This window comes from Pristiophorus japonicus, chromosome 1, assembly GCF_044704955.1.
Source record: "Pristiophorus japonicus isolate sPriJap1 chromosome 1, sPriJap1.hap1, whole genome shotgun sequence".
Lineage (NCBI taxonomy): Eukaryota > Metazoa > Chordata > Chondrichthyes > Pristiophoridae > Pristiophorus > Pristiophorus japonicus.
In genome coordinates, this window is record NC_091977.1 from 371,760,788 (window position 1) to 372,030,921 (window position 270,134).

Sequence of the window (270,134 nt, forward strand, 5' to 3'; positions counted from 1 at the left end):
TAAACATGCACTTATTTTCCATACCTCAGGAAACATCTTTCTCTAGTTTCTCTTTGATCTCCCCTCTTCACCTTGCCAAGCTCATCTTGTCCATGAGACCCACTTCCTGCTCCCTTGACCTTATTCCCACTAAAATGCTGACCACCCAACATCCTTTTTTGGCTCTAATTTTAGCTGATATTATTAATGGTTCTTTCTCCTCAGGTACTGTCCCCCTCTCCTTCAAATCAGTGGTCATCACCCCTCTCCTCAAAAAAACAACCCTTGACCACACTGTGCTTGCTAGCTATCGCCAAAGCTCCAACCTCCCTTTCCTGTTCAAAGTACTTGAACGTGTTGTCGCCTCCCAAATCTGTGATTATCTTTCTCTGAATTAATTGTTTGAATCCATTCAATCTGGTTTTCACCCCTGCCACAGGTGTCAACACCTTCACCGAGGCATACGAAAGCATTGGCCTCACGCTAAACATCTGTAAGACAAAGGTCCTCCACCAACCTGACTCTGCCACACAGCACTGCTCCCCGATCATCAAACACCACGGCGCGGCCTTGGACAACATGGACCATTTTCTATACCTCAGGAACCTACTATCAACAAGAGCAGACTACAGGGCAGTAGTGATACCTGCCCTCCTATATGGCTCAGAGGATCACATACAGCAAACATTTCAAAGCACTGGAGAAGTACCACCAACGCTGCCTCTGTAGAATCCAGCAAATACACTGGAAGGATAGACGCACCAATGTCAGTGTTCTCGGTCAGGCCAACATCCCCAGCATCGAAGCACTGACCACGCTCGACCAGCTCCATTGGGCGGGCCACATCATCCACATGCCCGACACGAGACGCCCTAAGCAAGCGCTCTACTCGGAACTCCTTCACGGCAAGCGAGCCCCAGGTGGGCAGAGGAAATGTTTCAAGGACTCCCTCAAAGCCTCCTTGATAAAGTGCCACATCCCCACCAACAGTTGGGAATCCCTGGCCCAAGACCACCCAAAATGGAGGAAGTGCATCTAGGAGGGTGCTGAGTACCTCGAGTTTCGTCGCCGAGAGCATGCAGAAATCAAGCGCATGTGGCAAACCAGGCTCCCCACCCACCGTTTCCTTCAACCACTGTCTGCACCACCTGTGACAGAGATCGTAATTCCCGGATTGGACTGTACAGCCACCTGAGAATTCACTTTTAGAGTGGAAGCAAATCTTCTTCGATTTCAGGAGACTGCCTATGATGATGAGTACAGAAATGACTCTCACGAGGTCAGAAATGATATCCTTTGTGACTGTGACAAAGGTAAACTCTCCTTCCTCGTCCTCCTGGACCTGTCTGCAGCCTTTGACACAGTTGACCATTCTATCCTCCTCCAACGTCTCTCCACCAACGTCCAACTAGGTGGGACTGCACTCGCCTGGTTCCATTCGTATCTATCTAATCGTAACCAGAAAATCTCCTGCAATGGCTTCTTTTCCCACTCCCGTATCGTTACCTTTGATGTCCCCCAAGGATCTATCTTTGGCTACCTCCTATTTCTCTTCTATATGCTGCCCCTTGGCGATATCATCCGAAAACAAGGAGTCAGTTTTCACATGTACGCTGATGACACCCAGCTCTACCTCGCCACCACTTCTCTCGACCCCTCCATGGTCTCTAAATTGTCAGACTGCTTGTCCGACATCCAGTACTGGATGAGCAGAAATTTTCTCCAATTAAATATTGGGAAGACTGAAGCCATTGTCTTTGGTCCCCGCCACAAACTGCGTTCCCTAACCATCCCTCTCCCTAGCATCGATCTGAACCACTGTTCGCAACCTAGGCATCATATTTGACACTGAAATAAGTTTCCAGCCACATATCTGCAACATAACTAAAACCACCTTTTTCCACCTCCGTAACATTGACCGCCTCCGCCCCTGCCTCAGCTCTTCTGCTGCCGAAACCCTCATCCATGCCTTTGTTACCTCTAGACTTGACTACTCCAACTCACTCCTGGTTGGCCTCCCACATTCTACACTATGTAAACTTGAGGTCATCCAAATCTCGGCAGCTCATGTGCTAACTCGCACCAAGTCCCGATCACCCATCACCCCTGTGCTTGCTGACCTACATTGGCTCCCAGTTAAACAAAGCCGCAATTTCAAATTTCTCATCCTTGTTTACAAATCCCTCCATGGCCTTGCCCCTCCCTATCCCTGTAATCTATTTCAGCCTCACAACCCCACAAGATGTCTGCGCTTATCAAATTCTGCCCTCTTGAGCATCCCTCATTATAACTGTTCAATCATCGGTGGCCGTGCCTTCAGCTGTTTGGGCCTTAAGCTCTGGAAGTCCCTCCCTAAACCTCGCCGCTTCTCTACCTCTCTTTCCTCCTTTAAGACGCTCCTTAAAACCTACCTCTTTAACCATGCTTTTGGTTATCTGCTGTAATTTCTTCTTATGTAGCTTGGTGTCAAATTTATTTGTTTTGTCTTGTATCACTACTGTGAAGCACCTTGGGATGTTTTACTACATTAAAGGCGCTATATAAATAAAAGTTGTTGTTATATAATATCCTTCACCATACAATCAAAAGGGCACACTGCAACACCTCTCTTTTTAACTCAAATCACACTCACCTCCTGGCTTTCTCACTTCACACCACACTAACACCATTCTCTTCTCACATCCTCGCACTTGCACAATCCCCAACTCCTCCCAACACACCTCCCTCACTTCACATTGCACATACTTGGCTTTACATTCATCACATCTCCATTTTCATTCCATCTTGCTTCCTTGCCACCTCACAACACATCCATTATATGCACAAGACCCACACTCTCCACTTACCTTTTCAACAACCACTGCCCCTCACCCAGAGCAAGAAACCCTGGAGATGATTAGCCCGGGCAGAGCCATCAGCATTGAGGAAGGAAAGGCCGGCAGCTTACCTCAACAGGGTGTCTGTATATTTCTTGTATCATTCACCTCAGCAACTATATACCAAACTGTACAATTTCAAGATATATTCTCAAGACTATCACCTGCAAATGTCACCTTCTATCTGACATCCTAACTCTTGTCCCTTTTCTCATTCTTCTCGGTCCTTCTCAGCAGCAAGAGGCTCTTGCACAAGGAGACACCTTGGAGGAGGTCAGTCCTCCTGTAGATGCCCTATCATGCACTCCAGCCTCCCAAGTACCATCTCAGACACTGGCACTCCATTTGGGTTAAATGGTGAACCAGAGTTATAGGGCCCAAGTTTCCACACGATAAAAAACGGGTGCCCCTCCGAGCTGGGCGCCCGTTTTTCGCGCCTAAAACGGCGCCGGAAAAAAAACTCACAATTCTGGAGCGTTCTGCAGCTCCTTGTCTGCCTGGCGCGGCGCCCAGGGGGGCGGAGCCTATACTCGCGCCGATTTTGTAAGTGGGAGGGGGCGGGTACTATTTAAATTCGTTTTTTTCCTGCCGGCAACGCTGCGCGTGCGCTTTGGAGCATTCACGCACGCGCAGTGTGAAGGAAACATTGGCACTCGGCCATTTTTGTAGTTCTTTGTAGCTGTTTAATTTTTGAACATTTTTTAATAAAAGCACATTGCCATCAGCAGATCAGCACTGAGGCTTCCTGCAGCCTTCTCACTGTCTCCTTCCCCCGCCGCGGGAAGAACGGGCGCCTCATCCCCCCCCCCGCGGGAAGAACGGGTGCCTCCTCCCCCCGCGGGATGAACGGGTGCCTCCTCCCCCCCCCCGCAGGAAGAACAGGCGCCTCCTCCCCCCGCGGGATGAACGGGTGCCTCCTCCCCCCCCCCCCCGCGGGAAAGAACGGGCGCCTCCTCCCTCCCCCCCGCGGGAAAGAACGGGCGCCTCCTCCCCCCCCCCCCCGTGGGAAAGAACGGGCGCCTCCTCCCTCCCCCCCGCGGGAAAGAACGGGCGCCTCCTCCCACCCACCGCGGGAAGAACGGGCGCCTCCTCCCCCCCCCCACGGGAAGAACGGGCGCCTCCTCCCCCCCCCGCGGGAAGAACGGGCGCCTCCTCCCTCCCCCCCGCGGGAAAGAACGGGCGCCTCCTCCCACCCACCGCGGGAAGAACGGGCGCCTCCTCCCTCCCCCCCGCGGGAAAGAACGGGCGCCTCCTCCCCCCCCCGCGGGAAGAACGGGCGCCTCCTCCCCCCCCCCCACGGGAAAGAACGGGTTGGATTTATTTGTATAATATTTGTAGAAGTATAAATAAGGATTTATTATAGAATTTAATGATTTCCCTTCCCCCCCTCCACCTCGTTCTGGACGCCTAATTTGTAACCTGCGCCTGATTTTTTAATGTGTAGAACAGGTTTTTTCAGTTCTACAAAAATCTTCACTTGCTCCATTCTAACTTTAGTTTGGAGTACGTTTTCACTGTGGAAACTTTGAAATCAGGCGTCAGTGGCCGGACACGCCCCCTTTTGAAGAAAAAATTCTGTTTCAAAGTGAAACTGTTCTACCTGACTAGAACTGCAGAAAAAAAAATGTGGAGAATTGCGATTTCTAAGATAGTCCGTTCTCCACCAGTTGCTCCTAAAAATCAGGCGCAAATCATGTGGAAATTTGGGCCCATAGAGTCATGAGGCTGAATTTTGGGCTTTTGCGATTTTGTGGTGTTAATCGCGGCAGGGCAGTAAAGATACCGCCTGAAAATAGTTTGCACCCTCGACTGCAAGATTCGCCAAACAGTTAAGATGGAGGAGCGTTGGCGTTAACTCAGGCATTGCACAACGGACTTTGTGCACCCGAGCCGAAACTCGTGGTGGTAAAGGAGGCGGCCATTTTGCGCACATGCAGTTTTTTTTCCCGGTTGCAAACGCTAATGCAGGGCACAGCAGCTTCCTGCGCACATGCACATATAAACTGCCCCACTTCTGCAGAGTCTTGGCTTCATCTCCAGCTTCCACATTCTAGCAAACCGGTCAATTATGAGCTGGTGACGTGCGTCTCTTGCCGCAGCAACATCTCGATGCTGCCTCCCCCGTGGATGGGGTGGCTCTGCAATCAGGGCCTCACCAGGCTCCTCTTCGTCATCATCCTCATCCTCCTCCTGAGGTGGGCCTGCAATCCCCACTGGCAATGACTGGCCCCTAATGATGGCTAAGTTGTGTAGCATGCAACACACCACAACAGGAGACCTGTTGAGGGGAGTATTGAAGGCTGCCTCCAGAGTGGTCCAGTCATCGGAATCGCTGCTTGAGCACTCCAAGTGTCTGTTTGATGATGTAGTGGGGGGCTGCATGGCTGTCATTGTAGCGCTGCTCGGCTTCTGTGGTGGGGTTGCAGAGGGAGGTCATGAGCCAGGTGGCTAAGCTGTAACCTTTGTCCTCAATCAGCCAGCCGTTCCCCTCCCTTTGTCACTGAAACATTCGTGAGACACTGCTCTCACGCAAGGTGAAAGCATCATGTGTGCTCCCTGGATAGCGGCATTCACTGTGATGATGTGCTGCGTGTGGTCACAGACCAGGGGCATGTTTAGGGAGTGATATCCCTTACGGTTTCTGAATATCTCTGCATTGTGTAATGGTGCTCGCAAGGTGACGTGTGTGCAGTCAACGGCTCCTTGAACCTTTGGGAAGCCTACAATTCTTCCAAACCCTAAAGCCCTCTCATTCTGGCTGTCCTTGCTCATTGGGAACTTTATGAAGTCCATTCTGCGGGCGTACAAAGCCCTTGTAACCTGACGTATGCAGCTATGTGCAGCGTGTTGAGAGATGCTGCGTATGATCCCTGCTGCTGCCTGTAAGGAGTCGGAAGCATAGAAGGTCATAGCCACAGTTACCTTCACCTCGATGGGCAGCACAGTCCTGGTGGCACTGGTAAGCTGTAGTCCTCCATGTAGAAGCTGGCATATCTCTGTCAGCACTTCCTTTCGGAAGCGCAGCCTTCTAACAAACTGCGCCTCAGAGATCTGGAGGTAAGAGCGATGGTCCCTGTAAACCCATGGGGGCTAAGGCCTCCTCCCCCGATGTCTGCGACCTCTTCTAATTCGTGGCCCGACATAGCCAAGAACCCTTCTTCCAGCTTGAAGCTGCCTTCCAATCACAACCAGCATGATACGCTGGCGAACTAGTATTGCCCACATTCAAAGCCCTCACTGACCTTGTAAGCAAAGTGTCCCTCACCTTGAAGGATCGCCGCACTGCCGCGGCTCACACACAAAAAACAAGGTGCACCGACAGAAAAGGCTGTCGGGGGCACTGCGCGGCGGTTCGTGGATTTTTTCAGATAAATTTCACACGGAGTGGGATGGAGGTGCAGGAGAGTGGTGGTGCGCGCTTTGTTGATGTGTTTGAGGCGGTCGGCAGCAGCAGGGAAGTTGGGACCACCCGAAAAACCCCCGAGGTGAAACTGAATCATGGTGGCCAATAGACTGCAATGCAGCGGCCATTCAATTCCGCTGCATGGCCGCCACTAAACAGCAGTAACGGGCCTTATCTGGACCTTGAATTTTGGCCTCATAGAATCATTATGGCATAGAACGAGGCCATTCGGCCCATCCCCTGCTCTATCCCCGTAGCCCTGCAAGTTTATTTCCCTCAAGTGCCTAACTATTTCCTTTTGAAATCATTGCTCATCTCTGCTTCCACTACCCTCGTCGGCAGCGAGTTCCAGGGGCTTGCACATGGTGAAATACCCAGAACTAGTGAACAGCAACAGATACTGGTGGCAGGGACAGTAAAGGAGACAGCTCGTCAGAGGACAATGTTCTCTGCTGTATACCCAAGTCTAAGTAATTAATATATATCATGAAAAGCAATGGTCCTAGTATCGACCCCTGAGAAGCACCACTTCCTCCAGTCCAAAAAACAACCGTTCACCACTACTCTCTGTTTCCTATTACTGAGCCAATTTCATATCCATACTGCCACTGTCCCTTTTATTCCATGGGTTTCAACTTTGCTGGAAAGCCTATTGTATGGCAATTTATCAAACGCATTTTGGAAGACCATGTATACCACATCAACTGGATTGCCCTCATCAACCCTCTCTGTTACCTCATCAAACAACGTAATCAAGTTAATTAAACACACTTTGCCTTTAACAAATCTGTGCTGGCTTTCCTTAATTAATCCATACTTGTCCAAGTGACTGTTAACTTTGTCCCTGATTATCGTTTCAAAAAGCTTCCCCACTACCGAGGTTAAACTGACTGGCCTGCAGTTGCTGGATTTATCCTTACACCGTTTTCTGAACAAGGATGTAACATTTGCAATTCTGCAGTCCTCTGTCACCGGCCCAGTATCCAAGGAGGATTGGGAAGATTATGGCTAGTACCTCTGCAATTTTCACCTTTACTTCCCTCAGCATCCTAGGATGCATCCTGTTGTGTATGCAATAACTGTTAGACTGAGTACTGTTTAACTCCAAGAGGTATGACCTTGGCTCTGCTTTATTAAGGCCCAAAGTGACTAATATACAAAATGGCTGGCCTTTTATACTTGGGCTGCACACACGTGCGTGCAGCCCAATGGTCTCCAACAGTGACGCCATCTAGTGGCTAGTGATCCCAAAAGTACATACATGACACATCCCATCGGTCCTGGTGACTTATCTACTTTAAGTACAGCCTCATCAATTTTTATTCCATCCAGTATCTCAAATACCTCCTCTTTCATTATGACTTTGGCAGCATCTTCTTCTTTAGTAAAGACAGATGCAAAGTACTCATTTAGTACCTCAGCCATGCCATCTGCCTCTATGCGCAGGTTTCCAGTTTGGTCCCTAATCGGCCCCACCCCTGCTCTTACTACCCATTTACTATTTATATACCTATAGAAGACTTTTTGATTCCATATTATGTTAGCTACCAATCAATTCTCATACTCTCTTTGCCCCTCTTATTTACTTTCAACACTTCTCCTCTGAACTTTCTATATTCAGCAGCTGATGAAGCTGATATCCACTGTAGCAAACTAGAAAGATCCAGTTAAGGGCTATAGTGGCTTTGACAGCCATTGGCACAGGCTGACACCATGATCCAGCAGGCAGCAGGTCCTGTTGCAGGAGACTGCAGAGATTTGCAACAGCCTGCTTGGAGAAACACAGCCTCCTGGTGCAATGCTATTCATATAGATCCAAGAAAGTGACTCTTGATCTGTACACCCTGTGTGCTGGGTATGGCCTCCTTCGGGCAACATTCAGGGCAAACCAATTTTCTTTTAATGTCAAAAGACAGGCATTAAGCCTTTAGCATATTCAAGGGTCCTAACATCTGTTTTAGGCAGCTGCCAAGAATGCTTCTACAGTGCCCAAAGCAAAATGGCATCAGACGTGTTTCCAATGCCATTCGGGGATGGGAGGCTGACCCCTAAACTGGATGACTTTTTCCCCGTTTTCCACCTGGAAAACGGGACAAAGTCCAATTTCAATCCCATGAAGTTCACTCACAATGTAAGTGTGGCTTTGAATATTTGGTGTAACTTTCTGTCACTTAATTCTGTCGCATTTTACAAATGTAAAATTAGTGAGAAGTAAAACTTAACTTTCAAGGAAGTATCTGGTAGCTACAGATTTGGATTTAATTTAGTTTGTGTAACCACAGTTTCTGATTGCACACTAATGCAGAGTTTAACGAGTGGTTACACTTTCAGAATTTTAGCAGTCATCACGTAAAAGTCGATGATCAATGAAAGCGGTGAGTACTTCCCATACCTAGCTTGGTGGCTTTGAAAATATAGCAATGCAGTACTGAAAATTCAGTTACAATTTGTTATTAATGCATAATTTCATTGCATACATCTTTTGGATATCAGAAGTTCATTACTGCAGTAAAGAAATCCAGGTTAACCATAAACTAAATGTATATATACCCTGTTGGTACTTGGAATCCACTTACTGTTTACACTGTCTTTTCCCTCGAACTAATGGCACATGTCAATGGTGTATAGACACATCAGAGTAGAACATGAATGGATATTTAACTCTCACTAGATAAAGCTGTTTTCAAGACACCTTTTTATTCTGAAGTAAATTTTGTGTGAATTCAACAACAGAGCTGGAAGCTCTGTGATCACACAATACTCCTGGAGGTAATTTAATTCATGAGTCAGCATCATATAAACAAAGTATTCAAAATGCACTAGCTATCTTTGAACAAGGCTGCTTCTGTTTAAATACTAAATAATCATGGTAATATGCAGTAATGTCATCATGTTGACAATGGGTAAGAATTCATCCAGTTGCGACATGAAAATATGTTTCTGAAGTTTTCTTGTTCATTATTACTAGCATATTAATAAACAAGCTCAAATATAATTACAATGTTGCTATGTATAGTGACTGGAGGAATATATCCCCATTGTAGCTCGGTGATTATGCTATTTAATGCTTCGAACTCTGCTACGTCAAACCATTTCAGAACTGAAACCTGAACTCAAGTAAAGCAAAATGAAGTCACTTTGGTACATGCCTCTCCCAGGATATAATGTATGTATACCTGGGTTTACCTGCCACCAGGGGGAGCGACCGTCGGAGGTCATTGGGCCACAGACACACACTGGCAGCCCTTAAATATAAAGAAAGCCTCCATGTTTAATCCTCACTTTGACAACTAATAAAGTAGAGTAAGGTCGCACCTGATTGAGTTCATTGTACGAAGCCTATTGAGTTATTGCAAATGCAACATTTGGCGAAGAGGCACAATATGAACTTTCACACACCACAGAAAAAAAAGCACTGTTGGAATCCTGGAGCGATTCATGGAGGGAGAAGACTGGGAGGATTTTACAGATTGCCTCGACCAGTACTTTGTGGCCAACAAGAGGGATGAAGACGCTGACGCAGTTAGGCGCAGGGTGGTTTTCCTCAAGGTTTGTGGTCCAAAAATCTGTGCCCTCATAAAGAATCTGCTCTCACCTGCACGTCCAACGGAAAAGACCTATGAGGAATTGTGTGCACTGATTCGGGACCATCTCAAACCTAAAGAAGGCATCATTATCTCGAGATATCGTTTTTACAAGCATGTTCGTTCTGTGGACCAGGACATAGCGTAATTTTTTGCTGACCTGAGACGTCTCACTGGGCCGTGTAAGTTTGGAACCGGGTTGGAAGACATGCTGTGCGATGTCTTTGTAATAGGCATAAACCACAAGGTGATCCTGCGGAGGCTGTTGGCTGCGGAGACGCTGGATCTGAGCAGGGCCATCAGGATTGCCCAGGCTTGCTTGACCACGGTCAATAGTACAAAGCAGATATCCTCGCAGAGTTGGAACTCCACAGCAAGTACTGTGCACCAGATTGTGTCGTCGGTTGGCAGAGCTGCACCTGGCAGGGCTTACCCGACTGTGTCTGCGAAACCTGTAGCTGCTCGAAGTCCACCATTGGGCACGAATCCGATTTTACCCTGTTGGCATTGTGGGGGCAATCATCAGCCTCATTAGTGCTGTTTCAGACAGTATATTTGTAGAGGCTGTGCGAAAATGGGGCACCTTCAGCGGATGTGTCCGCAGCTCAGCAAGCGTGCTGCGACACACCACGTGAATGATGATAATTGATCCGGAGCAACCCGAGATATCCTAGGAGGAAGTATATAGTGTACATTCGTTCTTGACAAAGAGCCAACCGATAATGATTGAAGTAAAATTGAACGGCGTGCCGGTATCTATGGAATTAGACACGGGTGCGAGTCAGTCAATTATGAGCCAGAGGACTTTCGAAAAGCTGTGGGACACCAAGGCCGTGAAACCCGAGCCGAGTCCAGTAAATGCAAAATTGCATACCTACACCAAAAAGCTCGTACCAGTGATTGGCATTTCAGAAGTCAAGGTGTTGTACGATGGGGTGGTTCATGATCTATCGCTGTGGATCATTCCAGGCAATGGTCCAACACTGTTCAGCAGGAGTTGGCTCTAAAAAATTAAAGTGGAACTGGAACGATATGAAAGCTTTTTCATCGGTGGATGCCGCTTCGTGTGCTCAAGTGTTGAGCAAATTTCCCTCATTGTTTGAACCGGGCATCGGCAACTTCACGGGAGTCAAGGTGCAGATCCAACTGGACTCGGATGCAAGACCCATCCATCATAAAGCCCGGGCGGTCCCGTACATGATGAGGGAGAAGGTCGAAATTGAACTGGACAGACTCCAACGTGAAGGGGTCATTTCACCAGTCGAATATAACGAATGGGCTAGTCCCATTGTTCCTGTGCTGAAGAGTGATGGCACTATCAGGATTTGTGGAGACTACAAGGTTACGATCAACTGAGTTTCAAAACAGGATCAGTACCCGTTACCAAAAGCTGATGACCTGTTTGCAACACTAGCCGGGGGAAAGTCGTTCACCAAATTCGATCTGACGTCAGCCTATATGACACAGGAGCTTGTTGAATCGTCGAAGAAACTTACGTGCATCAATACGCACAAAGGGCTGTTCATTTACAACAGGTGTCCTTTCAGAATTCGCTCGGCTGCAGCCATATTTCAGAGAAACATGGAGAGTCTACTGAAGTCTGTCCCTAGAACTGTGGTGTTCCAAGATGACATTCTGGTCACAGGTTGTGACACTGCCGAACTCCTGCACAACTTGGAAGAGGTTCTACGTCATCTGGACAAAGTGGAGCTCAGGCTACGTCATTATGGCACTGGATGTCGAATTCCTGGGAAGGAAGATTGCTGCAGATGGCATCAGGCCTACGGACTCAAAAACAGAGGCCATCAAAAATGCACCCAGACCCCAGAATGTGACAGAGCTGTGCTCATTCCTTGGCCTTCTCAACTACTTCGGTAATTTCTTACCTAAATTGAGCGCATTATTAGAGCCACTGCACATGCTGCTCAGAAAAGGCAGCAACTGGGTTTGGAGTGTATTTCAAGACAGGGCCTTCAAGAAGGCTAGAAATCTGCTTTGTTTCAACAAATTGCTGGTACATTATGACCTGTGCAAATGTTTAATATTGGCCTGTGATGCTTCATCACATGGGGTTGGTTGCGTGCTCCAACAATCCAATGAGTCGGGCAAACTGCAACCCGTTGTGTCATGTATGTAGACCATGTATACTAACTGTATAGTCACATAGGGTGTGCCACCAGAGGGCACTGCGGTAGGAGACCTGAGGGTCACCTGCATAGGTGTGCAGGGCCCAGTATAAAAGACTGCCCACCATGCTTGTGCCTCACTTTGGAGTTACAATAAATGAGACTAAGGTCACAACAACTCAAGCACAATAGTAGACCTCGTGGAGTCATTCATAAGAGTATTAAAGACATAACAACTGGCGACGAGATTACGAACTTTCACCCAAAAATGACTAACAGTGCATTAGAAAAGTTCTCAGAGGGTGAAGATTGCGAAGCCTTTACAGAGCGGCTCAACTAATCTTTCATAGCAAATAACCTCGTAGGCGATGATCCAGCCACGCTGGTAGATAAGCGTAGAGCTATCCTGTTGACCAGTTGTAGGCCCGTGGCCTACGGCCTCATCAGGGACTTGTTTGCACCAGAGAAAACAATGACCAAGTCATACGAGGAGCTGAAAGAGCTAATTCAGGACCAACTCAAACCGAAGGAGGGCATCCTCACAGCCAGGCATCGATTTTATACACACCGCCGCCCCGTGGGCCAGGAAATCGCAAGGTACGCTGCCGATCTCAGGAGGCTGGCAGGACCATGTGAATTCGAGGCATCCCTTGCCGATGCGTTGCAGGACGTCTTCGTAATTGGCATCGGTCATGAGGCCTTTCTTCACAGGTTACTGTCTGCTGAAACCACCGTCACTCTGCAGAAGGCTATCAGCATCAGCCAGGCGTTCATGACCTCAAGCTGCAACTCCAAGCAGATGATGACTCACTATCAGGACTCAAACCCAGCAAGTACTGTAAATCGAATGGTGCCTTTCACAGGCAGAATTGTTGCAAGTGAATCTGCCCAGGGCAGAGCGTACAGGCCCCCGAGTCCTTTAACTCCGAGTCCGCAGAGGGGTAGCACCATGCTGGCATTGCGGAGGTAATCACAGGGCTCATCAGTGTCGGTTCAGAGACTATGTGTGCAAAGGCTGCAGCACAAAGGGTCACCTCCAGCGAATGTGCAAAAGAGCTGTGACTCACCACGTGGTAGAGGAGTCAGCAGATGGCTGTGATTCCAGCGCGAATTACGAGGAGATGTCTAGAGAGGCAGCTCAGTCCCAGGACGAAGTGTATGGAGTATATACCTGCACCAGAGATTGTCCTCCAGTGATAATGGAAGTCGAGATAAATGGCGTTCCAGTCTTCATGGAAGTGGACACGGGGGCGAGTCAGTCAGTAATGAGCCAGGAAGCCTTTGAGAGGCTATGGAACAATCAAGCTGGTCCCGGTTCAGGCAAAGCTGCGCACCTACATCAAGGAACTGATATCAGTTGTTAGTAGTGCGGATGTAAGCGTATCCCATGATGGCGTGGTGCACAATTTACCATTGTGGATTGTTTCAAGTGATGGACCAATACTACTTGGTAGAAGATGGATGGGGAAGATTCATTGGAACTGGGAAGACTTCATCCCTCCAGCGATCGACGTTCCCCGTGCTCAGAGGCAGAGCAAGCCCCCACCTTCGGTGGGACCAGGCACCGGAGAGCAGATCCGCACAGCCCTCAAGGCACAGACTACTCATCACGACTGCGTGGCGATGATCCAGCCGAGACAACCCGAACGCACATTCCCAGTTTCAGTGGCAGGACTCCTGGGGAGGAAGATTGGATCTGAGGACGCCTTCCCAGCTTCAGTGGCAGAATCCCTGGGAAAGAAGATCGCGGCAGTCGACATCATGGACAGGGAAAAGATGGCATCCAAACCACGAGGTGCAGCGCTAATGGAGCAACAACACGTGGTTTCATGCAAGGAGGACGATTGGGGTAAAAGCAGTAAGACCATTTTAAAGGAGGCCAGCAACCCGTCATTTTTGAATGAACTGCTTGAAATTGGTAACCAATGTAAAAGTCCAGCTGTAACGAGCAAAATGTTGTTGAACTATGTCGGGTGCAAATTGCAATCAGCCAATGTAACGGGCGAACACCTAACGGTTGTATACAAGTCCAGCAGGCTACCCTCAATGCTGTAGCCTGCATCCTCAGGACCCAGAACGATGTATCATAAAGTGGCCCTACAGCTGACAGAAGTAGACAAGCCGCAGAGTAAATGATCCCCAGAGAGCAGAAGCGCTGGTAGCAATACCCTGCCTCAGATCGGTTTAACATTGCAGGCACCCGATGGCATGAACCGCCATGGGCCAGAAACAGTAAACTGCTCGCAGTCGGCTACCGTCGCCCACCACCTGGGTGGAAAAGGCGCAGCCCACAAACTCACTCGCCACCACAGCAATGCCCAAGAGCGAATGGTCACCCGGAATGGCTCCTACGAACGGGACCTGGACCAGCCAGGATCCCAAACAAGAGAGTGCTCACAATGGTGCCCTCAAGGAAAGCAAGTCAGCAGTCCCCTGCGAACTGCTAGACAAGATGAGGAAGCCCCACCGTCGCTTAAACGAAACGCTCACTCGCTCAGACCACTTCCCAGGGAGCAGCAGCGACACTGTACAAACGAAAAGGACAGGGAGGTCACAGACACATCAGCTGACTTTGGGCCTGCCCGACACTAGGAGTAACGGCAAAAGCCCTGAGCTCCGGCAAATCTAGCAAAATGAGCTCACCTCGCCCACAGACCCATTAGCATGGGGCGCTGCGCTGCCACCAGACGACCCGGATCTCATCCGGCCATGCTGGAACTAGACTGTCCTTGTGTACCTGTACTGATATACATGTACTGATCATGCAAATGTACCACACGAAAAGAAACGTAACTGTAATCCACCCAACAAATGTACCAAGATGTAAATGTAAAACCCATGTAATGAACTTGAATGAAACTTGCATGTAACGGGCCATTAGCATGATCTCTGTGTGGGGGAGAGAATGGAGTAGTCATGGACTCACAACCAGAAACCACTGGGACCTCCACTGGCAACAAATCTCACTATCAACCCACCCAAGCTAGAAGCGATTCTCCAATGGTCAACCAGAAAGCGCAAAGCACAGGTCACCGTCAATGTATGAGTCAATTTGCATTAAAGACTTGGGGGGAAGTGATGCCATGTATGTAGACTATGTATACTAACTGTATAGTCACATAAGGTGTGCCACCAGAGGGCACTGCTGTGGGAGACCTGAGGATCACCTGCATAGGTGTGCAGGGCCCAGTATAAAAGGCTGCCCCACCATGCTTGTGCCTCACTTTGGAGTTACAATAAATGGGACTAAGGTCACAACAGCTCAAGTACAATACTAGACCTCGTGGAGTCATTCATAAGATTATTAAAGACATAACACATTGCATACGCGTCGAGAACCATGTCTAAAGTGGAAAGAGCCTATGGCATGGTAGAAAAAGAAGCTTTAGCCTGCGTATATGGGGTTAAAATGATGCACCAGTATTTGTTTGGGCTGCATTTCGAGCTTGAAACGATCACACGCTGCTCATATTTTGTTTTCAGAGCATAGAGGTATCAATACCAATGCATCGTCCTGCATCCAGAGGTGGGCGCTGACATTATCTGCCTATGATTATGTCATTCGCCATAGACTTGGCACCGAGAATTGTGCCGACGCATTGAACTGTTTACTGTTGCCCACGCCAGAGGTGGAAACGCCACAGCCCACAGACCTGCTGTTGGTCATGGATGCCTTTGAGAGTGACGGGTCACCTGTCACTGCTCAACAAGTTAGGACCTGGACCAGCCAGGATCCGATCTTATCGGTTGTAAAACATTGTGTCCTTAGTGGTGATTGGTCGCCCGTTCCCAGGGAAGTGTGTGATGAGACCAAACCTTACAACCGTCGCAAAGACGAACTATCCATTCAATCTGATTGTTTGCTATGCGGTAATCGTGTTGTTATGCCCAAGAAAGGCAGGGAAAGATTTGTATGGGATTTACACAGTACCCATCCCGGTATTGTGATACTGAAGGCCATTGCCAGGTCTCACGTTTGGTGGCCTGGCATTGACTATGATTTGGAGTCATGTGTGCATCAGTGCAACACTTGCATGCGGTTAAGCAATGCACCAGTGGAATCTCCACTAAGTCTGTGGTCATGGCCATCCAAACCATGGTCGAGGATCCACATCGACTATGCGGGTCCTTTCCTGGGCAAAATATTTTTGCTGATGGTAGATGCTTATTCCAAATGGATAGAATGTGTAATCATGTCGTCCACTACATTCACAGCCACCATTGAGAGCCTTCGTGCCATGTTCGCCTCAGATGGTCTGCCCGACATCGTTGTGAGCGACAACGGATCGTGCTTCACAAGTTTGGAGTTTCAAGAGTTTATGAGACTCAATGGTATCAAGCACATAAGGTCAGCACCATTCAAACCCGCATCCAATGGTCAAGCGGAGCGGGCCGACCAAACCATCAAGCAGAACCTGAAACGCGTAACTCATGGTTCATTGCAGACTCGCTTGTCACGCATACTGCTTAGTTACAGGACGAGACCCCACAGACTTACCGGGGTCCCCCTGCTGAACTGTTGATGAAGAGAGGTCTCAAGACCAAGCTCTTGCTTGTCCACCCTGATCTTAACGATCACGTAGAAAACAGACGTCAACATCAGCAGTGGTATCATGATCATACTGCCGTGTCACGCGACATCTCTATTAATGATCCTGTGAATGTGCTAATAGAAAACATAGAAAATAGGTGCAAGAGTAGGCCATTCAGCCCTTCTAGCCTGCACCGCCATTCAATGAGTTCATGGCTAAACATGCAACTTCAGTACCCCCTTCCTGCTTTCTTGCCATACCCCTTGATCCCCCGAGTACGGTGGAGGAGGATTTCCTGGAGTGCATTGAGGCCAATTCACTAAATATATTCAAAAGGGAGTTAGATGAAGTCCTTACTACTCGGGGGATCAAGGGGTATGGCGAGAAAGCAGGAAGGGGGTACTGAAGTTTCATGTTCAGCCATGAACTCATTGAATGGCGGTGCAGGCTAGAAGGGCTGAATGGCCTGCTCCTGCACCTATTTTCTATGTTTCTATGTTTCTATGTAGTAAGGACTTCATCTAACTCCCTTTTGAATATATTTAGTGAATTGGCCTCAACTACTTTCTGTGGTAGAGAATTCCACAGGTTCACCACTCTCTGGGTGAAGAAGTTTCTCCTCATCTCGGTCCTAAATGGCTTACCCCTTATCCTTAGACTGTGACCCCTGGTTCTGGACTTCCCCAACATTGGGAACATTCTTCCTGCATTATGGTCAAAGCCCCAAGTGGGTCACTGGCACTGTTACGGCCAAGGAGGGTAACAGGGTGCTTATTGTCAGGCTCACTAATCAGCAAACATGCAGGAGGCACATTGATCAGATGAAATTGCGGTACACAGACAAACCGGAACAGCTTGAAGAAGACACCATCAATGACCAACCGATTCATATTCAGCCATCAGAAGACCCTGCTGTTGTCAATGAATCTGAGCCTTCAATCCCCGACATGGACACTGCCACTCCCATTAGATCGGCTACCCAGCCTCAAGTCATGAATGACTCAGAGAGCTCACCCAGATCTGAAATTGAACTGAGACGATCAACTAGGGAGCGGAAAACCCCAGACCATCTCAATTTGTAAATAGGACTGATACCAAGATCTTGGGGAGGGGAAATGATGTAATCTATGTATGCCTGGGTTTACCTGCCACCAGGGGGAGCGACCGTCGGAGGTCATTGGACCACAGACACACACGTACAGCCATTGTATATAAAGAAAGCCTCCATGTTTAATCCTCACTTTGAGAGTTAATAAAGTAGAGTCAGGTCGCACCTCATTGAGTTCACGGTACTAAGCCTATTGAGTTATTGCATATGCAACATGACTACATGGCTGCAGGGGTGGGTGGGCGGTGGCGGCGGGGGAGTATTTAGTCATAATGCTGCAGCCATCATGAGGTGTGGCTGATGGTCCAATTGGTCTTTACCTGACTGTCAATTTCATATGTTCGTAATGTAAACAGACTTACTTGTGTTATGAGTGTCTATCTCACGTTAACAAAGTTACCCTCTTCCAATAAATTAACAATAGGTCAGGTAGTAAATGGTTAAATGTGTGCACCAGATTAGTTTTTATTTACTGGTCACGACTACACAGATAAACTCAACTACTTATACATTTATTAATAATATGAGATTTAAAAAAGTTAGGGCCCAAAATTGATGAAGGCCTCTGCCCGCCCAAGTGCCGCCCAAAGGACCGCTGATGGCCGCCAAGGCACCTGATGGTTCTTTGAGTGGGATTTTCATCACCCAGGTCCCTCGAAGGTCAGCGGACGGCAAATGAGGGACTTACGCCGCCAATCTGGGCGGCAGCCGACGGGAGCTCTCATTCTCAGTGGTAAAGGCACTTGCCGCCCAAGTACCGCCAAGGATGGAGTCGGGCCCATGGAAGGTCGAAGATCTAAAAATAAAAATCATCAGCAAAAAATAAAAAACTATCGGAAGACCTTCAGGGGACCCCATCAAGGAAAGTCGCTGTAGAAAAAACGAATAAAAAATGTTCACAAACCTTTTTTCCACGGTCTTCCTACTTACCATTGGGGACAGACCAGCCTCCAGCCAGCAGTCCACCCCCATTCTGCTGCCATCTCCCACACGCATGAGGAAGGGAATTTTGAAGTTAGCTGCTGCAATAAGGGAACAAGCTCAGACCCTGCGCCCATTGGCAGAATCAACTGCCACTCCCACTTCAATCCCCAGACCAGCCTCTGAAGAAGCCCAAGCCGGGCCCATTATCGCCTGCCTCCCCTCCCCCCATCAAGAAGTGCGCATTACCTGAGATGTTCGAAAGAATAAGCTTGGTACCAACCTGAGATACGCTGCGCCACCGCCTGCGGGTAGGGGTGTAGTCACCAAGACCAAGCGCAGCGGGCGGCCTTCGAATAAGGTGGAAGAGAGATGGGTGCAGTCTTTCTTTGCTGCTGCTGCTGCTGCTGCTGTTGTTGTTGTTGTTGTTGTTGTTGTTGTTGTTGTAATTGTTCTCAAATTAAAACATTTTTGTAAGTTATGTAAACTTACAAGTTTACAACTTTGTAAGTGATCTTAAAGTTTTTAAGTGATCTTAGAGTTTGTAAGTAATCTTAAAGTTAGTAAGTGATCTTAACTGAAAAGTTTAACGTTTTTTATTAAAGTTAATTTAAGTACAAACAAATGTTTGTTAAACTTTTGAATAAAATATATTTTACATTATAACTGAATCATTTACATTATTTGTTCAATTATTAACAACTTTCTGAACTAAAGAAAAATCATTTCCATTGCGGAACAGGTCTAAACAGAATACATGGTCCATGTGGAACAGTTGCCGCTGAGCCTTCAGGCAGCAAAGCGTTCACGGATGAGCTGCTCGCACAAGGCTGAAGTGATCATTAAAGGGGCACGAAGGCCCGTCCTCCTCCGCAATCGTGCTCCAGGTTCAGGTAGTTGCATGGCATCCTCGTCCTCGTCCTCCTCCTCCTCCTCCTCATCATCTGCATCTTCCTCATCATCATCAGCCATTCTCACCTCAGGTGGGTCTTCGACAGCAGCTGCTGCTGCCTCATGATGGCTAAGTTAAGCAGCATGCAGCACCCAACAGTGAACAATCTCAGGGGAGTATTGCAAGTAACCTCCAGAATGGTCCAGGCATCGAAAACGCTGTTTCAAGATGCCAATGGCCCTCTCTATTATGCTGCGCATCGCAATGTGCGACATGTTGTATTCGTGGTCAGCTTCCGTCTGGGTTACATGTAGGGGTATCCTGAGCCAAGTGGCGAGGCCGTACCCTTTGTCTCCCTGTAGCCAGCTCTGCCCTTCTGCCTGCTGCTGAAACATGGCAGATATAGCGCTCTTGCATAGGATAAACGCATCATGGGTGCTTCCAGGGTATCTTGCATCAACTGACATGATGCGATGCATGTCATCACACATGAGCTGCACATTAATGGAATGGGAGCCTTTTCTGTTCCTGTACATCTCGGAATCCTCCAAAAGTGCTCGCAAGGCGATGTGGGTACAATCAATGCAGCCCTGTACCTTTGGGAAGCCAGCAATCCTGGAGAAACCCACAGCCCATTCACGCTTTGCCTGGGTGGTCATGGGGAACTTTATGTCGTCATTCCTCCGGGCATATAGTGCAGCAGTCACCTGCCGATATGCAGATATGTGTTGCATATTGAGAAATGGTGCACACATCCACAGTTGTAGCCTGGAACAATCCAGATGCATATAATGAAAATGTAGCTGTAACCTTCACTTCAACTGACAAAGCAGTTCTCCTGATGCTTCTGGGTTGCAGGTCTGCTTTTACCAACACACAGATCTCAGTTACAACTTCCTTGCGGAAATTCAGCCTTCTCACACAGTCTGCATCACTCAGAGGCAGGTTCGAACGCCTGTTTCGATATACCTGATGTGGGTAAGGCCTCCTGCCCATCCCCCTACATGCTCTGAGGTTCCTCATGCGATGACGTTGAATCAATTGTCTCCTCTGCAGCACCACCATGCAGAAGGCTTGCACAAGGTATGGCATTGTCAGTATTGCCCCCATCATTAAATTCTACCTTTGGAAGAAGCTCAAAACGGCAGGCGGGACAAGGTTCTTGGTTCTCTCTCCCCAAGGTCGACGCCCTAGTATGGACCACACCCAGGTCTGAGCAGGCACAATGATTGGGAAAGACCATGCCCCCCCAACCCCCGGGCTTCATTTGATGTGTGTTGTAAGATTCTTATGCATTCTGTTCGCCTTCCAAAGCCCCCTCCCCCCACCCCCCTGGGCTTCTTTTCAAGCCAAGCCCCGAGCCCCTGTGTCCGGACGAGGGACCGATTCTGCCGGCTGACGCTAGGACCTTTGAACCCGATTTGGAGACGTTCGGTGATGGCGTGACAGTTTTTAAAAAATGAAAACTTAAAGAATTCTATTAAGCTTCCATTTCCTGCATTTTAAGTTTTAAAAATTTACGGTTCAATATGGATATTTATGTGTTCTTGACTCCCTCCAAAACATCGCATAAAAACAATGGCGTTTTTCTGTGCCGATTTTTTAATGTGCGCTGGTCTTTCTTAAGTGCCCAGAAGGTTTTTCGGGAGTGGTCACATACGCCATCCTAGGAGAAATTTAAATTGGTCAAACTTCCATAATTGTGAAAAACTGGCGCAGACATCAGGTTACTATGACACAAAAAAACCCTAAAAAATCATAACTAATTGAGTTACGCTGACGCACAAAGATTGGGGAAACTTGGATTATTAAATTTAGGCCAAAAAAAGCGATGCATGCCAAATAAACGCTGCAAATCACTGGGAAAATTGAGCCCATTGAGTTCTCAGTTTTACTCAAAATCATACGAAGCTAAGGCTCCTTATTGCTCGGAACATTGAGATGTTGAGTGCTGAAACTAGTGATTAAATCATTAATTAAGTTACTTTCACAGTAATGTAATTATTCTTTTTTATATTTAAACAAGAATTCAACTTCCAAAACAAAAAAGCACATGGATTGCAACAAATACTAATGAGAACAGACTCAGATCAGAGCTATTTGTCATACCTGCACTGACATCATGACTGCAAGTCTGCAAATATAAACATGTAGAATCATAGAATCATAGAAGTTTACAGCACGGAAGGAGGCCATTTCAGCCCATCGTGTCCACGCCGGCCAACAAGAGGCTATTCAGCCTAATCCCACTTTCCAGCTCGAGGTCCGTAACCCTGCAGGTTGCGGCACTTCAAGTGCACATTCAAGTACTTTTTAAATGTGGTGAGGGTTTCTGCCTCTACCACCCTTTCAGGCAGTGAATTCCAGACCCCCACAACCCTCTGCGTGAAAACAATTCCCCTCAAATCCCCTCTAAACTTTCTGCCAGTTACTTTAAATTTATGCTCCCTGGTTGTTGACCCCTCTGCTAAGGGAAATAGGCCCTTTCTATCCACTATATCTAGGCCCCTCATAATTTTATACACCTCAATGAGGTCTCCCCTCAGCCTCCTCTGTTCCAAGGAAAACAAACCCAGCCTATCCAATCTGTCCTCATAGCTAAGATTCTCCACTCCCAGCAACATCCTCGTAAATCTCCTTTGTACCCTCTCAAGCGCAATCACGTCCTTCCTGTAATGCGGTGACTAGAACTGCACGCAGTACTCCAGCTGTGGCATAACCAGTGTTTTATACAGTTCAAGCATAACCCATCTGCTCTTATATTCTATGCCTCGGTTAATAAAGGCAATCAATAATGCCTTCTTAACCACCTTATCCACCTGGCCTGCTACCTTCAGGGACCTGTGGACTTGCACTCCCAAGTCCCTTTGTTCCTCTGCACTTCTCAATGTCCTACCATTTAAAGTGTATTCCCTTTCCTTATTAGCCCTCCCAAATTGCATTACCTCACACTTCTTTGGATTAAATTCCATTTGCTACTGTTCTGCCCACCTGACCAGTTGATTGATATCTTCCTGCAGTCTGCAGATTTCTTCTTAATTATCAACCACACAGCCTATTTTTGTATCTTCTGCAAACTTCGTAATCATATCCCCTATATTCAAGTCTAGGTCATTGATGTATACCACAAAAGCCAAGGGACCCAGTACTGAGCCCTGCAGAACCCCACTGGAAACATCCTTCCAGTCACAAATATACCCAGCAACCGTTACGTGATATTCTGTCTTGCAGCAACAACCCTTAACCTGCATTGACTTGATTTTGTTTAACTGTGGCTGCAATGCGAAAGATTTGCATTAGACAAGTGAAAAAGCCTGGTGCGAACCTCCTACAGATTCCAGTCAATCAGACATCAGACAGGTGATAATCCCTGGTGCATTGATATGAACTGACACAGGCCAGTTCTCTGTATGAACCCCAGGGGAATATAGTCAGTTCTGCAGGGTTTTATCTGCACCCCAATTATGAGGCAAGGTGGCACCATTCCATCTGTATTAACTACAGCGGGTATTTTAAGCGGGTATTTCTTTCACACTGCAAAGTTCAAACTGAAATGAATGTGGGGTGGAGTTGAGTCCATAGTGAATGTTGAGGTGCAAGTCTAAAAACTACCTCCCTCCCCGCCCCTCCCAACTTCTCCCTACCCCTCCCATGCCTGACAGTTTCACATTGGTGTGATATCAGACCTGTCATAGTCTAAGTGTGTCATTGTGTGACACTACCATAATGTTATGTATGCATGTTAATGTATGTACTGTAACACTAGACCACAGCATGTACCTTCACCCTGTATACACAATAGCTGTACACCAGAGGGTGCTGCTGCTGGAGACCTAAGGGTCACCTGTACACTGCAGGTAACCCAGTATAAAAGGGAGCTCACCTCTTGGTGTCCTCACTCTAGGAGCTGCAATAAAGGACTAAGGTCAATACAGTTCAAGTACTATACCCTTACCTCGAGGAGTCATTACTACAGAGTGCTTGCATACACAATACATAAGCTAACCTGGGTTGTCCTGGAGTCTCCGGGAATGAAAGACTTATCCAGGTATGTGATGTAACCTCGAGCAATCTGGGGTGGGTGATAAATCATAGGGCATTCTGGAAATGAGCATTGAATAACTCAGGCACGCTCCTGACCTGCAATTGATGTTGGCTGCTCTCCTGCTACGCACCTCTGTTGCTCCCTCCACCCGTTATCGGCCTCAGCTGCTCAACAACTCCACCCCCTTCCCCTTCCCCACATGCACCTGCCTGCCAGCCTTGTGGCCGCTCATCATTTATTCTGCTCTCTTGCTTTCCCATCCATCAGGCCACTTGCAACTTATACCAGCCACTTATGCCTGTGCACTTCCACTGAGCTGACCACTATTCAAACCTGGAAATCCCCACCTCCCACTGAAGGACTTATTGCCCCATTTACCATCTGCTGGGCGCTCTTTATCCTATGCTGGACCCCGACCCCATTGATGAAGGATTTTCCAGGCCTGGTCCACCCAATCCTGCTGAAGGAGTATTTTTCCCATTCCTTCCGCCATCAAAGGTATATCTGTGTCTGTCATTTCCCCCCACAGGACTTTACTAAGGTCATAAGTGGGGATGTTCGCTGATGACTGCACAGTGTTCAGTTCCATTCCCAACTCCTCAGAAAATGAAGCAGTGCATGCATGCAGCAAGACCTGGATGACATTCAGGCTTGGTCTGATAAGTGGCAAATAATATTTGCGCCACACAAGAGCCAGGCAATCACCATCTCCAAAAAACGAGAGTCTAACTACTGCCTCTTGATATTCAATGGCATTATTATCGCCAAATCCCCCAGCACCAACATCCATGGACCAGCCACATGAATATGTGGCAACAAGAGCCAGTCAAAGGCTGGGTATTCTGCGGCGAGTGTCTCACCTCCTGACTCCCCAAAGCCTTTCCACCATCTACAAGGCACAAGTCAGGAAAGTGATGGACTACTCTCATAGAATCATAGAAACATGGAAGTTTACAGCATGGAAGGAGGCCATTTTGGCCCATCGTGTCCATGCCGGCCAACAAGGAGCTATCCGGCCTAATCCCACTTTCCATCTCTAGGTCCGTAACCCTGCAGGCTACGGCACTTCAGGTGCACATCCAAGCTAAGGGAAATAGGCCCTTTCTATCCATTATATTTAGGCCCCTTATCATTTTATACACCTCAATGAGGTCTCCTCTCAGCCTTCTCTCTTCCAATGAAAACAAGTCCAGACTATCTAATCTGTCCTCATAGCTAAGATTCTCCACTCCCGGCAACATCCTTGTAAATCTCCTCTGTGCACTCTCAGTGCAATCACGTCCTTCCTGTAATGCGGTGACCAGAACTGTATGCAGTACTCCAGCTGTGGCCTAACCAGTGTTTTATACAGTTCAAGCATAACCCCCCTGCTCTTGTATTCTATGCCTCGGCTAATAAAGGCAAGCATTCCGTATACCTTCTTAATCACCTCATCTACCTGGCCTGCTACTTTCAGGGACCTGTGGATATGCACTCCAAGGTCCTTTTGTTCCTCTATGCTTCTCAGTATCCTGCCATTTAATGTGCATTCCCTTTCCTTGTTAGCCCTCCCAAAATGCATTACCTCACACTTCTCTGGATTAAATTCCATTTGTCACTGTTCTGCCCACCTGACCAGTTGATTGATATCTTCCTGCAGTCCGCAGCTTTCTTCTTCATTCTCAATCACTCAGCTGATTTTAATATCATCTGCAAACGTCTTAATCATACCCCCTATATTCAAGTCTAGATCATTGATGCATATCACACAAAGCAAGGGACCTAGTACTGAGCCCTGCGGAACCCCACCGGAAACATCCTTCCAGTCGCAAAAACACCCATCAATCATTACCCTTTGCTTCCTGCCTCTGAGCCAAGTTTGGATCCAACTTGCCACTTTGCCCTGGATTCCATGGGTTTTTATTTTTGTGACCAGTCTGCCATGTGGAACCTTATCAAAAGCTTTGCTAAAATCCATATGCACTACATCATATGCACTGCCCTCATCGACCCTCCTGATTACCTCCTCGAAAAATTCAATCAAGTTAGTCAGACACGATCTTCCCCTAACAAATCCATGCTGACTGTCCTTGATTAATCCGTGTCTTTCAAAGTGAAGATCTATCCTATCCTTCAGGATTTTTTCCAATAATTTTCCCACCACTGAGGTTAGGCACTGTAATTACTCGGCCTATCCCTTTCTCCCTTCTTAAACAAAGGCCCCATTTTAGCAGTCCTCCAGTCCTCTGGCACCACACCTGAAGCCAGAGAGGATTGGAAAATTATCGTCAAAGCCTCTGCTATTTCCTCTTTTGCTTCACTTAGCAGCCTGGGATACATTTCATCCACTTTCAAAGCTGCTAAACCCCTTAATACCTCCTCTCTCACTTTGTTTATTTCATCCAATATTTCACACTTCTTCTCCCTCTCTTTTGTGAAAACAGACGCAAAATATTCATTAAGAACCATACCCACATCTTCCGCCTCCAAACACAGATTACCCTCGTGGTCTCTAATAGGCCCTACCCTTTCTTTAGTTATCCTCTTGCTCTTAAGATATTTATAAGACATCTTTGGGTTTACCTTGATTTTACTTGCCAAGAACTTTTCATGCTCTCTCTTTGTTTTCCTAATATCCTTTTTAATTTCACCCCTGGACTTTCTATACTCCTCTTGAGATTCTGCAGTATTTAGCCCTCGGTATTTATCATAAACCTCCCTTTTTTTCTTTATCCTTTTTTTCTTTATTCTTTGTCCCTCAACATCCAGGGGGTTCTAGATTTGTTATTCTCTGTAAGGGCACATGTTTGACCTGAACCCTACGGATCTCCTCCTTGAATGCCTCCCACTGCTCTGACACTGATTTACCTTCAAGTAGCTGTTTCCAGTCCACTATGGCTAAATCACCTCTCAGCTCAGCAAAGTTGGCTTTTCCCCAAGTTAGAACTTATTTGGATGAGTGCAGCTCCAACAACACTCAAGAAGCTCAGCACTATCCAAGTCAAAGTAGCCGGCTTGATTGGCACCCCATGCACCACTTTAAACATTCACTCCCTCCACCACCGGCACACCATGGCTGCAGTACGTACCATCTACAAGATGCACTGCAGCGACTCGCCAAGGCTTCTTCGGCAGCACCTCCCAAATCCGCGACCTCTATCACCTAGATGGAAAAAGGCAGCAGGCACATAGGAACACCATCACCTTCATGTTCCCCTCCCAAGTTACACACCATCCTGATGTCGCTGTTCCTTCATAGTCGCTGGGTCAAAATCCTGGAACTCCTGCCCTAACAGCACTGTGGGAGTTCTTTCACCACGTGGACTGCAGCGGTTCAAGAAGTCGGCTCACCACCACCTTCTCGAGGGCAATTACGGATGGACAATAAATGCTGGCCTGCCAGCGACGCCGTCGTCCCAGGATGAATAAATAAAAAAAGGCCCTCTCCCCTCACCTTGTGAAGGAGTTTTTGGGCCTGTGTGCTATATGGTGCACTTTGTTCTTCTCCCTTTTAAAAAATCATAATGACCTGGAATTTGCGGTCCAAAAGACAGTGAACTGGCAGCGCTTGATGTCATTCTGCCTTTGAAACTGACCGCAACTTTGGGATTTGGCGGATGTGTAAGCCCATGTGGAAATCCCGAAGTTACAGTCTGTCATTGCCGGCTCCGACATAGGCTGCACTGTGCCGCGACCCCACCCCCCCCCCAATCAGCAATCAGTGTAAACACCCACATCAGGAAACTGACAAAAACTTCAGCTCTTCCACAGTAATTACACTGTTAAATTCCCCACTAAAAGCTAGATACAGAGGGATTAGGTGTAACTGGGGTTTTAACCGCATATTAACTGCTAAAAAAAAAGGTTAAGGACCTGAAAAACTCATTTTAATTTTGCACAGTGTGAAAATGTCCATTTTAATATAAACATTAATTTTTAAATATTTTTAAAAACGATATATATATATTTTTTATGTTTGTCCATCTTTATTTCAAGTTTGCCTTGTCCTCATGTGAGAACCCCAATCTTTGTTTTGTTCTCTCTAACATTTTTTTAAAGTTAGAATTTTGTTCACATTTTGATTGGCTGCTTAGCCTGTTGAAGTCACCGCAGCTCGCACAAGCAGATCCCCACTGACCTCTATTGATTTGAATAGAATGCCAGAAAACCTGAAGTTCGTGACACAGGGATTGTGAGATCTTTGTGCGAAGCGTACTTTGGGACCAGCGTGCAGCGCCTTCACTTCATCGCTGACTGCAAATTCCGGGCCAATAACTTAACTATATGGATTCCTTTCTAGTATTTATTTTCATATTGATGTATCACTTCTTCCTTCAAGGTGATGTTCATTGAAAATTGATATTAGGCCAATTGGCACCCTGTGCCTCAACTGCAAAATCCAGACATGTGACAAAACTCGAGCAATATGTCCAACCAGAGATGGCAACCCTATTCTAGATTTAAGCATTCAAATACCTGCACATCTCTAGGAGTGCATAAGAATTGCCTCTGTGGGGGACTGATGTTACTGTTTAGTCATTCTTTATCTATTTTTGTACTGTTTTGTAAACTGTGAAAATTGCTAAAAATCTGAAGTGTCTCATGTCTCCAGTATTGGAAACGTGTAACAGACCACAATTAGAAGCAAAACCATCAGAGCCCAATCAGATACAAGTGGTAATGTGAGCAAAAGGCAATCAGGACACTTCGAAGATTCTTATTTTTATTGATGCTCCTAAGAATAGTATCCTTCAATAATATTTTGCGTGGAGGCAAAATTGATCTGCAAGCACTGACATTAAATGAGCAGTCATTTTGCAACAATGATGACTGATGCAGATTTGCATAGTGACAAATGGTCAAGGGCAGAATTCAATGCATACTATCAGCTTTTGGTTTACAACAACAGTACTTAATTGATTTTTCACCCCACCTTCGTTCTATTTTTTTTAAAGCAATTAACAAAGACAAACATTTAGTAGAATTAAATTTACAACACATATCTATGATATTTGCTGAGCACAGACTACAATAAAGCCCTGAAAAATTGATTTCTTGTGCCCGTTTATGCATGCCTCCTGTTAGGACTGTGTACAGGCCAAAGTTCATTTTTATCATTACTGCAGTATGGTAAACACGTCTACACTCGTGCCCTTTGCTCCTCGACAAATCATTCACAGTTGCACAATTTATGACCAGTTTGCTTCAACTGAAAAAAAACTGCATTAGACGTGCCCATGAGGTTTGCTGCTTGTTTTATTTCCTTATCTATAAAAAGGCATATCTGAGGATATCTGCTCATAACATTCTCAGAGTGAAGGAACTTGCAGGGAAGGAAAAAAATATTCGAGAGTTTTGTTACATTAGACATTAGAAACATTAACCTAGAATCCAGAACACGGGAATTGACAAAGAGAAAAATATCAGTTATGTTAAAATGAGAATAAGAGAAGAACCTGGAGGTCTGTTTCATTTTAATGGTCATGATATTACCCACAGACTATGCTATGATAGTTTTGCAATGTGAATGATTTCATGTTGAGTGCTGATGAACAATTGGAAAGCTAGGCCAAAACTGGCGGTGCCCAAGTCTCCTTCACCCATTGCCCCTGTGCTCGCTGACCTACATTGGCTCCCGATGCACCAATGCCTCGATTTTAAAATTCCCATCATTGTTTTCAAATCGCCCTCCAAGGCCTTGGCCCACCCTATCTCTGTAACCTCTTGCAGCCCTATAACCCTACAAAAATTCAGCATATTTCCAACTCTAGCAACTTGTCTATGACTTCCTTTGCCTCCCCCACATTGGCAGTCATGTTTTCACCCGTCTAGGCCCTAAACTCTGGAATTCCCTCCCGAAATCGCTCGCTCTCTCCACTTTTCCTCCTTTAAGACGCCATTTAAAACCTACCTATTGGACCAAACTTTCCCCATTCTTTGGCTCGATATCAATTTTTGTCTGATTATGATCCTGTGAAGTGCTTTGGGACATTTTACTATATTCAAGGCACTATATAGGTGCATGTTCTTGTTCTTGTTGTTGTAAGATGATTAGGCATATACAGTGACTCTTAGCATGATATAGAAGTATAACAAATGAGTCACCAAGGCGACGATGCACCCAGACATTTCATCAGAAGTCAAACCCAACAAGCCTTTATTAATAATTCACTTCTTCTTTTGTCTATAGTGTTTATTTGATGAAGGACTCTGAGTAAGTAAATCAAGATGATGAGCTGAAGGGGTTGGCGGAGTGGTACAATAGGTTAGGGCACTGGATTTTTACTCTGGATCCTGGATTAGAATTTGAACCAGATGGATAATGATGCACAAGATAATAAATGGTCCTGCTTCTCCAACTCTGGAGCTGGAGAGGAGCAAACCCAAAGTGCACTACTGTTACCCAGGCCAGGAGGACCAAGATTCTTTGGCCAAGGCATTAATATATCCCACGGTCACTCTCAACACAGGCTCACTACTCTGGCAAAGCTTATCACTGGGGGCAGGAAATTGAAGCACAGTTGAAGGTATCTCAAGCCCGTGGTTGCTTGTTGAATCTTAGAGATTGCAGTTGGAGATCAGCAGCAAGAAGGCCCTAATTACACCTGAACATCCTCAGGGCTCTAGAAGGGGAAGGTTTCAATATTTTTTTTAATTTTCATCTTTCACTCTCAGCAGTGCTCCAGAATCACTGCTATCTCTTTGGCCAGTTGGCTTTCAGGGGGAAGCCACAGTGTATGTTTCTCTGGGTACTCCTGGGCACATTTCTGATTGAGTTATCCCTCTTCTCTGAATCCAAACAACATAGGGTGGATTTTAACTCCCCCTGACTGGCAGAAACCTGATGAGGACAGAGTTAAAATTGAGTGGGTCAATGTTCTGCTCCCTACCCACCCTGCAGCAATATCAACATGGCTGCTTTTACATGTGGCCAAGGCACCTGCCTGGATCAAGCAAGAATCTCAGGCATTTAGGCAAATCAAATGACATTTTATCCACCAACTGAGTGGATGGCAGCTGTGGCCGCCCTACTGTAGGCAGAATTTTAACTCCTGGGCAGGAAGATGACCCAGTTAATATTGGGCAAGAGTCTCCATGGGAGGCCTGTCCAATTTTAATTGCCAAGGGTTGTCTACTTGCCAGCCAGGCCAAAACGGGTATAAAGAAGTAACTGGCTGACTGCTGACAGGCGAAGATCGGGTGGCTTGGAGGCTGCCTAGTGCAGGAGTTCAGTTGGGCTGCCCAATTTTCAACTTGCTAGCAGCTGGGCAGCTGCCCCTTTCCACCTGTCCCATGTGGGAAGCTAGCTGGCAGGATCTAAATGAGTCCGGGCTGCTAAAATCGGCCAGGACGCCTGGTGTCGCTCCAGAACAGGCCCAGCTGGACACAACCCGACTTCCCGACCAGAGGTTAAAATTCTCCTTCTTGTGTTCTTACCAGCAACATTTGGAATGTCCAATAAATGGTTTTATCAAACACCAGAGTAATGATACAGGTGTAATGCTTCACTTATTACTTCCTATGTTTGTAATGAATAAAGCCTAGTATGTCACTCAGAGAAATCAATGTTCTGTCCAGCACTGTAAAATTCCACTTCCTGGCTGGCCTGAGTTACTTTCCATCTTTAATGAGCTGAAAAGTAAATGAATTCAATAGCGTTTAAGTACTACTGTATTGATATTATTCTCCTCCGCCTCCCCCTCGCTGCTTCCCTAGTGCTTCTGATCCATTGCAGCTTGTTACGAAGTCATCAGCTTGTAGGAGCTGTCAATCTATAAACTTTATATTTTTTGAAATCTAAACTAAAATTTGACAAACTATTTTTAAATATTTTCTTTCTTCATGAAAGGCATTTGACAACTCTTCAGTTCAAAGTGGCAATGACATAAATCATGCGACACCATGCGCAACTTCATTGTGACAAAAATTACTGCATGGTACTTCTCAGCTCAGGATAGAGCTGAAAAGCTCCTCTCCTGACATAACAGCCCTACATATCACTTTCTATGGAAATGAACATATTAAAAAAAAGTTACTCCACTAATTAATATTGACATAAATCACCTGTAATTTCATAGCTTATGAGCTAAAACTTCCACTTTTTTTGCATGCTTAACACCCACTTAATGCCCATTTTACCGCTGAAATGAAGTATAATGTCCATGTATTGCCCATTTTGGCACAAAATGGAAACTGGTGGGCATTTTTCGGAAACTTTTCGCCGAGCGTTACTTTCCCCATGTACTTAACGGCAATAAAAAATATCACTTTTTTTGGGCGGAATCAGCAGAATGGATGAATTCAACACCCATAATATCGCCCAACATTACTTTCCGCACGGATTTAACGCCGAGATTCAATATTAACGCCTGCCCACTGTTTTTTGTCATAAAGAGCATATTTACCCAAACTAGCGGCCATGGAGATCACCCATTGTCAATTTCACCACTTTGCACACATATCGCCCAAAATATCGCTGGCTCCAAAAAACGCCCATAAAAAGTGGAACTATCCAGAACGAATCACAGCGTTACGGACGCCATGTTGTAGATCACATGTCGCGTCCTTTAAAAGGCTGCTGTGCTTCAACTTCAGCGGAGTTCAGATGTACTCTGCAGATCATTGGAGTTGATGTGAACATCTCTAAAAACATCTTGACCATACTGTGACCGATTGGAATTGAAGAAGTGTGTTTGTCGGGACATTCCTGGTTTGTGAGCAATCAGTGGAAAACAGAGAGCTACTGCAATAGTGCCTGTCCTTTCTCACCCTCTCTTAGTGACATGCAGCAGACTCGACATTGCCGAAGGAACGCTCCGCTGCATTATGTACCCAATGTAAGACGTGACAGACAGATGAGGAGGACCGCAAGTACAAGGAGAAGCATTCTTACCTCGACTTGCCTGACATCACCTGCCTTCAGAGACTGTGCTTCCACAAAGGGGTTATCACTGAGGTATGCCAGCTGATAAGGGCATATCTGCAGCCTGCCAGCACCATCAGAACTGCACTGTCTGTCAAGGTCAAAGTCACCGCGTCACTGTCGTTCTACGCCTCGGGTTCTTTTCAAGTCACAGCTGGAGACATTTGCGGAATTTCTCAGCATGCCACACATCGCTGCATTAGACAGGTCACTGAAGCCCTGAATGTACGCAGGAGGGACTTGAGCAGCTTCCCTATGACCAGGGAGGCACAGAGTGAGAGGGCTTTAGGATTCTCCAGAAATGCAATTTTCCCCAAGGTGCAGGGAGCAATAGACTGTATGCACATTGCGATGTGGGCACCTATTCAGGATGCTGAGGTTTTCAAGAACCGCAAGGGATTCCACTCCCTGAATGTCCAACTGGTTGTTGACCACCAGCAAATTATACTGGCAGTGACTGCTCAATTTCCGGGCAACATTCATGATGCTCACATCCTGCGTGAGAGCACTGTATCTGCCTTGTTTAACAATCAACCACAAGGTCAATGCTGGATGCTTGTGGGCAAAGGATATGGCCCCGCCACCTGGCTGATGACTACCCTGTGTGACACCCACACCGAGGCCGAGAGGCGATAAAATGAGAGCCACAGAGCAACTTGCAATATCGTGGAGAAAACCATTGGAGTGCTGAAGCAGCGCTTTAGATGCCTGGACTACTCAGGAGGCGAGCTCCATACCACCCTGAGCAGGTAGCTCAAATTGTGGTGGTGTGCTCCATGCTGCACAACTTGGCTATCAGGAGGGGACAAGAATTGCCTGATGAGTCTGACAGTCCACCTCACCAGAGAGAGGAAGAGGAGGATGGGGAGGCGGACACTGACATCGTCCCAGACAATCAGGCTGATGCTGAAGCCATGCTCCCGCCCTCACTGTAGACCGCATGAAAGGGCCCATGGTGGCATGATAGCTGCAAGAGCCTTATGTTAGGAGCTCATCAATGATCACTTTGATGAAAGAACGTTGGTGTTATTTACAAGGCTGACACACTGCTGGATGTGCAGGTGATACATCAATGGTGGGCATCACCTTGGTGACAGTTAAAGTTTAAGTTGATTGAAGTTAAGTGTGATTATACCCTTTGATGTTAAGGAATCACCAGCGTGTAATGGTGCAGCTGTCTGAGCCAATGTGCTACAAGGTTTTGTTAAATAAAAAACATTTAAACCGAATATTAGTCTGAAATCATCAGTATTACTGTACAAACCAACCCTTCCCCTCCCCCCCCCCCCCACCCCCCCATGCTTCTCCTCCCCACCTCTACCCCTTAGCCTTACCCTCCTGACTCCAAGCCGCCTGGCCGAGGAGGTCCTCAGGCGGTGGGGAGGGGGGGATGGTGAGATGGCCGAAGCGCTGTTTGGACAGATACAGGAGAGGATGGTCCCAAGGTGGGAATGTGCTCCGAGCCATAAGCAAGATGTTGCTGGATCTCGTGTGTGGTTAGCAATGGCGGTGCATCACCTTGGGGTGCAGTGCGGCGCTCCGGGACCACTGGGAGTCCTTTGTCACCAGTGTTCCTGGCTACCAGGTCCAGGGCCTCCTCCATCTCTTCCATGTTATATCTTAGTTGTTGGACAAAAACTTGGTGCCAGCTATGTACTTGGAGCTTAGTGGGCTTTTTGCTGCTGGTGAATCTCCGTCATTCCTCCCACAACAGCCAAAACAGCACACACCACAGCCACACACACTTTCAGTGCCTCTAAGCTCCCTCTCTCTCTGTCCCCACTTCTGCGAATGTTATGATGACCCTTGACCTCCAGAATAATGGGAATCGAGCATTGCCATGCCGTTGCTGAGGATGGCCACACTTTACGGCAAAAGGTCAAAAAAGTTTAACGCTACCACCCATTTGATACCGCTCGCGGTAACACCCATTTTCAGAAATGTAAACTTATGTGTTTTGAGAATGGGCGAGAAGCCATGCCGGAAATAACGCCCATTTTTGGGTGATAAGCACAAAAGTGGAGGTTCTAGCCCTATGAGTTATTTCATCAGTCTCGTTGTTAAGCTGTGTGTTACATATTGTGCCCAATGGCATATCCTATATTTTCTGGCCTGACTTCCTTTCATAGCCAATTAAAATGCATGTCATCCCAGCTCAGAACAGTTGACCTAATATTGTGTATGCAAGTTCAGTATCTGTGTTTCAGAGAGAATATATTATGTTTTTCACTGGATCCCACTCCAGTTAATTGGTCAGGAAACCCAGAAATCTGATTCAATTGCAGTGGTTTCGTTAAAAAGCCACTGCAAAATGTATCTCTCCAACTTTAGGGTTCCCGATGCGATCAAAGGCTGCAACCCCCCCACCCACGCCCCCCCCCCCACCCCCCGCACCCTTTGCGATGTCAATGTAAAAATTCAACCCTATTTCACTGTCCGCAGATGCTGCCTGACCTGCTGAATATTTCCAGCATATTCTGTTTTTTATTTCCAGTATTTATTCACAGTATTTTGCTTTTGTTATGTCGTGATACCATTGGTTATACTTCCTTTTATTCACAAAGGTTGACGGACACACATGCTTGATGTGCCATATTCATGTCCTTTTTAGTCATGGATTGGCAAAGATTTAAAGAAATATTCCAAAATTCTTAACAAATATACATTCAATTGAGAAACAAAAAAATCAAGGAAAATGTGATCCATCCGTGGCTAGTATTAAATTAAAAGAGGCTTATAATGTTGCAAAGAATAGTAGTAAGCCTGAAGATTAGGAGAGCTTTAGAAACCAGCAAAGGATGACCAAAAAATTGATAAAAAGGGAGAAAATAGAAAGAGAGAAAATTAGCAAGAAATATAAAAATAAATTTTAAGAGCTTCTACAAATATGTAAAAAGGAAGAGAGTAACAAAAGTAAGCATTGGTCCCTGAGAGGCTGAAACAGGTGAAATTATATTGTTGAATAAGAAAATGGGGACTTTAAACTAATATTTTGTTTCCACCTTCAAAGTAGAAGACAGAAAAAACATGCCAAAAATAGTGGGGAACCAAGGGGCTAATGAGAGTTAGAAACTCAAAAGTAATTAATATCAGTGGAGAAAAAGTACTTAAAAAACTAATGGGACTAAATTCTGACAAATGCCCTGGACCTGATGGCCTACATCCTAAATTCTGGAATGGTCCCAGCATATTGGAAGGTAGAAAATGTAATCCCGCTGTTCAAGAAAGGAGAGACAAAACAGGGAACTACAGGCCAGTTAGCCTGACATCAGCTGTCAGGAAAATGCAGGAATCCATTATCAAGGAAGTGCTAACAGGACACTTAAAAAATCAAAATATGGTTAGGCATAATCAACATGGTTACATGAAAGGGAAATTGTGTTTGCCAAAGTTATTAGAGTTTTTTGAGGATGTAACTAGCAGGGTTGATAAAGGAGAACCAGTGGGTGTAGTATATTTGGATTTTCAAAAGGCATTCGATAAGGTACCACATAAAAGGTTGTTACGCAAGATAAGGGCTCATGGGGTTGGGGGTTATATATTAGCATCGATAGAGGATTGGTTAATCGACAGAAAACAGAGTGAAGGGATAAACGGGTCATTTTCATTAGGCAGACTGCAATTAGTGGGATGCCGCAAGATTCAGTGCTTGGGCCTGAGCTATTTACAATCTATATTAATGACTTAGATGAAGGGACTAAGTGTAATCTATCCAGGTTTGCTGTTGATACAAAGGTCGATGGGAAAGTAAGCTGTGAGGAAGACACAAAAAGCCCGCAAAGGGTTATAGACAGATTATGTGAATGGACAAGGTGGAAGATAGAGTATAATATGGGGAAATGTGAGGTTATTCACTTTGGCAGGAAGAATAGAAAAACAGAATATTTTTTAAATGGTGAGAATTATTAAATGTTGGCGTTAAGAAAGATTTAGGTGTCCTCATACAGGAAACACAAGTACACCAAGCAATTAGGAAGGTAAATGGCATGTTGGCCTTTATTGCAAGGGGGTTGGAGTACAAGAGTAAGGAAGTCTTACTACAATTTTAGAGGGCTTTATTGAGACCACACCTGGAGTACTGTGCCTCAGTTTTGGTATTCTGAAGAAGGATATACTTACCTGAGGCAGTGTAACAAAGGTTCACTAGATTGATCCCTGGGATGAGAGGGTTGTACTATGAGGAGAGATTGAGTAGATTGGGTCTATAATTCTCTGGCGTGTAGAAGAATAAGAGATGATTTCATTAAAATAAATAACATTCTGAGGGGGATTGACAGGATAGATGCTGAGAGCTTGGTTCCTCTGGCTGGAGAATCTAGAATTAGTGGGTATAGTCTCAAGATTATGGGCTAGAACCTCCACTTTTGTGGTGATCACCCAAAAATGGACAATATTTCCGGTGTGGGCGTTATAAAAGGGCTTTCAGATTGCCGGCTTCTCGCCCATTCTCAAAACACCTAGTTTACATTTTGAAAATGGGCGTTACCGCGAGCAATGTAAAATGGACGGTAGCGTTAAATTTTTTTGACCTTCTGCCGTAAAGTGTGGCCGTCCTTAGCAATGGCATGGCAACGCTCGATTCCTGCGATTCAGGAGGTCAAGGATCATCATGACATGCGCAGAAGAGGAGACAGAAAGAGAGGGAGCTCAGAGGGACTGAAGGCGTGACTGGGTGTAGTGTGGCTGCTTTGGGAGGAAGGAGGGAGACTTTACAGCTTCACAACAAGTAGGCAAAAAAAAAGTAGCTGTTACCAGCCACATATTTGCCCAAATTTGGCCTATAATGGAGAGAGAGGAGGAGGCATCTCAGCACGCTGTGGAGACTGACGCTGGAGAGAGCAGTGAGGTGGGAGAGGAGCACATTGGAGGGCGCAAAAGAGCCAGGAGGTTCTCGGACGAGGCAAATGCCTCCCTCCTGTAGGAAGTCGAGTCACGCTGGGCTGATTTGACACAGGGAGGGCGTGGGAAGCGCACCCCAAAGGCATACCAGAAGATATGGACCGAGGTAGCAGAGGTGGTCTCATCGACGACCAATGAGGTGCGTGAGGGCAACCAATGCCACAAACGATGGAACGACCTTGTGGGATCCGCAAGAGTAAGTATTACATTGATTTACATATACTTATGTATTTATATAATTTGATTTGTAACAGTCATGAGTGACTGTCATCAGAAGTAAGGTCTTTCACTTTTACCGGGAATGTTTTAATCAAAGCCTGCCGTCACAGTGTACGTCTTTAGGTAAAGAATGATAATTTTCATAATAATCATGATTACATCTGTCGGTTATGTGTTGTATCAGTCTCTGTGACAGTACCTAGCAATGATCTCACGCAGTGATCTCATGCCATATCATCCTGTCACCTTTTACAGAAGAAGCTATCGACGATGAGGTCCGTGTAGAGGCGAACGGGTGGGGCACCATCAGTCCCCAGCGACATCACTGAGATGGAGGAACGGGTGCTCGCACTCGTGGGGAAGCATCCCCGGAGAGCCACGGACGCATCTGCAGACCCTGAAGTGATGCCACATGAGTAAAGCTCACACCATTGCGGGATGTAAAGTCAATAGATGCCGCACCCACTCATGTCCGGACAATCATATATGATAGATGATTTCTAAAAATGTCATAGAAATAGTGATGGCCTAACAAAAATCATTTGAATGCAAAAGTGTTGATGGTCATGAAATGTGATGTCAGCGATGATTTTGAGAGCAGTGGTGCTTTTGTCGTGCATATGCTGTGTGTAGCGCTGGACTCACCTTCTGAACCTAGCACCCCCTTCTCCTCTAATAACCTCATTTGTGTTTTTCAGCTCAGCCAGCAGCGCATCCCAAAGCAAGACCACAGAGGCCAGAAGGTGGGGGAGCAGGGCAGGAGTCGGCAAACGATTCTACATCTGGTGCTGAGGAGCTCAGATTCTCGCCCGTCAATCCGCTGGGTCTGTTCTCCACAGATGAGAGTGCGGACTTCGAGGAACCTGCATCGCCACGCTCCAGAAGCCATTCCACCCCAAGGTCCTCCGGTCATTCCCGCCTCCACTCTGGAGGTACCGGCCCCAAGCACCTCGCCACAGGGCACCTCATTTGTCCCCAGGATGGCGCCGGCCCCGTGGAGATCCCGTGGATGCAGCAGGTCTGTTCCACGAGCACCACATGACAGCAGAGAGATGGTACAGTTGTCCAGGAGGACTGTAGATATTGGTGACCAGCTCATTGAAACATCGGAGGTGGCATATCCCGACAGCTAGCCATCATGTCTGGTACATTCCGCGGATGGCAGAGGCCCTGGATGAGATAGCTGGGAACACTGCTGCCACAGCCCTCCCAGTGGTCGCAGAGTGCAGCAGTCCACCCCTAGGTTCTGCACCACCACTGCAAAGGACAGATGAGAGCAAGGACCAAGATCCTGTTTCTGCATCAGAGAATGTGGCCCCCTCAGCACCCCCCCGCTCCCGTACCCGTGCAACGACCGCATCTGTCTTCATCCCCTCCAATGAGGCACCGCCTGAGGAGCTCCTTGGCCAGGCTCATGGAGCAAGGAGGAGAAGGGGTAGAGGTAGGGAGAAGAAGGGGAGGGGGAAGGAAAGTGAGGTGCATGTCCGCAGGTGATGACTGTGTTATATCTCCATCCGAATGTATGCAATTTGTTGCAATGTATGGGGGCTGGGGACCATGCTCCTGCTTTGCATTTGTATTCTGTGTTGCTGGACATGTTGAACATGTGATTTATGTCAGTGGTGGAAAAAGTGGGATGTGGGTGGGGGTTGGGTGTTACTGCCTGCGATACTTATGATTTCAGACCAATGTTGGTATAAACTTTTTGTTATTGAACATAACCTTGTTGCGCATTGTCTCAGATAGCTGGACCGTTATACACTGGTGATTCCTTAACATGAAAGGGTTAAATGCAACTTAACATCAATCAACGTAAACTTTAACTGGCACCCAGGTGATGGGCACCATTGATGTCTGAGCTGCGCACACACAGCAGTGTGTCAGCGTTGTCACTCACATCAATGCTCTTTCAGGCAAATCGTTCAGATATCAACTCCTCAGAGTGGGATTTTAAAAATGCCAGCCACACCACTGGCATTCATTCAGAACAGTTCCACATTTTGTGGGCAGTTTTTTGGGCGAGCAATATTGTGGGTGAGGTGGTGAAATTGACGCTGAGCGATCTCATGGCCGCTAGTTTCGGTAAATATGTTCTTTACGACAAATAAAAAGTGGGTGGGCGGTATTATTGAATCTCGGCGTTAAATCAGTGCGGAAATTAATGTTGGGCGATATTATGGGCGTTGATTTCGTCCATTCTGATGATTTCGCCAAAAAAAAGCGGGCGGGCGGTAATATTTTTTCCTGCCGTTAAGCACATGGGAAAGTAACGCTCGCCGATACGTTTCCTAAAAATGGGGGTCAGTTTCCATTTTGTGGCTAAATGGGTGATATCTGGGCATTATACGTCATTTCAGCGGTAAAATGGACATTAAGTGGGCGTTAAGCATGCAAAAAAAGTGTAGGTTCTAGCCCAAGGACTTTTAAGATTGAGATGAGGAAGGTTGTGAATCTTTGGAATTTTTTCCGCAAAGGGCTATGGATGCTCAATCATTGAGTATATTCAAGGCTGAGATCGATTTTTGGATTCTAGGGGAATCAAGGGATATGGGCACGGGAGGGTAAGTGGAGTTGAGGTCAAAGAACATTCATGATCTTACTGAATGGCGGAGCAGGCTCAAGGGGCCATATGGCCTACTCATGCTAATTCTTATGTTCTTACTGAAAACCATTTTCCTCACATTTAATCTGTACATTCTATCACTTGTTCAATTGCCCTTTGTTGCTCCATTATGAATATAAATGTGGTTTATGACATTGTCAAAACCCTTTAATTATGTAACTTGCTTTATAAACTTATTCAAGGATTGCATCTTAATTTATCACAGGTTCTATTAAATTCCATCCTATGCTACATAGCTATAGCCCCATGAAGCATTTGGAGCTCTATCCTTCCTGCACATTTACCACAAACCAATGAAGGTGAAACTAAAGCTTTCTAAACATCTTTTTCACTTAAATTAATAGCATTAGCACCCTTAGAATGCTAGTTCTACAATAGCCGTGTGGCTATTGTAGATTTATAACCATAGTTGGAATGTTAGAAATGTATTTCTAAATGTGACAAATCCATAATTGCAATATTTCTTTAGTACACCAGAATATAGTCGTTGTGGTTGTTCTGGAAGCATGCTGTCAAATCAAATCACAGTTACCACTATAATGTAATTTTTAGTTAATTGCTTTATATTGTACGTAATCTTTGTAAATTTCTTGCACAAGTTTGTTACTGCACATCATTTTGTGCATTTTGTAAAGCATGATGTTAGTTTTCACCACATTTTAAAATTAGCAACTCAGCTTCTTTTAGCTACTATATTCTAATATTTTAAATATTTTAATTGTTTGTTGCCAAAAAATCTTAATTAAAAACAATACAAATATCTTGTCGAAAATCTGTGTTCAAATATTAATTTCTAATAAAATGACTTAATCAGCAGACTAGGACAAAATGGTGATGATTTCTTCAATAAATAATGCTTAGTAAAACTGTAGACATGTTTATAAAGAATATTTTTATGATTTCATTGCACACTGGGGAAATGTACCCCCTATAAGTCTGAAGTTTGTTCTTCATATTTCTCTGGGAGATTGACTTTAATATCATTAGCTTAAGCTATTACTCCTCCCTCTAAAGTAATTCAGAAGGTTTTTTGCTTCTTTGTAAATATCATCACATCACTAAAGTATCATTGCATTGCTTGCACATCTTGATGCATAACTCTTCCAAGATATTCTTCTATTCTTTAATAACAAGCATATAAAGAATCAAATATGGAATTGAATAGAATCAGTTCTATTTGTCTTGGATCTTAGGCAATGTATTCGACAGCACTGCTGGCAATACAGAAAAAAGTGCATGTACAATCTTCAAACATACAGCTGTTTGAAATAAATTTCTGCCCACTGGTATTTAATAGATGGCTGGGGGCAGGTCTAAATGTGCTAGTAATGTGAAAAGTGCATTACTGGAATGTATGCATTCATAACCCCAAAAAATGGTGGCAGCTGTTTGCATTGCCACACTATCACTGTTGCCTCCAAGACCTTAGTGTAAAATTAACCCTTGGGATATTTCTCCTTCGTCCTGTAAACAGCAGTATCCCTTCATTTACTGGCAGCAGAATTGTGAGATAAATGATAAGATGTCACCTCTTTGTGTCAACCTTTATCAAATTTAAATAATACCATTAATTAGAGTTGATGAACTCAGGTTTCCAAGAAAACATATGCATTTGATTATAGCACAACTAGTTCATCCACCTGTGATATTTCTGTATTTTCTTTAAGGTGTCTGTTTAATAATCCACAAATAACGTTCAAATATTAAGTAAAATACCCAACAAGCTGGACTCATGTCAGTTATGGTTACTAAGCACGATGAAACCATAATTCAAAAATCCTTATTGTTAAACAGATAATTCTGACTCCTTTGAATTTAAATGGTATACCAACATAAGTCCAAATTAAAGAATCTGTTGTCTATCATATAAAGACATATAAATTAAAAGACCATTGTGCTATGAGACTTTTAACCCTTACTAGTTCACAAATACAAAATATTGTATCTTTGTTCTTATATGCCTTTGTCAGAAAGGATCATTTCACAATATACTGAAAACTATAACTGGTAATAGTACAATGAAGTATAAGGTACAGCACCAATAATATTTTCAAAAAAGGACATCTTTTAATCTATTTTCAAGGAACAAATAACAATACAAGCAATGACATACACCTTTAAAAATGCATGGACCGGCCTAAACACCAGTTTGTCTTTTTTATACACTTTGTATTATCAAAGCCAAACAATCCTCAGACAATTGTTTCAGAAAAGTATTTACATTTCATCACATAGGTAGTAAAGTTTGCATTTCATTTCGTCTTGCATATATTTAACCTATAGCCAGGCGATATTTTTGTGTTTTTCTTTACAAAACTTACAAAAGGTAATGCAATAACGAATTTACCTGAGAGGAAATTTGTTCTTATCAATGTTTCTTTTCCCAAACTACCAGAAAGACTATACGGATGATTCTTAAAACACAGAAAATGAATAAAGTATCCTGTTACAGATACTGACATAGCTATCATCTTTAAATTACATAAGTACCATTAACTTAGAAGGTTTACATTCATTGCTAGAAGAAGGTTGTTTAATTTTGAACCATTTTGATTTAACACTGATTGTTGCAAAGCTACTTGCATTTCGTTTTATACAATGAAGTTGTTAATATGTGGAAGAATACATCTGCTTGTTACCCTGTTTCAAAAACATTGACCACTATCAAGTCAATGACTGCAATGGGAACCTTCACAATTCACATTGCATCAACTAACCTTCATTGTCAGTGTCTCATTTCAAACATAATTTGTTTCTTTACAGAATCGTTGTAGGAACAAACTGGAACAGTAATGTGGGAGGTTTGTTTCCATCAGTCACGCTGGCAAAAAATAGGTAAAGTCATACTACTCTTGACTACAATATGGAACATGCCTCAGCTGTTTCTTTGCATCCATTTTGGCATCAGGATCATCTGTATTCTGAAAGTACTCATTACAGCTTTTTGTTAAATAAAACTAAACGGATCCAAAATAAACAGGCAGCTTTACTGGCTGCTGGAGGACGTGCCTTTCCTTGGAGATAAGGAAGAAATTATGTTCAGAGATGTGCTGTTATCTGACTCCATGGAGCTGTTCATCATCAGTCCACATTGGCTGCTGGAAGGGTTGATAGTCCTGCAAAGTTGAAGTCAGTAGAGAGAAAGGAGTAAGAGAAAGTTTGGCAAATTGCCTCTTCAATCAAAGCTTGTAAAAACTAGGAATATTTTGTCCACTCTGCTATTTTTACTGCTTGTGATTTTTTTCCTTCTTTAATTAGCAAAACATCTGAAAATTTGATAAAGATTCAGGGCATGATGATTTAAAAAGATATATATAAAGGAGTGTCACGTCTATCAGTATCAAAGTTCCCCACCAATCCTATCTAGAGAAACACAAATCTCAGATACAGTGCTTAGATTTATTTCTGCGTAGCCCTACTCTTGATCTGCAAACTTAAGTGCACTGCTTTCTGGGCTGCTGCTTTCTCCTTGGCCTGACATTGCTAAGACAGGATAGTCAACAAAGATTAGAGAAAGCATTAGATTACATCAAAGCTGAGTGGCTTGTCATACCATGGCACATAACCAAACAAATGTGCTTGGCTTCAAATAAAAATAAAAAATAATTTAGTGAGGGGAAGGACTTACACTGTTCAACATTTTTTTCTTTAATGAACAAAGTACGTGAGTATACCTAAAGATTAAACAGTTACGTCACTTACCTAATATTTGATAGAAGAATTATCAGAGAAATTTTCATCAGTACTCCTCAGGTGAAAAATCACCTGAGTAGCAGCAAACTTTCTTACAAGTCACAAATTTAGTTGTACATGAAATTGGTTAAGAAGAAGTAAGAGGTCCTTAAAAGAGTCTCTTCCTTTCTCAAACATTCACCCAAAGAAAAATCTTGCAAGTGAGCAGGAGAGAGACGATCTGATCCCTTTCTGAAGCTGCTGATTAACTGTTCTGAACATGTGAACTGACGGAACATAGCAACTAGCTAAAAGAGTTGAACAATTAATCTGATTTCTTTCTATACATATTCCTACAGATCAAACATGTCCCAAAGCTGTGATAAACTAGTTGACCATGTTATAAAACCATTTGGTGCCCTAAAAAATTGATTTCTTATCCTTGCTATTGTAAAGAATCAGAAGATCACAAGATAAATACAGATGAGGGAGGCCATCAGCCAAAGCATCTGGAAAACCTATTATCTGCCAATCACAATATCCAACTGTCTCTTAAATGATTCCAAGACTTTTGCCTTTACTCTCTTTACACTTTGGTGACCAAAACCAAACACAATACACACGGTGTTTTTGGATGATCAGCCATGATCTTATTGAATGGTGGTGCAGGCTCGAAGGGCTGAATGGCCTACTCCTGCACTATTTTCTATGTTTCTATGGATGAGGATAGTCTACAGTTCCAGCATGACATCCTTCAATTTATACTCCACCGATTTAGCAATACAATTGAGCATTCTATTATGTTTCACATTGACTGGACATGTTTCAGGCAATGTTCCCCCTAATTTTTTTTTTTGAGTGTACAGCCCCAAATTTAACATTGGAAAAGCTGGTCCTGGGCTGCGCGGGACCGGCAGAGAGCTTAGAGGGAACGTTGGTTATAGGGTGAGATTTTTTGATACGGTGGGATGAAGTAAGATGGGAGGAGGCTTGTGTGGAGGATAAACATGGGCATAGACCAGTTGGGCCGAAAATCCTGTTTCTGTGCTGTAAATTCTATGTAATGCTAAAAGCCAATTCAGTAAACACCACTTTTAAAAATTGAACAGGTACTTTGACACCATTCATTCATTTTCCATGCCTTTTTTTTTACAACATGCAGTACCTTACATTTATTATATTAAATTTACTCTGTCACTTTCTGCCCACTTACAGATTTTTATCTATCTCATTTTGTAGGCCTTTGACTTCCTCAACAACTTAATACACTCTCCAAATTTGAGCAGTTTACAGTGGCTCTCTGAATCAAAGTCATTGGTGTAAATTTGAAATAGTTACCCCCGTTAAAAATTATTGAAACAACTCCAAGGATCTTTTGCATAACTCTGCCACAAAGCCTTCCATCCATAGAAACACCGTTCAGGGATATTTTTCTTTTGTTTGCGAGTATTATTCCGATCTCAGAAATCCACCTTTTTGTTTCTATGATCAAGAATTTCTGACAGTATGGATAACATATGATAAAGTATTCAGTTTTTATGGTGCAGCATAAAAACAGGAAAGGTTTGCTGTGCAAAACTTACCCCTGAAGCTGTGACTGTGGTCTGACCAGAGGGTGAGCCACTTTTCACTCTAGGTATCTCCTCTGGATTAGATGTAGAGGATGACGAGGAAGTTGGAGTCATTGTGACTGTATTGCTTGTGCCTGCAAAATATTTTGTCAGCCAGTCAGTCATCTTGTTGAAGGTGGTATTTTATACTTATTTTCAAGGTCCTTTCAACTAGTAATCTCAGACTCACTTGAAGTGCTCTTGGACTTGTTTAAATTCTTGGGTTTTCGTTTTCTAGTCTGGATTCCTTCTTTCTTCATTGCCAGAGGCCGTGGTACCTATGAGTATAAATGAAAATATGTTTTTAAAAAATGCAACTGATTATGTAATGACCAACTAAGAAATAACATAATCAACCATTTTAAACTGAAAAATGTTCATTTTAGCAGACTGTGAAATGTGTTTAAATGATTATAGAGTTTTATGTTAATAAAATAACTACATTTCATTGTTACATATAATGGAATGTTGCCTGTGTTTTTTCAACAATTGGGTGTAATAGATACAAAATAATAGAATCTAAAGCATGGATGTTTTAACAGGAGCCAAACAAGTCAATGCAAAAGATTTTCTTTTTCTCTTGATGCTATTAGTATGTGAGGTATACTGTTACCAATTTCAAAACAAATCAGTTTATTTGTGTTTTCAACAGATGAGGCGCAGTCATTATACAGTTTACACATCCACTGACGAACAGCCAAATCTTGATTCCATCTGCAGCTAGTTCCTAAAAGTTCTACCAAGGTGAAAAACTTGTGCTGTCTATAATAAATTGGTTTCCAATGGAAGAAGATAACGCACCCCATGAAGTTTCATGTAAAGCCCACAAGCATTGCAGACTGGCTCGCCTTCTGCATTCCTGCGCCATAAAGTGGTGGTAGATGTGTGACAGTTGGCACAAGCCAGGCCAATCCGCCTGGATGAAGACTGTAAGGGAATGACACACAAATAACCAGACCATTATAATCATGATGCACAAATAATTGAAGATTATAATTATAATAGTTATAATTGCTTATAGTTAATAACATCACATTGGACATAAATTACTCAGAAATTGGCTGTAAATTTTCATCTGGCGAAGCAAGACCAAAATCTAAAAATTATTTCATATTTAGACATGTTATGTGCCTCCAGAAATAAGGGGTTGGGGTAATAATCAGGCTGATGCAACCATTTCTGAATGTTATTTATACATTATGCAACACTAACTTAATAGGCACTATATGTGGAATATTTTATAAGCTTTTTATTCCACTAGTGAGGTTGACAACAAACCATAGGCAAGTTACACACAGGGTTTGTTTCCATTCCTTCCACTGGAATTACAGTGGCCCAGAATTTGTGGTGGGTAATCACAGTAAACTACCAGTGTTCCCCGTCATTACCCCTCTGAAATTGACCGCAACTTCAGGATTTAGCACATGCGCATCAGGAAATCCTAATGTTGCAGTTAGTCATTCATTGCGCTGGCACAGGCTGGGTTGTGGATTTGCCCCCACCCCCCACATAGCCGGCAATCAGTATAATCAGTGATGTCAAGGAAATTGACAAAAACTTGGGCTTTTCTGCAGTAATAGTGCTGTTAAATACCCCATTAAATGTTAAGCCTTGTTGGAATAGGTTTAACTGGGGTTTTAACAGCGTACTGACTGGTAAATAAACATTCTGGTCCTGAAAAACTAATTTTTACATTTGTGAAGTGTCACAATTCTCCATTATGATAAAAATTACAATTTGTTTAGTTTTTTAAATATTGTAATTTGTATTAAGAGCCATTGTACTGTTTTTGTATTGCAGCCGTATAAAATGTACAATATAGCCAAACTGGTTTGAGTTTAGGCTTTGGCTGCAGATGTGAGACCCCCTCCAACAATCAATCACACCCCATTTCACCTTCACACTGGCTACAGTAAAACCCAACCATACTAGCATATTATACTTTAGAATGAAAGTTTAAATAATTTCTAGATGGCTGAATAGACTATGTTTATGCTTTAATGACACAGAAATTGATGAATAAATGATGGTAAGTTCACAGCCCATGGCTGTATTAGTGCGTAAAAAAAAAACAGCAATTTGTGGTGAAGAAGAGATAACCCATGAGTTCTGATTCGCTACAAATTACTGGACAATTTGCACCATTCTTCCATTAGCCTTGCCAAAATTGAAAAAATGACCATCTCGCTGTGAGCCTCCCCATGGTGTGTCATGAAATTGCTAGATTTGCGCCATAAATATGAATGAATCTCGTTGCAGACATTAAGGGCTGGTAATTCATGTCGTAAGGATCCTGTTAATTACATGATTTATGGTCCACCTTGGGAGGCCAAGAAAGGGAACAATTAAATTGTATCACTCCCACAGGTTTACTCCTAGATTTTTTAAATGTTCAATTTTTACATTTTTTTTAAACTTTTCCTTTCTGTCTCTTTATACTCTGTCTAATTTACCCTATTCCTTGCCCGTCATTTGCTCTGTTTCTTTCTCTATCCTTAAATGTCATTGATTAAGGAGAAAGACCATTGGATCTGACGTTCTCGAGGTCTCAGATGCGCTGTTGATGTCGCCGCGTTTTTATCAATTCACATTTCCAAAGATTTGCTGCGCAAAAATAATATGATCTGAAGGGTAAAAAATCGAATTCATGGTGCTTGACCCAAGATGCGGCACTCCAGCAATTTCTGAGCCTTTTAAAATTAATAAACCATCATCAGCACAGAAAGCTGTCAACTAACATTAAACATGTAATTGGCATTCAGATAGCTGTTAGTAGAACATTTTCAATGTGTTTCAGAACACCTGCTGAATTTTCTGTTTCCCCAGATTTGAGGGCGGTTTGAAGCCAGCAGCAGAGCAATGCTATTATACAATCACTGCAAAAACAACATTTTTCAATCTGACTCCAAAGCTCACTTAGCAAAGAGGCATGAAACCATCATGATAGCCTCATACATCTTGGACTTAGGAGCAGTAGAAAAAAATCCCATGCCCTGAAATTAGGTTTTGCTCACAATGGTCATATTTTCCTACAGCGGGGCTATATGCAGTTACACATCTTATCCAGGAGCAGATCACTGAACGTCTGCTTGTAAGCCATGTCCCTTTACGCTGGTCTTAATTTGAGACATGGTCGGAATGTAACATATCCACATCGCACATTACAGATGCTGGCCCAAGATAATTTTCCGTGGTACTGTATAACAATACCCTAATATAGTGCTCAATTTTGCCCAACCCCTTTTTTCGGCGCATTTACCTTAATTGCGCCGACTTTGCACGCTGGAAACGGTGCCAGAAAAAAGTCGCCCCATCCTGGCCGCTCTTCCGAGTCCCAGGGTGGCGTGCAGTGTCAAGTGGAGGGCGGAGCAACAGGCCAGCGCCGAAAACAGTGCCGGCACCTGCGCGCATGCGCAGTGAAGTCTGTGCGCATGCTCCTGCCCTCCCAGCATGTCCTGCGGGTTGTGAACAGGAACCGATGCTCGCAGACCCTATCCCAGGCTGAAGGGATGCCCCGATCTCGCCGCACCTTATCCCAGGTCGAATGGCCTCCCGCACCGGCCGGCTGGCCCGCTGAGTCCCCGGGCCAAGGTAGGACTTCAGTTTTATTTTTATTTATTTGTTGTGCTTGAGAGTTTTGATTAAGGGTTGGGGGGGAAGAGAAGGAGAGTTTTGGGGGGGGGGGGGGTGAAAGAGTGTTTTGGGGGGTGGAGAAAGATTGTTTTGATGGGAGGGGAGGAACTTAAAAAAAAACTTGACTCTGGTATAAAGGTAGGACTTCTATTTTTTATTTGTTACTGATTGATTGCTTATTACTTTTTGTGGTTTGTTTATTTCTTTAAGAACATAACAATTAGGAACAGGAGTAGGCCATCTAGCCCCTCGAGCCTGCTCTGCCATTCAAAAAGATCATGGCTGATCTGGCCGTGGACTCAGCTCCACTTACCCGCCCGCTCCCCATAACCCTTAATTCCCTTATTGGTTAAAAATCTATCTATCTGTGATTTGAATACATTCAATGAGCTAGCCTCAACTGCAAGTCTTGGTGCTGGTCCTCAGCTTCCTTCTATTTTTTATTTGCTATTGAATGCTTATTTTTGTGCTTTGTAAATATACTAACCTGCGCCGATTTCTTAACTGCCCGCAATGTTTTTCAGAGCTGGCCACATACGCGGACCTAAATCGATTTGGAGTAAGTTTTAGCTGGCCAAAGTGGCATAAATGGCCAAAACTGCCGTAAGTGTCTGGGAACGCCCCCTTTTGAAAAAAAAACTGAACTAAAAAAAAAGGAACCTAACTGACTTACTCTGGAGCAAATTTTGGGGGGGGAAATGGCATTTTTAACTAACGCCAGAAAAAAACAACTTACTCCAAAAAAATTGATGCAAGTCTCCTAATCTGAGGAAGGGCATTCTTGCTATTGAGGGAGTGCAGCGAAGATTCACCAGTCTGATTCCCGGGATGGCGGGACTGACATATGAGGAGAGACTGGATCGACTGGGCCTGTATTCACTGGAGTATAGAAGAATGAGAGGGGATCTCATAGAAACATATAACATTCTGATGGGACTGGACAGGTTAGATGCAGAAAGAATGTTCCCGATGTTGGGGAAGTCCAGAACCAGGAGTTACAGTCTAAGGATAAGGGGTAAGCCATTTAGGACCGAGATGAGGCGAAACTTCTTCACTCAGAAAGTTGTTAACCTGTGGAATTCTCTACTGCAGAGAATTGTTGAAGCCAGTTCGTTAGATATATTCAAGAGGGAGTTAGATATGGCCCTGCTGGCTGAAGGGATCAAGGGATATGGAGAGAAAACAGGAAAGGGGTACTGAGGTGAATGATCAGCCATGATCTTATTGAATGGTGGTGCAGGCTTGAAGGGCTAAATGGCCTACTCCTGCACCTATTTTCTATGTTTCTATGTAAGTCATGGCCAAAATTGGGCCCTTAGTGCTGCCAGCTCGTATTGCTCTAAAAGCTTTTAAAAGCCAGCAAAGAGTGACTAAAAAAATGATTAGAAAAGGGAAGATAAAGACTATGAAAGTAAACTAGCACAAAATATAAAAACAGATGGCAAGAGTTTCAATAGGTATATAAAAAGGAAAAGAGTGGCTAAAGTAAATGTTGGTCCCTTAGAGGACAAGAACGGGGAATTAGTAATGGGGAACATGGGAGATTCCAGAAACTCTGAACAAATATTTTGTATCAGTCTTTAGGGTAGAGGACACTAACAATATCCCAACAGTGGATATTCAAGGGGCTATAGGGGGGGAGGAACTTAACACAATCAGAATTACTAAGGAGGTGGTACTCAGTACGATAATGGAACTAAAGGCAGATAAATCCCCTGGGCCTGATGGCTTGCATCCTAGGGTCTTAAGAGAAGTATTGGCAGGGATAGTGGATGCATTGGTTGTAATTTACCAAAATTCCCTGGATGCTGGGGAAGTCCTAGCAGATTGGAAAACTGCAAATGTGACGCCCCTATTTTAAAAAGGAGGCAGACAAAAAGCAGGAAACTTTCAAACAGTTAGCCTGACATCTGTGGTTGGAAAAATGTTGGAGTCCATTATTGAAGAAGCAGTAGAAGGACATTTGGAAAAGCAAAATTCGGTCAGGCGGAAGTCCTGTTTGACAAATTTGCTGGAATTATTTGAGGATGTAATCAACAGGGTGGATAAAGGGGAACCAGTGGATGTGGTGTATTTGGACTCCCAGAAGGCATTTGACAAGGTGTCACATAAAAGGTTACTGCACAAGATAAAAGTTCACGAGGTTGGGGATAATGTATTAGCATGAATAGAGGATTGGCTAACTAATAGAAAACAGAGAGTTGGGATAAATGGTTCATTCTCTGGTTGGCAACCAGTAACTACTGGGGTGCTGCAGGGATCAGTGCTGGGACCCCAACTATTTACAATCTATATTAACAACTTGGAAGAAGGGACTGAGTGTAACATAGCCAAGTTTGCTGACGATACAAAGATAGGAGGAAAAGCAATATGTGAGGAGGACACAAAAAATCTGCAAAGGGACATAGACAGGCTAAGTGAGTGGGCAAAAATTTGGCAGATGGAGTATAATGTTGGAAAGTGCGAGGTCATGCACTTTGGCAGAAAAAAAATCAAAGAGCAAGTTATTATTTAAAGGCAGAAAGATTGCAAAGTGCTGCAGTACAGCAGGACCTGGGGGTACTTGTGCATGAAACACAAAAGGATAGTATGCAGGTACAGCAAGTGATCAAGAAGGCCAATGGAATCTTGGCCTTTATTGCAAAGGGGATGGAGTATAAAAGCAGATAAGCCTTGTTACAGCTATAGAGGATATTGGTGAAGCCACACCTGGAATACTGCATGCAGTTTTGGTTTCCATATTTACGAAAGAATATACTTTGGAGGCAGTTCAGAAAAGGTTCACTCGGTTGATTCCTGAGATGAAAGTAAGCTAGTGCAAAATATAAAAATAGATAGCAAGAGTTTCTATAGGTATATAAAAAGGAAAAGGGTGGCTAAAGTAAATGTTGGTCCCTTAGAGGACGAGACCAGGGAATTAGTAATGGGGAACATGGAGATGGCAGAAACTCTGAACAAATATTTTGTATCAGTCCTTACTGGAGAGGACACTAACAATATTTCGACAATGGATAGTCAAGGGGCTATAGGGGGGGAAGAACTTAACACAATCACAATCACTAAGGAGGTGGTACTCAGTAAGATAAAGGGACTAAAGGCAGATAAATCCCCTGGACCTGATGGCTTGCATCCTCGGGCTTTAGAGAAGTAACGGCAGGGATTGTGGATGCATTGGTTGTAATTTACCAAAGTTCCCTGGATTCTGGGGAGGTCCCAGCAGATTGGAAAACTGCAAATGTAACGCCCCTATTTAAAAAAAGGAAGCAGACAAAAAGCAGGAAACTATAGACCAGTTAGCCTAACATCTGTGGTTGGGAAAATGTTGGAGTCTATTGTTAAAGATGCAGTAGCAGGACATGTGGAATAGGAAAGTTCGGTCAGGCAGAGTCAACATGGATTTATGAAGGGGAAGTCATGTTTGACAAATTTGCTGGAGTTCGTTGAGGATGTAACAAACAGGGTGGATAAAGGGGAACCAGTGGGTGTGGTGTATTTGGATTTCCAGAAGGCATTTGACAAGGTGCCACATAAAAGGTTACTGCACAAAATAAAAGTTCATGGGGTTGGGGATAATATATTAGCATGGAAAGAGGATTGGCTAACTAACAGAGAACACAGAGTCTGGATAAATGGTTCATTCTCTGGTTGGCAACCAGTAACTAGTGGGGTGCCGCAGGGATCAGTGCTGGGATCCCAACTATTTACAATCTACATTAATGACTTGGAAGAAGGGATTGAATGTAATGTAGCCAAGTTTGTTGATGATACAAAGATGGGAGGAAAAGCAATGTGTGAGGAGGACACAAAAAATCTGTAAAAGGACATAGACAGGCTAAGTGAGTGGGCAAAAATTTGGCAGATGGAGTATAATGTTGGAAATTGTGAGGTCATGCACTTTGGCAGAAAGAATCAAAGAGCAAGTTATTATTTAAATGGAGAAAGATTGCAAAGTGCCGCAGTACAGCGGGACCTGGGGGTACTTGTGCATGAAACACAAAAGGATAGTATGCAGGTAGAGCAGGTGATCAGGAAGGCCAATGGTATCTTGGCCTTTATTGCAAAGGGGATGGAGTATAAAAGCAGGGAAGTCTTGCTACAGCTATATAAGATATTGGTGAAGCCACACCTGGAGTACTGCGTGCAGTTTTGGTTTCCATATTTACAAAAGGATACACTTGCTTTGGAGGCAGTTCAGCGAAGGTTCACTAGGTTGATTCCGGGGATGAGGGGGTTGACTTATGAGGAAAGGTTGAGTAGGTTGGGCCTCTACTCATTGGAATTCAGAAGAATGAGAGGTGATCTTATTGAAACGTATCAGATTATGAGGTGGATGCAGAGAGGATGTTTCCACTGATGGGGGAGACTAGAACTAGAGGGCATGATCTTAGAATAAGGGGCCGCCCATTTAAAACTGAGATGAGGAGAAATTTCTTTTCTCAGAGGGTTGTAAATCTGTGGAATTCACTGCCTCAGAGAGCTGTGGAAGCTGGGACATTGAATAAATTTAAGACAGAAATAGACAGTTTCTTAGACGATAAAGAGATAAGGGGCTATGAGGAGCAGGCAGGGAGGTGGAGCTGATTCCATGATCAGATCAGCCATGATCTTATTGAATGATGGAGCAGGCTCAAGGGGCCGTATGACCTACTCTTGCTCCTATTTCTCATATTCTTATGTTCTAAAAGTACTGCTGTAGAACTGCAACCAACAGTACAAGATGTGTGTATCTACATATAGTACTGGCACTGGAAAAGTAAGGCCTAGGGAAATAAAAATTAATTCCACAGTATATGCTGTAGAAAGGATGAAATGGATAGTGGTGAGAGTAAAGAACATGCAGGTTACTTTATGCAACATCAGAATATCCTATGTAGGGTATATACAACAAAGGCATCCATCCAGGTATAGTTTAATCTTACTGAGCAATATTTGCTGGAGTTGCAAAGAACACTAAAAATACATCTCAACAGATTAAGCCACGTTAAATAGATGGTGTATGATGACTGATGAGACTGAGCACAAAAATCTAGTCTGAGGGGGTGCTGCACTGTCAGGGGTGCTGTTTTTTGGATGAGACATTAAACGGAGGCCCCCTCTGCTCTCCCAGGTGGACATAAAAGATCCCAGGGCACTATTTTGAAGACGAGCAGGGGAGTTAATCCTGGTATCCTGGTCAATATTTATCCCTCAATCCACATCACTAAAACACATTACAACAGAGAAGACACTTCAAAAAGTATTTCATTGGCTGTAAAGCGCTTTGGAAGATCCGGTGGTCGTGAAATCACTATATAAATGCAAGTCTTTCTTTCTTTTATCCCTTTTACTTTGTTACCTTGCTAGTTATTTCCTATTTGTAGTTGCCTTCTTGTTAAAATACGCAACTCTCATAAATTTCCCCACCCAGTTACTCCGTCTGATGGGGAAATATAAGCAAATAAATGCAAAGGTCAGATGACTGTTGCTGATTATTAACGGCCACGGTTAACGGTGGTTTCTGAAACCTTACAAATATCAATTTGGATATCATTCAATCTAATGAGAGATCAGATTAAAAGGTTAGTGCCCAAGTGGACCAATAATCTCACCCTTTAGCAGCCAGGAAGGCTAGAATATTTCATACATTTATAGTTTTCAGTTGGAGCCCAGGTAACTTTTCTTTCGATTTGCTGGCTGGAGATCGTAGTGAATTATTAAACTCCTATGAGGTTCCAGGGTCACGCCTTCGTCCCCCCCACCTTTCTAAACTGCGTCATATCAAGTGCATCATTACCTAGAAAATCCATAGTTCAACAGAATCTCGGGTGGAAGTTCAAAGTTTACTGATGAAGAATGGGTTGGGTCGACGTTTAATTGTAGATAAAGTTTCAACGTTTTAAATTGTTATTACTTCAACAACAACAAATATCGATCCATATCCTTAGATCCAAACTGTGATTTAAAACATGTTGGGCTCCCACTGCAAACCCTAAGCCTAATCATGGAAAGTGCCCACTGCCCATTTACTCCCCGAGCAAGAAGGCTGGCGTTCACTACCGTGTTGTTTCTTGTTCCTGACTTCAGTCCTTTTTTTTATTCTTAACAGAGGCTGTCGCCCCTGATTAATTCAAGCCTTATCATCGTGTCCATTTGCCTCATCAAATTAAGAGGCCGAGGGTGCTAATAGTCCTCCCACAGATTTTTTTAAAAAGACTTTAAAGTTGTTTTTTTAACACAACAGTTGAATGATTCCTGTTTAAAAAGGGGACCGCCAGCCGGGGAAAGACCAGTGATTAGAAAAACTAATCAACACGTTTTTAAAAGTTTAACGCTGTTAACGAGGTTAGAGAATCGATGCAATAAAGGTGATGATCAGATAAAAACTTGACGTCTTTGCACTTGCCAAATCCACAATAGTTTTATTTTATCTTCTGCCCGTTGATTTATTTAATGCTACACTCGCTCTGTACAGTACCTCGTACGCGAATGTTAACACATTTTTGTCACGTGTTAAGACACATTTAATACCAACAGCAGCAGAAAGATGAGCATAAACCCTTTCAGGGCTCCTATTGCGCAAATCACAAATCTCGACCTTTGGTTCTTTCTGGTTACAATATAATAAAATTAATTAATTCGATTTCAAGTGAAAAGAGTATTATCGAAGGCTGCTTGGCCTAGTTGATTAAAGGGAAGCATTGAAATACACAATTTTACTTGCCTCGCTACATCTAGAATTAGAATTGGGAGAACTCAGGAGAGCGAGGACCTACATACAATTCTGTTCTGCCTAACAGTGGAAGTTTCACAGATACTGACAGGCCCGTTGTGTATTTCCAGCAAGATTTGTTTTATTTTAGATTTACAGCAATTATAGTTTCCCCCTTTTATCCACATAAGGAATAATCTAATAATATCCCTAAAACGCTATTCCTTCCCTGCTGCGCCTTTATGTGAACACTGGAATTTTAGCAAACATCAACATTTAAAAAAACAGGCAAGTCATGAAAAACATGAATTGGGTTAATACATTTGATACATTTCGTCTTACTTTTAAGAATTACTAATGCATGTTTTAATACTAATAATGATGGATTTAGTAATAGGGTTATAACATATTCACGGAAAACCCTGTGTTATAGAAGAGGCCCTAATTGATAAATACATGTCTAGACTGGGTTGTGTTTATGAGGTTGAGTAATATAGTAATAATAGTAGATGCTATGCTTCACAATCACAACACAATCTTTTAAATAATCGGGTGAAATTACTGGGTAGATCATCAGTCTAATGTGCCATTAAACTAAAAAGTCCCAAAGGCTGGGGGGGGGGAGGGGGGGGACATGCATGTTTTCTGATTAACAGTTACTTAATCCTTCCACCATATTTTTGGAAATATTGCTGCCTTGCAGAATCAAGTTATCATGCAAACTTATCAGTAGTACCTGCTGTATCTGGATTGGACTGGCGGGGTTACATAAGCCGCTTACCATTCTCTTCTGAGGTTTGATAAGAGGTCGGCTGAGTCCGTTCATCTTATGGTATAAACCGCAGGCGTTGCATAGGTAATGGCCGGTGCCGTCGCGTCGCCACAAGGGAGTGGACATGGAGCCACAGTTAACACACTCCCGGGCTTCTGACAGCTCGTCCAATAGCTCTGCCATCCACACACAAAAATAAATAAATCCAAGTTATTGAAATAATTAACCACACAGAAATATTGTCCCAACATTATACAATAAGGTTCTAATGAATCAATATCCATGCCCGCAAGGTTTACTAGATCTTGTAAAGGGAGCGTTTTGTGATATTTAAAAGCTGTGTTGTATTTTGTATTATTTGTCTGGTATATATTTTGTATAAGATTTAAATTTGAATTTTTTTTAAGTGAAAACTAACTAAGGAAATGCAGCTCCATGTTTATATTTGCTTTCCGTTTAAAGAAAAATATAATTGATATTTTAATATCTAATGCTTGAGTTTCGACACTAATTTTATTTTTAGTATATTTGTTCAAGTTATCTCGATGTATGGGGATCCTTCCCAAGAAGTGAGAGGAACTTTAGGTGAAAATGTTTTATTTTGAAGGAAGTGACCTGGCCACTGAAAAATGAAGGCTGAATTTGTCTTAACGGATTACCAAAAATAGCAGCCTTGTTTAGGGGAACGGGAAGAATTGTGTTCTCGGGTTAAAGTTGTGTTAATTTACAAACACGAATAGAGACTGAATACATTCGTCTGAAGTTCGTCAATTCACTGTTTTAGTGGCAGTGATAGCCCCCTTAAAATGAATGGATTATTTTCTCCAGTAAAATAGCTGAGGAAACCACTATAAGTATCCGATAGCATGATTGCAGGGAGATTGATAGCTTAGATGTCCCTAATGCTTACTGAAAAGGGCCGCTTGGACATTGCTTTAAAACGTGGCCTTCCACCTGCCTGTACTTATACCACACCTAGTGCCAAGTCCAAACAGTTTGAGACTGCATACTAGCGGCGATCTCTCAACTCATGCTCCACTGTCACGCTGCAATTTTGCCGCCCTGCCCACTCGAAGAAAACGCTTGACATCTAAGCGAGATATAACTGCTGACAGATCTACTGGGCGGCTCTCAAAATATACCCATGGATAAATAACGCCAAATAGATACATGTTACATGCTCTCTCTACCTGATTGACCCATTCTGCTGCTTAAGGTCCTCGGTTTACCCGAATGATTTTAAGCAAATAGGCCAATTTCTTGTTATTTTAGTGGCCACTCATAATTCGTTATCAATTTGTTCTTCCGGTATTACCCCATGGATTGTAGTGAAGACCAGCGGTTCAATCCTGACTAAAAACTTCCTTTATGTTAATCAATGTAGTCACTGAAAGCAATATGATGGGCTGTGAACTATATCTGATATAGTAGACGGATACACAAAGTTAAGTGTTTCACTAAATGTATGCTTTCAAAGTTGGATACACACCCAGCCCCAAATAAAGTGGTTAAGAAGAGTGGCTAGACTCAAGAATACCTCTCCTTTGTAAACCTAACATCCATCTCATTCTAGTTGAGGTACTTTGCCCCTTTTGCGAAAAACATACGCCTCCACTGGTCAGTAAAAAAAATCCAGTACCAAAAAGTTTCCCAAGAAAAAAGAAAAAGATGTGGATTTCTATAGCGCCTTTCACGACCCCCGGACGACTCAAAGCGCTTCAAAGCACAAAAACATATTGCTTATTTTTAACTTTACATCCATTGCTAATTAGTGGTTAGTCTCTTCGCTGAATTTTTAAAAATATCTAACAAATAGATAAAACCATCTTCGAGAAAATATATTTGCATAAATAATTAGGGATGAAAAGAAAAGTTAAGAATGGAAAATGATCCAAGAATGAAGTCTCATGATGTGCATCTCCATACACAAACTACTAGAAAGGCAAAATACTGTGGATGCTGATATCTGAAATAAAAGAATAGATTTTCCCTCTCCACGGATGCTGCCTGAGCTGCTGAGTGTTTCCAACATTTTCTGTCTTTATTTCATAGACTACTGCTTGGAAACACCAAAGGGAGAGGACTGGGCACCACAGATTATTCTGTTTAAAATACAAACCGAGAGCATAATCATTTTGTTCAGTAGCAGAGCATCGTTCGCACTTGCTGTGCGGTTTCTATCTTTAAAATATATTCTGTGCAGCCTTTTGAGGTAACAGAAATTGCTGCATTTCCAGAAGTGAATTTTACTGTTTGCTCTTTGTAAATATATGGATTCTGACCAAGTGTCACATCTGAGCCGTTAACCTGTCTTTTCCCTTCACCGATTCTGGCGGACCAGCCCTGGATTTCTAACATCTTGTAAATGTAAGAGAATGACAATCCTTCAGATGATCAATATCCCATATAACATTTGTCTTAAGTGCCTTCTGTACGAAATGAAATGAAGCATTAGCGTCGTCCCCTTCATTCCGCACCCTCCTGTTCCGTCCAATTCTGTTGGAAATCCACACCTCGGCCGCCTCTTGTCTGGTTGTTTACTCTCGTCTGGTTGTTTTCAAATGAAGGAATATGCGTTTACCGCGCTTTTCTCCATCCATATAGAAGCGCACGACCTACAGCCTCGGGCTATAAATCAATCGTACTATAATGCCATCAATAAGACGTCTGGGCCTTCCAATAATTGTCCTAGTTAATAATGATGGGAATCCTCCTGGGATTCATAAATCAAGTGGCCTTTTTTTAAACAAGAGTGTGACCTAATAATACTGTGCCACTAGCTAATTGTCCGTACATTTCAAAATTGTGATACAATAGCTAGCCTTTTTTTTTCGTTCAAGTTCTTCACCGATCGAGACACGGAGAGGCGTGAATCTTGTGTGGGGAAAGAAGGCGCTGCAGAAATGGTGGGAACATTTAGATGTAACCTACAAGTATACACTAGAAAGAATTACTTCAGACATGTCTCTTGGATTGATCACTGCAACAACAAACATCAGAGCAGCGAGAGGAGAGAATTAACCCCCTTTTTTTTACATATTCCGCAGAAGTTGCTACATAAACTCAGTCCGCAAACAAGTTGCAGCGTTTCCACAGCAGAACTTTGCGGGTTGTTTAAAAGATAATTGATTTCGCACCATCGTTCTTACATCTACCCTGCGCTTGTAACTAACTGAAGAGATGTAACGACGAAGATGAGTCTCCAGCGTGAGCCAGTAAATTAACGCCTAGATGCATTGGCAAATGGTGGGAGTTTACATTGAAGCGGTATTCGAGCCGTCTCGGCTGTATGTGACAAAATAGTGAAGATTGTTACAATTAAAAGCGCCAGTCTGCTAAATACAAGCTGCAAAATACTATGGATGCTGAAAATCTGAAATCTAAACGGAAAATGCTTGAAATACTCAGCGGGTCAGGCAGCATCAGCCTGCCACATTGTAAAGACAAGCAGACATTATTCCAAGCAAACGATGAAATATTGTTTTTAAGTATTTATTATCAGTTCAACATTCAAATACGTGACAAGAAAATGGAGACAACACTTCTATTGCAATAGTGATTTTAGAGATCTGTTATTTGACCTCGACGGAATTCATATTGCAAAGGCAAAATATGTGGCATAAACACATTTTGAATCACATTTTGTAGAGTAGTATGATTGGTTGCATTTTTCAACAACAAAAAACTGGCTCCAGCAAGTCACAACTCTAGGAAAGCCTGGGAAGAAAGATGTTTCCGCTTTCGCTTAAAAAAAAGCCCCAACCAGACGAAACCTTTATGAGCCCACTTTCCATGTCGCGACACAAAGACCCGCAGCCCGCGGTGAAAAATCATTGTCATTCCGAAGTGTTCAGTAATATATATATTTATCGATGGTGTTCATAATTAGCTAATTCGAATGGGAGTAAACTAGATCTTGTACCGCCATCTCTTGAAATTACACACAATTCATTCAGAAATGCGGCTGCCGATTGGAGAGAGTTTTACTGAATTGGGACATTTTGTGTTCGCAGGCTTTAAAAGCATGATTGAACATAGTGTCCCTAACTTTCAGTAACATAACGTGCTCCTCGATCTATCATATAAACTTGTAAACCATTAGCCCCGAAGGATTAGGTTTAGTATAAATTATGTAATCATACAATGTCGTATGTTGTAAAAATAAGACCTATGGCGGGATGTTAGCTCTACTATACTAAAATACCACAGATTGAAGCTTCAGAAAAGAGCTGTCATTTTTGTTAATTTAGCTGATCTAACCACGGCCAGTCACAGATAAACTGAATTTTTGAGAAGTTTCGTTTGGTCTGCGAAAATTCTTAAGATTCGTTTAAATAATAAAGTTTGAACTTTAAAATGAATGTTAACAGGTAACTTCTGAAAGTAAGCTTGCCAACCTAATTACTATTCTATAGAATATTTTCAATTGTGAATTGCTGAACAAGTAGAGAATTATATATATATGCTTTTTGATTCGGATTCAGCTCGGAGTCCGATGTGGGTCTCGAAGAAGCTTTTTGATCTGCATCTATATATCCGGCTTCAGCTAGTTTTCTCCTATGACTCTGTTCAAACAGAAGGGGACCATGGCCAAAGCTATTAACATGATCAGAAACGGGGCCGAAACAATAATCTTTACGGTGAATGCAGTGTATTTCCATAATACCGACCACGGGGACAAGCCTGCGCACTTGGAAATCCATTGCCGAATATCCACAGCAGAATAGCCATTGCGAAATATCAAAAGAGTATCTATCTGATCTACAAAAGCGCTAGATCTTTGTAAATGTTTATACCTATCACTTCTGAGTTCATATTTAATCACTGCGATTGATGTTAAAGATTTATCTTTACTGCAAACTACTATGTCATTGCCTTATAGTAGTCATTTTACCCATTAAAATCTGGTCAGACAAGATAAGAATGACTAATGCCACTAAAAGGGGCGTGTGGAAGAAATTAAACTTTATTCTCGGATTTGCGGTTTGACCTAAGCAGCAGGTCTGTTTTAAAATCGTTACACGTCGATACTATCCAACTTTTCGCTAACTGGCGTAAAATAATAACCCGCCTTCCATAAAAGCACCTCTACCCTTTCCATCACTCGCAATCTGCAGCATGCCATTCCCTTGGCCTGGGAGGTCGTTATTACAACGCCCAAAATGTGCAATTGATCACTGGCCAGGATTATGACATAATTTCGTTCTACCCATTGTTATTTTTTGAAGAATTATTTATATTTTATTACAGCAACGTGTTATCCAGGACCTTATTGAGCTCAGGTTACTTGATTTTTGACATCGGATCGATGGACATTTGCTTTTAAAAAGTACTGCATCTTAAATGCAAAAAAAATATCTTAATGAGCTCAGCGAAATTGATTTTAACCGAATTCAAAGCTGAAATATGTTCCTTTGAGCACTTAAGCGTGCTTATTACAACAACAACTTATATTATATAGCGCCGTTAACTTCATAAAACGGCCCAAGGCGCTTCACTGGCGCGTTTATCCCATCTCTAAATGTCGCTTTCTCAATTTCGCAAAGTAGGATGCCGACAATTGAGTTTTCTGTATCCTACCTCGTTTTATGTTACAGAACTGTCACCATTCATAGTAAAGTAATCACAAAATATGTTCGGGGAGAAAGGGTTACACAAATTCCAGAGAGGTTAGTTGTAGTAGTCAATGTTGGTCAATGAATATTTCAGGAAAAGGAAATTGCTACTTTTCGTAAATTATCCTCAGGGAAAAAAGACAGTATTGCTCTTTAATATTTAGTCTTGCTCTTTAATATTTGGCTAGAAGGAAATTACGAATTCAATGAAATTATCACCCGGGTTATTGCATTAATCCAGCAAAGCACAAATAAAGGTAAAGACAATGATGAGACGAATTTTGTTATTTGACTCACGCCAAAGTTCTTACGTTTCTGTACCTTTATCTACTGGCTGTTATATTTGACAAAGGGGTGGCATTTTTATCCGTCTTAACATAATATCATTGTTATTTTACTAATAAATAAGAGGAATTTTAGGACCATTTCCGATAAGTTGACGTTTGCTTTAAGGGTACCGATGGTAGACATCGCTGACGTATTTACTTTTTAAAATATGATTCTGTCCCCCTTGAGAGTTCATTTTCCTTTTCAAATCTTATTGTTTCCCTTTGTCAAAGGTGAATGGATCTTACCAGGATATGACTATGAGAAATTATGCAGCATTTTGGATTTCATTTAGTGAGACTCCACGATGTTATTACCACTTTACAATTATTTGATAAATTAAAACAGCGGATCTGAAGGTCCAGCTTGTTTGATTTTAAGAGCCCGCATGATCATGTAAAGAAGTGAAACGTTTGTAAAAGCCACAAAAAAACACCAGAGCTACAATATAATTTTCGGATTATTTCGCTACTATATAAATGCAAGTCAGTTTTTCTTCTTTCTATTTGGTGGACTAGAAAACAGAATTACATTTTATGTGTGTGTGTATTATACAGATATGTGTGTGTCAGCAACCGTTTCAGATACAATCTACTTCACTCCGTGTAGGCAGTTGTTGAGGTTCTGGACGATCAATACATGTACATTTCCAAAATATAAGTAATCGTTTAATAATATAAAAGACACTGTAGTCTAATTCAGTAATAATTCCAGGATATGATACACTGACGATGATTGAAGACTCAAGTGTCATTGCACAGGCAATTCAATGGTTACCTGATACAAAAATATAAATCTTCGCTGAGTAAAAATCTATCGTTCTTATGATGATTATTTTCTTTTGCTTACCGGAATATACACTTACGGCGTTCGCAAACTGCTCCATTGTTATACGGTTTTGGATGACCTATTATTTCCGTATTTTATCCAACAAAATACATTTACTACAGAGTCAATCAGCAAACATCTTCCATTACAAATATATTCGAATGAGAGTTGTGAGAAAGAATGTGTCAATGTAAATTTATCAAGAAGGAAACAATCCTGCTAATTTCATACAATTGGGTGGTAAGTGATGTTTGGGTTTACGTAACATGAATTGCCAGTATCTGTTTGCTTGACATGTGGCTTCGCCATTTCAGTTGAATATACTAATTCGGTTGCTGTAGTTTCTGCACGTTTCCCAATTGTTTATTTCAATATTATTGGATGCCTATAGGCCTGTAACCCGATGATGTTTCTTATGTTCCATCACCTTTGATAGTGTATGATTTAGATTTACCCGCAGCCTTCATAACAATGTTTTATCTTCTACATTGTTTTTGATTATACTTGTATGTCAGCAAAGTTTGGCATATTTAATAATTAATTCCTCGGTATTGTTAGTAGTTTGTGATATTAGATGCTAGTAAGGTCATTCTCACTGAATGAACACACAAAAAGTGAACTAATCTTAAATTATAAAGCTCCTATTTTATTCTGATTATATCCGCTGCATTGATTCTTGCTGACTGACTTTTACCTGTAAGTTCATACCACTGTTTACTGTTGATTAAATGATATATGTTGTCCAAGAACACAGGCAAAATTACAGTCACATGTGATGAGCACCAGATTCCTACCTTTTCGACTAGACTACACCAAGTGTTAAAGTAGTAACAGAACGAAATACTTTAGTTCCATTGCTACTAAACGAAAGGCAGGAATTCCTCAGCTACGAACGCTCATGAGAAACCCGAGCATGTAACCAGAGGCCAGGTATTCGCAATAGGAACTGATCGATTTCATAAGCAAGAGATACACGCTAAAACTACAAAGTTTGAAAGTTTTTTAAAGTCAAAGAACAAGAACGCAGTTACAGGCTGTAAACAGGCCCACGAAGGTGGATCAAATATGAGTCGATACGTAAATGACTGCCGGTTATAATACAACAGTAACACTCGGGTCGTTTTCAAACACTGAGAGGGTTGACTTACCTCCATTGGGTCCGCGGACAGGTATAGTTGTAGGTCTGCTCTGCAAGCTATGCAGCATTGAGTTTTCAAAAGACCCTGCTGCAGTCCAAGCCGAAGTCAACTGTGGCCCAACGTAAGAAGTGTAAGGGCTGGGGTAAGATCCATTAAGAGGCCTGGCCAAAGGGCTAGTGTACTGATCTCTGCCATTCATGTTCAGACTGTTACTGTAGGCGGAATCTCGAGCAGCTCCGTTTGAAATTGGTGGGCTCGGGGAGAAAGAGAATCTGCTGGAAACCATATGATGAGGGCTGCTAGAGCTGTAGGTTGAGCTTTCTGTGGCAGGCTGAGTCCAGACCGAGTGGTTAACAGAGTGACTCTGTTGGCTCGATCCGCTGCCCTGGAGATAGGGGATGCTCTGGATCATGGAGCTAACCCTGGTGGTAGGAACATAGACGGGAGAACTTGTACTGGAGTGCATGAAGTTGTTCGGAACATCGTGCGGGTAGGTACTCGAACCCTGGGCAGCTGCCACAGGCAAACTTTGGTACATTTCAATAGATGGATGTGTCACAAATTCCCTCTTTATTCCTCTAGACAGAAACAGTTTGCCTGTTTGATCCAGATCCGTCATAAAAGTTGCGAGCTCTTCCGAGCTGTGGCCAAAGGGGACGTAGGCGTCTACTGACCTCCCTTGCAGAAGGTGGTTCCTATCAGTGTCCAGATTGTTAACCGAGGATCCCGCTAATCTCAAGCTTTCTTCTGATCCCGAGCTTCCTTCTCCTCCACTGTGGTGGCGGCCAGCAAACTTTAGGTAAGGCTGGTCAGCCGCTAAGCTTAGCCCGTTTGATGTCAGGTGTTTTGCCACGTTTGACCAGTCGGGTTCATTCAGGTCCATCCAGGTTCTGAGAAGTCCAAACGCCAAAGTGCGGTCCTGGAAATGAGCCCAAAAGAAATACACAGTAAGTGTAAAGAATCAATAACAGAGAGAGGATGGGGGGCAGTGGAAAAGAAAAACACACACAGCAAGAGAGCCATTCTCGAGTTAGTTGTTAATTAAATTAACTCAAGTCTCATATTATCGCAATGTCGCCCACCAGACAGAGAGAACAATAGTATCAGACACTTAAATATCTTTTTAAAAAAACCGTCCGAGCAATTTGGCGTGTCTGTTATTTTTCAACACAATGTAATGTGATAAAATGGTTAGAGTCGAAGAATCATTGACCTACTGATTTATAAAATGTACTGGAAGTAACTCACGGCGTATCTCCTTTGGGAGATTGCTTTGTGCAGTTACGACGAATGATGAAATCTAAAGATCCCAAAAAGTACTTCACTTTAAAGCTCTGTGACTTTTCAATTAAAGTTATTTTTTCTCAAAATTGCATAGTGATTCTAACCATGAACTAGTAACTAGTGGCCTTTTAACTTAGCCCAGATATAAAGAGATCACTGGTATTCAAAGTAGGAATAACATTAAATCTAAAAGAATTAAGCTATTGGAAAATGAAAATCTCAGTTTAATATCAGAAGTTAGAAATTATTATCTTGGTGATCACAAGTGGATTAAATCAGACTATTATAAAGTGTCCTTATGAAATGCAGAAACTAGTGGCATATAACTTATTGACACTAAGTCAGCCAGAAGCCAGTGGTGCTTCTCAACAAAGTCAACCAGTGCCATTTTAAGTGTTAAATTTGGCTCCGACTGTATTGACTTCCCGATACAGCTTGGGGCTCTGCATTTATATTAACTTTACATCAGATATCTAATATAATCCTTTTGTTGCTCTTTAGCAAACTGTAACATGATCCTAAAACAGCCGGCGCCCGTGGGTTCGCTTTAGACTGAAAAATCCACCCACCCACCTTTTCAAAAGGAGGTTAGACGGCTTTAAAATTAAACAGTGGAAAGTTAAAATTCCCAGAAGGATAACGGAGAGAGAGAATGTACTGTGTAGCAACATAATTCAATTTACCGTTGTACGGTTTACCCACCTGGTTTACAGACATTGATTTTTACACGATACCAATCTGAACCATCGTAAAGGCTGCCTTTAAGTTTTAGCTTTAAAAAATCATTAGCCTTCCTTCCTAACAGAGTCCACAAGACAAGCGTGTGACGAAACATGCCGCTACCTCGTCTGTGGCGTTTACCGCCGTTGTCCCAATACAGTGTTATTTGAAGATTTCAATTTATAAAATAATATTAACGTTGGCGCTACATTAAATATGACCTAACCTGTCCTTAGAAGTCCCCATTAATGACTAGGTACCTCGACGGAACTGATCGAGACAAATCGGCAACTTGTAAACTCGAAAGTAATTCGTTTTCCGTAGTAGCGAAAGCGCTGAGGTTTCGAAAGATAAGTTCGTCAAAAATTACAGAAACCACACATCGATACAGATAGGCCCAAAATGAACAGTAAGTAATATGTCTTAGTTACGCCAGACTAGAGTAAGATAACTCCGAGATAAGAACTATAATAGATAAGAACTAAACGCACGATAAATAACCACAAAACATCCAAGTACTATCACAGCCGTCATTCTACACTTGAACCAGACCGTTCAGCATCTGAAAAGAGTGTGGAAAGAAAGGTGCCGACCTAATGGTTTGCCATCAGTTAGGTGTTTGCTGAAGTCCAGTGTGTCTTAAGACCAGTGTGTCTAGGTGCTTGGTGGTAGAGTGCGTGTCCCTGCTCTCTGCCGGGCTATTTGAGAGGAGGCAGCGCCTTCAACACAGTTCAGTGGAAAACTGGAGATCCTGATTGGATTCACACAGTGCTGACTAAACACAGACTCTGCAGCGCCTCCACAGCGGTACCAGCCCTAACATACACCATGACCCCAGCAGAACTGGCCCACAGAAAGTCAGTAAGCTCTCTGCGCGTCTCGTTTGTATCTCCAGCCCCATAGATAGGTAGAGACGGGAAGATTGAGGGAATCAGAGACTGGGTGCCAGAGAGAAAGAGATAAACAGGGGCAGAATGTGAAAATGATTGAGTGGAGTAAGGGACAGCAGACTATTTGAACTCCGATCTTATACACGCGAACTAAAAGTAGCACATTATAGACTACCTTCGGGGAGAAGAATGTGACACCGATCTAAAACTGGTGGAGACATTTTGTGATCGTGTGCTAAATAAAAAACATGCATTCTAGTGCTTTGTTTCAGGAGAGCCAACACGCCAACTGGTGATACTCATTGCACCTGTCTGGTTCTGTCGATTTCAGTAGTTTTTTGGGCGCTAACTACTCGGAACGGACACGTTGGAAGGCATATTGTGCAACGTCACATAGGCGCTAACCTTGCTGCTAGTTTGCTCTATTGCTTTGCCTCCAGTATCTTGTAAAAGATGAATCGGCCCCGCACGCAGGAAGAGAAAAACACATTGCACGGTTAAAATAACTCGGTTGCCCTGAGATCAGGTGCGCAGTTGAACAGTCAGATTTCTTTAATCAATCTGAGCCAAGCTGGCGGGACTGCCCGGCTTTCAGAGAGACTTCGAGCTGTATTCGGCACACATAAGTCTGCAATTTCAGAGTTACATAAAAACACCCCTAAAACCAGCACATCTCCACTAAAGGCAGCCGCTTCAAGTGACGAGAGCCAGGTTTCTGTTTAACGGGGTTATCCATTTATTTTACTGTTGTAAACATTTGTGTAGAACCAGTGTCAGCACTGGCTGTGGACAAGTGAATAAAAGTCCTTCAAAACAAAACAAAACAGGGACACAACTTGGCAAGTCTCGTCCCTCCCTTTCCAATACAATCAGATGCGTGCGCGGTGATCGCTTACTATAAACTATATTATTGTAACACTATGCCAATGCATTCATATTTTCAGAATACACGTAGCCCCAAACCTTTCAAAATCCCTTCTATCCCTTTCTGTAAGAGTTTTCAGTCTCCGTGATTCCTACTGAGAGCAAGCCTGGCTTATTAAAAAGCAACAATGCAGCTATCTCAATTTCCCGCTGGTATATCCCACACAAAGCCCGATCGATACTGCCGTTACACTTTCAAAAAATATCGATATTCAAGTGCCACCATATCACTGGCAATGTGGACATTTAATTCCGACACTTAAGTGGTTTGCAATGCAGCTACCATTATGCAATAGTCGTTTTCCGAGACATGCTTTTGATTTCGTTATCAGTTTTGAAAAATCCTTACGTCCAGTCCTGCGAGGGAGTTACAAATCTTTCTCATATCGCCGTTTGTTGCATAAGAAGCACTTATTAATTAATAGTCTGTTCTGTTAATTTGTCTGCGACTGCACTCGAACCATTTGTAAAGGTCTGTCGGTTTAACTAAACCATCTCGGCGTCAGGGGCCTGACACCTTCACATACCAGGGATCCTCCTTTGAAGCTTTAAAAGTAAGTGACAATTTACTCCCGGGATTCATTACACAAACTGCACATTGAACAAAGTGCAAATTGAAATAAACAATTAGTCAAATAATCACGTCAGTGGCTAAGTAGCTTTGATTGAAATTGTGGGACAATATATATAAGGCTGACTTGTGTCTCCTTGGTGAAAATAAGACAAACCTGTGAGTTTGTAATCTGGCTGCATTACAAATAGACCACTACTCATCAATGACTAGTTTATTCCGTTTTTAGAAGTAACGTTTAGGTCGCCTTTTTCAGCATCAAAAGCAGAGCTGGAAAAAGGTGATTAAAAAAAGGTCTAGGATTTCGTTGTTAGGAATATTAAAATTAATAGTACATATATTGATACTATATAGAAATATATACACGAATCTAGTACATATAAAATTAATTGTACATATGTATGTATACACATACCACTCGCACGCTAGTGTGGAACTTGTACTGCGACCAGACAGTTGATGCTCAATGACTTTGCAGTGTACTTGACTGATGCATAGAACTGCATTTTGCGTATTCATTCGATGAAATAGCAAGTGGCCTCACGGGTTGTGTTCACAGCGATTATCCCTCTAACGCATGGCAAATTAATATTAACGTAATATTGGCAGCTTCGTATAAAAAGCTATATGGAACTTACTTGTAGCATTTAAGATTCATGCAGAAGAAGTATAATGATTTCTCATGGAGCTTTTTAAGTCAATTGGGTTCCAATGGGAATCGGATTATTACGTTTAGTGCTGAAGAAGTCTGCTTGATTCTGTATAGGGTGGTATACGGTAACTGATATTATACAAATAGGAATTGATTGTATTACCTTGAAAATGGGAATGTAACTTTATTTGCCGAGCCGTGTGTATAGTTTTGCTCAGTTTAATTCTGACTGTTACATATTGTCGAGGATTGAAACGAGTCGCCCAGCTGTGGGGGGTGGCTGGTTATTTTTGCGCACAAGAGGAAGGCTGAGAATTGCACACAGGTTTTAGTGACTGGCTTTTTCCTGCAGCGGAGGACGGCTGCTGGTTCCACGGAGCTGTAGAGATTGTTGTGCTGCCGCGGTCAGCAGAAGAGTGATGAGGTGACTGGACTAAACAGAACAAGCTGTGTGTGTTCTCCTCTGATAGCAGTGTTAAAGAATGGCACACAGGAATGAACGTTGGACGCCGAACTGTCTCCCCATCCGAGAGCTCTCTCATATTTTAACAGGCTGCAGGGAAGAAAGGAAAATAACATCAAAACATTCACATTCCCCAATTATTTACAGTTGGGTCTTAGCAGAATTTAATCCACCTAGTATGTCAAAGACAGTGCGCTGTTTGGCTATATCCAACATATTATTTAATGTTTCATTTTGAGTTCAGGTCTCTCATTAAGCCATGTGTCTTACTGTAACAAATTAGATCAAACGTGTTGAAGTGTTTTCCATTGAACGATGCTCTAGTTCCATTATGATTAAACGACTAACAATAAAGGTTACTACTTCGTGATTCCTCGTGCATTGTTTATTCGTTTGGAGGCACGCACAGTTTAAACTAAAACGTATAAAAGTTCCCCATTTGACAAGGTTTTCAGTGTACATTACGGTTTAGCAACATAATTGGTAAATCTATTTTCAGGCTGCAGCTCTACTGTATGGTAAATTAGTTTTAAACCCAGTCGTTAAACAATTCATTTTCGTTACTTGAATTCCCCAACTTTCTGTAATGCAATCAACACTGAAAAATGAAAATTTCGGTTAAAAACCGGAAAACTAACAATATTTTCTGTCTTCAACCATTACACTGTAAACTGGAGATGCCTGCTTAGTTGCGCCAAATTGCGCACCGCCATTTTTTGATATTGCAGTGAGTTAAAATGATAGTTTAACTTTTGAAAAACATATTTTATTACAATTAAAACTGACGAAACACTATCATTATTTTTGTGAATGCCATATCCGGATTCCAGATCAGCAATTTGTGTGTGTGACCGAGTTGAAAGGGGTTCATTTAGAATTTCACTAGTACACTATGTAGATGTGCGGGTGTCATTGAAATCATCTAATTGTGAATTTTAAAAGTGTTTCTCCTTTCTAGTTCTGGTTTGCCTCTTTTAATAGAACATGCAGTGGAAAGATGTCGCTATCACTTCAGTACATTAAAGTAAATGCATCATTTTGTTTTCTCAACTTTCCCCGAATATACAACCAGAGCCCCAGTTGATTTAAAATGAATAGGGGGCGGCGTGTTGTGTTGTCATATACGGTGATAAATAAGTTGTAGTGGTCTCCGAGTGAACTGAACTGAACTACGATCCCCCACACTTCACCAGGTATCACAGTCTGTTTAGAAATGCCGGAGGTTCTTTTGGATCCAACAAGTAAAAGTATTGATTACATAAAACCCCTACGATTACCCTCTGGTGGAGAAGTGAAGATATTTTAATACACTTTTAGATAAAGCAACGGCGGGTTCCTTTTGAAATTATAAAGGGTTCCAAAAGTACTGAAGGAATAAATAATTGTGCTATAGTTTCAGTGAATATTAATCTGCGTGATGATGTGTTTGTACTCAACAGAACACATGTGCAGAAAGTGCAGGTTGCAGTATCTTTTTAATGATTGTTTTGACTCATTGATACACGGTTTGCTGTAATTCACGCTCTGTTACAAAGCATCCCTTTCCTTAACCAGAAATAGCAACAAATAAGAAAAATTAGCGACAGCGCGTTTAGGCTAATTGAATGATTTTTTTTTCTCTGGAAACATATATTGCTTAGTGTGATCGTGCTCGCCATTTATACATATCTAAATAAAACTGGAAGCACGAATGATTGACAGAGCGGAGGATGTTGCATTTACGTAACGTAATTTGGGACTAGACACTTAGTCTGAATCTTAACTCCGAAGATAAATTTAACGCCCTAAATGCTAAAATTATTTATTTATTATTAATCAACCTATTAGGGTATTAAATCCCAACCGTATAGACTGAAACTGACGAATTCTGAATCAGCGGCTGCTTTATTATTGTCAATATATCTGAAGACAATGTTGGTGGGTTGATCAGGTTGGTGATACTTCAAACGATTTATTTTTCATGAAAGGGATTAGACATTTTTTTTAAATAAAGGAAAAGTTTCTAAATTTCCAGAGGATAATTTCTCCTTCGTCCACTAAGTACTGAATGCCCTGCCTAACTTTCAAAATACTCACATCACTTAACAGTTAAAGATTTGACACTGCACAGTTCCACTGCTGCAGCTTTTAAAGTAGAAACAGTAAAACAATGTAATGTCTGTTGCCATCGCTCATATATTTATTGAGAAATACGCTTTAATGAGGCATTAAATGGCAAATTAAACAAATAGTAATTAATGGATAACTATTTTCCGCGCAGTGCAGTTAATGAGACTATATATATTTAATTACAAGTAATTATTGACACTGCTTCCTTTAAAGTATTTTACGCAGTTCACATTTGTGTGTTCTTCATTTTAATCTCAATAATACAGGGCTTTTATTAGATATATATATATATTTATCTGTTTACATATATAACCGGAGTAATGACCTGAGCCACTTTCTGGGGTGAAAACGCAATGGTCGGTTTACATTTTAAAGTTTAATCGTGAGTGAAATCGAGTGTCGTCTCCGGAATCTAATGGTTGCAGTCCAATTTCTGTTTTTAACGTTCGCAATCATTCACTTCGAAGTAGGTTGCAGCTCTTTACCTTTATAAATATTAATTAAAAAGTAGTTCTATAAAACAGCCAAGGCGAATTAAACCTTCGCGAGCGCTATAATTTTTCCCTGCTAACTTCACAGGTAAGACAAATAAATGCCTCCACAAATCAAGTTGGCAACACCAACGGAATCATGATAATACTTATATATATATATATATATACACACATATATATATTCATTGTGTGATGCTTCAAACAGAGCATTTTAACGAATCACTGGTAAAATATTTGGAAGGATTAGTGGCAAAGATTAATAATATTACCATCAATGCAAAAAGCTCTAACATGATACTAGTGTGATTCGAATATCTGTGAAGTGTTTGTAATAACACCTGAAGTTCCCGGGAGTACAAGTGTGTAATTTTGAAATTCACTGTGTTCTTTTTACAATGAAAAACACCGACAAAGGTAACTTATCCTTACATTTCACACAAAAGTAGGATTAAAATATTTCAGTTATTGGAAGAATACGATACATAAATAAATGTTCGTTTTAGCTTACAAAGCTAATCATGGCCATCAATTATTCCTGAAAATCGAATAATGTGGATAATTATATTTTGAAAGCGCAATGAAACAATTGACAAGTGTGGTTTTATTTAATTTGGGTCATTAATTGACTTTACACTAATGCCAGACTCAAGTGGCACGATGTATATTTTGTAAAATTGAAGCATTTCGTTAGCTTTTTCAACACATTTCCTACAGCTCGGTGAGAAGTTTGTAGCCCATGGATATATACATTGCTTTCAATCTGCTACCCATAAAAGAGTCAGAGTCGTCTTCCCTTGTTACATTTCAACCGACCCAGACCTTTGTTTTTATATTCTCTTTGTGTGTGAGTTGATGGTATAATCTGTTATAATTTTTTTAACACATTCTTCATCTTCAGATGCCATATACTACGTACATTCTGTCTAAATCCAAATATATACAAGTAAACGGAATACCGTATCTTCCCCTGTTCTACGGAAGGTAAACAAGGAGAATGAACAAAGATAGAGTTGGCGCTAGTACTGTCATAGGTCATCTTATCTTTCCATTATTCCCACTCCAGATATAAACCAAGCAGCTAGTGCTTTCTTCTTCCATACAAAATAATCCTTTAAACGGAACATTCTTTTGATCCTTTGTCTCAATTTTTCGTTAAGTACATTCCTATCTGACTTACAGAAAGTCAGTCTTTCTGTTCTGTAGTCAGAAAGTGCTCTCTGCTCTTTTTCGTCGGATCCCTGTGTAAAATAAAAAATAGTCACAATGTCACTGATAGTTGTGACCTCCGACTTGTGTAGTTGTTTTACAGGATGACCGAATCCTGGGTGGAAGGAAAATTCCAATTTGATAACATTTCCTATGTTCCATTGTCAGGACGTTGTGAGAAGTTACTTGTTTTAGAATACGATGTTGTGAATTCGAGTGAATAATACAAATATTGTTTACAGTCGAGAGCTATAGTGGTAAACTATTGACCCGAGAGTGACAGATACGTCACAGAATGTTCATTATCCCCGAAGATAGATATAAGGCACAATGAATATTTATCACTTCTGAAACTGACATAAGAACATAAGAACATAAGTAATAGAAGCAGAAGTAGGCCAGTTGGCCCCTGGAACCTGCTCCATCATTCAATAAGATCATGGCTGATCTGATCATGGACTCAGCTCCACTTCCCTATCCGTTCCCCATAACCCTATAGTTCCCCATAACCCTTTACTCCCTTATCTCTCAAAAATCTATCTCTGCCTTAAATATATTCAATGGCCCAGTCTCCACAGCTCTCTGGGGCAGATAATTGTATAGATTTACAACCCTCTGAGAGAAGAAATTACTCCTCCTCAGTTTAAATGGGTGGCCCCTTATTCTAAGACTATGTCTCTGAGGTTTAGTTTCCCCAATGAGTGGAAATATCCTCTCTGCATCTACCTTGTCGAGCCCCCTCATTACCTTTTAAATTTCATTAAGATCACCTCTCATTCTTATGAACTCCAATGTATATAGGCCCATCCTACTCAACCTATCCTCATAAGTCAACCCCCTCATCTCCAGAATCAACCTAGTGAACCTTCTCTGAACAGCCTCCATTGCAAGTATATGCTTCCTTAAATATGGAGACCAAACTGCACGCAGTACTCCAAGTGTGGCCTTGCCAATACCCTGTACAGTTGTAACAAGACTTCTCTTCTTTTATACTCTATCCCCCTTGCAATAAAGGCCAACATTCCATTTGCCTTCCTGATTACTTGCTGTACCTGCATACTAACATTTTATATTTCATGCTCAAGGACCCCCAGGTCTCTCTGTACTGCAGCACTTTGCAATTTTTCTCCAGTTAAATTATAATTTGCTTATCCATTATTTCTTCCAAAGTGGATAACCTCACATTTTCTCACATTATACTCCATCTGCCAAATTTTTGCCCACTCACTTAGCCTGTCTATATCCCTTTGCAGATTTTGGTGTCCTCCTCACAATTTGCTTTCCCACCCATCTTTGTATCATCAGCAAACTTGGCTACATTACACTCCGTCCCTTTATCCAAGTCATTAATATAGAATGTAAATAGTTGAGAACCCAGCACCGCTCCCTGCGGCACCCCACTAGTCACTGTTTGCCAACCGGAAAATGACCCATTTATCCCGACTCTCTGTTTTCTGTTAGTTAGCCAATCCTCTATCCATGATAATATATTACCCCCAACCCCGTAAGCTTTTATCTTGTGCAGTAACCTCTTATGTGGTACCTTATCGAATGCTTTCTGAAAATCCAAATACACCACATCCACTGACCCACCCTGCTCGTTACATCCTCAAAGAAATCCAGCAAATTTGTCAAACATGATTTCCCTTTCATAAAACTATGCTGACTCTGCTTGATTGAATCATGCTTTTCCAAATGTCCCGCTACTGCTTCCTTAATAATAGACTCCAGTATTTTCCCAACGACAGATGTTAGGCTAACTGGTCTATAGTTTCCTGCTTTTTGTCTGCCTCCTTTTATAAATAGGCAGTTTTCCAATCCGCTGGGACCGCTCCAGAATCCAGGGAATTTTGGTAGAATACAACCAATGCATCCACTATCTCTGCAGCCACTTCTCTTAAGACTCGAGGATGTAAGCCATCAGGTCCAGGGGACTTGTCCACCTCTAGTACTACTTCATTAGTGATAGTGATTATATTAAGTTCCTCCCTCCCTATAGCCCCTTGATTATCCACTGACGAGGGGGGAGCTGCACATTTAATAGTTTATCTATAACTTAATAACCCCAAACTACAGTTAATAGTTGTAATATACTGTTGCATTGTATTTATTTTAAATGAGGGAAATATTTCTACCGATTTTCACAAACTATTATAGCTTAACATCAACAGCCAATGTGTACTCTGTTGTTTAGCAATACCAAACACTAAAGACTGCTGACTATTAATGTCAGTTAGCAGAAAATATTGAATACTGATTGATAACTTAATTGCTGTTCAACATTTAACATTTTTAGCATTGGAAAAGTTAAAGTTAAATTCTTTTATAAAGGTGTGATGAATTTGCCATGGCATATTATGCTTGGATTAGGGTTATTTTAAATTCCGGATTTCATAAAGCTGCAATTAAAAAAGTAATTCAGTGGTATATCTTTCTACCCCTGTTTGTTTAGTAATTAATCAGCAATTCCTTATCAATTCATATAATTGGAAATCCAATACAGATTGGATTGGAGATCCAATACAATGCGTGGCACAAGAATGACAAACTTTCTAAATTGTTACTGTCTATAATAGACCAGCATATTCCAAATTAATATGAAGCTGTTTCAGTTTCATATCCATGCAAACTTTATGATATAACTTAGAAATGAAATTGTCAAACCTGATGTCACGTTGCATTTTGGCAAATGGTATGAGACCACCGTAAGACAATACACCACTTTAACTTCACACCAGCTTCACTATTACTACAATCAGTACAAAGTGAACTTTAAAAATTTTATTTTTAACCTTTTTAAGTTATCATTACTAACATTAAACATGCAACCAGTATTTGGACTGCAGTGAGTAGAGCCCAAAACCGACATGCTTGCATGAATGCACCTTTTATTGACTAGAGAATGGTGTGGATCTGGCAATATAAGTTAGCACTCTAAAGAACCTGTGACAAAAATGAAACATTTTTGTTTATGATGTCTCATGGTATTGTTTTATATCTTGCAGTCACAGTACATATGGGGTTAAAAAACAGGTTCACTCACAGAAAATTGCCTAGCTTATTTTGATGCATGAAGCCCAGAATATTGATGTTGTGCCCATGTCAGATATCTGAGGGAGGGTCCACCCATTCAATTCAAAAACAAACATTTGTGGGTTTTGTTTGCAAACATATTTCATTGTAGTATATTTTGATTTTGAAAGACACATGTTTGGATGTTCTTTGTGTCAATAGATGGTTTAAGAGTTTCTCAGCCATTCTTCTTTCAATTGAATAGTCCATCTAAAGACATCAGAGAGAGAGAGGGAAAGATAGACCAGATAGATTCCATGGCTGTTTAGCAACAAACTTTCACATCATGGTTAAAGTTCAGGGACTCCATATCTGGTCCATTTATATTTATATGACTATTATATTTTACTTTCCAAGGAGGAATATTCAAGCCAATATCAACTGTATATCTACATAGAATTTACAGCACAGAAACAGGCTATTCGACCCAACTGGTCTATGCTTATGCTCCACATGAGCCTCCACCCACCTTACTTCATCCCACTCTATCAATATATCGACAATGTATCAATGCTTCTGTTCATTTATCCATTACCTGTTTAATAAATCTTAGCTACCTGGCTAATAGGCAAGTAAAGGTATACTTTGGGACATAGGCAGCAACGATGTGCCTATGGGAGTGGCTGAGATGCTGAATTTGAAAAAAATAACAAGAGTAAAAGCCAAAAATTGTAACAGAGACATCAATGTCAAACTGGTAGCTATAGTATAACAATGTTATCAGTGAAAATTGGCAGTGGATTAGCTATATTCAGGCCAGAGTGCTAAAGGCCAGATAACTGTGTTCCATTTTATGCTTGGTTGAGGATTTTGGATTTCATTTTGCTTGGATCAGAAAATATGTACTATGGATGCGGTTTGTCAGTCATGATTCAGTTGGTAGCACTCTCGCCTCTGAATCAGAGGGTTGTAGGTTCATTGTCCTACTCCAAAGACTTGAGCACAAAAACTAGGCTGACACTACAGTGCAGAACTGAGGGAGTGCTGCACTGTTGGAGAGGCTGTCTTTCGGATGAGACATCTCAGGTGGACATAAAAGATCCTTTGGTACTATTTCGAAGAAAAGCAAGGGAGCTATCCCCGGCGACCTGATCAATATTTATCCCTCAATTAACATCACTAAAACAGATTATCTGGTCATTATCACATATCTGTTTTTTTGAGCTTGCTTTGCACAAATTGGTTGCTGCGTTTCCTACATTACAACAGTGACTACATTTAAAAAAACATACTTCATTGACTATTAAGTGTTTTGGGACGTCCGGTGGTCATGAAAGGCGCCATATAAATGCAACCCTTTCTTTCTTCTTTCTTTCTTCGTTCAGTTGAATTTATTTAGCTCAGATCAGGTATGTGTTTTCCTGGAGTCAATCCCTATCTGTCCCTCTAACATCTTTCCTTTGGGCATATATGACATTATATTTCATGTACAGCTATATAGAAATAAAGCGATAAATGTGTTTTTTTAATACAGCAACGAGTAGCTAACTTTTCAATATAGTTTATACTTCTTGGCCACGATTTCGCCGACCTCATTGGATCCAGTGCGGCCGGGTTCAGTTGCGGGTCCCGATCTCGCTACTCGCTCCAACCCACTGTGTACAAATGATTTTATGTTGATTGGGTTGGTTAACCCTGCCCAGCGTATTTCCCGGCCAATTGAAGGAAGCGGGTCTGATGATGACACAACATCAGCCGATTTCCTTAAAGGGAACATGCGCAAGTTGATTTTGACAGCTGTGCTGCAGCACTGTGGTCCTGCAAACATTGACAAACACTGCACAAAGGTATACGGCTACACCCAGACTCACCCATGACTCCCTCCATATAGTCATAACACACAGGGATGTTCTCTTCCCTTCAAAATGGAGGAAGAGCCCACCCCAGGAGACCAATACAGCCTGGTTGCACATTGTACAGGCGGACACAAGCAGGGAGGACCAGGCTGCAGTGGGACAAACCTTTCAATGATCTCAGTGGATCACAAAATGATAATGCAAAGCCACATTCAACCTCATCCTGCTCTGCCACTCATCACATCTCCATCACTCTGCCTTCCCAACCTTACTCCTTCACATCCTTATCACACCAGCATCCCCAACTCACTAGCCACTACTCACAATTACACTCATCTTAGTCCAATCATACCAACTAATAACTCACAAGGGTAGGCACTTGGGTATTTTTGCCAATGTTCATGTAAAGTTTCTGTTAATGTGCTGTCAAACATTGAAACCCTTATTTTCAACACTGCATTTTTGGACAAATTTGTGTACACCTTTGAAAGTAGCTTAGTGAGTTGCAGTGAAAGCTGAGACATAACGGTACCTCCCACAATGCCGATGACTGTGAAAGGAATGGCTTGTGCATTGTAGGGATGCTTGATGGTGTTGGTGTGTGGTGATGCCAACCTGGCACATCATGTGGTAGCCAGGGTGTACAGCGTCAAGTGAAGTAAATGTGGCCATGGTGAGGCCATTCCTGGTGTCCCAGGCAGCAACGTGGTCAGGTATTGATGCTCTCTGTCCTGTGCAGCAACAGTTGATTGGGGAGAATGTTGTGTATCTGTAAAGCATGCACTCCCATGTTCCGCCACCAGGGAGCGCATCCCCTGAAGTCCCAAGAGATCCCAGCATCCCTTGGGAACACTGTATATAAGCCGGCCCCTAAGGCCTGTTACTCACTCTGGATTATCTTAATAAAGACTGAGGTCACTGTTACTTTAATCTCCCTGTGTGCAGTCTCATCTGTGTTAGGAGCACAATAACTGGCGACGAGTATGCGAATCTAACGCAAAGATGCAGCAAACTGTGGGCATCCTGGAGAAGTTCTCGGAGGGTGAGGACTGGGAAGCCTATGTCAAATGGCTAGACCAGTACTTTGCAGCCAACGAACTGGACGGAGAAGGAAGCGCTGCAAAAAGGAGAGTGGTCATCCTCACGGTCTGCGGGGCACTGACCTACAGCCTCATGATGAATCTTCTGGCTCCAGTGAAACCCACAGATAAGTCATATGAGGAGCTGTGTACACTGGTTCTGGAGCATCTTAACCCAAGGGAGAGCATGCTGATAGCGAGGTATCGGTTCTGCACGTGCCAGCGATATGAAGTTCAGGAAGTGGCGAGCTACGTCGCCAAGCTAAGGCAACTTGCAGGACAATGTGAGTTTGATGGCTACCTAGAGCAGATGCTCAGAGACCTTTTTGTACTGGGCATTGGCCATGAGACCATCCTACGAAAACTTTTGACTGTAGAGACACCGACCCTCAGTAAGGCCATTGCGATAGCACAGGCGTTTATGTCCACCAGTGATAACACCAAACAAATCTCTCAGCACACAAGAACTAGCAATGTTCATAAATTAACTGTAACTGTGTTTGCGAGCAGAAATGTACAGGGCAGAAACCATGAGTCTGCAACTGCCAGCAGGCCTCAGGTGACCCAGTTGACTCAGAGTCCACAACAAAGGATGAATGCAAGGCAATTCACACCTTGTTGGCGTTGTGGAGGCTTCCATCCAGCCTATTCATGCTGCTTCAAAGGGTATGTTTGCAAGAGCTGTGGAACAATGGGACACCTCCAACGAGCTTGCAGATGAGCTGCAAGCCCTGCAAAAACTGCTAACCACCACGTGGCAGAGGACGATCGGTCCATGGTGGATCAAAGCAATTTCAAGCCTCAGAGAGAGGAGGCAGATGCTGAAGTACACGGGATGCACACATTTTCGACGAAATGTCCATCTCTAATGCTCAATGTAAAATTGAATGGCTTACCCGTATCCATGGAACTGGACACTGGCGCTAGCCAATCCATCATGAGTAAAAAGGTGTTTGAGAGACTGTGGTGCAACAAGGCACTCAGACCAGCCCTGAGTCCCATCCACACAAAACTGAGAACGTACACCAAAGAGCTCATCACTGAGGGTACGGTGCATGAACTGCCACTCTGGATTGTCCCGGGCGATGGCCCCACACTGTTTGGAAGGAACTGGCTGGGCAAAATCCGCTGGAACTGGGATGACATCCGAACGCTATCACATGTCGATGAGGCCTCATGTACCCAGGTTCTCAACAAATTTACTTCCCTTTTTGAGCCAGGCACTGGAAACTTTTCCAGGGCAAAGGTGCGGATCCACTTGGTCCCAGAGGCATGACCCATTCACCACAAGGTGTGAGCGGTACCTCACATGATGAGGGAGAGAGTGGAAATCGAGCTGGACAGGCTGCAACACGAGGGCATCATCTCTCCAGTGGAATTCAGCGAGTGGGCCAGCCCGATTGTTCCAGTACTCAAAAGTGATGGCACGGTTAGGATTTGCGTCGATTATAAAGTAACTAATAATCGTTTCTCTCTACAGGACCAATACCTGCTAGCTAAGGCAGACGACCTATTTGCGACGCTGGCAGGAGGCAAGACGTTCACCAAGCTCAACCTGACTTCGGCCTACATGACGCAGGAGCTAGAGGAGTCTTCAAAGGACCTCACCTGCATCAACACGCACAAGGGACTGTTCATCTACAACAGATGCCCATTTGGAATTCGGTCGGCTGCAGCGATCTTCCAGAGAAACATAGAGAACCTACTCAAGTCGATACCACGCATGGTGGTTTTTCAGGATGACATATTGGTCATGGGTCGGGACACCGCCGAGCACCTACAAAACCTGGAGGAGGTTCTTCAGCGACTGGATTGCGTAGGGATGCGGCTGAAGAGGTCGAAATGCATCTTCATGGCAACCGAAGTGGAGTTTTTGGGGAGAAAGATCGCGGCGGACGGCATTCGGCCCACAGACGCCAAGACAGAGACTATCAGGAACGCGTCCAGGCCACAGAACATCACGGAGCTGCGGTCGTTCCTGGAACTCCTCAACTATTTTGATAACTTCCTACCGGGGTTAAGCACCCTCTTAGAGCCCCTACATGTGTTATTGCGCAAAGGTGAGAACTGGGTATGGGGAAAAAAACAAGTAATTGCTTTTGAGAAAGCCAGAAACATTTTATGCTCCAACAAGCTGCTTGTATTGTATAACCCGTGTAAAAGACTTGTGCTAGCATGTGATGCATCGTCATACGGAGTCAGGTGTGTATTACAACAAGCTAACGTTGCGGGGAAGTTGCAACCTGTTGCCTATGCCTCCAGGAGCTTGTCTAAGGCCGAGAGGGCCTACAGCATGATTGAGAAAGAGGCATTAGAGTGTGTGTTCAGGGTAAAGAAAATGCACCAGTATCTGTTTGGCCACAAATTTGAGCTGGAAACCGATCACAAGCCCCTCATATCCCTGTTCGTTGAAAACAAGGGGATAAATACTAATGCCTCAGCCTGCATACAAAGGTGGCCACTCACGCTATCAGCGTATAACTATACCATCCGCCACAGGCCAGGCACAGAGAACTGTGCGGATGCTCTCAGTCGGCTACCATTGCCCACCATGGGGGTGGAAATGGCGCAGCCTGCAAACTTGTTGATGGTGGCGCAGCCCGCAGACTTGTTGATGGTCATAGAAGCGTTTAAAAATGATAAATCACCTGCCACGGCCCGCCAGATTAGGACTTGGACCAGCCAGGATCCTCTGCTGTCCCTAGTAAAAAAAACTGTGTACTGCATGGGAGCTGGGCCAGCATCCCTGTTGAAATGCAAGAGCTAATCATGCCGTTCCAGTGGCAATAGGACGAATTGTCCATTCAGGCAGACTGCCTGTTGTGGGGTAACCGTGCAGTGCTGCCCAAAAAGGGCAGTGAGACGTTCATCTCGGATCTCCACAGCACACACCCGGGTATAGTAATGATGAAAGCGATAGCCAGATCCCACGTGTGGTGGCCCGGTATCGACTCTGACTTAGAGTCCTGTGTATGGCAATGCCGCGTGTATGCTCAATTGAGCAGCGTGCCCAGAGAGGCACCACTAAGTTTGTGGTCCTGGCCCTCCAGACCACGGTCGAGGATCCATGTCGACTATGCGGACCCGTTTCTCGGTAAAATGTTCCTGGTGGTGGTGGATGCTTTTTCAAAATGGATTGAATGTGAAATAATGTCAGGAAGCACCACCACCGTCACCATTGAAAGCCTGAGGGCCATGTTTGCCACCCATGGCCTGCCTGACATACTGGTCAGTGACAACGGGCCATGTTTCACCAGTGCCGAATTTAAAGAATTCATGACCCGCAATGGGATCAAACATGTCACCTTGGCCCCGTTTAAACTAGCCTCCAATGGGCAGGCAGAGCAGGCAGTACAAACAATCAAACAGAGCCTTAAACGAGTCACAGAAGGCTCGCTCCAAACCCGCCTGTCCCGAGTACTGCTCAGCTACCACACGAGATCCCACTCGCTCACAGGGGTGCCCCTGGATGAGCTACTCATGAAAAGGACACTTAAAACCAGACTCTCGCTGGTTCACCCCAACCTGCATGATCAGGTAGAGAGCAGGCGGCAGCAGCAAAATGTAAATGATGGTCGCGCCACTGAGTCACGAGAAATTGATCTGAATGACCCTGTGTATGTGCTAAACTATGGACATGGTCCCAAGTGGATCGCAGGCACGGTGATAGCTAAAGAAGGGAGTAGGGTGTTTGTAGTCAAACTAGACAATGGATAAATTTGCAGAAAGCACCTGGACCAAACTAGGCTGCGGTTCACAGACTGCCCTGAACAACCCACAGCAGACACCACCTTTTTCGAGCCCACAGCACACACCCAAAGGATCAACGACAGCACGCCAGAGCAGGAAATCGAACCCATCACGCCCAACAGCCCAGCAAGGCCAGGCACACCCAGCAATCCTGCAGGGCCAACAACACGCCAGCCCAGCGAGGGCACAGCCAACACACCAGAACAGATATTTGTACAAAGGTGGTCCACCAGGGAAAGAAAGGCTCCAAATCGCCTCACCTTGTAAATAGTTTTCACTTTGACTTTCGGGGGGAGTGATGTTGTGTACCTGTAAAGCATGCACTCCCATGTTCCGCCACCAGGAGCTCATCCCCTGAAGTCCCAAGGGATCCAAGCATCCCTTGGGAGCACTGTATATAAGCTGGCCCCTAAGGCCTGTTATTCACTCTGGAGTGTCTTAATAAAGACTGAGTCACCGTTACTTTAACCTCCCTGTGTGCAGCCTCATCTGTGTTTGGAACACAATAGAGAAGATTAGTGTTATTGGTGCTGCTGGTGTGCCTGGTGCTGCTGGTGTTGGGGATGATCATGGTAGGGTTCTGAGGACCAATATGCGATAGTTTCAAGGGCATCAATGCTAATGTAATCGAAGGCAGGTGAACTTGAAATGGCAGAAGCGATCTGTCAATGGTGAGAGAGGTTGTTCCAATGAGATGACACTGGATAGAGAGATTGCTCCAACCACTTGCAACCTGCATAAAGCTCAATGTGCCTTTCAAATGCAATAAGCGACAGCTCCTGACCTTGGAAAGTGAACAGATGTGAGATGGGAGCTTTTCTAGCACAATTGCAGCTGTCAGGTAAAGAAATGAATTCATGATCACATGGCTATCAATGTCTTTACCTGACGTGATCCCTGAGCAGCATAAACCCCGTGGACAATCTGCTAAAATGGTAAGTTCAGCACCAAATTCTTTTTAATAGGTTCTTAACAAGGTCATAATGATCTAACTTGACCCCCACCACCCAGCGCCGCTGCGTGTCAGGTCTGTTCAGCATTGAGAGACCCGACATCTGGGAAAGTAGCTTGGCGGTGGGTTGACCCCCTGTCAATCATTTTAAATTTAACAGCTGACCCGCTACCTACCCCATCCACTGAGTGCCTGCAAAATTCTGGCCCTTGTGTTTATGAAAGTCAAACTACTAAAAATTCATGAATGTTTCATACCTCAATTCTATTGCGTGCAAAAAGTATCATTTAATGTTTGGTTTTGGCTAAGGAGATTTTTAAGGTGGTGGGCAGACACGCGTTGTATGACATAATACGCATTTGCGATAGTGCTCATTGAAATTAATAATGAGATTTATTCAATTGGAAAATAATGGACCAGACTTTACACTTTTGTGCAGATCGCCCAAAAATGGGCATTATTTCCGGCGTGGACGGTAAAAATGGGTTTTCAGATCGTCGGCTTGTCACCCATTTTCAAAGCCCCTAGTCTCCATTTAAAAAATTGGGTGTTACCGCGAGCGATATGAAATGGGCGTTAGCGTTAAATCTCTCTGACCTTCTGCCGTAAGGTGTCGCCATCCTTAGCAACGGCATGGCAACGCTCAATTCCCGCGATTCAGGAGGTCAAGGGTCATCATTACATGCGCGTAAGAGGAGACAGAGGGTGAGGGAGCTGAGAAGGAGTGAAGGTGTGTGTGGATGTGGTGTGGCTGCTTTGGGAGGAAGGAGGGAGAGTTTCGAGCTTTATAGCAAATTGTGCAAAAAAGCTTAGCTGAACCCAGCCAGATATTTTCATGAATTTGGTGCCTGTAATGGAGGGAGAGGAGGAGGCGACACAGCACGCTGTGGAAACTGATGCTGATGAGAGCAGTGAGCTGGGAGAGGAGCACATTGGAGTACGCAAAAGAGCGAGGAGGTTCTCGGACGAGGCAAGCCACGCTGTGGTGATTTGACACAGGGAGGGCGTGGGAAGCCCACCCCAAAGGTCTACCAGAAGATATGGGCCGAGATAGCAGAGGTGGTCTCATCGGCAATCAACCAATGCCGCAAGCGATGGAACGACCTTGTCGGATCCGCAAGAGTAAGTATTACATTTATTTACATTTACTTATGTATTTATTTAATTTGAGTTGTAAGAGTCATGAGTAACTATAATCAGATGTGAGGTCTTTCACTTTTACCGGGGATGTTGTACTCAAAGCTTGCAGTCACGGTGCACGTCTTTAGGTAAAGAATGATAATTTTCATAATAATCATGATTACACGTGTTGTATCAATCTCTGTGACAGTACCTAGCAATGATATCACGCAGTGATCTCATGCCATGTCGTCCTGTTAACTTTTACAGAAGAAGCTCTCGACGAATAGGTCCAAGCAGAGGCGAACGGATAGGGGCCCACCAGGCACCAGCGATCTCACTGACATGGAGGAGCAGGTGCTCGCACTCGTGGGGAGGTACCCCCGGATGGCCACGCAGACAGCTGCAGACCCTGAAGTGATGCCACGTGAGTAAAGTGTGCACCATTGTGTGATCTGAAGTCAATTGATGCCACACCCACTCATATCCAAACAATAATGTATGATAGATGGTTTCTAAAATTGTCCTATAAATAACGCTGGCCTAATGAGAATCATTGCAATGCAGAATGTGTTGATGGCATGAAATGTGATGTCTGCGATGATTTTGATAGCGGTGGTGCTTTTGTCGTGCATATGCTGTGTGTAGCGCTGGACTCACCTTGTGACCCTAGCACCCCCTTCTTCTCTAATAACCTCATTTGTGTTTTGCAGCTCAGCCAGCAGCACGTCCCAAGGCAAAACCACAGAGGCCAGAAGGTGGAGGTGTGGGCCGGACTCGGCGGACAATACTACATCTGCTGCTGAGGATCTCCGATTCTCGCCCGTCAATCAGCTGGGTCTGATCTCTACGGATGAGTGCACGGACTTTGAGGAGTCTGCATCGTCAGACACCAAAGACATTCCACCCCAAGGCCATCTAGTGCTTCTCTGGCCATTCCCGCCTCCACTCTGGAGGTACCGGACCAAAGCACCTCGTCACAGGGCATCCCATTTGTCCCCAAGACGGCATCGACCCCGTGGAGGTTTTCTGGACGCGGCAGGTCTGGTCCACGAGCGCCAGATGAGAGCGGTAAAGTCGTCCAGAAGAACTGTAGACATAGGCGACCAGATCCTAAATGCATTGGAGGGGCATATCCTGACAGCTGGCCAGCATCTCCGGCACCATGACGGAGTACCTTCCGCGAATGGCGGAGGCCCTGAAGGCGATAGCCAGGAATACTGCTGGCACAGGCCTCCTTGTGGTCCCTGAGCGCAGCACTGCATCCCTAGGTTCCGCACCCCCAGTGCCAACGACAGATGAGAGGCAGGAGCAAGATCCTGCTTCTGGATCCGAGAATGTTCCCACCTTGGTACCCCCCACTCCCGGACCTGTGCAACCACCGGTTCTGCCTTCATCCCCCTCAATGAGGCACCGCCTGAGGAGCTCCTCGGCCAGGCAGCATGGAGTGAGGAGGGGAAGGGGTAGAGGTGGGGAGAAGGAGGGGAGAGGGGAAGGAAAGTGAGGTGCATGTCTGCAAGTGATGGCTGTGTTATATCTCCATCTCGGTGTATGCAATTTATTGTAATGTATGGGGGGAGGGGGCCACCCTCCTGGTTTGCATTTTTGTTCTATGTTGCTGGACATGTTGACCATTTAATTGATGTCAATGGTCGAAAAAGTGGGTGGAGTGTTTTTGCCCGTTATTCTTATGATTTCAGATCAATGGTCATATAAAATGTTTTTTATTCAACATAACCTTGTTGCGCATTGTCTCAAATAGCTGGACCGTTACACACTGGTGATTCCTTAACATGAAAGGGTATAATTACACTTGACTTGAATCAACTTAAACTTTGATTGGCACCAAGGTGATGCCCACCATTGATGTCTGAGCATCACACACACAGCAGTGTGTCAGCTTTGTCAATAACAGCAACGTTTTCTCAGGCAAATTGCTCATTTATGAGCTCCTGGCGTAAGAGTCTTGCAGCTATATAGCCACCACGGGCCCTTTCCTGTGGTCTGGAGGGGGGCGTGGGCATGGTTGCATCGTCAGCCTAATTGTCTGGCCCGAGGTCAGCATCCAACCCCTCGTCCTCCTCTTCCTCTCTCTCCTGAGGTGGAGCATCAGTCACTTCTGGCAATTCTTGCCCCCTCCTGATAGCCAGGTTGTGCAGCATGGAGCACATAACCACAAATTGAGCTACTTGCTCAGGGTTATATTGTAGCTCCCCTCCTGAGTGCTCCAGGCATTTAAAGCGCTGCTTAAGCAAACTAATTGTTTTCTGGATCACATTGCGTTTGGCTCTGTGGCTCTCGTTGTATCGTTTCTCGACCTTGGTGTGGATGTCATGCAGGTGGGGTCATCAACCAGGTGGCTAGGCCATATCATTTATCACCAAGCATTCAGCATTGTCCTTGTGGTTGACTGGTAAACATATCAGAGACAGCACTCTTATGCAGGATGTGAGCCTCATCGAAGTTGCCCGGATATTTGGCATTCACTGCTATTATTATCTGGTTATGGTCGACAACTAGTTGGACCTTCAGGGAGTGAAATCTTTTTCTGTTGCTAAAAAGCTCTGGGTCCTGAGAAGGTGCCCACATGACGATGTGAGTACACTGTATTGCTCCCTGCACCTTGAGGAACTTAGCCATGCGGTTGAATGCTCCAGCCCTGTCAGTCTGAGCCTCCGTGGTCATAGGGAAGCTGATAAATTCCATCCTACGTGCGTAGAGGGCCTCCGTGACCTGTCTAATGCAGCAATGTGTGGCATGATGAGACAGAGGGGAAATGTCGACCGCGGAGGCCCGAAAGGAACCGGACGCGTAGAATGACAATGCCGTGGTGACCTTGACCTCGATGGACAGTGATGTCTTGAAGGTGCTGGCAGGCTGCAGATCTGGCCTGATGAGGTCGCATATTTCACTGATAACCACTTTGTGGAAGCGCAGTCTCCGAAGGCAGGTGTTCTCGGATACATCGAGGTAAGACCGCTTCTCCCTGTAAGTGTGGGGTGTGTATGGTCTGGACCTCCTCCTCAGTCTGGCATGTGTTAGATTGGGCACACAATGCTGTGCATTAGAGGTTGTGCCATTTGCACTCTGCAGCATCTGCGTATTAATCGATGCAGGCTGAGAAATGGCTCGCCCCATTCCAATAAAAGTATAATGCCAATTGTTAACAAGCAATAAATTTCCACACTAAAAGATACCTACAGTAAAACCCAATCGTCCACAGTCTGAAAATATGTCTGTTCAGATGGTCACTTCACCTGAGAAGAACTCCAGAGTAAATCCAAACTCCCCCAAAGTTAAAGGAGCCTTTTCAATGAAGCGACCTGCGATTTGAAAAATGGCGCCCACACCGCTGTGATTAGTTCAGAACAGTTCAACTTTTTCAGAGTGTGTTTTGGGTGAGCGATATTGTGGGCAAGATGAGTGCGAGGTGTTGAAAGTGACACTGGGCGATCTCCTGGGCATTAGTTTCGGCAAATGTGACCTTTACGACAAAAAAAGTGGGCGGTTGGTATTATTGAATCTCGGCGTTAATTATGTGCCCAAAAGTAACGCTGGGTGATATTATGGGCGTTGGTTTCGCCCATTCTGATGATTGTGCCCAAAAAAAGTGGTTGGGTGGTAATATTTTTTCCCGGTGTTACGTACATGCCGAAAGTAACGCTCGGCGATAAGTGTCCGAAAAATGGGCGTCAGTTTCCATTTTGTGGCTAAATGGGTGACATATGGGCGTTACACCTCATTTCAGCATTAAAATGGATGTCAAGTGGGCATTATGCATGCCAAAATAATGGAAAATCTAGCCCAATATAAGTATCATATATATCTATGCAATAGAGGGTAACTTTTATTTTTTGTGAGAGATTTTGTGGTCATCAAAGTGAGGGATTTTAGTGCAGACAAATGGAGCAGTCTTCCACTTGTCACTCCCTGTTGCAATAAAGCATTTTCCAGGCCAGCTAAAATGCATTGCAACAGTATATCTTAATCCCTGCCTGAGAGGTGTATCCCCCTGCAGCAGCATTAGATTTTCCATTTCCATCCTAATAGTGTTTCTTACTGAGCCTGCTAATTTACTGACAAATTGTGAGAGGTTGCTTAGTGTGGGCCCATGCCCCTTAGGAATTGTTGACGCAATTCATTTCCTAAAGATTCCTTACAGGCACGAGATGCAGGACACTTTCATCCCATTACTTTGGATTGGACTCAAATCGAGGCTCTTGTGATAAAAGGACAACGTGGTAACAGAATGCACCATATCCCTTCAAGTGCATTAGTGATTAATTCAAGACACGGTCATTTTGCTTGATACAAAATAAGGCAATTCGCCTGCAGATCTCTCCACGGGCACGGGTTGATTGCACACCGCGATCCTTGTGCCCGTTTTTGGGCTTTATCACTGGGGACAGTCCCTGGCAATCAGAAAACATTGGGACATGGTGGTGATGGGCAGGTGGGGGGTTGCTCATAGCATGGCAGCGAGGAGGGAGGGTGGATTGGAAAAATGGGGGCATAGTTGGAAGGGGATTGCAAAATCACGGGGAGGAAGGTAGATCGTAGCAGAAGGTTTGCTTGAGGAATTGAGTGGCAAGCACTCCGGTTCCTCCTGGCTCACAGACAGTGCTGTCAAAAGCACATACCTACTGGATCTGGCTGCTACCGCCTTCCTTTAGGTGGCTGGTGCCCCGAGCCCTGAGAAATCCGGCCGGCCAATGTTAAATTTAAATGGCTGCCAAAATTTGAGGAACTGTGCCACATTGACATAATATACCTGCTTCTCTAGAGCAGGTTAAGCAGATGCTGCCAAACCCGCCGTTAAACCGGACGCAGGTGCGTTTGCAGTAGGTTGGGGTCAAGTTTCAGGTATTTACCAAGGTAACCCACCCGACCCTTTCCTATCTGTCCAATATGTGTAGCTTCAGAGGAATAGGCAAAAAAACAGCTGAGGGCTTTTACAAAATCATCTACTGACTGACCAGAAGCCTACTTGGACTGACAGATGTGTGTATAAATTGGTGTTTGGAGACACAAAATGCATTGTCAGCAGTTCTCAGCTCCGACAAACTAATAAAATGCACTAAGTGGATGGTTAAATTCATGCATCTCTGTAAGGGAATTTACAGACCCATCTGTAACTGCACCAGGCAACAAGTTGTACAATTTTCAAGTAGCATCCCAAATGAGTGCATAATCAGTAGAGAGATTGCACCACCCATGCATTGGCCCGAGCATCATGAACATACTGCCAGCAAGCTGCAGACACCAAGCAGGAGTCCCACTGCCGCTCAGGCCTGAGTTATGGGAGGGGTCACTTAGAAAGAGGATTCCTCCTGGGCCCACCAGAAAAATTAAACGTCTCCTTGGTCTTACTTTGAAAGGCCTTTAAAGGACCGCTGGGTTAGGCGGTTCAATGCCTGCTACAAATGGATACAGCACGCAGAGTGAGTACCCCGCTCATTTGTACCTGAAAATTGCAATCGGGGTCCTACAATTGATGCAGGCCCCCAATTTGCATATTAAAGCAACCTACCCCCTACCTCTTGTGAATCGGCTGCTCGCCCATTTACAGGCTCGCCTAAAAATTGCATTAAGGGGGCAACCGAGGTGCCTGCCCCTTCCCGCAACCCTGAGTTCCAATTGCTGGGCATTCATTTTTCAGCCAGATGGCCGGCAATTGAAAATCACCCACAAAGATTCTAAATTTCCAACAAGTGTTCGTTGCTAATAAACCTCTTGAAGCCCATTCGGGATGGTTCACAGTCTTTCCAGATTCGACAAGGTGACACAGAACTTCTCTAGAAAAAGGATGAGACACAGTACCTAACATGTCCTCCCGAGAATAGTTTTGAAATTCCAAGCTACATTTGAACTTAATCTCAGTATAAATAGGATGGCGTGGACCCACGTGGAAAATAATTACTGAAAGTTACAATCCAGAATGTGTATCTCAAACAGTCCTGTAACAGCTGGGTATCTCTCAAGACTAATAGGCGTATGTCTGAATTCTTATCAATCAGGTATTCAGGCATTGTATATGTTATGTATGCAACCCTATGTAACCTGCATACTACTGCCACCAGAGGGCGTATCTGTTGGAGTCCCAAGAGATTCCCAGAATCCCTTGGGAGCGCTGTATATAAGCAGGCCTCCCATTCTGTACCAGCACTCTGGAGTTATAATAAAGAGACTAAGGTCACACTTACTCACATCTACAGTACTCAGTTACACTGCTTTATTCAAGACATACAACTGGCGACGAGATAACAAAACATCATGTGAAACTGTTGGCATCCTGGAGAAATTCTCAGAAGGGGACGATTGGGAGACCATCATTGAGCGACTTCAACCAATACTTCGTGGCCAATGAGCTGGAAGAGAGTGTGAACGCTGCCAAATGAAAGGCGATCCTCCTCACCGTCTGCGGGGCAACAAACTATGGTTTCATGAAGAATCTTCTTGCTTCAGTGAAACCAACAACCAAATCGTATGAAGAACTGTGTACGCTGATCCGGGAGCACCTAAATCTGAAGGAGAGCGTTCTGATGGCAAGGTATCAATTTTACACATGTCAACAGTCTGAAGGCCAGGAAGTGGTGAGCTATGTCGCTGAACTAAGGCGCTTTGCAGGGCATTGCGAATTCGGTGGTTCCTGGAGCAAATGCCAAGAGACTTTTTTGTGCTTGGCATCGGCCATGAGGTTGACCTTCGCAAACTATTGACTGTTGAAACACCGAACCTGAACAAAGCCATAACGATAGCCCAGGCATTTATGTCCACCAGCGGTAATATCAAACAAATTTCGCAGCATAAAGATGTTTCGGCAAGTACTGTACACAAAGTAACATCGTTTTCAGGCAAGAATGCATATGGCAGAACGTACATGCCTGCAGCTGTATGACCTCAAATGACTCAGAGTTCACCATCAAGCGTTAATGCGAGGCAATTAACACCTTGTTGGCGCTGCGGAGGTGATCATCGAGCCCATCAATGCCACTTCAAACACTATGCGTGCAAAGGCTGTGGAACAATGGGACACCTCCAGCAAATGTGCAGACGAGCTGCAAACCCTGCAAACCACCACGTTGCAGAGGAAGACCGATTCATGGCGGATCAAACTGAACTAGAGACTCAAACCGAGGAGGCAGAAGTATATGGAATACACACTTTCACCGCGAAATATCCACCGATCATGTTAAAAGTTGAACTGAACGGAATTCCAGTATCCATGGAATTGGACACGGGTGCGAGTCAGTCCATCATGAGCAAAAAGACCTTCGACAGGCTGTGGTGCAACAAGGCACACAAGCTGAGCCCTATTCATACCAAGCTGAGAACTTACACTAAAGAGCTGATCCCTGTAATTGGCAGCGCAGCAGTAAAAGTCTCCTACGATGGAGAGGTGCACGAACTCCCACTATGGATTGTACTAGGCGCTGGCCCCACACTATTCGGCAGAAGCGGGCTGGGAAAAATCCGAGGGATCTGGGACGACATTCGAGCACTTTCGTCCGTCGACGACGCCTCATGTGCCCAGGTTCTGAGCAAGTTTCCGTTGTTGTTTAAGCCAGGCATCGGAAGTTTCTCTGGGGCGAAGGTGCAGATCCACTTGATTCCCGGCACACGACCCATCCATCACAAGGCACGGGCAGTGCCATATATGATGCGAGAGAAAGTGGAGATCGAGCTAGACAGGCTGCAACAAGAGGGCATCATCGCGCCAATGGAGTTCAACGAGTGGGTCAGTCCGATTGTTCTGGTCCTCAAGGGCGATGGCACGGTCAGAATTTGCGGGGACTATAAAGTAACGATTAACCGTTTTTCGCTGCAGAACCAATACCCGCTACCCAAGGCAGACGACCTATTTGCGACCCTGGCAGGAGGGAAGACGTTCACCAAGTTGGACCTGACCTTGGCCTACATGACGCAGGAGCTGGCGGAATTTTCTAAAGGCCTCACCTGCATCAACACGCACAAAGGTCTGTTCATCTACAATAGATGCCCGTTTGGGATTCGATCGGCCACGGCTATTTTTCAAAGGAACATGGAGAGTCTGCTAAATCAGTTCCGCGCACCGTGGTTTTCCAGGACAACATATTGATCACAGGTCGGGACACCATCGAACACTTGAAGAACCTGGAAGAGGTTCTAAGTCAACTAGATCGTGTGGGACTCAGGTTGAAACGCTCGAACGTGTTTTCCTGGCACCAGAGGTCGAGTTCTTGTCAACATCCTTCGCCTCCTTCACAATGACATACAGGCCGTGATCCTTACCAACGGATCCATTACAGACCCAATCCACATCCGGACCGGGGTCAAACAGGGCTGCGTTATTGCTCCAACCCTCCTCTCAACCTTCCTCGCCACTATGCTCCACCTCACAATCAACAAGCTCCCCGCTGGAGTGGAATTAAACTACAGAACCAGTGGGAAGCTGTTTAACCTACGCCACCTCCAGGCCAGGTCCAAGATCACCCCAACCTCTGTCGTTGAGCTGCAGTAAGTGGACGATGCCTGCATCTGTGCACATTCAGAGGCTGAACTCCAGGATATAGTCAATGTATTCACTGAGGCATATGAAAGCATGGGCCTTACGCTTAACATCCATAAGACAAAGGTATTTCACCAGCCTGTCATCGCCGTACAGCACTGCTCTCCAATCATCAAGATCCACGGCGCAGCCCTGGACAACGTGGACCATTTCCTATATCTCGGAAGCCTCTTATCAACAAAGGCAGACATTGATGCGGAGATTCAGCATTGCCTCCAGTGCGCCAGCGCAGCCTTCTGCCGCCTGCGGAAAAGAGTGTTTGAAGACCAGGCCCTCAAAGTTGCCACCAAACTCATGGTCTACAGGGCTGTAGTAATACCCGCCCTCCTGTATGGGTCTGAGACATGGACGATGTACAGAAGGCACCTCAAGTCGCTGGAGATATATCACCAATGATGTCTCCGCAAGATCCTGCAAATCTCCTGGGAGGACAGGCGTACCAACATCAGTGTCCTCGTCCAGGCAAACATCCCCAGTATTGAAGCACTGACCACACTCAATCAGCTTCGCTGGGCAGGCCATATAGTACGCATGCCAGATACGAGACTCCCTTAGCAAATTCTTTATGCGGAGCTTCTTCATGGTAAACGAGCCAAAGGAGGACAGCGGAAACGTTATAAGGACACCCTCAAAGCCTCTCTGGTAAAGTGCGACATCACCGCTGAAACCTGGGAGACCCTGGCTGCAGACCGCCCGAGGTGGAGAAAGTCCATCCGGGAGGGCGTTGAGCTCTTTGAGGCTCGACGCAAGGAGCATGAAGAGGTCAGGCGCAGGCAGCGGAAGGAGCGTGCGGCAAACCAGCCCCACCGACCCCTTCCCTCGACGAATGTCTGTCCCACCTGTAACAGGATCTGTGGCTCTCGTATTGGATTGTTTAGCCATCAAAGAACTCACTTTGGGAATGGAAGCAAGTCCTCCTCGATTCCGAGGGACTGCCTATGATGATGATGATGAGGGAGAAGAATCACGGCAGACGGTATCAGACCCACCAACTCCAAGACAGAGGCTATCAAGAACGCGCCAAGACCAAGAACGTGACGGTGCTGTGGTCATTCCTGGGACTCCTCAATTATTTTGGTAATTTCCTACCCGGGTTAAGCACCCTGCTGGAACCTCTACACGTGTTGCTACACAAGGGAGATGATTGGGTATGGGGGCAATCACAAGAGACAGCTTTTGAGAAAGCCCGAAATCTGTTATGTTCCAACAAACTGCTTGTCCTGTATAATCCTTGTAAACATTTAGTGCTAGCTTGCGATGTGTCTTCATACGGGGTCGGATGTGTGTTACCACAAGCAAACGAATCGGGAAAATTGCAACCGGTCGCTTATGCATCCAGGAGCTTGTCCAAGGCCGAAATGGCCTACAGCATAAGGACATAAGAACATAAGAATTAGGAACAGGAGTAGGCCATCTAGCCCCTCGAGCCTGCTCCGCCATTCAATAAGATCATGGCTGATCTGGTCATGGACTCAGCTCCACTTACCCGCCCTCTCCCCGTAACCCTTAATTCCCTTATTGCTTAAAAATCTATTTATCTTTGACTTGAAAACATTCAATGAGCCAGCCTCAATTGCTTCCTTGGGCAGAGAATTCCACAGATTCACAACCCTCTGGGAGAAGAAATTCTTTCTCAACTCGGTTTTAAATTGGCTCCTCCATATTTTGAGGCTGTGCCCCCTAGTTCTAGTCTCCCCCACCAATGGAAACAACCTCTCTGCCTCTATCTTGTCTATCCCTTTCATGATTTTAAATGTTTCTATAAGATCACCCCTCATCCTTCTGAACTCCAAGGAGTAAAGACCCAGTCTACTCAATCTATCATCATAAGGTAACCCCCTCATTTCTCGAATCAGCCTAGTGAATCGTCTCTGTACCCCTTCCAAAGCTAGTATATCCTTCCTTCAGTAAGGTGACCAAAACTGCACGCAGTACTCCAGGTGTGGCCTTACTAATACCTTATACAGTTGCAGCAACACCTCCATGCTTTTGTACTCCATCCCTTTCGCAATGAAGGCCAACATTCCATTTGCCTTCCTGATTACCTGCTGCACCTGCAAACTAACCTTTTGGGATTCATGCACAAGGACCCCCAGGTCCCTCTGCACCACAGCATGTTGTAATTTCTCCCCATTCAAATAATATTCCCTTTTACTGTTTTTTTTTCCAAGGTGGATGACCTCACACTTTCCGACATTGTATTCCATCTGCCAAACCTTAGCCCATTCGCTTAACCTATCCAAATCTCCTTGCAGCCTCTCTGAGTTCTCTACACAACCCGCTTTCCCACTAATCTTAGTGTCATCTGCAAATTTTGTTCCACTACACTCTGTCCCCTCTTCCAGGTCATCCATGTATATTGTAAACAGTTGTGGTCCCAGTACCGATCCCTGTGGCACACCACTAACCACTGATTTCCAACCGGAAAAGGACCCATTTATCCCGACTCTCCGCTTTCTGTTCGCCAGCCAATTCTCTATCCATGCTAATACATTTCCTCTGACTCCGCGTACCTTTATCTTCTGCAGTAACCTTTTGTGTGGCACCTTATCGAATGCCTTTTGGAAATCTAAATACACCACATCCATCAGTACACCTCTATCCACCATGCTCATTATATCCTCAAAGAATTCCAGTAAGTTAGTTAAACATGTTTTATCTTTCATGAATCCATGCTGCGTCTGCTTGATTGCACTATTCCTATCCAGATGTCCCGCTATTTCTTCCTTAATGATAGTTTCAAGCATTTTCCCCACTACAGATGTTAAACTAACCAGCCTATAGTTACCTGCCTTTTGCCTGCCCCCCTTTTTTAAACAGAGGCGTTACATTAGCTGCTCTCCAATCCGCTGGTACCTCCCCAGAGTCCAGAGAATTTTGGTAGATTATAACAAATGCATCTGCTATAACTTCTGCCATCTCTTTTAATACCCTGGGATGCATTTCATCAGGACCAGGGGACTTGTCTACCTTCAGTCCCATTAGTCTCTCCAGCACTACCTCCCTAGTGATAGTGATCATCTCAAGGTCCTCCCTTCCCACGTTCCTATGACCAGCAATTTTTGGCATGGTTTTTGTGTCTTCCACTGTGAAGACCGAAGCAAAATAATTGTTTAAGGTCTCAGCCATTTCCACATTTCCCATTATTAAATCCCCCTTTTCATCTTCTAAGGGACCAACATTTACTTTAGTCACTCTTTTCCGTTTTATATATCTGTAAAAGCTTTTACTATCTGTTTTTATGTTTTGCGCAAGTTTACCTTCGTAATCTATCTTCCCTTTCTTTATTGCTTTTTTAGTCATTCTTTGCTGTTGCTTAAAATTTTCCCAATCCTCTAGTTTCCCACTAACCTTGGCCACCTTATACGCATTGGTCTTTGATTTGATACTTTCCTTTATTTCCTTGGTTATCCACGGCTGGCTATCTCTTCTCTTGCTGCCCTTCTTTTTCACTGGAATATATTTTTGTTGCGCATTATGAAAGAGCTCCTTAAAAGTCCTCCACTGTTCCTCAATTGTGCCACCGTTTAGTCCTTGTTTCCAGTCTACTTTAGCCAACTCTGCCCTCATCCCACTGTAGTCCCCTTTGATTAAGCATAGTACGCTCGTTTCTTACACAACTTCCTCATCCTCAATCTGTATTACAAATTCAACCATATTGTGATCACTCATTCCGAGAGGATCTTTTACGAGGAGATCGTTTATTTTTCCTGTCTCGTTACACAGGACCAGATCCAAAATGGCGTGCTCCCTTGTAGGCTCTGTTACATACTGTTCTAAGAAACAATCCTGTATGCATTCTATGAATTCCTCCTCCAGGCTACCCCCTGCGATTTGATTTGACCAATCGATATGTAGGTTAAAATCCCCCATAACTACTGCCGTTCCTTTTTCACATGCCTCCATTATTCCCTTGATTATTGCCCACCCCACCATGAAGTTATTATTTGGGGGCCTATAAACTACGCCGACCAGTGACTTTTTCCCCTTACTATCTCTAATCTCCACCCACAATGATTCAACATTTTGTTCATTGGAGCCAATATCATCCCTCACAACTGCCCTGATATCATCCTTTATTAACAGAGCTACCCCACATCTTTTCCCTTCTTCCCTATCTTTCTGAATCATCAGATACCCCTGTATGTTTAATTCCCAGTCTTGGCCACCTTGCAACCATGTTTCTGCAATGGCCACCAAATCATACCCATTTGTCATGATTTGTGCCGTCAACTCATTTACTTTATTTCTAATGCTGCGTGCATTTAGGCATGATTGAAAAAGAAGCTCTGGCATGCATTTACGGGGAAAAAAAATGCATCAGTATCTGTTTGGGCTTAAGTTCGAGTTAGAAACTGACCATAAGCCGCTCATATCGCTATTCTCAGAGAGCAAAGGTATCAATACCAATGCCTCTGCTCGCATCCAAAGATGGGCGCTCACGCTGTCTGCATATAACTATGTAATTCGCCACAGGCCAGGCACAGAGAACTGCACTGACGCCCTCAGTCGGCTACCATTGCCCACCACCAGTGATGGATGCATTTGAAAATGAAGAGTCACCCATTACGGCCCACCAGATCAGGACCTGGACCAGCCAGGATCCTTTACTGTCCCTTGTAAAAAACTGTGTCCTCCATGGGAGCTGATCCAGCGTCCTAGCAGAGATGCATGAAGAGATCAAGCTGTTCCAGCGGTGCAAAAATGAAATGTCCATACAGGCAGAATGTCTTTTGTGGGGTAATCGCGTGGTCTTGCCCAAGAAAGGCAGGGAAACATTTATACCCGACCTAGACAGTACCCATCCAGGCATAGTAATGATGAAAGCTATAGCCAGATCCCATGTGTGGTGGCCCGGCATTGACTCAGATTTGGAGTCTTGCGTGCGCCAATGCAACACTTGCTCTCAACTGAGCAATGCACCCAGGGAGGCACCGCTAAGTTTGTGGTCATGGCCCTCCAAACCGTGATCCACGTTGACTTTTCTGGCCCGTTTCTAGGCAAAATGCTCTTGGTTGTTGTGGATGCTTATTCAAAATGGATTGAGTGTGGAATAATGTCTGTAAGCATGTCCACTGCCACCATCGAAAGCCTACGAGCCATGTTTGCCACGCACGGCCTGCCTGATGTCCTTGTCAGCGACAATGGGCTGTGCTTCACCAGCGCTGAATTCAAGGAATTCGTGACCCACAATGGGATCAAGCACCTCACATCTGCCCCGTTCAAGCCCGCAGAATGGGCAGGCCAAACCATCAAGCAAAGCTTGAAACGGTTGTCAGAAGGCTCCCTGCAGACCCGCCTGTTCCGAGTCCTGCTCAGCTACCGCACAAGACCCCACTCGCTCACCGGGGTTCCCCCAGCCGAACTGCTCATGAAAAGGGTGCTCAAAACAAGGCTCTCTCTAGTCCACCCTGATCTCCATGATCTCGTCGAGGGCAGGTGGCATTAACAAACCGTGTACCATGATCGCGCAAATTTGTCACGCGATATTGAAGTCAATGACCCTGTATTAGTAATTAACTATGGACATGGTCCCAAATGGTTTGTTGGCACTGTCATAGCCAAAGAAGGGAGTAGGGTGTTTCAGGTCAAACTCACAAATGGACTAACTTGCAGAAAGCATTTCGACCAAACCAAATTGCGATTCACAGACAGCCACGAGCAACCTGAAGAGGACACCACCAACTTTAATCTTCCGACACACACACAAGCGACATCACGGTTGACCACGAAGCTGAATTCATCACCCCCAGCAGCCTAGCAAGGCCAGCTGCGCAGCAGCCCAGTGAAGAACCAACTCACCTGTATTTGTACCGAGACGATCGACTAGGGAGCAGAAAGCCCCAGATCATCTCACCCTGTAAATAAGAATACTATTGGACTTTGGGAGGGAGTGATGTTATGTATGCAACCCTATGTAACCTGCACACTACCACCACCAGAGGGCGTATCTGTTGGAGTCCCAAGGGATCCCAGCATCCCTTGGGAGCACTTTATATGAGCAGGTCTCCCATGCTGTACCAGCACTCTGGAATTAGAATAAAGAGACTAAGGTCACACTTACTCACGTCTACAGTACTGAATTACATTACTTTATTCAAGACATAACAGTATACAGATCAACAGCAGTGGATTCAGTTGGATGCTATGTCTGGTAATTAAACAAAGGCAAGAGACAATCAGTTACTTCCTACAATGTAGTACTTTTTCATGCTTTGCTTTAGTAGTGGTTTCAAAGCATCCTGTCACAATATGTAAGCTTAGAAGTTATTGTTGGTGATATTAGTGCACAAATGCATACTGTCAGTCCTCTGTCTGGTATTTTAGTGAAAACATTAACCCATTTAAAATAAATGGATTAACGGCTGTGTTAAAATCACAGACAGAGGAATGTACTACAAACACAGGTGTTCATCTATCAATACTCTCCACAGTAATTTCTAGGCTTCAGGCCTAGGAATTCAATTAGGCTGGAAACCTACCGGTGTCACCATGGGCCGAAGTTAACGGCCACCCACAAAAAGAGTATAGGCTGCACTGGTATTTTGGTGCTGCCTGCTGATTTACATTAGCACAGTGCAAAACCTGCAGTGTAGTCTCAGATTGTGATGTCCCTGGAGCAAGGTATCATTCTCTTAAAGCTTGCTTGTCATTGAGAACTGCCTTCTAAAGTGAAAAAAATAAAAATAATTTAAAAATAGGCAGTTGTTAGCCCTTAGAGCTCAACTGCCTTCTAAAAAAAAATTTTAAAAATAATTCCGAAATGGCGGTCTTCAGCTCTTAAAGCTCATTTGCCTTCCGGATGTAAAAAAAATGGTAAACGTGCTTCAGCACAATAAAAAACGGCTCAACAAGCCAGGAAAGGGGGCACTCAAGGTCTCACATGCAGCACTCCAGCTTTGTGCTGGGGGTCAACTTTGTAAGACAGGCTTTCTACCCACAAGTAGGCCCTCCAGATAGAACGAGGTAGGACCAGATCACCAAGGCTGTCACTACCAGCAATATTGTCCCCACGACCTGTCTAAATTGCTATAAGAAGCTTCATGACCTCAAATGAGGTCAGTGAATGCATCTTCAAATGACATCTCCTCCCAAATGCACAACTAGTCTCTCACATTGCTCATTGCATGACAGCCCCCTCCTCGCATCACTCACCTACCAACAATCTGTACCAAACACGAGGCACACCTCCTAGCTTCGCCTCACCCCATTAGAGGAGACGGTGCTGGCCATTCTTGGCAAGGGCATGGCTGAGCCCATGGCCATCAGTGGGGCTCAAAGGAAAAAGATGCTGGTATCCTCATACGTCCTTCTTCACACATCCCACTTCTCCCACATCCCACAATATCTTCTGATTTACAAGGTACGCATGGTGTAAGCATGCATTCTCCCCTCCCCTCACCATAATTCTACTCTTGTGCCTTCCTCATTTCACACACCCAAGAAATCCAGCCTGTCCAGCCAGTGGTTGACGCAGGCCGATGATTCCATTGCTGATATCCCGGGCAGAAAGGGGCTGCCTGAGTTGCATAATTCCTTCCTCTTCCCCCTCTTCTGTTTCTTCCTCTTCTGCATCTTCCTTTTCTGAGTCTTTCTCTTCTGTGACTGCCTTATCTGCTTCTTCCTCTTTCCTCTGTGAGTGGAAACTGGAAATCTGAAATAAATGCAGAAAATGTTGGAAATAAACGGCAGGTGAGCCAGTATCTTAACCTGAGATGTTGGGCCTGAAATCCCAGTGTTGGACTTCCCGCGAGCGCTCGCCAGAAAATAGTAAAAAAGATCCGCACCTACCTTTTGGTGCTGTGCCCTCCAGCGATCCCAGTCGGAGGCCTCCTCTTCCGACACATTGGAGCGTGTTCACATCTTGCATATGCGCAGGGAGAAGCTGGAGTCACGTGGCACTGGACAGCCAATCAAGGTAAAGTATTCTCATTCATAATACTGGGAACTCCGTAAGTAGGAGTTCTCATTATTATGAATGAGAAACACCTCCCCCCAACACCAAAACATGAATAAAAAATAGGAAAAAAACATCACATATTTAACATTAATTTAAATTAAAGTTAATAAACGTGTTAGAAAAAACTATATTTTTTGGATTTTTTAAAAGTTTTGTAATTAGGGTTTAAAATAAACTTATCTTAGTGGGCAGGGTTTTTAATGGAAAACTGTTGTTTAAAATTTTATTCTTATATGTTTTTTATTTGTTTTAAAACTCTTATGCTGGTAAAAGTAGGCTATGCGCCTGCTTTTACCAGGTGCAAGAGTTTTAAGGACATTCGCAGGGCAAGAGATGAGCAAATACCGCAATCTAGCCTATGCGAATGTCCTTGTTGCCGAGATGCGTTGGATCTGTCAAGCCAGAACTTGACAGATCGGAAAAGCATGCACATTGCGGGCTGAAACTGGCTTTTGTGGGGCCTCGCCGGGTCTGTACACACACTCCATACAGACCTGGGCGGCTGTAATTTCAGGCCCTGTTAACTCAAAATACTGTGGATGCTGGGAATCTGAAATAAAATAATAGATTTTCCCTCTCCACGAATGTTGCCTGACCGGCTTCTCAGATGCCTTCCTTTACCATCTGAAGCCTTGCAAGCATCCAGCAGCATTCCCTGAACTCCCTGGATACTAAAAAAACTTTGAACATCTATTGCACCAACCCACTACTTCAATAAAATAGAAAAAAAACAGTCTAAAAGCTTAAATCCAAACTTACCTAAAAGATGTGTGTGTCCCTTTAAGAAACGTTGACAACACCTCTGCAAGGCTGCTTCACGCACGCTTTTCTGCGCGTGCTTAGGACCCAGCTTAAAGATGAGTGAAAACATCCAAATTAGCAGTTGTGGTGTCAAGTCAGGTGTTGCACGCCTATTGATGTTATGATTTGCAAATTTACATTTCAGAGGCCAGCTCTGTTAACGGCATTGCTATGGCTCTTACCAAAATGACGGCTACCGTATCCCGCGCTATAAGCGGCCAGAAGTGAGGCCAGTTTAAAAAAAAATAACGTTAACACTGCGCTGAGGTAATCAATTTCTCGGTCATAATGTTTAACAACTACACCTCAAATGTGAGAATAGGTGATTAGATTGACCAGCTGAAAAAGGCAATGCTTCACCCAGCTTGATACCATCTGAAAAACAATGATAGTACTATTGTGCAATTGTGCTCGCTGACCTACATTGGCTCCCGGTTAAGCAACGTCTCGATTTCAAAATTCTGATCCTTACTTTCAAAACCCTCCATGGTCTCACCCTTCCCTATCTCTGTAATCTGCTTCAACCCCACAACCCCGCTCCCCCCCCCCCCACCCCGAGATATCTGTGCACCTCTAAATCTGCCCTCTTGAGCATCCTTGATTATAATCGTTCAACCATTAGTGGCATGCCTTCTGTTGCCTAGGCCCTAAGTACTGGAATTCCCTGTCTAAACCTCTCTGCCTCTACCTCCCATTCCTCCTTTAAGACACTCCTAAAAACCTACCTCTTTGACCAAGCTTTTGGTCACGTGCCCTAACTTCTCCTTATATGGCTCAGTGTCAAATTTGTTGTCTCACAATGCACCTGTAAAGCGCCTTGGGATGTTTTACTACGTTAAAGGCACTATATAAATACAAGTTGTTGTTGTTATTTAACTAACTTGTGCAAATGGTTTTGGTCTGTGATGTTTTGATATTTATTGTCCACAAAAATAATTTGAAAAAGTGTTATATTTAAATGTTTTTTAAAGCAAAGTATATTAACACAGGTTACATAAAACCATTGGGCCGTAATTTGCGGCCCCTACAGGCACATATGTGGTGTGCACGAGCCCGTAGGGGCCACCCGAGTTCCAGGTTTAGGCATGCACTGTGCACGCGCTAGAACCCGGAACTTGCAAGCTACCAACCGCATCCCCGGGAAAAGGGCATTTGTGGGCGGTGAGTTGGGTTATTTGCCCAACTTCTGCCCAGCGAAAGCCCATGAAATTCATACGCCTAGTAAAAGCAGGTGTAAGGTTTGCTTTTACCAGCATAATTGTTTAAAAAAACATATAAATAAAATGTTATCAATTATTTATACATTTAAAAACCTGTGAAATAAGGTAAGTTTATTTTTAGCCCCTTTAAAACATGTAAATATATTTTTCAAAAAGCGAAATTTTTGTTTCAAATATTGAATTAAATGCCATTTTAATTCATTTTAAATACATGATTTTTAAAAATGCATTTGATATATAAAGGTATTTTTTTGGGTATTCCCATTCATCCTTATGAGTTTCCGTACATACGGAATCCCCATAAGTATGAATGGGGATTCCCTTCTGTCACTCGCTGGGCTGGCCCATGTGATCCCAGGGGCGCATGCTGGGATATGTGGGCCTCCTCCCACGTGTACCCGGAGAGCCCCAGGACCACAAATCTCCATACTTCTTGGACCACCTGGCACGTGGGCATTTTATTTGAGGGTCGGAGGCATTTCCTCACGGGAAGCTTCCGACTGCAAATTCAGGGCCATTAATACAAAAGCAAAATACTGCAGATGCTGGACATCTGAAATAAAAACAGAAAATGCTGGAAATACTCAGCAGGCCAGGCAGAGAGAATCAGAATTAACGTTTGAGGTCAATGACCTTTCATCAGAACTGGAATACGTTAGAGATGTAATAGGTTTTAAGCAAGTACAGGGCCAGGGAAAAGAGTGAGGGGAGGAAAGAACAAAAAGGCAGGTCTGTGATAGAATGGAAGGCAGGAGAGATTAAATGACAAAAGGGATGATGGTGCGCTTTTTGAATCGGCACGGGCATATCTTGCATCACGGTGCCCATGTCAGTTTTTTTGTTTTATCGAATTTCTAGGCTACAGGCCGCCAGTTAACCAAATCATTTAAAATCATGAAGCCATATAAATTTACAGCACAAAAAGAGGCTATTCAATGCACCATGTCTCTGCCAGCTCTTTGCTGGAGCAATCTACCTGTTTTATCCTTCTCTCTCTTCTTGAGCATTGGCTACTCTCCAAAACCAGAGCAGAATTCACATTTACAAGGAGGACTGACAAATTGTGGCCAGAGTCTCAGCCATCTCCTCTCTGATTACGAGGAAAGACAGCATAAATCGTACAGACTCAATTTACAGTAAGAATTATTATGAGATGCTCACTGAAGTAACTGTTATGGATGATTGCTGGTCGAGAGAGAACACCCTAGATATAAATGCCATAGGAATCCTCTACATTACTTGAGCTATAATGCTCAAGCACTTCCTCCCAAACAGCAGTTTGTGATTCCAAGAACAACCAGAATCATTGATTTGGTATCATTTCATGCTCACCGAACAATCTGGAAGGGAGCTCCTAAATCTGTATACGAATATTACAATAAAATCACCCAAGTATGCCAATGGATTTTTAAAGAATCTGCTGGAGTCTTTACTCAATGAATCCTAAAAGGAGTGCCAGAATAAGTTGTCCCTGTGATCACTTTCTCAATATGCTTCACTATGATTCTTTCAGTGAAAGTGAAAGTATGTCTTAATTTTCTGATTGTCTTTGCTTTTTCAAATGATTTGGAAACAAGCTCGAGGATTGGTGGGGGTGGGGGACACATGAAGGGATTCTTGTCGCGCCATAAAACATGTCTGTGCAGTTTCTGGAGAGGCCTGTAGCGGTTCTTTTAAGGACCACAGGTTTGTGCGCAGTGCACGTTCCCCCCTTTGGTACCTCAAAATTGCATCGGGGCCTTGTCTATATCATAGAACCCCAATTTGCATGCCTTAATGGCACCATCTGAAACAGCTAGGTGCTCTGGCTGCCCATTGCCAGGACAAGTTGCAAATGGCAGCAAATGGATCAGGAACAAGAATAAGATGTTAGGCTGAGTGCTATGATTGCTGGAGCAGTGCTAACCTTTTCCCATTTGGCAGAAGCAGTGAAAATTAGCCCCTGACTGTCCGTATAAATGCAGGAAGATGGCATGTCCAATGAGAAGTAGCCAGGTTGAAGATGTAAAACCCTTTTTCAGAACTTTATAGTTCCAAACAATATAGTAAAAAAAGTCCTTCTCGTGAGGATGAACTCAAGTAGTTTAATAGTTTGTTCTCAAAGGTAACTTCTTGTTAAATATTTCTTTTCACACAAATAACTTCTTTGCATAAAAGTCAAATTGCAGATCGATCCCCACACATGATTTACAGTTTGGCTTCCAGGTCCAACCAGTAGTAATCAGTCAGAGATTACCAACAACCATGCACATCAAACCGACAAAGTTCTGGGAATTAAAAGCAATTGGGAGTTCAAGTATCTGGTGACTTAATACTTTGGACCAGCAAATACGTAAATATAAATGTTTGTGCTAAGGAGTTGTGTTATGAAAATTGATTACCCATTTATTGTATGGAAATTGATTAATTGCTCAACCTAATTATAAAGTTTCAAATTATATATAAAGTGCTGCATATATAAAATATGAACTGGGTTAAAATTAAAAATAATAGTAATTTACATAAATGCAGGAGCTGTGTCTAGCTAAACTTTGCAGCTGTCATTGTTGATAAATGTCCAAATAGGAAATTAACAGTCTACAGTGATATATTTGCCAGTTGACAATAGATTGGACAGTTGAGAACAGTTTCGCAGTATAACATTACCTTATTTCTGAATAATGTGAAAGGATGTTTAGAATTCAGTGCATGAACTTGTAAAACAGGAAGCAGGTTTCTAGGCGAGGGAGTTATACAGAGGTCAAACAGTGGCCTCCGACAGCTTTCAATGAAAATCACTTTGGTGACCAAAATTGGCACCAACCAACAGGAAAAATTAATTAGCTTTGAAAGAAGCTGACCTCTTGCAGACCTATTTTATATATGATGCATAGTTACATTACAATAATGTTGCATTTAACAGTTTATTCACAACCTGTGAAAAGAAGTATTAATTTTATACAAGGGTGTTGATACATGTTATTAAATTCAGTGTGATTGCTTCTGAACAGTGTTTAGGAAGTGGAAAAGCTGTGTCACAAGTAAATGAGCTATATACGGAAAGGAAAAGAGTGCCTTGAAGTGTAGAAAGACTTTAAAAATATAGTGACAGTAAGGATTGATCAGAAATTTTTAAGTAAATAGGGTATATCCCATGTAGTAAAATCAATAGATTACTCCATAAGAAGGGAAAACTTCAACCTCAGAAATGGATTCCCTAATTTTTAATTAAGGTTAAGAAACCTCCTTAATATTAAATTCACTTGAATTGTTATACAGGTAGTACAAAAGATGGCAGGAATGATTTTCCTAACTTCCCTCTCCAATGGGGCACGAGTCAGGCGCAGTGCACCAAAAGCAGCCAAGAGGCCTGAAGCTCTGATCCTCATCTTACTGGCCCTGTGGATCAAAATCACTTGCCTTTTGACAGGTTACAAGTTTCCACCTGGGCCTTGTTCACATCGTCTGATCTGAGTAGGGCAGGGCACAAGGGCTATGACCCACTAGTGCCGACACGCCCCCATCTAGGCATACGCCCACTATAAACAGAGGAAAATGAGGAAGGAGGCACCGTGACATAATTTATGCCTCACTTTCCACGTTAATTCACTGCTTAAACCTGTTGCAGGCCTTCCTAGCCCACCTGCTAACTGATATGGTAAAGGTTTTCCTCTCCTCAGGTATTGCCTCCCTCCCTTTCAAAATCACCATCATCACCCTCCTCATAAAACCCATCCATGGCTCCTCTGTCCTTGTAAACTACTTCCCTGTCCCCAACCACCACCCCCTTCATCTCCAAAGTCTGTGGACGTGTTGTAGTCCCAAATCCGTGCCCATCTGTCCTGCAACTCTACGTTTGAATCTTTCCAATGAGGTTTCCACCTCTGCCACAGCAAATGGCCCTTATCAAAGTCAAAAATGACCTCCTCTGTGTTGTGACTGGTGCACTATTCCTCATTGTTCTCGTTGATCTCTCTGCAGCCTTTGACGTGGTTGACCACACCATCTTCCTCCAAAGCCTCTCCTCCATTGTCCAGCTCAGTGGGATTCCCCTTGCTTGCTTGTAGGCACACGATCTCAAGCAATGGCTTCTCATCCCACCACCATACTCGGCTGCACTCTGTAATCCCCCAAAGATCTAACTTTGGTCCTTTCTTTTTCCCCATCAACATATTGGCCACTGTCTCAGGTTGAACCAGACTGTTTCCAACCTCGACATCCTGATTGAGCTCGAGCTGACTATCCTACCCCATATCCTGTCCATCACAAAAAAACACCTACTTCCGCATCTGTAACATTGTCCATCTGTGCCCCGCCACAGCTCAGCTGCTGCTGAAACCCTTATCCATGCCTTTGTCACCTCAGGACTCAACTATTCCAATGCTCTCCTGGCCGGCCTCCCATCTTAACTCTCCCTAAACTTCAGCTCATCCAAAACTCTGTTGCCCATTTCCCATTCACCTATAACCCCTATCCTTACTGACCTATATTGAATACTGATCTCCCAATAACACTAATTTAACATTTCCATGGTTAAATCCTTTTATGGACTCACCCCTCCCTATCTCTGTAACCTTCCCCAGCCTTCCTCCAACTCTGGCCTCTTGTGCAACTTCATTTTTGCCGCATTGGTGGCCGTGCCTTCAACCATCTAGGCTCCACGCAGTGGAATTCCTTTCCCAAACCTCCCTGTCCCTCCAACTCCCTCTTCTTTAAAACTCTCCTTAATACGTACCTCTTTGACCAAGATTTTAGTCACCCAACTAATATCTCCTTCTTTTGCTCTGTTTTCTTTTTTGGTTTGATTATGCTTCTGTGAAGTGGCCCACAGTGCCTCGTGGATGCCCAGTTTTGAGCTGTCAGATCTGTTCTGAATCTATCCTATTTAGTACAGTGGTAGTGCCACACAACACGATGGAGAGTGTCTTCAGTGTGAAGATGGGACTTCATCTCCACAAGGACTGTGCGGTGGTCGCTGCTCCCAATGCTGTCATGGACAGATGCATCTGTGACAGGTAGATTGGTGAGGACGAGGTTAAGTAGGTTTTTCCCTCGTGTTGGTTCTCTTACCACCTGCTGCAGGCCCAGTCTGACAACGATGTCCTTCAGGACTTGGCCAGCTGTGATGCTACCGAGCCACTCTTGGTGATGGACACTGAAGACCCCTGATCAGAGTACATGCTGTGCCCTTGCTACCCTCAGTGCTTCTTCCAAGTGGTGTTCAATATGGAGGAGCGCTGATTCATCAGCTGAGGAAGGGCGGTACGTGGTAATCAGCAAGAGGTTTCCTTGCCCATGCTTGACCTGAAGCCATGGGCAAGGAAACCTCCTGGAGAATTCCTGGAGTCCGGAGTCAATATGGAAGACTCCCAGGGCCACTCCCTCCTGACAGTATATCACTGCGTTGCCATCTCTGGTGGGTCTGTCCTGCCGGTGGGACAGGACAGACCTAGGAATGATGGTGGGGGAGTCTGGGACATCGGTTGAAAGATATGATTCTGGGAATATGACTATATTAGGCTGTTGCTTGACTAGTCTGTGCAACAGCTCTCCCAATTTTGGCACAAGTCCTCAAGTATTAGTGAGAAGGACTTTGCAGGGTCGACTGGGCTGGTTATATCGTTGTAGTGTCGGAAGCAGGTGCCAAGGTTGATGCCGGATGGTCCGTCCCGTTTTATTCTTATTGTTGTTTCTTGTAGCAGTTTTGTGCAACTGAGTGGCTTGCTCGGCCATTTTGGAGGGCAATTGAGAGTCAACCACATTGCTGGAGTCACATATAGGCCAGACCAGGTAAGGACGGCAGATTTCCTTCCCTAAAGGACATTGGTAAACCAGATGGGTTTTTATGGCAATCTGTTTCATGGTCAACATTACTGATACTAGTTTTTTATTCCAGATTTATTTAATTAACTGAATTTAAATTCCCCAGTTGCCGTGGTGGGATTTGAACTCACATCTCCAGATCACTAGTCCAAGCCTCTGGATTACTCATCCAATAACATAACTACTATTCTACCATTCCTGTTTGTGTGATGCCTTACATGGTTAAAGAGCTGTGAGATGTGTCTGAGGTGTGAGTAGTGCCTGTGAACGATGTACCTATAATAGCATAAGTTGTGTGAATGTATGTGTATAGTTAGATGGTGGATGAAGTGAGTTAAGATTGTGATGCTATTGGTGGTGGTACAGTTATTGTGATTTGTGTTTGTGAGATGGGATCTTACCTTGACCATTCATGTCAAGTCATTACATTTATTGCAACACTGGAGCAGGGCTCCTGGCTGTGACCTCCCGGGTGATCTCCTCCCACATGGGCCGCATTAGCTACCTCTATGGCCTCATTTCCCCCCCCACTCCCCCCCTCCACCACTCTCACTCCTCCCCTCCCCCACTCCCCCCCCACCCCTCCCCCACTCCTGTTGTGGTGTGGAGGACATACCTCCTCCTCTGTATCTCATTAGAACAGATAAAATCTTGGGGTGATTTAATAGAGGTGTTTCAGATTATGATGGGGCAGTGTAGATAGAAACCGATTGTTTCCAGTGATTGAAGGGTCTTCAATGAAGGGACATTGATACAAGATTAAATTAACAGATTTAGGACAGAGAGCAGGAGAATTTTTAACACAAAACATTATGAGGCTGTGGAATGCACTACTGAAGTTGGTGATTGAACCATTAAAGAATAAGTTAGATAAGTGGTTGGCAGAATTTTGGAATAATGTGGGAACATGAGATTACGATTATGGTCATGTGGAAGATAAATGCTAACACAGGTTGGACTGAATGGCCTGAATGGCTGTCTTATTCCATGTAAAAGGTTTATAAAGGCTGAAACAATATTTGACCCTCAATGCTTCCACTTACATTTAAGTGAGTACATCGCTTTAAAATTGAGCTGTCAACCAGATTTTGCGTACCCTGAGTTAGCCTAATGGTCAACAAAAGACTAAAGACTAGAACTTGCCCCTCACCCCGATTGGAGGCGGTAACCTTCTGGGGCCGGGACTTCCTACCCCCAGCCCGAGAATCCCACTCGGGCGCGGAATTGGATCATACGCCCCTCAAAGGATGCGGTGCACTGTCTCCGGTGCTCCACTTCCTTTGAAGGGCACTCCCAAGGCAGTAGCGAGGAGCTCAGATCAGCACTGTGCACTCTGCAGGCCCTTTTGTGGCTGCCACTGGGCCACCAGGGATGCAATCAACTGGGCCAGCACGGAAACAGAGTGCCTGGCTGCATGATGGTGGCCCGATCGATGCGAGGGCCGCCATTGTATGGCCGACCCAAGGGTCGTCCAACAAATAAAAATGAAGGCCTGAGGTGCTTTAAGGTGTGCCCCAGCAGAGGAAGTCCACAAGCCTCACAGCCCATGGGGCACTTTCCCCCGTGGGGCATTAAGGGGTCGATGCGGGACGGTGACGGGTCGGTGCGCCCGGGGTGCTAATCGCGGCGTATGGCGCTGCCAAACCTCTGGGTCAATTTTCCAGGAGGTACCTCCCTCCCCTGGGCTAAAATGCCAATGTACCTTGTTAGCGCCCACCGGAGGCTCTGACGGGACTATAAAAAGGGGCAATTTTGTTCCCTAAAGCTGTTCTGGGAGCATATGCTAATTATTCAAATGAACTGACCACACAAAATTGGGCACAGCTCGGAGTGCTGTGGAACAGCTCAGCTGCCATCCATTCCCAGCACAGATTTTGCAGGAGTGGTAAAATCAGGGTTCGGGTATCAGCGTTAAGAAGCCCCAAGTTATAGCAAGATCGGATGCAGAGTAAAACGCCCTCTGCTCTACCTCAATAATGTACTTTGGACTCTGACCTCAGGAGAGCTCCTCACTTCAACCATATGGTCAAGGTTTTCTGCTCCTGTATTTGTTAACCTGTGACTTTCCAGTCTATTAAAATGAAAAGGGGAGAAATCATAGGCTGGCTAATTGTTATGTATATAATGACTCAAAAAATTTGTCACTGTAAACTCACTCAGATGTAAACCTGGTCCACTTTATTCGCGCCCAAAAGTGCCTACAAGATATGGTACCAGCACTTATATACCAGGGCCTGCACACACGCACAGACAGCCCGATGACCTCCGACAGTGGCACCCCCTGGTGTCTAGTGACCCTAAGCATTAATACATGGCACTAATACACAAGCAGAAAACTCCAGCCTATGAACCACATTCTTAAGTGGCAGCCTTGGCTTGCTGGCAGCATTCTTGCTTCTGAGTCAGAAGGTTATGGGTTCAAGTCCCATTCCAGAGCCTTTGAGCACAAGGACTTGGAACAGGCGACTCTGCAGTGAGCCTTCAGTTGCCCTCTTCAGGCTCTGCTTGATTGTTTGCACTGCTCGCTCTGCCTGACCATTGGACGCTGGTTTGAATGGGGCCGAAGTGACATGTTTGATCCCATTGCGGATCATGAACTCTTTGAACTCGGCACTGGTGAAGCACGGCCCATTATCACTTACAAGGAAATCAGGCAGGCCATGTGTGGCAAACATGGCCCACAGGCTTTCAATGGTGACAGTGGATTTGCTTGCCGACATTATCTCACATTCAATCCATTTGGAATACGCATTTACAACCACAAGGAACATTTTTCCCAAGAATGGGCCGGCGTAGTCGACAGGAACCCTGGACAGCCGTTTGGAGGGCCAGGACCATAGAAAAATAGAAAATAGGTGTAGGAGTAGGCCATTTGGCCCTTCAAGCCTGCACCACCATTCAATAAGATCATGGCTGGTCATTCACCTCAGTACCCCTTTCCTGCTTTCTCTCCATACACCTTGATGCCTTTAGCCGTAAGGGCCATATCTAACTCCCTCTTGAATATATCCAACGAACTGGCATCAACAACTCTCTGCAGTACAGAATTCCACAGGCCAACAACTCTCTGAGTGAAGAAGTTTCTCCTCATCTCAGTCCTAAATAGCCTACCCCTTATCCTTAGACTGTGACCCCTGGTTCTGGACTTTCACAACATCGGGAACATTCTTCCTGCATCTAGTCTGTTCAGTCCCGTCAGAATTTTATACGTTTCTATGAGATCCCCTCTCATTCTTCTGAACTCCAGTGAATACAGGCCCAGTCAATCCAGTCTCTCCTCATATGTCAGTCCTGCCATCCCGGGAATCAATCTGGTGAATCTTCGCTGCACTCCCTCAATAGCAAGAACGTCCTTCGTCAGATTAGGAGACAAAAACTGAACACAATATTCCAGGTGAGGCCCCACCAAGGCCCTGTACAACTGCAGTATGACCTCCCTGCTCCTATACTCAAATCCACTAGCTAAGAAGGCCAGCATGCCATTTGCCTTCTTCATTGCCTGCTGTACCTGCATGCCAACTTTCAATGACTGATGTACCATGACACCCAGGTCTCGTTGCACCTCCCCTTTTCCTAATCTGCTGCCATTCAGATAATATTTTGCCTTCATATTTTTGTCACCAAAGTGGATAACCTCACATTTATCCACATTATACTGCATCTGCCATGCGTACGCCCATTCACATAACCAGTCCAAGTCACCCTGCAGCTTCTTAACATCCTCCTCACAGCTCACACCGCCACCCAGCTTAGTGTCGTCTGCAAACTTGGAGATATTACACTCAATTCCTTCATCAAAATCATTGATGTATATTATAAATAGCTGGAGTCCCAACACTGATCCCTGCAGCACCCCACTGGTCACTGCCCGCCATTCTGAAAAGGACGAGTTTATGCCGGCTCTCTGCTTCCTGTCTGCCAACCAGTTCTCTATCCACATCAGTACATTACCCCCAATGCCATGTGCTTTAATTTTGCACACCAATCTCTTGTGTGGGACCTTGTGAAAAGACTTTTGAAAGTCCAAATACACCACATCCACTCATTCTCCTTTGTTCACTCTACTAGTTACATCCTCAAAAAATTCTAGGAGATTTGTCAGGCATGGTTTTCCTTTCATAAATCCATGCTGACTTGGACCGATCCTGTCACTGCTTTCTAAATGCACTGCTATTTCATCCTTAATAATTGATTCCAACATTTTCCCCACTATTGATGTCAGGCTAACCAGTCTATAATTCCCTGTTTTCTCTCTCCCTTCTTTTTTAAAAAGTGGTGTTACATTAGCTACCCACCAGTCCATAGGAACTGATCCAATGTTGATAGACTGTTGGAAAATGATCACCGAGCATCCACTATTTCTAGGGCCACTTCCTTAAGTAATCTGGGATGCAGACTATCAGGCCCTGGGGATTTATCGGCCTTCAATCCCATCAATTTCCCTTCCATAATTTCCTCACTAATAAGGATTTCCTTCAGTTCCTCCTTCTCGCTAGACCCTCAGTCCCCTAGAATTTCCGGAAGCTTATTTGTGTCTTCCTTCGTGAAGACAGAACCAAAGTATTTGTTCAATTGGTATGCCATTTCTTTATTCCCCATTATAAATTCACCTGATTCTGACTGCAAGACTTTTGTCTTCACTAATCTTTTTCTCTTCACATATCTATAGAAGTTTTTGCAGTCGGTTTTTATGTTCCCAGCAAGCTTCCTCTCATACTCTATTTTACCCCTCCTAATTAAACCCTTTGTCCTCCTTTGCTGAATTCTAAATTTCTTCCAGTCCTCAGGTTTGCTGCTTTTTCTGGCCAATTTATATGCCTCTTCCTTGGATTTAACACTATCCTTAATTTGCCTTGTTAAACGTAGTGGTGCCTCCCTGGGTGCATTGCTTAACTGGGAACATGTGTTACATTTGTGCACACAGGACTCTAAGTCTGCATCGATACCGGGACACCACACGTGGGATCTGGCTATCGCTTTCATCATTACGATGCCTGGGTGGATACTGTGGAGGTCACTAATGAAAGTGTCCCTGCCCTTTTTAGGCACCACTACCCGATTACCCCACAGGAGGCAGTCTGCCTGTATGGACATTTCATCTCTGCGCCGCTGGTATGGCTTTATTTCTTCCTGCATCGCTAACGGGACACTAGACCAACTCCCATGGAGCACACAGTTTTTTTTACTAAGGACAGTAAGGGGTCCTGGCTCGTCAAGGTTCTAATCTGTTGGGCGGTAACAGGTGATTGCTCACTTTCGAATGCTTCCATTACCATAACTAAATCTGCAGGCTGTGCCATCTCTACCCCTGTGGTGAGCCATGATAGCCTACTGAGAGCATCGGCACAGTTTTCTGTGCCTGGCCTGTGGCGGATGCCGTAGTTGTATGCGGACAACGTGAGCGCCCATCTTTGGATGCGGGCCGATGCATTCAGGTTTATCCCCTTAGTTTCAGAAAAGAGGGATATTAGTGGCTTATGGTCGGTTTCCAATTCAAATTTGAGCCCAAACAGATACTGATGCATTTTCTTTACCCCATAAACACATGCTAATGCTTCTTTTTCGATCATGCTGTTTGCCCTCTCAGCCTTCGACAGACTTCTGGATGCATAAGTAACCGGTTGCAATTTCCCAGATTCATTAGCTTGTTGAAATACACACCTGACACCGTATGACGACGCATCACATGCTAGTATCAAACGCTTCCATGGATCATACAACACAAGCAATTTGTTTCAGCATAACAGTTTTTTAGCTTTTTCAAAGGCTTTTTCTTGGCTTTTACCCCATACCCTGCAAGGGGAGGGGGGAGGTGTGGTCTCTATGAGGGGGTCAGGTTCCCTTCTGACCAACTTAGCGGTTTTGAATCGCTCCTACTCCCTTAGGTTCTGTACTCTGGATTTATTTGGGGGGTGTGACAAAAGTGCAAAGGATACTGGTTTGATGCAAAGAACTTTGGTTTTATTACAGTCAAAGTAATACAGGAATATTACTCTAGTAAGAAAATACACGGCCAAACTAACAATCGCTCTAATAAAGGACAGTACAAGGAGAGGTACAAGGTCAAACTTATAATCACTCTAATAAAGTACCATACACTACACATTCAAAGGAGGTTGCAGTAAACTTATACCTCCCATCTCCCAGTACCTAATTCTAGCTAGGTTAGACTCCAGGGCAGGCAGGGACTAATGCTTACCAATCCTTTTGATAGTTAATGGTAGATGGTGATGTTCTTCCTTCCTTCAGGACTTCAAGACTTCGAGGCTGGAGAAGTTAGTTTACAACTGTCGCGTTGGTTTTTCTCCTTGTCTTGATGAGGTAGTAGCAGCCACCTCTCTCCCCTCTTGATGAGGTAGTAGCAACCACTCTCTCCCCTCTTGATGAGGTAGTAGCAACCACCTCTCTCCCCACTCTAACCTCTGTTGAAAACAGGGGCAGTTATACGATTTCAGTGTTTCTAATCTTGCCACCAAATCTCTTCAAAATCCTTTGTATAATTTTAGCGGGTTTGGTTCTTCTTTGTAATATTTTGTCGGGCTCGTTAAAAGTTGATATGTCTTGGGTGGGTTGATGTTCGAAAACTGTTTCCTGATGGAAACATTAGTTTGGCAATTGCAATGTCCTTTTGTGCTTAGTCTTTCGCATACAGGTTGGATTGGGCCTCTTTGTGATGTATATGCTGAAATGGTTTTGTCCAGACCCATGTTGATGAGGAGCTACCTCTGGGTGATTTTATGATGGTAATGCTTCTTGTGGAGAAGGATTTTCAAATACTCATTCTTCCAGACAGGTTAACTCAGTCCTCACACCCAGACAGTTCCAATAATCAAGTGGGCTTCTTTTGTTCCCTAGGTCCGCCCACAGGCTTGAATTTGTCTTGTAAAAGTTCGAAATTCTATTAAAGTTCGTACTTTCTTCCATAAGCACTTTAGAGTTCCAAACTTCTCGGTAGATAGTCCCAAATTAAATTTTCTTTCAAATGAGTCCAAACACAGGGGGGGTTTCTTGTGAATTTTGCATTCCTTCATTCCCCCCCGTTGACACTCCACACTCTTGAGTGTCAATCAAGGTAAGCAAAATTCCTGCTCCCGAAAGTCAACCTTCCCTGCATTTATTCTAGCTAAACATTAGTGTGCATTCCCCGTTGAAATGTAATACAATATACAGGTGAATACAGTCATTACAATTCGGTTATAGCATCGATGGGGTATGATGTCCCTCTTTTACTCAGTTTTCACAGTAAAATGACGGTATACAGTCATACACAACTTTAAGTAAAGTAAAATAAAAGGTCCATAGTCAAACACGTTTTAAGTTCAGTAAAATAAAGGTACATAGTCAAAACATTTAAGTAACACTCTTACAACACTTGCGATGTTGCGGTTTACAGCAGGTAAAATCAAACACAAATTAAACATGGTAGTATGGTGTCACCCCTCCCTGCGCGATTCCCAAGTTCGGCCAAGGAGTGTACAGCACCCTTTGGTGCCTGACCTGACGGCCTCTGCGTTTCACTCGGCAAGTGAGACACCATAAGTAAAGTATAATCGAGAGTTGACAAATAACTAAAGTGTGGGAAGCGATTCGGATCCAAACTGGGACTTCTATATTTCTGAAAAGATCCCAGCAAGGCAGAATGGTGATCTCGAGAATCTTTTTCCCTATCTCAATGGTTTTCTGTTCTAGAGTATAGAATTGTTTTTGTGAGATAATTACAACTTTTAGCAGAGCGGTGAGATGTTCGGGTAGAGGGGGAATTGCATAGCCAAAGTGTAAATATAATCCTGCAGGTTTGTAATGTTTTCCTTCACAGTGAGGTGGACAGTGGAGGGTTCAGGAATGGGGACAATCCGTTCCTGGGCCACTTGAACTGATGCCTCAGGTTTGAAGCAAAAACTGCTGTCACTTACCGGACACCAGAAGTGTCCATGTTGGTAGTGGGTGCACTGGTGGTGACACACTATGTCCCACCCCCTATGTATGTTGCCTGTGGAGGGACCTGGTCTTGTGCCATTACCTCCATGGTACAGTTAATAGGCTGTGCACCAGCAGCTTTAAACCCACACTGTGACTTTGAATGGGCACTCAAGTGCTGGGGACACAGTATTATGTGTGCACCCCGGCTCCGGCACCCGGAGAGGTCAGTACCTGTTACAGCGTGCTCCCACTTTATGACATAGGGTGGGACCGCTGCGAAATGAATGTGTTCACCTCCCTGAATAACTCCAAAGTTCTCCATCCTGTATACCGGTGCGGGTTGGGCTGTCCCACCTATGACCGGCATCCTTAATACTATTCCCATAATAGTGTGGTTAGATTTTCCACAGTCTACTGGGACAGGGTAGGCTTCAGAGGCTAGGCGGAGCTGGCACGGGCTTAGTGAATTACTGTACGGGTGGAGGGCTGTGAGGTGATTGTTACTGATCCAAGAGGGGACTGCACCTTGTTTTAAATCCTCCAGGCCCTCGCCCAACAACCATGCCCCATACAGTATGCACACCTCGTTCTGTGCAGCCTGGTCCGAAGCGTTTCTATCCTCCCGTATGAATGCATTTACTGTCTGTGCATGTTTTTCCAGCTCAGCCATAATTTCTTTTAAATGAACAGTCATAGCCTGGTCCTCGTTAGTTCTGATCCTACTACGGTGTTTTAGGATTTTTCTCAGTTGGATCTTTAAACTGCTTATCTGTGTTTGCAGCTGTATGTCACCTCGGCTATTTATTACAGCTCTATTGTAGGTAGTGAAAACGTCGTTTATAATTCTCCTTCTAGGTCTCCCTGAGCCCATGGTGTCCCTAGCGTTTAGGGTGTATAGGTCTGCTTTGTCTACATTTCCCAAGTCTAACTCATAAAATTTCTTGAACATGTCTCTAAGTAGGGCCTGGTATAGCAGCTCTGTTTCCTTCAGACACCATGCAGGTAGGTGTACCTTGGTAAGGTTTAATATTACTGAAGCTACTGCATAATGTACCCCCTGGTATAACACCTTTTCGATCGGTACCAACACTAATCCGTTCCCAGGTCCCTTGGTGGTGGTAGGACACCTTTCTATTACTGTGCGGTATTGGCGGGGTTGTGGGCAGGGGTTTCTAAATGTGTGCTCTTAGTTCGGTGATGTTAATTGGGAGTGGGGAGTGTGGGAACGTGCACCCGTGTAGGCTAGAGTCCCATCCCATTCCTTCCCCTTCATCTTGCCTTTGCCTGGCGAAGGCGATTGATATGCCTGCGGGACAAATACTCTCTGATCCCCACATACAAACATAAATTCCTTGTTCGGATTCCCACCATTTGTCCCAACACACTGTTACTCCTCCCCGTGTCCCCATGATGGTGCGGTGCGTATCATTACCGAGTCTTTCCCAGTCCGATTCCTGGTCCCATGCGTCATTGCTGAGTTTTCTGAGCCACCACCATCTTCCCAAGGGAATGTTCCCTTTGCAAGTCAGACACACATGTTTTCCCTCTTTAACACTGACTCGGGCAGCGATGATCCGCACCCGGGGGCATGGAAGTGAGGCCTCCCCGTAGATAAAACTTTCCTGGCTGGAGTAGCGAGTAGAATTAGATCCCCGCCATTCTGGCCAACTTCCCTCGGGGGCGTAAACGGTGAGTTCTTCCACGTCTCGGGGGCCACCCCCGGCGGTTATGATCGGTGCTCTTCCTCCTGAGCACCCGTAGATGAGGGATTCTTCCACGTCACCTCGGTCGCCGCTGCTCATCCTTATCAGGGCGAGCAGGAACAGGATCCTTCTCATGCTGTCCTCTTTTCTGTAGGGGCACATAAAACAGATTGTCTAGCCCTGAGAAAGTTCTCTGGCTTGACAAAGGTGACCGAGTTCCAAATTTGGGCTCATAGTCCTTAATTGATGGCTGTCTTATTCAGTTCCTTGTGGACTGATTGCTCTTAACTTTATCTCACAGTCATTCTGCTTGTTATCTCACCGGTGCTTCCTTAATAGCCATACCGGTAGATTCTTCTTACTCCCGGGTGTTACCCGGCCTGTGCCTCTTTTAACAGCTGCACAGGTAGATCCTTTTCCTTATCCCAGTTAACTAATACATATATACTTATCATTACACAGATAAATCTTATACTATTCTAAACTTATTACTAAACATTCTTAAATACCATATTGCTAAATATCCTTAAATTCACATCGCTATATATGTACATCTGCCACCCGTCTCTTTCCTGCCTTCTCTCTTTCTTCTTCTCCCGCTGGGTGTCCAGCGAGGTAGGTAATAGATCGGTCTGCACCGTCTAACCCTAAGTACCCTGACCGGACGTGGGTTTGAGTCCCACACTATCGGGGGAACGTTCCCTCCGGTGCTGCAGCACACCGCTCCTTTGGGGGTGGCTGCCTGGTTCCTTTCTTCCCCTGTGGGTTCTGCCTGGTCGAGGGCTACGGGCTGGGGACTCTCATTTGGTGGCAGTTCCACCGCTATCTCTTCTGGGGGGTCCCTCGTTGCCCAAGGCTACCGGCTGGGTGTCCCTGCTTGCGGGCTGGTCTCTGATCTTAGGTGCCCTTTTGCGGCTGGTCCCTCTCCCGGGGCTGATCCATTCAAATTGGAGCGCTGGTGACCATGGTGTCTTTGGCCGTGGTGTGTGGGGAGTCCTTCTTAAGGCTCCAGCTGCTGGAGGTGCGTCTGAGTCCCAAATGATTGGGGGGTGGGGGGGGTGGGGGCGGCTCCTCCAGTAACACAGTCCACCGCTCCTCTAGGGGCAGTCTGTGGGTCTGCCACGTCCCCTGTGGGATCTCCACAGTCGGGGGCTGTTGGCTGGGGCTCCCTGACTTTAGCACGGTTTACAGGTTTTGGCTGTCCCTTACGTTTAGCTGCTGTCCCGGGTTGAAAAATTTGCACTGATTTATGTGGAACCACTTTGTTCGGCGGGTCAATTTTATGGCATAGACCATGGGGCTTGCCTTGTCGACAATGTGGTACAGTCCCATGTACAGTGCCTCAAAGACCCCTACTCTAGCGTAGTTCCTTACCATAACCTGGTCCCCTATCTCCCAGTCGTGGTGCTTGCAGGGCTCTAGCAGCAGTCGGTTGCTCCGATGCTGTTTTTCCATGTTGTTAGCAGTCTGCCAGTGAATCTGTTTAAGGTGTTCAAACAGATTCCTGACAAAGCTGTCCCGGTACGCTTCCCTAAACTGACCTTCCGTGAGTACCAGGGCTAACACATGGGTGGGGGTTCGCATGGCTCTGCCAGTCATGAGCTCGTACGGGGAGTACCCCGTGCTCTTTGACTGGCTGGCCCGGATCCCCATGAGGACCAGTGGTAGGACCTCTACCCACCCCTTGGGTGAGTCCCCTGTCTCTTTGCGCAGCCTTTCTTTGATAGTGCGGTTTAAACACTCCACAGGCCCGGATGATTGCGGGTTGTGGGCCACATGCCATTTTCCTTTGATGCTGAGTACCTTAAGGGTCTCCTGCATCACCTGCTCAGTGAAGTGACTCTCTTTGTCGGACTCCACGTATTGTGGTAGTCCCCATCGAGAGAACACCTTCCTGACCAGGATCCTAGCTGTTCCCAGGGCAGTGGCTGTTCGGCATGGGAAGGTTTCCACCCATTTGGTGAATACATCCACTAATACTAGGCACTACTTGTAACCTCCCTGGGCAGTAGGTAGGGGTCCGATGTAATCGACTTGGATCGACTGCCAGAGTCCCTCTACCCTCCTGATATGTCCCATAGATACCTTTCTTTTCTGGGGGTCGGGGTTGTTGGCCGCGCACACCAGACGGACGTCTTCCCTGAGTCCTGGCCATCACCCTGCCTGTTCCACTCGTTACCAAGTGGTCTCAGGTCTGGGATGTCCTGCTCCTAGACCCTCATGGGTCAGCTGGAAGAATTCTCTCCAGTGTTGTTGCAGTACTACTCATTGCTTCCCCCTTGAACAGCATGCCTTCTTTAATGGCAATTGCTGCAGTGCCGTACGGACCGTCTATCCTTTTCCCTTTAGCTAGTGTGTTCAGGACAGTTGGATCTGAACCATTTTTAGGTCCGGGGCAAACCTATCCCTGCCTTCCCTGATGTCCCCTGACTGCTGCAATGGGTCCTGGATTGTACGGATCCCACAGCTTGCCCGTGCGGGCCCCCTGCTTGGCTAACATGTCAGCCTGCTGGTTTCCCTCACTACGGGGTTCTGTGCCTTCACCTCATGTATGTATATATTCCCTTCCTCCCCTACGGCTTTCATGATCTTTTCCAGTAGGGGCTTAATTGCCAGGGGTCTCCCGTCTGCTGATGTATAAAGCGGTGAGACCAAATAGCCAAGTACTCCGTACATGAATTGCATGTGAACATACTGTCAGAGCAAATCGTGTATGGGGTAGGGAATTCTTCGTGGTGAGTGACTACATACACCACCGCAGACAGTTCAGCGTGCTGGGCGCTCATAGTACTGGGGAGTTTAAAATCACCAGAGCAATGCCTGCCTCGGGGCCATAAACTTTGCAGCCTGTGAGTCGTTCACCCACAGAACCATGCTTGAACTGTCCACATAGATCTCTCGGCCTGTGGGGTGTAACCCAGCCCGAAAGCCTATGTTAATTTCCCATACCCCTTTTATGGAACACCAGTGGGCTGTCCCTGGATAGATCATGTTGGCTGCGAGTCTAGGCTCGCAGAGACCCTTTACCCGTAGGTCCATTTGAGAAAGAAGCAGGGTCCAGCGAGCAATGTGGGCACTGCTCACTATCCCGTCCTTGATTCTCCCGTCCAGGAGCATTCGGGTGGGCATATGGTGGGTAAGGAGTGTGATAGCGGACCCCCCTGTGAAGATCAGTGATCTTTTCACAGCCCAGTGAGTGGCTAGGAGGTGCCTCTCACAGTTGGAGTATCCCTTCTCCACGTCCGTGAGTATCCTGGAGGAGTAGACCACTGGTCTCAGCCGGCCGTGCCGCTCTTGGAGCAGTACTGCACTCAGGCTGTCCCCACTGGCTGCTGCCTCCAGGAAAAACTCTTTACCCCCATCTATGGCCCCTAGAGCTGGCGCGGTCTGCAGGTCTTTCTTGAGTTGGATAAATGCTGCCTCGCAACCTTCGTCCCAATCCCACTCCACTCCCTTGTGTAGGAGTCGGAGCAGAGGGGCCGCTGTGGCTGCATAATCCTCAGTGAAGTCTCTAGAAAAGATCTTACTCCTGTCACTGTGTTGGGGGCGGGTAACTTCTGCACTGCTTCCCTTCTAGCTTTGTCAATGGCTCTCTCCCCAGCGCACACAGCCAGTCTCAGGAATTTACGCCCTTCAGGCCGACCTGTGCCTTCTTGGGGTTTACTTTAAACCCTTCTTCTTTCAGCAGCTCCAGCAGCTCAGCCAGCAGTGGGCCATGCTCCTCCCCCTCATTGGTGAACAGGAGCAGGTCATCCACATACTGTACTAGATGCTGGGGTCTGCTGAAACTCTTTAAACAGTTGGCCATACACTGATGGAAAATACTGGGACTGTTGTGGAAGCCCTGAGGGAGACAATTCCAAGTGTATTGCTGTCCCTTAAAGGTAAAAGCAAACTTGTACTGATCTTCCCTTCTTAAAGATATGGACCAAAACCCGTTGGAAATATCCAGCACCGTGAAGGTGGTCGCGGAGGCTGGGATACTTCCAATGAGGTCGGCGACAGCAGTAACAGTGGGTGCACAGGCGGGGATGTTACGGTTGAGTACTCGATAGTACACCGTGGCTCTCCAGGAGTTGTCCGGTTTCTTAACTATGGGTAGCTATTGATCTCAATACCCCCTGTTTAACCAGCGAACCCAAGGCTGTTTCCACGTCTGCCTCCGCCTCCCTGGGGAAGTTGTACTGTTTCTGTGGTCAGGTCATGGGGTCCCCATCTATACTAAGCTCGACCCCATTTATTCTCCCATAGTCGTGTTTGTGAGTGGCAAAAGCTGCAAGGTTTTTCCACACATACTCTTGATATTCTACAGGGGTGTTACTGATGAGCGATTCAAGGTCGTAACCCTCCTTTGGTTTCATGGTGCACACCGTCCCTTTTCCCTGTTTTCCCAGGATAACCATCACCTCACTCTCCTGTCCCGTACAGACTGACCCCCAAAGACAGTGGTTTCTTAACTCCACCAGGATCCCGTGGCCTAGGATGAAGTCAGCTCCCAGGATCCCTCTCCCTTCCTGCTCCCACCTCATCAGGACACAAGTCCATTTAGTGTAGAGTGTACCTAAATGAATGGAGAGCGGAACGGAGAATGAGCCAGTCTGTTCAGTGCCTGTGAAACCCACCAAGCTGTAGGGGACCCCGTCAGACAGAGGTGCTTAAGGTACTGGTGTCCAGCAGGTAAGTCCCTTTAACCTTTTCCACTTCCGTCTGTACGGTCAGTCTCCCCCATGCATCATACTTGAGGGCACACAGGTGGACAGGCTGTGCCTGTCCTAGTCACGGTTTTGGTTGGGAGGGGGCAGATGGGATTTCGGTACCAGTGGCGGTGGGTACCTTCCCAGGGCCATCTAGCATGGCTCAGAGCGCAGTTAAAAAGGTCTCAAACGAGTGGGGAGGGACTGGCTTATCTGTCTCGGTCTTTTGGGCAGGGGCTGGAGAATTCTTTCTGTTGAATCCTTAACTCTTAAACATAATCACACGAGGCACGTACTGCAGACACAGTCACTCTGTGACTTTCACCTTTATTACCTGGACCAAGGAGTGCTGGCTCTGCGAGGGAACTCCCCTTATATACCTGAATCTCCAGGTAAGGAGTGTCTCCCACAAGTACACCCCCTGTGGTCAAGGTGTGCATTTCAAGTAAGTTTGTACAGTATGTAGTGGTTACATGCGGGTTACAATTGTATAAGGGTTACAGTAGTATGATGGTTACATACATAACATCACCTCCCCCCTCACGTCTTTTTCACTCAAAGGTTAAGTCTATCAGGTGGTCGACGCTCTCTCGTGGAGCGCCGCAGTTGAGGCTCTAGTGGCTGAGCCTTGGCATGCATTTCTGTCACCTGAGGTGATTCCAGCCTGTCTGGGCTGGCCGCAGGGACTGTGCATGTTGATGATTGTCCTTGTTGCTCGTCCAGTGACAGTGGTGTTGACATCTCATGCTCTTCTTCATGTACATCGGTGTCTATGCTGAACCTTTTCTTTACTTGGTCCAAGTGTTTGCGGCATATCTGCCCATTATTGAGTCTGACCACTATGACCCTGTTTCCCTCTTTACCAATTACGGTGCCCTCCAGCCACTTGGGTCCCAATGCATGGTTAAATACAAATACCGGATCATCCATTTCTATAAACCTCTCCCTTGAATTATGATCGTGGCTCTCGGTTTGGGACTGGCGCTTGCCCTCAACAATGTCTGCCAGTGTTGGGATGAGGGACAGCCGCGTTTTGAGCGTACGTTTCATAAGGAGTTCAGGAACTCCCGTGAGCGAGTGCAGCCGGGACCTATAGGCCAGCAGGAGGCACGATAGGCAGTACTGCAGAGAGGGTCCTTGGATGCGGAGCATGCCTTGCTTTATGACTTGGACCGCACGTTCCGCCTGGCCATTGGAAGCCGGCTTGAACAGCGCCGTCCGGACATGTTCGATGCCATTACCTGACATAAACACCTGGAATTTAGGGCTGGTGAAACACGGGCCATTGTCGCTGACCAGAATGTCCGATAAGCCATGGGTTGCGAAAACCGTGCACAGGCTCTCCACGGTGATGGATGTCATGCACTCGATCCATTTCGAGTATGCATCGACAATTATCAAGAACATTTTTCCCATGAACAGGCCCGCATAGTCCACGTGAATGCGTGACCAAGGCTTGGTGGTGGCAAGGGGAAGCCTGCTGAGCGTGTCAGTGCAGTTTTCGGTGCCTGACTGGTGCCGTATGGTGTAGTCATACGCAGCCAGCGTGAGAGTCAATCGCTGTATGCGAGCTGACGCATTTGCATTGACCGCCTTGCTGTTGGACAACAGAGAAGTTAACGGCTTGTGGTCTGTTTCTAACTCGAACGGTCTGCCGAAAAGATATTGGTGCATTTTTTTCACACCATAAGCGCAAGCGAGTGCTTCCTTTTTGACCATGCCGTACCCACGCTCTGCCTGGGAGAGCGACCTGGAGACATAAGCCACCGGTTGGAGTTGTCCATCTCCATTACCCTGCTGCAACACACACCCAACCCCGTACGATGATGCATTGTATGTTAAAACTAGTTTTTTACAGGGGTCATACAACGTTAACAGTTTGTTAGAACAAAGCAGGTTCCGCGCCCTGTTGAAAGCCCGTTCTTGACAGTCCCCCCAAAACCATTCACAACCCTTACGCAGGAGCACGTGTAACGGCTCCAACAATGTGCTTAAGTTCGGCAGGAAGTTCCCGAAATAGTTCAAAAGTCCCAGGAACGATCGCAACTCCGATGTGTTGCCAGGCCGGGGCGCACGACGGATCGCCTCCGTTTTGGATTCGGTCGGCCGGATCCCGTCTGCGGCAACCCTCCCACCCAAAAACTCGACCTCTAGGGCCAAAAACACACACTTGGCCTTCTTCAGCCACAGACCTACCCGGTCCAGTCGGCGTAGCACCTCCTTCAGGTTGTGGAGGTGTTCCTCGGTGTCTCGACCCGTTATTAGGATGTCGTCCTAGAATACGATTGTGCTGGGAATGGATTTCAGCAAGCTTTCCATGTTTCTCTGAAAGATGGCGGCCGCCGAACGGATGCCAAAAGGACACCTGTTGTAGATTAATAAATCCTTGTGCGTCGTGATGGTGGTCAGAAGCTTGGATTCTTCAGCCAGTTCCTGAGTCATGTAGGCCGAAGTGAGGTCCAATTTAGTGAACAGTTTGCCACCTGCCAACGTGGCAAAAAGGCCCTCCGCCCTCGGGAGCGGGTATTGGTCCTGCAGGGACACCTGGTTGATGGTGGCTTTGTAGTCACCGCAGATCCTAACCGAGCCGTCTGCTTTAAGGACAGGAACAATGGGACTTGCCCAGTCACTGAATTATGCCCTCTCTGAGCAGCCTGTCTAGTTCACTCTCTATTTTCTCATGCATCACGTACGGCACCGCTTTGGCTTTGTGGTGCACTGGTCTGGCGTCCGGGGTGATGCGTATAACTACTTTTGTGCCCTTGAACGTTCCGACACCGGGTTGAAACAGTGACCCGAATTTTTGTAGTACCTGTGAGCATGAACTTCGCTCCACAGATGAAATGGCGTGCACATCCCCCCATTTCCAGTTCATCTCAGCTAGCCAGCTCCTTCCCAAAAGCGCGGGGCCATTTCCCGGAACAATCCAGAATGGCAGTCGGTTCTGTGACCCATTGTGTGTTACCACCAAGTTTGCACTGCCTAGCACTGGAATGATCTCTTGGGTATACATCCGTAGCTGCGTATTAATTTGTTCCAGTTTGGGCCTGCTAGCTCTGTGTGGCCATAGTTTCTCAAATTGTTGTGCACTCACGAGGGACTGGCTAGCTCCCGTGTCCAGCTCCATGCACACCGGGATGCCATTCAATAAAACTTTCATCATCATGGGTGGCGTTTTGGTGTATGGGCTGTGGACGTCAGCCACATGAACCTGCTGAATTCAGCATCCATGGCTTTACCCCAGACATTGTCCTGCACTGCAAGCCCCTTGCCTGATTCCTCTGTTTCATAGATTAGCCTCGCTACCGGCTATTTGCAAACTCTAGCCAAATGTTCTCTGGCATTACAATTCCTACAGACGAACTGCTGAAATTTGCAGCTTTTTGCATAATGTCTGCCCCCGCATCTCTAGCATTGGCTGAGATCGTTGTTCACAAGAGGACTGTTAGCAAGCATTCCTCTCTGATTGTTCCCTTGGTTGTTTCTAAACACTCTGATAGTGGGTGTTAATAGTCCCCTTGATGGCGTGAATTGCCGCTCCTCTCTCCATTGTCCCTGTCGGGGGCCCACCTTAGAGTCGGTTTCAGCTTGGGCAGTTACAAAATGCCTTTGTCTGACTGCTGCAGTTTCAAAATGCCTTTGCCTGACTGCGAGATCTTGAGCTGCGTTTATCACGTTAATTCCTCGGTCCGTCGCCACATTGGACCAAGGACTACTCGCGTAAATTAGCTTGGTCTCTTCTTCTCTGGCTATGAAAGTTTGAGCTATCAATGCTGCCCCTTCTAGAGTTAAGTGCTTGGTCTCTATGAGCTTCCTGAAGATCCCGGCATAGCTAATGCCCTTAATGAAAAAATCCCTTAACATTTCCCCCCTGCAGGCGTCTGAGAACTTACAGAGGCTGGCCAAGCGCCGCAAGTCTGCTACGAAGTCCGAGATGTTTTGCCCTTCCCGATGTCGGTGTGTGTAGAACCGGTACCGGGCCATGTGTATGCTGCTCGCTGGTTTTAAGTGTTCACTGATCAGCTGACTGAGCTCTTCAAAAGACTTGTCGACCGGTTTGTGGGGTGCAAGCAGGTCCTTCATCAGCGCGTACGTTTTTGTCCCACAGCTTGTTAGTAGATGCGCCTCCGCTTGTCAGCCGCATCCTCTTCCAGCCAGTCCTTCGTGACAAAGGTCTGCTGGAGCCTCTCCACAAAATCGTCCCAGTCTTCACCCACACGGTAACGTTCCTCTGAGTTACCGGTGGCCATCCTCTGGGTTCAGTGATTCCCGTTTCCCGTCGCCAGGTGTTGAGTCCTTAACTCTTAAACATAATCACACGAGGCACGTACTGCAGACACAGTCACTCTGTGACCTTCACCTTTATTACCTGGACCAAGCAGTACTGGCCCTGCGAGGGACATCCCCTTATATACCTGAATCTCCAGGTAAGGAGTGTCTCCCACAAGTACATCCCCTGTGGTCAAGGTGTGCATTTCTAGTAAGTATGTACAGTATGTAGTGGTTACATGCGGGTTACAATTGTATAAGGGTTACAGTAGTATGTTGGTTACATACATGACACTTTCCTGCACTATTTTTCCAAGGATTTTTACAATCCCTTCTCCAGTGCCCACTCTTTCCGCACCTGAAGCAGGTACGTTTTGTATCGGAGGGGTTGTCCCCCTCGTGGCGCCATTCCCTCTTATCTTGGCTAGTTCGGATTTCGTGAACCCTTCCCTTCTGTGGGTGCTCTTCTATCCCTCTGTCATTTCTGTAAGCTAGGGTCAGTTGCCTAAGCACTCCCTGTTCTGTGGCTAGGGGATCTCTTGGGTCGAACCAGGCCTCAGCCTTGGTTCTTATTCTGGGTAAACTGTTAGCTACTAGGCTTCAGAGCCAGTGGGCTAACTCATCTGGGTTTAAGTGATCACTGTCTATGTCCCCACTACAGGCGCTTTTGTACACCGGCTGCAGTCGGTCTGCGAAAGCCTGTGGGGTTTCTCCTGTGAGCTGCACCGTTTTCTCTACTCCAGAGAAGGGACTCCCGTCATTGCAGCCCATAGCTTCTAAAATGTCTTTCTGGACGGCAGCAAGTGTTTTCTGTCCTCTTTTGCTCTCAGTAGAGAGGGACTAGTACAGTTTTCTGTCTAGAGATAGGAGAAGCATCTTTGCCATTTCTGCATCATCGCACCCATTAATATCACCTGCCTGTTCCACTTCAACAAAGTGAACCGAGGGGTCTCCCTTTGGAATTAGCTTTCCCAGGTGGTTTATCATAGCCCTAAGCTGGTGGGTGTAATGTCTGTAAGCTTGTAATGCTTGTAGCTCCAAACTGTGAATGTGGATGTATTGTGTACTGCAGCTGCATAGTTAATCATTAAACAACAGGCAGCTTTCCGGAGAGTTCTGAGAGAGCAGCCTGCATGTTAGGAAGCTGTGTGTGCTGTGCTCTGTGAAGATATCACAGTTGGCGGCGAGACGGGATAGTTTTCGGATGTTTAAAGCTTAAATTTTATTGGTGAAGGATTCAGCCAGCTGACAGAAGACTTTGGAAGTTTCTGACTTTGGAAAAAGCTACAAAATCCGAGGTAAAATACAGCACAGCTAGAGATTAAAAATGGCAGGTGTAATCGGATATTTGGGTGAATATAGACATGACCGGGAACGTTTTAAAGCGTATGTGGATCGCTAGAAATGTTTTTCACTGCAAATAACATAATCGAAGTTCCAGACAATGCAGTCCAGAACTGGACTGTGTTGGAACATAAGAAAGTGATCTTCTAATGCAGGTCTGGCATTATACGAAACCCTTGTAAATCTGCTTGTGCCTGATGAGCCAAAGGACAAAATGCTTAAAGAGATTTTAACGAAGCTGGAGCAGCACTATAACCCCCAAACCGTTAGCAATTGCTGAAAGCTATTGTTTCGGGATTCAGAATCAAAAGGCGGATGAAAGTATCGCTGATTACATCATAGCATTAAAAAAGCTATCGATGCACTGTAATTTTGGAAACTTTCAAAACCGAGCATTACGGGATCGTTTTGTTTGTGGTGTGAAAAATGATGTGATCAGAAGGAAGTTATTGACGACAGATGACTTAACTTTTGAGATTGCTTGTCAGACAGCGAGGTCGATGAGCATGGCCAAACAATATTCCCGAGAATTAAATAATAAATACGGTCATCAGTCAACCGAGGTAAATCACCTGCATGTTCAAAGTAAAAGACGGCCATGGCCGAAAGTCTCAGAAACGGGAAATTCTACCAGAGTGTCGAAGTCGTGCTATGGGTGCCAGAGACAACATATTGCTAAAAGTTGTCCATACGTGAAGGCAGAGTGTTTCTTCTGCAGAAAGATTGGGCATCTTGCAAAGGCATGCCGACTGAAGGGTAAACCAGTTTTTAAAGCTATGAGTCCAGCGTTCAAAGCTATGAGTAGAAATCCAAAGAAACTTCACAGCATGGAAGAACAACAGGATGAGGAGATGTTAGAATTACACGTCATCAGGAGCACGAGATTAACGGAAAGCATCAAAATCCACATAGATGTTGCGGGATTCAAGATACCAATGGAAATTGACACGGGTGCCTCCATGAGTGTAGTACCGGAGTCACTGTACCACGACAAATTGCGTGATTTCCAACTGGAGAAATCTAAGATAGAGCTGCGAGGCTACTCGGGAGAGAAAATTCCTGTAGTAGGCTGTATCACCGTACCGGTGAAATATAAAGATCAATTTCAGAACTTGCCTCTAATAGTAGTGAAAGGAGACAAGGCTGCTTTACTAGGAAGAAATTGGTTGAGGTCACTGAAGCTGGATTGGAGAAAGATTTTCTGCGTGGAAGCGAGATTTTCATCAACGGATGAGGTTATCAAGCAGTATCCGAAGGTGTTCTGTGAAATGGGAAGTCCAATCCAAGGCTCCAAGGCGAGTGTCAGGGTACAGAAGGGCGCTAGATCGGTTTACTACAAGCCAAGTTCTGCACCATATGCACTCAAGGAGAAAGTTGAGCAAGAACTCAAAAGACTAGAGACTGAGAACATTATTTGTAAGATAGATCGATGTAATTGGGCTACACCCATTGTTGTTGTACATAAGTCTGATGGTAAGGTAAGATTGTGTGGTGATTATAAGGTAACCGTAAACCAGGTTCTAGAGGGTAATGTCCCAAATACATTGCCGAACATAGAAGATTTGTTCACAACACTGACAGGTGGTCAGATCTTCTCAAAACTGGATCTTACAAATGCCTACTTACAGCTTGAACTAGATGAGGAGTCCAAGTCATGTTTGACTATAAATACCCATTTAGGCCTATATCAGTTTAATAGGCTACCATTTGGAGTGTCTTCCGCCCCTGCCATATTCCAAGGGGTGATAAACCAGATTTTGCAAGGTATTGAAGGGGTAGTATGTTATTTGGATGACATACTAATTTCAGCACCAAATAGGCAAATTCATAATAACATATTGAATTAAGTCCTCAAACGGCTAGAGAAGCACAGAATACGAGTGTCTGCTCGTAAGTGTGAGTTATTTAAAAACTCAGTGGAGTACTTAGGGTACAGAGTAGACAAAGATGGTTTACATCCAACCATGGAAAAATTGGATGCAATTAGAAATGCACCCACTCCCAGGAATGTCACTGAACTTCGTTCATTCTTGGATCTTTTGAACTATTATGGGAAGTTCCTACCAAATTTAGTTACATTATTACATCCACTGAATGAACTTTTGAAAAAACAGGTCCAGTGGAAGTGGTCAAAAGAATGCAACACAGCATTCAAGGAGTGTAAAAACAAATTGGTAGAGAGCATCATGTTAGTTCACTATGACATATCTAAGGTGATTAAGCTAGCATGTGATGCCTCTCCGTATGGAGTTGGGGCAGTAATCTCTCATGTATTAAGTAGTGGGAGGAGAGACCAATTGCTTTTGCTTCATGCACTCTCAGTGCCAGTGAGAAAAATTATGCGCAAATTGAAAGGGAAGCTTTGGCATTAATTTTTGGGGTCAAGAAGTTTCACAAATACTTGTATGGTCGTAAGTTTACCATTGTTACGGACCATAAGCCCCTAACAACAATCCTCCATCCAAAGTCCCCAGTTCCAACATTAGCTGCAGCCCGAATGCAGAGATGGGCTTTGATTTTGTCAGCATATACATATGATATTGAATACAGACGATCAGCTAATCACAGTAATGCTGATGCAATGTCTAGATTGCCTTCCCCATCACAAGTTACACCCAATAAGGAGAGAAGTGTGAAATTAAACCAGAAGGTGAGAGTGAAGAACCATCACCATAAATGGTTAAAGTGGCTACTAGGAAGAATGGTGAAGATATGTGGTCCTCGCATATATTTGGTAAAGATGTTTGATAATAAACAGATTAGATTTGTTCATATTGATCATATTTTACCTACAGACATGGAAGGAGTGGAAGGTGGGAATGATTCAATTATTTCTGGCTTTTCAGATAGTTTTGATATACCAGTAGCAAATTCTAAATCCAATGTACTGGAAATAAATCCAGGAGAGAATCAGAATGAAAGTCTGAGTCCGAGTCAGGTAAACAAAGAGCCTGAAGTTAGAGTGAGTGCAAATGAAAATCAAGGAAATTCCATGGAGGAAAATGTTCCCCAGGATGAGCGTCAAATGAGTGTGAAATCAAAACCATGTTTGAAAGGTTCTGTTCGAGAGCGAAGGTATCCTCTTCAAAACTGAAAACAAGTGGTAAAGTTAAATTTGTAAATATGTATAAAAATGAAAGTTATTTATGATGTTTGTTATGATGGCTTTTTCATTAGGGAGGGAGAAGTGTAATGTCTAATGCTTGTAGCTCCACACTGTGGATGTGGACATATTGTGTACTGCAGCTGCATAGTTAATCATTAAACAACAGGCAGCTTTCCGGAGAGTTCCGAGAGAGCAGCCTGCATTTTAGGAAGCTGTGTGTGCTGTGCTCTGTGAAGATATCACAGTGGGGAGTGCGGGGGACCACAAACTGACTTTCCAGGAGCCCTGGACCCCCATTAAGGGTGGGCGGGCCAAACTTCTATTGCCGGACCGGGCACATTGGCCCTGGTTCTGGCTCTCCCTGTTCTGGCTCACCTCTCTCTCCTCCCTGCAGCCAAGCCGAGCTGAAACTCGGTGCCACAGGTGGTGGTGGTTCATTATCCCTGTCCGTCCCACAACTGATTTGCCCCTCCTGTTGCTGAACCGGTGTAGTCACCGGTGACACAGGTAGTGGCCAAGTAGTTTCTTCCTTCTCTTCCAGGTTTACCTGGGGCGTACCTGGGCTTATTAGGCATACCTTGCCTTTTGCCTTGGACAGAGCAAGGTTTAAACTTTTAATTTGTTGCTGGCAGGGGCCCTGGTCTCCCGATTCAAACCCATTAGTGCTAGCTACTTTATACGCTGCTTGCACATCTTTTAATCTTTTCTGGAGCTCTTTTACTTGTAGGGTGAGGCGAGTGCTTTCCTCCCTCAGTGACTGTTCATTACTTTTGGCCTCGGTAATCTGGCATTGAAAATAGTCCTGACTGTTGTTAAACCTTCCCATTATTTGGGTCCTTTCCTGTTTTAGCTTACGGAGTTCTCCTGATAATCTTTCTTCTGACATAACCCTTTCCTGTTAGTTCTCTGCGCATTCCCATAACTCTGCCTGTAATGTTTCATTCATTCTGTCCAGGAGTTGGACCTGTCGCTGTAGACAGACCAACCAAATTGCTTTCTCTACTGCTTCTTTGTGATCTTTGCTTGTTGTTCACTGGGCTGCAGCGTCAGCTGGACGCTCAGTGCGCAATAGACTAAGCACCCATTCCTTAGTTACATTCACTTTCTTATACACATAGGAGGAAATCCTCTCTTCCATTTTGGTTTTTTGCCCCAAACCAGCACTCTCTACATCACACCCCGTCTACCGCGGTCGCCAGTTTGTAAGGGGTTGTGTGTGGTCTCTATGAGGGGGTTAGTTTCCCTTCTGACCAACTTGAGTGGTTTCGAATCGCTCCCATCCCTTAGGTTCTGTACTCTGGATTTATTTGAGGGGTGTGACAAAAGTGCAAAGGACTGGTTTGATGCAAAGAACTTTGGTTTTATTACAGTCAAAGTAATACAGGCTTATTACTCTAATAAGAAAATACAAGGCCAAACTTACAATCACTCTAATAAAGGACAGTACAAGGAAAGGTACAAAGTCAAACTTATATCCACTCTAATAAAAAACAATACAAGGAAAGGTACAAGGTCAAACTTATAATCACTCTAATAAAGTACCGTACACTACTCATTCAAAGGGGGTTGCAGTAAAATTATACCTCCCACCTCCCAATACCTAATTCTAGCTAGGTTAGACTCCAGGGTAGGCAGGGACTAAAGATTACCAATCCTTTTGATAGTTAATGGTAGATGGTGATGTTCTTCCTTCCTTCAGGACTTCAAGACTTCGAGGCTGGAGAAGTTAGTTTACAACTGTCGTGTTGGTTTCTCTCTTTGTCTTGATGAGGTAGTAGCAACCACCTCTCTCCCCTCTTGATGAGGTAGTAGCAACCACCTCTCTCCCCTCTTGATGAGGTAGTAGAAACCACCTCTCTCCCCTCTCTAACCTCTGTTGAAAACAGGGGCAGTTATACGATTTCAGTGTTTCTAATCTTGCCACCAAATCTCTTCAAAATCCTTTGTATAATTTTGGCGGGTTTGGTTCTTCCTTGTAATATTTTGTCAGGCTCGTTAAAAGTTGATATGTCTTGGGTGGGTTGATGTTTGAAAACTGTTTCCTGGTGTAAATATTAGTTTGGCAATTGCAATGTCCTTTTGTGCTTAGTCTTTCGCATACAGGCTGGATTGGGCCTCTTTGTGATGTATATGCTGAAATGGTTTTATCCAGACCTATGTTGATGGGGAGCTACCTCTGGATGATTTTGTGATGGTAATGTCTCTTGTGGAGAAAGATTTTCAAATATTCATTCTTCCAGACAGGTTAACTCAGTCCTCACACCCAGACAGTTCCAATAATCAAGTGGGCTTCTTTTGTTCCCTAAGTCCGCCCACAGGCTTGAATTTGTCTTGTAAAAGTTCATAATTCTATTAAAGTTTGTAGTTTCTTCCATAAGCACTTTAGAGTTCCAAACTTTTCGGTAGATAGTCCCAAATTAAATTTCATTTCAAATGAGCCCAAACACAGGGGGGGTTTCTTGTGAATTTTGCATTCTTTCACCCATTCATCTCTTTTACGCAGTAAAGAGTGCAGTGGTTCTAACAGTGTGCTTAGACCCGGTAAAAAGTTACCAAAGTAGTTCAAGAGTCCAAGAAACGACCGCAGCTCCGTCACGTTCTGTGGTCTCGGTGAGTTCTTGATTGCCTCCATCTTCGAATCGGTGGGCCTGATGCCATCCGCCGCGATTCTTCTCCCCAGGAATGCCACTTCAGGTGCCAGGAAAACGCACTTCAACCTGAGCGGTTTAACCTGAGCCCCTCACAATTTAGATGACTAAGGACCTCTTCCAGGTTCTGCAGATGCTCGACGGTGTCCCGACCTGTAACCAAGATGCCGTCATGGAAGACCACGGTGCGTGGGACCAATTTCAGCAAGCTTTCCATGTTCCTCTGGAATATCGCCGCAGCTGATCGAATCCCAAACGGCATCTGTTGTAAATGAAGAGACCTTTGTGCGTGTTGATGCAGGTGAGGCCTTTCGATGAATCCGCCAGCTCCTGCGTCATGTAGGCCGAGGTCAAATCCAGCTTCGTGAGCGTATTTCCTTCCAGCAATGTCGCAAATAGGTCGTCTGCCTTTGGTAATGGGTATTGATCCTGCAGGTAGTAACGTTTGATAGTTACTTTATAATCACCACAGATTCTGACGGTGCCGTCTTCCTTGAGGAATGGAACAATTGGACTGACCCACTCGTTGAATTCGATCGGCGAAATGATGCCCTCTCGTTGCAGCTGCTCCAGCTCAAGCTCCACCCTCCCTCTCATCATGTACGGTACTGCTCTCGCCTTGTGATGGATGGGTCGCGCCCCCCGAATCAAATGGATCTGCACTTTTGCTCCTAGGAACTTCCCGATGCCTGGTTCGAACAGCGAGGGGAACTTGTTAAAGACCTGGGCACATGAAGTGTCATCGACGGATGAGAGCGCTCAGACGTCGTCCCAGTTCCAGCGTATCTTTCCCAGCCAGCTCCTGCCGAACAGCGTGGGGCCATCGCCCGATGCCACCCAGAGTGGTAATTTGTGCACTGCTCCATCATAGGAGACCTTTACGGTAGCACTGCTGATTACGGGAATCAGTTCCTTAGTGTAAGTTCTCAGTTTAGTACGAATTGGAGTCAGGACTGGCCTTGAGATCTTGCTGCACCACAGTTTATCAAAAGTCTTTTTGCTGATTATGGATTGGCTCGTGCCCGTGTCCAGCTCCATTGACACCGTGAGTCCATTTAATTCAACCTTCAGCATTATCGGGGGACACTTTGTGGTAAATGTGTGTACCCCATTTACCTCTGCCTCCTCAGCCTGAGACTCTGGTTCGTCGTGATCCACCGTGGATCTGTCCTCCTCTGCAACATAGTGGTTTGCAGGATTAGCAGGGTTTGCAGCTCGCCTGCTCATATGTTGGAGGTGTCCCATTGTTCCATAGCCCTTGCAAACGTATCCTTTGAAGCGGCATAAATGGAAGCGATGATCACTTCCGCAGCGCCAACAAGGTATTAATGGCCTTGCATTCACCACCCTTGAAGATAGACTCTGAGACATCTGCGAATGTGCAGCTGCAGGCATGTGCGTCCTGCCCTGTATGTTGCGATACGAAAACAACATTACTTTGTTCACAGTACTCGCAACAGCACTCGTGTGCTGAGAGATTTGTTTGGTATTGTCACTGGTGGCGATGAACGCCTGGGCTATCCCGATGGCTTTACTCAAGGTTGGGGTCTCTACAGTCAAAAGTTTGTGAAGTATTACTTCATGGCCAATGCCAAGTACAGACAAGTCCCGGAGCATGTGCTCCAAGTGTCCTTCAAATTTGCAATGTCCTGCAAGGCGCCTTAGCTCGGCGACATAGCTCGCCACTTCCTGGCCTTCAGACCTCTTGTACGTTTAGAACCGGTACCTCGCCGTCAGAACGCTTTCCTTCAGGTTTAAATGCTCCCGGACAGTATGCACAAATCATCGTATGACTTCTCTGTGGGTTTTGCTGGAGCAAGCAGATTTTTCATGAGACCATACGTTGGTGCCCAGCAAACGGTGAGGAGAATCGTCCTTCGTTTGGCAGCGTTCACTTCTCCTTCCAGCTCGTTGGCCACGAAGTATTGGTCGAGTCGCTCCACAAAGGTTTCCCAATCATCTCCCTCTGAAAATTTCTCCAGAATGCACATGGCTCTCTGCAATTTTTCCTTTGGGGTTCGACATCTGTATCTCATCGCCAGTTGTTATGTATTGAATAAAGAGTTTGACCAGATACTGTAAGGTCAAAGTAATGTGTGACCGTAGTCCTTTATTACAGGTCTCCAGAGTGCCTGTCCAGCCTGTGAGGCTTCCTTATGTACCTGTGCTCCCAAAGGATTGTGGGATCCCTTGGGACTCCAGGGGATGAGCCCTCTGGTGGTTACATTTTGTATTTACAGGTTTACATATACAACAGGTACTATTTGAAGAAGAGCAGGAGAGTTTGGAAGTGTCCTGGCCAATATTTATCCCTCAATCCACTTCATTAAACAGATTATCTTGTTGTTTTCTCATTGTTGTTTATGGGACCGTGCTGTGTGCAAATTGATTGTCACATTTCCCTATATTACAACAGTGACTACTCTTTAAAAGCACTGATGGCTATTATGCGTTTTGGGATGTGATGAAAGTCACTATATAAATGTAAGTTCTATCTTTTGGTGCCTTATGAAGTCAAAATATCAATTTAGTATCAAATTGTCAGTAGTTTTGTGCTGTGGATCCACTCAACTAAGAATTGGGTGGAGCTTGTCAAACTCATTTTATGTAGATTCTCACAGCCGATTAGAAAGAACTTTCACCCACAGTTTGAAGCAAATTCAAAGCCAGGTGCTGGAGTTACTGGGAATTGCACTGACTCACTGCCCCACCTATTAGTGTTATATTTATTAAAAATCAAGTTTAGTTCTTTAGAAGACATGCAAAAGCTTCTTTATAATTTTACAAGGAAATTCACAACATTAGAGTTGCTTTTATAGCATCATAAAAAGCTTTGCTTAACAAGTGTTAACTGCAGTAGGGAAACAAAACTATTCAATGGTTTCTATCAGTATACCTCGGATGTAAAAACTTTGGCCTAGAAATTCAGGGGTTTATTTTCACCTGTTAATGCCACAATCGAGTGAAAAAGCAGCTGCCGCCGCTCTTCAATCAACTAGGTCGGGTCCCGTGACGGCCGCCATTTTGGAGCGATAGAAGCGATAGCAAAAATCATGGAAATGAAGCAGATCGTGACGTCAGGGAGGAGAATTTTGGGTGGGGGGGGTGGAGAAAGAGTGTTTTGGGGGGGGTAAAAGAGTGTTTTGTATACCAGCATCTCTCTCTCTCGCTCTCTCTCTCTCTGGCTACGCCCCCCGCCCCCCACCCCCGTAACATCGCTACCAGCAGTTCGCATTTCTCCGGTAGGATTTACTTCATTTTTATTAGTATTTTAATTGTTTGAGCATTTCCTTGCAATGTTTGGTGCTTGGTTGTTGGGGTCCTCTCCAGTTCCCTCCCCTCCCCTATCCATGCCCTAATGTCTGCCAAATGTGCACTGCTTTTTCTTCACAGCCCGCAAGGTTTTTCAGAGCTGGCCACATCTGCTGACTTTAGTCGATTTGGAGTAAGTTTTTGGTGGCCAAAGTGGCATAAATGGCCGAAACTGGCGTAAGTGTCTGGGGACTCTTCATTTTGAAAAAAAAACTGACCTAAAAAAAATCTTACCTAACTGACTTACTCTGGAGCCATGCTTCCACCAGGAAAATCATCGGGCTAGTGAAGCAACGGTTCCGCTACCTTGATCACTTGGGAAGAGCCCTCAGTGGAGTGGGTGTCTAATTTCATAGTGTCCCGCTGCATGCTTCACAACATGGCCATCATGAGGGCACAGCCCTTGCCACCAGGGATTGCAGGATCTATTCATGAAGAGGATGAGGAGGGAGGGAGGAATGAGGCAGGCAGCCAGTCCCCCTTCTGAATGGGCTGTCCGTGAACAGCTCATCAGACTCCAATTCCAGTGAATGAAACCCCAGATCCCCTGCCATGTATCCTACATGGTTACTGCTTGTACTATTACAAGGTGTGCCACCAGAGGGCACCTCAGTGGGAGACTTGCAGGTTATCTGTACAGGCGTGCCTGGCCTAGTATAAAAGGCAGGCCACCAGGTGTGATCCTCACTCTGGAGTTATCAAATAAAGGACTAAGGTCACTACAGTTCAAGTACAACACATTGCCTCGTGGAGTCATTATCAGAGCATCTAAAGACATAACAATTGGCAACAAGATTACAGACTTTCACGCGAAAATGGCTACCCTTGGTACGTTGCAGCAGTTCGCCGATAGTGATGATTGGGATGCCTTTGTGGAGAGGCTCGAACATTTCTTCACAGCAAACGACCTGGCAGGCGACAATCCGGCCACTCTGGCTGATAAGTGCAGAGCTATCCTGCTAACCAGTTGTGGGCCCACTGTCTATGGCCTCATCAGGGACTTGCTGGCACCAGCGAAGACAATGACTAAGATGTATGAGGAGCTCATAACACTGATCCAAGAGCAACTCAAGCCCAAAGAAAGCCAGACACCGATTTTACACCAACTGACGACCCGAAGGCCAGGAAATCGCGAAATATGCTGCAGACCTCAGGAGGCTGGCGGCACCATGTGATTTCGGCAACCACCTCACCGAAGCGCTGCAGGACATCTGTGCCATTGGAATCAGTCATGAGGGCCTTCCTCATAAGCTACTGTCTGCGGACACCACAGTCACACTGCAGAAGGCCATCTCTGTGAGCCAGGCATTCATGACCTCGACCTGCGGCTCTAGGCAGATGACTCATCCTCAGGATTCAAACCCAGCAAGTACTGTGCACAGAGTTGTGCCTTTTAGAGGCTGGACTGTAGAACGTGAACCTTCTCAGAGAAGAGAGAACAGGCCCCCGAATCCCTTAACTCAGAGTCCGCCGAGAGGGGCTAATCGAGTAGCTCCAGGCTGGCTTTGCGGAAGGAATCACAGGGCTCACCAGTGCTGCTTTAAAGACTATGTGTGTAAAGGCTGCAGCACAAAGGGCCACCTCCAGCGAATGTGTAAAAGAAATATGACTCACTGTGTTGATGAAGAGTCTGCAGATGGCCATGAATCCAGCGCAGATTATGAAACGATAAGCAGAGAGGCAGCTCAGCCCCACGATGAGGTATATAGCATGTTTACCTGCACCACCGAGTGTTCCCCGTTGAGGATGGAAGTCAAGATAAATGGCATTCCAGTCTTCATGGAAGTGGACACAGGGGCAAGCCAGTCATTAATGAATCAAGAAGCCTTTGAGAGGCTATGGGACAATGAAGCTGAACGACCCAAGTTGGTCCCGGTTCAGGAAAAGCTGCGCACCTACACCAATGAACTTATCCCAGTTGTTGGTAGTGCGGATGTAAAGGTACTCCATGATGGCACGGTGCACAAGTTACCTCTGGATTGTTGCAGGTGATGGACCAACGCTACTCGGAAGAAGGTGGATGGAGAAGATCCATTGGAGTTGGGAAGACTTCATTCCTCCAGCGATCAACGTCCTCCGAGCTCAGAGGCAAAGCAAGCCCTCACCTGAGGGTGGACCCAGCGCCAGAGAGCAGACCAGCACAGCACCCGAGGCACAGACCGCTCAGCACGACTGCGTGGAGATGATCCAACTGAGACGACCCGAACGCACCTTCCAGGCTCCAGTGGCAGGACTCCGGAGGAAGAAAATCAGATCCAAAGGCGACTTTCCAGCTTCAGTGGCAGAACCCGGGGAGAAGAGGATCACCGCAGTCGACATTGTGGATGGAGGAAAGATGGTGTCCAAACCACGAGGTGAAGCACTGAAGAAAAAGATGGCCACGGCCAGACCACGAGGTGCTGCATTGGTGGAGCAACGTTGCACCAAACGGAGAAGAGGATTGGAGTAAAGATGGCAAGGCTCTCTTAAAGGAGGCCTGCAACCCACCACACTTAAAGGGACAGTTCCACATTTTCAATCAATGTAAGAGCAACTGTGAGATAGATGTAAAATGTGCAATTGATGATCAGAGTTGTGTACATGCAATAAGCAAAGAAAAGTCTCAATGTACTAGCAACTGTGAGTTAGATGTAAAATGTTTAATTGATGATCAGCGTTGTGTACATGCAATAAGCAAAGAAAAGGCGTGTGATCGCGATCGGAGCTACAGGTTATTTACAATGAGTGATGAAAAATTGTGCGATGTAGGATTTCAACTGCATACAGTCAATGCAGTGGGCAGACACCCATCGGGTGCACACAGGTCCAGCGAACTACCCAATGCTGTAGCCTGCATCCCTGGGACCAGAGTTATGCACCATGGAGTGTGGCCACAAGCAGCCAATACATACGAGTGGCAGAGCAAGCGATCTCAGGGGGGAAACGACACCGGTATCGATACCCTGCCCCTGACCGGCTCCACCTCTCAGGCACCTGATGGCACCAACCGCTACGAGCCTGAAAGAGCAAACTGTGCCAAGACGCAGCCCCCAGACCCCATCACCACCAAGGCCATACCCGGGAACAAAGGGTCACCCGCTACGATTCTCCCAAATGGGACCGGGACCCGCCAGGATCGCAAACCAAACAACGCCCAGGCAAGCAAGTCAGCAGTTCCCTGTGCACTGCTAGACAACAGCTCCTCAGGGAGCAGCAGCAACCCAGGGTACAAAGAAAGGACAGGGAGGTCACAGGCATCTGTGAACCTGCCCGACGCTAGGAGCAATGGCAAAAACCCTGAGAGCAGGCAACTTGAGTCAACCGGGTTCCCACTGCCAGCACTAGGCACCGTGCTGCCACCAGACTACCTGGACACCATCCAGAAGTTCTGGAACTAGCTTGTCCCTTACGCACTTGTGCTGACACCCGTACCGATTCCCAGTACGTATCAAGAATGTATCTCACCAGTCGAATGTACTTGCCTCACAACTGAACCACAAATGTAATGATGTTAATGCAATTTTTTTTTCTGAATTTGAATGTATATGTATGTAATGTATCCGGCATAGTCTATATGTGGGGGGGGGGGGGCGAGAATGGAGTGGTCATGGACACACAAACAGAAACTACTAGCGCTTAACTGACAACGAAACACCAACCACTCATCAAAGATAGAAACGACCCGCCAAGGGTCAACCAGATAGAGCTAAGCCCAGAGCACAGTCAATGCAGAGGCGATTTGTACTAAGGCTTGGGGGAGAGTGATATCATGTATCCTACATGGTTACTGCTTGTACTATTACAAGGTGTGCCACCAGAGGGCACCGCAGTGGGAGAATTGCAGGTTAGTGTACAGGTGTGCCTGGCCTAGTATAAAAGGCAGGCCACCAGGTGTGATCCTCACTCTGGAGTTATCAAATAAAGGACTAAGGCCACTACAGTTCAAGTACAACACATTGCCTCGTGGAGTCATTATCAGAGCATCTAAAGATGTAACATCCCCGTTGCTCAGCACATCTCCATCATACCATCCCTCTGTCATAGAATATCACAGCGTCTTCCTGGTCACAAAACTGAAATGAGCGGCACCGCAAAAGATTTCAAACAAAATGGATTAATTTATCAAAAATTACTGAACACATATTTACAGCACAAATATTAACTAATCACCCTTGTGCAATCCCTTAGCGCCTGTCGTTCGTGTGCCTTTTCATATTCTGGTACTCCTATGAAGTGCTCACCCTGTGGCTGCAGCATGGTTGGTGGAAGGCTGCTGAGTTTCCATATGGGAGACTTCATATGGCCTGTAGATGGTCTTGCAGGATGACCTCGAGCAGCTGTGGCCCCAGAAGGCCCGGTTGTAGACTGCACCACCTCGGCATGGGCAGCAGCAGTCTGGGCTGGCTGAGTGGCAGAGGCAAGGGCAATGGCAGAGTGTCAGTGGTGGGAACAGGAATGCTGTCATCCTGAGAGAGGACAGCAAGATCCTGCTCTACTGACCCACTGTCACTCCCCTGGGATAGCACCTCAACATGCCTAGCAACCTGTTGGAGTCATTGGAGGACAGATTGCTAGGATGCTGCGACACCCTGCAAGTCCCGGTCGTTATTCGTAAACCCAGCCACAATTGAAGCAATCAGAGCTGGCCCCTGAGTTAACCTTTCACCCTGGACTTGCTTTGTTATTGCAAAACAAGTATAAATTAACAATGTAACTCGCTATGGAGTCAAGCGCTTGATCACAAATTTAGGACTTCTTTTACTTTCACGGTTCTGATTTTTCTACCCTTCATGTCCTCATCTTTACTAAATAAAAATATTTCAAATACTACAGCCAAGAAATTGGATGAGACCCGAAAACGGGCCCGAGGAATGTGATGTGTGATTAACTTGCGCCCGTTTGAAGGACTTCCTGCTGATTAGCATAATTATGGCGTTCAGCCCAGCGCTGAACACACTGCTGAGTGGCTGAATGCTCAATAGGGGGTCCAAGATCATGCAAGGCTAGTTCCACTTAAAGTTCGTCTGCACTACTTAAAGCCTTCTGCCTGCAACAGGTGATTGAAGTGGTTGGGAGAACATTGGAGAAGAAAGTGATAATCATGGCACAGCAGGGAAGAGAGCGTGCACCTAGGTTTTCAAATGCAGCACTGGAGGCCTTGGTCGAGAAGGTCAACTGCAGGAGAGAGGTCCTCTTACCACAGGAGCCAGGTGGCCCTCCAGGCAACTGACCATTTAGTGTGGTAACTGCCAGCTGTACAGCCCCGTGAACCTGGATTCAGTGCAGAAAGAAGTTCAATGACCTCACACGAGTAGTCAAGGTCAGTGAATTCATCTTCAAATGCCGTATCCTACCATCTGAACCAATAGCCTCACACACAGCTCAATGCACCATACCCCGATCACTCACCTATCAACAATCTTTACCAAACACGTCTCACGCATTACTTTCATAACTTAACCTCACCCACAGACACTTACCACTGCTGCAAGCCACATATCCATATTTCACAGCTTGAACACACTGTCAAGTATTCAACCATGACCGGCACATCACCTAAAACACATTGCACCACACTCAATGACACACTTCCCTTGCTCTTGCAGGGAAAGGTGGCGCATAACTAGTGCCAGCAGAGCTTAACCAGTGGGAAACGCTCGTCTGCATGACCTCCAGAACCGCCGCCTCTCTTGTTGGGCTAGCTATATACTGGCTTAAAAAGTTCTTTAAAAGTTTTAAGAATTCTGCAGCCTCTATACCTTTTACACTAATTCTATCCCAGTTAATGTTCGGGTGGTTGAAATTCTTTACTATTAAGAATGTAAGAAATAGGAGCAGGAGTAGGCCATTTGGCCCCTCGAGCCTGCTCCGCCATTCAATAAGATCATGGCTGATCTGATCATGGACTCAGTTCCACTTCCCTGCCCGCTCCTCATAAACCTTTACTCCCTTCTCGCTCAAAAATCTGTCTATCTCCGCCTTAAATATATTGAATGACCCAGCTTCCACAGCTCTCTGGGGCAGAGAATTCCACACATTTATAACCCTCCAAGAGAAAAAATTCCTCCTCATCTCAGTTTTAAATGGGTTGCCCCCTTATTCTAAGACTATGTCCCTTAGTTTTAGTTTCCCCTATGTGGAAATATCCTCTCTGCATCCACCTTGTCGAGCCCTCTCATTATCTTATCTCAGTAAGATCACCGCTCATTCTTCTGAACTCCAATGAGTACAGGCCCAACCTGCTCAACCTTTCTTCATAAGACAAACCCTTCATCTCAGGAATCAACTGAGTGAACCGTCTCTGAACTGCCTCCAATGTAAGTATATTCCTCCTTAAATAAGGAGACCAAAACTGTACGCAGTACTCTCGGTGTATATATACGGAGACCTCACCAATACCCTGTACAGTTGTAGCAAGACTTCTCTGCTTTTATATTCCATCCCGCTTGTAATAAAGGCCAACATTCTATTTGCCTTCCTGATTAGTTGCTGTACCTGCATACTAACTTTTTGTGTTTCATGCACAAGGACTCCCAGGTCCCTCTGTACTGCAGCATTTTGTAATTTTTCTTCATTTAAATAATAAGTTGCTTTTTTATTTTTTCTGCCAAAGTGCATAACCTCACACTTTCCCACATTATACTCCATCTACCAAATTTTTGCCCACTCACTTAGCCTGTCTGTATCCCTTTGCAGATTTGTTGTGTCCTCCTCACAACTTGCTTTCCCACCCACCTTTGTATCATCAGCAAACTTGGCTAAATTACACTTGGTCCCTTCATCCTAATCATTAATATAGATCGTAAATAATGGAGGCCCCAGCACAGATCCTCGTGGCACCCCACTAGTTACTGTTTGCCAACCGGAAAATGATACCCATTTATCCCGACTGTTTTCTGTTCGATAGCCAATCCTCTATCCATGCTAATATATTTCCCCAACCCTATGAACTTTCATCTTGTGCAGTAACCTTTTATATGGCACCTTATCGAATGCCTTCTGGAAATCAAAATAAACTACATCCACTGGTTCCCCCTTATCTACCCTACTCGTTACATCCTCAAAGAATTCCAGCAAATTTGTCAAACATGATTTCCCTTTCATAAAACCATGCTGACTCTGCTTGACTAAATGATGCTTTTCCAAATGTCCTGCTACTGCTTCCTTAACAATGGACTCCAGCATTTTCCCAACGACAGATGTTAGGCTAACTGGTCTATAGTTTCCTGCTTTTTGTCTGCCTCCTTTTTTAAATAGGGGCGTTACATTTGCGGCTTTCCAATCCACTGGGACCTCCCCAGAATCCAAGGAATTTTGGTAGATTACAATCAATGCATCCACGATCTCTGCAGCCACTTCTTTACAACCCTAGCATGCAAGCCATCAGATTCAGGGCACTTGTTCACCTTTAGTCCCATTATCTTACTTCTTCTTTAGTGACAGTGATTGTTTTAAGTTCCTCCCTCCCTTTAGCCCCTTACTTATCCACTATTGGGATATTTTTAGCATCTTCTATCGTGAAGACTGATACAAAATATTTGTTCAAAGTCTCTGCCATTTTCCTGTTCCCCATTATTAATTCCCCAGTCTCATCCTCTAAGGGACCAACATTTACTTGTGCCACTCTCTTCCTTTTTATATACCTGTAGAAAGTTACTATCTGTTTTTATATATCTTGCTAGTTTACTTTCATAATCTGTCTTCCCTCTCTTTATTGATTTTTAGTCGTCCTTTGCTGGTTTTTAAAAGTTCCCAATCCGCTGGCCTCGCACTAATCTTGGCCGCTTTGTATGCCATTGTTTTCAATTTGATACCATCCTTTATTTCCATGGATGGCTATCCCTTCACTTAAAGTCTTTCCTTCTCATTGGAATATATTTTTGTTGAGAGAATGTCCAGGGGGGGTGTTTGCTAGTGCTGTTGGGGAGGGATTAAACTAATATGGCAGGGGGATGGGAACCTAAGCAGGAAGACAGACGGAAGTAGAATGAGGGCAGAAGCAAAAGATAGAAAGAAGAAAAGTAAAAGTGGAAGGCAGAGAAACAGAAGACAAAAATCAAAAAGGGCCACATTACAGCAAAATTCTAAAGGGGCAAAGTGTTAAAAAGACAAGGCTGAAGGTTCTGTGCCTCAATGCGAGGAGTATTCGTAATAGGGTGGATGAATTAATTGCGCAGGCAGTTATTAACGAATATGATATAATTGGGATTACGGAGACATGGCTCCAGGGTGACCAAGGCTGGGTACTCGATATCCAGGGATAATCAACATTCAGGAAGGTTGGACAGAAAGGAAAAGGAGGTGGGATAGCGTTACTGGTTAAAGAGGAAATTAACGCAATAGTCAAGAAGGACATTAGCTTGGATGATGTGGAATCTGTATGGGTAGAGCTGCGGAATACCAAAGGGCAGAAAACGCTAGTGGGAGTTATGTACAGACCACCAAACAGTAGTAGTGAGGTTGGGGTCAGCATCAAACAAGAAATTAGGGATGCATGCAATAAAGGTACAGCAGTTATCATGGGCGACTTTAATCGACATATAGATTTGGTTAACCAAACTGGTAGCAATACGGTGGAGGAGGATTTACTGGAGTGTATAAGGGATGGTTTTCTAGACCAATATGTTGAGGTACCAGCTAGAGGGCTGGCCATCCTAGACTGGGTGATGAGTAATGAGAAAGGACTAATTAGCAATGTTGTTGTGCAAGGCCCCTTGGGGAAGAGTGACCATAAAATGGTAGAATTCTTCACTAAGATGGAGAGTTGACACAGTTAATTCAGAGACTAGAGTCCTGAACTTAAGGAAAGGTAACTTCGATGGTATGAGACGTGAATTGATTAGAATAGATTGGCGAATTATACTTAAAGGGTTGACGGTGGATAGGTAATGGCAAATATTTAAAGATCACATGGATGAACTTCAACAATTGTACATCCCTGTCAGGAATAAAAATAAAATGGGGAAGGTGGCTCAACCGTGGCTAACAATAGAAATTAAGGATAATGTTAAATCCAAGGAAGAGGCACATACATTGGCCAGAAAAAGCAGCAAACCTGTGGACTGGGAAAAATTTAGAATTCAGCAGAGGAGGACAAAGGGTTTAATTAGGAGGGGGAAAATAGAGTTTGAGAGTAAGCTTGCTGGAAACATAAAAACTGACTGCAAAAGCTTCTATGGATATGTGAAGAGAAAAAGATTATTGACGACAAATGTAGGTCCCTTGCTGTCAGATTCAGGTGAATTTATAATGGGGAACAAGGAAATGGCAGACCAATTGAACAAATACTTTGGTTCTGTCTTGACTAAAGAAGACACAAATAATCTTCTGGAAATATTAGGGGACTGAAGGTCTAGTGAGAAGGAGGAACTGAAGGAAATCCTTATAAGTCAGGAAATTGTGTTAGGGAAATTGATGGGATTGAAGGCCGATAAATCCCCAGGGCCTGATAATCTGCATCCCAGAGTACTTAAGGAAGTGGCCCTAGAAATAGTGGATGCATTGGAGATTATTTTCCAACAGTCTATTGACTCTGGATCAGTTCCTATGGACTGGAGGGTAACTAATGTAACACCATTTTTTAAAAAAGGAGGGAGAGAGAAAACGGGGAATTATTCCCCGTTAGCCTGACATCAGTAAAGGGGAAAATGTTGGAATCAATTATTAAAGATGAAATAGCAGAGCATTTGGAAAGCAGTGACAGGATTGGTTCAAGTCAGCATGGATTTATGAAAGGGAAATCATGCTTGATAAATCTTCTAGAATTTTTTGAGGATGTAATTAGTAGAGTGGACAAGGGAGAACCAGTGGATGTGGTGTATTTGGACTTTCAAAAGGCTTTTGACAAGGTCCCACACAAGAGATTAGTGTGCAAAATTAAAGCACATGGTATTGGGGGGTAATGTACTGACGTGGATAGAGAACTGGTTGGCAGACAGGAAGCAGAGAGTCGGGATAAACGGGTAATTTTCGGAATGGGAGGCAGTGACTAGCGGGGTGCCGCAGGGTTCAATGCTGGGACCCCAGCTATTTACAATATACATCAATGATTTAGATGAAGGAATTGAGTGTAATATCTCCAAGTTTGCAGATGACACTAAGCTGGGTGGCAGCATGAGCTGTGAGGAGGATGCTAAGAGGCTGCAGGGTGCCTTGGACAGGTTAGGTGAGTGGGCAAATGCATGGCAGATGCAGTATAATGTGAATAAATGTGAGGTTATCCACTTTGGTGGTAAACCACGAAGGCAGAATATTATCTGAATGGCGGCAGATTAGGAAAAGGGGAGTTGCAGCGAGATCTGGGTGTCACGGTACATCAGTCATTGAAAGTTAGCATGCAGGTTCAGCAGGCGGTGAAGAAGGCAAATGGTATGTTGGCCTTCATAGCTAAGGGATTTGAGTATAGGAGCAGAGAGGTCTTACTGCAGTTGTACAGGGCCTTGGTGAGGCCTCACCTGGAATATTGCATTAGTTTTGGTTTCCTAATCTGAGGAAGGATGTGCTTGCTATTGAGGGAGTGCAGCGCAGATTCACCAGACTGATTGCCGGGATGGCAGGACTGAAATATAAGGAGAGACTAGATCGACTGGGCCTGTATTCACTGGAGTTTAGAAGAATGAGAGGTGATCCCATAGCATTCTGACGGGACTGGACAGGTTAGATGCAGGAAGAATGTTCCCGATGTTGAGGAATCCAAAACCAGGGGACGCACTCTAAGGATAATGGGTAAGCCATTTAGGACTAAGATGAGGAGAAACTTCTTCACTTAGAGAGTTGTTAACCTGTGGAATTCTCTACCGCAGAGAGTTGTTGATGCCAATTCATTGAATATATTCAAGAGGGAGTGAGATATGGCCCTTACGGCTAAAGGGATCAAGGTGTATGGAGAGAAAGCAGGAAAGGGGTACTGAGGTGAATGATCAGCCATGATCTTATTGAATGGTGGTGCAGGCTTGAAGGGCCGAATGGCCTACTCCTGCACCTATTTTCTATGTTTCTTTGTTTCTATGTTATGAAATATCTCCTTCAATGTCTGCCACTGCTCATCAACCATCTTACACTTTAATCTATTTTCCCAGTCCACTTCAGCTAACTCTGCTTTCATATCTTTGTAGTCTCCTTTATTTATATATTACTGTCCTATTGTGTACTTCTCAGAAGTTTGCTTACATATTTGCTCTTCATTCTCAATCTGACTATTTGGGGGTATAAAGTACACTCCCAGCAATGTAATTGCCACTTTTTTGTTGTTCAGTTCAAACCATATGGCATAATTTGATGATTCTTCTAACATATCATCCCTCCTTACAGCTGTAATTGTTTCTTTAACCAATATTACAACCCCTTATTTTGTTATCCCCCTCTCTATCTCATCTGAAAACCCTTGAACCAGGAATGTTGAGCTGCCATTGCTGCCCTTCTTTCAGCCATGTAATAGCTATAATATCGTACTCCCATGAGTCTATCTGTGCCCTCAGCTCATCTGTCTTATTTACTGGACTCCTTGAATTGAAGTATATACTATTAAGTACTGCCAAACCCCTTTGTTGTCTATTTTCTAGCCTTTGTTTCTTCTGCCTTCCAAACTCACTTCCTAATTTAATGCCTTCCATTTCCAGCTTTGCTTATCTCCCTTCTGAATCTACTTTCAGATTTCCAACCCCTGCCAAACCAGTTTAAACCCTCCCTAACAGCACTAGCAAACCTCCCCGTGAGGATTGGTCTCGGCCCTGTTGAGGTGCAACCCATCCGGCTTGTACAGGTCTCGCCTCCCCCAGAACCGGTCCCAATGCCTCAGGAATCTAAAGCCCTCCCTGCTGCACCATCTCTCCAGCCACTCATTCATCTGATCTATCCTCCTATTCCTGTACTCGCTCGCGCGTGGTACCAGGAGTAATTCGGAGATTGCTACCTTTGAGTTCCAGCTTATTAATCTCTTTCCTCACTTCCTAAAATCTGCCTGCAGGATCTCATCCTTCTTTCTACCTATGTCATTGGTACCGATATGGACCACAACTTCATGTTGTTCACCCACTCCCCTCAGAATGTCCTGCAGCCGCTTAGTGACATCCTTGACCCTAGCACCAGGGAGGCAACATACCACCCTTAAGTCATGTCTGCGGCCTCAGAAACACCTGTGTGTTCCCCATACTGTCGAATCTCTTATCAATGTTGCTTTTCCGACCTTCCTCCTACTCACAATCTGCTCCCCACCAGGACACAAGGAGCATCCTGGGCTTCCCACATGGCACAGGATGTGCAGTCAATGGAACTGAGGTGCCATGTCATGCCTTTATTTTATAGACTACTAACTAAACTTTAGTTTAACCCACTGTCTAAACTTAGAGAGAAAAAATACAAAAATTTATTCAAGAACCACAGAGATACTAAACACAAAGGGCTAGAGTTTCTTTGTTGTTTGCATGCTTAACGCCCATTTAACATCTATTTTACCGCTGAAATGACGTATAATGCCTATATATCGCCCAGTTAGCCACAAATTGGAAACTGACGGGCATTTTTCAGAAACTTTTCGCCGATCGTTACTGTCCTCATGTGCGTAACGCCGAAAAAAAATAATACCGGCCACCCACTTTTTTGGGGCGGAATCATCAGAATGGGAGAAATCAACAGCCATAATATCGCCAGCATTACTTTCCACATGGAATTAACGGCGAGATTCAATAATACCACCCGCCCATTTTTTTTTGTCGTAAAGAGCATATTTGGCGAAACTAACGCCCAGGAGATCGCCCACCGTCACTTTCACCACCTCGCACACATATCGCCCACAATAGCGCTCGCCCAAAAAAACACCCAGAAAAAGTGGAACTGTTCTGAACTAAAGCCAGCGATGTGGCTGCCATTTTTAAAGTCGCAGGTTGCTTCATTCAAAAGGCTGCTTCAACTTCGGGGGAGTTTGGATTGACTATGGAGTTCTTCTCAGGTGAAGTGACCATCTCAACAGACATATTTGCAGACTCTGGACTATTGGGGGTTTATTCTAGGTGTATTTTAGTGAGGAAATTATTACTGCTGATCAATCGCTATTATACTTTCATTGCAATGGTGGCAGCCATTTCTCAGCCTGCATCGATTAATACGCAGATGCTGCAGAGTGCAGAAAGCTCAATGTGTGATGCACATCATTATGTCCCCAATTTAAGACATGCAAGAATGAGGAGGAGGGCCAGACCATACATACCTCGCATATACAGGGAAAAGAAGTCTTACCTCGTGTTCAACCACACCTGCCTACGGAGACTGCGCTTCCACAAGGTGTTGATCAATGAAATATGTGAGCTTATCAGACCACATATGCAGCCGATCATCTGGACTTCAGTGTCGGTCGAGGTCAAGATCATTGCGGCACTGCCTTTCTACACATCCGGTTCCTTTCGGGCCTCCGCGGTCGAGATTTGCCCTCTGTCTCACCATGCCACCCATTGCTGCATTAGACAGGTCACGGAGGCCCTGTACGCGAGAAGGATGGACTTTATCAGCTTCCCCATGACCACGGAGGCTCAGACTGACAGGGCTGGAGCATTCTACCACATTGCTAAGTTCCCCAGAGTGCAGGGAGCTATACAGTGCATTCACATCGCCATGCGGGCACCTTCTCAGGACCCGGATTATTTTCGTAACAGAAAAGGATTTCACTCCCTGAAGGTCCAACTAGTTGTCGACCACAACCAGATCATAATGGCAGTGAGAGTGCTGTCTCTGACATCTTTAAGAGTTAGCCACAAGGACAATGCTGGATGCTTGGTGATAACTGATATGGCCTAGCCACCTGGCTGATGACCCCCCTGCGTGACACCCACACCGAGGACGAGAAGCGATACAACCAGAGCCACAGAGGCACACGTAATGTGGTCTACAAAACTATTACTGTGCTTAAGTGGGGCTTCAGATGTCTGGACCACTCAAGAGGGGAGCTACAATACCCCTGAGCAAGTAAGTAAATTCGTGGTCGTGTGCTCCATGCTGCACAATCTGGCTATCAGGAGGGGACAAAAATTACCAGAAGGCACTGATGCTCCACCTCAGGAGAGAGAAGAAGAGGACGATGAGGGGCTGGACGCTGACCTAGTGCCAGACAATCAGGCTGGCTATGCAACCATGCCCATGACACCCTCCAGAAAGGGCTCATGTTGGCTACATAGCTGCAAGACTCTTACGTGAGGAGCTGATATCTGAATGATTTGCCTGAAACAACGTTGGTGTGAGTGACAACGCCGACACACTGCTGTGTGTATGCAGCTCAGACATCAATGGTGCCTTCACCTTGGTGCCAGTTAAAATTTACGTTGATTGAAGTTAAGTTTTATTTAACCCTTTCATGTTAAGGAATCACCAGTGTATAACGGTCCAGCTATCTGAGACAATGCGCAACAAGGTTATGTTCAATAAAAACATTTTTATACCAACATTGGTCTGAAATCATAAGTATCATGGGCAAAAACACCCAACCCCCGCCCACACCCCACTTTTTCGACCATTGACATCAATCAAATGTTCAACATGTCCAGCAACACAGAATACAATTGCAAAGCAGGAGGGTTGTCCCCTCCTCCCATACATTACAACAAATTGCATACACCCAGATGGAGATATAACAAAGCCACCACCTGCGGACATGCACCTCACTTTCCTTCCCCCCTCCCCTTCTTCTTCCCACCTCTACCCCTTCCCCTTCTCGCTCCACGGCACCTGGCCGAGAAGCTCCACAGGTAGTACCTCATTTGGGGGGGATGAAGGCAGAGGCTGTAGTTGCACGCGTACAGGAGCGGGGGATGCTGAGGGGGCAACATGCTGAGTGGATGCCGCACTCTGGGACCACTGGGGGTCTGTGCCAGCAGTGTTCCTGGCTATCGCCTCCACGGCCTCCGCCATCTGCGGGATGTACTCAGTCATGGTGGCCAGCTGTCGGGATATGCCCCCCAATGCTTCGATGAGCTGGTCACTAATGTCTACAGTCCTCCTGGACAACTGTACCATCTCTCCGCTCTCATGTGGCGCTCGTGGACCAGACCTGCCACGTCCACGAGGCCTCCGCGGGGTCGACGCCACCCTGGGAACAAATGGGGTACCCTGTGGCGAGGTGTCTGGGGCCAGTACATCCAGAGTGGAGGCGGGAATGACCGGAGGACCACTAGATGGCCTTGGGACGGAATGCCTTCTGGAGCGTGGCGATGCAGGTTCCTCGAAGTCTGCGCTCTCATCTGTAGAGAACAGACCCAGTGGATTGACGGGCGAGAATCTGAGCTCCTTAGCACCAGATGTTGGATCGTCCAGCGAGTCCGGCCCCGTGCCTGCACCTTCTGGCCTCTGTGATCTTGACTGTGGGCCGCGCTACTTGCTGAGCTGCAAAACACAAATTAGGTTATTAGAGGAGAAGTGGGTGCTAGGGTCACAAGGTGAGTCCACACAGCATATGCACAATAAAAGCACCACCACTATCAAAATCATCACAGACATCACATTTCATGACCATCAACACATTTGCATTGCAATGATTTTCATTAGTCCAGCATTATTTCTAGGACAATTTTACAAATCATCTATCATATATGATTGTTCGGGTATGAGTGGGTGTGGCATCTATTGACTTTACATCACGCAATGGTGTAAGCTTTACTCACGTGGCATCACTTCAAGGTCTGCAGATGTTTCCATGGCTATCTGGGGGTGCTTCCGCACGAGTGTGAGCACATGCTCTTCCGTCTCAGTGATGTCGCTGGGGACTGGTGGCCCTCCACCCGTTCACCTCTGCATGGACTTCATCGTCAATAGTTTCTTCTGTACAAGGTGACAGGACGACATGGCATGACATAATTGCACGATTTCATTGCTAGGTACTGTCACAGAGACTGATACAACACATAACCAACAGATGTAATCATGATTATTATGATAATTATCATTCTTTTCCTAAAGACGTGCACCATGACCACAGGCTTTGAGTATAACATTCCCGGTAAAAGTGAAAGACCTCACATCTGCTGATAGTCACTCATGATTGTTACAAATCAAATTATATAAATACATAAGTACATGTAAATAAATGTAATACTTACTCTTGCGGAACCCACAAGGTCGTTCCATCGTTTGCGGCACTGGTTGCCCTCACGCACCTCGTTGATGCCGACGAGACCACCTATGCTATCTTGGCACATATCTTCTGGTAGGCCTTTGGGGTGGCTTCCCACGCCCTCCCTGTGTCAAATCACCCCAGCATTACTCGACCTCCTGCAGGAGGGAGGCATTTGTCTCATCTGAGAACCTCCACGCTCTTTTGCGCTCTCCAATGTGCTCATCTCCTACCTCACTGCTCTTTCCAGCATCAGTCTCCACAGCTTGCTCCTCCTCTCCCTCCATTATAGGCCAAATTTGGGCAAATATGTGGCTGGTAACAGCTAATTTTAGTTTCCCTATTTGCTGTAAAGCTCTAAAGTCTCCCTCTTTCCTCCCAAAGCAGCCACACCACACCCATTCACGCCTTCACTCACTCTCAGCTCCCTCTCTCTCTGTCTCCTCTTCTGCACGTCATGATGACCCTTGACCTCCTGAATCACGGGAATCGAGTGTTGCCATGTTGTTGCTAAGGATGGCGACATTTTACGGCAGAAAGTCAGCGAGCTTTAATGCTACCGCACATTTCATATCACTCGCGGTAACGCCCAATTTCAAAAACGGAGACTAGGTGCTTTGAGAATGGGCAAGAAGCCGGCGATCTGAAAACCCATTTTTTCTGCCCACGCCGGAAATATGAACAAAAGTGTAAAATCTAGCCCAAAGAAACTATTTCTAGATACTTAACTCGGAGTCTTCCTTTTGAGTTGAATGTGGGAAACCACATTCCTCCCCTCCACCAATTCCTACTATCACCAACTTCTTCCACCCTGCTTGAAATCCACTCCAATTTCGATTTACCCATCTCCGTTTCCAAACTCTGTGCTCAAGCTCTCAAGGTTGTGCGGGCAATATCAAAAGCTAAAGGTAGGGTCAACCATTGGAGGGTTGAGTTCAAAGCTACACAAGCATCAAGGGGGTGGTGTGTAGCCCTTCTTAATAAATTGCACTTTAACCACTGCATTTTGATGAATGCAGACAAAAGTAGTTAATAACAAACTCCACCTGTGGAATAAGTAGTAGATAAGAACTGTACACTTTAGGAAGAAACTGCCTTTTCTAAAGCAATCCTTCTGTGCAAATAGCTGTCAGATTACTCAAAAACTATAATGGTTATCTTCTAGCTTACTGCTTTGGAAAAAATCAGTTACGGAAACTTTAAACAGTAGCATCTTGATAAATCCATGGACTGGATCAAGAGCAAAAGCAATGTGTACCATCAAGATATAACAAATAAAAGTAAGGAGGTGAGTATCTGGATTTCAATAATTCCACTACTGACCCCGTGAGATCTGAAGAAAGTTCAATAGCAAGACATTCATTTGCTGTTGATATAGGTTCCCAGGAACCAATTTGCATTTGAAAGAGCAGTAACGGTTTGCTGAAAGTGTCATGAAAGCAATTAATGACATTATTGGGTTCATTTTAGCCACTCTGCACTTTCTGAATACTTATCAGTTAGTAAGGGTGTCTGATATGCAGAAACCCATCACCATGTATAAGAGTCTCTATACTAGGCTCTGTGAAATCTACACAGGTAAAGTTTATTTCTGCCCAACATAGAGTGCACATCCTCTCCTCATATGAGCACAAATTCAGAGAGCTTCCGTATTACTGCTACTGCTACTTTCATTTGGATAGTGTCTTTAACCTACAAATCTTTCAATGCATGTGACATATAGAAATAGATAGGGAAACAGATGGCGAACCATAGAGGGAAAGATTAGGGAGTGCAAGTGGAGGTAACTGAAATCCTGGTCAAAAAGAAGGGCTTTGAGAAAGCTTTCAAGAGGACAGAGAGGTGGAGAAGCAATGGGGCCTATTTTCCACATTGCCGATTTTTGGCGCAGTTGTAAAAGTACATCCGAATTTTTAGTGGCCGACTGCGCCAAAAAAAAGTTGCAAGTTTCGGCGTAATAAATTTTGAATTTGGTGTAGCGCAGATTGTCTTTCAGCTCTGTGGGTGGAGCTTAAGATCTGCGCCAAAAAACTGGTTGCCAGGGTAACGAGGGACATACTAAAGGGCTGAGGCTGGAAAGTGAAACATTCACAAGACATAAGCAATTGTAAAACCCTGGTGCCGCTCCTAGACTGGGCCAAAAGGTCCCCCGCTCCCGGTGCCATTCCATTACAGCAAGAATAAACAGGCACAACTGCTGTTAGTTGTTTCAACTGAGCTCTATGTTTAATTTGAAGGAACTGCTTTCCATCATCCTTGACTGCCTCTGGGCAGCTCATTATATAAATAACAACAACAAATTGCACAAGCACCTTTCTGTTTCTGTCCCATGCCTCTTCACATTAGGAGGTGCCGCTCCTATCCCAGGCCAAAAGGCCCCCCGCCCCCACCCCCGGTGCTGCTCCTATCCCGTCAGAATGGTTCCCCACCCCAGGTGCTGCTCCTATCCCATCAGAATGGTTCCCCACCCCAGGTGCTGCTCCTATCCCGTCAGAATGGTTCCCCACCCCAGGTGCTGCTCCTATCCCGTCAGAATAGTTCCCCACCCCAGGTGCTGCTCCTATCCCGTCAGAATAGTTCCCCACCCCAGGTGCTGCTCCTATCCCGTCAGAATGGTTCCCCACCCCAGGTGCTGCTCCTATCCCGTCAGAATGGTTCCCCACCCCAGGTGCTGCTCCTATCCCGTCAGAATGGTTCCCCACCCCAGGTGCTGCTCCTATCCCGTCAGAATGGTTCCCCACCCCAGGTGCTGCTCCTATCCCGTCAGAATGGTTCCCCACCCCAGGTGCTGCTCCTATCCCGTCAGAATGGTTCCCCACCCCAGGTGCTGCTCCTATCCCGTCAGAATGGTTCCCCACCCCAGGTGCTGCTCCTATCCCGTCAGAATGGTTCCCCACCCCAGGTGCTGCTCCTATCCCGTCAGAATGGTTCCCCACCCCAGGTGCTGCTCCTATCCCGTCAGAATGGTTCCCCACCCCAGGTGCTGCTCCTATCCCGGGCCGAAAGGCCCTCCGCCCCCTGGTGCCGGTGCCGTTTCTATCCAGGGCTTCTTTTGAAGCTGAGCGCCGAGCTCCGGTGTCTGGCCAAGGGAGCAATCCTGCCAGCCGGCGCTCCAACTTGTGTGCCTTGAGCCCAGTGAGCAGAGGGTCGGTGGTGGGTGGCACTTCGTCACAATTTCCATTGACAACTTGAATAAATTTAGTTTCTCTTTTCCCTCTGCAAAAAGAAACATAGAAACATAGAAAATAGGTGCAGGAGTAGGCCATTCGGCCCTTCGAGCCTGCACCGCCATTCAATATGATCATGGCTGATCATGCAACTTCAGTACCCCATTCCTGCTTTCTCTCCATACCCCTTGATCCCTACATGTATCATGCAGTTGTGTATGAAATTAATGACTTCTTTCCTCCCTCCAAAACCTAACCTAGCTCTGCTAAAACAATGGCGTCTTCTCTGCGCCGATTTTCTTAAGTTCAGGTAAGGTTTTTCAGAACGCTGCACTGCACCGTTTAAAAAAAAATCGTAGTAGGAGAAACTCACCAAATGGCCAAATGACTGAAAATGGTGCAACCGGCAGGTTCCGCCCCCAGTGACGTCAAAAAATTGTGAACTGTATGATGGCGCAGAAACTTTAGCGAAACTTGCAGATTTTAGTTTGCTCCAAAAAAAAAGCATCCGCCAAAAAAATGGTACAGAATGCTGGTGAAAATTAAGCCCAATGGACTTTAGGGAAGGAGTTCCAGAGGATGGGGCCAAGGCAGCTGAAAGCTCTGTCACCAATGGTGCAGCAAAGGGAGTGGAGCCGCAAAAAAGTCAGAAGGGTGCCAAAGAAGAGAATATAAGTTTGGAAGTTGTAGAGATAGAGTGGATCAGTTCCACGGAGGGATTTGAAGATGAAGACAAGATTAAATTTAATATGTGAGGGGACAGCAGTTATGTTAGCAAGGTTACAGATGTTGGGTGAATAAACTCAGTGCAGGACACGAGCTGCATTTTGGATAAGCTTACAGAGGGTGGATGATGATAAGGTAGAATGGAGGCATTGGACTAATCAGAAAGCATGAATAAGAGTTTCAGTGACATAACTAGGATAGAGTTGTGCAATATTGCAAAGGTGGAAATAGTCAGTCTTAGGTGATGGATAGGATGTGGGGTTCGATGCTCAGGTCAGGGCCAAATAGGATGCCAAAGTTGTGTATGGTCTGGTGCAGCCTGTGCAAATGGCTTGGAAGGGGAATGGAATCAATGGCAAGGGAATGGGGCCGAAAATAATGGATCTGGTTTCCCAATGTTCAGTTGGAGGAATTTGTGGCTCATTCGCAAATTGATGTCAGACAGACAATCTAACCATTTAAGCAAGTTTATAGCATCAGGGATGTTCTGGTGGAGGAAGAACCATAGAAGAAGGAGTTGGGAGCTTGAGATTGAATTAGTGTTAGAAATGGAGGATATTGTTTTCCACATGCAGATAGTGAAAGTGATAGAAGTGGGAGAGGTAAGCTAATATGGATGAAGGAGGAATCAAGGAAATGTTTGGCCAGTTATTGAGACCTTCGGGCCAGAGAGTCCACGAAAGATGGTGAGGTCGAGAGAGTGACCATAGGTATGCGTGGGCAAGCTTATGAGAAGGATAGGAGGCCAGAGAAGTTGTAAAAGAGATGTAAGGGTCTTCAGGTGTAGATTGAAGTCACCAAGGATAAAGAGACACAGTGCATTGGCAAAGAGAAAAAAGAGGGAAGACATCTCGGTGAGAAAGTTGGCATTTGGCTTTGGAGGGTAGGACATAACAAGGATTTAAATGAGAGGCAGAAGAGATGTAACAGAATGAACTGCTCAAAGGAAAAGATGATACCAGAGAAGTGGGGGTGGGGGGCAGTGGTGGGAGAGGCCAAGGTGTGAATTGGTGATAAGAGTATAACTCCACCATGGCTATTGACAAGAGCCAAGGCTTGGGGATTCCCAAATGGTATTGATGGTGTTTGATGAATTAAAACTTCACAGCTTACTCGCACAAAAAGTATCCCATCATAACTGTATATTCACTTTGATTTTGTTGCCTTTACAAATCTTGTTTCAGGTTACAGCAGGTTTGCTTGCCATTTCATTTACTGCAACTATCTCTCAATGTAAATATCAAAGTTAGCAAAAGTAAATTTTTTCCATGGGCCACTTAATGAAAACCATATTGTTAAGGTATACCCAAAAGGTATACCTTTTTTAATTGATCCATAAAGATAACACAGAAAAACAAATTTGCATGTGTCCCTTTGTTTTAAAAAGGCACAACTAATACAATAATTTCACCAGAAAGTCTAATTAAAAGAAAGCCAGATAATGTTATTGTGTGTGTCTATCAGACACTGTTCCCTGCCATGCCCACTGGTCGACGGAGACCTCAAGCATTTCCTGGGCAGTTCATTTTTTTAGTGCTTGAAGGTTCCAGTTTCTAACAAGGCTGACACTTGTGTTCATCAGTGTTATTTATGCTGAGTCTCAGCTCACATACTATGGGATGGAGAAATGCTGATCATCTCTAATTAATTGTCAAGTTTTAAGCAAACAGCCGAGCTACAAAATAATGTCTGCTTCTAAATTTTTTGAGTGAGTATATGGGTTAGGGGAGTGAGACTAGCTGAGAGTCGGCATGGGCTCGATGGGTCGAATGGCCTTCTTTTGTGTTGTATATATTCTATGATTCTATGGGATGTATCTCGCTACCTCTCCCCCATTCATTGATACAATTTCTCGAAAAAGAATAGGAAAATAAAGAATGACTGCCTAAATTTTATGCAAGATTTAAGTTTTTTAAAAGTCTTGACAAATTAAAAAGTGGGAGAAATTAGAGTTTTCAATGGGGATTGCAGCTTTCTCCTCATGTGATGCATTATAGACGTGATAAACTTTAAGCTAATTAACTTTCATTCATGTTAAGTTTTGGTTGTATTGCATTCTTCTAAATGATTTGAAAACTCTCCAGATGTTGCCAGTTATTTCTCAACCCTTTCCCCCTTGCCACGGAATATTTGGGGAGACAGTGGGGTGAAAATTGTGGTTGGAGGCTTCCTTCATACGAACGCCTCCGTCCTGAAAAAAATGTACAAAAGTACCTGGTGGTCGCGGAGGAACGTAGGATCCTGGTCGGAGGCCTAGATTTGCTGCGCAGCGCATGGGAAGATGACTTTCAGGTATGCATGTACAAGCTGGAGTCATGCGGGCCTGGACCACCAATCACGACATAGTATTCTCATTGATAAAAATGGGTGCTCTGTTTGTATGGACTCCCATTACTATCAATGAGAAAAATCCCTAAAACACCAAAACACAGCATAATAAATAAATAAAACACCTCACATATTTAAAAATAATTGAAATTAAATGTAATGAAATGTTTTAGAAAAAAAATATTTGGGATACATTTTTTTAATGTGTTTTAATAGTGTTAAAAATAAACTTATCGTGATGACAAGGTTTTTAATCTAAAAATTGAGTGTTTACATTTAATTTTTATATGTTTTAAAACTCTTACGCTGGTACAAGTTAGCTATGCACCTGCTTTTACCAGGCGTAAAAGTTTGAAGGACATTCGCTGGGTATGAGTTGGGCAAATAGCCCAATCTCTCCCGTGCGAATGTCCTGTTCCTGGGAATGTGGAGGATCTGTACAGAGAAATCTTCACAGATCGGAAACGCTGGTTTTCGGCGCATACGCATCGCGCACCAAAAACCAGCTTTTGCAAGGTCTCGCCAGGTCCGTGCGCACTTTGTATGGACCTGGCAAGGCCGGAATTTTTGGCCCAGTAAATTCTGGCCCAACTAGCACCAGGTTCTTCTCTAGCTTCTAAGCATTTCAACCGCAACCGAGACTCCAGGATGGTATGTTGCCTCCCTGGTGCAAGGGTCAAGGATGTCTTGGAGCGGCTGCAGAGCATTCTGGAGAGGGAGGGTGAACAGCCAGTTGTCGTGGTACATGTAGGTACCAACGATATAGGTAAGAAGCGGAAAGAGGTCCTACAAGCTGAATTTAGGGAGCTAGGAGTTAAATTAAAAAGTAGGACCTCAAAGGTAGTAATCACTGGATTGCTACCAGTGCCACGTGCCAATCAGAGTAGAGGGAACAGGATAGTTAGAATAAATTTGTGGCTTGAGCAGTGGTGCAAGAGGGAGGGATTCAAATTCCTGTTCAAATTCAAATTCAAATTCAAATAGCGGATGCATTGACAGTCATTTTCCAACATTCTATTGACTCTGGATCAGTTCCTATGGAGTGGAGGGTAGCCAATGTAACCCCACTTTTTAAAAAAGGAGGGAGAGAGAAAACAGGGAATTATAGACCGGTCAGCCTGACCTCAGTAGTGGGTAAAATGATGGAATCAATTATTAAGGATGTCACAGCAGCGCATTTGAAAAAGGGTGACATGATAGGTCCAAGTCAGCATGGATTTGTGAAAGGGAAATCATGCTTGACAAATCTTCTGGAATTTTTTGAGGATGTTTCCAATAAAGTGGACAAGGGAGAACCAGTTGATGTGGTATATTTGGACTTTCAGAAGGCTTTCGACAAGGTCCCACACAAGAGATTAATGTGCAAAGTTAAAGCACATGGGATTGGGGGTAGTGTGCTGACGTGGATTGAGAACTGTTGGCAGACAGGAAGCAAAGACTAGGAGTAAATGGGTACTTTTCAGAATGGCAGGCAGTGACTAGTGGGGTACCGCAAGGTTCTGTGCTGGGGCCCCAGCTGTTTACATTGTACATTAATGATTTAGACGAGGGGATTAAATGTAGCATCTCCAAATTTGCGGATGACACTAAGTTGGGTGGCAGTGTGAGCTGCGAGGAGGATGCTATGAGGCTGCAGAGTGACTTGGATAGGTTAGGTGAGTGGGCAAATGCATGGCAGATGAAGTATAATGTGGATAAATGTGAGGTTATCCACTTTGGTGGTAAAAACAGAGAGACAGACTATTATCTGAATGGTGACAGATTGGGAAAAGGGGAGGTGCAACGAGACCTGGGTGTCATGGTACATCAGTCATTGAAGGTTGGCATGCAGGTACAGCAGGCGGTTAAGAAAGCAAATGGCATGTTGGCCTTCATAGCGAGGGGATTTGAGTACAGGGGCAGGGAGGTGTTGCTACAGTTGTACAGGGCCTTGGTGAGGCCACACCTGAGTATTGTGTACAGTTTTGGTCTCCTAACTTGAGGAAGGACATTCTTGCTATTGAGGGAGTGCAGCGAAGATTCACCAGACTGATTCCCGGGATGGTGGGACTGACCTATCAAGAAAGACTGGATCAAGTGGGCTTGTATTCACTGGAGTTCAGAAGAACGAGAGGGGACCTCATAGAAACGTTTAAAATTCTGACGGGTTTAGACAGGTTAGATGCAGGAAGAATGTTCCCGATGTTGGGGAAGTCCAGAACCAGGGGTCACAGTCTAAGGATAAGGGTTAAGCCTTTTAGGACCGAGATGAGGAGAAACTTCTTCACCCAGAGAGTGGTGAACCTGTGGAATTCTCTACCACAGAAAGTAGTTGAGGTCAATTCATTAAATATATTCAAAAGGGAGTTAGATGAAGTCCTTACTACTCGGGGGATCAAGGGGTATGGCGAGAAAGCAGGAAGGGGGTACTGAAGTTGCATGTTTAGCCATGAACTCATTGAATGGCGGTGCAGGCTAGAAGGGCTGAATGGCCTACTCCTGCACCTATTTTCTATGTTTCTATGTTTCTAGGTAACGTGCTATTCATGATATCCTCACCATCACCTCTCATTCTTCTGAATTCCAATGAGTAGAGTCCCAAACTCCTCAACCTTTCCTCATAAGCCAACCCCCCCCTCATTTCCGGAATCAACCTAGTGAACCTTCTCTGAACTGCCTCCAAAGCAAGTATATCCTTTCGTAAATATGAAAACCAAAACTGCATGCAGTATTCCAGGTGTGGCCTCACCAATATCCTGTATAATTGTAGCGAGACTTCACTGATTTTATAGGCCATCCCTTTTGCAATAAAGACCAAGATTCCATTGGTCTTCATGATCACTTGCTCTACCTGCATACTAACCATTTGTGTTTCATGCACAAGTACCCCCAGGTCCCGCTGTACTGCAGGACTTCGCAATTTTTTTCCATTTAAGTAATAACTTGTTCTTTGATTTTTTCGGCCAAAGTGCATGATCTCACATTTTCCAACATTATACTCCATCTGCCAAATTTTTGCCCACTCACTTAGCCTGTCTATGTCCTTTTGCAGATTTTTTGTGTTCTCCTCACACATTGCTTTTCCTCCCATCTTTGTATTGTCAGCAAACTTGGCTATGTTACACTCGGTCCTTTCTTCCAAGTCGTTAATATAGATTGTAAATAGTTGGGGTCCCAGCACTGATCCCTGCGGCACCCCACTAGTTACTGATCGCCAACCTGAGAATGAACCATTTATCCTGACTCTCTGTTTTCTGTTAGTTAGCCAATCCTCTATCCATGCTAATATATTACCCCCAACCCCGTGAACTTTTATCTTGTGCAGTAACCTTTGATGTGGTACCTTGTCAAATGCCTTCTGGAAGTCCAAATACACCACATCCACTGGTTCCCTTTATCCAACCTGTTCGTTACATTCTCAAAGAATTCTAGCAAATTTGTCAAACATGACTTTCCCTTCATAAATCCATGTTGACTCTGCCTGACCGAATTATGCTTTTCAAAATGTCCTGCTGCTGCTTCTTTAATAATAGACTCCAACATTTTCCCAACCACAGATGTTAGGCAAACTGGTCTATAGTTTCCTGCTTTTTGTCTGCCTCCTTTTTTACATAGGGGCGTTACATTTGCAGTTTTCCAATCTGCTGGGACCTCTCCAGAATCCAGGGAATTTTGGTAAATTACAACCAATGCATCCACTATCCCTGCCGCTACTTCTCTTAAGACCCTAGGATGCAAGCCATCAGGTCCAGGAGATTTATCCACCTTTAGTCCCATTATCTTATTGAGTACCACCTCCTTAGTGATTGCTATTGTGTTAAGTTCCTCCCCCACTATAGCCCCTTGACTATCCACTGTTGGGATATTGTTTGTGTCCTCTACCATAAAGACTGATACAAAATATTTGTTCAGAGTTTCTGCCATCTCCATGTTCCCCATTATTAATTCCCCGTTCTTATCCTCTAAAGATCAACATTTACTTTAGCCATTCTTTTCCTTTTTATATACTTATAGAAACTCTTGCTAGCTGTTTTTATATTTTGCATTATGTAAACAACATAGCATTATACTGTTCTGTAAATCAAAAAAGTACCCCATATGTTCCTCATTAAAACATGAATCTTTTTTATAAAGCTTTCATGGGATAGAGTTGAAAATAGTCATTTTAATGCATTTTTAAATATACAAATTGCATTAACCATATTTACCATTGATGTTATAAGTCACAGGAGTTAGACTTTTTCATCAATAATTGATTACAGTTATAGATTCATCCCACGATATATATGTCTGATACAATGTAAATAATTCAAAGCTTAACGATCGGTTGAGAAAGATTAATGTTTTTTTACCACAGTAAGTTGGCAGTCATTATGAAATAAAAAAACAAGTTAAGCTTGGAGTAAATAAGCAATTAATTCATAGAGCTAATAAATTTCAAAGTAGTGCAGCTATCCTGCCCAATAAAAAAGTGGACAATATTGCGTGACAAGACCTATCACTGCTTCACCACCCTGATGCCAATTTGCCTCCCACCACCTATGCCAGGACCACTGCTGGCATCTCTTTGACCACCTCTCCATGTAAATAATGATGGATGCAGTACCAGGGTTCCTAGCTTTTTGCCCTTCTATCTGCCCCTGTTTCTGCTACTCATCGGGACCACCAGGTAAAGCCTGGAAGTTCGCCAGGGGTAGTGGCGGGAATTATCCCACATGTAGCAAATGGAGGGCTTGGTGGAAGCCTCCCCTCCTTCCAATGAGGCCCAGAGATGAGGCCTACAGTGGGAGATTTATTGAGGTCTTCAGCCGTCTTCTATAACTTTAATCTGGATCCCACCTCTTCTGCTGCTGCAGTGCAGTCCCACAGCAGCACTAGCAAAGTATTCCTGTCAGCCACAGTTATATTGCCACTTGTTGGTGGGGTTTCTGCCAGGGGGCTGCCATAAATGTCTGATGACCCCCAAGTTAGGATGTTGGGCTGGGGTCATGGTGCAGTCAGGGCAGTAGGCAAAAGTCCCACCCCAAACTTGTAGGGGCAGGATCTGGAAAACCCAGCCCTAAGGATCCATGCTGTTCTGGAAGATACAGTCCTTCATGATGGTCTCTACATGAAGGCGATCTTTTTAACTAAACCCACTCAGCGGGAAATTGACAGGCTCGGATTGGCTGCCTATTTTAATCATCGCTCGGTTGAAGTGAATGGAAAGTAAAATCGAACGGGGTGTAAAATGGGCAGCCAATCCGATCCTGTCAGTTTCTCGCTGAGCAGGTTAGGCTACAAATCACACCCGAGCAGTCACCTGTTTGTAGAGGCACATCTTTTTCTTCACACCAAGTTCTGAAAGAGTGACAAAATGTAAGCTTACAGAGTTTCTGTTCATTAACACTCAGTTTACGTAGGAGAGAGAGTACTGACTTCATCAATCAACATTAGATATCCTCAATGGACACTGTGCCTGAAGTGGGCAATCAGCAACGCCATATCTGAAATAACTACTCACCTGGATACAATTCGAGAGACACTAGGGGGGAGAAATTCGGGGCATTTGCGTATCCCGTTAGTCCCCTGGGGTTTCGCCCGGGCGCGGCACCGCTAACGATTCCCACGAAATTGCATAGGAATTTAGCGCCGGCGGTAACCGGTAGCGCCGGCGGTAACCGGTAGCGCCGGCTCCACTAGGCTGGCGACGACGACATTATCACCATGCGCAGCGACACATTCTCACCCCAGAGCGAAAATTCAGGAGTATCTCTTGAAGCTGCCAGTCGATGCCAGTGACAGCTTCAGGGTGCACGTATCGGGCTGTAGGCTGCTCGCGGGGAGGTGGTGATTTAGAAAACAAAACGTCCGACTTACCGGTCGCAGCCTGCTGCATGTTGGATCGCAGGGTCTGTGCCACGATCTTTCAGCCCGGCACTCCACTTAAGTGCCAGTCTGATGGCATGGCACCCCGCTCCCTGGTGGCCCAGGTAGGGACCCGCAGAGTCGACAGCTTGGCCCTCCCCTTTAATGAAGGGGAGGGCCCTATTTACACGACTGCACCACATAGTGCTGTTCCCCTCACTGATTCCTTCCGTCCCGCTTGCTGCCCACAGAGCAAGTAGGGCACGTTATTTTGCGCTCCACTTGCTCTCGGGGGCGGTAAGCTGAATTTAGGTTGATGGGCGGGAATTCTGCACCTGGCGCAGGAAATCCCGCCTCGTGGCTGTTAGCACCCCCAAACAGGGTGCTGCGCAATTTCTCCCCACCAGGACAGAAGTAGAATGCAAGCAGGTAAAAGAACTACCTCATTTAACTCCCCGCCCAAAGATAGGAGGAGAAAGCAGGCACCTCTGGGGGAACATGACAGAGAAGAAATGAATGGTCGACTTGCAAAAAAGTAAAAATGGACTTGTGAGAACTGAAGGAACTATTTTGGTTTCAAAAGTATATATCGTTGAGTTCTCCGTTATGACAATGATTTCCTTCACCTTTTCTAGAAGTGTTACATAAATATTCTCTGGCTTGGGTACCACAGGTTTGCCCTGTAAGAAAACAGTGACATTTTCCTTAACTTAATAGATTTGTTTATCTTTCTCAGCAGCCGCAAATCTTTGTGCTCTCTGGAAGAACAACTTGTGTACCTACAAACACCCAATGTGCCAGTTCAGAAAAATGATCACTAACATTTTGACCTGCACAGGATCTTGAGTGCTATAAATCTGTAAATCAGTTCAAGTAGCTAAGCATTGAATTTATAAGTCAGTAAGAACAATAAGAATGTCACTAAGTAAAGCACCATCGGTGTAATATGCAAAGATTTAGAAGCAATGCAAAGTAACAACTTAGAAATACGTAACCTTGAACATTTGAATATAATTTTATATGATGTATATCTGTCATATCTTCATAACATTTATTGTTCAGTTAATTAATACAGTAAATATGTTCTAAAGAAGGAAAGAGAGAGAGAGAAAGAAAGAGAAAGAAAAAAGAAAGAGATAGAGAGAGAGAGAAAGAATGAAAGAACGAACAAACAAATGTATAACATCTTTCACGACCTCAGGATGTCCTAAAGCGCTTTACAGCCAATGCATTACAATTGAAGTGTAGTCACCGTTGTAATGTAGGAAATGTTATATAGGCATAAAATGGTTACTATATTTATTGCAAAAAATATCCAAACATCAGCACTGGGATTATTAACACATTTTTTGTCCTCACTTCAGTGAGACAATACAAGATTGTCTAAGACAAAAATATGATCACATTTATTGTGTCCTTTTTGAGTCTCCCAGCTATAACATTGTTAACTGATAGATCTAGGTATCAGTAACATCCTATCAAGAACTCAGAAAAGTTATCTTTTTAGCATGTATCTAGAAATACACATTATTGTGTTGTAATTGTTTTGTGTTTGAGTCCTGGGATCTGGAACAGGATTAATCAGCAAAGAAATCAAACTAGCCACTGTCCCTCACAAAAAGGTGTGGAAAAATAAGAACAAAGCACAATATTGCAAGTAACAAGTCAAAAAGTTATCACAAACCTTACTAACAAACTTGGGGCTAAATTTTACACTTTTGTGCGCATCATCCAAAAATGGGCGTTATTTCCGGCATGGGCGGTAAAAATGTGTTTTCAGATCGCCGGCTTGTTGCTCATTCTCAAAGCCCCTAGTCTCCATTTTTGAAATTGGGCGTTACTGCGAGTGATCTGAAATGAACATTAGCGTTAAATCTCTCTGATCTTCTGCCGTAAAGTGTTGCCGTCCTTAGCAACGACATGGCAACGCTCGATTCCCACAATTCAGGAGGTCAAGGGTCATCATGACATGCGCATAGAAACATAGAAACATAGAAAATAGGTGCAGGAGTAGGCCATTTGGCCCTTCGAGCCTGCACCGCCATTCAATGAGTTCATGGCTGAACATGCAACTTCAGTACCCCATTCCTGCTTTCTCGCCATACCTCTTGATCCCCCCTAGTAGTAAGGACTACACCTAACTCCTTTTTGAATATAAGAGGAGGCAGAGAGAGAGGGAGCTGAGAGGGAGAGAAGGCGTGTGTGGGTATGTGTGGCTGCTTTGGGAGGAAGAAGGAAGAGTTTCCAGCTTTATAGCAAATTGGGAAAAAAAATTAGCAGTTACCAGCCAGATATTTTCCCTAATTTGGTGCCTATAATGGAGGGAGATGAGGAGGCAACACAGCACGCTGTGGAGACTGACGCTGGTGAGGGTAGTGAGCTAGGAGAGGAGCACATTATGGGCGCAAAAGAACGAGGAGGTTATCGGACGAGGCAGGAAGTCGAGTTACGCTGGGGTGATTTGACCCAGGGGGGGCGTGGGAAGCCCATCCCAAAGGCCGAACAGAAGATATGGGCCGAGATAGCAGCAGTGGTCTCGTCAGTGACCAAGCGATGGAACAACCTTGTTGGATCCACAAGAGTAAGTATTACATTTATTTACATGTACTTATATATTTATATAATTTAATTTGTAAGAGTCATGAGTGACTCAGATGTGAGTTGTTTCACTTTTACTGGGAATGTTGTACTCAAAGCCTGCGTCCATGGTGTACGTCTTTAGGTAAAGAATGATAATTTTCATAATAATCATGATTACATCTGTTGGTTATGTGTAGTATCAGTCTTGTGACAGTACCTAGCAATGAAATCGCACAATGATCTCATGCCATGTCATCCTGTCACCTTTTACAGAAGAAGCTCTCGACGATGAGGTCTGTGCAGAAGCGACATCACTGAGACGGAGGTGCTTCCCCACGTGTGCTCGCACTCGTGGGGACGCACCTCCGAAAGCCATGGAAACATCTGCAGACCCTGAAGTGATGCCACGTGAGTAAAGTATACACCATTGCGTGATCTAAAGTCAATTGATGCCACACCCACTCATAACCAAACAATAATATATGATAGATGGTGTCAAAATTGTCCTTTAATTAATGCTGGCCCCATGAAAATCATTGCAATGCAGAATGTGTTGATGGTCATGAAATGTGATGTTTGTGATTATTTTGATAGCGGTGGTGCTTTTGTCGTGTATATACTCTGTGGCGCTGCACTCACCTTGTGACCCTAGCATCTCTTTCTCCTCTAATAACCTCATTTGCATTTTGCAGCTCAGCCAGCAGCGCTTCCCAAGGCAAGACCACAGAGACCGGAAGGTGGAGGCACGGGGTCGGACTCAGCGGACGATCCTACATCTGCTGCTGAGGTGGTCCTATTCGTGCCCGTCAATCCGCTGGGTCTATTCTCTACGGATGAGAGCGCCGACTTTGAGGAACCTGCATCGCCAGGCTCCAGAAGGCATTCCACCCCAAGACCATTTAGTGCTCCTCCGGCCATTCCCACCTCCACTCTGGAGGTAACGGGCCCAAGCACCTCGCCACACGGCACTCCATTTGTCACCAGGATGACGCCGACCCCATGGAGGTTCTGTGGACGCAGCAGGTCTGGTCCACAAGCGCCAGATGAGAGCGGAGAGATGGTTAAGTTGTCCAGGAGTAGTGTAGACATTGGTGACCAGATCCTCAATGCATTGGGGAGCATATCCCGACAGCTGGCCACCATCTCCGACACTATGACTGAGTACATTCCGTGGATGGCATTGGCCCTGGAGGCGATAGCCAGGAACACTGCTGGCACAGGCCTCCCAGTTGTCCCGGAGCGCGGCACTCCACCTCTAAGTTCTGCACCACCACTTCCAACGACACATAAGAGGCAGGACCAAGATCCAGCTTTTGGATCTGAGAAAGTTCCCACCTCGGCACCCCCCACTCCCATACCCGTGCAACCACAGCCTCTGCCTTCACCCCCCACAATGAGGCACCGCCTAAGGAGCTCTTCGGCCAGGCAGCATGGAGTGAGGAGGGGAAGGGATAGAGGTGGGGAGAAGAAGGGGAGGGGGGAAGGAAAGTGAGGTACATGTCTGCAGGTGATGGCTGGGTTATATCTCCATCTCGGTTTATGCAATTTGTTGTAATGTATGGGGGGAGGGGGCCACCCTCCAGCTTTGCATTTATGTTCTCTGTTGCTGGACATGTTGACCATTTGATTGATGTCAATGGTCGAAAAAGTGGGATGGTGGTGGGATGTTTTTGCCCGTGATACTTATGATTTCAGAGCAATGGTCGTATAAAATGTTTTTTATTCAACATGACCTTGTTGCACATTGTCTCAGATACTGGACCGTTACACACTGGTGATTCCTTAACATGAAAGGGTAAAATTAAACTTAACTTGAATCAACTTAAAGTTAACTGGCACCACCATTGATGCCTGTGCTACACACACACAGCAGTGTGTCAGCTTTGTAAATTACAGCAATGTTCTTTCAGGCAAATTGCTCATTTATGAGCTCCTGATGTAAGAGTCTTTGCAGCTATGTAGCCACCACGGGCACTTTCCTGCGGTCTGGAGGGGGGCGTGAACATGGTTGCATAGTCAGCCGGATTGTCTGGCCCGAGGTCAGTGTCCAGCCCTTCGTCCTCCTCTTCCTTTCTTTCCTGAGGTGGACCATCAGTCCCTTCTGGCAACTCTTGTCCCCTCCTGATAGCCAGGTTGTGCAGCATGGAGCCTCATCAAAGCTGCCCAGGCATTTGGCATTCACTGCCATCATCATCTGGTTGTGGGCGACAACTAGTTGGACCTTCAGGGAGTGAAATCCTTTTCTGTTGCGAAAAAGCTCTGGGTCCTGAGAAGGTGCCCGCATGGCGATGTGAGCACACTGTATTGCTCCCTGCACCTTGGGGAACTTAGCAACGCAGTAGAATGCTCCAGCCCTGTCAGTCTGAGCCTCCATAGTCATGGGGAAGCTGATAAAGTCCATGCTACGAGCGTACAGGGCCTCTGTGACCTGTCTAATGCAGCAATGTGTGGCATGGTGAGACAGAAGGGAAATATCGAGCGCAGAGGCCCGAAAGGAACCGGATGCATAGAACGACAGTGCCACAGTGACCTTGACCTCGATGGACAGTGATGTCCTGAAAGTGCTGGCAGGCTGCAGATCTGGCCTGATGGCATATTTCACTGATCACCACTTTGTGGAAGCGCAGTCTCCGAAGGCAGAATTCTTGCACACATCGAGGTAAGACCTCTTCTTCCTGTAAGTGTGGGGTGTGTATGGGTTGGACCTCTTCCTCATTCAGGCACGTCTTAGATTGGGCACATAATGGTGTGCATTAGAGGTTGTGCCATTTGCACTCTGCAGCATCTGCGTTTTAATCGATGCAAGCTGAGAAATGGCTGACCCCATTCCAATGAAACTATAATGCTGATTGATCAGAGGCAGCAATTTCAACACTAAAAGACACCTACAGTAAAACCCAATCATCCAGAGTCTGAAAAGATGTCTGTTAAGATGGTCACTTCACCTGAGATAACTCCAGAGTCAATCCAAACTCCCTGGAAGTTGAAGCAGCCTTTTCAATGAAGCGACCTGCGATTTGAAAAATGGCATCCACACCGCTGTAATTAGTTCAGAACAGTTCAGCTTTTTCAGAGCGATATTGTGGGCGAGATGTGTGCGAGGTGGTGAAAGTGATGCTGGGCGACAGACTGGGCGTTAGTTTTGGCAAATTTGATCTTTACGACAAAAAAAAGTGGGCGATCGGTATTATTGAATCTCGGCATTAATTATGTGCCGAAAGTAATGCTGGGCGATATTATGGGCGTTGGTTTCGCCCATTCTGATGATTCTGCCCCAAAAAAGTGGGCGGGCGGTATTATTTTTGCCCGGCGTTACTGTAATGTATGTACATAAGGTCTGCCCACCACCAGGGGGCACTACCGTCAGTGGTCTGAGGGTCATAGGTACACTCGTGCTGGGCCCGGTATATAACCTGAACTTCACCTTTGTATCTTCACTTCTGGAAGCCATTAAAGACTGACCAGGTTACACCTAGTCACTGGCTCACATTACGGAGTTCATTGTATCAGTTCATACACCACAGTTATATACATAGCGAAAGTAACGCTCGGCGTTAAGTGTCCCAAAAATGGACGTCAGTTTCAATTTTGTGGCTAAATGGGCAATATCTGGGCATTACACCTTATTTCAGCGGTAAATTGGATGTTAAGTGGGCGTTTAGCATGCAAAAATAATGGAAACTCTAACCCTTGGTGTCATTTCATTACTCTTTTTCAGAAATAGTGAGAATGCCATGCTCATCTCAAGAGCCTTGGAAAAGCCTTGAGCAGTATATAACAGAACCAACCAGGGGGCAGGCTATCTTAGATCTGGTCCTGTGTAAAGAACAGGATTAATAAACAATCTCCTCGTAAAGGATCCCCTTGGAATGAGTGATCATAGCATGATTGAATTTCAAATTCAGCTGGAGGGTGAGGAAGTTGGATCTCTAACCAACGTACTAAGCTTAAATAAAGGAGACTATGAAGGTAAGAGGGCTGAGTTGGCTAAAGTGGACTGGGAAAATAGATTAAAGTGCAGGAAGGTTGATGAACAATGGAGTACATTTAAGGAGATATTTCACAACTCTCAAGAAAAATATATTCCAGTGAGGAGGAAAGGGCGTAAGAGAAAAGATAGCCATCTGTGGCTAACTAAAGCAATAAAGGACGGTATCCAATTAAAAACAAGGACATACAATATGGCCAAAATTAGCGGGAGGACAGAAGATTGGGAAGTGTTTAAAAGCCAACAAAGAATGACTAAAAAAATGATTAAGAAGGGGAAGATAGATTATGAAAGTAAACTAGCATGAAATATAAAAACACATAGGGCTAGAGTTTCTAAAGTTATACAAAAAAAAAAGAGTGGCTAAGTAAATGTTGGTCCCTTAGAGGACGAGACCAGGGAATTAGTAATGGGGAACATGGAGATGGCAGAAACTCTGAACAAATATTTTGTATCAGTCTTTATGGCAGAGGACACTAATAATATTCCAACAGTGGATAGTTAAGGGGCTATAGTGGGGGGAGAAATTTAACATAATCACAATCACGAAGGAGGTGGTACTCAGTAAGATAATGGGACTAAAGGCAGATAAATTCCCTGGACCTGATGGCTTGCATCCTAGGGTTTTAAGAGAAGTAGCGGCAGGGATAGTGGATGCATTGGTTGTAATTTACCAAAATTCCCTGGATTCTGGAGAGGTCCCAGCAGATTGGAAAACTGCAAATGTAACGCCCCTATTTAAAAAAGGAGGCAGACAAAAAGCAGGAAACTGTAGACCAGTTAGCCTAACATCTGTGGTTAGGAAAATGTTGGAGTCCATTATTAAAGAAGCAGTAGCAGGACATTTGGAATAGCATAATTTGGTCAGGCAGAGTCAGCATGGATTTATGAAAGGGAAGTCATGTTTGACAAACTCGCTGGAATTCTTTGAGGATGTAACGAACAGGGTGAATAAAGGGGAACCTGTGGATGTGGTGTATTTGGACTTCCAGAAGGCATTTGACAAGGTGCCACATAAAAGGTTATTGCACAAGATAAAAGTTCACGTGGTTGGGGGTAATATATTAGCATGGATAGAGGATTGGCTAACTAACAGAAAACAGAGAGTCGGGATAAATAGTTCATTCTCGGGTTGGCAATCAGTAACTAGTGGGGTGCCGCAGGGATCAGTGCTGGGACCCCAACTATTTACAATCTATATTAATGACTTGGAGGAAGGGACTGAATGTAACGTAGCTAAGTTTGCCGAAGATACAAAAATGGGAGGAAAAGCAATGCGTGAGGAGAACACAAAAAATCTGCAAAAGGACATAGACAGACTAAGTGAGTGAGCAAAAATTCGGCAGATGGAGTATAATATTGGAAAGTGTGAGGTCATGCACTTTGGCAGAAAAAAATCAAAGAGCAAGTTATTATTTAAATGGAGAAAAATTGCAAAGTGCTGCAGTGTAGGGAGACCTGGGGGTACTTGTGCATTAAACACAAAAGGTTAGTATGCAGGTACAGCAAGTGATCAGGAAGGCCAATGGAATCTTGGCCTTTATTGCAAAGAGGATACAGTATGAAAGCAGGGAAGTCTTGCTACAGTTGTACAAGGTATTGATGAGGCCACACCTTGAATACTGCGTGCAGTTTTGGTTTACATATTTAAGAAAGGATATACTTTCTTTGGAGGCAGTTCAGAGAAGGTTCACAAGGTTGATTCCAGAGATGAGGGGATTGACTTATGAGGAAAAGTTGAGTAGGTTGGGCCTGTACTCATTGGAGTTCAGAAGAATGAGAGGTGATCTTATCAAAACGTATAAGATTATGAGGGGCCTTGACAACGTGGATGCAGAGAGGATGTTTCCACTGATAGGGGAGACTAGAACTAGAGGGCATAATCTTAGACTAAGGGGACGCCCATTTAAAACTGAGATGAGAAATTTCTTCTCTCAGAGAGTTGTGGACCTGTGGAATTCTCTGCCTCAGAGAGCTGTGGAATCTGAACACAAGAACATAAGAACATAAGAACATAAGAATTAGGAACAGGAGTAGGCCATCTAGGCCCTCGAGCCTGCTCCGCCATTCAACAAGATCATGGCTGATCTGGCCGTGGACTCAGCTCCACTTATCCGCCTGCTCCCTGTAACCCTTAATTCCCTTATTGGTTAAAAATCTGTGACTTGAATACATTCAATGAGCTAGCCTCAACTGCTTCCTTGGGCAGAGAATTCCACAGATTCACAACCCTCTGGGAGAAGAAATTTCTTCTCAACTCGGTTTTAAATTGGCTCCCCCGTATTTTGAGGCTGTGCCCCCTAGTTCTAGTCTCCCCGACCAGTGGAAACAACCTCTCTGCCTCTATCTTGTCTATCCCTTTCATTATTTTAAATGTTTCTATAAGATCACCCCTCATCCTTCTGAACTCCAACTGCAACATTGAATGAATTTAAGACAGAAATGGACAGTTTCTGAAACGATAAGGGAATAAGGGGTTATGGAGAGCAGGCAGGGAAGTGGACCTGAGTCCATGATCGGATCAGCCATGACCTTATTAAATGGCGGAGCAGGCTCGAGTGGCCGTATCGCCTACTCCTATTTCTTATGTTCGTATGTTCTTAAAATTCAGTATCACATTAATTCACACAGCACCTGTATATTTATCAAATACAAACTTTTTTAATGGTAAATGGCCCATTGCTGGAGATTTGCATTAATGTACAGCAATCTACGTCACCGGACCTGATTTATGACACATAACAGAAAATTATGACATAAGTAACTTCAGCCATTACTTATGCCACTCCATAATTTCCTGTGATGTTGTATGGATTTTTACTTTGGTCATTGGCCGCGCTATTTCCAATTCACCGCTAAAGTTGCTGCAGCGTATTCTAATCAGTTCTCCAGCAAATTTTGGTGAAAGTTCCCCACTGGAGGTGTACAACGGTCTTAGTTATGGCAGTCGTCGCCATTATAGCCATCTCAGTGAATTCCAGTACATTATTTTCAGTCTCCGAAGATGGACAGGCAGGGCACAAAACTACTATTTCATCTGGTGTTACCAGAGATGAAATAAGTGAAGCCTAATAAAGCAGATAGCCTGTCCTAATCAATACAGTGCTTGCCTGCCTGATATTTTTAGAATGTAGAAGGTTTATCATGCAAGAAATTTCACTTTTAGATGTCTTATAGATACCAGTAGCATAGAAGGAAATAAATGGGGGACATTTTAACTTTTATTTCTGTGCGTAAAATGGGCGATAGCAAATCATGGGCCCGGATTTGGGCAATGCTGGCAAGGCCGCATTTATTGCCAAACCTTATTTGGCCTGAGAAGGTGGCGATAGATCTTTTCCTGGAATCCCTGCATTCCTCATGGTGATGGTGCTCCCCTGATAATGCAGGGAATTCCAGGATTTTAATCTAGCAATGATGAAGGAAATGTGATGTATCTACAAGTCTGGATTGTATGTGATGAGGTGAGGAACATGGATATTTCTGTTCTTGTCTTTTTTAATGGTAGAGCTCACAGGGCTTGGAACTGCTGTCAAAGTAAGCGTGGTGCATTCTGTGGATCGCGTATACAGACATGCTGCAAATTGTAACAGAAGCCATCTGAACTTACTGCCAGTGGCTATTTAGCACTGGGAGACTCCAAAGGTAAACCATTGTATGAGATTCTCTGGATACGACTGGATAGGTAAGAGTGAAACCAGGCTAGGGTGGTTCCACTTAGCTGGATAATGGAGGAGAAGCATTGGAGGAGGATGGTGTGGCCAACCATGTCAAAGGCTGCAGGCAGGTCAAGAAGGATGAAGAGCAATAGTGCAACATGGTCACAGTGACAGATTCTGACTTTGATTAAGGCCATTTCAATGCTGTGGCAGAGGCGGAAATCTGATTGGAAAAGTTCAAACATGCTGTTGCGACAACGATAGGCACGCATTTTGGACCTGACAACATATTGAAGGATTTTGGAGAGGAAAGGGAGGTTGGAGATGGCGTGGTATTTTGGGACCTAAACTCGGGACCTAAAGAACAGGTGGTGGATGGAGAAAGCACAGGAGATACAACAACTGGCCGACAGCTACGATATGCGAGGATTCTTCGCTGCAATCAAGGCCACCTACGGTCCAAACTCCCAAGGCCCCACCCCACTCCTGGCCAAGAACAGGGAAACACTCATCAAGGACACTGAGGCTGTCAGGGCCTGATGGAAGGAGCACTTTGAAGATCTCCTCAATCAAGACTATCCCTTTGACTCGAGTGTTCTCAATTCCATCCCGCAGCCTGCCACCCACCACCAACTCAGTGAAACTCCAATGTTGCACGAGGTTGGCAAAGCCATAAAACAGCTGAAGAATAACAAGGCTACGGGTGCGGATGGAATCCCTGCTGAGGCACTAAAATATGGTGGAGAGGCGCTGTTGGCGCGGATACATGACCTCATCTCTCTCATCTGGAGGGAGGAGAGCATGCCGGGAGATCTGAGAGATGCAGTGATTGTGACCATTTTTAAAAAGGGGGACAAATCCAACTGCGGCAACTACAGGGGAATCTCCCTGCTTTCAGCCACTGGGAAAGTTGTCGTTCGAGTTCTCCTCAATCGTCTTCTCTCTGTGGCCGAGGAGTTCCTCCCGGAATCACAATGCGGATTTCGGCCCCTACGGGGCACAACAGATATGATCTTTGCAGCGCGCCAGTTGCAGGAAAAATGCAGGGAGCAGCGCCAGCCCTTATACATGGCCTTTTTCGAACTTACAAAGGCCTTTGACACTGTCAGTCGTGAGGGTCTATGGAGCATCCTCCGTTTCGGATGCCCTCAAAAGTTTGTCAACATCCTTCGTCTCCTTCATGATGACATGCAGGCCGTGATCCTTACCAACGGATCCATTACAGACCCAATCCACGTCTGGACCAGGGTCAAACAGGGCTGCGTTATCGCTCCAACCCTCTTCTCAATCTTCCTCGCCGCCATGCTCCACCTCACAATCAACAAGCTCCCCGCTGGAGTGGAACTAAACTACAGAACCAGTGGGAAGCTTTTTAACCTACGCCGCCTCCAGGCCAGGTCCAAGATCACACCAACCTCTGTCATTGAGCTGCAGTATGCGGACGATGCCTCCGTCTGTGCAGATTCAGAGGCTGAACTCCAGGATATAGTCAATGTATTCACTGAGGCATATGAAAGCATGGGCCTTACGCTTAACATCCGTAAGACAAAGGTCCTTCACCAGCCTGTCATCGCCGCACAGCACTGCCCCCCCAGTCATCAAGATCCACAGCGCAGCCCTGGACAACGTGGACCATTTCCCATATCTCGGGAGCCTCTTATCAACAAAGGCAGACATTGATGCGGAGATTCAGCATCGCCTCCAGTGTGCCAGCGCAGCCTTCGGCCGCCTGCGGGAAAGAGTGTTTGAAGACCAGATCCTCAAATTTACCACCAAACTCATGGTCTACAGGGCTGTAGTAATACCCGCCCTCCTGTATGGGTCTGAGGCATGGACAATGTACAGAAGTCACCTCAAGTCGCTGGAGATATATCACCAACGATGTCTCTGCAAGATCCTGCAAATCTCCTGGGAGGACAGGCGCACCAACATCAGTGTCCTTGACCAGGCTAACATCCCCAGTATTGAATCACTGACCACACTCGACCAGCTTCGCTGGGCAGGTCACATAGTACGCATGCCAGATATGAGACTCCCGAAGCAAATGCTTTATGCGGAGCTCCTTCATGGTAAACGAGCCAAAGGAGAACAGCGGAAACGTTATAAGGACACCCTCAAAGCCTCCCTGGTAAAGTTTTAGATTTTTAACCAATAAGGGAATTAAGGTTATGGGAAGCGGGCGGGTAAGTGGAGCTGAGTCCATGGCCAGATCAGCCATGATCTTGTTGAATGGCGGAGCAGGCTCAAGGGGCTAGATGGCCTACTCCTGTTCCTAATTCTTATGTTCTTATGTTCTTATGTAAAGTGTGACATCACCACTGACACCTGGGAGACCCTGGCCGCAGACCACCTGAGGTGGAGAAAGTCCATCCGGGAGTGCAATGAGCTCTTTGAGGCTCGACGCAAGGAGCATGAAGAGGCCAGGCGCAGGCAGCGGAAGGAGTGCGCAGCAAACAAGCACTACTAACCCCTTCCCCCGACGAATGTCTGTCCCACCTGTAACAGGGTCTGGTAGCTCTCATATCGGATTGTTCAGCCATCAAAGAACTCACTTTGGGAGTGGAAGCAAGTCTTCCTCAATTCCGAGGGATTACCTATGATGATCATAGTAGTTTGCAAGGACAGAGAGATCAAGAGTGAGTTTTATGAGGAGAGGTGTGGTGATGGCAGATTCAAAAGGGAGAGGGAAAATACTTGAGGAGAATGAGCCATTAATAATATCAGCTAGCATTGGAACGAGTGACCATAGCATGGTTGAATTTCAAATTCAGATGGAGGGCGAGAAAGTTGGATCTCAAATCAGCGTACTAAGCTTAAATAAAGGAGACTACAGAGGTATGAGGGCAGAGTTGGCTAAAGTGGACATGGAAAATAGATTAAGGTGTAGGACGGTTGATGAATAGTGATGTATATTTAAGGAGATATTTCATAACTCTCAAGAAAAATATATTCCAGCGAGGAGGAAAGGGTGTAAAAGAAAAGATAGCCATCGGTGGCTAACTAAAGAAATAAAGGATGGTATCCAATTAAAAACAAGGGCATACTATCAGGAATGCTACCAGTGCCACGTGCTAATCAGAGTAGGAATTGCAGGATAGCTCAGATGAATACGTGGCTTGAGGACTGGTGCAGAGTGGAGGGATTCAAATACCTGGGACATTGGAACCAATTCTGGGGGAGGTGGGACCAGTACAAACCCGACAGTCTGCACCTGGGCAAGACCAGAACCAATGTCCTGGGGGGAGTGTTTGCTAGTGCTGTTGGGGAGGGGTTAAACTAATATGACAGGGGGATGGGATCCTATGCAGGGAGACAGAGGGAAGTAGAATGGAGGCAGAAGCAAAAGATAGAAAGAAGAAAAGTAAAAGTGGAGGGCAGAGAAACCTACGGCAAAAAGCAAAGAGGGCCACATTACAGCAAAATTCAAAAGAGGCAAAGTGTGTTAGAAAGATAAGCCTGAAGGCTCTGTGCCTCAATGCGAGGAGTATTCGGAATAAGGTGGACGAATTAACTGCGCAGATAGCAGTTAATAGGTATGATGTAATTGGCATCACGGAGACATGGCTCCAGGGTGACCAAGGCTGGGAACTCAACATCCAGGACTATTTAACATTTAGGAAGGATAGACAGAAAGGAAAATGAGGCGGGGTGGCATTGCTGGTTAAAGAGGAAATTAATGCAATAGTAAGAAAGGACATGAGCTTGGATTATGTGGAATCGATATGGGTGGAGCTACAGAATACCAAAGGGCAGAAAACACTAGTGGGAGTTGTGTACGACCACCAAACAGTAGTAGTGAGGTTGGGGATAGCATCAAACAAGAAATTAGGGATGCGTACAATAAAGGTACAGCAGTTATCATAGGCGACTTTAATCTACATATTGATTAGGCTAACCAAACTGTCAGCAATGAGGTGGAGGAGGATTTCCTGGAGTGTATTAGGGATAGTTTTCGAGACCAATATGTCGAGGAACCAACTAGAGGGCTGGCCATCCTAGACTGGGTGATGTGTAATGAGAAAGGACTAATTAGCAATCTTGTTGTGCAACGCCCCTTAGGGAAGAGTGACCATAATATGGTAGAATTCTTTATTAAGGTGGAGAATGACACAGTTAATTCAGAGACTAGGGTCCTGAACTTAAGGAAAGGTAACTTCGATGGTATGAGACGTGAATTGGCTAGAATAGACTGGCGAGTGATACATAAAGGGTTAACGGTGGATAGGCAATGGCAAACATTTAAAGATCACATGGATGAACTTTAACAATTGTACATCCCTGTCTGTCGTAAAAATAAAACGGGGAAAGTGGCTCAACCATGGCTAACAAGGGAAATTAAGGATAGTGTTAAATCCAAGGAAGAGGCATATAAATTGGCCAGAAAAAGCAGCAAACCTGAGGACTTGGAGAATTTTATAATACAGCAGAGGAGGTCAAACGGTTTAATTAGGATGGGGAGCTTGCTGGGAACCTAAAAACTGACTGCAAAAGCTTCTATAGCTATGTGAAGAGAAAAAAATTAGTGAAGACAAACGCAGGTCCCTTGCAGTCAGATTCAGGTGAATTTATAATGGGGAACAAAGAAATAGCGCATCAGTTAACCAAATACTTTGATTCTGTCTTCACGAAGGAAGACACAAATGACATTCCGGAAATACTAGGGGACCGAGGGTCTGGGGAGAAGGAGGAACTGAAGGAAATCCTTATTCGTCTGGAAATTATGTTAGGGAAATTGATGGGATTGAAGGCCGATAAATCCCCGGGGCCTGATAGTCTGCATCCCAGAGTACTTAAGGAAATGGCCCTAGAAATAGTGGATGCATTGGTGATCATTTTCCAACACTCTATTGACTCTGGATCAGTTCCTATGGACTGGAGGGTAACTAATGTAACACCACTTTTTAAAAAAGGAGGGAGAGAGAAAACAGAGACTTATAGACCGGTTAGCCTGACATCGGTGGTGGGGAAAATGTTGGAATCAATTATTAAAGATGAAATAGCAGCGCATTTGGAAAGCAGTGACAGGATCAGTCCAAGTCAGCATGGATTTATGAAAGGGTATTCATGCTTGACAAATCTTCTAGAATTTTTTAAGGATGTAACTAGTAGAGTGGACAAGGGAGAACCAGTGTATGTGGTGTATTTAGACTTTCAAAAGGCTTTTGACAAGGTCCCACGCAAGAGATTGGTGTGCAAAATTAAAGTACAAGGTATTGGGGGTAATGTACTGATGTGGATAGAGAACTGGTTGGCAGACAGGAAGCAGAGAGTCGGGATAAACAGGTCCTTTTCAGAATGACAGGCAGTGACTAGTGGGGTGCCGCAGGGCTCAGTGCTGGGACCCCAGCTATTTACAATATACATTCATGATTTAGATGAAGGAATTGTATACTATCTCCAAGTTTGCAGATGACACTAATCTGGGTGGCGATGTGAGCTGTGAGGAGAACGCTAAGAGGCTGCAGGGTGAATTGGATAGGTTAGGTGAGTGCGCAAATGCATGGCAGATGCAGTATAATGTGGATAAATGTGAGGTTATCCACTTTGGTGGCAAAAACAGGAAGGCAGAATATTATCTGAATGGCGGCAGATTAGGAAAAGGGGAGGTGCAACGAGACCTGGGTGTCATGGTACATCAGTCATTGAAAGTTAGCATGCGGTAAAGAAGGCGGTAAAGAAGGCAAATGGTATGTTGGCCTTCATAGCTAGGGGATTTGTATATAGGAGCAGGGAAGTCTTACTTCAGTTGTACAGGGCCTTGGTGAGGCCTCACCTGGAATAGAGTGTTCAGTTTTCGTCTCCTAATCTGAGGAAGGATATTCTTGTTATTGAGGGAATGCAACGAAGGTTCACCAGACTGATTCCCGGGAAGGCAGGACTGACTGATATATGAGGAGAGACTGGATTGACTGGGCCTGTATTCACTGGAGTTTAGAAAGATGAGAGGGGATCTCATCGAAACATATAAAATTCTGATGGGACAGGACAGGTTAGATGCAGGAAGGATGTTCCCGATGTTGGGGAAGTCCAGAACCAGGGGACATAGTCTAAGATAAGGGGTAAGCCATTTAGGACTGAGATGAGGAGAAACTTCTTCACTCAGAGAGTTGTTAACCTGCGGAATTCCCTACCGCAGAGAGTTGTTGATGCCAGTTCATTGGATATATTCAAGAGGAAGTTGGATATGGCCCTTATGGCTAAAGGGATCAAGGGGTATGGAGAGAAAGCAGGAAAGGGGTACTGAGGTGAATGATCAGCCATGATCTTATTGAATGGTGGTGCAGGCTCGATGGGCCGAATGACCTACTCCTGCACCTATTTTCTATGTTACTGTATTTCTATACAAAGTGGCCAAAACTAGTGGGAGGACAGAAGATTGGGAAGCTCTTAAAAGCCAGCAAAGAATGCCTAAAAATATGATTAAGAACGGGAAGCTAGACTATGAAAGTAAACTAGCACGAAATATAAAAACACATAGCGCTCGAGTTTCCTCTCAAATCGCCCATTCACAGCCCATTTACCGCCCAGTTACCACCCAGAAATACAAATTTCCTCTCATATCACCCAATTACCGCCCACTTACCGCCAGGCGGTAAATTCCACAGTCATTACCGCCGGCGGTATTCAATACTGTCCGCCCATATATTACCGCCAAAATACCGTCCAAAGTGGAAGTTTCATCATTAAGATCCGTAATACCGCCCTGAAAAAGCCGGTCTTTCTGGATCTTAAGTGAACGGTATGGATACAGATCTGACAGGTTTGTTTAATATTACATAGATCTTTATAGTTCTCCACAGGTTGATGTATTTTTAAATGGATTGTAGTATTTTCTAGTGTTAGGCAAGTGTTATAAATGGTCTAATACTGCTTTTTATACTCCTCTAGTCTATCTCACTCACTAGTTTCACACATTAGTCTCACTCACCCCCCCAGTCTTTCCCCCCAACAGTCTCTCTCACCCCCCAGTCTCTCTCACCCCCCAGTCTCTCTCACCCCCCAGTTTCTCACCCCTCCCAGTCCCTCTCCCCCTCACCCCATCTCTCCCACCTGCCCAGTTTCTCCTTCCCCCATTCTCTCCTCCCCCCAGTCTCTCTCCCTCCCAGTCTCTTGCCCACCCCCCCAGTCTATCTCACCTCCCAGTCTGTCTCACCCCCTACAGTGATCTCAACCCCACCCACCCACAGCAATCTCTGCCCCCCGCCAACAGCGATCTCGCTCTTCCCCCCCCAGCGATCTCACTCTTTTCCCCCTCCCGCAACAGCGATCTCTCTCCCCGCTCCACAGCGATCTCACTGTACCCTAGCACCACCACCCCCGACAGTGATTTCACTCTCTTCCTCCCCCCCCGCCACAACGATCTCACTCTCTTTCACCCCCTCCACTACAGCTATCTCGCTCTCTGCCTCCCCCCAGCGATCTCACTCTCTTCCCACCCCACCGCAGCGATCTCTTCCCCCACCCCCCTCACCCCCACAGCGATCTCACTCTCTATTCGCCCCCATCAGCGATCTCACTTTCTTTCGCCCCCCCCAACCATCTCACTCTCTTTCACCCCCCCCCGCAACGATCTCACTCTCTTCCCCCGCCCCTGCAGCGATCTCTTTGCCCCTCCCTTGATAGCGATCTCACTCTCTATTCACCCCCCAAACAGCGATCTCAGTTTCTTTGCCCCCCCCTACCCCACAGCGATCTCATTCTCTTTCCCTCCCCCACCACCCACATGGCGATCTCTCTCGCTCCCTCCCCCACAGCGATCTCTTCCCAACCTCCCCCCCCCCCCGCCACAGCGATCTCAGGCCGGCAGTCTCTGGTCTCTCGTCAGTGCCTCCCGGGGGAAGGAGTTTGGCAGCCGCGTGCGCGTGCACACAACTTGGGAGCCGAAGATTCCCGAGTCGATAGGCCTCCTCTGCCGCACACCGCACCCTGCACTTTGCTCCCGCAGCGCTTCGCCGACGACGACATGGAGCACCCGAAAACCACGGAAGCACGCACCAGCGGCATTCCGGTGGTTGAAAAAGACGCAACCGCCGGAACACCGCTAAGGATCGGGTGGGGGCGATTTAAAAGGAAAATCCAGCCCATACTAAGAGTTTCTACAAGTAGATAAAAAGGAAAAGAGTGGCTAAAGTAAATGGTGATCCCTTAGAGGACGGGGCCGGGGAATTAGTAATAGGGAAATGGAGATGACAGAAACTCTGAACAAATATTTTATATCAGTCTTTACGGTTGAGTACTCTAAAAATATCCCAACAATGGATAATCAAGGGGCTATTGGGAGGGAGGAACTTAATACAATCACAATCACTAAGGAGGTGGTACTCAATAAGATAATGGGATTAAAGGCAGATAAATCCCCTGGACCTGATGGCTTGCATCCTCAGGTCTTAAGAGAAGTAGCGGCAGGGATAGTGGATGCATTGGTTGTAATTTACCAAAATTCCCTGGATTCTGGGGAGGTCCCAGCAGATTGGAAAACTGCAAATGTAACGCCACTATTTAAAAAAGGAGGCAGACAAAAAGCAGGAAACTGTAGACCAGTTAGCCTAACATCTGTGGTTGGGAAAATGTTGGAGTCCATTATTAAAGAAGCAGTTGCAGGACATTTTGAAAAGCATAATTCAGTCAGGCAGAGTCAGCATGGATTTATGACGGGGAAGTCATGTTTGACAAATTTGCTGGAATTCTTTGAGGATGTAACGAAGAGGGTGGATAAAAGGGAACCAGGGGATGTGGTGTATTTGGATTTCCAGAAGGCATTTGACAAGGCGCCACATAAAAGGTTAAAGCACAATATAAAAGTTCACGGGGTTGGGGATAATATATTAGCATGGATAGAGAGGATTGGCTAACTACCAGAAAACAGAGATTAGGGATAGATGGCTCATTCTCGGGTTGGCAATCAGTAACTTGTGCCACAGGGATCAGTGCTGTGACCCCAACTATTTACAATCTATATTAACGACTTGGTAAAAGGGACCGAGTGTAACATAACCAAGTTTGCTGACAATACATAGAAACATATAAAACATAGAAAATAGGTGCAGGAGTAGGCCATTCGGCCCTTCGAGCTTGCACCACCATTCAATAAGATCATGACTGATCATTCACCTCAGTACCTCTTTCCTGCTTTCTCTCCATACCCCTTGATCCCTTTAGCCGTAAGGGCCACATCTAACGTCCTCTTGAATATATCCAACAAACTGGCATCAACAACTCTCTGTGGTAGGGAATTCCATAGGTTAACAACTCTCTGAGTGAAGAAGTTTCTCCTCATCTCAGTCTTAAATGGCTTACTCCTTATCCTTAGACTGTGTCCCCTGATTCTGGACTTCCCCAACATTGGGAACATTCTACCCGTATCTAACCTGTCCCGTCCCGTCAGAATTTTATGTGTTTCTATGAGATCCCCTCTCATCTTTCTAAACTCCAGTGAATAAAGGCCCAGTCGATCCAGTCTCACCTCATATGTCAGTCCAGCCATCCTGGGAATCAGTCTGGTGAACGTTCGCTGCACTCCCTCAATAGCAAGATTGTCCTTCCTCAGATTAGGAGACCAAAACTGAACACTCTATTCCAGGTGAGGCCTCACCAAGGCCCTGTACAACTGCAGTAAGACCTCCCTGCTCCTATATTCAAATCCTCTAGTTATGAAGGCCAACATACCATTTGCCTTCTTCACTGCCTGCTGTGCCTGTATGCCAACTTTCAATTACTGATGTACCATGACACCCAGGCCTCGTTGCATCTCCCCTTTTCCTAATCTGCCGCCATTCAGATAATACTCTGCCTTCGTGTTTTTGCCACCAAAGTGGAGAACCCACATTTATCCACATTATACTGCATCTGCCATGCATTTGCCCACTCACCTAACCTGTCCAATTCACCCTGAAGCCTCTTAGCGTCTTCCTCACAGCTCACACCGCCACCCAGTTTAGTTGCATCTGCAAACTTGGAGATATTACACTCAATTCCTTCATCTAAATTTTAATGTATATTGTAAATACAAAGATGGGAGGAAAAGCAATGTGTGAGGAGGATACAAAAAACCTGCAAAAGGACATAGACAGGCTAAGTGAGTGGGCCAAAATTTGGCAGATGGGGTATAATGTTGGAAAGTGTGAGACTATGCACTTTGGCAGAAAAAATTTGAAAAGCAAGTTATTATTTAAATGGAGTAAAATTGCAAAGTGCTGCAGTACAGCAGGACCTGGGGGTCCTGGTGCATGAAGCACAAAAGGTTAGTATGCAGGAACAGCAAGTGATCAGGAAGGCCAATGGAATCTTGGCCTTTATTGCAAAGGGGATAGGATGGAGTATAAAAGCAGGGGAGTCTTGCTACAGTTATGCAGGGTATTGGTGAGGCCACACCTGGAATACTGCAATTTTGGTTTCTGTATTGAAGGAAGGATATACTTGATTTGGAGGCAGTTCAGAGAAGGTTCTCTAGGTTGATTCCAGAGATGAGGGGGTTGAATTATGAGGAAAGGTTGAGTAGGTTGGGCCTCTACTCATTGGAATTCAGAAGAACGAGAGGTGATCTTATCGAAACGTATAAGATTATGGGCTTAAGTTGCGGGCCGCACCTAGAACGGCGCAGCCCCGACCTGGAGGCCCATTTTTCGCGCCACAAAGTGCACCTAAAAAAATACATACCTATTCTCCGGCTCCCTGCAGGTCCTCTGGAGCTGGGCACAGCGCAGCACGAGCTGTGGGGGGTGGAGCCAGGTCCCTGTGCTGAAAACATGCCAGGAAATCTGCACATGCGTGCTACAGTGGGCGCGCATGTGCTGTAGCTCCAGGCGCCCAAAACTGTGTGGGAGGGGCCCGAAGCACGCAGCCCCTAGCCCTGGCTGAATGGCCTCACTGGGGCTGCGTGGATAAGGCTGCCTCCCACACCCAGTTCCTGCTTCCTCCCGACCAGACCCGACCCGACTTGACTCCCTCTGCCCCCCCCCCCCCCTGCCCCTGGACCGGACCTGATCCCCCCCCCCCCCGATCTCCACTCCCCCCCCGACCTGACCTCCGCTCTCCCCACGCCCCCCGACTTCTGCTCCCCCCACCGCCCCCCCGACCTCTGCTCTCCGCTCCCGCCCCCCGACCCGACCTCCGCTCTCCCGCCCCTCCCGACCTCCGCTCCCCCCACCGCCCCCCCGACCTCTGCTCTCCACTTCCTCCCCCCGACCCGACCTCCGCTCCCCCCCACGACCCGACCTCCGCACCCTCACCCCGACCTCCGCTCCCCCTGCTATCCCCCCGACCTCCGCTCTCCGCTCCCTCCCCCCGACCTGACCTCCGCTCCCTCCCCCCGACCTGACCTCCGCTCGCCCCCCCGACCCGACCTCCGCTCTCCTCCCCCCTCCCCTCCCCTCCCCCTCCCCTCTCCTTCTCCTCCCCTTCCCTTCTCCTTCTCCTCCCCCTCCCCCCTTCTCCTTCTCCCCCTCCCCCTCTCCTTCTCCTCCCCCTCCCCCCTCTCCTCCCTCTCCCCTCTCCCCCTCTCCTTCCCCCTCCTCTCTCCCCCCTCCCCTGCCCCCCCTTTCCTCCCCTCCCCTGCCCCCCTCTCTCCCCCCTCCTGTGGCACCCCCCTCTCTCCCCCCCTCCCCCTGCCCCTCTCCCCCTGCCCCCCCTCTCTCCCCCCTCCCCTTGCCCCCCTCTCTCCTCCCCCTGCCCGCCCCTCTCTCCCTCCACCCCCCTCCACCCAGCTCCTCTCCTCCCCCCCTCCACCCCCTCCTCTCTTCCCCTCCTTTACCCCCCTCTCCTCCCCCTTCTCCCCCTCCACCCACCTCCTTCCCCTCCCCCTGCTCCCCCTCCTCCCCCTCCACCCCCTCCACCCCCTCCACCCCCCTCCTTCCCCTCCCCCTCCACCCCCCTCCTCCCCTTCCCCTCGCTGTCAGAAACACACACACAGACAGACAGAGAGATAGAGACACTGACAGAGGTACACTGGAGCGGGGCGGGGGAGCGGGGGCGTCCCAGCATGCTGTTGGAGGACTCCCGGTGCTGCAGTCGGTAAGTAGAAAATTTTTTATTTTTTGATTTGTAAATTTTTTTAATTTTAATTTTTTTTGATTGATTTATTGGTTGATTTATTGATGTGTTTATCATTTAGTATTGATAATGGCTCTTTATTTGTAAAACTGAAGTGTTTAATATTTGTAAACTTCCCTTTACACCCCCCCCCCCCGCATTCCCTACGCCTGATTTGTAACCTACGGCTGATTTTCGAAGTGCAGACAAGGTTTTTCTGAGCGTACAAAAATCTACACTTACTCCATTCTAAGTTAGTTTGGAGTAAGTTTTCACTGCCTAAACTTTCAAAATGGGCGTAAGTGGCTGGACACGCCTCTTTTGAAAAAAAATCTGTTCCAAACTGAAACTATTCTAACTGACTAGAACTGGAGCAAACTAAATGCCAAGAATTTGCAATTTCTAAGATACTCCATTCTAAACCAGTTGCTCCAAAAATACAGGAGCAACTCAGGCCGAAACTTGACAAGGTGAATGCAGAGAGGATGTTTCCACTGATAGCAGAGACTAGAACAAGGGGGCATAATCTTAGAATAAGAGGCCGGCCATTTGAAACTGAGATGAGGAGAAATTTCTTCTCTCAGAGGATTGTAAATCTGTGGAATTCACTAACTCATGGAGCTGTAGAAGCTAGGTCATTGAATAAATTTAAGACAGACGTAGACAGTTTCTTAACCGATAAGGGAATAAGGAGTTATGGGGAGCGGGCAGGGAAGTTGGCCTGAGTTCATGATCGGATCAGCCATGATCGTATTAAATGGTGGAGCAGGCTCAAGGGGCCGGATGTCCTACTCCTGCTCCTATTTCTTATGTTCTTATGTTCTTATATTGGGTGGTCAGTAGTTTAGTAGGAATAGGGTTAAGAGAGCAGGAGATGGGATTCATAGATAAGATGAGCTCAGATAAAACATGAGAGAAATGAAAGAAAGATGCCATTTCTTTGCACGGGCAAGGGGGAACTTTGTGGGAAGCTTAGCTGGGTGGGCAGGGGGAAGGGAACGAAGCAGCAGACACAGCTGAATGGAGGATGTCAATCTTAGTGATAAAGAAGTCCACGAGCTCCTTGCAATTGTTGTCGGTGGGGTTTAAGGAGCTGGTTTGTTGTGGATAAAAGAAGCCATGGGTTATCTTTGCATTCCAGGATGATTCTGGAGCAATGAGCAAATTTGGCAATCAATTCATGATCAATGTTAAATACTTAAACAACCAGAAAATGAGATACTTAACCCATAAACATCAGCAAGCAGAAATTAAAGAAAAACAAGAAGGCTGGATTTACTAAACAGAAAAGTCAAAGTTGAGAAAAAAACTATTTAGCCCATGGAAGCTCATCCCTCCAGCACCCTATCTCTCCTGTTATCGCATCCAACTTCTTGTTGAATATTCCTTGGCGTAGATATTTGTTAACCCCTGAAAATGAGCGCAGGGATCGCAAAGCACCTTTTTGAATGACTGCAGGCAGTAGGCAAACTTCGTGCTGCCTGCTGTTTGGCAGGATTACGGCCAGCCCAGCATTAAACGCACTGGTGAGTGACGGAATGATCAGCAGGGGGCACAAGTTCGTACGAGGCTAGCTCCAATTAAAGCCAGCCTGCAATACTTAAAGGTAGTCTCCACCTCTTAATGGGAGGTAAATTCTGCCGGCAGGTCATTATTGAAGATGCAGAGGAAGAGAGTAGATTTTTTTTTTAATGCCGGCAGAACAGGAGAGAGAGCGTGCAATAAGGTTTACCAATGCAGCACAGGAGGCCTTGGCACAGGATAAAAGTGTAATGGGAACAGATAGCCAATGTGGTAAAAGCCAGCAGTGTTGCACCGAGGACATGGACTCAGTGTGGGAAGAAACATAGAAACATAGAAACATAGAAAATAGGTGCAGGAGTAGGCCAATCGCCCCTTCAAGCCTGCACCACCATTCAATAAGATCATTCAGCTCAGTACCCTTTGCTGCTTTCTCTCCATACCCCTTGATCACTGTAGTCATAAGGGCCATATCTAACTCCCTCTTGAATATAACGAACTGGCATCAACAACTCTCTGCGGTAGAGAATTCCACAGGTTAACAACTTTCTGAGTGAAGAAGTTTCTCCTCATCTCAGTCCTAAATGGCTTACCACTTATCCTTAGACTGTGACCCCTGATGCTGGACTTCCCCAACATCGGGAACATTCTTCCTGCATTTAACCTGTCCAGTCCTGTCAGAATTTTTTATGTTTCTATGAGATCCCCTCTCATTCTTCTGAACTCCAGTGAATACAGGCCCAGTCGATCCAGTCTCTCCTCATATGTCAGTCCTGCCATCCCGGGAATCAGTCTGGTGAACCTTCGCTGCAATCCCTCAATAGCAAGAATGTCCTTCCTCAGATTAGGAGAACAAAACTGAACACAATATTCCAGGTGAGGCCTCATCCAGGCCCTGTACAACTGCAGTAAGACCTCCCTGCTCCTATACTCAAATCCCCTAGCTATGAAGGCCAACATGCCATTTGCCTTCTTAACCACCTGTTGTACATGCATGCCAACTTTCAATGACTGATGAACCATGATACCCAGGTCTCGTTGCACCTCCCCTTTTCCTAATCTGTCGCCATTCAGATAATATTCTGCCTTCCTGTTTTTGCCACCCAAGTGGATAACCTCACATTTATCCACATTATACTGCATCTGCCATGCATTTGCCCATTCACCTAACCTGTCCAAGTCATCCTGTAGCCTCTTAGCATCTTCCTCACAGCTCACACCACCACCCAGCTTAGTGTCATCTGCAAATTTGGAGATATTACACTCAAGTCCTTCACCTAAATCATTGATGTATATTGTAAATAGCTAGGGTCCCAGCACTGAGTCCTGTGGCACCCCATGAGTCACTGCCTGCCGTTCTGAAAAGGACCCGTTTATCCCGACTCTCTGCTTCCTGTCTGCCAACCAGTTCTCTATCCACGTCAATACATTCCCCCAATACCATTTGCTTTAATTTTGCACACCAATCTCTTGTGTGGGACCTTGTCAAAAGCCTTTTGAAAGTCCAAATATACCACATTCACTCATTCTCCCTTGTCCACTCTACTAGTTACATCCTCAAAAAATTCTAGAAGATTTGTCAAGCATGATTTCCCTTTCATAAATCCATGCTGACTTGGACCGATCCTGTCACTGCTTTCCAAATGCGCTGCTATTTCATCTTTAATAATTGATTCCAACATTTTCCCCACTACCAATATCAAGCTAACTGGTCTATAATTACCTGTTTTCTTTCTCCCTCCTTTTTAAAAAAATGGTGTTACATTAGCTACCCTCCAGTCCATAGGAACTGATCCAGAGTTGATAGACTGTTGGAAAATGATCACCAATGCATCCACTATTTTGAGGGCCACCTCCTTAAGTACTCTGGGATGCAGACTATTAGGCCCTGGGAATTTATCTGCCTTCAATTCCATCAATTTCCCGAACACAATTTCCTGTCTAATAAGGATTTCCTTCAGTTCTTCCTTCTTGCTGAACCCTCGGTCCCCTCGTATTTCCGGAAGGTTATTTGTGTCTTCCTTCGTGAAGACAGAACCAAAGTATTTGTTTAATTGGTCTGCCAATTCTTTGTTCCCCATTATAAATTCACCTGATTCTGACTGCAATGGACCTACATTTCTCTTCACTAATCTTTTTCTCTTCACATATCTATAGAAGGTTTTGCAATCAGTTTTTATGTTCCCAGCAAGCTTCCTCTCATACTCTATTTTCCCCCTCCTAATTAAACCCTTTGTCCTCCTCTGCTGAGTTCTAAATTTCTCCCAGTCCTCAGGTTTGATGCTTTTTCTGGCCAATTTATATGCCTCTTCCTTGGATTTAACACTATCCTTAATTTCCCTTGTTAGCCACGATTCAGCCACCTTCCCCGTTTTATTTTTACTCCAGACAGGGGTGGACAATTTTGACATTCATCCATGTAATCTTTAAATGTCTGCCATTGCCTATCCACCGTCAACCCTTTAAGTATCATTCGCCAGTCTATTCTAGCCAATTCACGTCTCACACCATCGAAGTTACCTTTCCTTAAGTTCAGGACCCTAGTCTCTGAATTAACTGTGTCACTCTCCATCTTAATAAAGAATTCTACCATATTATGGTCACTCTTCCCCAAGGGGCCTCGCACAACAAGATTGCTAATTAGTCCTTTCTCATTACAAATCACCCAGTCTAGGATGGCCAGCCCTCTCGTTGGTTCCTTGACATATTGGTCTAGAAAACCATTCCTAATACACTCCAGGAAATCCTCCTCCTCCGTATTACTACCAGTTTGGTTAGCCCAATCTATATGTAGATTAAAGTCGCCCATGATAACTGCTGTACCTTTATTGCATACATCCCTAATTTCTTGTTTGATGCTGTCCCCAACCTCACTACTACTGTTTGGTGGTCTGTACACCAGTCCCACTAGCGCTTTCTGCCCTTTGGGTGTAAGAGGTGTAATGATCTCACACGAGTGGTCAAGGTCAGTGAATTCATTTTCAAATGCCATATTCCACCATCTGCACCATTAGCCTCACATACTGCTCAATGCAACACACCCCCATCATTCACCTACCAACAATCTCTACCAAACACAATTTATACCTACATTCATAGCTTCACCCCACCCTCATCCACTTAACACTGCTGCAAGCCTCACACCCACATCTCAGTTTGCACCAATTGCCAGCTAACTATGACAGGCACTCAGTGACACATTACCCTTTTTATTGCAGGAAAAGTTGGTTCACAACTGGTGCCAGCAGAACCTAACTGGCAGGGGACAGGCCGGCTGTATCATCTCACCCCCTTGGAGGAGATGTTATGGTCATTCATGAGAGGGGCATGGCCGTGGCCAGCGGCGGGGCTGAAAGAATACAAGATGCTGGCATCCTCAGACATTATCCTCCTTCTCACATCCCACTTCATAGAAACATAGAAACATAGAAAATAGGTGCAGGAGCAGGCCATTCAGCCCTTCTAGCCTGCACCGCCATTCAATGAGTTCATGGCTGAACATGAAACTTCAGTACCCCCTTCCTGCTTTCTCGCCATAACCCTTGATCCCCCGAGTAGTAAGGACTTCATCTAACTCCCTTTTGAATATATTTAGTGAATTGGCCTCAACTACTTTCTGTGGTAGAGAATTCCACAGGTTCACCACTCTCTGGGTGAAGAAGTTTCTCCTCATCTCGGTCCTAAATGGCTTACCCCTTATCCTCAGACTGTGACCCCTGGTTCTGGACTTCCCCAACATTGGGAACATTCTTTCTGCATCTAACCTGTATAAACCCGTCAGAATTTTAAACGTTTCTATGAGGTCCCCTCTCATTCTTCTGAACTCCAGTGAATACAAGCCCAATTGATCCAATCTTTCTTGATAGGTCAGTCCCGCCATCCCGGGAATCAGTCTGGTGAACCTTCGCTGCACTCCCTCAATAGCAAGAATGTCCTTCCTCAAGTTAGGAGACCAAAACTGTACACAATACTCCAGGTGTGGCCTCACCAAGGCCCTGTACAACTGTAGCAACACCTCCCTGCCCCTGTATTCAAATCCCCTCGCTATGAAGGCCAACATGCCATTTGCTTTCTTAACCGCCTGCTGTACCTGCATGCCAACCTTCAATGACTGATGTACCATGACACCCAGGTCTCGTTGCACCTTCCCTTTTCCTAATCTGTCACCATTCAGATAATAGTCTGTCTCTCTGTTTTTACCACCAAAGTGGATAACCTCACATTTATCCACATTATACTTCATCTGCCATGCATTTGCCCACTCACCTAACCTATCCAAGTCACTCTGCAGCCTAATAGCATCCTCCTCGCAGCTCACACTGCCACCCAACTTAGTATCATCCGCAAATTTGGAGATACTGCATTTAATCCCCTCGTCTAAATCATTAATGTACAATGTAAACAGCTGGGGCCCCAGCACAGAACCTTGCGGCACTCCACTAGTCACTGCCTGCCATTCTGAAAAGTACCCGTTTACTCCTACTCTTTGCTTCCTGTCTGACAACCAGTTCTCAATCCACGTCAGCACACTACTTCCTCTCATCCCACAATCTCTTCTGATTTACAAGCTGCACATGGTGTAAGCATGCACCTCTTGTTTTCCCCCCTCCCCTCACCACAACCCTATCCTTGTGCCTTTCTCATTTCAGACACCCAAGAAATCCACCCTGCCCAGTCAGTAGTTGTACAAGAAAATGGAGAGGAGAGTGATGAAGAAGAAGAAACTCCGTCACTCAATCTGACACTGACAGCAACCACCTCAGATAGTGGCATTGTGCGTAGTTTAGAGGGTAGCTTAGAGATGGGACCTGCACATGCTGAGTCACCGGGCACAAGTGGGCTACAGTCAGGGCAAGAGGAAAGGGTAGCACAGGTGCCAGCTTCCCGCACAGCGAGGTCGTACACGAGTTTTGCTGCAGAGGACTCAGATGAAGACTTTGAAGGAGCGGGCTACAGAAGAATGCTGTTCTTCACAACAAAATGCTTGATGCATTGGCAGGCCTGCCAGAAAGCCTGAGTACAATGTCAAGGAGCATGGGGGAGTTCCGCTCCAACCTTGCGCAGGGCTTTGCGCAGAGCTTGGAGCCCATCCTTTCTAGCATGGAAGAGGTGGGCAGATCTGTTATCGCACTTGTGGACCCAATCATAATGCGCGGTCTGATGGCTGATGTCTCAGCTTCCATTGCGTCACAAGCCACCCGACATCTGATTGCTGTAGTGGAAGCTCAGACTGAAGTCATGGAAGCTCAGTTTGCTGCTCCACAAGCTCAGACTGCTGCCATCGTGGTTGGGTTTACCAATATGTTAAGGGGCTTGCAGGGTGTCACAGTAGTTCAGCAATCTGTCCTCCAACAGATGGCTAGGAATGCTGAGGCGCCGCACTGGGGGAATAGCCATGGCATGGTGGAGGACGAGCATGCTGTCCTCTCTCAGGATGACAGCATTTGTACTCCCACCATTGCCACTTCATCAGTGCCCTTGCTGCTGCCTGTCATCCAGCCAACCCATCTGCTGCTGCCCATGCTGAGGTGCTGCAGTCTGAAGCCAGTTCTTCTAGGCCCAGAGCTGCTTGAGGTCATCCTGCTAGGTCGTCTGCAGTCTCCCCCACTGAAAGTCAGCAGCCTTCCACCAGCCATGCTGCAGCCACTGGGATAACACTGCTGAGGAGCACTGGGACAGACAAAGGCACACAGAGGACAGGTACTAAGGGAATGCACAAGAGTGCTTAGTTAGGTTATATTGGATGGATTGATGGTTAAAGTTGGATTGGAATGTTTCTCTTGTGGTGGCTTTTATTTCAGCATTGTTGCCAAGAGGACACTGTGATGGTCAGAGGGGAGGTAAGGTGTGGGACTATTGTTGATTGGGGAATTAGGGGTGTGTTCACTCATACCACAGTCGAATGGGTTGATCACGGACAGCCCAGACAGAAAGGGGCTGTCTGGGTTGCCTCTTCCTCTTCCGTTTCCTCCTCTTCCACTTCTGCCTCATCCTCTTCTGCTTCCTCCTCCTCCTCAGCTGGTCGCCATAAGCCTGGTGGCAAGGACTGGGCCCTCATGATGGCAAGGTCATGGAGCATGCAGCAGACCACAATGAATCTTGAGACATGTTCTGGTGAGTACATCAGTCATTGAAGGTTGGCATGCAGGTGCAGCAGGCGGTTAAGAAAGCAAATGGCATGTTGGCCTTCATAGCAAGGGGATTTGAGTACAGGGGCAGGGAGGTGTTGCTGCAGTTGTGCGGGGCATTGGTGAGGCCACACCTGGAGTATTGTGTACAGTTTTGGTCTCCTAACCTGAGGAAGGACATTCTTGCTATTGAGGGAGTGCAGCGAAGGTTCACCAGACTGATTCCCGGGATGGCGGGACTGACCTATCGAGAAAGACTGGATCAACTGGGCTTGTATTCACTGGAGTTCAGAAGAATGAGAGGGGACCTCATAGAAACATATAAAATTCTGACGGGGTTAGACAGGTTAGACGCAGGAAGAATGTTCCCAATGTTGGGGAAGTCCAGAACCAGGGGTCACAGTCTAAGGATAAGGGGTAAGCCATTTAGGACCGAGATGCGGAGGAACTTCTTCACCCAGAGAGTGGTGAACCTGTGGAATTCTCTACCACAGAAAGTTGTTGAGGCCAATTCACTAAATATATTCAAAAAGGAGTTAGATGAGGTCCTTACTGCTAGGGGGATCAAGGGGTATGGCGAGAAAGCAGGAATGGGGTACTGAAGTTGAATGTTCAGCCATGAACTCATTGAATGGCGGTGCAGGCTAGAAGGGCCAAATGGCCTACTCCTGCACCTATTTTCTATGTTTCTATGTTTCCAGAGCGGACCAGGCAATGGAAATGTTGTTTAAGAATGCCAATGGTCTGCTCTATCAAATTCCATGTAGCAGCGTGGCTTTCATTGTGCTGCCCACATAAGGTTGGGTTGCGGAGAGGTCATGAAGTCAGCAGATAGCCCTTGCTGCCTAGTAGCCAACCTTTGGTTTGTCTTGGTGATTCAAAGACTGAGGAGTCAATAGAATGGTGCAGAATAAAAGTATCAAGATGTGCTGAGCATGGTTGCACACCAACTGTACATTCTGTGAGATGATTTCTTGGAGACCAGGGTTGCCCACTTCAAACATGGCTGATGAGATCACTCCATCATCCGAAGTCTAAGAACAATAACAGGTTCAATGAAGCCTTGTGTGCTGGAGACCTGGGTCCTTGAATGGATTGTAGGAATAGGAGGGGGAACTTAAACATAGTACCAAGAAAAAGGAATGTATATTGTTGTACACCGTGATAATCCTCAAGGAAAACACAACAGAGTGAGGAGGGAAGGGGCTACCTTAATACCTGGAGTCCCCACTGGGGGAGACTGCTCCTACAACTGACAGAAACAACCCCTCTACCTGCAGACAACATTCACAGCCAGCCACAACTCTGGGCAGTTTCGGGCCACTGTTCAGTACACAGCAGCCCTAACCCATGGCTGAAATCAAAATTATATCTCTAACTATTTAGGGCCTGAATCAGCCAAAAAAAAAGAAGAAAATCCTATTTAAGCTCATGAAAGAGGTGGCAGAGAGGTAATTTCCAGAGGAAACCCACCTCATTAGCTCAGAGTATGTCAACCTCACAGGGAGCTGCATGAGACGAGTAATGGAAGCCACCTATTCATGCAGGACTAGAAGGCTGGACATATTTGTTGAGTATGCAATAACTCAATAGGCTTAGTACCGTGAACTCAATCAGGTGCGACCTGACATTACTTTATTAGCTCTCAAAGTAAGGATTAAACATGGAGGCTTTCTTTATATACAAGAGCAGCATGTGTGTGTCTGTGGTCCAATGGCCTCCGGCAGTCGCTCACCCTGGTGGTAGGTAAATCCAGACATACATACATTACATAATTTCCCCTCCAAGATCTTGGTATCAGTCCTATTTACAAATTGAGATGGTCTGGGGCTTTCCGCTTCCTAGTTGATCGTCTCAGTTCAATTCCAGATCTGGGTGAGCTCTCCGAGTCATTCATGACTTGAGGCTGGGTAGCCGATCTAATGGGAGTGGTAGTGTCCATGTCGGGGATTGAAGGTCCAGATTCATTGACAACAGCAGGGTCTTCTGATGGCTGAATATGAATCAGTTGGTCATTGATGGTGTCTTCTTCAAGCAGTTCCAGTTCATCTGTGTGCCGCAATTTCGTCTGATCAATGTGCCTCCTGCATGTTTGCTGATTAGTGAGCCTGACAATAAGCACCCTGTTACCGTCCTTGGCCGTAACAGTGCCAGTGACGCACTTGGGGCTTTGACCATAATTTAGCACATACACAGGATCATTAATAGAGATGTCGTGTGACACGCCAGTGCGATCATGATACCATTGCTGATGTTGGCGTCTGTTTTTGACATGATCATTAAGATCAGGGTGGACAAGCAAGAGCCTGGTCTTGAGACCTCTCTTCATCAATAGTTCAGCAGGGGGATCCCGGTAAGTGTGTGGGGTCTCGTCCTGTAACTAAGCAGTATGCGTGACAAGCGAGTCTGCAAAGAACCGTGAGTTACGTGTTTCAGGTTCTGCTTGATGGTTCGGACGGCCCGCTCCGCTTGACCATTGGACGAGGGTTTGAATGGTGCTGACCTTATGTGCTTGATACCATTGAGTCTCATAAACTCTTGAAACTCCAAACTTGTGAAGCATGGTCCGTTGTCGCTCACAACGATGTCGGGCAGACCATGAGTGGCGAACATGGCACGAAGGCTCTCAATGGTGGCTGTGGATGTGCTGGATGACATGATTACACATTCTATCAATTTGGAATACGCATCCACCATCACCAAAAATATTTTGCCCAGGAAAGTATCCGCATAGTCGATATGGATCCTCGACCATGGTTTGGATGGCCATGACCACAGACTGAGCGGAGATTCCACTGGTGCATTGCTTAACTGCATGCAAGTGTTGCACTGATGCACACATGACTCCAAATCAGAGTCAATGCCAGGCCACCAAACGTGAGACCTGGCAAAGGCCTTCTTCATCACAATACTGGGATGGGTACTGTGTAAATCCCGTACAAATCTCTCCCTGCCTTTCTTGGGCATAACAACACGATTACCGCATAGCAAACAATCAGATTGAATGGATCGTTTGTCTTTGCGACGGTTGTAAGGTTTGGTCTCATCACACACTTCCCTGGGAAAGGCTGACCAATCACCACTAAGGGCACAACGTTTTACAACTGATACGATCGGATCCTGGCTGGTCCAGGTCCTAACTTGTTGAGCAGTGATAGGCGACCCATCACTCTCAAAGGCATCCATGACCAACAGTAGGTCTGTGGGCTGTGGCGTTTCCGTCTCCGCATGGGCAACGGTAAACAGCTCAATGCATCGGCACAATTCTCGGTGCCAGATCTATGGCGAATGACATAATCATAGACAGATAATGTCAGCGCCCACCTCTGGATGTGGGATGATGTGTTGGTATTGTTATCTCTATGCTCTGAAAACAAAGATATAAGCGGCTTGTGATTGGTTTCAAGCTCTAAATGAAGCCCAAACAGATACTGGTGCATCTTTTTAACCCCGTAAAGCTTCTTTCTCTACCATGCCATAGGCTCTTTCCGCTTTAGACATGCTTCTTGACACGTACGCAGTTTGGATTGTTGGAGCATGCAACCAACCCCATGTAATGAAGCGTCACAGGCCAATACTAAACACTTGCACGGGTCATAATGTATCAGCAATTTGTTGGAACAAAGCAGATTTCTAGCCTTCTCGAAGGCCCTCTCTTGCGATACACCCCAAACCCAGTTGTCGCCTTTTCTGAGCAGCATGTGCAGTGGCTATAATAATGCGCTCAATTTAGGTAAGAAATTACCGAAATAGTTGAGAAGACCAAGGAACGAACACAGCTCCATCACATTCTGTGGTCTGGGTGCATTTTTGATGGCCTCTGTTTTCGAGTCCATAGGCCTGATGCTGTCTGCAGCAATCTTCCTTCCCAGGAATTTGATTTCTAGTGCCATAAAGGCACACTTTGAACATTTCAGCCTGAGTCCCACTTTGTCCAGACGACGTAGAACCTCTTCCAGGTTGTGCAGATGTTCGGCAGTGTCACGATCTGTGACCAGAATGTTGTCTTGGAACACCTTGGTTCGAGAGACGGACATCAGTAAACTCTCCATGTTTCTCTGAAATATGACTGCAGCCGAGCGAATTACACAAGGACACCTGTTGTAAATGAACAGCCCTTTATGCGTATTGATGCACATAAGTTTCTTCGACGATTCGACAAGCTTCTGTGTCATATAGGCCAACGTCAGATCCAATTTGGCGAACGACTTTCCCCCGGCTAGCGTTGCAAACAGGTCATCAGCTTTTGGTAAAGGGTACTAATTCTGTTTTGAAACTCGGTTGATCGTAACCTTGTAGTCTCCACAAATCCTGATAGGCCATCACTCTTCAGCACAGGAACAATGGGACTAGCCCATTCGTTAAATTCGACTGGTGAAATGACCCCTGCATGTTGGAGTCTGTCCAGTTCGATTTCGACCTTCTCCCTCATCATGTACGGGACCGCCCAGGCTTTGTGATGGACGGGTTTTGCATCTGAGTCCAGGTGGATCTGCACCCTGGCTCCCATGAAGTTGCCAATGCCCGGTTCAAAAACTGAGGGACATTTGCTCAGCACTTGAGCACACAAAGCGACATCCACCGATGACAAAGCTTTAATATCATTTCAGTTCCACTTTATTTTTTCGAGCCAACTCCTGCCGAACAGCAATGGAACATTGCCTGGAATGATCACAGTGATAGTTCATGAACCACCCCATCGTACGGCACCTTGAATGTTGCACTGCCAATCACTGTATGAGCTCTTTGGTATAGGCACTCAATTTTGCATTTATTGGAATCAGCTTGGGTTTCACGGCCTTGGTATCCCACAGCTTTTTGAAAGTCCTCTGGCTCATAATTGACTGACTCGCACCCGTGTCTGATTCCAAAGAAACCGGCACACCGTTCAATTTTATTTCAATCACTATCGGTTGGCTCTTTGCCAGGAATGAATGTACACTATACACTTCCTCCTCGGGTATCTCGGGTTGCATTGCCGGATCCGCTCCGGATCATAGAAAGAGAAACATAGAAAATAGGTGCAGGAGTAGACCATTCGGCCCTTCGAGCCTGCACCACCATTCAATATGATCATGGCTGATCATGCAACTTCAGTACTCCATTTTTGCTTTCTCTCCATACCCCTTGATCCCTTTAGCCGTAAGGGTCACATCTAACTCCCTTTTGAATATATCTAACGAACTGGCCTCAACAACTTTCTGTGGTGGAGAATTCCACAGGTTCACAATTCTCTGAGTGAAGAAGTTTCTCCTCATCTCGGTCCTAAATGGCTTACCCCTTATCCCTAGGCTGTGACCCCTGGTTCTCGACTTCCCCAATATCGGGAACATTCTTCCTGCATCTAATCTGTCCAATCTCGTCAGAATTTTACATGTTTCTATTCGATCCCATCTCATTCTTCTAAATTCCGGTGAAAATAAGCCTAGTTGATCCAGTCTTTCTTCATATTTCAGTCCTGCCATCCCAGGAATCAGTCTGGTGAACCTTCACTGCACTCCCTCAATAGCAAGAATGTCCTTCCTCAGATTAGGAGACCAAAATTGTACACAATATTCAAGGCGTGGCCTCACCAAGGCCCTGTACAACTTCAGTAAGACCTCCCTGCTCTTATACTCAAATCCTCTCGCTATGAGGCCAACATGCCATTTGCCTTCTTCACCGCCTGCTGTACCTGCATGCCAACTTTCAATGACTGCAGAACACCAAAGGGCAGAAAACGCTAGTGGGTGTTGTTTACAGACCACCAAACAGTAGCAGTGAGGTTGGGAATGGCATCAAACAGGAAATTAGGAATGAGTGCAATAAAAGTACAGCAGTTATCATGGATGACTTTAATCTGCATATAGATTGGGCTAACCAAACTGGTAGCAATACGGTGGAGGAGGATTTCCTGGAGTGTATAAGGGATAGTTTTCTAGACCAAAAGGTCGAGGAACCAACTAGAGAGCTGGCCATTCTAGACTGGGTGTTGTGTAACGAGAGAGGATAAATTAGCAATCTTGTTGTGCAAGGCCCCTTGGGGAAGAGTGACCATAATATGGTCATTAAGATGGAAAGTGACACAGTTAATTCAGAGACTAGAGTCCTGAAGTTAAAGAAAGGTAACTTCGATGGTATGCGACGTGAATTGGCTAGGATAGACTGGCGAATGATACTTAAAGGGTTGATGGTGGATAGGCAATGGTAGACATTTAAAGATCACATGGATGAACTTTAACAATTATACATCCCTGTCTGGAGTAAAAATAAAACGGGGAAAGTGGCTCAAACGTGGCTAACAAGGGAAATTAGGGTTAAATCCAAGAAAGAGGCATATAAATTGGCCAGAAAAAGCAGCAAACCTGAGGACTGGGAGAAATTTAGAATTCAGCAGAGGAGGACAAAGGGTTTAATTAGGAGGTGGAAACTAGAGTATGAGAGGAAGTTTGCAGGGAACGTAAAAATTGACTGCAAAAGCTTCTATATATATGTGAAGAGAAAAAGATTAGTGAAGACCAACTTAGGTCCTTTGCAGTCAGAATCAGGTGAATTTATAATGGGGAACAAAGAAATGGCAGACCAATTGAACAAATGCTTTGTTCACTAAGGAAGACACAAATAACCTTCCAGAAATACAAGGAGACCGAGGGTCTAGTGAGAAGGAGGAACTGAAGGAAATCCTTATTCGTCGGGAAATTATGTTAGGGAAATTGATGGGATTGAAGGCCGATAAATCCCCGGGGCCTGATAGTCTGCATCCCAGAGTACTTAAGGAAATGGCCCTAGAAATAGTGGATGCATTGGTGATCATTTTCCAACACTCTATTGACTCTGGATCAGTTCCTATGGACTGGAGGGTAACTAATGTAACACCACTTTTTAAAAAAGGAGGGAGAGAGAAAACAGGGACTTATAGACTGGTTAGCCTGACATCGGTGGTGGGGAAAATGTTGGAATCAATTATTAAAGATGAAATAGCAGTGCATTTGGAAAGCAGTGACAGGATCAGTCCAAGTCAGCATGGATTTATGAAAGGGTAATCATGCTTGACAAATCTTCTAGAATCTTTTGAGGATGTAACTGGTAGAGTGGACAAGGGAGAACCAGTGTATGTGGTGTATTTAGACTTTCAAAAGGCTTTTGACAAGGTCCCACACAAGAGATTGGTGTTCAAAATTAAAGCACAAGGTATTGGGGGTAATGTACTGATGTGGATAGAGAACTGGTTGGCAGACAGGAAAAAGAGAGTCGGGATAAACGGGTCCTTTTCAGAATGGCAGGCAGTGACTAGTGGGGTGCCGCAGGGCTCAGCGCTGGGACCCCAGCTATTTATAATATACATTCATGATTTAGATGAAGGAATTGTATACTATCTCCAAGTTTGCAGATGACACTAAGCTGGGTGGCGATGTGAGCTGTGAGGAGAACGCTAAGAGGCTGCAGGGTGAATTGGACAGGTTAGGTGAGTGGGCAAATGCATGGCAGATGCAGTATAATGTGGATAAATGTGAGGTTATCCACTTTGGTGGCAAAAACAGGAAGGCAGAATATTATCTGAATGGCGGCTGATTAGGAAAAGGGGAGGTGCAACGAGACCTGGGTGTCATGGTACATCAGTCATTGAAAGTTAGCATGCAGGTACAGCAGGCGGTAAAGAAGGCAAATGGTATGTTGGCCTTCATAGCTAGGGGATTTGAATATAGGAGCAGGGAGGTCTTACTGCAGTTGTACAGGGCCTTAGTGAGACCTCACCTGGAATATTGTGTTCAGTTTTGGTCTCCTAATCTGAGGGAGGATATTCTTGTTATTGAGGGAATGCAACGAAGGTTCACCAGGCTGATTCCCGGGAAGGCAGGACTGACTGACATATGAGGAGAGACTGGATTGACTGGGCTTGTATTCACTGGAGTTTAGAAAGATGAGAGGAGATCTCATTGAAACATATAAAATTCTGACGGGACAGGACAGGTTAGATGCAGGAAGAATGTTCCCGTTGCTGGGGAGTTCCAGAACCAGGGGTCACAGTCTAAGAATAAGAGGTAAGCCATTTAGAACCGAGATGAGGAGAAACTTCTTCACTCAGAGAATTGAGATCCTGTGGAATTCTCTACCGCAGAAAGTTGTTGAGGCCAGTTCGTTAGATATATTCAAAAGGGAGTTAGATATGGCCCTTACGGCCAAAGGGATCAAGGGGTATGGAGAGAAAGCAGGAAAGGGTTACTGAAGTTGAATTATCAGCCATTGAATGGCGATGCAGGCTCGAAGAGCCGAATGGCCTGCTCCTGCACCTAATTCCTATGTTTCTATGTTTCTATAGTCACTATCTAACTCACTCTTTACACCCCACCACAAGTACTTGGACCTAAAGCCGGCACTGATCATAGAGCAAGGAATAAGCCCGAATACAGAACAGAGATCAACTCAACAATATGTTATCAATTGGACCACAAAAGCGTCTTCAAGACAACAGGTTAAATACTATGAGCAGGGGAACAAATCAGGAAAACTATCTTACACTCTGCAAAAGTATTTACAGAAAGAAAGACTTGGATTTATATAGCGCCTTTCACGACCACCGGATGTCTCAAAGTGTTTTAAAGCCAATGAAGTACTTTTTGGAGTGTAGTCACTGTTGTAATGTGGGAAATGCGGCAGCCACTTTACACACAGCAAGCTCCCACAAACAGCAATGTGATAATGACCAGATAATCGGTTTTAGTGATGTTGATTGAGGGCAAATATTGGTTAGGACACCGGGGATAACACCCCTGCTCTTTTTCGAAATAGTGCCATGGGATCTTTTATGTCCACTTGAGAGAGCTGATGGGGCCTCGCTTTAATGTCTCATTTGAACGGCGGATGTAAGAACAGAATGTCACATCAGTTAGGAAAGCAAATGGTGAGCTAACCTCTGATCCCAGTAAAATCATCAAAGAACTTGTAGTTTCTTTTACCTCACAATATACTTCAAAGTCTTAGACCGTCCCACAGAAAGCATCCCACTATGTTACCAACTTTCCCCTTTCACACCTCACTCAGGCAGAAGCGCAGGCACATGTTTGTTGCACAGGCATTGGGCTGTCCAATCTCAGCCAAGGAGATTCAAGTGCCAGTAGAAAACCTCCAATCTATGAAAGTGCTAGAACCCAATGACTACTCAGCAGATATTTTCACAGCCTTGCTCCTAGAACTGACAATTGTTCAACTGAAACTCTTTCACACCTTGAGGCGATGGGAATCCTCCCTATCATCTGCAAAACCAAACTAGGTCAACTCGTTGACAGGGGCCAGATTGTGTCTTGCAGCAACAGGTAGACAGAAGGCAGGCAAATTCCACTTCACCCAGCATGACCTATTCCTCCACCTCCAAATAAAAAAGTTCCATCCACATCCAGCCATATTTGAACAACTCCAACCTGAGCCAAATTCCCTGGAACTGTACTTTCCCTCCTCGATATAATCCATTCTTTTCTACCATGATTGCATCCAGATCAAAAGACAACACAAAAACCTGAAAGTGGTCAGGGAGTGAGACTTTGGCTGCCAGATTACAAGGAAAGCATAGGAAGAAGTATGGAAGCAGATCCTCAGGATCTGGGGGATCTGCACGACATTCTGGGGGGAGAGGGTGAACAGCCAGAGGCCGTGGCCCATATAGTTACCAATGACATAGGTAGAAAGAGGGATGAGGTCCTGCAGCAGAGTTTAGGGAGTTGGAGAGAGATTAAAAAGCAGGATCTCCAAGGTAGTAATCTTTGGGTTACTGCTGATGCCACATACTAGTGAGTACAGAAATAGGAGGATAGAGAAGATGAATGTGTGGCTGGAGAGATGGTGCAGGCGGGAGGGCTTTAGATTCCTGAGGCATTGGGACCATTTCTGGGGGTGGTGGGACCTGTACAAGTCGGACGGGTTGCATCTCAACAGGGCCGGCACCAATATCCTCGCGGGAGGGCTTGCTAGTGCTGTTGGGGAGGGTTTAAACTAGCGTGGCAGGGGGATGGGAACCAGGGAATAGATTCAGTGGGGAGAGAAGCAATGCTGGAATTGTGCAGCAGAGAATTAGAAAGTGAATTTGGAAAACAGAGGAAACAGGGGCTGGAAAATAGACAACAAGGGAGTTTGGTACCACTAAATGGTATATACTTCAGTGCAAGGAGTAATAGGAATAAGGCAGATGAGCTGAGAGCACAGATAGACACTTGGGAGTATGATATTATAGCTATTACTGAGAATTGACTGAAAGAAGAGCAGCTCAGTATTCCTGGTTACAGGGTTTTCAGATGGGATAGAGAGGGGGGCGAGGGCGGTCGCAGTATTAATTAAAAAAACAATTACAGCTGTAAGAGGGGATGATATCTCAGAGGGGTCATCAACCGAGGCCATATAGGTTAATTGAAGAACAAAAAAAGGGCGATCACACTACTGGGAGTGTTCTATAGACCCCCAAACAATCAGAGGGAGATAGAAAAACAAATGTGTGTGTAAATTGCTGCGAAGTGCAAAAACTATAGAGCTGTAATAGTGGAGGATTTCAACTACCCTAATATTAACTAGAAAAAACAGTAGTGTGAATGGTACAGAGGGTGAGGAATTCCTAAAATACATTCAAGAGAACTTCTTTAGCCAGTATGCAACAAGCCAATAAGGGAGGGGACGGTTCTGGACTTGGTTTGGGGAAATGAAGAGGGGCAGTTGGAAGGGGTTTCAGTTGGAGAGCATTTTGGTGGTAGTGATCATAATTCAGTAAGATTTAGGGTAGTTATGGAAAAGGACAAAGTTGAACCAGGAAAAAACATTTTCAATTGGGGTAAAGCCAATTTTGCTGAACTGAGATGTGATTTGGCCAAAGTGGACTTGATGGCAAATCAGTGTCAGAGCAGTGGGAGGTATTCAAGGAGGAGATCCTGACGGTATAGAGCAAATATGTTCCCTTAAAGAAAAAGGGCGGGGCGAACAAATCTAAAGCTCCCTGGATGTCAAGGGACATACAGGGTAAGATAAAGAAAAAAAGGGAAGCTTATGACAGATACTGAGAACTTAATACTGCAAAAACTCTAGAGGAATATAAGAAGTGCAGGGGTGCAATTAAAAAAGATATCAGGAAAGCAAAGAGCGAGCATGAGAGAATCTTGGCAAGAACAATCAGGAAAAAGCCAAAGATGTTTTATAAATACATTAATAGCAAGAGGATAACTAGAGAAAGAGTGGGGCCTATTCGAGACCATAAAGCAAATCTGTGCATGGAGGCAGAAGATGTGGATATGATTCTTAATGAATACTTTGCATCTGTTTTCACAAAAGAGAGGGGCGATGCAGACTTTGCAATGAGGGAGGAGGAGTGTGAAATGTTATATGAGATAAACATCGTGAGAGAGGAAGTATTAAGCAAATTAGCAGCTTTGAAAGTGGATAAATTCCAAGGCCCAGATTAAATGTATCCCAGACTGTTAGGAGAAGCAAAGGAGGAAATAGCAGAGGCTCTGACCATCATTTTCAGGTCCTCTCTGGCTACAGGTGTGGTGCCAGAGGACTGGAGGGCTGCTAATGTTGTACCTTTGTTTAAAAAGAGAGAAAGGGATAGACTGAATAATTACAGGCCAGTCGGCCTAACCTCGGTGATGGGAAAATTATTGGAAAAAGTCCTGAGGGACAGGATAAATCTTCATTTGGAAAGACATGGATTAATCAAGGACAGTCAGCATGGATTTGTTAAAGGAAGGTCGTGTCTGATTAACTTGATTGAATTTTTCAAGGAGGTAACCAGGAGGGTCGATGAAGGCAGTGTGTATGATGAAGTGTATATGGATTTAGCAAAACTTTTGATAAGGTCCCACATGGCAGACTGGTCATGAAAGTAAAAGCCCATGGAATCCAGGGTAAAGTGGCAAGTTGTATCCAAAATTGGCTCAGAAGCAGGAAGCAATGGGTAATGGTTGGTGTGTTTTTTTATGACTGGAAGGTTGTATCCAGTGGGGTTCTGCAAGGCTCATTGCTGGGTTCCTTGCTTTTTGTGGTATACATCAATGACTTGGACTTGAATGTTGGGGTATGATTAAGAAGTTTGCAGCTGATACTAAGGTAGGCTTGATAATGAAGAAGAAAGCTGTGGACTGCAGGAAGATATCAATGTACTGGTCAGGTGGACAGAACAGTGGCAAATGGAATTCAATCCGGATAAGTGTGAGGTAATGCATCTGGGGAGGTCTAACAAGACAAGGGAATACACATTAAATGGTACAACACTGAAAAGTGTAGAGGAACAAAGGGACCTTGGAGTGCAGGTCCATAGATCCCTAAAGTTAGCAGACCAGGTAGATAAGGTGGTTAAGAAGGCATATGGAATACATGCCTTTATTAGTTGAGGGATGGAGTACAAGAGCAAGGACATTATGCTTGAACTGTATAAAACACTGGTTAGGCCACAGCCGGAGTACTGTGTGCAGTTCTGGTCACCACATTACAGGAAAGATGTGATTGCACTGGAAAGGGTGCAGAGGGGATTTACAAGAATGTTGCCTGGACTGGAGAATTTTGGCTATGAGGTAAGATTGGAACAGATGAAGCTGAGGGGAGACCTGATTGAGGTGTATAACATTATGAGGGACCCGAATAGAGCGGATAGGAAGGACCTGTTTCCCTTGGCGGAGGGGTCAACAACCAGGGGGCATAGATTTAAAGTAAATGGGGGCAGTTTAGAGGAGATATGAGGGGAAAATACTTCACCCAGAGGGTAGTGGGGGTCTGGAACTCACTACCTGAAAGGGTGGTAGAGGCAGAAACTTTCACCACATTTAAAAAATACTTAGATGTGCACATGAGGTGCCGTAACCTACAGGGCTACGGAGCAAGAGCTGGAAAGTGGGATTAGGCTGGATAACTCTTGGTCGGCTGGCGCGGACACGATGGGCTGAAATGACCTCCTTCCGTGCTGTAAATTTTGCTGATTCTATGATTCTATGATCCTCAAAACCATCATCGGGAGCTGAATGTACGGGGCCAAGATAACATATTAAGTGTACCTCACCCTACACAAATTCCATCCCTCCCTGGGGTTAATTACCGGAGGGCTGTGGACAGAGTGGACCCACGTGCTGGTCCTGTCGTCACTTTCCCCTCTCCCATTCAATATTTATGAGCAACATTCCAGAAGGCCACAAAGAGTATGACAAGCCTCTGCAGATGATTGCTGAGTATACTCACAAAGGATTGAAATCCCCCACCCTCACAACACACAGACGAGTCACTCTCAGCGCTAGTTGCAAGATGATGCATCATCCTATTATCGCACAGCAATACCTTCCCTACAACAAACATGTGGATGAACCATCTAGGCAATACATGGCAGTCAAAAAGGGGCATGTATGGGCTACACCTGGATCTCGGAAAATAGCAAGCGAATCTTTAAGCTATTCCTGGCAACTCACATGAACTAGGGTCCTCTCAGATAGGCTCAGGCCACCTGTCAAAGAAGGATTGCAAATTAGTAACAACTCCCCGCCCCCCGCCCCCCACTCCCACCCCGGCTAGGACCCCGCCCGCCCCGCTAGCACCTCCACCCCACCTCGCACCCCCCCAACCCATACTCCACAAAGGGCAAGGCCCACCATGATACTTGCAAGGTCCTTGAAAATTTCTTACTCAGTCAAACCTTATGGACTGCCATTAAATCATCCTGACCCTTCAAACTGCATGCCGTTCCCAATGTGCAACTACCCTGTTGCATCAACGTATACCTTTGAAACTACCATGTGACAAACTGTACAGTGACTTTATATTGTAAATGCACTTTTTATGAAGGAAATTAAAACATAGGCAAACAAATTTGATATGTATTAACATGTACATTACTAAAATAATACAGCATTATTAATTAATCAAAGAGCGATGAGGTCATGGATTTGCACCAAGAGTATTTCTCCGCCATGCTTTAGTACTTCGGCAGGGATTCCATCTGCTCCTGAGGTCTTGTTGTTTTTCAGTTGTCAGATGGCCTTTTCAAACTCATGCTGGACTGGGATTGTGCCAAGGGATTGGCGGGTAGCATGCTGTGGAATGGAATCAAGGACACTCACATTAATGGCAGAGTCTTGGTTAAGGAGATCTTCGAAGTGTTCCTTCCAGTGGGAACTGACTGCCTCGCTGTCTTTGATGAGCACCCCTCCGTTTTTAACTCTCAGTGGGCTAGGACCTTGAGTGCTTGGGCCATAGGTGGTCTTGACTGCACTAAAAAAATCCACGCACGTCGGCTTGTTGCTGGATCTCCTGCACTTTTTTCACCCACCATCTGTTCTTAAGGTCACAAGTTTTTTGTTGGCCTTCCGCCTTCAGTTGTCTATCGATCTGCTTTCTTTCTCTTGAGTTGTGATGTTTCTGTTATATATGTGGACTTGTATTTACTCTGTACAGCCACCAGAGAGCTCATCCCCTGGAGTCCCAAGGGATCCCATAATCCCTTGGGAGCACAGGTATTTAAGTAGGCTTCACAGGTTGGAGAGGCACTCTGGAGACCTGCAATAAAAGACTACGGTCACACTTTACTTTGAGCTCACAGTGTTCAGTCTGAATACACTACAATTGGCAACGAGATACAGATAGCGAACCCAAAGATGCAGAGAACAGTGGGCAGCCTGGAGAAATTTTCGGAGGGAGATGATTAGGAAACTTTTGTGGAGCGACCAATACTTCGTGGCCAACGAGCTAGATGGGGAAGAGAGCACTGCCAAACGAAAGGTGATCCTCCTCACTGTCTGTGGGGCATCAACGTATGGCCTCATGAAGAATCTGCTCACTCCAGCGAAACCCACGGAGAAATCGTACAACAATTTGTGCACACTGGTCCAAAAGGATTTGAATCCGATAGAAAGCGTTCTGATGGCGAGGTACTAGTTCTACACCTACAAAAGGTCTGAAGGCCAGGAAGTGGCGAGTTATGTCACCGAACTAAGACGCCTTGCAGGACATTGCGAATTTGAAGGACATTTGGAGCACATGCTCAGAGACTTTTTTGTACTTTGCATTGGCCACAAAACCATACTTCGCAAACTATTGACTATAGAGACCCCAACCTTGAGTAAGGCCATAGCGATAACCCAGACGTTCATTGCCACCAGTGACAATACGAAGCAAATCTTTCAGCACACAAGTGCTGCTACAAGTACTGTGAACAAAGTGATGTCATTTTTGAATCGTAACATACAGAGCAGGTCACACATACCTGCAGTTACATGTCCGCAGATGTCTCAGAGTCCACCATCAAGGGTGATGAATGCAAGGCCACTAACATCTTGTTGGTGCTGCGGGGTGAGCATCGTTTGCATTCATGCCGATTCAAAGGGTACATTTGCAAGGGCTGTGGAACAATGGGACACCTCCGATGAGTGTGCAGGCGAGCTGCAAAGCCTGTTAAACCTGCAAACCACCATGTTGCAGAGGAGGACAGATCCACGGAGGATCACGACGAACCAGAGCCTCAGATAGAGGAGGCAGAGGTACATGGCGTGCACACATTCACCACGAATTGTCCCCCGATAATGCTGAATGTTGAACTAAATGGACTCCCGGTGTCAATGGAGCTGGACACAGGCGCGAGCCAATCCATCATGGGCAAAATGACTTTCGAAAGGTTGTGGTGCAACAAAGCCTCAAGGCCAGTCTTAACTCCAGTTCGCACAAAACTAAGAACTTACATGAAAGAACTGATTCCTGTAATCGGCAGTGCTACCGTAATGGTTTCGTACGATGGAGCGATGCATAAGCTACCACTCTGGGTGGTACCGGGCGATGGTCCCACGTTGCTCGGCAGGAGCTGGCTGGGAAAGATACGCTGGAACTGGGACAATGTTCGAGTGCTATCGCCTGCTGATGACACTTCGCATGCCCAGGTCTTAAACAAATTTCCTTCGCTGTTCGAACCAGGCATCGGGAAATTCCAAGGAACAAAAGTGCAGATCCACCTAATTCCGGGGGCACGACCTATACATCACAAGGTGAGAGCAGTACTGTACATGATGAGAGAAATGGTAGAGATCGAGGTAGACCGGCTGCAAAGAGAGGGCAGCATTTCACCGATCGAGTTCAGCGAGTGGGCCAGTCCTATTGTCCCAGTCCTCAAGGGAGATGGCACCATCAGAATCTGTGGCAATTACAAAGTAACTATCAATCATTTCTCCCTGCAGGACCAATACCCACTACCAAAGGCCAACAACCTCATTGCAACGCTGGCAGGAGGAAAGACGTTCACGAAGCTGGATCTGACTTCAGCCTACATGATGCAGGAATTGGAGGAATCATCGAAGGCTCTCACCTGCATCAACACACACAAGGGCCTTTTTTTTTATAACAGATGCTCGTTTGGAATCCGAACATTGGCAGCGATATTCCAGAGAAACATGGAAAGGTCCCGCACATCGTGTCCTTTAGGACGACATCTTGGTCACAGGTCGGAACACAGTCGAGCACCTGCAGAACCTGGAGGAGGTGGTGCCTGAAGTGGAGCTCTTGGGATGGAGGATTGCAGCAGACGGCATCAGGCCCACCAACGTGAAGACAGAGTCAATCGAGAACGCACCGAGGCCACGGAACGTGACGGAGCTGCGGTCGTTTCTGGAACTCTTGAACTACTTTGGTAACTTCTTACTGGGTCTCAGCACACTGCTAGCACCACTACATGTCTTACTACAAAAAGGGGCCGAATGGGTTTGGGGCAAAAGCCAAGAAAATGCCTTTGTAAAAGCGAGAAAATTGTTATGCTCAAACAAATTGCTTGTGTTGTATGATTCATGTAAGCATTTAGTACTAGCATGTGATGCGTCGTCATATGGCGTCGGGTGTGTATTGCAACAAGATAATGATTTCGGGAAACTGCAACCGGGCTGCTCATGCATCCAGGAGTCTGTCTAAGGCTGAGAGAGCCTACAGCATGATTGAGAGAGAAGCATTGGCGTGTGTCTATGGGGTAGAGAAAATGCATCAATACCTGTTTGGGCTAAAATTCGAATTGGAAACTGACTATAAGCCACTTATATCCCTGTTCTCCGAGAGTAAAGGGATAAATACCAATGCATTGGCCCGTATCCAGAGATGGGCGCTCACGTTGCCCGCATACAACTATGCCATCCGCCCCAGGCCAGACACAGAAAACTGCGCCGATGCTCTCAGTAGACTGCCATTGCCAATCACGGGGGTGGAAATGGCGCAGCCCGCAGATCTAGCCATGGTTATGGAAGCATTTGAGAGTGAGCAATCACCCATCACTGCCTGGCAGATCAAAATCTGGACAAGCCAGGACCCCTCATTATCTCTAGTCAAAAGCTGTGTGCTTCACGGGAGCTGGTCCAGTGTCCCAGTGGAAATGCAAGAAGACATAAAGCTATTCCAGCGGCGCAAAAATGAAATGTCTATACAGGCAGACTGCCTTCTGTGGGGCAATCGAGTAGTGATCCCCAAGAAGGGCAGAGACACCTTCATCAATGACCTCCACAGTACCAACCCAGGCATCGTAATGATGAAAGCGATAGCGAGATCCCACAGGTGGTAGCCCGGTATCGATGCGGACTTAGAGTCCTGCGTTCACAGATGTAATACATGCTCGCAGTTAAGCAATGTACCCAGGGAGGCACCGCTAAGTTTATGGTCTTGGCCCTCCAAACCGTGATCTAGGGTACACGTCGACTATGCAGGCCTGTTCTTGGGTAAAATGTTCCTTGTGGTTGAATGTGAGATAATGTCGGCTAACACATCTGCTGCCACTACTGAAAGCCTGCGGGCCATGTTTGCCACACACGGCTTACCCAATGTCCTGGTGAGCGACAACGGACCATGTTTTACCAGTGCTGAGTTCAAAGAATTCATGACCAGTAACAGGATCAAACATGTCACATCTGCCCCGTTTAAACCAGCGTCCAATGATCAGGCAGAGACAGCAACGCAAACCATCAAGCAAGGCTTGAAGAGGGTAACTGAAGGCTCACTGCAGACTCGCCTATCCAGAGACCTGCTTAGCTACCGCATGAGACCCCACTCACTCACTGGGATCCCACCTGCTGAACTGCTCATGAAAAGAGCACTTAAGACAAGGCTCTCGTAAGTTCACCCTGATCTACATGAACAGGTAGAGAGTAGGCGGCTTCAACAAAGTGCATACCATGTTAACACAAATGTATCACGCGAGTTTGAAATCAATAATCCTGTATTTGTATTAAATTAAGGACAAGGTCCCAAGTGGCTTCCCGGCACTGTCGTGGCCAAAGAGAGAAGCAGGGTGTTTCGGGTCAAACTTTCAAATGGACTCATTCACCAGAAATCAATCTCAGATTCACGGACTACCCTGAGCAACCCACCTTGGACCCTACCTTTTTTGATCCCCAACATACACACCAGTGGCAACTGGCACCACGGTTGACCACAAAGCAGAACCTATCATCCACAGCAGCCCTGCAGGGCCCAACATACCAGGCAGCCCAGCAAGGCTAGCTGCACAAGAGCCCAACAAATGATTCAACAACACGAGCTTTCACACCGAGACGATCAACCAGGGCAAGATCGACTCACATTGTAAATAGTTACATTATTGACTTTGCGGGGGAGTGTTATATATGTGGACTTGTATTTACTCTGTACAGCCACCAGAGGGTTCATAACCTGGAGTCCCAATGGATCCCATAATCCCTTTGGAGAACAGGTATTTAAGGAGGCTTCACAGGTTCGAGAGGCACTCTGGAGACCTGCAATAAAAGACTAAGGTCACACTTTACTTTGAGCTCACAGTGTTCAGTCTGACTCTTTCTCCATACACTACAGTTTCCAATTCAAGAATGCCTTGCATTTGCGCTTTATAAGCCCCTGGATCTCATGATCGTTCTCATTGAACCAGTCTTTATGTTTTTTGCTCGAGTAACTATGAGTCTCTTCACAGGTGCTAATTATGATGGACTTGAGGGCACACCAGGCACTATGGACACTCTGCAGCTCCGGTTCATTGGTAGTTGTCAGGTTGGCTGTGAGCCGTTGACTGAAAAGGGCTTTCTTTGCAGGGTCTTTGAGTGCTTCGGTGTTGATTTTTCTGCGGCAGCTTTTCTGTTGCCGCTGCCATTTTGAGGCTACGTTGATGGAAATAACAGAGCGTGCCAGGGAAGGAGGAATGCATGCCAGGGGATCGCAGCGACTCCATAATCATACCGTCTTCAAGAAGGTGACAAGTCCGATTGCGGTAATTACAGAGGAGTTTCCCTGCTGTCTGCCACATGGACAATTGTTGCAATAATCCTCCTCAATCATCTCCTTCCAATGGCTGAAGAGCTTCTCCCAGAGTCGCAAAGTGGATTCCACCCACTAATGGGTACAACGGACATGATCTCATCGCGCGATAATCCAAGAAAATTGTAAGGAGCAGCATCAACCTCTGTACATGGCCTTCTTTGACCTCACAAAGGCCTTCGACACTGTCAACTGGAAGGGATTATGGAGTGTCCTCAAATTCAGCTGTTCTCAAAAATTTATCACCATCCTCCGCCTGCTTCATGATGACATGCAAGCCGTGATCCTTACCAACGGATCCACCACAGACCCAATACAAGTGCAGACCGGGGTCAAGCAAGGCTGTATCATCGCACCAACGCTCTTCTCAATCTTCCTTGCTGCAATGCTTCATCTCATCTTTAACAAGCTCCCTGCTGGAGTGGAGCTAATCTACAGAACAAATGGGGAAACTGTTCAACCTCCGCCACCTCCGGTCCAGATGCAAGGTTGTTCCAACCTCTTTCATTGAACTGCAGTATGCAGACAACGCTTGCATTTTTGCACACTCGGAAACCAAGCTCCAAACCATCGTTGATCCCTTCACCAAAGCATACGAGAGTCTGAGCCTTACATTAAACATCCGTAAGACAAAGGTTCTCTACCAACCTGCCCCAGCCACACAGCACTGCCGTCCGATTATCAAGATCCATGATGAGACCTTGGGCAATGTCGACCACTTTCCATACCTCGTGAGTCTACTGTCAGCAAGGACAGACGCCGATGATGAAGTCCAACACCACCTTCAGTGTGCCAGTGCAGGCTTCAGCCGCCTGAGGAAAAGAGTGTTCGAAGACCAGGATCTCAAACCCGACACCAGGCTCAAGGTCTACAAAGCAGTAGTGATACCCGCCCTCCTATATGCTTCAGAGACACGGACTATGTACAGTAGGGAACCAAAGCACTGGAGAAGTACCACCAACGCTGCCTCCGCAAAATCCTGCAGGATAGGTGCACCAATGTCAGTGTTATCGCTCAGTCCAACATCCCCAGCATCGTAGCACTGACCACACTCGATCAGCTCCGATGGCCATATTATCCGCATGCCCGACGCTAGATTCTCAAAACAAGCACTCTTTTCCGAGCTCCGCCACGACAAGCGAGTCCCAGGAGGGCAGAGAAAACGATTCAAGAACACCCTCAAAGCATCCTTGAAAAAATGTAACATCCCCACCGACTCTTGGGAATCCCTGGCCCAAGACCGCTCAAAGTGAAGGAGGATCATCCGAGAAGGCGCCGGATACTTCGAGTCCCTTCGCCGGGAGCATGTGGAAGCCAAGCACAAACAACCGGAAGGAGCATGTGACAAACCAAGCACCCCACGCACCGTCCCTTCAACCACCACCTGCCCCACCTGTGACAGAAACTGTAGATCCTGCATTGGTCCCAGCAGCCACCTTAGAACTCATTTTAGTGTGGAAGCAAGCCATCCTCGACTCCAGAGGACTGCCTAAGAAGAAGAGAATTAATCAAAAGCAAAATACTGTTGATGCTGGAAATCTGAAATAAAACAGAAAATGCTGGAAACAATCAGTAGGTCCAGCAGCATCTATGCAGAGACAAATGGGCTCAATTTTCTCAAGTCATTTGTGCTGTTTTATTGGCACGTGTGCCGCGCCGCCTAAATTAAAATATCCAAGTTTCCCCAATGTTTCTGCACCAGCGTAACTCAGTTAGTTACCATTTTTTGAAGTTAGTTTTTGTTTTGCGTCATGGGGGCATAACCTGAAGTCTGCGCCAGTTTTTCACATTTATGCAAGTTTGGCCAACTTACATTTCTCCTAGGACGGCGTTTCTAACCACTCCTGAAAAAGCTTCTGGGCACTTAAGAAAAACCAACGCACGTTTAAAAAACGGCGCAGGAAGACACCATTGTTTTGAGACAAAGTTTTGGAAGGAGTCAAGAAGACATTAAATATGCATCATGAAGCATAATTTTTTTAAACTTAAATGGAGAAAATGGAAGTCTAATGCAATTCTTTAATTTTAGATTTTTGTCAAAGTGCCACAGCACCGCTGAACGTCTCCTCACCGGGCTCGCGCGTCGGAGCGTCAGCCGGCAGAATTGTTCCCTCACCCGGACACAGACAGGGTTCGGGGCCGGCTTTGAAAGAAACCCCGGAGGGGGGGGGGGGGGGGGGTGGAAGCCGAGCTGAAGGGATGAGAAGCCTTACACTATGCAGTAGCTTCAAAAGAAGTCTGGGAGGGGGTGGTGTTTGCCGAGTCCCTGTGTCCGGATGAGGGAACAATTTTGATGGCCAATACTTGAGCCCAGTGAGGAGACGTTCGGTTGGTGGTGGGGTGGTACTTTGAAAATAATCTAAAATTAAAGAATTGCATTAGACTTCTTTGCCCCAAAGGTCCTCATCTGAATGCCAAGCTTCACAGACCAGGGTGTGGTCCATACTAGGGTGTCGACCTTGGGGAGAGAGAAAGCAAAGAAGTTTTAACTCCTTGTCCTGCTGTTTTGAGCTTCTTGCAAAGGTATAACTTAATTATGGGGACAATATTGACAATGCCATACCTTGTGCAAGCCTTCTGCATGGTGCTGCGGAGGAGACGATTGAGTTGACGTCATCGCATGAGCAACCTCAGAGCACGCAGGATGATGGGCAGGAGGTCTTACCCACGTTGGGTATATCGAGACAGGCATTCATACCTGCACCTGAGTGATGCAGACTGTGTGAGAAGGCTGCGTTTCCGCAAAGAAGTTGTAACCGAGATCTGTGTGTTGGTAAAAGAAGACCTGCAACCTACAAGCGTCAGGAGGACTGCTTTGTCAGTTGAAGTGAACGTTACTTTCAATCTATGCATCTGGATCATTCCAGGCCATAACTGGGGATGTGTGCACCACTTCTCAACATGCAACACATATCTGCATTAGGCAGGTGACTGCTGCACTATATGCCCGGAGGAATGACTACATAAAGTTCCCCATGACCGCCCAGGCAATGCGTGAAAGGGCTGTGAGTTTCTCCAGGATTGCTGGCTTCCAAAAGGTACAGGGCTGCATTGATTGTACCCACATGGCCTTGTGAGCACCTTTGGAGGATTCCGAGATGTACAGGAAAAGAAAAGACTTCCACTCCGTTAATGTGCAGCTCGTGTGTGATGACATGCATACCAGCAGTGAAGCTGGGAGAGGAACAAATGGGAGGACAAAAGAGAGCGAGGAGGTCCTCGGATGAGGCAAATGCCTCTCTCATGCAGGAAGTCGAGTCACACTGGGGTCAATTGACCCAGGGAGGGCGTGGGAAGCCCACCCCAAAGGCCTACCAAAAGATATGGGCCGAGATAGCCGAGGTGGTCTCCTCGGCGACCAACGAGGTGCGAGAGGGCAAGCAATGCCGAAAGCGATGGAACGACCTTGTCGGATCCGCAAGAATAAGTATTACATTTATTTACATGTACTTATATATTTATATAATTTGATTTGTAAGTGTCATGAGTGATTAAAATCAAATGTGAGGTCTTTCACTTTTACCGGGAATGTTGTACTCAAAGTTTGCAGTCACGGTCTACATCTTTAGGTAAAGAATGATCATTTTCATTATAATCATGATTACATCTGTCGGTTATGTGTTGTATTAGTCTCTGTGACAGTACCTAGCAATGATATCACGCAATGATCTCATGCCATGTCATCCTGTTGTTACCTTTTGCAGAAGAAGCTTTCGAGGAATGGGGCCGAGCAGAGGTGAACGGGTGGGCGGGCCACCAGTCATCATCGACATCACCGATATAGAGGAGCTGGTGCTCGCACTCGTGGGGACCCATCCCCAGTCGGCCACACAAGCAGCTGCAGAACCTGAGGTGATGCCAGGTGAGTAAAGTATACACCATTGCGTGATATAAAGTCAATAGATGCCACACCCACTCATATCCAAACAATAATATATGATAGATGATTGCTAAAAGTGTCCTCTAAATAATGCTGGCCTCATGAGAATTATTGCAATGCAGAATATGTTGATGGTCATGAAATGTGATGTTTGTGATGATTTTGATAGCGGTGGTGTTTTTGTTGTGCATATGCTGTGTGTAGCGCTGGACTCACCTTGTGACTCTAGCACCCCCTTCTCCTCTAATAACCTCAGTTGTGTTTTGCAGCTCAGCCAGCAGTGCAGCCCCAGGCAAGACCACCGAGGCCAGAAGTTGGGGGCGTGGGGCCGGACTCGCCGGACGATCCTCCATTAGAGGAGCTCCGATTCTCTCCCGTCAAACTGCTGGGTCCATTCTCTATGGATGACAGCGCGGACTTTGAGGATACTTCATCGCCAGGCTCCAGAAGGCATTCCACCCCAAGGCCATCTAGTGCTCCTGCAACCAGTCACATATCTACTGTGGAGGTACTGGGCCCAAGCACCTCGCCACAGGGCACCCCATTTGTCCCCAGGATGGCGCTGACCTCATGGAGGTTTCTTAGACATGGCAGGTCTGCTCCACGAGCGCTAGATGAGAGCAGCGTCATAGTAGACTTATCCAGGAGGACTGTTGACATAGGTCAGCAGATCCTCCAGACAGTGGGGGGCATATCCCGACAGCTGGCCAGCATCTCCGGCACCATGACGGAGTACGTTCCGTGGATGGCGGAGGCCCTGGAGTCGATAGCCAGGAACACTGGTGGCATAGGCCTCCCAGTGGTCCCGGAGTGCGGCACTCCACTCCGAGGTGCCGCACCGCCAGTGTCAACGACACATGCGAGTCAGGAGCAACATCTTGCTTTGGATCGGAGAATGTTCCCACCTTGGGACCGCCCCGCTCCCGTATCCGTGCAACCACCGGCTCTGCCTTCATCCCCCCCCCAATGAGGCACCGCCTGAGGAGCGCCTTAGCCTGGCGGCTTGGAGTGAGGAGGGGAAGGGGAAGAGGTGGGGAGAAGAACTGGGGGGAAGGAAAGTGAGATGCATGTCCGCAGGTAATGACTGTGTTATATCTCCATCTCGGTGTATGCAATTTGTTGTAAGGTATGGGGCCACCCTGTTGGTTTGCATTTGTGTTCTGTGTTACTGGAAATGTTGACCATTTGATTGATGTCAATGTTCTAAAATATGTTGTGGGGTGGGGGTGGGGTGTTTTTGACCGTTATACTTATGATTTCAGACAAATGGTCGGATTAAATGTTTTTTATTTAACACAACCTTGTTGCGCATTGTCTCAGATAGCTGGACCATTACACACTGGTGATTTCTTAACGTGAAAGGGTATAATTACATTTAACTTCAATGAACTTAAACTTCAACTGGCACCAAGGTGATGCCCACCATTGATGTCTGAGCTGCACACACAGCAGTGTGTCAGCTTTGACAATAACAGCAACGTTCTTTCAGGCAAAGCGCTCATTTATGAGCTCCTGACGTAAGAGTCTTGCAGCTATGGAGCCACCACGGGCCCTTTCCTACGATCTGGAGTGGGGGGGGTGGTGGGGGTGGGCATGGTTGCATAGCCAGCCTGATTGTCTGGCCTGAGGTCAGCGACCACCTCCTCGTCCTCCTCTTCCTCTCTCTCCTGAGGTGGACCATCAGTCCCTTCTGGCAATTCTTGCCCCTGATAGCCAAGTTGTGCAGCATGGAGCACATGACCATGAATTGAGCTACTTGCTCAGGGTGGTATTGTAGCTCCCCACCTGCATGGTCCAGGCATCTAAAGTGCTGCTTAAGCACACTAATAGTTTTCTGGACCACATTGCGTGTGGCTCTGTGGCCCTCGTTGTATTGCTTCTTGGCCTCGGTGTGGGTGTCACGCAGGGGGGGTCATCAGCCAGGTGGCTAGGCAATATCCTTTGTCACCAAGCATCCAGCATTGTCCTTGTGGCTGACTCTTAAATATGTTAGATACAGCGCTCTCACGCAGGATGTGAGCCTCATCAATGCTGCCCGAAAATTTGGCATTCACTGCCATAATTATCTGGTTGTGGTCGACAATGAGTTGGACCTTCAGGGAGTGAAATCCTTTTCGGTTGCAAAAAACCTCTGCATCCTGAAAAGGTGCCCGCATGGCGATGTGCGTACAGTCTATTGCTCCCTGCACTTTGGGGAAGTTATTAATTCGGTAGAATCCTCGAGCCCTGTCAGTCTGAGCCTCTGTGGTCATAGGGAAGCTGATAAAGTCCATCCTTCATGTGTACAGGGCTTCAGTGACCTGTCTAATGCAGCAATATGTAGCATGCTGAGATATAGCGCAAATGTCGCCAGCGGAGGCCTGAAAGGAACCAGACGCATAGAATGACAGTGCCGCGGTGACCTTGACCTCGACAGACAGTGAGGTCCTGATGGTGCTGACAGGCTACAGATTTGCCCTGATGATCTGGCATATCTCACTGATAACCACTTTGTGGAAGCACTGTCTCCGAAGGCAGGTGTTCTCGGATAAGTCGAGGTAAGCCCGCTTCTCCCTATAAGTGTGGGGGGTGTATGGTCTGAGCCTCCTCATCAGTCTGGCACGTCTTAAATTGGGCACATAATGCTGTGGATTAGACGTTGTGCCATTTGCACTCTGCAGCATCTGCGTTGACATCAAAGCAGGCTGAGAAATGGCTGGCCCCATTCCAATAACTATAAGTATAATGCCGATTGTTCACAAGCAATAAATTTCCCCATTAAGACACCTAAAGTAAAATCCAATCATCCACAGTATGAGAAGATGTCTGTTCAGATGGTCACATCACCTTAAAAGAACTCCAGAGTACATCCAAACTCCCCCGAAGTTGAAGCAGCCTTTTCAATGAAGCGACCTGCGAGTTACAAAATGGCGTCCACACCGCTGTGATTAGTTCAGATCTGTTCAACCTTTTCACAGCGGTTTTTTTCAGCAAGCGAGATTGTGGGCGATATGTGTGCGAGGTGCTGAAAGTCACACTGGCCGTTAGTTTTGGCAAATGTGATGTTTACAACAAAAAAAAGTGGGCGGTTGGTATTATTGAATTTCAGCGTTAATTACGTGCCAAAAGTAACGCTGGCCGATATTATGGGCGTTGTGATGATTCCGCCCCAAAAAAGTGGGGGGGCGGTATTATTTTTTATCAGCGTTATGTATATGCCGAAAGTAACGCTCGGCGATAAGTGACTGACAAATGGGCGTCAGTTTCCATTTTGTGGCTAAATGGCTGATATATGGGCATTACACCTCAGTTCAGCGTTAAAATGGACGTTAAGTGGCTGGTATGCATGCAAAAATAATGGAAAATCTAGCCCAGTATCTCAACTACCTGCAACATTCCCTCCCTCATGTTCGCCGACAGTGTTCCCATTTCTCGTGAGAGTGTTGTTACTTCTTCCGACAGTCCCGATATCTCATCATCCACCCCATTGATGGTGTCCAGGAGGGATCGCGTAAGGCCAATGCTCTCCGCACTCATTGCCATCATCTGAACCAGATCCTGCACCACAGAGAGCACTGTCAAGCTCTCCTTCCCATCCTCCCCCTGGGTGTGCCTCGCTGCATCCCACTGGAATCTCCAATCTCGGACTGTGAGAAACCATGGAATGTTCCAACACTCGTACCACTCCGGAAAGAGCCTGGCACCTCAATGGGCGGCACCTGCACCTCCTCCAGAGTGAGTACAACAGTGGGGGCTTCATCGTCCCCCTGCCCCTCCCTCTCACCTCCATGTTCTTGGTCTGGAAGGTGGGATTGGAAGATGTTCTTCTCTTCAGGTTCGTCCACGTCTGAATCTTCTTCTGCATCGTCAGGGTTGGCCTCAAGTTCTGCAAAATATAACAGAACAGACAAATGGTTAGCAGCAGAGGAGAGGGCAGGGTGGGTGGCATGAGTAGGCTCACACATCACAGGCAGCTGGCTGATTTGAAGGACCATGATGAATGATAGCACATTGCATCAACCAAAGCGTAGCTGACGGAGTCAGCCCCATGAACCGAAGCATGGCTAGCCCGCGCAGTACTTAACATTTAGCAGAGCCAGACTGTGGAATTTGCAGGACTTACCCTCTCCTTCAAGGGCCCAGTTTGTGCAGTGGTGGTTGCTTTCCTCCAGACAGGACCCATCAAAGCAGCGACCCTGTCCTCCAAGGGTGTCAGTGGGTGCAGATTTGCCGGGCCACATCCTGTGCAAATTCTTTCCCTTTTGTGTGTGCCACCTTCCTCTGCAAAGATCAAAATATAACTTTTTAGAGAGGGTGTCTTTCTGCTGGTTGGGACATACAGATGGTCACACTTACAATTGCAATTCCAGTGAATCAATGAAAATATTACTTATACTAACTGCTTGACCAAAGTCCTGCCACTTCTTTTTACACTGGCCTCCAGACCTTGGGGTGGTCACCATTGCACAGTAATCTTCTGCAAGTTGGTTCCAGTGTTTCTTCTTTTCTTTCGGTGAAACTTTTATGTGACCTCTGCTGGTGTCCAGCTTGTGCCACCTGGCCTCAGTTACAGTGACCAGTGCCTCCACTTCATCCTGTGAGAAATTCTTGGTCCTTGAGCTGCATTGCATCTTGTATTGCAGCTCTGATTTTTCCACTGAGAATTAAAGTTCTCACACACAACTGGCTGTTTAAAACTGGCCGAATGCAGACCGGGAGCTGTACTGGGCATGCGCGCCCATAGCAGTCACATCAAAAATTTCTTTTTTTTTCGCGCATGTGCAGAAGGGGGGGGCATCACTTTTTTCAGCGTAGACATTAGGCTCCATCTAATGAAGCTAAAGGACAGGCTGCGCAGCGCCAATTTCAAAAAATAGAACGGGGAAACTTGCAAGTTATTTTTTTAGAGTAGTCGGGGCCAAAAAAAACTGGCGTAACTCTGGCAATACGCAAAAAAATGGCATTGGGGAAAATTGAGCCCATAGTTTCAGGTTGACGACCTTTCATCAGAAGTGAAAGATGTTAGAGATGAAGAGCTTTTAAGCAAGTGCAGAGCAATGGAAAAGGGAGCAGGAAAAGAACAAAAATTAAAGGGCTGTGATAAAGTGGAGGACGGGAATGAATCCTTTAATGATATGATTGTGCATTATGAATAGCCAGCAATAATCTGTACTTTGATTTAAAGATCACAGTTTCTACATTTCCTGAGAATAGTTACTGCTGCTGGATAAGAGTAAGCAATTCATTAATTCCTTCACTTAAAATGGCCTTAGTGGGGCTGTGATTATAACTCCTTTAATCTAATGTATGCTGAATAATTAACATGAACATTTATTATTTGTATATTATGATACTAGATTATATGATTAAAATTGGGAGATTACAACGTCAATGGATTTTATAATAAGGGATCACTGAGTAATGTTTTTACTGGTACCTGCTTTTTACTTGCATTTGCAAAATGTTTGTGTCTTATCTTGTGAAACATCCTATCATTTAAAATTTACAAGGTTCACAAAGAACATTGCTCTCCTAATAATGTGCTCATTATGTTCACATGGCCACTCTCAGCCTTGAGATATTGAAACACAAGTGCAGAATTTTTGCTCAAGTATGCAAGGAATTGAGGACTAATTTGATACAAAACACTCCAAGACTGCAACTGCAGAAGCAACATATTAACTGAATTTTGTAATTCCGGGTATTTTGCCTTCAAGAGATAACATGTCAAGGTCTGTGACGCAGTCCATTTAAAAAAAATCATGTTGAACACATTGCCAATTAGGACAACACTGTCCTTCTGAGAAAAGCCTTTAATACATTTTTTGTTTAAATTTTAGAAATTTTAAAATTACAACAAAAACAAGAAACTCTGTCACACTGCAAATATATTAAACTTTTATTCTATTAGTCAGATATAATGTGATAGTCATTTCCATTTCCAGTAGGCAGTAGTTAGAATCCTTTTGAGGATAATTTTTGCATTTTCTAGCATATACATTACTCGAGAAGATGAAGCACAATGCTGATTTTACAGAGAGCAGCAATAAGTGGGAAGAAGACTTAGTTCATTTCTATACTGAAAGAAGATGATCAAAACATTTCCCTCACTGTGTAACTAGGAGAAACTATTCAGTTCACAATTTATTCATTTAAATTTTCATTATTTATCTATATAAATTGATGCTTAAATATTTAATTTATGATAACGTCGTTTTAACTTTTAAAATTTTAATGATTCACATTTATATTGAAATATTTTCTTAAATTCTACTTCAAAAAAATGCTTGATCTGATTTTTTTCTAATTAAAAATTTCAAAACAAATTCTCCTGAAAACAAGCTTGTTCTGAATTGTATGCACTTATATTGTAAGGAATTCTAGCTGTTATTGTTTTCCCCACCTTTTTGCTGGGTTTCTAACTTCATTGAGGACAGGTTTCCTAGCTGGAAGAATCCCAAGTGGTTTATGTTATCCAGAATACTGGGTTGCAAGTATTACTGCAATCAATGATGTGCCTGCCCTGCCAGGGTTGGAATTTAAGGAAACTTCATCACTTGAAGTTAGTAGGAAGAAGATATTTGAGATTTTTGTTGATTGTTCATTCTCTTGATATGGGCATCGATAGCACAGACAGCCTTTATTGCTCATCCGTAGTTGCCTAGAAGGTGGTGGTGAGCCTTTTTCTTGAACCACTGCAGTCCATGTGGTGAAGTTACTCCCACCATGCTGTTCAATAGGGATTTCCATGATTTTGACCCAGTGATGATAAAGGAACGGAGATGTATGGCCAACTCGGAATGGTGTGTGACTTGGAGAGGAACTTGGAAGTGATTGTGTTCCCATGCACCTGCACGCATTTGGAATTGTCTATGTGGTTAAAAATGCAGTGTAATAAATTACATTCAAAAGGCTTCATGCAGTCCAGTACGCAGGGAGGGGGATTCTGTTAAGGGAGAACCCTTTGATATTTATGCCCCAGTTATACTGCAACTAGTGGCTTGATAATGGTATCTGCTCAAGACCCATCCAAGCTGTCAGCATTGAGTAACACTATTGGCTCCACACCACTATCTAGTCATACAAATAGAAGTTCTGCATGTTTATACTTGGACCTCGGTACTCATAAACACCCAAATGCCAATAAAACTTTTAACATTACCGATGAGCTGACCAATCAACTGTTGACTAAAATTGCAAAGTTTAAAAATAACGTTTGAATGTTTTTAAGTTTGCTTCATACTGGTTGCTATGCTGCAGCAGTGACCTCAAAGTGTTGTGGGACTATCTCATACCACTTTTGTTAAACCCCTGAAATCATTAGTTATCTTGCAGTTATTTTTCAGATTCTGTGCTGATTTTTGCATCAAATCAAAACAAAATCTGCGGTATGAATTGAACATTATACTACATTAATAGTATTCTATCCCCTTTTGAAATGCTAATTAAAACAAAGGTGAGATTTCCTACAGTTCACATGCAGAAAAATGTCCTTTTTCTGGTTGATGTTTCACATTGATCCAGTAGATATGTCAGTTAGAAATTAAGAAGGATTTATAAGAAAAGTTGGAATGTGTAGGTTATTTTATACAATGCAAACCCCCCAGTTTGCCAGTACTAAAAATATGGTCAAAATGGAAAGGGGCTAGAAGAGTCCTAGTTTTCACAGCATTTCATTTCATTTATGCATGTGGTATTATCTTGCAACATATTGTGCCATGACATCAGCAATAAAACTATCAGCTCCACTTATGTTCCAGTTCATCATCATCATCAGAGGCAGTCCCTCGGAGTCGAGGAAGACTTGCTTCCACTCAACATGAGTCCTTAGGTGGCTGAACAGTCCAATACAAGAACACAGTCTCTGTCACAAGTGGGGCAGATAGTCGTTGAGGGGAGGGGTGGGTGGGACTAGTTTGCCGCATGCTCTTTCTGCTGCCTGCGCTTGATTTCTGCATGTCCTCGGCAATGAGTCTCAAGGTGCTCAGCGCCCTCCCGGATGCACTTCCTCCACTTCGGGCGGTCTTGGGCCAAGGTCTCCCAGGTGTCAGTGGGGATGTTGCACTTTATCAGGGAGGCTTTGAGAGTGTCCTTGTAACGTTTCCGCTGCCCACCTTTGGCTCGTTTTCCGTGAAGGAGTTCCGAGTAGAGCGCTTGCTTTGGGAGTCTTGTGTCTGGCATCGAACTATGTGGCCTGCCCAGCGGAGCTGATCAAGTGTGGTCAGTGCTTCGATGCTGGGGACGTTGGCCTGTTGAGGATGCTAACGTTGGTGCGTCTGTCCTCCTACGGGATTTGTAGGATTTTGCGGAGACATCGTTGGTGGTATTTCTCCAGCAACTTGAGATGTCTGCTGTACATGGTCCATGTTTCTGAGCCATACAGGAGGGCGGGTTTCACTACAGCCCTGTAGACCATGAGCTTGGTGGCAGTTTTGAGGGCCTGGCCTTCAAACACTCTTTTCCTCAAGCGGCCGAAGGTTGCACTGGCGCACTGGAGGCGGTGTTGGATCTCGTCGTCAATGCCTGCTCTTGTTGATAGGAGGCTCCCACGATATGGGAAGTGGCCCACGTTGTCCATGCCGTGCCGTGGATCTTGATGACTGGGTGACAGTGCTGTGCGGTAAGGACAGGCTGATGGAGGACCTTTGTTTTGCTGATGTTTAGCATAAGGCCCATGCTTTCGTACGCCTCAGTAAATACGTCTGTTCATCTGGAAAATAATGTGCAGGTGTATCTAAAGAAAATAATCTGAGAAAAAACATGTTTTGAATGGGTTGTGGATTACATATGTTCCAGTTATATGCATAGTCTTATGCATGAACATTTTCTAACAAAGCTACGTCTACCTACATTATCTAGCAACGTTATTTCTATGTAATCAATCATTCATTCTCTCACACGTTCAAACCAGCTCAAAATCACCTGTTTGATTACAAAGAGGCAATCTCAGCTATGTCAATTCTCACAAGAGTCCACTAAATAAAGATAGCCAGGCTTCTACCAAGGGCACACATGTAGAACATTTTAAAAGCAAATATGTAATCCACTACCCATTCAAAACATGTTTTTTCTCAGATTATTTTCTTTAAATACACCTGCATATTATTTTCCAGATGAACAGTATCTGAACTCTGAGCATGCATCGCCCAGAAATTACTGTTGTAATATCAGCAGATGAATACTTAACGTGTCACTTCGCTGTCTGTTATTTTAGCAGATGTTTTAACCCATTTAAAATAAGTAAGTTAGTTGTGTTAAAATAGCGAACAGAGGAATGTCATAGGAAGATGTTAAGACTTCATCTGCTAAGGCAGTAACAGCAATTTCTAGCCACATATGTGTAGTTAAGAGATTTCTAGCAGCATGTGTTTACCAAATTTACAGAACTTTTGTGAATTTGCTTAACTTTGAAAAGAAATGCCAAATGAATGGCAACCAAAATATTGTCAAAGGATAATAGTGAGAGTAATAAGCCATAATGTATTTTGTGGTCACTGTAATATGAATACCATTTCCACAACTCTATTATCACTTGATGCAGAACACGAAAAAAACTATTGCATGTGGTGAAAGAAACAACTTCTTCATACTTTTGAAGCTAATATCATTGATTTTATCTGCCTTGTTGCAGCATTAAATAATAATTGAAATAATGCAGAGACTTGAATCAATAACAAAAATGACATTGTTTTTTGCCAACGTCAGGAACTATACTACTTTCAAAAATGTTTAGGTATTTACTGCAAATGACTACACTTAAATGACTTTGACAAGAGCATTTCTGGTGCTGTGGATGGGGCAGAAGCTAAACTGAAGGGATTCAGACAGGAACACAATGATCTGCACAGAGAGGTCTTAAATGGAGTGGCGATAAACAGAGTGGTTTAATTGGGAATTTGGAAAGAGTGGGAATTCGGAGAAGAGGGTGAAGATTAAAGTCAGTTAAAAAAATATAAAAATAGATAAGTGATATTTCACTAGCTGCTGGGTTGGTCAGTTTGATCAGTTTTTCTCTCTTTTCTTGGGCATAGGTTTAAATTAAGAGCTGGAATTATAAACTAAAAGTTCAAATCTTAACTAATTGAATACATTAGAGATGGCAGGGGAGCTGGTGTGATTCTGCTGTTGCATGTGGGAGCTGGTGGACACCATTGAGATCCACGGCGACCACATCTGCAGCAAATGTGTGCAGCTCGAAGAACTTCGGCTCCTTGTTGATGATTTGGAATCCGAGCTGCAGACACTACGATACATCAGGAAGGGGGGGAATTACCTGGATGCCGCAATCCAGGTTGTCACACCAATTAGATTAATTAACTCAAATTTGATCCGTGGCCAGGGACAGGAGGGTGTGACTACGAGTGAGGCAGGTATGGGGACACAGGATGTAACGATGGAGGAGCCTCGGTCCTTGCTCTTGTCCAACAGGTTCGAGGCTCTTACTCCCTGTGTGGACTAGAGTAGGGACAGCAGGGAGGATGAGCAAACTGACCACAGCACAGGGGACCATTCAAGTGGGGGGAGTAAAAAGAAATGTTGTAGTGGTAGGGGACAGGATCATTAGGAGGATAGATACTGTTCTCCGCAGCCCAGAGCATGAGTCCCGAAGGCTGTGTTGTCTACCCGGTGCCGGGGTTAAGGACATCTCCTCTGGGCTCGAGAGGAACTTGGAGTGGGAGGGGGAAGATCTAGTTGTCGTGGTCCGCGTGGATACCAATGACATAGGTAGGACAAACAAAGAGGTTCTGCTGAGGGATTATGAGCAGCTAGGAGCCAAATTAAAAAGCAGAACCACAAAGGTAATAATATCTGGATTACTACCTGAGCCACAAGCAAATTTGCATAGGGTAAATAAGATCAGAGAGTTAAACATGTGGCTCAAAGACTAGTGTGGGAGAAATAGGTTTTGATTCGTGGGACACTGGCACCAGTACTGGGGTAAGAGGGAGCTGTTCCGTTCATGCTGTGACTAGGGTCCTGGTGAATCAAATAACTAGGGCTGTAGAGAGAGCTTTAAACTAATTAGTGGAGGAGAGGATTCAGGTGAGCGGAAATTTAAAAATCCAAAGAATAAGGAGAAGGCAATAGAGCAGGGTAGTACTGGGGGAGGAGCGTGCCAGGAAGGGACAGAATGTATAAACATAAAGGTGTATCACAAAGTGGGGTCAAAGCAGGGAAAAATGATAAAAAATCAAATTTAAAAGCTCTTTATCTGAATGCACACAGCATTCGCAACAAAATAGATGCGTTGACGGCACAAATAGATATAAATGGGTATGATCTGATCGCCATTACAGAGACATGGACCAAGTCAGGGAACTAAATATTCAGGGGCAGTTGACAATTCGGAAGGACAGACAGAAAGGAAGAGGAGGTGGGGTAGCTCCGTTAATAATGGATGAGATCAGTACCTTAGTGAGAAACGATATTGGCTCAGAAGATCAAGATGTTGAATCAGTTTGGGTGGAGATAAGGAATAATAAGGGAAACATCACTAGTGGGTGTAGTCTATAGGCCCCCTAACAGCAGCTACATTGTTGGATGGAGTAGAAATCAAGAAATAATGGAGGCTTGTAAAAAAGGAACGGCAATAATCATGGGGGATTTTAACTTTCATATTGATTGGACAAAGCAAATTGAGGAAGAATTCATAGAGTGTGTTATGTATGCAACCCTATGTAACCAGCATTCTACCGCCACCAGAGGGCATATCTGTTGGAGTCCCAAGGGATCCCAGCATCCCTTGGGAGCACTGTATATAAGCAGGCCTCCCATGCTGTACCAACACTCTGGAGTTAGCAAAAGAGACTAAGGTCACACTTACTCACGTCTACAGTACTCAATCACGTTACTTTATTCTGGACATAACAACTGGCAACGAGATAACGAACCATCACGCAAAAATGCAGAGAACTGTTGGTATCCTGGAGAAATTCTCAGAAGGGGATGATTGGGAGGCCTTCGTGGAGCGACTCAACCAATACTTCATGGCCAACGAGCTGGAAGGGAGTGTGAACGCTGCCAAACGAAGAGCGATCCTCCTCACCATCTGCGGAGCAACAACCTATGGCCTCGTGAAGAATCTTCTTGCTCCGGTGAAATCAACAACCAAGTCGTATGAAGAACTATGTACGCCGAACCAGGAGCATCTAAATCCGAAGGAAAGCGTTCTGATGGCAAGGTATCGATTTTACACATGTCAACGGTCTGAAGGCCAAGAAGTGGCGAGCTACATCGCCGAACTAAGGCGCCTTGCAGGACATTGTGAATTTGATGAATTCCTGGAACAAATGCTAAGAGACTTTTTTGTGCTTGGCATTGGCCATGAGGTTATCCTTCGCAAACTATTGACTGTTGAAACACCGAACCTGAGCAAAGCCATAACGATAGCCCAGGCATTTATGTCCACCAGCAATAAAACCAAACAAATTTCGCAGCATAAAGATGTTACGGCAAGTACTGTACACAAAGTAACGTCATTTTCAGGCAGGAATGCATATGGCAGAATGTACACGCCTGCAGCTGCATGAACTCAGATGATTCAGAGTCCGCCATCAAGTGCTAATGCAAGGCAGTTAACACCTTTTTGGCGCTGCGGAGGCGATCATCAAGCCCATCAATGCCACTTCAAACACTATGCGTGCAAAGGCTGTGGAACAATGGGACACCTCCAGCGAATGTGCAGACGAGCTGCAAACCCGGCAAAGCTCCATGTTGCAGAGGAAGACCGATCCATGGCGGATCAAACTAAACTAGAGACTCAAACCGAGGAGGCAGAAGTGTACGGGGTACACACCTTCACCACAAAATGTCCATCGATCATGTTAAAAGTTGAACTGAACGGAATTCCAGTATCTATGGAATTGGACACGGGTGCAAGTCAGTCCATCATGAGCAAAAAGGCCTTCGACAGGCTGTGGTGCAACAAGGCACACAGGCCCAAGTTGAGCCCCATTCACACCAAGCTGAGAACTTACACTAAAGAGCTGATCCCTGTAATTGGCAGCGCAGCAGTAAAAGTCTCCTATGATGGAGCAGTGCACGAACTCCCACTATGGATTGTACCAGGAGATGGCCCCAGACTGTTCAGCAGAAGCTGGCTGGGAATAATCCGCTGGAACTGGGACGACATCCGAGCATTTTTGTCCGTCGACAACGCCTCATGTGCCCAGGTTCTGAGCAAGTTTCCGTCGTTGTTTGAGCCAGGCATCGGAAGTTTTTCAGGGGCGACGGTGCAGATCCACTTGATTCCCGGTACACGACCTATCCACCACAAGGCACGGGCAGTGCTATATATGATGCGAGAGAAAGTGGAGATCGAGCGAGACAGGCTGCAATGAGAAGGCATCATCGCGCCAGTGGAGTTCAATGAGTGGGCCAGTCCGATTGTTCCAGTTCTCAAGGGCGATGGCACAGTTAGAATTTGCGGGGACTATAAAGTAACGATTAACCGTTTTTCGCTACAGGACCAGTACCCGCTACCCAAGGCAGATGACCTATTTGCGACGCTGGCAGGAGGAAAGACGTTCACCAAGTTGGATCTGACCTCGGCCTACATGACGCAGGAGCTGGCAGAATCGTCGAAAGGCCTCAGCTGCATCAACACGCACATAGGTCTACAATCTACAATAGATGCCCGTTTGGGATTCCATCAGCCCTGGCTATTTTTCAAAGAAACATGGAGAGTCTTCTAAAATCGGTTCCGCACAATGTGGTTTTTCAGGACGATATACTGGTCACAGGTCGGGACACCATCGAACACGTGCAGAACCTGGAAGAGGTTCTAAGTCAGCTAGTTCGTGTGGGACTCAGGCTGAAATGCTCGAAGTGTGTTTTCCTGGTGCCAAAGGTCGAGTTCTTAGGGAGAAGAATCGCGGCAGACGGCATCAGATCCACCGACACCAAGACGGAGGCCATCAAATAAGCGCTGAAACCACAGAACATGACAGAGCTGCGGTCATTCCTGGGACTTCTCAATTATTGTGGTAATTCCCTACCCGGGTTAAGCACCTTGCTGGAACCTCTACACGTGTTGCTACGCAAGGGAGATGACTGGGTATGGGAGAAATCACAAGAGACTGCTTTTGAGAAAGCCTGAAATCTGTTATGTTCCAACAAACCACTTATCCTGTATGATCTTTGTAAACGTTTAGTGCTAGCTTGCGATGCGTCTTCGTACGGGGTCGGGTGTGTGTTACAACAAGCAAACGAATCGGGGACATTGCAACCGGTCGCTTATGCGTCCAGGAGCTTGTCCAAGGCCGAAAGGGCCGACAGCATGATTGAAAAAGAAGCTCTGGCATGCGTTTACGGGGTAAAAAAAATGCGTATCTGTTTAGGCTTAAATTCGAGTTAGAAACTGCTCATATCGCTATTCTCAGAGAGCAAAGGTATCAATAGCAATGCCTCTGCTTGCATCCAAAGATGGGCGCTCACGCTGTCTGCATATAACTATGTAATTCACCACAGACCAGGCACAGGGAACTGTGCTGATGCCCTTAGTCGGCTACCATTGCCCACCACCAGGGTGGAAATGGCACAGTCTGCAGACTTGCTCTTGGTGATGGATGCATTTGAAAAGTCACCCATTACAGCCTGCCAGATCAGGACCTGGACCAGCCAGGATCCTTTACTGTCCCTTGTAAAAAACTGTGTCCTCCATGGGAGCTGGCCCAGCGTCCCAGCAGAGATGCATGAAGAGATCAAACCGTTCCAGCAGTGTAAAGACGAAATGTCCATACAGGCAGACTGTCTTTTGTGGGGTAATTGCGTGGTTTTGCCCAAGAAAGGCAGGAAAACGTTCATACGCGACCTACACAGTACCCACCCAGGCATAGTAATGATGAAAGTTATAGCCAGATCCCATGTGTGGTGGCCTGGCATCGACTCAGATTTGGAGTCTTGCGTGCGCAAATGCAACACTTGCTCTTAACTGAGCAACGCACCCAGGGAGGCACCACTAAGTTTGTGGTAATGGCCCTCCAAACCGTGGTCTAGGATTCACGCTGACTTCGCTGGTCCATTTCTAGGCAAAATGTTCTTCGTTGTTGTGGATGCTTATTCAAAGTGGATTGAGTGTGTAATAATATCTGTAAGCACGTCCACTGCCACCATCGAAAACCTACGCACCATGTTTGCCATACACGGCCTGCCTGATGCCCTTGTCAGCAGCACTGAATTCAAGGAATTCATGACCCACAATTGGATCAAGCACGTCACATCTTCCCCGTTCAAGCCCGCATCCAACGGCCAGGCAGAATGGGCAGTCCAAACCATCAAGCAAAGCTTGAAACGCATGTCAGAAGGCTCCCTGCAGACCCGCCTGTCCCAAGTCCTGCTCAGCTACCGCACCAGACCCCACTCACTCACCGGTGTTCCCCCAGCCGAACTGCTCATGAAAAGAGCGCTCAAAGCAAGGCTCTCTCTCATCCACCCTGATCTCCATGATCATGTTGAGGGCAGGCGGCATCAACAAAGCATGTACCATGATTGCCCAAATTTGTCACGCGATAGTGAAGTCAATGACCCTGTATTTGTACTGAGCTATGGACATGGTCCCAAATGGCTTGCTGGCACTGTCATAGCCAAAGAAGGGAGTAAGGAGTTTCAGGTCAATTTCGCAAATGGACTAACTTGCAGAACGCATTTGGACCAAACCAAACTGCGATTCACAGATAATCACGAGCAACCTGAAGAGGACACCACCAACTTCAACCCTCTGACACACACACAAGTGGCAACCGACATCACGGTTGACCACAAAGCTGTACTCATTATCTCCAGCAGCCCAGCAAGACCAGCTGCACAGCTGCACAGCAGCCCAGCGAAGAACCAACCAATTCACCTGCACCTGGATTTGTACCAAGACGATCGACTAGGGAGCGAAAAGTCCCAGATCATCGCACCCTGTAAATAAGTATACTATTGACTTTGGGAGGGAGTGATGGGGGATTTTAACTTTCATATTGATTGGACAAAGCAAATTGAGGAAGAATTCATAGAGTGTGTTATGTATGCAACCCTATGTAACCAGCATTCTACCGCCACCAGAGGGCGTATCTGTTGGAATCCCAAGGGATCCCAGCATCCCTTGGGAGCACTGTACATAAGCAGGCCTCCCATGCTGTACCAACACTCTGGAGTTAGAATAAAGAGACTAAGGTCACACTTACTCACGTCTACAGTACTCAATCACATTACTTTATTCTGGACATAACAGAGTTTCCTTGAACAGTACGTTGCAAAACCAATCAGTGAGCAGGCTATCTTAGATCTGGTACTGTGTAATAAGACAGGATTAATAAAAGATCTCCTAGTAAAAGATCCTCTAGGAATGAGTGACCATAGTATGGTTGAATTTCAAATTCAATTGGAGGGTGAGAAAGTTGGCTCTCAAACCAGTATCCTAAGCTTAAACAAAGGAGACTACAAAGGTATGAAGGCAGAGTTGGTTAAAGTGGACTGGGAAAATAGATTAAAGTGTGGTATGATTGATGAGCAGTGGCAAACATTTAAGGAGTTATTTCATAACTCTCAACAAAAATATTTTCCAATGAGAAGGAAAGACTGTAAGAGAAGGGATAACCATCCATAGCTAACTAAGGAAATAAGGAATGGTATCAAATTGAAATCAAGTGCATACAAACGTGACCAAGATGAGTAGGAGGCCAGAGGATTGGGAAACTTTTAAATGCCAACAAAGAACGACTAAAAAATAATAAAGAAAGGAAAGATAAATTATGAAAGCAAACTAGCACGAAATATAAAAACAGATACTAAGAGTTTCTACAGATACATAAAAAGGAAAAGAGTGGCTAAAGTAAATGTTGATCCCTTAGAGGATGAGACTGGGGAGTTAATAATGGGGAAAAGGGAAATGGCAGAGACTTTGAACAAATATTTTGTATCGGTCTTCACGGTAAAAGACACTAAAACATCCCATTAGTGAATAATCAAGAGGCTATAGGAGGGAGGAACTTAATACAATCACTATCACTCATGAAGTAGTACTCGGTAAAATAATGGGACTAAAGGTGGGCAAGTCCCCTAGACCTGATGGCTTGCATCCTAGGGTCTTAAAAGAAGTGGCTGCAGAGATAGTGGATGCATTGGTTGTAATCTATTAAAATTCCCTGGATTCTGGGGCGGTCCCAGCAGATTGGAAAACTGCAAATGTAATGCTCCTATTTAAAAAAGGAGGCAGACAGAAAGCAGGAAACTATAGACCAGTTAGCCTAACTTCTGTCATTGGGAAAATGCTGGAGTCAATTATTAAGGAAGCAGTAGCGGGACATTTGGAAAAGCATGATTCAATCAAGCAGAGTCAGCATGGTTTTATGAAAGGGAAAACATGTTTGACAAATTTGCTGGAATTCTTTGAGGATGTAATGAGTAGGGTGGATCAGGGGGAACCAGTGGATCTGGTGTATTTGGATTTCTAGAAGGTGCCACATAAAAGGTTACTGCACAAGATAATAGTTCATGGGGATGGGGGTTATATATTATAATGGAAAGAGGATTGGCTAACTAACAGAAAATAGAGGGTCGGGATAAATGGGCCATTTTCTGGTTGGCAAACAATAACTAGTGAGGTGCCACATGGATCTGTACTGGGTCCTCAACTACTTACAATCTATATTAATGACTTGGATGAAGGGACCGAGTGTAATGTAGCCAAGTTTGCTGATGATACAAAGATGGGTGGGAAAGCAAATTGTGAAGACACAAAAAATCTGCAAAGGGATACAGACAGGCTAAGTGAGCGGGCAAAAATTTGGCAGATGTTGTATAATGTGGGAAAATGTGAGGTTATCCACTTTGGCATAAAAAACAGAAAAGCAAATTATTATTTAAATGGAGAAAAATTGCAAGTGCTGCAGTACAAAGGGACTGGGGGTCCTTTTGCATTAAGCACAAAAAGTTAGTATGCAGGTACAGCAAGTAATCAGGAAGGCAAATGAAATGTTGGCCTTTATTGCAAGGGGGATGGAGTAAAAAAGCAGAGAAGTCTTGCTACAACTGCACAGGGTATTGGTGAGGTCTCCGTATTTAAGGAAGGATATACTTGCTTTGGATGCTGTTCAGAGAAGGTTCACTAGTTTGATTTTGAAGATGAGGGGGTTGACTTATGAAGATAAGTTGAGTAGTTTGGGCCTATAATCATTGGAGTTCAGAAGAATGAGAGGTGTTCTTATTGAAATATACAAGATAATGAGAGGGTTCGACAAGGTGGATGCAGAGAGGCTATTTCCACTCATAGGGGAAACTAAAACTAGGGGACATAGTCTCAGAATAAGGGGTCGCCCATTTAAAACTGAGCTGAGGAGGAATTTCTTCTCTCAGAGGGTTGTAAATCTATAGAATTCTCTGTCCCAAGGAACTGTGGAGGCTGGGTCATTGAATATATTTAAGGCAGAGATAGACAGATTTTTGAGCAATAAGGGAATAAAGGGTTATGGGGAGCGGGCAGGGAAGTGGAGCTGAGTCCAAGATAAAATCAGCCATGATCTTATTAAATGGCGGAGCAGGCTCGAGGGGCCAAATGGCCTACTTCTGCTCCTATTTCTTATGTTCTTATGTTCTTATGAAGTGGTGGAATAGACGAGCGGGTTGCAATGGCAAGTTCAAGGCCCTGAGAGAAAAATGGGAGATTGAGCATGGGGAGGAAGCTGGTGAGCGTAGAGGGGTTAAGGGTAGGCTATTTAAGGAAGGGAGTGATGACAGCAGTTTTAAATGCCCTGGGGAACAGTAACTGAGGAAAGGGACAGGTTAACAGCATCAGCAAGTATTGGACTGAGGAATGACAATTGCTCTTTTTGTTAGATAGATAATGATTTTGCAGTTACATTGGATAACTATTGGTTATATTTTTGTATATCCAATTGACATTGTTTAGAATTGCATGCAACATTGTTAGAATTGTGTCCACTAATGATTATAGTGCAATTTCTCCAGCTGGTTTTGTACTAGAGTAAGGTTTATTCAGGCATCTGTCTCCTGCCAAGTACAGCATGTAGCCCAAAGTATATTGAATGATGCTCACATTAATCTTCAGTCACTAGCCCCAGTACTACAGGGGTGATATATTAAATATATATCATAATCAAAGTAAACTTACATCAAATATACAGTGCAGAAACAGGGCATTCAGCCCAACCAGCATAATCCTCTATTCCCTTTTCCCTCATATGCTTATCTAGCCTCCCCTTAAATGCTATTCGCCTCAACCACTCCCTGTGGTAGCAGGTTCTACATTCTCACCACTCTCTGAGTAAAGAAGTTTCTTCTGAATTCCCTATTTGATTTCTTGGTGACTATCTTATATTGATGGCCTCTAGTTTTGCTCTTCTCCCCAAGTGGAAAGGTTTCTCTGTGTCTACTCTATCAAAACCTTTCATGATTTTAAAGCCCTCTATTAGGTCACCCCTCAGCCTTCTCCTTTCAAAAGAAAAGCCTGTTCATCCTTTTCTGATGGGTATAACTTCACAGTTCTGGTATCATCCTTGTAAATCTTTTTTGCACCCTCTCCAGTGCCTCTATGTCTTTTTATAATAGGACAACCAGAACTGCATACAGCGCTGTACTCCAATTGTGGTCTAACCAAGGTTCGATACAAGTTTAGCATAACTTCTCTACTTTTCAATTTTATCCCTCTAGAAATAAACTCCAGAACTCAGTTGAATTTTAAACTAACATGTTTGATCTAATTGAAGAGTTAAAAAAAAATACATGAAATAAATCAGCTCCTCTGGGTGCTCCAGAGTAGCAAGCCTATATAAACAGAGGTACCGTCAGGTCTCCCGTGAGTTATATGTGGCTACTCCCATTGATGTACAAATGTTGTTGTAGGTGAAATGGTTGCAGAATATCAATGGCTCAGAAATTCCAGCCTTCCCGGGTCTGTACGGAGTGTGTACGGACCCTGGAAAGCTTTGCAAAAGCCGGTTTTCAGCGCACAATGAGCATGCGCTGAAAACCGGCTTTTCCGATCTGTCAAGCTCCAGCTTGACAGATCATCCGCATATTCTAGTTTCACCTTTAACCGCCGAGAAAACGCTAAGAATATTGGTGCAAGATCCATTTTCTCGCCGGGCGATATTTTTTAACCTTAATTATAGAAATTTTCGCCGGTGTTAGTTGCAGAACATTAGCGGTTTTTTCTGGGCAGCAATCGGGTGTTGAGGGGCTTTAGGAAAAGTCTAGCCCAACAAGTTCTGTTAGCCAAGGATCTTGTACAAATAGTTTTGGTATTTTCTGGAATTAAATCTTGTGAAATATAAAATTAACTTCCTACCAACCAAATAGGTAGCATTGTAGGCAGTGCAGATGAAAGCATAAAATTACAAAGGGATATTGACAGATTAAGTGAATGGGAAAAATGATGGCAAATGGATTTCAATGTAGGCCAATGTGAGGTCATCCACTTTAGATCTAAAAAGGGTAGAGCAGGGCACTTTCTAAATGGTGAATAGCTAAAAACAGTGGAGGTCCAAAGAGACTTGGGGGTCTAGGTACGTAGATCATTAAAATGTCATAAACAGGTACAGAAAATAAGCAAAAAGGCTAATGGAATGCTGGCCTTTATATCTAGAGGAGTAGAATACAAGGAGGTAGAAGTTACGCTGCATCTATACAAAACCCTGGTTAGGCCACACCTGGAGTACTGTGAGCAGTTCTGGGCACAACACCTTAGGAAGGGTATATTGGCCCTGGAGAGAGTGCAGCATAGGTTAACCAGAATGATACCGGACTCTAAGGGTTAAATTACGAGGAGAGATTACACAAATTAGGGTTGTATTCCCTAAAATTTAGACTGTTAAGGGGTGATTTGATCAAAGGTTTCAAGATATTAAAGGGAACAGATAGGGTCGATAGAGAGAAACTATTACCGTTGGTTGGGTATTCTAGGACTAAGTGGCATAGTCTAAAGATTAGAGCCAAACCTTTCAGGAGTGAAATTAGGAAACACTTCTACGTACGAAAGGTGATAGAAGTTTGGAACTCTCTTCCACAAACAGTAATTGATGCTAGATCAATTGTTAATTTTAAATCTGCGATTGATAGATTTTTGTTAACCAAAGGTATTAAGGGATATGGGGCAAAGGCGGGTATATGAAGTTAAGTCGCAGATCAGCCATGAACTCATTGAATGGCAGAACAGGCATGAGGGGCTAAATGGCCTACTCCTGTTCCTATGTTCCTATATTCCTATTTTCCAACTCTGTTTCAGAGAAATGTTGTTCAAGCAGATCATATCACAAAACTGTGAAGCTTATGCATGGTATTGTCAGAGGGCTATTAACTTGAAATGTTTGAAGGTGGTGGATAATTAAGCTGTAAAGGCAGGTAGAAAAGTAACCTTTGCAGTTCGAACAATTTTATAAATAACACTTTGTTTAGAATAGATAAGATACTATTTTTATACAACTCTGAACCTAAAGTAATATTTAATTCAGCAACATATTTATAGTTTTTAAAACTTTAAAAGATATATTAGGTGATCGTTTAGATGTTTTTAAGAACAGCTCTTGTTGGACAAATTAATATTAAAAATAATGTCGTCCAATATTCAAATTGCAGTTGAAAAAGGTTTATGTTGAAGGGCATTCAATGAATAATGAAAACCGGCTTTTCCGATCTGTCAAGTTTCTGGCTTGACAGATCTCGCGCATATTGGGAGCGAGGACACTTGCAGGGCAAGATTTCCGATATTTATGAATATCTTGCCCTGCAACTGTCCTCAAAAATCTTGTGCCTGAAAAAGCAGGTGCAAGTGTTTAAAAATACACAGAAACATTTTAAAATAAAGTTATAAAAACAAGTTTTATTTTTAAAAACCCTCCCCACTACGGTAAGTTTATTTTAAGGCTTAATTAAAAAAACGTAAAAAAAAGTCAGGAAAATATTTTTTTTATAAAAAAACTTTAATTTAAATGAATGTTAAATATGTAGTTTATTTTCTATTTTTGTGTTTTGGGTGTTTGCGGGGGGTGGGGGGTGGGATTCTCATTCATAGTAATAAGAGTTCCAGACTTACGGAACTCCTATTATTATGAATGAGAAAATATACTAACCCTGGCCGCTGTCACCAGATCCCGGCCTGCGCATGTCCCCACGTGCACGCGCTACGACACATAGTCACCAGAGGTCTCAGGTTCGGAAGTTCGAACGGGCGCAGCAGCACCAGGTAATTGCTCATCTTATTTCCCTCTTTCACTCGTTTGCCTGCGGGACGACCTCAATCGGAATTTCAGGCCCATTATGTTTACCTCATCAGTGACAAAACTGTGTAACGTATAGATGACAAAGGCACATGTGATCTCCAAAAGTAGAATAAAGATGCCAATCAGTTGCCCAATATTCCTGCTACAAATTATATCAACAACATTTTGAAATAAATAACTAATTTATTTATCTCTAATATATGGTACAAAAAATTATATTACTATCTTACCAACATTCAGGTATTTACATTCAGGTCTGCAATTTTTCCTACTTTGTTGTATTACAGGCTGTAATATTCCATCTGAAGAGTCTGTAAATTTGTGGGCTTGGTGCCCTGAAGAACTACCAGCCTCAGGCAGTGCAACAAACTACATTTTTACAGACACAAAAGGGCTGCTTTGATCGTTTCAGCTGCTACAGTAGCAATGGATTTTCCTCCCCAACCCCCTGCCCCCATCCCCTGAAGCATCATTATTATAGGCAGTCCCTTGGAATCGAGGAAGACTTGCTTCCACTATTAACATGAGTTTTTAGCAGTCCAATACGAGAACCACAATCTCTGTCACAGGTGGGACAGATAGTCGTTGAGGGAAAGGGTGGGTGGGACTGGTTTGCCGCACGCTCTTTCCGCTGCCTGCGCTTGATTTCTGCATGCTCTCAGCGACAAGACTCGAGGTGCTCAGCGCCCTCCCGGATGCACTTCCTCCACTTAGGGTAGTCTTTGGCCAGGGACTCCCAGGTGTCAGTGGGGATGTTGCACTTTATCAGGGAGGCTTTGAGGGTGTCCTTGTAACGTTTCCACTGCCCACCTTTGGCTTGTTTGCCGTGAAGGAGTTCCGAGTAGAGTGCTCGCTTTGAGAGTCTTGTGCCTGGCATGCGCGCTATGTGGCCTGCCCAGTGGAGTTGATCAAGTGTGGTTAGTGCTTCAATGCTGGGGATGTTGGCCTGGTCGAGGACGCTAACATTGGTGCGTCTGTCCTCCCAGGGGATTTGCAGGATCTTGCAGAGACATCGTTGGTGGTATTTCTCTAGCGACTTGAGTTGTCTACTGTACATGGTCCATGTTTCTGAGCCATACAGGAGGGCGGGTATTACTACAGCCCTGTAGACCATGAGCTTGGGGTGGCAGTTTTAAAGCAGCATCTAAAGCTCACCATGAATGTATAATGAATGAGCACTGGAGAAAATTGGGCAGATTCATAGCGATATAATACTGGAAGGTTTAAGGATAGTTCTAGTGCAATTCTGGCAGTAAATCCACAGATGAGAAAATTCCAGCCACTTGTGTCAAAAAATCTGTTGTTACAAGTGTACATTTACAGATGAGGAAGATCATTAATTTGATCTTAGTTGATCCATTCAAAGAGAGCCTAACCCTACCCCCCACCAATTGTAGCATTCAATTGTTTCTTAAATGAATCCAGGATTTTAGTCGTCACTACTCTATCACGAAGTTTATTCCACATATTGATCACTCATTGGGGTTGTTCCTGACTGTGTGTGATAGTGTAAAACGCATCATAATAAATCGGCAGCCCATTTTACGTCGCTTATGATTTTTATGTCCATTGAGGTCAATGCCAATTTGCTATCACCCATTTTACACACATTCAGTCAGGATCTACAACATTGTGTGAAGAAGAATTTCCTGACAGACTAAAGTTTAAACCTGTGTCCACTAATTCTACTTCGGCAGTTTAATTTAAAGTAATATTCCAGGTTAACTTTATACCCTCAATAATGTTATATACCCTCTATAAGATCAGCACTCAGATGTCTCCTTTCTAAGTTGAAAAGCTCAAGTTTCTCCAGTCTTTCCTCTTAACTCAGACACCTGATGTTATGTTTAGAATAACTCCACAAGACTGCACATCTTAAGCTCAAACTGTTGTGACCTTAATCTCTTTATTGTAACTCCAGAGTGAGGAAGCAGCATGGTCGTCCGCCTTTTATTCCTGCTTGCCCAGGGTGTACAGGTGACCCTTGGGTCTCCCACAGGTGCGCCCCCTGGTGGCAATCTTGCACTTTGGTCTTGTTTACATACATAACATCATTCCCCCCAACGTCTTATGTACAAGTTATTTACAAGTTGAGGCGATCCGGGGCTCTGTGTTCCCAGGTTAATCGCCTGAGTTGATGTCCTGGCCTGGGGTGAGTCGGTCGGATCATTGCTGCACTGCGGTGTGGCTGGTCTGATCGGACTGTCGGGCATGGTGGGTTCATCCTCTTGGTTCACCACAAGGTCAATTGCTGGTTGGGTGTGTGTGGGTGGATCAATGATGGTAATGTCCTCTTCAAACTGTTCTTGGTTGTCAGTGAACCGCAGTTTGGTTTGATCCAAGTGCTTTCTGCATGTTTGTCCATTCAAAAGTTTGACAACAAACACTCTATTCCCCTCCTTGGCTAACACAGTGCCAGCAACCCATTTGGGACCATGACCATAATTAAGAACAAACACAGGGTCATTGACCTCAATGTCACATGATACAGCCGTGCGATCGTGGTACATGTTATGCCGGTGACGCCGGGTTTCTACATGATTATTGAGATCCGGGTGGACTAAGGAGAGCCTGGTTTTGAATGCTCTCTTCATTAGCAATTCTGCAGGGGGAACCCCGGTAAGCGAATGGGGTCGCGTGCGGTAGCTGAGCAGAATCCGAGGTAACCGGGACTGCAGGGAACCGTCCGGCACGCATTTCAAGCTCTGCTTAATGGTTTGGACTGCCCGTTCCGCTTGACCATTGGATGCGGGCTTAAATGGCACAGACCTGACATGCTTGATGCCATTGCGGGCCATGAACTCGTTGAATTCCGAGCTGCTGAAGCATTGTCACTAGCAAGGACGTCGGGCAAACCATGGGTGGCGAACATGGCCCGGAGGGTTTCAATGGTGCCAGTGGACATACATGATGACATTATTATGCATTCAATCCATTTAGAGTAAGCGTCCACTGCTACTAAGAACATCTTTCCTAGAAAAGGGGCAGCAAAATCTACGTGGACCCTTGACCACAGTTTGGAGAGCCATGACCACAAACTCAGTGGGGCCTCCCTTGGTGCATTGCTCAACTGTGAGCAAGTGTTACATTGGTGTACGTATGACTCCAATTCCGAGTCAATGCCGGGCCACCAAACGTGCGACCTGGCGATAGCCTTCATCATGACTATTTCTGGGTGAGTACTGTGAAGGTCACATGTAAACGTTTCCCTGCCTTTTTTTTGGCAAAATTACACGATTCCCCCATAGAAGGCAGTCCGAATGGATAGACATTTCGTCCTTGCGTCGGTGGAACGGCTTAATTTCGTCTTGCATTTCCCCTGGGACCGCCGACCAGCTCCCATTGAAGACGCAGCTTTTTACTAGTGATAGCACCGGGTCTTGGCTAGTCCAGGTCCTGATCTGACGAGCCGTGACGGGTGATCCCTCGCTCTCAAAAGAATCCATTACAAGGAACAAGTCTGCGGGTTGCACCATTTCCACCCCGGTGGTGGGCAATGGTAGCCGACTGAGGGCATCAGCACAGTTCTCAGTGCCTGGTCTGTGGTGGATTACGTAATTATATGCAGATAACGTTAGTGCGCATCTTTGGATGCGGGACAAAGCATTGGTGATAATACCTTTGCTTTCTGAGAACAAAAAAATGAGCGGCTTGTGGTCGGTTTTGAGCTCGAACCGGAGCCCAAATAGGTATTGGTGCATTTTCTTAACCCCATATACGCAAGCTAATGCTTCTTTCTCAACCATATTGTAGGCTCTTTCAGCCTTAGTTAAGCTTCTGGACGCATATGCAACTGGTTGCAATTTGCCTGACACATTGGCTTGCTGTAACACACAACCGATCCCGTATGAAGATGCATCACATGCTTGTACTAAACGTTTACACGGGTCATACAGTACAAGTAACTGGTTAGAAGATAGCATGTTTCTGGCCTTGTTAAAGGCTGTCTCTTGAGATTTACCCCAAACCCAGTCGTCACCCTTGCGTAGCAATAAATGCAATGGTTCCAGTAAAGTGCTCAATCCCGGTAGAAAGTTAACAAAATAGTTGAGGAGTTCCAGGAACGAATGCAGCTCCATCACATTCTGTGGTCTGGATGCATTCTTGATGGCCTCCATCTTGGAGTCCGTGGGTTGATGCCGTCCACCCCAATCTTTCTCCCCAGAAATTCGACCTCTGGCGCCAGGAAAACACACTTGGAGCGTTTCAGCCTGAGTCCCACTCTGTCCAGTCGCTTTAGAACCTCTTCCAGGTTGTGCAAGTTATTATATATGTAAACTTGTATTTACTCTTACAGCCACTAGAGGGTTCATCCCCTGGAGTCCCAAGGGATCCCATAATCCCTTGGGAGTACAGGTATTTAAGGAGGTTTCACAGGTTGGAGAGGCACTCGAGAGACCTGCAATAAAAGACTAAGGTCACACTTTACTTTGAGCTCACAGTGTTCAGTCTGACTCGTTCTCCATACACTACAACTGGCGACGAGATACAGATAGCGAACCCAAAGATGCAGAGAACAGTGGGCATCCTGGAGAAATTCTCAGAGGGAAATGATTGGGAAACTTTTGTGGAGCAACTCGACCAATACTTTGTGGCCAACGAGCTAGATGGGAAAGAGAACGCTGCCAAACGAAGGATGATCCTCCTCACCGTCTGTGGGGCACCAACGTATGGCCTCATGAAGAATCTGCTCACTCCAGCGAAACCCACAGAGAAATCATATGACGATTTGTGCACACTGGTCCGAGAGCATTTGAATCCAAAGGAAAGCGTTCTGATGGCGAGGTATCAGTTCTACCCTACAAAAGGTCTGAAGGCCAGGAAATGGCGAGTAATGTCGCCGAGCTAAGGCACCTTGCAGGACATTGCGAATTTGAAGGACATTTTGAGTACATACTCAGAGACTTTTTCGTACTTGGCATTGGCCACGAAACCATACTTCGCAAACTTTTGACTGTAGAGACCCCAACCTTGAGTAAAGTCATAGCGATAGCCAAGGCGTTCATTGCCACCAGTAACAATACGAAGCAAATCTCTCAGCACACGAGTGCTGCCACAAGTACTGTGAACAAAGTAATGTTGTTTTCAAATCGTAATGTACAGGACAGGTCACACATACCTGCAGCTACATGTCTGCAGATGTCTCAGAGTCCACTATCAAAGGTGATGAATGCAAGGCCATTAACACCTTGTTGGTGCTGTGGGGATGATCATCGTTTCCATTCATGCCGATACAAAGAGTATATTTGCAAGGGCTGTGGGACAATGGGACACCTCCAACGAGTGTGCAGGCGAGCTGCAAAGCCTGTTAAACCTGAAAACCACCATGTTGCAGAGGAGGACAGATCCACAGAGGATCACGATGAACCAGAGCCTCAGATCGAGGAGGCAGAGGTACATGGGGTGCACACATTCACCACGAATTGTCCCCCGATAATGCTGAATGTTGAACTAAATGGTTTCCCGGTATCAATGGAGCTGGACACAGGCGCGAGCCAGTCGATCATGGGCAAAAAGACTTTCGAAAGGTTGTGGTCCAACAAGGCCTCAAGGCCAGTCTTAACTCGTTCACACGAAACTAAGAACTGACACGAAAGAACTGATTCCTGTAATTGGCAGTGCTACCGTAAAGGTCTCCTACGATGGAGCGGTGCACAAGTTACCACTCTGGATGGTACCGGGCAATGGTCCCATGCTGCTCGGCAGGAGCTGGCTGGGAAAGATACGTTGGAACTAGGATGACATCGGAGCGCTATCGCCCACTGACGACACTTAGCATGCCCAGGTCTTAAACAAATTTCCTTCGCTGTTTGAACAAGGCATCAGGAAATTCCAAGGAGCAAAATGCAGATCCACCTAATTCCGGGGGCGTGACCCATCCATCACAAGGCGAGAGCAGCACCGTACATGATGAGAGAAAGGGTTGAGATCGAGCTAGACTGGCTGCAAAGAGAGGGCATCATTTCCCCGATTGAGTTCAATGAGTGGGCCAGTCCTATCGTCCCAGTCCTCAAGGGAGACGGCATCGTCAGAATCTGTGGTGATTACAAAGTCACTATCAATTGTTTCTACCTGCAGGACCAATACCCACTACCAAAGGCCGACAACCTCTTTACAATGCTGGCAGGAGGAAAGACCTTCACGAAGCTGGATCTGACTTAAGCCTACATGACGCAGGAACTAGAGGAATCATCAAAGACCCTCACCTGCATCAACACACACAAAGGTCTTTTTGTTTATAACAGATGCCTGTTTGGAATCAGATCAGCGGTGGCGATATTCCAGAGAAACATGGAAAGCTTACTGAAGTTGGTCCCGCACACTGTGGTCTTCCAGGACGACATCTTGGTCACAGGTCGGAACACAGTCGAGCATCTGCAGAACCTGGAAGAGGTTCTTGATCGACTCAACTGCGTGGGGCTCAGGTTAAAATGCTCGAAGTGCATTTTCCTGGTGCCTGAAGTGGAGTCCCTGGGAAGGAGGATTGCAGCGGATGGCATCAGGCCCACCAACACGAAGACGAAGGCAATCGAGAACGCACCGAGGCCACAGAACATGACGGAACTGCGGTCGTTTCTGAGACTCCTGAACTACTTTGGTAACTTCTTACCGGGTCTCAGCACACTGTTAAAACCACTACATGTCTTACTACGAAAAGGGGACGAATGGGTTTGGGACAAAAGCCAAGAAAATGCCTTTGTAAAAGCGAGAAAATTGTTATGCTCAAACAAATTGCTTGTGTTGTATAATCCATGTAAGCGTTTGGTACTAGCATGTGATGCGTCGTCATATAGCGTCGGGTGTGTATTGAAACAAGCTAATGATTTCGGGAAACTGCAACCGGTCGCTTATGCATCCAGGAGTCTGTCTAAGGCTGAGAGGGCCTACAGCATGATTGAGAAAGAAGCGATAGCGTGTGTCTATTGGGGTAAAGAAAATGCATCAATATCTGTTGGGCTAAAATTCGAATTAGAAACTGACCATAAGCCACTTATATCCCTGTTTTCTGAGAGTAAATGGATAAATACTAATGCATCAGCCAGCATCCAGAGATGGGCATTCACGTTATCCGCATACAACTACGCCCTCCACCACAGGCCAGGCACAGAAAACTGTGCCGATGCTCTCAGTAGGCTGCCATTGCCCACCACTGGGGTGGAAATGGCGCAGCCCGCAGATCTAGCCATGGTTATGGAAGCATTTGAAAGTGAGCAATCACCCGTCACTGCCTGGCAGGTCAAAACCTGGACAAGCAGGACCCCTTATTATCTCTAGTCAAAAACTGTGTGCTTCACGAGAGCTGGTCCAGTGTCCCAGTGGAAATGCAGGAAGAGATAAAGCCATTCCAGTGGCGCAAAGATGAAATGTCTATACAGGCAGACTGCTTTCTGTGGGGCAATTGAGTCGTGGTCCCCAAGAAGGGCAGAGACACCTTCATCAATGACCTCCACAGTACCCACCCAGGCATCGTAATGATGAAAGCGATAGCCAGATCCCATGTGTGGTGGCCCGGTATCGAGGCGGACTTAAAGTCTTGCGTTCACAGATGTAATACATGCACGCAGTTAATCAATGCACCCAGGGAGGCGCCGCTAAGTTTATGGTCTTGGCCCTCCACACCGTGGTGTAGGGTACACGTCAACTATGCAGGCCCGTTCTTGGGTAAAATGTTCCTTGTGGTCATAGACGCGTACTCCAAGTGGATTGAATGTGAGATAATGTTGGTTAGCACGTCCACTGCCACCACTGAAAGCCTGCGGGCCATATTTGCCACGTACGGCCTACCCGATGTCCTGGTGAGCGACAATGGGCCATGTTTTACCAGTGCTGAGTTCAAAGAATTTATGACTCATAACGGGATCAAACATGTCACATCTGCCCTGTTTAAACCAGCGTCCAATGGTCAGGCAGAGAGAGCAGTGCAAACCATCAAGCAAGGCTTGAAGAGGGTAACTGAAGGCTCACTGCAGACTCGCCTATCCCGAGTCCTGCTTAGCTACCGCAAGAGACCCCACTCGCTCACTGGGATCCCACCTGCTGAACTGCTCATGAAAAGAGCACTTAAGACAAGGCTCTCGTTAGTTCACTCTGATCTACATGAACAGGTAAAGAGCAGGCGGCTTCAACAAAGTGCATATCATGATAGCGCAAATGTGTCACGCGAGATTGAATTCAATGATCTTGTATTTGTATTAAATTATGGACAATGTTCCAAGTGGCTTCCCGGCACTGTCATGGCCAAAGAGGGGAACAGGGTGTTTCGGGTCAAATTTTCAAATGGACTCATTCACCAGAAACACTTGGACCAAATCAAACTCAGATTCACGGACTATCCTGAGCAACCCACCTTGGACCCTACCTTTTTTTGATCCCCCACCATACACACCAGTGGCAACTGGCACCACGGTTGACCACGAAGCAGAACCCATCACCCACAGCAGCCCAGCAGAACCCAACACACCAGGCAGCCCAGCGAGGGTCCAACTAATGATCCAACAATACCAGCTTTCACACCGAGACAATCAACCAGGGCAATAAGGGCCCCAGATCGACTCACGTTGTAAATAGTTATAATATTGACTTTGGGGGTTAGGGGGGGAAGTGTTGTTATATATGTAAACTTGTATTTACTCTGTACAGCCACCAAAGGGCTCATCCCCTGGCGTCCCAAGCGATCCTATAATCCCTTGGGAGCACAGGTATTTAAGGAGGCTTCACAGGTTGGAGAGGCACTTTGGAGAACTGCAATAAAAGACTCAGGTCACACTTTATTTTGAGCTCACAGTGTTCAGTCTGACTCTTTCTCCATACACTACACAAGTGTTCGGTGGTGTGCGGCCAGTGATCAGGATGTCGTCTTGGAACACCACTATTCGCGGAACCGATTTCAGCAGACTCTCCATGTTCCTCTTGAAGATGGCAGCAGCCGAGCGAATCCCAAAGGGGCCTCTGTGGTCTATGAACAGTCCTTTGTGCGTGTTGATGCACGTCAATTTTTTTGAAGGTTCAGCCAGCTCCTGTGTCATGTAAGCAGAGATTAGATCCAGCTTGGTGAACGATTTCCCCCCTGCTAGTGTTGCAAACAGGTGATCTGCTTTGGGTTGTGGGCACTGATCCTGTAACGAGACTCAGTGATCATTACCTTGTAGTCCCCACAGATTCTGACCGTACCGTCGCTTTTCAACACCGGCACAATTGGACTGGCCCACTCGTTGAACTCGACTGGCAATATGATCCCCTCTCGTTGAAGTCTGTCCAGCTTGATCTTGACTTTCTCTCGCATAATGTATGGAACTGCTCGGGCCTTGTGATGAACAGGTCAGGCATCAGGGATTAGATGGATCTGCACTTTGGTGTCTGTGAAGTTGCCGATGCATGGCTCGAATAACGACGGGAATTTGTTTAGCACATAAGTGCACGAGGTGTCATCCTCCGAAGACAGTGCTTTGATGTCGTCCCAGTTCCATCGGATCTTTCCTACCAGCTTCAGCCGAACAGCGTTGGGCCATTGCTTGGTACAATCCCTAGTGGTAACTCATGCACAGCTCAATCGTACGATACTTTCACTGCCGCACTGCCAATGACTGGTATGAGCTCTTTGGTGTAAGTGCGCAGCTTGGTGTGGATCAGGCTTAGTTTTGGCCTTTGTGACTTGTTGCCCCACAGTTTCTCAAAAGCCTTCTGGCTCATAATTGACTGACTCACTCCCGTGTCCAATTCCATGGAAACTGGAATGCTGTTTAATTTGACTTTTAACATTATCGGAGGGCTTTTGGTGGTGAAGGTGTGTACCCCATACACTTCCTCTTCAGCCTCGGGTTGAGTTGCCTCTCTTACTCGATCAACATGATCTGCACCGGATCGGTCATCTTCTGCCGACTCTGCCACGTGGTGAGTCGCAGCACGTCTGCACATTCGCTGGAGGTGTCCCATTGTTCCGCAGCCCTTGCCCATGCTTGAATCGACATTGATGGCCTCGATGATTACCCCGCATCGCCAACATGGTGCTAATGGATTCGCATTCACGCCCCACGGTGGGCTTTGAGTCATCCTAGGTCTGGCCTCTGCGGGTGTTTAGGCCCTGCCATGTACAGTTCTGCCTGCTGAAGCCGTTATTTTATGCACAGTACTTGCCGGTGAGTTAAGATACTGCAATGATATCTGTTTAGTGTTATCGTTCGTGGGCATAAAAGCCTCGGCTATCATGATGACCTTGCGCAGACAGCAGTTTGGGAAGAATGACCTCGTGGCCGATTCCAAGCACGAAAATATCCCGCAACACTTCCCCCAAAAATCCAGCAAATACGCACGGTCCCGCAAGGCTTCTTAGGTCGGCGACATAGCTCACCACGTCCTGGCCCTCGGAGCGGTGGTGCGTATAAAAGCGATACCTGGCCATTGGCTTGAGGTGTTCCCGAACCAACGTGCACAGCTCTTCATATGTCTTCTCCGTTGGTTTCGTTGGTGCTAGCAGACTTTTGATGAGGCCATATATCGTGGACCCACAAACGGTGAGGAGAATCGCCCTGCGCTTCATCATGGTTTCTTCCTTTTCCAGCTCGTTGGCCACGAAAAGTACTGGTCAAGACACTCAACGAAGGCTTCCCAATCATCACCCTCAATAAATCTCTCAAGAATACCAACAGCAGCCATAACTGTGTGAAAGTTCGTGATCTGTTACTCATCGCCAATTGTTATGTTTAGAATAACTCCACAAGACTGCACATCTTAAGCTCAAACTGTTGTGACCTTGGTCTCTTTATTGTAACTCCAGAGTGCGGAGGCAGCATGGTAATCTGCCTTTTATACCTGTTTACCTAGTGTGTGTAGGTGACCCTTGGGTCTCTCACAGGTGCGCTCCCTGGTGGCAAGTCTCATACGTTGGTAGTGTTTACATACATAACACCTGACACTGCGTATAATCCTCGTATTTTTCTCTGCACTGCTTCCAGTGATCAGAACTGTATTCTACTCATATATTCTATTGTTTTATTATGTAGCTCATCTTTTTATTGGCTTTGTTAATTGCTTCTCTGCATTAGTTGGACATGTTCAGCATTAAATCTACTAAGATTTCAAGGACTCTTTCAGCATGATCCTTAACTATTTTAACACCATTATGAAGTACACATGTTGTCTATTTTTCCTTACGATGTGTATGTTTGTCTGCCATTGTTTTGCCCGTTTACAGATTTTATCCAACTCATTCTATAACTTCTAAGCTGCTTCCACTGATTCTACAGCCCCTCCTGGTTTGGTATCATCGTCAAATTTCACCACTTTGCATTGCGCTTTGAGCCGTCAGTGCCCTTGATAGACTAACAAGTAATTTGCCTAGGAGTGTCCACTGGTGGTGTTACATACAAGGGCAGCTTCCCTTTCACTTCATAGTACTTCATTGGCCATTGGCTGTAAAGCACTTTGAGATGTCCGGTGGACATGAAAGGCACTATATAAATGCAAGTCTTTCTTTCTTTTCACTATCTAGTGAGGAATTTTGAGACAGAAAAAAATCTGGTTCTGATAGCTCATTCTATAGAGTTCTAAATCCAATTGTAGACTGCTTAGCTGGTTCAATTATGCATGTCAGGCTGGATTCTCCTTTTTGGGGTGGAGTTCCATCACCTTTCCAAATCTGCCCCAACTGCAACCCATTTCACTGGGTCAGGGGTCATTTATTATGCACAGCTCCCAAAGGGCTTTCTGCTGCCAAGAAAGAGCCCACCATTGCAAAGAGGAGAATCCCGATGGGGATGCTGCTGCAACACCAGTATAGACGGCGAGGGATCTTAAAGTGGCAGAAACAGGTAGGTGCTGAACTCAAATTGGAAGGAGAGGTGACTTCTACAAAGCCCCAGCTCTGCATTCCATGGCCTTACTGTCGCTTTCTGAGGTCTGCAGCCATCTACTAAATGGTAGCGCCAGGAAACAGTGGTAGGAGGGACAGACTTGAGGTAAAAATGCAGGGGATTTTTGGGCCCTGTACCCCATGCCCCCACCACCACTTTCATGGGGCAGGTGGGGAAGGAATGGGCAGTGTTGGTCCCAGTAGAGCGGGTAAGAAGGAAATGTATGTTTTGACAGTGAGGCAACACGATAGGCTGCATTGTCCAAATTTTTCCTCAACCTCTGTCGGTATCCCGCCAAAACTGCTTTCTCTCCATACCCCTTGATCCCCTTAGCCGTAAGGGCCATATCTAACTCCCTCTTGAATATATCCAATAAACTGGCATCAACAACTCTCTGCGGCAGGGAATTCCACAGGTTACCAACTCTCTGAGTGAAGAAGTTTCTCCTCATCTCACTACTAAATGGCCTACCACTTATCCTAAGACTATGTCCCCTGGTTCTGGACATCCCCAACATCGGGAACATTCTTCCCGCATCTAACCTGTCCAGTCCCATCAGAATCTTACACGTTTCTATGAGATCCCCTCTCATCCTTCTAAACTCCAATGAATAAAGGCCCAGTTGATCCAGTCTCTCCTCATATGACAGTCCAGCCATCCCTGGAATCAGTTTGGTGAACCTTCGCTGCACTCCCTCAATAGCAAGAACTTCCTTCCTCAGATTAGGAGACCAAAACTGAACACAATATTCCAGGTGAGGCCTGTACCTGCATGCCCACTTTCAGTGACTGATGAACCATGACACCCAGGTCTCGTTGCACCTCCCCTTTTCCTAATCTGCCGCCATCCAGATAATATTCTACCTTTGTGTTTTTGACCCCAAAATGGATAACCTCACATTTATTCACATTGTACTGCATCTGCCATGCATTTGTCCACTAACGTAACCTGTCCAAATCACCCTGCAGCCTCTTAGCATCCTCCTCACAGCTCACACCGCCACCCAGTTTAGTGTCATCCGCAAACTTGGAGATATTACACTCAATCGTTAATGTATATTGTAAAGAGCTGGGATCCCAGCACTGAGCCCTGCGGCACTCCACTAGTCACTGCCTGCCATTCTGAAAAGGACCTGTTTATCCCGACTCTCTGCTTCCTGTCTGCCAACCAGTTCTCTATCCACGTCAGTACATTACCCCAATACCATGCGCTTTGATTTTGCTCACCAATCTCTTGTGCGGGACCTTGTCAAAAGCCTTTTGAAAGTCCAAATATACCACATCCACTGGTTCTCCCTTGTCCACTCTGCGAGTAACATCTTCAAAAAATTCCAGAAGATTCATCAAGCATGATTTCCCTTTCATAAATCCATGCTGACTTGGACCGATTCTGTCACTGCTTTCCAAATGCGCTGCTATTTCATCTTTAATGATTGATTCCAACATTTTCCCCACTACTGATGACAGGCAAACCGGTCTATAATTACTCATTTTCTCTCTCCCTCCTTTTTTAAAAAGTGATGTTACATTAGCTACCTTCCATAAGAACATAAGAACATAAGAATTAGGAACAGGAGTAGGCCATCTAGCCCCTCGAGCCTGCTCCGCCATTCAACAAGATTATGATTGATCTGGCTGTGGACTCAGCTCCACTTACCCGCCCACTCCACATAACACTTAATTCCCTTATTGGTTAAAAATCTATCTATCTGTGACTTGAATACATTCAATGAGCTAGCCTTAACTGCTTCCTTGGGCAGAGAATTCCACAGATTCACAACCCTCTGGGAGAAGAAATTCCTTCTCAACTCGGTTTTAAATTGGCTCCCCCGTATTTTGAGGCTGTGCCCCCTAGTTCTAGTCTCCCTGACCAGTGGAAACAGCCTCTCTGCCTCTATCTTGTCTATCCCTTTCATTATTTTAAACGTTTCTATAAGATCACCCCTCATCTCCGGCATCAGCCTAGTGAATCGTCTCTGTACCCCCTCCAAAGCTAGTATATCCTTCCTTAAGTAAGGTGACCAAAACTGCACACAGTACTCCAGGTGCGGCCTCACCAATACCCTATACAGTTGCAGAAGGACCTCCCTGCTTTTGTACTCTATCCCTCTCACAATGAAGGCCAACATTCCATTCGCCTTCCTGATTACCTGTTGCACCTGCAAACTAACTTTTTGGGATTCATGCACAAGGACCCCCAGGTCCCTCTGCACTGCAGCATGTTGTAATTTCTCCCCATTCAAATAATATTCCCTTTTACTGTTTTTTTTCCCAAGGTGGATGACCTCACACTTTCCGACATTGTATTCCATCTGCCAAACCTTAGCCCATTCGCTTAACCTATCTAAATCTCTTTGCAGCCTCTCTGTGTCCTCTACACAACCTGCTTTCCCACTAATCTTTGTGTCATCTGCAAATTTTGTTACACTACACTCAGTCCCCTCTTCCAGGTCATCTATGTATATTTTAAACAGTTGTGGTCCCAGCATCGATCCCTGTGGCACACCACTAACCACCGATTTCCAATCCGAAAAGGACCCATTTATCCCGACTCTCTGCTTTCTGTTCGCCAGCCAATTCTCTATCCATGCTAATACTTTTTCAACGACTCCGCGTACCTTTATCTTCTGCAGTAACCTTTTGTGTGGCACCTTATCGAATGCCTTTTGAAATTCTAAATACACCACATCCATCGGTACACCTCTATCCACCATGCTCGTTATATCCTCAAAGAATTCCAGTAAATTAGTTAAACATGATTTCCCCTTCATGAATCCATGCTGCGGCTGCTTGATTGCACTATTCCTATCGAGATGTCCCGCTATTTCTTCCTTAATGATAGTTTCAAGCATTTTTCCCACTACAGATGTTAAACTATCGTCCATCGGAACTGATCTAGAGTCAATAGACTGTTGGAAAATGATCACCAATGCATCCACTATTTCTAGAGCTACTTCCTTAAGTACTCTGGGATGCAGACTATCAGGCCCTAGGGATTTATCGGCCTTCAATCCCATCAATTTCCCTAATACAATTTCCCACCTAATAAGGATATCCTTCAGTACCTCCTTCTCACTAGACCTACTGTCCCCGAGTACAATCGGAAGGTTATTTGTGTCTTCCTTCGTGAAGACAGAACCAAAGTATTTGTTCAATTGGTCTGCCATTTCTTTATTCCCCATTATAAATTCACCTGAATCCAACTGCAAGGGACCTATGTTTGTCTTCGCTAATCTTTTTCTCTTCACATATTTATAGAAGCTTTTGCAGTCAGTTTTTATGTTCACTGCAAGCTTCCTCTCATAATCTATTTTCCTCCTCTTAATTAAACCCTTAGTCTTCCTCTGTTGAATTCTAAATTTCTCCCAGTCATCAGGTTTGTTGCTTTTTCTAGCCAAATTTTATGCCTCTACCTTGGCTTTAACACTATCCTTAATTTCCCTTGTTAGCCACGGTTGAGCCACCTTCCCCGTTTTATTTTTACTCCAGACAGGGATGTACAATTGCTGAAGTTCATCCATGTGATCTTTAAATGTTTGCCATTGCTTATCCACCGTCAACTCTTTAAGTATCCTTTGCCAGTCTATTCTAGCCAATTCACGCCTCATACCATCGAAGTTACCTTTACTTAAGTTCAGGACCCTAGTTTCCGAATTAACTGTGTCACTCTCCATCTTAACAAAGAATTCTACCATATTATGGTCACTCTTCCCCAAGGGGCCTCGCACAACAAGATTGCTAATAAGTCCCTTCTCATTACACATCACCCAGTCTAGGATGGCCAGCTCTCTAGTTGGCTCCTCGACATATTGGTCTAGAAAACCATCCCTAATACACTCCAGGAAATCCTCCTCCACCGCATTGCTACCAGTTTGATTCGCCCAATCAATATGTAGATTAAAGTCGCCCATGATAACTGCTGTACCTTTATTGCACACATCCCTTATTTCTTGTTTGATGCTGTCCCCAACCTCACTACTACTATTTGGTGGTCTGTACACAATGCCCACTAGCGTTTTCTGCCCTTTGGAATTCCACAGCCCAACCATACCAATTCCACATCATCCAGGCTGATGTCCCTCCTTACTATTGCATTAATTTCCTCTTTAACCAGCAACGCCACCCTGCCTCCTTTTCCTTTCTGTCTATCCTTCCTAAATGTTGAATACCCTTGGATGTTGAGTTCCCAGCCTTGGTCACCCTGGATCCATGGCTCCGTGATGCCAATGACATCATACCCGTTAACTGCTATCTGCGCAGTTAATTCGTCCACCTTATTCCGAATACTCCTTGCATTGAGGCACAGAGCCTTCAGGCTAGTCTTTCTAACACACTTTGACCCTTTAGAATTTTGGTGTAATGTGGCCCTTTTTGTTTTTTGCCTTGGGTTTCTCTGCCCTCCACTTTTACTATTCTCCTTTCTATCTTTTGCTTCTGACTCCATTTTATTTCCCTCTGTCTCCCTGCATAGGTTCCCATCCCCCTGCCATATTAGTTTAACTCCTCCCCAACAGCACTAACAAGCACTCCCCCAAGGACATTGGTTCCGGTCCTGCAAAGGTGCAGGCTGTCCGGTTTGTTCTGGTCCCACCTCCCCCAGAACCGGTTCCAATGCCCCAGGAATTTGAATCCCTCCCTTCTGTGCCACTCCTCAAGCCACGTATTCATCTGAGCTATCCTGCGATTCCTACTCTGACTAGCACGTGGCACTGGTAGCAATCCTGAGATTAGTACTTTTGATATCCTACTTTTTAATTTAACTCCTAGCTCCTTAAATTCATCTCGTAGGACCTCATCCCATTTTTGACCTATATCGTTGGTACCTATATGTACCACGACAACTGGCTGTTCACCCTCACTTTTCAGAATGTCCTGCACCCACTCCGAGACATCCTTGACCCTTGCACCAGGGAGGCAACATACCATCCTGGAGTCTCGGTTGCGGCCGTAGAAATGCCTTTCTATTCCCCTTACAATTGAATCCCCTATCACTATCGCTCTCCCACTCTTTTTCCTGCCCTCCTGTGCAGCAGAGCCAGCCACGGTGCCGTGAACTTGGCTGCTGTTGCCCGCCCCTGATGAGTCATCCCCCTCAACAGTACTCAAAGCGGTGTATCTGTTTTGCAGGGGGATGACCGCAGGGGACCCCTGCACTACCTTCCTTCCACTGATCTTCCTGTTGGTCTTCCATTCCCTATCTGGCTGTGTACCCTTTACATGCGGTAAGACCAACTCACTAAACATGCTATTCACGTCATTCTCAGCATCGTGCATGCTCCAGAGTGAATCCACCCGCAGCTCCAGTGCCGCAACGCGGTCCGTCAGGAGCTGGAGGTGGATACACTTCCCGCATATGAAGCTCAGGGTCACGCTTGTGTAATGAATGGAGATGTTCCACAAAGTGATCATTCAACCTGCATGTGGTCTCCCCAATATAGAGGAAACTGCATTGTGAGCAATAAATACAGCATACTAAACTGCAAGAAGTACAAATAAATTGCTGTTTCACCTGGAAGGAGTGTTTGGGACCCTGGATGGTGGGAAGGGAGAAGGTGAAAGGGCAGGTGTTGCATCTCCTGTGCTTGCACGGCTAGGTGCTGTGGGAGCGGGGGGCGGTGTTGGGGGTGATTGAGGAGTGAACCAAGGAGGCACGGAGGCAACAATCCCTTTGGAATGTTGAAAGGGGAGAGCAACATGTGATTGGTGGTGGGATCATGCTTGAGGTTGGGGAAATGGCAGAGGATATGTTTATTATTATTAATAATAATAACTTTTATTTATATAGTGCCTTTAACGTAGTAAAACATCCTATGATGAACGTTTCTTCTCGTATCCAGTACAGGAGAAAAATGTTAAAAGAACTGATGATGAACGAAGAAATATCATACAATACCATGATACATTCATTCTTAATATCAAATTATATAATTTCAACCCCGTTGTATTCTGCTACAGCCACCACTTTAAATACTAGAACTACCATTTTGTGACCATTGGCCCCTGCATGAACTATAAGAATCCACAGCTCTTGCACTAAAATAAGGTGTTTGGATTCCACAGTCTGAATGACCACATAAGTCACAAAAGACGCAACAATAAATACCAGACGGTGAATGACAAAGTTGTAACTTAATCAAACCATAAAGTTCAACCGCAAAGCTCGAGTAGTTTATGAAAATTATCCGAACTCCAAGAATAGGGTAAAGTCTTTGACTTACTCCATCATATTACATAATATACAGGCACATCTACACATGACACCAACGCCAAAGGGTCAAAGTGACATTTTTATCAAAAAAAGTAACAAACAATCCACCCCCAACAAAACCAAACGAAACTATAAACCATCAGAATCAAATGATACAGTAAATAGCGTTCTGCTGAAAGTAACTTAAAAACAAGTGCATATTAAGAAACAAATATTTACAGGCATTCTCATAATATAGCAAGTCATCTTCTTTTGGGCCGCTTCTTTTAATGCCGCAATTTTCAGCTCGGGTGCACAAAGTCCATTGTGTGACGCCTGATTTAACACCCCCGATCATAGATCCTAATTTTTTGCCAAAATTTCCAGTCAAAGACGCAAAAATATTTTGGCCAGTATCAGGACCGCCCCGCAGCGAATAGTGCCTCGAAATCGAAAAAGCCGAAAATCCAGCCCTTCGTCTAGAAAGTACTATCTTTTGTCATATAGTATTTACAGCACAGAAACAGGCCATTCGGCCCAACAGGTCTATGCTGGTGTTTATGCTCCCACCATCCAGCTCACCCCATCATGAGAACAGAAAGTACAAGGTCTTCTTGTGACAGATTAGTGGGGATATCCTAGCTGTAATCTAGAAACTTTTTGAATTTTATGGGAAGTAAACCGTTTTATATATTGCAATAATTTGTTCTGATTATTAACTCTTCACTATAATGCATTGAGTCAGTCGACATAATTGACTACTTAAATTGGCCTCTAAAAGTGCATCTATTGTAATGGTCTCTTAGCTGCATGCTGAGATTTTTTAAGAGGCAATGCATCACATTGAGATCATCTTCAAGATCAAATATATTTGTTACCCATTGCTAGCTGCCATCAGAGTTCCCAATAAGTTACCAGTTCTATTGACCACAGGTGGGGGGGCGCAGTGTTTAGCTCGTTCCCACTGTCCGGTCACTGTGCCCCATATCAGTTTAAAGGGCCTGGATATGTGGGCCCGCAGGTGATTGTCTTTACAGAGAATGTTTGAGTGCCAGGGCAGGTGATAACCTGGCAACAAGGGCCAGAAGTCAATAACAGCAAGAATAATGACAACTTGCATTTATATAGCGCCTTTAAACTAGTAAAACAGCCGAAGGTGCTTCACAGGAGCAATTATCAAACATAATTTGAAGATATTAGGGCAGGTGACCAAAAGCTCAGTCGAAGAGGTAGGTTTTAAGGAGCGTCCTAAAGGAGGAGAGAGAGACGGAGAGGTTTATGGAGGGAATAGCGGAGCTTAGGGCCAAAGCAGCCGAAGGCACGACCGTCAATGGTGGAGTGATTAAAATCGGGAATTCGCAAGAGACCCGAATTGGAGGAGCGCAGAGATCTCAGAGGGATGTAGGGCTGGAGGAGATGATATTCAGGTAAGAGTAACAGTCAAAAGCAGAGCGAGGCCGGCCTGTGAGTGATGTGACAGTGGGGCTACCGATCTACCTACTCCTGCTTCTATTTCTTAAGTTCTTATGTCAGTAATCGGTTAGTGATGGCTGAATGCGCTTCTTATCCGGGAGCAATGGTCATGGAATTTGCTTCCTGTCCGCGAGCAAAGGTTAGCGAGAGGTTGGGTCAGGAAAAAAAAGCAACTCATGAATTCTTTACAAATTCACCTTATTTATGAGCCAGTGGATTTGGCAATACTGATATTCTAATGTACACTTCCTGATTTTGACTCTGCGGCCTGAAGTTTAGCCCGGAGGGGTGTTCCATGTGGGCGGGGAGCTTACTCCAACCCACCTGTTTGTGTCAGTTAAGATTCAGCCCTCAGTGAGGATTCTTCAATCTGATTGGTTGAGGAGATTGCTATCACTTGCCCTTTTCACACAGATCCCCTGTAGAAGGTGTAGTGTTGTTTCAGACTCCCGATCATCCTAAGTTGCTCTCAAAAACCCACGAAAAGTCTGTGGGCAGCTCCAAGCGCCGTTCATTCATTCCTGACCGCAAAATCCGGGCCATTGCCTATTATCTGCTACAGTATCATGTCACGTTTTCTGAGATCATCGTGTTGGGTTCACGGATTTAATTCACACAAAATTGAATTTACAATATCTTATAGAGTACATTTTAACAAAAGAGGTAAACAAGTCTGAGTTGGAATGAATGAATGACCATAAACTTTGCTCCACTACATCGATGTGATAAGTATAGAGTGAAGTTTTAAGTATTATCCCGCATTGTAGCCGACACCAGCAGCAAGTTCCAAAAAAAGGTGCAGATGAAAACCCAATGGAACTTTTTGTAAGAGATTTTCTAAATAATGCATCAGTCAAATAAACATTGCTCTCCTATTTATTTGACTAACATATGGTTTGGAATATCATTTTCTGAAGATACCCAATTGATTTTCGCCCGTAGCTTTTTGGGACTGAAATATTACTGGCGTCAGTTACAATAGGTGATGCTGCTGCAGGGATGATTCGTTTATTCCAGTTGAGACTTTACTACTAATGTAGGCTGTTTTGCCTTGTAAGTTTTGAGAATTATTTATATTTGCAATGTTGTCTGCAATCAATTTGTGCTTTCCAGTGTGTAGTTGCAGTTTGGTGGTACAGGGATGTGTTGTTCCTTTGTATATGGCTCCATCATTTTATTACAAGAATACGTTGAAGTGTAATTTGGATACTTAGCAAATAAACTGAAATTGGAACAATCTAAAACACTTCAAGTAAGACATTCAGTTCTTTCCTGCCACTTAGGCAATAACTAACACCACAAATGACATAGGAGCCTTATGATGTCAATGCCTTTTGGGAATGGGGAGAAATAAGTACTTAAAGAGAGCCCATTTTAATAAAATATGCAAAAACACACACCTTTGAGCTCATTATTGCTGTCAGATTATCGATAGGTGTGTTTATTGTGCTGTCTTTATTAAAACATTTTATTTCATGTTCCATTGTCTTTGTGACACTGTTGACTCACACGAGCAGCTCTGCTATAAAATAATGACAGGGTTCCAGCTGAGTGAAGCCGAACATCTTGTTATAAGTTTTTCAAAATGTCCTCAACAGATCAAATCTGCATGTTAGGTGTATATGTAATGTAATGATTGTTAGACGATGATGTAACTGCTACTGGGGAAAATATTTAAAATCATTGGAAAAGTGTGCCATACAGAAGATAATAAAACATTTTATTGCTTAACACGGTATAATTAGAAATAGGAAAATGGAACAATGAGCTTGATTTTCTGCAGGTGCAAGAAGCATATAGCGGCTGTTATTTATAACAGTCATTAATCATATTTGTGTTTTTGTAAAGAGTTTGAACTAATTAAAAATGTCACTAAAACAACAAAGGCAAATCTTTTCCGAAAGCTGCCATGAAGCAATGAATCTGAATTCTAACAGTACTAAAGGCAGATCTGTAACCTATCTTACTTCACTGAGCTGGGCATTCTTGCTTTAAGCACTCACGGGGTCAACATGCATTTTCTGGTAAATGTCTGGATCACATTAAAGGAGGTGGTTGTCAGGCAAGAATGTTAGAAAGGTGCAAGTATTAGAGTTATGTGGGAACTGCTGGTGATGCTTTCACTTTCACTGGTTGATGCCACTGTCGAACCAATATTTTCTGAGACCAGTTAAAGTACTGATTCTTTTAATCCCTGTACTGCTGCTTCTGCTGCCGACTAAAACATTTTTCTTTATAAGTGCATGTCTTCAGGGAAAACTATTTAGCTGGTTGTACTGTGCACTGGAGTATTCTGATGCAATGCCACAGAGCAGAGGTACTCTCTTGATTTCAGCTGCCTTTTGTGCTCATGAGGGGGATAAGAAATCAGACCCATGGTGCTCACTATGCTGCTGTTGGGTATCTCCTAGTGCAGTGTTGTCCAATACGTTAGTCACAGGTCATGTGGATAATTGGGTATCTAGGTGTGACTAACTGCATTTTTGATCAGTAAACTAAAAGGATGAGTAATAGACAGCATTGTTAGGCATGTGATCTCATGTTTGCATGTTTATTGGTAAAATGGTTAGAAAAAAGGCAGAGTTTGCAAGTGGTTATTTTGATCGTTGTGAGTGTTTTATTTCCTTGGTTACTGAATGGTGGTAGATGTTTGTTAAGTAAACAGACACGTGAAGTACATTGGCCTGCATTGTGCGAGTGTACGCAAGGTGTTTTTTTACTAAAGTTAGTGCATGTGGCTAAAACAGTGTAGCTGTAGCCACACTTGTGGCTAGACAGAAATTTCAATTGGACAACATTGTTCAAGTGGACTGTTGGGAGTGGCATCAGCTGTGGCCTGGGAGGAGATAGCCAGCTTCATCCCTTTTGACCATAACCTCAGTGAAAGGACCTGCAAAAAATGGGTAAAATAAAATTAGCATTTACTCCAATCAGGTAAAAACACATCAACAATTGTTTACCTGGCATACCTTTTGTTTCTATTATAACGACATCCTGTGCAGGTGAAGCAATGACGTATTTTAGTGCAATATACACTATCACATCACGTGGTTGTGTGCAAGTTTAAAGAATGCCACCAATCACTATTTATAAAGAGGATGTGCTTCAAAGGATTTTTTCAAAGCTCCAGATTGGAGTGCTTACTTTCCTCCTGCTGATCACCACTGTTATCACTCACTGCCAGGCCTTCTTTCATCCAGGAGGGTGGGATGATCTAAGCCACAGATTCCACTGCAGTTTAAGCTTTTTAAAAAAAATTATACTCCAGGCGAATGTGAAAAGGTACAACTTTTAAAATATAAAGGATGGTTTTCTGACTTTGTGCTCCTGGCAGGGAATTTTGCCCACTGGATGCATACAGTTTTTGCTAGACCGGCACCACAGATTCGACATTCAAATACATGGCATGCATTTTTGGTACTTACCCACAAGATACGCACTAAACACACCAGAAGAAGTTTGGGCTTGTCCATTCAAGAGTAACTGAATTTCTAACATCATGATAAGTCTTAATTACTGCCAAACAACCTCTCTGGCACTGAAGATTTACTTTTAAAAGTGTGGAATCTCAATTCCTTCGGATTTCATTTTTGTTGGAGATTTAATTTAATTTCTTTTTTTATTTTCTTTATCTTTCTGGCTCTTTTCTCTCTCTCTCTTTTTATCCCATCTTACTTTCCCATTCTATATTTTCATTTCTCTACATGATTTTACATTGAATTAAATATTCTAACTTGCACTTCCTGGTTTAGATTCTGCGGCCGGATTTTTGTCAGCACTCAGAGTGCGGGTTTGGAGGCGGGTCTGCAGTCAAAATCAAAAACGATTGACAGCGAGTCGATATCCCACTGTAAATCCACCTCCTTGTCAGTTTCCCAAGTGTCGGGTCTGTCATTCCTGAACAGACCCAACACCAAGCGGTGGGTCAGCCAATTTAGATAGTTAAAAGCTTGTTAACATAGAAACATAGAAAATAGGAGCAGTAATAGGCCATTTGACCCTTCGAGTCTGCACCGCCATTCAATATCATGGCTGATCCTCTATCTCAACACCATTTTCCCGCTTTTTCCCCCATGCCCCTTGATGCCTTTTGTTTCTAGAAATCTATCTATCTCCCTCTTAAATATATTCAGTGACTTGGCCTCCACAGCCTTCTGTGGTAGAGAATTGCACAGGTTCACCACCCTCTGACCCAATCTCTCCTCATACGACAGTCCTGCCATCCCAGGAATCAGTCTGGTCAACCTTCGCTGCCTCTATGACATGTATATCCTTTCTTAGGTAAGGAGACCAAAACTGCACATAATATTCCAGGTGCGGTCTCACCAAGGCTCTATGTAACTGTAGTAAGACATCCTTGCCCCTGTACTCAAATCCTCTCGCAATGAAGGCCAACATACCATTTGCTTTCCTAACTGCTTGCTGCACCTGCATGTTTGCTTTCAATGACTGGTGTACAAGGACACCCAGGTCCCTTTGTACATCGACATTTCCCAAGCTATCACCATTTAAATAATACTTTGTCTTTATGTTTTTCTTACCTAAGTGGATAACTTCACATTTATGCACATTATACTGCATCTGCCATGTGTTTGCCCACTCACTCAGCCTATCTAAATTGCCTTGCAGCGTCTTTGCATCCTCCTCACAACTCACAATCCCACCTAGTTTTGTGTCGTCAGCAAATTTGGAAATATTACATTTGGCTCCCTCATCCAAATCATTTATATATATTGTGAATAGCTGGGGCCCAAACACTGATCCCTGTGGTACCCCACTAGTTACTGCCCGCCACCCTGAAAAAGACCTGTTTATTCCTACTCTCTGTTTCCTATCAGTTAACCAATTTTCAATCCATGCCAATACTTTACCCCCAATCCTATGCTTTAATTTTGCATACTAACCTCTTATGTGGGACTTTATCAAAGGCCTTCTGAAAATCCAAATACACTACATCCACTGGTTCTCCCTTATCTATTCTAGCAGTTACATCCTCAAAAAACTTCAGTAGGTTTGTCAAACATGATTTTCCTTTCATAAATCCATGTTGACTTTGTTTAATCCCGTTGATATTATCCAAGTGTGCCATTATCACATCCTTTATAATAGACTCTAGCATTTTCCCTACTACTGATGTTAGGCTAACCAGTCTGTAGTTCCCTGTTTTCTCTATCCCTCCTTTTTTAAATAGTAGGGTTACAGTTGCCACCCTCCAATCTGCAGGAACTGTTCCATAATCTATAGAATTTTGGAAGATGACAACCAATGCATCCACTATTTCCATGGCTACCTCTTTTAGTACTCTGGGATGCAGATCATCAGGCCCTGGGGATTTATCGGCCTTCAGTCCCATTAGTTTCTCCAGCATTATTTTCTTACTAAGAATCATTTCCTTTAATCCTTTAAAAGGTAGTTAAGCAGGATTTTACCATGTACTTACCATTTTACCAGGTTTTTAACGAGATTCCTGGAGCGCGGTTATCACATCAAGGAAGTAGGTCGGCTGTTGTGTCAGCATTGAATTGATTCACTAACCTGACAGCTGCAAATGATCTATGAAAGCTCCCATTTCATAGGTCTTCACTTTCCAAGGTTAGAAGCATTTGCTTCCTGCATTTAGAAGGCGGACTGATCATTATGCAGCTAACAAGTGTTTGGAGCAAGCTCTCTATCCAGTGTCACCTCATTGGAACAACCTCTCCCACCATTGACAGATTGCTCCTGTCATCTCGACTTCACCTGCCATCTATTCCATCAGCATCGGTGCCCTTGAAAAAATCTCACCTTGGTTCTCAGATTCCCAACACGATCAGCCCCAACATCAGCAAAACCAGGCACACTAGCAGCACCAACATTCACACCAACTTCCTCCGCAATCAACTGATGCTGCACTAGACACAGCGATGGACTCACCATATCCAGATTTGCTTCACATAACACTGTACACCCTGGCTGCCACATGATATGCCAGGCTTTCACCACCCCTTACTAGCACCATAAAGCAACCCGACAATGTCCAAGCCATTTCTTTCACACTCATCATCATTGGGGGGTGGGGGGTTATGTCTTACCATTCACTGGAACTCACTAAGACACTTTCTAAGAGATGTACACAACTCTATCCAAGAAGACAAAGTGGTAAAAATAAAGATTTCAATGCTTGACAACACATTAACAGAAACTTTACACGAACATTAGCTAAAGCACCCAAGTGTCTGCCATTGTGCATTGTTAGTTTGAGGGATTGGACAAGGATGAGGGTGATTGTGAAGGGTGGCTGTGAGATGGGGAAGTGATAACTTAGATAGAGAGGGATGGGTGGAGGTGTAAGGTAAGTTGGTGTGAGTATGGATGTGCAAGAGTAGGGTGGGGAAGGCAGAGTGATGGGGATGTGATGAGTGGCACAGGAGGATGAGGTTAAGTCTGGCTTTGCAGTAACCTTTCGTGATCTACAGTAATCATTGAAAGGTTTGCGGCATTGCAGCTAGGTCCACGTGACGACATCCCTGCTTGTGCCCTCCAGTTCAATGTGCAACCATTCTGTGTTGATCTCCTGGGGAGGTCTCTTCCACCATTGGAAGGGAAGAGAATCTCCCTGTGTGCTTTGACTCCCTCCATGGCATATGGAGATAGTCATGGGAAAGCCATGCATCTTTGTGCAGTGCTTGTCAGTGTTTGCAGCAGCTCAATGCGGACATGACCCCTTTAAAGAAACTGGCCGATGACACGTCATCTGATGATGTCATCAGACCCACTTCCTTTTAATTGGCCGGGAATCGCACAGGGCCCAATCAGGACAAACTCACTCGAAGGAGGCGGGATGAAGATGGGAGCGGGGTTTGAGGCCACTGTCTACTCCGGCCGCATCGGACTCGCCACGACAGGCGAAATCGTGGCCAGCGTTTTTCAGTGAGGATTCTTTAATCTGATTAGTTGAGGAGACACACCATTGCTTGCCTTGTTCACACAGGTCCCAGATCCCCTGTAGAGGGTGCCGCACTGTATTGACTCACTAATAACCACCAAGTCACAGTGCAAAAGCTCACGCTGTTTGTTCACCACTGACCACAAAATCTGGGCAATTATAAATTTGGTTATGTATTGCGTTTGGTTTTCCAGTCATTTATTGAATTTCCAATATGCACTCCCAGTCAGTGAAGCTCCCTACTAGATGAGGAAAATCAGAAAGTTATTCCTCTAGTGTCAACCATTCCCAAGTTAGTTCTATTTTGGCACAGGGTAGGGAAGAGATTAGCTCACAGATATTTCACCTCTGTGACCTTGGTTAGAATCCAGCACAAATTGATAGGTTGAAACTCTCTCCTATCTACACGTGCTGAGTTTGAACAATCTCAGTCCAGTTTCAAGTAAGTGCAAGCTTACAGTAAAATATAAGTCCCCATAATTCTGTACAAATTGACATTGTATTAGCAATCTCACTCACAGAGAGCGCAAGATAACTAATCACAAAGGGAAAACTCCCTCAGTCATACTCACAGAATCATACCCTTCAGCCAACATCCCAGATTCCTCCATTACCATCCCTGGGTATGCCCTGTCCCACTGATAGGAAAGACCCACCAAAGGTGGTGGCACAGTGGTATACAATCGGGAGGGAGTGACCCTGAAAGTCCTCAACATTGATTTCAGACACTATGAATTCTCATAGAAACAGATCAAACATGAAACATGGGCAAGGAAATCTCCTGCTGATTATCACCTTCCATCCTCCCTCAGCTGATGAATCAGTATGCCTCTATGTTGAACACCACTTGGAAAAAGCACTGAGGGTTGCAAATGGCACAGAACATATTCTAGGTGGGGGACTTCAATGTCCATCACCAAGAGTGGCTTGGCAGCACCACTACTGACCGAGTTGCCGAGTCCTGAAGGATGTAGCTGCCAGACTAGGACTGCGGCAGGTGGTGAGAGAACCAACATGAGGGAAAAATCTACTTGACCTTGTCCTCACCAATCTGACTCGCAGATGTTTCTGTCCATGACAGTATTGGTAGGAGTGACCACTGCACAGTCCTTGTGGTGACAAAGTCCCATCTTCACATTGAGGACACCCGTCATCATGTTGTGTGACACTACCACCAAACTAAAAAGCAGTGAAGAGGGCGACTGGATTGGATGTCACCATAATTCAGGTCGATGATTGGAGCATGGGCAGGTACAGTAGGAGCTACAAGGTTGGGGTGAAGGAGTGGCAAGAGATTGCAGATCAACGTGATCGGGGCCCAGGAGAGGCGTGAGTTCGGGGCCCAGAAGAGGCGAGGGCCATGGAGCAGCACGGACCAGCCCACACTGCGATATGTGTGCACACTAGGTCCATGCAGCAGAGCTGGTCTCCAGTCGTCTTGGTCAAGCCTTGCCACTGGACCAAGACCCAGCGCTGTCAAGCCAGTTTGGTGGCTGGTGTGCAACAGCTACCACACATTAAAAAAATCCACGCACAGGCATCTTCCATCCTTCAACA

General features: G+C 45.1%; 1 protein-coding gene and 1 long non-coding RNA gene across 7 annotated transcripts; one reads left to right on the plus strand and one right to left on the minus strand.

Annotated features, from left to right (window-relative positions):
- Positions 1-42,154: 42,154 nt before the first annotated feature.
- Positions 42,155-69,261, minus strand: LOC139273785 (GATA-binding factor 6-B-like). Of its 6 annotated transcripts, none has more exons than XM_070890899.1 (7): positions 69,198-69,261; positions 64,403-65,312; positions 56,449-56,660; positions 46,193-46,318; positions 45,582-45,669; positions 45,365-45,486; positions 42,155-43,225 (listed from the first exon to the last, which is right to left on the minus strand). In XM_070890899.1, the coding sequence occupies exons 2-7, from the start codon at positions 65,274-65,276 to the stop codon at positions 43,163-43,165; spliced, it is 1,485 nt and encodes a 494-aa protein (XP_070747000.1). In that variant the 5' UTR covers positions 65,277-65,312; positions 69,198-69,261; the 3' UTR covers positions 42,155-43,162. The 6 variants fall into 6 exon arrangements, with proteins under 6 accessions (XP_070747000.1, XP_070746995.1, XP_070746999.1 ...); XM_070890894.1 differs by lacking the exon at positions 69,198-69,261 and adding an exon at positions 66,991-67,127; XM_070890898.1 differs by lacking the exon at positions 69,198-69,261 and adding an exon at positions 66,624-66,729.
- Positions 68,581-221,051, plus strand: LOC139273826 (uncharacterized). Its single transcript, XR_011595396.1, has 3 exons — positions 68,581-68,765; positions 219,767-219,924; positions 220,212-221,051. It is a non-coding gene; the product is annotated as an uncharacterized lncRNA (long non-coding RNA).
- Positions 221,052-270,134: the final 49,083 nt, after the last annotated feature.

Bases quoted from the DNA above. Each gene is read 5' to 3' on its own strand.
- LOC139273785 (XM_070890881.1), bottom strand. The intron at 45,487-45,581 runs GTGAGTCTGAGA...AATATTTTGCAG, and splicing joins CAAGTCCAAGAGCACTTCAA to GCACAAGCAATACAGTCACA. The intron at 43,226-45,364 runs GTAAGTTTTGCA...TCAACTTTGCAG, and splicing joins CCACAGTCACAGCTTCAGGG to GACTATCAACCCTTCCAGCA.